Below are 288,358 nucleotides of genomic sequence, written 5' to 3' on the forward strand. Positions count from 1 at the left end.
GTGGCGGGATACACCCCCAAGTTTGCACCCACAGAAGCTAGGCTCTCACATTTTTCAACAGACATTTATTGAGCACTTGCTACTACTGATGCTGGGTACTATTCTCGGTGCCGCCAATACAGCAGAGAGCAAAACAAAAACTCTCCCCTATGGAGCTTGCATTCTGGTGAGGGGGAGCTAGACCATAAACAAGTAAATGAAAAATCATATCTGTGTTAAATTAAGTGTTCTGGGGAGTCCGGCCGGCATGGCTCCGTGGTTGAGCATCGAACTATGAACCAGGAGATCACGGTTCGATTCCCAGTCAGGGTACATGCCCGGATGTTGCAGACTCGATCCCCGGTATGGAGTGTGCAGGAGGCAGTCAATCAATCATTCTCTCTCACCATTCATGTTTATATCTCTCTCTCCCTCTCTGTTCCTCTGTGAAATAGATGATAGATAGATAGATAGATAGATAGATAGATAGATAGATAGATATAGATGATAGATATAGATAGACATATAGATAGACATATTTTTTAAGTGTTCTGGGGAAAACAAGGCACAGAAGGTAGCCAGGGGTGACTGTGTCTGGGAAGGAGGGTGAGATGGATTTTAAACCAGATGGTCAAGGAAGACAAGGTTCCTTGAGCAAACCCCTTCGGGAGCCCTTGTTTTACTAGGGAGGGAAACAGCTTTCAGAAAGGTGTATGGCTTCCAATGTATCTAGAGTTTTATCTACAGGATGTTTATCACAGTTTTATTTTATGGCAGCAAGAAAATAGAAATAACATGAATTCCCAGCTGAAGAGTTTGTTAATTAAAATATGGATTGAGAAAAGTTACCAAACATTTTTAAATTGTGTGTTGCAGAAGAAAATTTAAAAACATGAATATGTGCTGCCTAGTTTTAAAAACATATATGCCATATGTTCTTGATTTCTTCAGTATATTTTCCTCAAATTAGCACAAAAAAAAATGCAATGGTAGTCCATAGTTGATAGTATTACTATCAGAGAGATGTGATTTATTTTTTTAAATCTCTTCTTATCTCCCTACATTTTGTACTAAAAACAAGTATTGCTTTTATAAAAATTAAAATAATTAAATTGAAAAGACCCAGAAAGTAGAATTCTTCCAAATGCCTTCCTAAGACAGAGAAGGGGTGTTTATCCAAGTTAAGGAAGACATAGTTTGAAGAGTTAACATGGTATACGGGGAATCAAAATTCTCTTCACAGACCAGCACAAGGACCAAGGACATCACCGTGAACTTTATTAAAAATAAGTGTGAAGGCTCCACTTGGGCTTTTAATGAATCAATTAAAGTGTGACAGAGCTGGGGCCGTGTGACAGGAGCTCGTGCAAAGAGGGACCCGGGGGGTGGGAGACAGAAGCTCAACATGAGCTCCTGGTGTGACTCGGCTGCTTAGACGCTGGTGAATTTTACATAATTAATATGCTTCCTTCTGGTGCCGGCGCAGGGGAAATACTGTCCCTCTGCGTCTCCTTGGTCAGATAACGTGGGGCCCCAGGCCATGTGGAGCCATCTCCCTGCGTCTTGCTTTTCTCCTTCACAGCCCTCGTCACACTTGCAACTCGTGAACGTATGCGCTGGCCTGCTTAGTCGCTGCTGTCTCTGCGGTTCCCTAAGCTCCCGGGAGGCAGTGGCTGTGAGGTGGTGTTTACTGTTTATCTCCAGAGTCCAATGTAGGTGCGTGCGTGCACACGTGCAACACATACACACACACACTCACACTCACACACACTCACACACACACACACACTCACACTCACACACTCACACACACTCACACACACACTCACACACATACACACACACCCATACACTCACACACACACTCACACACTCACACACACACACTCACACACACACACACTTACACACATACACACACACTCACACACACATACACACACACTCACACACTCACACACTCACACACACTCACACACACACTCACACACACACTCACACACATACACACACACTCACACACACTCACACACACATACACACACACACACACACACATATACTCACACACACACTCACACACTCACACTCACACACACAAATTGCAGCTTGCTGTTTTGAATATTATCATCTCCAGTAACCTCATTTATTTATTCTTTTTAACAACACATAGCATGGCTCTAGCAAGCAGGAGTCTAAATCCTGTAGAGAGAGAAATTGACTCATTAATCTTCATTACAACCATGTGAGGCAGGAGGAGGAGAAGGCTGAGATGCAGGGAGGTTAAATGGTCCGAGATGGTCGGTGGCAGGTGGCCTAGCTGAACTCTGAGCCCGGCATTCTGCATTCTGCTGACATTCAAAGCGAAACTCGGAGGAACTCAGCCCTGTCTGCACGAGGCTGACTGGGGAAGGGGCCAAGCAGCACCAGACTGAGTGCGAGTGAGGCTAAAGTCAAACACACAAACACGGTTGATCAGATGACTTCCCTCCCGATTTAGAAAAACGGGAAGCAGTGACTGAAATGCATGAAGCCCCTGTGTGTGGAAGGACCCTGCACCTGACTGAGGAGGGCAGCGCCCGTTATGGCTGTTGTAGCGACACAGTCGCCCCCTGCAGCCTCGGGAAAGTAAACGCAGCTCCGCCGAACCTTGATGTCAGCCTGACAGCAACAGCTCTTCACAGCGCCCTCCTTCGCAGAATGTCCCATCGGAACCATCAGTTATACGGTCCCCAAGTTCATGACTTAGAAGATTTCACATTACCAGCACATTTATTTTATAAAAGTCCTTTGTAGCTGTTAGTGATATCATTATACTGTCCCCCTTTCTTTAGCCTAAAAAAACAGACTTGTTCTAAAATCCACGAGTGGCAGAGCTGCGACTTGAACCCCAATCATCTGATTCCAACTCTATCTGCTCTCCTCAGCCTACCCCGCTGGGTAATGCCACTTGCTCTGTATTGTTACAGAGCACGGAGCTAGGACAAAGGTGTAGGACTCCCTAAAAATACCATCATCCCCACATGCAGGGCCACATGTGATGTGCTTAGACATTTAAAACAACCGGGATAAATGAGCTGAGCTGGCCTGGTTGATCAGAACTCTGACCACTAGGAACTGCCCAGGCCCAGGACTGAAGGGCATGGGTTATAGCAGGGGACCTCCTGCACCAGCAGGGACCGGAGCGCATACCTGTGCACCTCTTGGAACGTGGGACAGAGATTTCTGGTGGGAAATAGACCATACAGTGATTTCTGGCATGGCATGGACAGTGCATTCAAAATCACTGACACGCCTATCAGACCTTTGGGTTCCTTTTCAATTATAGTTTTAATCCTTCTATTACTGCCTAGGGAAGAGCCTCCATGTAGTGCTAATATCCCTTTAACACTGTTCAAACACGCTAACCCTCCTTTCAACCAAGAGGGCAGTGGGTTTTGAGTCTTCAGAGGCAATAATACCCATTGAACTGGACCTGAACTGATCCCGACTGTGGATGTCCTGTTATAGTAATGGACGTTTTTCTTTCAAAGTAAATCTAAGTAAATGAGTGAGTCAACTTAAATAAAAACACCTATTTATAGTAAAAGGTATAGTAGGAAGAAAAACGGCCCCCCAACGATGTCTACACACATCCTCCTCAGAACGTTTACACGGCCTGACCTGGTGACAGAGGTCTTGCAGGTGAGAGTAGGTTAAAGAGCTTGAGAGGAGGAACTCACCCTGGATTATCTGAGTGGGTCCAACCCAGTCACATGAGTCCTTAAAACAGGAACTTCTCTCAGCGTGGTCAGAGAGTGACATGAGGACAGGAGCAGCATCAAGGAGATGCAGGATTGCTGTGTTGAAGGTGGAGGAAGGCAGGCCACGCGCCTAGGAGTGCGGGTGGCCCCTGAAAGATGGGAAATGCAAGGAAATGGCTTGGCCCCTGGAGCCTCCAGAAAGGAAATGCAGTACTGCCCGACCTTGATGTTAGCCTATCGGACCCACGTCCAACTCTCAACCTACGGAACTAAAGGTCAACACATCTGTATTGTTTAAGCCACCACGTTTATGATGACTGTTTACCGCAAGAATAGAGAACTAATGAAGAAGGTTATGACAGGGAAAATTGTGAGAATGGTAGTTCAATGAATCAAGTTTAGAACACAGTTATTCTAAATGACTTACACTGTCCCTTCCAATTCTGAGATGCTCTGATGACGTTCCTTCCCCTGTCAGATTTCTGCTCCTCCCGATACCTAACGGGGTGTTTTAAAAAACATTCCAGAAAGTAATTTAAGAACAGTGAGAATGCTTCATGCTGAACATGACCTTGATTGGGAAAACTAGTTTGTTTTTCAGGGACTCGGTGTTGGGGATGTATGTAGGACAGCCTTACTTACAATCATTTTTACGTGATTCCCTTGATGTCTAGAGTTATCCATTTGTCCCAGATTCGTGAGTTTGATTATCCACATATCACAATATTTTTCTTAAAAAACATAGGTTACTGACAATTTATTGATTAATCTAAGGAATTTTCTACTACACTTGAGGTGACAAGCAATCAAAGCATCCCAAAAACAGAAGTTGAATTCCACGGCAGATGGCCAGTCACTGTTCTGTTGTCGGAGAAAATGATCAGCTTTAACCAGTTTATTTGTTCCAGTTGTTTTGTTCTGCCATTTTGAGAAGTCCCAGCCTGCAAACTCATGTGTGACGACATTAACACCTGACACATCTGGCTTGGGCAACTATTGATCACTCAGTACTCATCATATTCTCCTTGGCCTTGATTACACATGTTGAGGTATATGAAAATGTCTTCAGGAGAGAAATAAGGGTTAGTCAAAGACAGAGGGAAATGTGTGCACTCCATACGGTGTGATTGATTATACGTTCCACGTAATCTGCAGACCAATAACGCAGGCCATGCATGTAGCCAGGAAGGCATAATCAGAACCATTAAAAGAGAGCTCCTCATCTCATAATGTTAGTCAAACGCTATTTGACCAATTTGTTTCCAGCAACTAATGGGGCAAATGGATGTCAACTAATCTTAACTCTAAAGAGGGGCATGTTCTACAATTGGGGGGGGGGGGGGAGTGTTAAATGTGTCACCTTACTTAGGTTGAATTCATTTATCTGGAAGGAATTTATTTTAATGCTAATGCCACTAAAATAATATACAGGAGCAGGTTGGAATGGCAAGCCGTAGTTCATTGTGTCTGTGGAGGAGCGAATGGCCATGGGATCTCCAAACATGCCTGGCATCAAACAGTCAGAAACGTGATGACAGGACACCTCTCTGATTCACGGTCTTCGGTGTACTGACGTGCCTTAACTCACTCTCATGCCACAAATTGGAATAAGCATGGAAATTTGACCTTTGCCCCTGAAAAACAAACCTTAATGTAATCAATTTCCACCTCAGTGGTAAGATGTCATACTCCTTTAGTCAAGAGTAATTTGACTATGGATTAGCCCTGATCCATATTATTAGGAAGAATATATTCAGGCTCTTTAACAACTGAACTGTTCACGTGATATAAAGCTAAAATTTTGAGTGACTGTACTTTCACCACTGAGAATATTATTTTTCTAATTTTTTAAATTGTCTTATTTCTGACGTAAGAATTCCTTTAAAGACATTTGGTTTTGTTTTAGAGCCAAGCTAATATTACCAGAATCCTGGGAACTAGTGAATCATTGATTAGTTGGTGAATAATATGGATTAATTCTTTCTGAACTCTTTTAAATGAATTGAACTTCGTAAAATATGTTTTATATCCATTGTCTCCTCCTAACATATCCCTAATTCTAGATAGAAATGAAAGAAACCTGGTAAAAATTGAATAATATTGTCCTATTTTCACCCAGGTTAAGTGGTATAATAACATGAGGCATTTCATTCTCTGGCATCGGAAGCTTACTGTCTAGAGTTACAGCCTACACCTCACTTCTTTCCCATGTCACCAAAACTACTACTTCCGTGAGGGAGCCTGTACTAACTGCCATGGGAAAAGCTTATCCAATCATATGTTTTCTTAAAAATACAATTGGGAACTATCTTAACCGTTGAGGTACTGACTAGACTCAAGGAACCCTTTACACTAATTTCTAATTACTTACACAGATCATATAGCTGCCTCAATAACCAAATAATTTTTAATAGACAATACGTAAATACCCAAACACACATTATTATTTGACATTCTATTTACATCACTTTGAAGTTTAATACTCAAAGCATTTTCCCGGAAAAAAAATTTGAGTTCTCAGTAATATTTTTGATGTTATTACATAACTCCTATCAGCCTTAGAAATATGTATTTATACTCTTTTTTTAGTAGAAATCAATAATTCTGTTTTCAGTGGGGATAAAATAATGGATACATGCTACATTTGTAGCTATTAGCAATGTTCTAAAAAAGAAGTAAATAAACTCACAGCTACTTCCAAGACAGTATATTATTAGTTCTTGATATTTAACTTAGTTTGCTCACCAGAATTGATGTGTCATTGCTGTGGTTATGACTGCTTCCAGGTGGCTGTCCGCCTTAAAGAAACGTACAATCAAATTAGCTCAGAGAGGCTCTATTCCTAAGTTCCCTTTGCCGCTTTTGTTTTGATTTTGAAGTGCCTGGAGTACCTGGTTTCCGGTGGCCGCCGCCGACAATAGCACGGCTTCTCCTTGGCCTGGTCTCACCTCTCAGACTGGCAGCTGGCAGGGACAGCCGCACGACCACACGACTGACCCTTTCAGCAGAGGCGTCTCCCCCCAGTTGTTCTCCCGCGATGACCACACTGAAGCCTGGCCGGTTTTCTTTTCTTTTCTTTTTTTCCCCTCCGGCCGTGTTTTTATTAAAACAATGCATTGCTTGCCCTCCACATCCGGTCCTCCCAGGTTTAGTATTGAGAATCTTCCTTTTGACCAGAAATATTGTCCTATGAAGCAAAAGGCGCAGGTTTTATCATTGGAATAATTTAACCTCATGCACCAGGCCAGCGTGGCTCGGTGGTTGAGCGTGGACCTATGAACCAGGAGGTCAGGGTTCAATTCCCAGTCAGGGCACATACCCGGGTTTCAGGCTCCATCCCCAGTAGGGGGCATGCAGGAGGCAGCCAATGATTCTCACTCATCATTGATGTTTCTCTCTCTCTCCCTCTCCTTTCCTCTCTGAAATCAATAAAAATATTTTTAATTAAAAAAATAAATTTAACATTATGCTTCTTACACTGATTTTTGACAAATGTTCATTCAGACTTAAGGTGAACCATCCAAAACTCAGTACTTCCTCAAATATTTCACATTTCTAGGGCTTGTTCTAGACTCGTTTACACTGGATTCTTTTCAATCCCAGAAGCTCTAAAAGCAGCTCACACTCCTGGGCGCTCTGCACCTGGAACCACTCTCAGCTCCTGTGTGCAAAGCTGGTGTCCTTTGTAACAGAGATTTCTGCGTGTCCATGTGCCCCGCGGCTGACCCTCCCAGAAGACACACAGGAGCGAGGAAACATCACAGCGATGCGACTGAGTGACTGCCGCGTCCTAAATTCTATGCGTCAGCTTGTTTCCTGGACTTTGTCCAGAAACCACATTTAGGTCTTTTCCCCTCACAGCATCTTTACCAAACTGGCCCGGGTCCCGGTGGGAAGGGTCTCTGACCTGAAAGGTATGAAGGACTTCAGGGACCCCAAGATGACCTCCCTCCCATCACCAAACGATCCTTGCTAGCTCCTCGCTGCCCAATCTCCTCACAACTCCCTGGAATACCTTTTAGCAAAGGAAGACATTTTAATTTTTCAGTGTGAAGTCTAAGTTAGGAATTCAAACACTTGCCAAGCATTGCAAATCCTAGGAACATTGGATGCCCTCTCGTGTGTACGTTCTGATGGGAGAGCACAGACCTTATACTACTTCAGGTACGAGAAACGGGCGTTAGGTGTAGACAACAGGAAGGTGAGGATGAGCCCTCCCAGCCTGCTTCCCATCGCTGCTGTGGTCAAGCCTGGCGATTTTAGTTCTCCTGAGAAGACAATACTTGCCAAGGAGCTCTCCGTACCACTTGTAGACAATCCTTTCTTTCCCTCGTTGGCAGCTAGTTTTTGAGGGTGTGTAGCAGGATGTTGACTTTGGAGTTTCTGTGTTATGTGTCATGGTCTTATTAGTATCACCTCCAGTAGTGGGACCAGACATCCTCAAACGATTTAGACGGTAAAGGGACACTCTTGCTTTACATGGGTTCTGATAGAATTACACCCCCAGAAACTATAATTTGTAAATCTTAATATATAAATTTCTGGTAATATTATTAGCAAGTTATATAATATATACTTATTACTATGTATTGATCAGCAATAAAAATAAATGTATTCATCTAATTTTCTGAACATTTGCCTTATTTATTTTGTCTTGCATTCAGAAAAGAAATTGGCAGCATGTGAACCTTTTTATAATACTATTTCATTTTCTATTTAACATAATCAATTAGAAAATACTAAGTGTAGTTATTTTTAAAAATATGTTTTTATTGATTTCAGAGAGGAAGAGAGAGGGAGAGAAACACTGATGAGAGAGAAATATCATTAGGTTGCCTCCTGCGTGCCCCCTACTGGGGACCGAGCCTGCAATCTGGGCATGTGCCCTGACCTGGAACCAACCAGTGACCTCCTGGTGCATGGGACAATGCTCGACCAACTGAGCCACACCGGCCCGGGCAGTGTAGTTATTTTTTATTCATGGATTTAATCATTTTTGTATAATAGTACTATATTTTTGAAAGCTAATTTAGAGCTCACTTCTAAAGATGATTGGAGGACGGGCGAAGGCAGACTGTGGCCTCCGGGGCATCTTCAGCTGCTGCATGCTTTGTGCACGGTGTGCCACCAGAACACAGCCACAGCCAGGCCGCTGTGTGCTGTCTGTGGTTGTGCGGCCACCGGAGAGCTGAGTAACTGTGACACAGGCCATATGGACCTGAAGCTAAAAATATTTATTATCTGGTCTTTTGCAGAAAAAGTTTGCCAACTCCTGCTAGAGACTATCAAAGCTTCAGGACTTTGAAAAATCTTTGGTAACTCAGTAAATTATTTCCCTGGTTGTCAAGGGAAATATAAGAGTTATACCTCCAGAGAAGGTAACTCATATTCAAATGTTTGCTTAATCCAACATGAGGCCATGAAAATAAAATGTGGTAAACATCTAGGAATTTGGAAAATGCCACAATTACTTGTTAAACTTGGATTTTCTGAAAACCACTTTTTAATATCTCAGGCAGATTACTTGATAACTATAATTCTTTCTTCTTTTTCACAACGTGATTATGAAACTATCAGATGGAGAGTATAGTAATTCACACTTGGGCAATCCCGCCTGATCTAACACGTAGCAATGACACATAAAATACAAAGGGAAGGCTGACTTACACATTCAGGGTCAAAAGGGAGATGACATTGTCAAGGGCTCGAACAAACACAGAAACAAAAATGCAAGACTCGTTCATAATAAAACTGCTTATCACACTGACATCAAGGAAAAGCTATTTAGTAAAATGAAGGTTAAACTTCAGAAGTATTCCAATAAGAATCAAGAAGAAAACTATGTGTCTTACACTCATTTCCATTAAACATTGGAATAGGTTTCTGAAACAATGAAATAAACGATGAAAAAGAAATAAATAGAAATATTGAAAAAAAGGTACAGTTTGATTTTCAAAAGACAATTATTTGCAAAGAAAACCCATAGAAATTAGAAAATAAATACTAATAAAATATATAAGTTAATTCACCAAAATTGTTAGAAACAAAATCAGCATATAATAAAGTTCCTGTTCCATTCGAATATTTGACCAGTCAATCAATTATAGCAACAAAAACTTTAAAAACTTAGAAATAAATCTAACAATAAGGATATAAGAACTTTTTTGAGAAAATTACGGAACAGTAAAACAAAAGGAAATCTGGAAATATATTACATACTAAGAGATATGAATTTCAGATATGCATTTTCACCCAAATTAATTTCTACTTTTAAGGCAATGTCAACCAAAATTTTCTTGTAGTCTTTTGCAAACTGGACAAGCTATAATAAACTTAATAGGGAAGAGTACAACAATTTTAAAAATGTAAGGGTCTAAAAAGAAGACAGAGCAGGAGTGCGTGGTGTAAGAAGTGGGAGGAAGGTTTTCCCTTTAAATGGGAAAGGTATATTATACAGCTCAAATAAACTGGATTGTGGGGTATTGACAGAGGAACAGATAAAGCAATGGGATGGTAGAGAATCCACGCATGCAAGGAGACTTAAAACATGATAGAACTGGCATTACAGATCACTGCGGGGAGGGATGAGCTAGTCAATAAACATTGGTGGCACAATTGTTTATCCACATGAAAAATACAATTAGATTTCTACCTCACATTATGTGAAATATATGTATATTCAAGTTTATTAAAGCCCTACTTATGAAAAGTAAACTTTTAAACTTCGAAATTTACAAAAATATTAACAAAAGAGAATATTTTATGACCTCAGGATAAGAAAGAGTTTCTTAAGTAATTAGACAAAAATCATAACCATAAAGAAAAATTATTGATAAATTTAACTAAATTAGAGGCGGGGGAGAGACTATTCAAAAAGTTACCATAAATGAAGTGAAAACAAAACAAAATCAAACAAGCAAGTCACAGATCTGAAAAGCATATTTGTAAGACACATACCAACAAAATACCAACAATTGCATCCAACATATATTAATCAAACAAAAAAAAACTTTTACACACCACTCAAAAAAAAGACCAACAATCTAGTAAAAAAAAAAAAATCAACATAGGATATAAACAGAAAATTCTCAGAAATGGAAATCTAAGTACCTAGTATACTTAGAAAAAGCTTTAATCTAATTAGAAACTAGAAATAGGCAAATTAAAACAAGGGATTATATCATACCAACCAAATTGGGGAAAACTTTAAAGTCTGATAATACCAAGTGTTGGTGAGGGTTAACACAATAAACATTCTTACCCACGGCTAGTAGGGCCATAAGCAGGGACAATCACTTTGGAGAGCAATTTTGCAATGTCCAATCAACTTCTAAATACATAATCCAGAAAAATTCAGGTAGAAGTAAACAAGATTTATACAATAATGATCACTGAATCAAGATTGAAAATGGCGGCAGAGTGAGTGGATGCTGCACACACAGGCTCCCAGGACCAAACTGGAACTACAACTGAAATACAGAAAAACTTCCTGAACAATCAATGGCAATCTCGCCGAGAGGACCCTGATACCCGAGGACAGAAAGTGGAGACAGGTAGGAGGGGTAGACGTGAAAAAGGGCTGGCTGGGTGCCCACAGACAGCAACTGAAGTTCCAGAGAGATACCTCAGCCATGGGAGGTTGCCACTGAGAACTCTGGGGTCTAATCCCCAAGCTGGCCCCCCCGGCAGAGAGCACCAAAACTGAGAAGGCTACCCACATAATATCTGGCTGTGAAAAGGGGTTGCTGTCTGCCAGGGAGAGATGGCTGGAAATGCAGGCACCCTCCTAAAGGGCCAACGCACAAAATTCCCTGTTGAGCCACCTACCTTTGGGCTCCAGCAGAGGGAGGGCAGAGGGGACTGGAGCTGTATGAGCAGAAGCCAGTGTTGGGGGCTCTGGCTAAGAGCTCAGAAGGCAAACATCCCAGTTTCCAGTGTCGAGTCCTTCCCTCACGCTGTGGAGGTCAGCTTTCTCAGGCAGCATTAGCTATACAGGCAGCTTTGCCTGGGGGGAAGACAGCTGACCCACCTAATGGAAAACACCTTGCCCCACGGTGGGGGTGTCTGAGGCCCAATAAGAGACTGAGAGTAACAATGAGCCTCCAGGCAGAAGCAATTACCCCACCTTGTTGAAAAAAAAACTCGCCACAGTTGTGGATACTTGCTCTCAGACAATCCAAGAGGAATCCTGTCAGTCTGTAGACAGAAGCAGTATCTGGAGGCTTTGAGTCTTTGCCTGATCTAATTACTCAGAAACAGTGTTTGACACTGTTCTGCACTAGAGCTTGAGAGGTGTAAAGGATCTGCCTAATGCATAGTCACAACCCAAACAGAAAGCCAAAATGAGGAGACAAAGAAATAACCCACAAATGAAAGAACAAGAGAATTCTTCAGAAGAAGAGATAAATGAAGTGGAGATAAGAAATTTATCTGAATCATTATTTATAAGAGCAAAAGAATTGGAAATGATCCAAATACTCCAGCAATGAGAAAATAAGTAGTGGTTACTCCCGCAATGAAGTATTTATTATTATATAAATTAATTAATTAATAAAAACATGTCTAAATATTAATAATGAGGAAAAATGAGTTACATAACAATATGTGCAGAGTAACATTAACATAAAGTTTGAAAAGCATAAAAAACATAAATATTGTGGGCATTATTGTAAGTGTAGTATGACATGAAAGCGTGCCTGAAAATGAAAAATACAAATGGAGAACAGCAGCTACTCTGAGGAGACAGGGAGTCCAGAAAGGGTTCTCAGGTAGCATCAGTGACATTTCAAATGTTTATCACTTTTAATCTTCAAGAAGTTATTATAATAAACATGAATTCAGTGTTTATTACATGCCATGCACTTCCCTAAGTTCTTTACATGTATTAATATGTTTAAACCTTGTAAATCTATATGAGATATTATTATACTAATTTTACATTTGGAAAATGGAAGCAAAGAGAGGTTAAGAAACTTACCCAAAACTATACAGCAAGGAGCTTACTAGGTAACAGAACAGGGGTTAATCTAAGGACTATCACATTGAAGTCTGTAGCCTTACCCACCATTCTTACAGGCCTGCTCACCTGTGAATATGGGAAGATGCTGATATTTCATAGAGCTGGAGGACATGATGCTTTTAAAAAATGATATTACACTGTATAATTTTATTACATAACTAGAGGCCCGGTGCCCTGGCCTGCGGGGATTGGGCCAAAACCAGGTCTCTGACATCCCCTAAGGGGTCCTGGATTGCGAGAGGGTGCAGTCCAGGCCAAGGGACCCCAACAGTGCATGATCGGGGCTGGGGAGGGACCTTGGGAGGGCTCCAGGGTGTGTTCGGCCCATCTCGCCCATCCAATCAGCCAGACCCCAGCAGCAAGCTAACCTACCAGTCAGAGTGTCTGCCCCCTGGTGGTCAGTGCACATCATAGTGACTGGCCAAATAGTGGAAAGCATATTAGGCTTTTATTATATAGGATACAGATTTTAGTTTGAAAAAAGTATATAAATACTTTAAAAGAATTGTATTTATAAGAATAAGTCTTTCCAATCAATTGATTCAATAACTTTTAACTAATAATATTATAATAATGACAATAAATGATTTTCAACCTTCCCCTGCTTCACAAGCATTCTTTTACTTTTGTCTTCTGAGTATTCTTAAGCAGGATTCCGTAACAATGAGACTCAACAGCCCCACTATGAGAAACCAAATGTGGCCGTTATTCCTTCCATCATGCGATTTAGTGTTTATAGCAACTCAGTCACGGCCATGGCACCCGGAGCTCCCTGCAGGAATGTACCGAGCGGCTGTGAGGGGCGTCTGCGCTGAGGGAATTACAAACACACTCAGTAAAGGAAAGAGCAAGAGAAGGAAATTGCCCAGGTAACTGGAGTCCGTCAGAAGCGTCTCCTTCCCTCCATCAGGGGCTGTTTCACAATACTCGCCGGCTCTGAGAACAGCTCGGATGGGAATTCTGTCCTGTCCTGCGATCTCTGTGGAGACAGACAGACAGGGCCCGCTTTGTCAGGAGTCTGGGCCTGGCAGCGGGGGAAGGAGCTGGCCCGGAAAGGCATTGGCGAGGAGCGCAGGTCCCTGAGGCTGGGGAAACCAGGCACCTGCTGGAACTGACCCCCCAAAACAGGAACGAGTCAAGTTTGCCTCCATGTCTGCCATGTCTGCTCCTCATAAGCCAAAGGTATCTTCTAGAACAAAGAACCTTTTTCTGGATTAACCATCCATGTTATTTGTATCCAAGGAACACGGGTTTATTCTTGATCCCTAAAACCAATTCTATTGTCCACAATTCTAGCCTCAAACCCCAAAGAATAAAGCAGCCAAGAGAAGTGGTAGTGCCAAGATGAGGGTGGGGGGGGACCCCAAGCTGTTCCGTAGTCTGTTGGTTTTCTGCTGCCTGCAATTGTATGCACCAGGGTGATTTTTTAAAATACATTTTTTATTTTTAAATATATTTTTATTGATTTCAGAGAGGAAGAGAAAGAGAAATAGAAACATTAATGATGAGAGAGACACATTGATTGCCTGCCTCCTGCATGCCCCACACTGGGGATTGAGCCGCACCCCAGGCATGTGCCCTGACCCGGAATCAAACCGTGATCTCCTGGTTCATAGGTTGACGCTGAACCACTGAGCCACACCGGCCAGGCCCACCAGAGTGACTTTGACCATGAATTCTGTCCTCAGTGATTAGGGGACCTGACGGGAAACAACTGCAAAGCTAAGGGGAGGCAGGCCCTGAGGGGAACGGACCGCGGTGTCTGCTCCTGCGGGAGGAGAGGCCGCTCCTTGCCCTCCCCCTGCTGGGCCGTGTTTGCTTGGCGAGCAGAATAAACGTGCCACGCGTTCGAGCGATCCACTGAACTAATGCCACACGGAACATCACGATCATGACGACTTGCTTGGGCGGGCTGCTGCGCAGTCACTGTTGTCCTGGTACTAAAGAAAGAACGCTCGCTTCTCGGAATGTCTATGGAAAGCGCAAGTCAGAGCAGCGTTAGAAGACCTGACTGTTTTTATTGGTCTGTCGAATGCAACCTCCATAACAAGATGAAGCTTCACTGCATATGCTAGCGGCCCGGCCTCGGTCCCCTCTTCCCGCCGGCCTGCCCTCCCTGTGGGCTGCGCAGCACATGTGAAACCACCACTGCAGGCGTGTTTCCGTATCCCGTCCTCCGCACAACACAGGTGTTTTAAACCATCTTCGTTAAACACATGTATTTCTCATGTGAACCAAAGCGTGTACTCACTAACCTAAAGTCACACACCTCAGTCTGCGTCATGCTTTCATTGTTTGGACTGTCAGACATGCGCGCTCACACAGCATTGGAACGCCTCTGTCCTGTTTGTAAGATCCTCTCTGGGCGCCCACGTGTGTCTCAGGGCTGCTGTTTGAAGGCAGGAACATCTAAGCAACACGGGGACGCATCGCAGGCTGGAGACGGGGTGCTGAACTTCACGCAGCCCAGGGCCCTGCAGGGCGCCCACAGGGCTGATTAGTGGTCTCACAGAGACTCTGGGAGAGGAGTTTTATTTAAATTGTTGCCATGTGGTGATTAAAAAAATTTTTAAAAAATAAAAAAGCAAGCCAGCTTTTGGTCAGTCTTATGATTAGTTTTAAACTGATTCACCTCCAGCCAATTCACCTCACTGTCGCCAGCAGGTGGGTGTGCGGCTCCCCTGCCCAGCCTCTGGGAGCCTCCGCCCCTCCTGCAGAGAAAGCTTAGAGCCTGTGTTCTGAGGCCCTGGGCTGGGGCGGCCTGAGGCCCTGGGCTGGGGCGGCCTGGGGCCCTGGGCTGGGGCGGCCTGAGGCCCTGGGCTGGGACATCCTGAGGCCCTGGGCTGGGACATCCTGGGGCCCTGGGCTGGGGCGGCCTGAGGCCCTGGGCTGGGGCGGCCTGGGGCCCTGGGCTGGGACATCCTGAGGCCCTGGGCTGGGGCGGCCTGGGGCCCTGGCCTGGGGCGGCCTGGGGCCCTGGGCTGGGGCGGCCTGAGGCCCTGGGCTGGGGCGGCCTGAGGCCCTGGGCTGGGACATCCTGAGGCCCTGGGCTGGGACATCCTGGGGCCCTGGCCTGGGGCGGCCTGGGGCCCTGGGCTGGGGCGGCCTGGGGCCCTGGGCTGGGGTGGCCTGGGGCCCTGGGCTGGGACATCCTGAGGCCCTGGGCTGGGACATCCTGGGGCCCTGGCCTGGGGCGGCCTGGGGCCCTGGGCTGGGGCATCCTGGGGCCCTGGGCTGGGGCATCCTGGGGCCCTGGCCTGGGGCAGCCTGGGGTCCTGGGCTGGGGCGGCCTGAGGCCCTGGGCTTGGAGAGGGATGCTATCCTTGGAACTGTCCTGACTGGCCGAGTCTCCATCACCTCAGACCTCCTCCCTCTCCTCACTCCCACCTTTCTACCCGAATCGCTTGCCTTGTGGGGAAGTCACCCCCCAAACTGACCCTTTTTGGGTGAAGAGGTAGAAATGGCGTCCATCACACCAAGCCAGGTGAGGAGAGAAACCCGTAATGAGGGTGGAAGGGTTATGGGTAAGATCATTGCTCTAGAAAATAAATGGCTAGGATTGAGGTCTCATTAAAGAATATGCTTTTTGCCCGGCAGGCATGGCTCAGTGGTTGAGCGTGGACCTATGAACTAGGGGGTCATGGTTTAATTCCCGGTCAGGGCACAGGCCTGGGTTGCGGGCTCAATCCCCAGTGGGGGGCATGCAGGAGGCAGCCGATCCATGATTCTCTCTCATCATTGATGTTTCTGTCTCTCTGCCTCTCCTTTCCTCTCTGAAATCATAAAATGTATATTTTCAAAATAATATGCTTTTCTTCCCTCCCGGAATGACTAACGTCATTGGGGAGTTTGGCAATTTAAAGGAGATGGAAATAGTGCTCCATGGGAACGGGACACACCTGTGCTGAGCCCTCACTGTTATCTGCAGGGCTCATCTCCTCTCACCCTTCAGACAGCATTTCTGTTCTGTAGGACAACCGGTTGTACATGGTGGATGGTGACGGGCAGGCCAAATAGCCAGGAGATGGTGATTAAAGGAAATTGAATGTATTTAAGGGGAGGGCCTGGGAGAGGATATCCCAGAAGAAGGGCTGCATCGCACCGCCACGGGGACGCGGGGTCGCAGCTGGCAGCCCGGCAGCTGGGGAGTCATGCTCGCATGCAGTCACTGCGGGCAACGCGTCCTCCGTGGCCTGGGCTGCGTGGGCTTGGGGTGCGGATGGAGCAGGTGTGCGCTCACGTGTCTCCAGGACAGTTCCCGGGCTTGTGCGGCCTGCCCCCTGGTGGCCAGCAAGCTTTCCCTGGTCCTTGCCCTCCTGTGGCGGGAAGCTCACACGTGGCCAAGAAGGATGGCATTGCCCTACGGACCTGACAGTTGGGAAGATCAGAAAAGGGCATTCCCATGCGAGCTGGGGTGAGCAGTATGGCGAGATCAGCCTTTGTTAAGGATTCATTGTGTGTTGGGCACTGAGCGACTTGCATATCTAAGAGGCTAATATGCAAAGTGTCTGCTCTGGCGTTTGACCAGGAGACCGGGAGTTTGATGGCTTGCTATGACATGCGCTGGCCACCAGGGGGCAGCACGGAACATGGCGGGCAACAAGTGGCTGCACCCAGGTGCTGAGGGAACGAGGGAAGGAGGAGGCAGGGAGGCTGGGGCCGTGGGGGGTTTGGGGGCACTCGCTGTGGTGGCACGCTGGGGCAGGCTGTGAGGTGGCCAGGGAAGGAGGAGGTGGGGGAGGGGAGGCAGGGAATCTGATGGGCCCTGATTGCTGGCCAGGCCTAGGGACCCTACCCGGGCACCGGGCCTCTAGTCAATTAGAACTGTCGGATTACAGAGGATGCAGCTCAGCTCGGAGTTGAAAATACTCCAACTTCGCTCACCCACAAGCACATAAAGTACGCTAGTCAGGTTCAAACCCGAGACTATCTCCCTCCAGAAAATCTGCCTAATTTACTACCATATGTTTTCCCCCGTGGAAGTAAATACTGGCTGAAGGCGCTAAAATAAATCAGGCCAGACCTGAGGAAAGTCAGACTGAGTCTGAAATACAGTCAGTAAACCCTGTGTCCTGATTCTGAGGATCGGTGCCCACGGGGAAATGGGGTGCATGCTGGCTGCAGGCCAATGCCCTTGCTGCCCCAGCTCGGTACACAGAGGGGACAGGCAGGCCCATTCAGAGGAGAAAGAAGGACGCTGACAAATGGACAAGAATCCACACAGTCACCGCACTGTGCTTCCGTTCGGCCCCGCCCCCAGGAGCAAGGCCAGGCTGGTGGGCCCAGGGCTAACAGTTTATCTGGGAGGTGACCTGGGACACACTGGAGGGGAGGGGGTGGGTGCAGAGGGAGGGGAGGGGGCAGGTGCAGAGGGAGGGGAGGGGGCGGGTGCAGAGGGAGGGGAGGGGGCGGGGGCGGAGGGAGGGGAGGGGGTGGGTGCGGAGGGAGGGGAGGCCCTGCTTGAACAGGTGGCCCAGAGTTTTTCTCGGCTGCAGCTCATGGTGGGGGTGATACATAGAAAAGCTTGAACTCGGTGCCTATGCCCCTTGCACCTCCTTCCCCACAAAGTGGCCCCATGGACTCAAGGCGACCTGATGGGTGATCCTAGGATCACACACCAGCGTCTGAGCTCTGGGAGAGCAGTGCTGGGTGAGGCTGGAGAGGGGAGGAGGGCCCTCCACCAGAGTATGAGCAGCCGGATTAGCAGGCACTGGTTCCCTGAAGATCCACAGGAGCCCGGTCAGCAGCGGGGCCCAGGACGGGGTGTTCTCGCCCCCTGTGCAAGGCCCCTGCTGGTCAGCAGGGCGGTGGCTCGGGCTTCCCAGCCTTTCTCATCCTGACAGCTCCTCCTCGCAGAGCAGAGAAGGAGCACGAGGGCTCCCCCAGCTGCGAAGGCCACTAACTCCGATCACACACACGCAGGGGCCAGGGAGGCACCCAGGCAGGCCTGTGGGCACTCCAGCCCCCCGCGGGGCAGGCGTGGGCCAGGGATCCCTGAGGCAGCTGACTTCGGTCCTCCTCCTCTCTTATCCGCTGCTGTGCTTCCTCCTCAGGAGCAGGAGGTGCCAGGTGTAACCCTGGTGCTCGGACCCCAGACAATGGACTCTAAAAACTTCCTCTCCGTTTGTCTCTAATCTCTGGGAGGCTTATCTCCCACCCCAGGTGTGAGTGTCTCCTAGCAGGGTGTCCATCAAGCATGTCCCTGCCTCCTGCCAGGTTGGTAACAGGCTGTCGCCAGCATGGTGGACCAGCGCAGTGTCCAGTGTGGGGGGAATGTCCAGAGGTGAAGGCCTCGGGGACTGTGCTGTGGAAAGGAGAGAGTTAATAAAGTGCTGGACGAGATCGTAAGGCGTTCTGGAGTCTGTTCCAAGTGAGGGCGAACTTGGGTTCCCCTTCCTGGTGGTGACTTCAAGAACCCCATCGCCAGGTCGGCGGCAGCAGGACTTGTTCTGTGAATGTGTTTCTATCTCTTCAAAATCAACATGAACATGGAAGTGGGGACATCGAGCACTGTCTCCCCCATTTCTCTTCAGATACTCATTTCCCACCTCGCTCCTCAGGGAGCCACTGTGAGCGGTCACATGGATTCATATCTATTTTTTTATAGATCATAGTAAACATAAATAGAGACTCTGCCTCCCTCTTCTCTTTGTACACAGATGGCTGAGTATAGATGTTATTCTCTGTTATGTTTTTCTGTCCAACAATAGCTTTCCCTATTAGCACATCAGTATATCAGCTGCGTAGTAGTCCAGCATATGGTTGGAACATAATACATTCAAGGAGTTTACTAAAAATGAGCATTTGGATGCATTCCTATTGTTTGTCATAATAAAGATTCTTCTGTGATAACTTTAAAGACAGTCCTTTCCCACATGTGAAAGTATATCTTCATGGGTAAGTGTGTGTATGTATATATATATATATATATATATATATATATATATATATATATATGTATGTATATATATATATATATATATATGAAGTTTCTAGCAGCAGAATCGATGTGTCAAAGGCGATGCATTTTTCACTTTGATGGTTATTGCCAAATTGTGCTTCTCAGAGTTTGAATGAACAGCAGCACTCTGAAAAGTCATTCCTCCTTCCTGTAGGGAAACTGGTGAGACAGGTGAGTTAACACTTCTAGAAAATAACCTCAATCTGCAAAGTAGTCAGTGACATTTGGAAATTGTCAGTGGCATTTTTATGCTAAAGAAATGTCCAAAGAAAAGATTAAAATAATATAGTTGCTACTGTACATAAATAATTGATAAGATCCTTGGAGAGAAAAAAAAGTCTATTTTTAGAGGATAAATATAGAAATACTTGACAGCTTTTTCTTAGAAACAAAGGAAGCCCATTTGGGGCAGGTCTGTTCTGACAGCTCATGTAATAGGTTTGTGGTAAATCACCTATGAGAATCCTCGCATTTTGAACACCACCAGTAAAAAATACTTCAGTTAGTAACACTGAGCAATAATCTATAATAATAAAAGTGTAACATGCTAATTAGACTGAACAGCCGAGCAACGCTCCGGACATCCTTCTGGACGTCCTTCCGGATGACCTTCCAGATGAAGCCAGAGCTCCGAGGGCCAAGCCCCTTGCACGAATTTCATGCATCGGGCCTCTAGTCTCATAATAACTGTGTATCGTGTCAAATGCCTAGATCATTGGGGTGATTTCTTCATAAGTTAAATGTCTAATCACTATGCTATACACCTGAAACTAATACAATACTGTATGTCAACTGTCATTGAAAATTTTTAAGAATATTTTTTAAAAACCTATTTCTTAATCAGTATTTGACTTTGAGTTGAACAATAACAAAATATCAGTTGCTATTTTGTTATTGCCAAAGAATTATTTTTCATAAACTTTTCAATTCCAGAAGTCTTTCTTTATGACACTGATGACACCATTGTCAAAATCTATCAAAAATCATGTGGCAGATGGAAATCATAACAGCATTTTCCTTGATTTAGACAAGTCACCCTCACTACTCACTTTTGTTGGGAAAGGAAATTAATTTCTTATACTCTCCTCAGGCTAAAAACGCTTGTCTATAGCACACACATCAAAATCTTTCTCTTTCCACCTGCAAAATTGATTAATCTTTGGGATAAAAAAAAATGTAAATCTTGGGGAATCTTGTCATTTTTATGCTCTGTAGAAGATGAATTCAAGCAGGATTTCAATATCGCTTGGGCCTCTGGCCCCAAAATAATATAACCATGTCGCCCAGGGAAAGCCCATGGGAACACGCTGTGCTGAATAGTTTACAGATTCATAAAAACTATTGATCACGCATTGTCTCCTCTAGTTCTAAATAGAGTATTAACGGATTGTATTTTCTAGACTATCGCGCCCAATAATGCTAAGCATGGCAATGAACACACACTTGAAAATCAAATACAAACAAGAAACACGAAAGCATCTGGCTTTGCCTTGAACTCGGCCATCATCAACTTAATGGTGCAGTCATGTATAGCTTCTCCTTTTAATTAAATAATTAGCCCCTTTCTGATGGACACCTTTATGCTTGGCCACGCTGGCTGTTTGGAGAAGCCGAGCTGGTAGGCATGCCGCCAGGAAATAATTTGTCCAGCTTCAACAAGAATCCAAAAAACACCCACCCACTTCCTGTCTGGTTATAATCTGTCCATTTCCCTAACACTTGATGGTGCATTGGGTATTAAAATATTAACAGTATCAGTATCAACATGACAATGATAACCCGGACTATGTTTCTTTTCCTGTAAAATGGGAAAGGTAAGCTAGAGCTTTTTCAAGATTCCTCCGTCTCTAGAGTCCCATCGTCAGAACATTCGCCGGTGTTCTTACGTGGCAGACACCTGGCATTTGAACATCCCCTGGGAGGGCGTACAGTGTTACTTTTACTTCCCTTCCTGCCTTCTTGGGCAAAGTGAGTCAGGTGTCAGTCAGACTGCCGGGTTACTCCCATAGTCCCGGGCTGTCCCTGGCTTCCTGTACAATGTGATCCCTAGCAGTGGACACACACACACATTCCCATCGGCGGGGTCCAGCGCTCCTAGAACATGTGCAACGTGAACAGAAATGCCATCTCCTGCCTCCGTGAAGGGCTCTGAAGTGGCAGCGGGAACGGGGCTGAAGGACTAGTGGGTCCAACAACATCCTTCAATCTGCTGACCACTTTGACGCTTTGGTTTATTCTGCCTGCTTGTTTAAAATTTCTCTGGTTTAATAGCGAGGAGCGTTTACTTGTGTGTTTAGTAATTAATGTTATTAGTCAAGTTTCTGAGAAGTACAGACTCTTAAGTTTGGTTTAGAAGCCACAGGCTTTTCAACAGATTCGGATTTCTCTGGGACTGACTCACAGATGGACAGTGACTTCTGTTTCATCCGTCACACAGCTTCATGACTAGCACATGCTAAGCCACTCCTGGGGAAGGCACCTCACGCTGGTGTGATTGCCCGCATTAGCTAAAGGGAAGGTGAAAAGGGGCACATGTTGTTACGGTATTCAGATGTCTTTTGGTGATTACAGTGATTTAATAGTAATTTTAATGCCAAGATTAACTTACATGTTTTTCTGGTATGTTTTCTTTTTATAATTGAGTAAATCCACGCTGCTACAAATAACCTCTACCTGACCAGTAGCTCCTCCTTTTACATATCCAAATAAGTCACTATTTTATTGCTTAAACTGGAAAACAGAGAACATTGGTATTTGGTAAATACAGCAAATAAATAAGAAAATAAATTAATACATATGTATTAAAATGAAACCTTAAATATATAAATAAAATAATGAAAATTAGAATATAAAACCAAAATATTAATTTTAAACTGGACTTTGCAATTGATTATTCTACTTAATAATCACAAAAGTAATTATGTAAGCTATATAAATGCATTTAAAATGTTGAATATCCACATTGAGAATAGTGTTTATTTCACCATATAAAAATATCTTATTCTCTCCCGAAAGTGGAAGAGAATTCTAATTTAAAAACAGTTGCATTGGGTAAATTGGAAGGTAAACAGTTAAAAATATTTCAGCTTATGTCTTCAGAGGAGAAAGATCTGTGGAACGCTGAGGAATGGTCAATACCATCCAATGGATTATCAGAATCCTGAGGCATTGTCCTGATGCTTTGTAGACACGCCAGCCTTTGTCCGTCAGCAAACTTTGGTCAATAAATAGATTGCGATGAACAGCAGAGGCAGAGTGAGCGAGAGCCAGAGCGGGGCTCACTGTCTTTATTCCATTCTCCGGCTTTCCTGAGGTTTTACTCCCATTGTTCCACAGGGCATGGTCTTCTCTGTCCTTCGCCGGCTCAGCTGTTTTGTTCGTGTATGGCACATGGCCGCCTGTGACTGTCTTACAATCCTGCAGGAGTTCTTTCAAGTTATAGAGAGAGGGAGAGGGAAAGGGAGGGGGAGAGGGAGAGAGAGAGAGAGAGAGAGAGAGAGAGAGAGAGAGAGAGAGAGATTTCTCAAGACTCTATATGGGGATTATATAAACTAGTTCTATATATTTGGTATAGGGATAAATCTTTGGAAGCAATAATACGTAAAATATCGAGTTAGGTATTTTGTGTTTTGTTTGATTTATATATCCTTTTACCTCTACGTGTTTTCCTTTCTCTCTCCAAAACAAAAAGTTTCATTGCGTTGAGAAAACCTATAAGAGAAATTGGAGAAATGAGTTTTTCCTTGGGAATAGCCTTGTGACTCCTATTTAATGTTAATAGCAGAAAAGAATTTAGCTTCTTAAGGAAACAAACCATGCGCTCCTATACTCTTAGGATCGGTGTGTGACTTCTCACTCACCGTGTAGAGAAACACATTCCATTTTAAGAGGTGAAGGTGTTTTATGGGGTAGGCCCGGCTCTCAGGACACCTGAAGAATTTGGTAGAAATCAAGACACAGGGTAACCGATGCACTAGTTTAGATATTTCTTGAGTGCTTACTGCACCGTGTCCATTTCTCTAACAGCTCTCTGAGATAGTCAGCCGAGTTCTTTTCAGAGTACAAAACTAAAGCTTTATCTAATTGCACTCTTTCTGTTAAACCAGTGGTCGGCAAACAGCGGCTCGCGAGCCACATGCGGCTCTTTGGCCCCTTGAGTGTGGCTCTTCCACAAAATACCACGGCCTGGGCGAGTCTATGTTGAAGAAGTGACGTTAGAAGAAGTTTAAGTTTAAAAAATTTGGCTCTCAAAAGAAATTTCAATCGCTGTACTGTTGATATTTGGCTCTGTGGACTAATGAGTTTGCCGGCCACTGTGTTAAGCCATGCTACTTTCCTAAAGGAGAACTTCAGCATATGCAAGGGGTGGGCAAAATACAGCAGACCCACCAGGGACAGCGCCTCCTTCCGGCGCCATTCCGCCAGGAGGGCACTGGGATACCTGTCCTCTCTCTGCACCTCTGTCTGCGGTGCAAACGATGGCTGGGCTCCCTGAGGCCAGACAGCACTGCCTTACAAGCGACACTTGCTGGAAACGTTATAAACACATGGAAAGAACTTGCTGCTAGAAACTCAGCTCACACGAAAGACCATTTAACTCACTCTCCCCTAAACTAAGCAGGAAGCAGAGCCAGGGTTTGGAAGGCGGCAGTGAGATGCCTCCAGAACAGGGGCACAGGTTCTCAGTGGAGGGTGAGGACTGTGGGAACCAGTTTACCTCGTACCCATGGGGTACCCTTCCTTCATGAGTAGGATGAATTGATAGCTTAATCAGCGGTGTTCATCTAGAAAAAGGATGAGTCTGTAAAAGGAAGTGGTCTACCTAGAATTCAGGGGGAAATCATAGTGGTGATGGGTGAGGAGGGAGGAAGTCTACAAATGGGCATCCAAACCTTTCATAAGGGACCAAGAAAAGGGGCTTCCTGCTACGCCCAGGCGCAGGATTAAGGGGATTTGTCAGGGGGGTGTGTTTGTCACAGATGGAGACATAGATTCTCCCAGCCACAGGGAGAGTTAGGATTCAAATCAGCCACTTGGCTTCTTCCTGTAGTTACTGTCAACCCTCTGAAGACAGTACGCATTACCTTGTATGACTCCTAGCTGTCTTACTCTCAGCAGCTATATTTCTTATTGAAAATAAATACCGTTGCATTTGAGTTTTCACAAGTATACCATCTTATCCTTCTGGATGTACTAAAGAAAATAGAATTTCAGTGTGCAAACTCAAGATTAGTACAACTCTGATGGTCATTACAAATGATGCCTTTCTGAAAGGTGCAGTGTGATTTTATATAGTGAGTTTATGCATTGTGTGTGTATATGTATACGTATATACATATATCACATAAATTATGTATATTAAATTACAATATTATAATATAATCAGAGGCCCGATGCACGAAATTCATGCAAGGGCCCTGGCCCTCGCAGCCACTGCGGCTTGCCTTGGCCCACGCAGCCCCGGCTTTATCTGGAAGGTCATCCGGAAGGACGTCCAGAAGGTCATTCAGCTGTCCGGTCTAATTATCCTATTAAGCTTTTATTATTATAGATGCATATTTTGTTATAATATGTATGTGATATATAGTATATACATATATATAAGGAGAGAAAGAGAGAGGGAGAGAAACCCTGTATAGCTTCCTTTCTTTGGTGCTGAGCCATCAGTCTATACCTCACTCTATGCCTCTCATCCCTGCCTCCTCCTGATCTGCCAGACACTGGGGGTTTTGCTCAAAGCCTTTCTTTCAACCACCCCTTCCGCCAGCCTGCCAAAGTGCACTTTAGATAAAAAGGAAGCAAAACTGATCATTCCGGCTCAGTTTAAGGTTCAGAGAAACTTTGCCAGAAAATCTAAGCAAGCAGTACGACAACTGGAGGTCAGAGACACAGCTGAGGTGACCGGCGCCTGCACAGAGGGAGGGCCCTGCCGGGACGGAGGGCCGCGGCCTTGGCATTGCTGGCGTGGAGGCTGCAGAGCTGAGGGAAGAACAAGCCTGCTCTGGCATCGCATCAGTGAGGACTGCGGACTGCAGGACTCTAGTTCCCAGGGTGGCACAGAGTGACCGCAGGATGGCTTTTGCCACTGCTCAAGATCACAATGCCATTGCTCAGCATGCTCAGTCACCTGAAGTGCCAACGTGTGGACTGGAAAGGCCCCATCTTAAACATCCGTGTTCCCATAGGCCCCACCTTTTTCCGTTAGCATTCTCTGCTGCAAAACCTGGAACTCGGGAGCTCAGCTCGCGTCCAAAGCATAGTCTACAAAGGCCTGCAGCATCTTAGGACCTCATAGGCCGCCCTGAGCACCGGCCTGAGCGCCCGCATCCCCGCAGAGAACCGCTGAAGATTTTGTGTTCTCGTCTCCACTTTTGCCTACTGCTCTGCCATCGGTATTCTTTGGTCAGTGTTTTGATCATTTACAACTCTCAGAAATGCAATCAGTCTGGAACAATTTGGGATGAAAAGGGCAATCGACTACCTTCGCCATTCAAACCTTTGCTACCTGTGGACTTGCTGTTTGTGGGAAGCAGAATCCTCGGAGCTCTCAGGGTTCCCAGCCCCTGGTACACACACCGTGTCTGTCATCCGGTGACTCACTAGTGAGGTGCGGCCGGGAGAGGACTGTGCACGTGCAGTTGGCTCCAACACCAGGCGCTGGAGACAGAGGGGTCACAAGCAGGGAATGTGTGTGGCCTCTAGCAACCGAGTGGCGTCCCCAGTTGTCTCCCTGAAAGGAAATGGGGACTTCGGTCCTAGAACCACAGGGAACGGGATTCTGCTTAGAGAAGAGGACTCTGAGCTCCAGCTGGGAATGTGGCCTGGACCACGCCTTCCCATCAGCCTATGGGATGCTGAGCAGAGAACCCGGGGAGGCCAGGCCAGGACTTCTCACCTCCAGAATGTCAGCTGATGAGGGGGTGGAACTCGGCTGCTCCATGTGTGGTAGTTGTTCCATGTCAATACAATACTCTCTGGCTACTTCTTCCCTATTGATTCATGTTGCAGGTTCTACGGAGTTCGCCTTCCAGCTCCCTTCCTAAAGCTATTGCCAGGAATGTAAGTTCAGAATTGAATTCTACATACAAAAGAGGGTTCTGGGGTTAAAATATAAGAAGCATGTGTATCTGAGTCCAACGTATTTCCATAGGAAGCCTTATAGTACATATAGTGATTTCTAAAGATAATTTTTAAAGGGCTTATCTAAATCATAACCTTGTCTAGTCAGCAGATGTAAAATATAAACCATTTTTTAATTTGTTAAACATATGAAAGGCTTCTCTCACTTTTTCATTCCTTTTCCAGTTTCCTAAGATCATGTTCTAAATCAATTATTTTCACCATTTATGGTTCATTGGGTCTATATACTTGGTGTATATTTGAGAGTTTTTAAGCTGTATATTTTCTTTCCTAAAATATATAATAGAATGTCTATAATTCTGTATTAAATGTATATTTGAGGTTGTAATTATCAACATAGAAAGAAGTCAGAGATATGTTAATTCGGTAATAATATTATTTATTGTTGAAACTACTAAGTCATTGGGGAATCTTTTAGATAATAATGTAGGCGAGGGCACACATACCTAAGGGAAAATTGATATTACGAAGAATTAATACAATTGTGAGCTAGTACTCCCAAGATATAACTATTTAAGACATAAATATTAATGGATGAAAAAGGAAAAAATAAAGTCAAGAAAAATAAATGTTTTTTTCTACAAGTGCACAAAATAATAAATGTTCTCCCCAGTGTATTATGATAGTAAAAAAATAGAAAGAATAATGTCATCAGGGACCCAAAACGATATCCACTGATTAAACCTCTTTGGGGACTCAGGTGCACGCAAAGATGCCTGGGAATAAGCTTGAGAAAGAGAAAATGTGGACAAAAGGATGACACCCACCTGCAAACATTGGACATTAAACCCGAAATGAAGCCATGCATCATTCCGTGCCCGCTGTAGCGGAAGTGATAACAGGGATTTACAGAGGGTCATCATAACTTCACCTTCCAGAAAGCCCTCTGGAGACCGTCTGCTCTCTTTGGGACTTAGGGATGATCAATAACTTAATGAGGTAAATTTGTGTAGTCAAAATAAATGTATGACCCCGGTCCAATGTAACTGGTTTTTAAAGGTCTTTACTGCTGTCCTATCCTAAATATCTTTAAATATTTTATTTCCTTAAATACCTCTTTCTATCAAAAATATTTGTGATGCTATTTCGTGTTGCTAGTAACTCTTTTTTGAATATTTTGGGAACTAGGGCAGTGTTTTGAAGTCATCTAGATTCACACTCTCAGTGATTTAGTGAATGCCACCACTAGGTCCTAAAAAGAACACTCTTCGCGCTAAGCATAGCATGTCACTGACCAAAATAATGTGATATCTTACTCATAGTTCACTGCACACTGAGGGGCCTAAAACACAGAAAAAGGAAACAGTTAGGTGCTAAGGATCATAAAAATAGCACTTGCAAGAATTTTTAATTTGTAAAAAAGAACAGTTCATGGGAACCTTTTAAATCCATTACTGGAATACCATACCCGCCACATGGAACTGTTATAAATTACTTTTCTGAATATTAAGTTATATGATTTTATTTCTGCTGAAGATTAGCATTTACCCTGCATGATAAGGTGAAGTTGAGAAGCACATAATAGAACTATATTATCATTAAAAGCATATATATATATATATATATACTATATATATATATATATACACACACACACACACACACACACACACACACACACACACACTAGAGGCCTGGTGCACGAAATTCGTGCATGGGGGGGCGTGGTGTTTCTCAGCCCAGCCTGCACCCTCTCCAATCTGGGATCCCTTGAGGGATGTCCGACTGCCCATTTAGGCCAGTCGGAGCATCTGCCTCCTGATGGTCAGTGCACATCATAATGAGCGGTTGAGTGGCCTTAGCATATCATTAGCATATTACACTTTGATTGGTTTAATGGCCAACCAGATGACCAGACACTTAGCATATTAGGTTTTTATTATATAGGATTTAATCCTCACTTGAGGATATTTTTCCATTGATTTTTAGAGAGAGTAGGAGGGGGAAGAGACAGAGAGAGAGAAACATTGGTGTGAGAGAGACACAGCGATTGTTTGCCTCCTGCATGCATCCTGACCAGGGCCTGGCCTGGGGAGGAACCTGCAACTTCAGTATGTGTCCTTGACTGGAATCGAACCCGGGATCCTTCAGTCGCAGGCCTAGCTCTACCCACTGAGCAAAACTGGCTAGGACCAGGTATATTATTTTTAAGAGGCAGCTGATTAATTCTTCCAGCAAATATTTATTTTAGGCAAACATTGACAGACCTAGCCCAAATCATTACAAAGACTACAGCATTGGTCTTTCATGAAATCCCTAACAGTGACTATTTCAGCAATAATAAAAATGCTTGACTGAAATTTTTGAAGGGTTATAACAAGTTCAAAGTTCAGCTGTGTGTTGATAAGCAGAGCTCTCTACGTTCTGTGGTTTCGTTTGATATATAACAGTACCTGAGTTGCCACTGGCAAGTTTTCCGTAGATTACATCTCTCTATTCCGTACGCTTCTTGCCAGTCCTACGCTGAGGCATTTATTCAGGCCACTCTCATCTTCTGCCTAGATTAATGCAACGGCCCCCTCTCTCCCTTCTCTGCCTCCAGCCCTGGGAACTTTCCACACTGCAGCCAGCGTGAACTGAATTGTTATTACTTGCTTACTCCCCCGTTCTCCTCATTGCTTTTGGAATAAAGATTAGATCCCTTAAAGCAACATACAAGACCCCTAACATTGCACCTTCACATTACTCACACCACTGTGTTTTATGCTCTTGCCACATCAAGCTACTTCCTGTTCTACAATCATGCCACGCTCTCTCCTACCCTGGGATCTCCTCATAGATGGGTTTTTTTATGACAAAAACTCCCCTTTTCTCCTTTCCAATCTTCAAATTTGAATTTAACTGTCACTTCTAAAAGTTTTGTTTATTCTGCCCAACCACGGTCCCAAAGTTAAGTCACTTGTCCATCTCTTTCCCTAACATTTCTTACGGTCAGGCCCTGTTTTCTTTTTATTTATTTACTAGAGGCCCGGTGCATGACATTCGTGCACTGGGGGCGGGGGTCCCTCAGCCCAGCCTGCGCCCTCGCACAGTCCGGGACCCCTCAGGGGATGTCCATCTGCCGGCCTTCTAATGGAGAGCGGGCCCAAGCTGCAGTCAGACATCCTTAACACTGCCAATGAGGCGGGCCACCGTGCTCACCAGCTGTTAGCCCGGCTTCTGGCTGAGTGGTGCTCCCCCCAGGGGAGCGCACTGACTACCAGGGGAGAGCTCCTGCATTGAGCGCCTGCCCCCTGGTGGTCGGTGTGCGTCATAGCGACCAGTCATTCCACCATTCCGTCGATTTGCATATTAGGGTTTTATTACATAGGATTTTTAATCCTCACCCGAGGACATGCTTAGAGAAAGGAAGGGATTGAGAGAAAAACATTGATGTGAGAGAGAAACACTGATCAGTTGCTTCCCAAAGGTTCCCAGACTGGCGATCAAACCCACAACCCGGGCATGTGCCCTGACCAAGAATCGAACCAGCAACCTTTCAGTGCAGAGACTGACGCTCAACCAACTGAGCCGCTCCGGCCGCGCTGCTTTCTCTCCTGTTAACTAATGTGACTTGTTCTTTGGTAGAGAAAGCCCGGCTTTAGGAACGTGGTCTAGGTCCGTGGTCGGCAAACTGTGGCTCGCGAGCCACATGCAGCTCTTTGGCCCCTTGAGTGTGGCTCTTCCACAAAATACCACAGCCTGGGCGAGTCTATGTTGAAGAACTGGCGTTAGAAGAAGTTTAAGTTTAAAAAATTTGGCTCTCCAAAGAAATTTCAATCGTTGTACTATTGATATTTGGCTCTGGTGACTAATGAGTTTGCCGACCACTGGTCTAGGTAAAGAGGAGACATGCGGGGTGGCGTACTGAAAGCTGGTATGCTGGGGAGAACTTAATAAGCAGACGATTTACAAATATGTGGGCAGCTTTTAAGGGAATTATGACGGAGCAGTGTGGATCCCAGGGCCAGGGAAGGAGGCTGAGGATGGGTAGGTAGCGCCTCTGCGGGCTAGAAGGGGGGATGGTCCTAGGGCCCAGAGCAGCTGGCAAGCTGTTGAGAGGGGCAGCTCTAGAGGAGCCTGGACCTTGGGAAGAGTAGTTCAGTGCCCCCCAGACAACCCCGGAGAGAGGGCGCCAAAGGACCAAGGCTCCTCCCTCTTCCCTCTGCTCCCTGACCTTCGAAGCCAGCAGCGCCTGGTGGAACCCAGCTGGGAAGCAGAGGACAAGGAAATCTGCAGACGCTGCCTACACTGTCACACTCCACCAGGGCAGCGTGGGGAAGGCAACATGTGGATGGATGTGGACAGACAGATAGGAAGTACCCACCAAGTGATCTAATATCTTGAGAGCAGGCAAACAACCATGTTTAAACAATGCCACCAAGACAGGGAACTGGTGTGTGTGTGTGTGTGTGTGTGTGTGTGTGTGTGTGTGTGTGTGATGGAGGGGTGCGGGGGGTGATTCTGAGTAAATGCAGAGAAACATTCCCTAAAACTAGATGGGAACAGATCTCATAATCAATGACTTTCAACAAAATTAAAATAATTTGACCTTCGATGAAAGGTTAAAATTACTTTGCCACGTATACTCCTTTTCTGCCACGTTTGTAATCTGATCTAAACACCACTTGGTAATGTATGTGTTACTCCATCTCTCTTAAAGTCAGGTTCCTTGAAACAATTGCTATGCCCTTACTTTGGGGGGAAAAGGGTCTCTAGGTATAGCAAACTTTATTTAAACTAGCGTAAGAAACTAGGGATGTTGAGTAGGGTAGTTCAAAGGGAGTAGACTATGGGATTCTGAGTCCGGGCTGCAAGAAAACTGTGAGACTCAAGGTTGTGTGAGGCTCAGTGAGTTTCAATCTGCACAGATAAAAATTTGAATAGCTTTCTTTTAATTTCCAGGTTTTTTTACTTACACCCTGTTTTGGGCTGTACAGTGTTCCCTCCCAAATTCATATGTCACAGCCCTAACCATTAGGGCCGCAGAACGTGACTGCGTAAGGTCTATAAGGGTGTAATTAAGTTAAAATGAGGTCATCAGGATGGTCCATCATCCAATATGACTGGTGTCCTTTAAGAAGAGATCAGGACACAGACAGACACACGAGGAAACAATGTGAAGACGTAGTGAGAAGACGGCCAACTACACGTCAAGGAGAGAGAGGCCTTATAAGAAACCAACCCTGCCAACACCTTGATCTTGGACTTCTAGCCTCTGGAATTGTGGGAAAATAAGCATCTGTTGCTTCCGCCATCCGTTGGTGGTACTTTGTTACGGGAGCTCTAACTAAATCACCCTCTATCATAATTCTTGCAATTTTTAGCGGACACATTTCCTGCATCCCTCTAGGATGCATTTTCTCCCATGAATGATGTCACCTCTAAGGGTTTTGGACAGCCCGCAAGTTTGTAACATGATTAAAACAACAGCAAAATAGTGAAAACGGATCTCAAATCCCAGGAATGCTGCCAGCATTCTTCAGGCCGTGAGCGAGGGCCTGCTGTTTCCTGCCATCGGAGAGCCCGTGGGATCCAGTTCGTGGGTGTGCAGTTCCAACGGGGTACATCGCTTTAAGAAACACTAAAACCCAGCAAGTCTCTGAGTTGCTGTTGTTTTCAGGTGGAAACGTCCAAAGAGATGGAAGATTTTAGTGGGAATGCCAATGGTAAAAATGTAAGATCTCAAGGAATCTCCCCTCTTCAGATCACTTCAGCCTAACGAAAGGTTCATTCATAACCACATTCACAATCTCTCCAGCAATTAAGTATACGACCGACCCTAAATCTAATCAGACATCTACCGGGTGAGTTATGGTTTTCATTAAAAATGTAGGCTAGAAACAAAAATAATTGACTTGCTACCTTGTGTGTGTGTGTGTGTGTGTGTGTGTGTGTGTGTGAGCGCGTGCGTGTGTGTGTGTGTGTGTGTGAGAGAGAGAGAGAGAGAGAGAGAGAAAGAGAGAGAGATGCAGACATAAGGGGTCCTTATATTATGATTAACAAACTAATCATTGCCACACATCTGGAACAAGGCCCACATGCAGAATACTCCTAAAGGAGAAATCATCTCTCAAGTTTTAACTCCCACTCCTGTGAATGCTCACAAACACAACAGCAAGAAGGTGAATATCTAGTAAATATGGATTTCTTTCCTTTCCTCTAAGGCAGTGGTTCTCAGCCTTCCTAATGCCGCGACCCTTTAATACAGTTCCTCATGTTGTGGTGACCCCCAACCATAAAATTATTTTCGTTGCTACTTCCTAACTGTAATTTTGCTACTGTTATGAATCACAATGCAAATATCTGTGTTTTCCGATGGTCTTAGGCTCTACAGCAGCGGTTCTCAACCCTAAGACCATCGGAAAACACAGATATTTACATTACGATTCATTAACAGTAGCAAAATTACATTTATGAAGTAGCAACGAAAATAATTTTATGGTTGGGAGTCACCACATCATGAGGAACTGTATCAAAGGGTTGTGGCATTAGAAAGGTTGAGTACTGCTCTAAGTACTATGAGAGAATTTTTAACTCATTTTTTAATGCAAGCAGGGAAAAAAGACTTCAAAATAGAGCAAATCTCCAAATAGCATTTAGAATTAACTGTGTGTTGATATAGATTCAGAAAAAGTAATTAACTAAAAAATATGAATCTAATGGTAGTAAGCAGAAGGGGTTCTGTTTTCAGCTCTTTTGAGTATCAACTTTAGAAAATAATGTTTGTAATAATTGCTGCTATAATAAATGTATGAGGCTAACAAATATAATATTTTTTGAAGGTTACATTAATTTTTCATCTCCTACATTAGTTTTCAAAAAGCATTCCTGAGCTCGCTTCGGCAGCACACATACTAAAATTGGAACGGTACAGAGAAGTTAGTATGGCCCCTAGCCAAGGATCACACGCAAGTTCGTGAAGCGTTCCATATTTTTAAAAAATAATAATTATTTACCTTCATTTTTAAAAAAATCCTGCTGTTAACAGTACATTTAACTTTGACTAAACAGTCAGCAAGAAGTCCTCAAACAGGCCAGGGCAGCCATGGAGGCCTGTCCCCCTCGGGGCTGCGATGATGGTAGGTTTGGCGAGGGGAACCCCATTTCACAGACACTCCCACTGCCGGACAGGGAAATGTCTCACTGTAGGGAGGGTGGATTAGAATTCCTCTCTGCCCAGAAGTGCCATATTTTACCTTAGGACACGTCATTGACATTCTCTCTTTATTTCATCACACCTCTTACAGCTTGCTTGCTCTTTTTCTCTTTCAATCTCTCTCTCTCTCTCTCTCTCTCTCTCTCTCTCTCTCTCTCTCTCTCACACACACACACACACACACACACACACTGAATAAAAAGCTGTTTTTTCTTTTACTCCCAGCAAATTGTTCCCTTTTCCTGGAGGCTTATAATTCTAAATTAATGATATGTGATTCGAATTCATTCATTAGTTAGCACCTTATTAATTTTTGTATCCAAGGCACCAACGCAGGCTGCCCAAACTGACTAGACAGCCGTGCTTGGTGAATTAATTCGTAACATATTTGCAAGGCAGGCTCCATATTTCATCCCCAGACTATGGGAACTTACAGTAGGAAAGGCCTTTCATCAATTCAGGCCACTGCAAACTGTGTTTTGATTTGGACTTAGGGTCCTGAAGTCATCCATCAATATCTTGATCACCCATGTAAAAAACAAACAAACAAACAAAAAAAAAAAAACAGCTGAACCCACATCAGGAAATGAAAATGTATGTGTCCCAATATTAGTTTAGAGAAAAGGATTGCATTTTTTGTTAAAGGTAAACTCTTCCCATAGAATTTCCCCCATTACGTATGTAAAACATAATTTCTTTATACAGAAAACATTTCTATTTCCACATTTTACATGTTTCCAATTTAGGTATTTGTACATATAAACACTGTTTTACAACATTTCATTGCCTAGGACTTAAAAGGAACTATTTGGAAAGGTTTTGTATTTTATTATTTTGAAAGGAAATTCATACTTGCTTTGTTTAAGAAATTACATACACGACTTCCCTAGTGACTTTGATTTTCCTAAAATAACTGCAAGTATTTTTATTCAATCAGCCAATCAATGCATATTTACTGACCTGCTCTGTTTACCAAGGTGATTCGATACTGACTGTTCTAATTTATTTGATCTTGAATCATTGCTTTATTTGGGCAGCAGACTCATAATAATGGCAACACATTTCATTTTGTTTTTATAATTATCTTTTAGTTTTTCTGATGACCAATATTATCTTTTCATACAATTTAGAGTTTTTAATTCTTCAGAAATTATGATCTTCATTTACTATTAATCCTATGCTCTCTTCAGTAATGTAATTTTTCCTTTCATTCCCTTTCTTTCAATATTATTTTGAATACTTAATTTGTGCTTTAGTTATATATATCTGGTCTTTATTGGTTTTCTTAATTTTTAAGAAATAATCTCTCCCCTAAAAAAAAAAGTGTTAAAGACTAGAGCTCACAGAGGCAAATATTTTCCTTTATTTCCCCATAACAGCATAATTTTGGTCTACCTCAAATTGCATAATTTGCTGCACTGTTTGGTGTAGCAGGAGTAAATAATTATGGTTCGAGACCCCTCCTAGCCTGTAAGGTTTTAATGTCTACCCTTTGCCCTGTTTAAATAATCCCTGATATTAAAGTAAGAAATTTTCCTCTTAAATTTCAGAGAGGAAGCTCTACTTGGTACCACCGCACCTCTGCGTCCAGTAGCTCAGCCTCAGGTGCCCAGCCCTGCCTTGCTCCAGTCTGCTCTCAGTTTGGCTTTGAATTTCTGCTGCTGAGGAATACGCCACAGCAGCCTTTTCCTTATTGTTTTAATATTTTATTGATTTTTTTACAGAGAGGAAGGGAGAGGGTTAGAGAGTTAGAAACATCGATGAGAGAGAAACATCGATCAGCTGCCTCTTGCACACCCCCTACTGGGGATGTGCCCGAAACCCAGGTACATGCCCTTGACCGGAATCGAACCTGGGACCCTTCAGTCCGCAGGCCGACGCTCTATCCACTGAGCCACACCGGTTAGGGCAGCCTTTTCCTTTTTATCAGAATTCATTCGGGACGTCACCAGGCAGATGCAGGGATATGGATAGCTGAGTAACCCTCCAAATGCTGCAGGGAGACAGGTCACCTGGACCAGAGGTCAGGGAGGTTTGAAGGGTCCTCGGGCCCATCTGGGTCCATGACCTCCTGAGCCACAAATGACAGCCCTGTGGCCAGGGAGGGAAGGCCGGCTCGCCTTCGAGACGTAAATCCGGTTCCCGGGACTCTTTCCATTCCATCTCGCTAGCTTAAGCTTTTCAAACCCCACTTTAAACCTCTCTTTCCCTAAGAGTTGTTTATTTAATTTATTTTTTTTAATATATTTTTCTTGATTTCAAAGAGGAAGCGAGAGGGAGAGAGAGAGAGAAACATCAATGATGAGAATCATTGATCGGCTGCCTCCTGCACGCCCCCCACTGGGGGTTGAACCCACAACCCAGGCCTGTGCCCTGACGGGAATCGAACCGTGACCTCCTGGTTCATAGGTGGACACTCAGCCACTGAGCCACGCCGGCCGGGCTAAAAGATGTTTATTTTTATTGTTGCCGCAGAAAAGCTGCAGGAAGTGGCTTCTGTCATCTATCACCAGGGATGCCATCTCCCCTTCTACTTCCGTGGAGAGCGCGTGCTCTCTTGCTCACAAATCAACATAAGTCGTGTCCTTTCCTTATTTCCATTGTTTTACTCCTGCCCCCCAGAATAAGAGAAAGTGAGGTGAAGGGGAAGCCGCTCTAGCTATTGGACTATATCCTCTACTGGCTCCTGTAAAATCCTTTCTCTCCAGGTAGACATGTCTTTACTTCTCAGCAGAAGCGCTGGAGCCATAACCTGACGGTGTCGGGAAATCTGCAGCCCCGTGGCCTTGTCCATCGCGCTTAACACCTTCCTGCTGCGTTATTCTGTGGGCCCTTCCCCCAGCCCCGTCAGCACGGAGGCCTCCTGGCGAAAGAAGGGCGCAAACCCAAGCACAGCGAGCGCTCTCTCCTCCGAGGGCCGTGCTCACACCTTAGAAGAGCTTTTCTTGCCCGGCTGGTGTGGCTCAGTGGTTAAGTATCGACCCGTGAACCAGGAGGTCATGGTTGGATTCCCAGTCAGGGCACAGGCCCGGGTTGTGGGCTCGATCCCCAGTGGGGGGCGTGCAGGAGGCAACCGATCCATGATCCTTTCTCATCATTGATGTTTCTTTCTATCTCTCTCTCCCTTCCCTTCCCTTCCTCTCTGGAACCAATAAAAATATTTATTTTTAAAAGGAGATTTTCTTGTACATACAGATGCCAGGAAGGTCTCCTTCCTTCCTCTTTCCCTCCTCCTCTACCCCTCTCTTCCTTATACACGCTTTTCATCGAATGTGAGCAGCCCACGGGCTCATTCTCTACACCGTTATTTACATTTTCCAAGTCAAGTTTGACTGCATTTCTTAAGCGTCCCCCAGTGCTCGCTGCACAGCCGTGGTGGTCTCTTCCTTTCATCCACAAAGGAACTCTTCCTATCAAATGTACCTTGAGATCTGATGCCGGAACTTCTTTTACGGCCATAATTGTTAGGAAACTACCCATTAGGGGATCAATGATCCATACGCTTCACACTTGCCAAAGAAACAGTCAATAGGTAAGCATTTGAAGGAATTCAAAGAACTAAACAAAATTAATCGACTGGGGCGTTTGGAAACATGCTGTGAACCAATGTTTAGAAACAACTCACTGTGTCAAAACTAAATCAGTTTAACTACCACATTTTAAAGAGCGGTATTTTCACTTAACCACCTAACCCCCAGCTAAATGCAATCAGAAGACGCATCTTACACCGAAGCTTGCTACGCACATTTAGGTGATTCTTTGGTCTTTTGTTCATCAACTTTGGATAGCAACAACGTTCCATTTTCTTAGTCATTGAAAATAGTTTAATGGCTTTGGACAGAGGCTCAGAAGTGGAAGGCAGTTCACAGTTCGGTTTGATTTGCTCTGACAGGTGAATGGAACACACTCCAACGACTGGAAGCCCCGCCAGGGCCTGGCAGGGTGCCGCGCACACCCATCAGGCAAAGCCAGCCAGAAGCTGACCTGCTCCTGACCAGTTCCCCCATTAGCCACAAACACTTAAGAATCGAGAAATCCTAGAGTTTTCATGATAGTCTCGCTCAACTCCTTTTTCTTTTCACAAACGAGAATGCACAGACCACAAAAGCTGTGCGCCATGCAGCAGCCAAAGGATTAGCACAGTGGTCGGCAAAACGCGGCTCACCAGCCACATGCCTCAATCAGATTGAGGGCGTTTTTAGCAAAGGCCAGCTTAGGAGTACCCTAGTTAAGTTAATAACAATGTTTAAGTTTAAGTTTAAAAAATTTGGCTCTCAAAAGACATTTCAATCGTTGTACTGTTGATATTTGGCTCTGTGGACTAATGAGTTTGCCGACCACTGCGTTAGAGCACAGATCCCGGAGCCTGCACTGGGCTGGTGGGATGACCCCTCACAGCTCTGAGATCAGAGAGCATGGGGTGGCCCCCAGGGACCCCACCAATAGAGACCCGGTTGTCCAGGTGAATGCAGTCCACACGCCAGCGCCCCTCACCTGCCTGCCTGTGAAGTACAGCTGGGAGACACGGCCTTGCCTCTCCAGAAGTCCAGCTGCGGAGAGGAGGTTGGTTCTGACGATGGACCAAGACCTCACAGCAGCCAGGAGGCTCCGCGTTCAATGTGAACCACAGGCCGGCAGACATCCGTGTTACAAATAAAACTCTTATAACGAAGAATCAGCCGGGCTCTGGTTAAAGAATCCAGATTCGGGCAGGCAAGTCCTCGGATGGTGGTTCTTCCCTGAACCACGTTTCTCTGCTACCAGCTGTGTGATTCCTGAGCCATTCATAAGAAAAAGACCTACTGACAAGGTGGAAATTGGTAACATCTGTTTGAAAAAGAAAAAAAAAAACATTCTAATGTAGAAAGGAGGTAGGTTTCCCACGTAAATCTTTTTTTTAAAGTTTTCCTTTGCCAATTCATAGACACTGCCTGCGTGCTAAGTGAGCAGTCCAGGATTATGTTCCTTCCCTTACCCTCCTTTGGTCAAATGTTTGCTAGCATGTTTGGAATTAATTTTTAAATCTCGATGAAATGTTTCCTTTAATGATAAAAAAAAAAAGTCTAATGTTTTCCATCCTAATCTGGGTCTTTGCAAAGCCCTCTCCAAACTGCCCGGCAGCTTGTTGGCCGGGGAGCCCTGGGGGTCCGGACACTGCCAGGCCCCTGGGTCTGAGCTCGCCCAGGGCGCGGGGTTCCGGGCACCTGCCCGGCTTTTCCAGCACCGGTCGGTCTGTAAGGGGAACGCGTCCGAGGCTGGGGGTTCGGGGTTCCAGCAACCTCCTACCCCGCCCACGTGCCCTCAGGTGCTTCCTGGGCACCTGGGCGCGGGTCCCAGCCTCGGCGGGGAGAGGGTGGGGGGGGTGAGGAAGGACAGGAGCGGGGAGAGGACCCCGGCTTAGCCGAGGGCGCGGGTCCGAGGGAGCGCGAGCTGCCCCAGGTGCGACGGGGACGGAGGAGGAGCCGCACCGGCGGGGAGGGCGGCGCGGGAGAGACCGCGGGAGGCGGAGCTGGGGCGGGGCGGCGGGCGGGGGGCGAGCGCCCGCGGAGCAGAGGCGGAGCCGCAGCCCAGCCCGGCCCGGCCCGGCTCCCCGCGCCCCGGCCCCGCGCCCCGGCCCCGCGCTGCGCTCCGGCCCGGAGTCCGCGGAGTTTGCGCGCCGCGCGGGCAAGTTTCCTGCGGCGGCGCCGAGCGGGGAAGCGCCGCGCCGGGAGGAGCAGCCTCGGGCGCCGCCAGGTAACCGCACTTGGGTTGGGGCGTGTTCGGGGGAGCGGGGGCTCGGGACCGGAGGGGCCGCGTTTGCGGGGCGTCGCGAGGCCCCCGCGAGCGACGGGAGCGGGACGGGGGGCGGGGAGCGGGGCGGGGGGCGGGGAGCGCACCCCACCTGGCAGGTGCCCGGCCGCCGCGGGCACTTTCTCCCGCTCCCCCCGCGCCCCCGCGCCCCGCGCCCCGCGCCGCCCGAGTCGGACCCTCTCCGCGTCCCCGCGTCCCCCTGGACGTGCGGGCGGGGGTCCGGGGTGAGGTGCGGAGCCTGCGGAGGGGACGGCGGAGGCGCCTGAACCTGCAGCCCCCGCGCGGGCGCCTGGACCCGGGTTGCGGTGCCGCCCCTCGGGGCGCGGGGCGCGGAGAGAGGGCGCCCCAGGGCGCAGTGTTGAGTCTCAGGCGCCGGTGGACCGGGTCTGGGGCGCGTTTGGCAGGAAGACGGGCATCTCCGCCGGGCGCCCTGGTGCGGGGCCCCTCCCTCCCCCAGACCTCGCCGGGCCCCTGCGCTGCGGGAGGGACGCGGGGACCTGGAGCCCAGGTTCAGCGGGCAGCGGGGAGGGCGCGGGTTCGGGGGCTGCGCCCTTCCTTGCCCGCAGCCGCCTGCTCCTCGCCGCCCGCCCGCGGGGCGCCCCGCCCTCAGGTGCTGCTGTTCGGGCTGAGGCTGAGGGCTGGTGCTGCGGTTATCCCGGGGTTCACAGGTGAGGCCCAGCTGCCTCCTCCTCTCCGCCCACCCCGTCCCTCCCACCGGCCCCCTGCTCCCCAAGGGTCCCCAGGGCTGTGGAGGGAGGGCGAGTGAAGCATGGAGATTAGAGTGTGTTTGTGGGACCCCCCCCACACACACCCCATTAATGTTATCAGAACCACACCACGACACTGTGGCTGTCTAATCGGTCACCCCAGCTCCTTTGCACCGTTTTTATAGTAATTCTGAGTGGGGGGCGCAGTTGTTCCCATACACCCCAAAGTTGTGGGTTCCGTTCCTCTGCTCAGGGCACACACTAGGTGTCAGGTTCCGTCCCGGGTTGGGAAGCCCACAGGAGGCCTCTGGTGGGTGTTTCTCACATCCATGTCCCTCTCTCTCTCTCTCTCTCTTCTTTCCTCTCTCTCTCCTTTCCTTTCCTCTCTCGCGCAAATCAATTTCAAAAAACATATTTCCGGGTGAGGATTTGAACAAAATTATAAAATGGAACGTTATTTACCGATGTTTCTTTTTCTTCACTTTACCCTCCAGCATGTCGTTAACCCCCTCCATAACCGTATCTGTACTGCTACTGTTCCCCTGTGTGTAAGGGACGTGGACCTCGGTTAGGCTCACAGGGACATGCTAAAGCACAGTGTGACCGTATATAATATTTATGTGTTCCTGACTCACTAGCCGGCACCCGCCAGTTCCAGCTCATGACCATACCCCATAGGCCTGTCTGTCCTTTAAGGATAAGGAGACTGTTATTGTGTTCCATGGGCAAGGGGACCCTGGACGACCAGATTGTATGGTTTCTGTTCAAAGGGTTTTTAAGGGCCTCGGTCTGTGTGAATCAAATATGCAAGCACAGCCCGACCAGGGTGGCTCAGTGGGCAGAGCGCCCTCCATGCACCAAGAGGTCACGTGTTCCCTTTCCAATCAGGGCACGTGCCCAAGTTGTGGGCTTGATCCCCAATAGGGGATGTGCAGTAGGCAGCTGATCGAGGTTTCTCTCTCACATTGATGCTTCTCTCTCTCTCTCCTTCCCTTTCTCTCTCTCTAAAACAACAATAAAAACATTAAAAAAAACATAGACAGAACAAAATTACAATTCTACCCGGTCCATTAGAAAAGAGTACCATGCCTAGACACTTAGCGTTGGCTAGTTATGGGGCAAAACTAAAGGCCTCGCGTCACACAGATAACGTTTCGATGGGACATCGTCCATGAGAAGCAGCTGGCACTGGGTGCCCCGAGGAAACGAGAATTCCCCTCTTGCCTCACTGGTTCTTTATCTCCTTCACCACATTAGCATCTTCCAGAAAATGAGCACCTTGCAGATGGAGGCTGCTCTGTCCTGACTGCACACCATATTATTTTTAATACAGAGGCTTGGTGACCGTCCAGAAACATCCGTGTTTTAAATCATTGCCAACCATCTGCTCCCTCCCACTCACTCCAAGCGCAGTGTTTTATTTCCACAGGCACCGCAGCGTCCGTCCTCGTTTGCCACGTTTCCCTGCGCGTCCCACGGGCGCTGATGCCGTCTGACGTTGACCCCGGTTCGGCCACTGTCGTGTTTGGCTTGTTACCCCAGGAGCCCCTGTCTTTTCTTTCCGGTGAGAGGAGAAGTCAGGGCAGGCGTGTGGTCCAGGGAGCCTGGGTGCCTTCCCCCCCACCTGTTCGTTCCGGAGGCGCTGAGAGCTGGCACAGCTGCACGTCCTCCTGGGACATCCTCCCCCTTCTTTCTGGTCACAGGGGACCATTTGGGGCTCTGGAGCAGTGCATCACGGAGCCCTGTAACCCCGGAAAATGAGTGTGGTTTCCAGAAAAAGGGAATATCCTCCCAGCGATGATTTACAAAGTAGGAGACCTCAGACATACACATCGCTCGCATAGAAAGATTGGGCATAAAAATACAGGCTAATATAGGGTCTGAGTCCGGTGTCCGTAGAGCAGTCTTCATTTCCGTGGTTGGGAATCCGGGTGAGTTTATATACCAGTGATGGTGAACCTATGACACGCGTGTCAGCGCTGACACGCGTAGCCATTTCTGATGACACGCGGCCGCATGCCGAGGATGAAACATTTGCTGCTCCTGAGGATGAAACATTTGCGACTAGAGTCTTGGAGTTAGTTTTTCCCTCAAAGTGACACACTACCCGAGTTATGCTCAGTTTTTTGGTGAAGTTTGACACACCGAGCTCAAAAGGTTGCCCATCACTGTTATATGCAATCAGCAGGTAGGTCCACACCCTTCATTTGGTTCAAGTCGTCATTGAGGCAGGATTCGCGGAATCAGCCCCACCTACCCCCATCGTGGCCCGCTTCCCCAATTAGGAAGGTTCTGGAAAGCTGCAATGTTAGGCTCTTTCTGTGACTCAGAATTAAGTTGCAGCCAGAAGGTTGGGAAATGCCTTTTTCTCAAGTCTGGATGGAACGCCCCAAAGCGCGTTCCGGGATCTGAGGAGGGAGGCTCGGGCAGTCCTGCTCGCGCTTTGCGCAGGGCCGATGTGTATTTGAAGACCGTCGAGGACAAAACTCTGGGCGCCCCCTTCCTCTGCTGCACCGCGCTGTCCTGCCCTCGTCCGGAAAGTATAAGATCCCCCCTACTTGCTACCAAGATCGTGGGGAAGAATGAACCCAGCCTGGAGAAGATGCTGAAAGTAAAGCTGCCTTTGAAAATAGGGCCCCACTTAAGCCTCAGGAAATGCGGGAGGCCGTGCCCCTGCTATTTGTCTGCACTGACAATGAACTATGAGGGGAAGGAGGCCCGCCATGTAGCGTGCGCACTGGATCATCCATGCTGATGAGAGGAGAAGGGGCGACCAGAACCCCAAGTCACGGGCACTTAACGGGCCACGCGTGTTTGTCTTTGGAATGTAGTACCTGTTCGGCTGAAAATAGATTTCCATTGTTGTGGTGGGCAAGTTGCCTTTCTAATTGTTTTGTTTTGTTTAGGTTAATTGTTAAATGCGCTCACATACCTCAAACACCAAAGCCGATGCACAGGGTGGTGGAGAGGGTAGGCGGCCTGCCCGGAAACGGGTGGGGTGGCGGAAATCAGCACGCCTGTGTGACAGCTGTGGAGTAGGCTGTTTATACGCCCAGGAAGATAACCAGGGCTTAATTGTGTGTCTATATCATGACTATGTGTTAAGAATTAGACAGGCTTCCAGAAAAAATAGTCCTTCGATCCACACAGGAGAAATCCAATCCCAGTTTACATGTACCAGGTGACTCATGTTTTAAAACCATGATCCTGCAGATCACACAGGACGATTCTAATTTATAAATCTTACTGAATGTTTTAAAGTGTATTTTTATTGACTTCAGAGAGGAAGGGAGAGGGAAAGATAGAAACAGCAATGAAAAGAGAGAACCATCCATTGGCTGCCTCGTGCACGCCCGCCGCTGGGGACCGAGCCCACAACCCCGGCACATGCCCTGAGCTACCGGGAATGGAACCTGGGCCTCCTGGCTCCTAGGTCAGTGCTCAACCACTGAGCCACGCCGGCCACGTTCAACTGAACTTTTCAGTGAGGTTTTCCTAACGCAGACACAGGGGTAGGTGTGCAGGTGACATTCGTAAGCCTTTTACCTGTACTTTCCAACGAGGAAGCAGCAAGACACCAGCAGGTGAGGGAGTGGGTGCCTTTGACCCCCGCATGATGCGCCAGGGCAAAGCGCATCCCCATCCACCAAAGAGGGGCTCTGAGGACCTGTTGTGCCGTGGACCTGGTTGGATGAAGGTGAAGTTCAGCAGGACCGCAATTTAACAGACTCCCACTGCGTTTCTCCAAAGCTCCGGGGCGAGCTGGGGGGGGGGGGGGGGGGGGTGAAGGAGCTGCTGGAGCAAGAAGGGGGCGAGTCGCCTTGTGGCAGACACCATGCTTGCAGGCAGCCCTCCGCTGTGTGCATATTCTGTTGAACGGTTCGTCTTGTGAACCATTAGGAAGGATTTGTTCACAAGGGTAGAGCTGCCAAACATATACGATTGGGAAAGCAGATCCTCTTTATACAAGAATTCAAAGCCAAAGAGTAAGCCTGCGCCTTCCCTTCGCCGCAGTGAGCAGCGCGGGAGTGGGAGTGGGCGCCGCCTTCAGAATGGTGCTGCCCCGAATGAATGTGCCCCTCTCTCCGGCCTCTGGGTGACGCTTTCTTCGGGACTTCTTTTTTTTAGGGCATGGCGTTTTTTAGAGACTTGACAAAGCCATGTATTCTAAAAAGGCATACTGTGTTTGGAATAACTGAGACCCACAGGATATATTTCACATACATCTATTAGAAGGTTCGGTTTCATCTGATGGGCGCCTGAGTCTTAGAGTCAGAATTACGCATGTTATGAGGGAGCTGGAGAAGACCTCAGGAGCCACTGATGCCAGCGCCCTCGTCTCACAGTTAAGGGAATGGGGGGGGGGGGGGGGGGGCGGAGCTGTAAGGGCCCCAGCGGGGGAGGCGCAGAGCAGGAACTAGAAGCCCCTCTCCTGGCTCTTCACCGTGCTCCCTTGGAGCCAGCTGGGGAGTTAGGTGGGGAGTTAACTCTTTCTGCCTCTGTCATTGCCGGAACACTCGCCATGGACCAAACTGTGGTCCTTAGCCGCGTCCTCTTTAAAAAAAAAAAAAAAATTATTGTTGACACTATTGCAGGTGTCCCCCATTCCATCCCCCCTTTGTCCACCTCCACCCCGCCCCTGCCCCCTCCCTTGGCCCTCACCACACTCTTGTCTGTGCCCGTGGCCTATGCATGTATGTTCTTTAGCAAATCCCTTCACCTTTCTCTATCCTGTGCCCCCTCCCCCCGCCCCTCTGACAGTTGTCAGTCTGTTCCATGTATCTGTGCCCCTGGTTTTATCCTGTTCAGCAGTTCACTTTGTTCGTTAGATTCCACACAGCAGTGCGATCGTAAGGTGCTTGTCTTTCTCCGACTGGCTTACTTCACTCAGTGTAATAATTTCCAGACCCCTCCATGCTGTCGCAAAGGGTGAGAGTTCCTTCTTCTTTATAGCTGCATAGGGTCCCATCGTGTAAACGTACCACAGCCTTTATATCCACTCTCCTACTGAGGGGCCCTCGGGCTGTTTCCAGATCTTGGCGGTCATAAATAACACTGCTCTGAACATAGGGGTGCAGATATTCTTACTGGTTGGTGTTTTTGGATCCTTGGGATCGAAAGGGGCATTGCTGGGTCACAAGGCAGTTCCATTTTTAATTTTTTGAGGAAACTCCATAGTGCTTTCTGCCGTTACTGCACCAGCCTGCGTTCCCACCAGCAGTGTGCGAGGGTTCCTTTTTTCCGCATCCTCGCCAGCACTTGTTGTTTGTTAGTTATTCTTAGTAGCCATCTGACAGTTGTGAGGTAATACCTCATTGCAGTTTTAATTTCCATTTCTCTGTTAGTGACTTTGAGCATTTTTTCATAGGTCTAATAGCCATCTGTATGTCTTCTTGGAAGTGTTTATTCAGGTCTTTTGCCCATTTTTTAATTGGATTGTTTGTCTTCCTGGTGTTGAGTTATATAAGTTCATTATGTATTTGGTTATTAAACCTTTATCAAATGAATCATTGGCAAATATGTTCTCCCCTACAGTGGGGTTCCTTGTTGTTTTGTTAATGGTTTCTTTTGCTGGGCAGCAGCTTTTAATTTTGATGTAGCCCCATTTGTTGAATTTTCCCTGTGTTTCCCTTGCCCTCGGAGACATACAGGTGAAAATATTGTTCCAAGAGATGTTGTTCCTGAGATTTTACTGCCTATGTTTTCTCCTAGGGTTTTGGTGGTTTCATGACTTACATTTAAGTCATTTGTCCATTTTGAGTTTATTCTGTGTATGGTGTACATTGGTTGTTTAGTTGCTTTTTTTTTTTTTGCATGTACTTGACCAGTTTTCATTTTTTTAATAACAGATATTTTGTTAACTCTCTTAGTACCCTGAAATGTAATCCATTTGTAATGTAGTTCCTGAGTTATGTCAGTAATGAAAAGGAACAATAAAAGTAATTTGTAATAAAATGTGATTTCCCTACACTAATGGGTGGGGATGACTTCACTGGAACACATAGTAAGGAAGTCAGCAATTTGCCTGCATATATAATAAATAAATTTGGATTTATTTAACATAAAACAATCAGAAGACATCCCATACAACAAGTACAGACAAATGAAAGAACAAAGGTAGACTAAAAGCAGTGTTCGGATAATTACAAACCAGACTTAATCGTATGCAACAGAAAGAAGGAAATAGTGGTAATCGCTGTAGGGAAATATGTCAAGTCAAATTGTAAGCTGTTGGGGTGGAGACAGTGTGGCAGAATGATCTTTTGCAAATGAGAGAGTGCATACTGTTAATCCACTTCCCCCGAGATTCCAAAACTACTTCCTGGGACATTATCCCGTTATTACTAATGTGAAGTCCACTTCAAGGGACGCTGCAGGCGACTCCCTAGAGCATCAGTAATAAGAGGTAAAGCATTGCCCAAATGAGAATCATTGATTGAGTGCTGATATTGCCTTTAAATTTTCCCAGCAATATTGTAGTATCGATTCTAGAGTTAGGAGACAGACTACACAAAATGATGGAATTTTTCACCACAGCAACCTTATTGTAAATTGCTGGGCTCTTGGTAGAGAGTCTTATAAAATGCTTAATTCTGATTCTGTACCCGATTCTACAGGTTGATATTCATTACAGGTTTAGTTCAGTGTATGTTGATGGGATGTTTGGAGAAACGTTTCAATAAGCAGAAAACGCCCCCCCCCCCCTTCACCCAAAGCCAACCACACTCCCTCCTCCAGAAACCAGAACACACCTGAGACCTTCTCAGAATATTCTCCAGGGGGTGGTCCGGCCCTGGTGAGAGCTGTCGGGCTACATAAACAACATTTGTAGGATGGCCTGGATTCTTTTCCACGCCCCTACCCACCTGTTTACTTCTTTCCAGTGAGGCCATCCCCTCGCTCACTGGTCTCCGGCCTCCAGTGCCCACCAAGCTCACGCTCATGTCTGACCTTTTCTCTCACTGTCACCTTTGTAAACATTTGCCTCTTCTGGTCCTTCTTTCCCAGAATCTATGTTTTGTCACTATGAGTGGTGACAAATGAATATACAAGCTGGCTAATGTCTTAGTTCTCCTGGACCTTAACCTTGTTTAAATGCTCATCTCTGGAAAACTTTGAAGGCTTTCATATAGAGAGATCTATGCATTCACACACAGGTATGTGTGCACAGGTATATGCACATATATGTGCATGTTATGTCTGTGTATGTACAGGTATACACACACATCATTTCGGGTTCTGAAAAAACAGGAAAGGAGATAGTATTATTTGAGATTTTACTTTTCATGCCCTTGAAACATGCTTATGCAAATAAAGAATGGCACGGGTCCAATCCTGGAAGTTGCCCAATCCTATGATGCTATAAAGTATGCTCTTCGAAGAGGCCAAAATCTGTAACCAACCTAAACAAACTGTTGTACCAGAATTCTTTTGTTTTACTTCAGGTAGATGTGTCCTGTGCTTGCCTACAGGAGTTGTGAGGGACCGGGCAGAGTTATAGACACCTGTGCCGTCTTCGATGCATTTAGCCTGCGCACTATCGACTCACTAAAAGGACACCGGCATCTCTGCAAAATGCATGGCATTGGCAGAGGGATTGGAGGGCTTTGAAGATCATCCATATACACAACCTACAGACAAGTGTAGGCCCCCGCATGCAAGGAGGAATTGAGAGCAAAACTCTAATTTTATTTTATTTCTAATGTACCTTCTAGACCATGACATGAGACCTGCTCTTAGAATTGAGAGTTTACATGAAATGTCATTTCAGTATTGGCTACATCATGCATCTTGTATTTTCCAAATTATGAGTAAGATATTTTTTTCTTAGATTACTTCCCACTCCCTGTCCATTTTAGATGCCTTTTGTAACATGCTATGTCTTACTCTTTTTAAAGAAAGAAGCTTTTTAATGTAAACCCTTAACCGCTAAAATTGAGAGTACTGTAGAGAAAAAAAATTGAAGCTATTGTGTGTGTGTGTGTGTGTGTGTGTGTGTGTGTGAATTACCAGTTGCTTTCACACAATGACAAGAAGGGCATGTTTTAGGCAATCAAGAGAGACAGCTTTTCCTACAAAAGGGGATGCAGCAATTGTACACAACACAATTTGAACTATGATTATTTTGCAGCATATTGTTCTTCCTTACTGGAAGCTTCTTGGTCCATTGAATGGTCTGGCACTCAACCCCAGGCTGACCTTGAACCTTACTTGGTAGACTTTTGTTGTGATTTCTAATCAGTGTCTAGTGGTGCGGTGGGAACTGAGAGAAGATGAAATTGAGGTGGCTGGATGGCGGAGGTGATAAGGAAAATCAGGAGCTTCTTTCATTTGAGCCACACAAAGATCTATCGAGGCAGCGAAATTTCATTGGAATACCTTCCTTTGCTTGTTATGCTTTCTGTTCTTGTGTGGAGTAAAGGCAAAGGGTGCGAAAGGAAAGCACTCCTTCCTCTTGGAACCGCTAACTCTTGGGGACAAGAGAAAGCCTTCGTCGTCAGAAAGAACAGGTGCGGGGCATGCCAGGCACTGGGCTCATGGTGCGGCCTTTCACATCCTACTTCAACACCACCCTGAGCTGGAAGCTAACACACTCCAGAACGGAGCTAAGAAAAGGAAAAATACACCCAGCGGATGTCCTGAAGGACATTTTAGAAGCCTGTAGTAGATCTGTGTGAAAATGGGAAAACAAAACACGGCAACATTGTCCACTCAAACGCGGAATGTAATGCTTTCCATTCATTTCCAGAGCAAGAAGCTCCCTCTAGCTTTGTAGTCATTTCCATTGTTTTCTTTTTATCACGGAGGGGATTGGAGCTGTGACCCGTTACAGGGTACTTGAAGCAAATACAGTCTGTGAGGATTTAGGTAAAACGATGGTGTTCATTGTATGCTTTTTTAAAAAAATTCAAAATTGAAATAGAAACAATTTTTTAGAAGCATATCTCTAAATAAATTTGATTTTCCTGCAGCATTCTTTGAATATTAGATTAGAATGCAGGTAATTTATTCCCCCCCCCCCAAAAAAAAAATCTATTTTCTCAGTGTATTCAAATATGCTTAGGTGTTAGTAATATTACTGGACTAAAACGGTAAATATCAACATCCCTTTACGTGTAATAGTTGTACTGTATTTTCAATTAGGAATTTTTATTGTCAGGGAATGAGATTTTACTCCTGTGACAGGCTGGCATTCAGCTATATGCCCTGGTACATCTTACTGGTTATTAATGGCTACAGCCCAAGTTGTGCTGATTCTTAAGTATTTTACTTATTTTTATTTGGGTTTTTTTTCTTGAGTAGTCTAAGTATTAATCCTATAATTATGTTACCACTTGTGTGATCTCTCCATCTATCTATCTCACTTGCTGAAAAGTCTAGCAAAGTCATGTTTTCAGATTTTGCAGGTTGGGGAATGATAACAGCATTTAGAGCAGAAATGGATCTGCAAATTGTTGAACCCCCAAGCAGCAGAGGTGGTTCAACTGGAACCTCAGAACTTCAGTTCATCCCAAGTTTTCCCAACACAGGTGCACAAAGCACTGTCCAGTAAGAATTCCTTCACAGCATTGGCAAGGTTCTACTTAGAGCACTTGCGAAAACATACTGTGGTCAACACCTCCCTCCCATTCCCTTTTTGTAGATACAGCTGTGAACTTGGCATGTCTTCTTGTCCCTCTTAAAGAAACACCGGATGAAGCATGTCCGATTCAAACAGGTGGCCTCTGCCGGCCTCCCGCCTCCCCTCCAGGGGTCCAGCTTCCCACCTGGGGTTTACCCTTGGCATTGCCTCTCATCCACCTCCGTGTCACAGCCTCCACGCTGCCTTGATAGTTGCCTCCCAAAGTAGACTTCTGAGCTGCCTGCGGCCACCACCCAGCCCTGAGCTGGCCCGTCGTCTGTGTGGATAACCAGGGCTCTGTCGCTGGTCCCCTGGCGTCCGGCGTTGCTCCCCTCCAGAGCCACCCTCCCTGGTGCCAGAGGAGCCTTTTCCAAATGCCAACGGGAGACCCATCGCTCCACGGACTGCACCGTCACTGACGTGGATCGCCATCGCTTTGTTGAAGATGAAGACCCAACTGCGCACCTGATTCTTCCAACCCAGCAGCGTCCGACTCTTCAGTCACAGCTCTCTCGGTTCTCCTCCGCCTTCCCTCTGCTTTCTCCCAGTGGCCTTGACTCACCTGGCTCTTCCCGTCCCACACCTGTGACATACATCCCCAAACACTGCCTCGTTAACATTTAGTTAGCACTTACAATATCTACCCAAATGTCTCTTTCTCCAATGAGCCGTCGCTCCCCTTAGACTGAGCCAAATACCCCTCTAATTTGCGTGTCCCCACATATATACATGTGTGCATAAACATATCCATGTATGTGTTCACATCACTCATTGCATATAGTTGCAAAGAGTTGTAAATTCACATTTATTTGTGTAATCGTTTTAATTAACCACCAAACTAGGGCCCCCTCTGGTTTCCATGATCCGTATATTCCTAGAAAATACTGCAGTGACTACTCAGCGTGGGGGTGTAACAGTATTTGTTGAAATGCACACTGACGAAACACCCCCATCTTCAGCCCCATGTGTGCACATGCATACATATACACTACACACAAACACACACACATGCCCTCACATTCTACTTTAAATGAATAAAAGAAACTCACAAGCTGTGAGACCCTGACTACTGCTCCCTCGTGACCTCCCCAAACATCACTCTCCTCTTTCTTCCAATTCCTTTCCTACCAGTGATGCAGCAGAGGGGATTTGAGTAGTACTTCTTTTATTAGAAACTGAGACAGGTCTATTAAATTTCTTTCCTGGTTTAACTTACCTTTATTGTTGTATTACATATGTCCCTCTTTTCCCCCATCTACCCCTCCACCCTGCTCCCGCCCCTCCTCAGCCCTTCGCCAGGCATTCTTCACAGTATTTACTCTAATATGTGAAATCCCTTCCTGATATTAAGAATGTTTGAAGGCTTTGCTTTCTAAAGGGTTTATGCTGTGCTGTTTGTACGCATTTTGGCATTAGACAGTAATCTAAAAAAAAGAAAATCATCTGAAGGTTACCTATCCATCTGGTCTCCATATGGAGATCAGAGAAATGAAAGAGAACAAGGTTTAAAATAAGAATAAATATATGAAATTGGAAGAGTAACATAAAAGTCCATGCTATAAATTAACAGTTCACATTTTTAAGAATTGTACAAAGGCGTCAAACTCTGTGTAAAATCATTAAGGCCCAGCTGGTGTGGCTCAGTGGTTGAGCATCGACCTATGAACCAGGAGATCATGGTTTGATTCCCAGTCAAGGCACATGCCTGAGTTGCAGGCTCCATCCTCAGTAGGGGGCATGCAGAGGCAGTCAATCAATGATTTTCTCTCATCATTGATGTTTCTCTCTCCCTCTCCCTCTCCTTTGTCCTCTTCCTCTCCCTCTCCTTTGCCCTCTCCCTCTCCCTCTCGCCCTTCCTCTCTAAAATCAATAAAAATATATTTAAAATAATAATAATAAATAAAATTGTTCACAGATCTCCCATACCGACAGGCACTTACTGTGTTCTAGGTACTATTCTAGTATGTGTGCCTACATGCAATTGCTTCATTAAACGTGAGTTGAGTTAGTCTTCTGGTCATTGAAAGCCCTCCTGCTTCAGTTAGTTTACGGGAAAGCCTGGTAACCCTGGAATTCCTTGTGCCAGAAAACAGGGAGGAACTCAAAAACCGACGGGGGTGCATCAGAAGCACATAAAAGCCAGATTTCAGGCACACCAATGGCCAAATTTGGGATCACTTGAACATAAAAAGAAATAATGTATCTAATGGGTTAGAGCTCATTGACAAAAAAGGTCTCTGTGACCCCATAGAGTGTGTGTAATGTGCAGGTAAGAGTGGGCAGAAGGAAAAGCTCTGTTTCACTGGAGAATACAACCTATAAAATTACAGAAAATGATAGAATTATGAAGTAACTTTTTTGCAAGTACTATTATAGGAATAATCAAAAGATGACCCACCATTAGGTCAATAGTTTATGGAGATATGACATTCACACTGTCTGTCACCCCACAGATAGCTTGCTAATGGCAGAGAGGGGAAAGGACCTTTGCAGGAAGCGATATGGCAGACACCAGCTTAACCCAGCGATAACACATCACCAACGGTGGGACAAACTCATGTCGCGTCTTGGTATGACACACGCATGAAGTAGACACACAGTCACCACCGAAGTTATTTTGTCAAAAATATTTCACCTGAATGTAATCATGAAGAAATAATCAAGAACTAGTTTTCTTCTCCAAAATAAATCCTACGATAGGAACTCCTCACTAAAAAGAAAAAAATAAATTGTAACTAATCTTCAGCTTATATATCAAGACAAATATTGTTTTAATGTAGTAAAAATAGCCAATTATTATGGGGAGAGAGCTGGTTCTTTAAAAGTCTTGATGCTCTTCAAGCAAATGTAATAATGGCTTTAGGGCTTACATCACTGGCCCTCTCCACCCCCGCCCCAAGCTACCCGGATGAGTATCAATAGGAAACCATGGATACCCATATTCCCAAGAGATCTTTGAGACCTGAGTGGACTGAGTGGGATTGAGTTTTGTAATTTTATTAAACTTTTAATCTATATTTATTTCATATTTTTTTAAAGTCCTAAGAACATGAACAAGATAAGTTAAAAGCTGCTTGAATTTAACAGGAGGAAATGTGGACTTGCATCTAGAATTTGGCTTTGGAAGAGAACAGCTATAAGGAAAACTTGTGGAGGTGATTATTAGCCAGAGGCTATTGGTACTCTCAGTTTATTGATACATACATGATAATAAGACTTGACATGAATAGAACCTTTGGATAATAAATCCAGGTAAAAGAGTGCGCCTTGGGAAATAACTCTAGGTGTTTAAGAATATTGAATTCCCTGCACTCAGAATGCAAAACTCTAGACCCCATCATGTCATTATTTTCATTCATGGTGTTTAGGAAATTTTACCTCAAGTCTCAGAAAGGAGAAGTAAAACAAACCATGGAAATGGTGTTGTCTGTTTGTCCACACATTCAAAACCCTGCAACCAATGAAGACACAGCAAAGGAGGCCTGGGAGTCTGCCGCCGGAGCGAGCTGAACTGCATTCCTGGTCATAGTCACCAGGAATAAATCAACACCTCGTCCCTAGCGGAGAATCCTCCTGTATTGGAATCGCTGACTCACTGGTTTTTGCTTCTGTGGCATCTACTCGCTTCCTTAGGAAAAGCACTTTGGTAGTCAAACATAGAGGAGGTGCATTCTCTTTATGAACCCTATGCATTTATAACACTTCACGGACTGTGCATACCCCCAAGGTAATGTTACTGTATGCTAACAAAATAAAATGGGGGACCCTTCCAATTCCCTTTCCTCATTTTTAGATTTCTATCACATTATTATTTCATATTTCATATTTTCATCTCTAAATGGCATCAGTGCTCAAACTCGTTCTCTCATTACTGTGTTCGTTCCTGGGTTATTCTGGTTCCCTTTGTGGGCAGCTAGAGTTCATCATGAATCCTTCTATTCTAGGAAGGCCCGTGTGGGTCATTCTTCATGAAGTTTTGCTTGCCCGATCCTTATCCGCCTCCAGCCCATCACCACCAGGCTCTCCCCTGGCCTGGGACCTATGCCTCTGGTCCATAAGCCATTTTCTGATTTTCTCTCTGTTCTTGCAAGGGGCCGGCAATGTGGGTGGTGGGATCTGGCACAGTGGGCAGCCTGTAGCTCCAGGATAGGCGTGGCCTAATACCCTGTCACCAAGCGTGTTCACTTTGCCCTCAAGTGTACATTCAAGTCCCTAATTCTGTGTTGTGGCTTAGCAGTCAAGGCTTTTTCTCATTGTCTCCCATAGGAGGTCACGCCGTAGCTAAATAAGAATAGTAGGCGGGGTGTACTTTCTCTAGCCCTACATTCCCAAGTCCTTCTGACTTTCAACATTCCCTTTGCCTACTTATGCCCTAGATGGCATTGTCCCAACCTAACGTTTGCTGGACAGCCTTGTTGGGCATTTTAGATTATTTTTAGGAATATATATATCCACCTCCAGGTTTGAGAGAGTGTGTGTGTCAATTCTCATTCTCTCTTTGTTTCTCTCTAGATTTACAGAATTTAGCAGGTACACTTTACAGTTAGGGATTTGAAGTTGTGGTATTGTTCTTATTTAATTGAAGATAAAAGTAATTTTCCTTTCTATTTTTTAATAGAGCAACTTTAGGTTCACAGAAATATTGAGCAGAGATTTCCCATATACCTTCTGCCCCCCTCCCAGCCCCTCCACAGCCTCCCTCACTACCAACTCACCCCACCAACGCGGTCCATGTGGTACAACTGATGAATCTACACTGACACCTGAAGTCCATAGTTCGCATGATGGTTCACTCTTGGTGTTGTGTAGTCTATGCATTTGGGCAGCTTTATAATAACCTGTATCCACTCTTACAGTATCATGCAGTGATTTCTACAAATCCTGTGTACTCCTCCTGATCACTACAAATCCTGTGCACTCCACCTATTCATGTCTCCCTCCCCTCAACCCCTGGAAATCATTGATCTTTTTATTGTCTCCACACCTTTGCCTGTTCAACAATAATGTAGAGTTGAATTCCTACAGTAGGTAGCCTTTTCAGATTGACTTCTCTTGCTTAGTAACATGAGTTTAAGGGTTATTCTCATGGCTTGATAGTTCATGCCTCTTCTGCACTGAATAATGCTCCAGTGTCTGGGTGGCCCACAGTTCATTTATCCTTTCACCTTTCACCTACTGAAGGGTGTCGCGGTTACTTGCAAGTTTTGGCAATTGTGAATAAGCATGCTTTAAACCATCACGGGCAGGATTTTTGTAGACAAAAGCTTTCAACTCCTTTTGGGTAAATATCAAGGAGCGTGGCTTCTGGCTTTTATGGTAAGGGTATGCTTAGTTGTGTAAGAAACTGCCCAACTGCCTTCTGAAATGATGGTACCATTTTGTATTCCTACCAGTCCGTGATTCATTGTGAGTTAACTTTTGTGTAGGTTTTAGGTGTAGGGTGTTTGTCTTTTTTTAATTTTTCATGTGGATGTCCAGTTATTCCAGCCTTGTTTGCTGAAAGACGATCTTGGCGCCATTGTATTTCCTCTGCTCCTTTGTCAAAGGGCACCGCTTTTTGCTTCTTCCAGGCCAGTAGGTGAGCATCTCTAACTTCAGGGAGTCCTGGACCCTCTTGTAAAGAGATCACCCCATTAGGTCATGCACACCCAGCACACTCTATTGTATTTATCTTTTTCATTGCATACAACATGATGATTTGATATACGTTTACATTGTGAAATGATTAACACAATCAGGTTAATTAACACATTCATTACCTCACAAAGTTATCTTTAGTGTGTGTGTGTATAGTGAGAATGCTTAAGATCTATCTTAGCAAATCTCAAGTACACAATAAAGTGTTATTAACTATAGTCACCATGCTGTATATTGTAGCCTCCGAACTTACTCATCTTATAACTGAAGTTTTGTACCCTTTGACCAGCAACTCCCCATTTACCCAACCCTGTTGCCCCTGGTAACCACCATTCTACGCTCTGTTTCTATGAGTTCAACTTCTTTTTTTATTTTTTTTTAGATTCCACATATAAGTGAAATCATACAGTGTTTGGCTCTCTCTGTCTAGTTTATTTCACTTGGCATAATATCCTCCAGATTTATCTATGTTGTTGCAAATGCCAGGATTTCTTTCTTTCTCCTGGCTGAAATAATCTCTTTTAATTAACTCAAAGGCAACCAATTAAGGACATTAATTCAGTAAAATTTCTTTACCTTTTTCACAGTCTATTATTAGAAGTAAATTACAGGTTTCATCCACGCTCCAGGGAAGGGGACTACACAGGGCTGGGCCTTTTGGGACTCCTCTTAGAATTCTATCCGCCACGGAGAGCTTGAGTTACATCTTTAACTCTCTGATGCGTCTGCTTGGTTTCATCATAAATATCTGAAACTCACCACGATCGAAACTGAGGTCTTGGTTTTCTGCTTTGAAGATTTCCTCCCTCCATCCCATGTCATCTCAGAAGTTAATTCAAGTTCTTTCACTTATTTCCATCTCTACTGCCATTACCCTGACCCGCGCCATCATCATATCCACAGATGCAGCCTACAACAGCCTCCCTCCTTGTTGTCTTCTTCATTTCTGAATCATTCCTCATACAGCTGCAAGAGGGATCTTGAACCATAGATCTCATCCTTTCTCTTCACTGATTATAACCATTCCTTAGCTATTTGTTGCCCATGAAAAGTTGACGGAAGGACCTAGTAGGACCTTGCCTAACTTTCCAAGCTCATCTTAGACCACTCGGTCAGCTCTAGCCATGCTGATTTTTTCACCTCCTCGAACATGCTGAGCCCTCTGCTCTCTCAGCGTGTTTGACCTGGGAGGCACGCTGTGGCGCATCGCTCCCTTTACCACAGCTTTGCACTTGACTAGATCTCCCCTGTGGTCCAGGCCTCAGCTTCCGCATCATCTCTTCAGAGATGCCTTCTCTAACCAACATCTCTAAAGAAGGTCTGCTGGTTCTATAACCAATATTCTCTACCTTGCCCCTTGCTGTTAGCACTGGTCACACTTTGGAATCATGTTTAATTTCTTCTAAGTTGTTTTCTTGCTTTTTCCCTGCTCACTTTTGTGTCCCAGCACCTAAAATAAACAATGCCTGTCAAATAACATCATCAACATACATTTGATGAATGACTAACATGTTGCTAGTATCATTGATATGGGCTAGAGGAATTCAAAGTACACTTCATGGGAGAAGTTGGCTTTGAGACATCCATTGGTAGGAGAGAGAGTCAGAAAGGAAGGAAGTCCCATGACAGAGGGAGTAAAGAGCAAAAAACAACTGGTGGGTGTGGAGATTGGCCTGGGGTACTCAGGACTCAGCAGACCAGAGAGGTGGCTTCATGCTGGGGAGCAGCCAGAAATTAGGTTGCAAGGGTATAGTGACCACCTTATGAAGAGCCTAGGAGGCAGACAGAAGAGTTTCTACTTCAGTTTAAAAAAATTGGTGGCTTTCTAAAAATATATTTTTTTTATTTATTTCAGAGAGGAAGGGAGAGGGAGGAAGAGAGAGAGAAAGAAACATTGATTGGCTGCCTCCTGTATGCCCTCCTGTATGGGGATTGAGCCCGCAACCCGGGCATGTGGCCTCACCGAGAATCAAACCATGACCTCTTGGTTCATAGGTCACCACTTAACGACTGAGCTGCACAGGCTATTCAAAAAACTCGGTGGCTTTTTAAGCAGAGGGAAAACATTTAATGAACAATATTTAAGAAAGCTCAACCAGGCAGCATTATTTGTATTGAATTGAAGAGATTATCTGGAAATAAGTCATTTATTCAGGAGTCTTTTTCATTTATTCAAAAGATATTTAAATGCCATCATTCTGTCTAAGGTACTGTGTTTGGCATGAGGGTACCGTGTATATCACTTCAAAGATGAGTCCTAAAGAACAAACCAGGGCCAGCTTGAGGTTGGGGGAGGATCTGAAAAAGAAAGAAGGGGATTTCTGTTCATGTGCCCAGAGTCTAAAGGGACTACAGTTCATTTCTACAAATTCATTAGTTCAGCTGCCTGGAGGGTAAAGGTTGAGGTAGAGGTATAAGTGATAAGAGGTGAACAAGAGCCATATCAGGAAGGGGCTTATCATCATAAGAAATGTGGTCCAGTTGAGAAGAGTGAGGAATGCTGGAGCATTACAAGTGGGAATGTCCATTAGGCCTTTAGAAATATGAGACCAGCACTGGTGAGTTATTGGAACTAGAACCTGGGTTAAATTTTTAAATTTTCAAAAGTTAGGTCATTTCATGGGTGACTGAGCGGAGAAGAGAAAGTCAGACTCCGAGGGGAAAAAGAGAAATGGGAGAAGCTGTTGAGGTTGAACAGGCAGAGAGCGCGAAAGGAGCCAGGGACGGGAGCCCTTTCGGATGGTCAACAGGCCACTGGCAGGAAGGGGTCAGGAACTCAGAAGGTAAACTTCGCAACGGCAGGAAGGAAATAACCACAGGAAAGGAAGCTCTCTGTGGTTGCTGGAGGACCGCGTGACAGCTCATCAGACATTGCAGTGTCCACTTCGTGATACCTTAGTTAGAGGTAAACGATGTCATGATGTCAGTGTTGGAAAATAGAATGTTTTCTTAAGACAAATAGCACTTTATAGCCTTCCTAAGGTATCAGTTTACTTAGCTCTGACTTTTGGTAACTCGTAAAAAGAGTAAATTAGCTCATTTTGAGCAAATTTTAATGGATTTCACAATGTGGGGGTCCCTCGAGGTAGGTTTCATGTGAGCAGTACACTCAAGGTCAGTGGAAAGAATGGAGTTTGGAAACAGGCAAAACTGAGTTTGGGTTCTGGCTCTTCCTGTTAGGAGTCATGCGATCTTCCATATTTTGGTATTTACTGACCCTGTCTCTAAATAATAGCCACATTTTGGAACTTGATATTTTAGTTTCTATGCATTTATTGATTTTCCACCACGAAAGAAGAGAATTTAGTCCTTTTCCTTCCTTATCTTACCACACATATATGTCCTTGTCTTTCCTAACCCTCCAACCCTCCCAAAATAGTGAGAGCATCGTGTTTAGGTGCACAGTCAGCGTTTTCGTAATCATGGCAGTGCAAATGCTATCCGCAGCTTGGCCATGCCATTTCAGTTACTTTTTCCTCTCCTGAATTTTCCATTTTCCCTGAAGTTAATAGTATCACGCTCTTCCATTTGCTTGATGTTCTAGGTTGTTTTCACGGACTCAGGCAAACTCTTCATCATTGTCTGAATACCCTCTCTGGAGGCTTAGACGAATCAGCCAGCCAACAGTTTTATCTTTCTGAAAAGTTTCTCCCAAACCTCTGCCCTCCAGCCTGAACTGCTTGCCCTCAAAACCTGTTCGACAGGTTCATCCTTCACTACCATCCAGAAATTCCTCTTATCTCCTCCTCTGCTGGACCTGTTGTTTTCTATATCTTATTTCTTCCCCTTTTTCTTACTCCCTCGCTTTGCCAGCACCTTCTGTAGCTTTCTGGGAGGTAATTTTTTTTTTTGAGAACTTATCTGAAAATGCTTATTCTACGCACACCCTTGGTTGAGACTTGGGTAGAATATAATAGAGTTTTAAGTGATGTTAGTAATTCAAGTGATTACAATGATTTCACTTGAGAATATTGAAGTCATTCTTGTTCCATGACCTTATTTTAGATTCCAGGGTTGCTATTGACAAGTCTGATGTCATTCTGATACTTGATCCTCTAGATTGGTTCTGGTTGTTTCTCTCTGACAACAGCGGGAATCTTTTCTCCGTGTCTAGTGTTCTGAAATGGCAATATGATGTCCCTTTATTTCCTAGCCAATGTGCTAAGTACTCAGTGTCCCCTTTAAATATTGAAATCATGTCCCTCAGCTCCCTGAAATTTTTCTGAAATCACATCACTGATGGTTTTCTCCCTTTTGCTTTCTTAGTTCTGTCTGCCAGAAATTTCTATTATTCAGATTTTGAATCTTCTCAAAGAATCCTATATCTTGTTTTGTTTTTTTCCTTGTCCAATTTTCATCTGTCTTTGTTCTCTACCTTCTGAGAAGTCACCTTAATCTTCTAGCTCTTTTTTTTTTTCCTCTCTGACTTCTTTTTATTAAACACTAGATGCCCGGTTGCACAGATTTGTGCACCAGTGGAGTCCCTCGGCCTGGCCTGCCGGGATCGGGCTGAAACCAGCTCTCTGACATCCCCCAAGGGATCCCAGATTACGAGAGGGTGACACACGCTGGAATCCGGCTCCCTCCTCTCTGGTTCCGGGTGCATCACCTGAGAACCACAGCTGCCAAGTCACTGCAGCTCAGCAGCTCCTGCATTGAGCATCTTCCCCCTGGTGGTCAGTGCACATCATAGCTACTGGCCGGTCAGCCGGTGGCTTAGGCTTTGATATATATATATATATAGATAGGGTTCCAGCCTGCTTTGATAGAACCTGTTTTCTCTCTTATCTCTCTAAGGATGTAAGGTATGGTTCTCTAGAACTTATTCTTTGTTTCATTATTTTCCTTTTTTGTTTTCTGCCCTGCTTCTCTCCGCTGCCTATTGGGTCCTCGCTTGCATCACCTCTTCTGGAGGAGCGACGGGACCCTTCCTGGGCTCTGCAGCACACAGTGTCTTGCGTCTTGTTGGCATCTATGGAAACACTTTCTTTTCAGCATTTTATGACTTTTAGCTTTAGATTGGCCATCACTCCTTTGCCTGCATGTCATCTTCTAAAACTTTATTATTCCCTCACTCTCTTGTAATCATCTCTCCTCTTCCCTTCTCTATATTTTTGTAAATATGTGTATATATTTTTGTTTCTTTATTTTAGAGGAATTTGAAGATGGGAATATATGAGTTCCATCTGACTTCATTTAACTAGAAATCATCTTCATGGATTAGTTAATTAAATTAATTGAAATTAACCAGTACCATAATAGCATTAAAAGCATCACTAACTATTTATAATTGTGTAGACTCCTTGAGGTTTCACAATATTTTTTACATGTTTTGTTGTTCGTCCTGCTTTTATACAGAATGTTGATATTCAGGGTTATGTATTGTTCCTGCTTTCTTTTGTTGCCAGCATTTCAAGCTTCCAAATATATCTCTACTTATTTCAATAAATACCGTAGGCAGTTACTTTGATATTGTAATATGAGCACTGTCTTTGTGGTGTGTTCTTTGAAAATGCCTTAAGAGCTTACTGTATGGTTCTTTTGTCAGTAGATATCTTTGCAGATTTATTTTATTTTTATTTTTAAACCAAGATTTGTAGGTTAGCACCTTTGCCATTTCAGTTCGTGTTATTTTTCTATTAAATGTGCACAGACTATGTGCAAAAGGGCTGGAATGTGAAACAAGAGGAGAGACAGGGAGCACCAGGAAGGATTTAGTACATATTTGCATGTGATTGCTCAAAGCCAGCCATGAGTTCTTGGCTCACAAGCACCACTGTCTGTAAGACACACATCACATAGAATATATATGCATTTCTAGTGTCTTGTAGCGTTTCCTGTCAGCCATGGAGTGTTACTATTCCATGGAAAGTAGCATTACCCTTTCTATAAGAGACATTATATAAGAGCAGCACATCAGATGTCTAGACAACAGACAACAGATAACAATCTTCCTTATAGGTATCGACTGCCTAGTTAATCATTAACAAAAATTACTACCCAACATGTCTGGTATAAGGAGGCCGATACTCTATAAACATAATACCTCTACAAGGATTTCATCATTACTGTGATAAGCAGAAGAGGGAATTTAGCAATAAAGTAATATATAGGTGAAAACATATAAAAGACATTTTATCGATGTAACAACCAGTAACAATAGTACTAATAAAACAACCTATGTTTTATTGTCACACCATAAAAATACTGATTTGAAAATCTGTTTTGACAATTTGTTGAACATAGATCAACGACAGCCCGCCCTGAGCTAATATTCTATCTGGGGCTCTTAATTGCATTTTCTTTGTGACATGATTCCTGCTGCACAATCCATTGCTTCAAATTTCGTAAGAAGGATACTCTCTCTCTTGCTGTTGTTGGGACAGACGGAAGCCTCAGGGGCTCCAACCTGTAACCTGCTTCCCTCGCCCACTCTTTCCGGGGACGCACTCAGGTGCAGCCATTATTTTAATGGGGCTGATTCTCACAACACTGTCCCCCATTCAGTCATGCCTTGGTCCTTGTGTCTGCTCCTGAGCTCTGCACTTAAAGAAAAGCACGAACAAATGGGAATGTGTCTGGAGAGAGGCAATTAGATTGAAGTTTTCTAAGCCAGGTCCCGTGAGAAATGGCTGAAGGAATTTTGTATATTTATTGTTTCCTGGAGTAAAAAAAAAAAAAAGGGATTAAGGATAATTGTCTTCAATAATTGGAAAATAATTGCAAATGAGAGAACGGATTTGTTATGAATTGTTCTAGAAAGCTCTACTAGAACAACCTGTGCAGGTTATGAAGAGATATATTCAGACATTCTCTGATGAAGGGCAGAATTGAAACCTTGCTCATTTGCCTACAGTGTCTGGCACAGGGCCTGGGTCACATTCTGGCTTAATGGATGTTTATTGATTGGATTGACTTGGCTTGAATTGAAAGAATAAACCTCTACCAGTAAAAATAGACTGCGGTTTGAAGTAAAACTGGCCGATCTGTCAACCAATACTTAGTGATGAACTGCCGTCCTACAGCTGGTCATCTGAAATATAAAGATATTGACATTTCAATATTGTAGAGCACTTCTGTGGGCCAAGTGTTCTTCTAAATATTGTTCGTGTATTAACGTATCTCCCAGCACCCTCACATGGTAGGTATTTTTTTATCCCCAGTTCAGATGTGAGGAAACTGAGGCACGCAGAGGTTACATAAGAAGCCGTGTCACCAAACTAGTTCATTGTCAAGCTGTGATTTGAAGCCAGGCCCTCGGGCTCCTGCGTCTTTATACTTAAGCACAGTATAGAACGTATTAGCATAGTCGGCATGCAGGTGGTAGATAATGTGTGAAAAGAAACTATATCCTTAGCGTACACTACCTTAAGCTGCCTCCAGGAATGAAGGACAAGAGGGTGCGCATACACAAAGGACAGACAGATTGTTGGACGGGCGTATGATCCGGTCCCATCTCTGCTCTGAGGACTCGCCGCCCAATGGCTTTCCTTTCTCTCCCTGACTGCCTCTGGTCTTCCTTTCAGTCCAGTCTTCAAGCCTCGTGACCCTCCCAAAATGCAAACCTGACCACTCCACTCCCTTCCCACCTGCCTGTGGTTTCCCAGCGCCCACAAGACTCATAGAGTCGGATTAGGCTGCTGCCAGGGTGCTCTGTGGCCCGCCTCCCCTGCACCTCTCACCTCGGCGTTCACTGAGCTCTGCTTCAGACTCTGTGGTTCTGTGAGCGGCCCTGTGGATTGTTCACTGGGGAAGACGGCAGTGTTACTGTGGGAATTAAATTGAACAATCAATATGAAATGCTTACATAGCTCCCAGAATGTAATAACTGCTCAATAAATGTTATGATTACTTCATTTATTTCTGATTATCCGGCCAAAATTGCTGCAGCCCACATAGCTCTCTTACGATCCTCACAATTGCTTTGAAATAGATGGAAAAATAAAGGAAACTTATTGGCTTTTCTAAAGGACAAATTCAGAGGCAGGGGCCGCAGTCAGGACCCAGTGGGAGCCTCTCCCCTTTCCTCTCGGATGCCTCCGCTGTGCCCGCTCTGTGCCGCCCGGGACTTGAGGCGGGCCTTCCTCAGGGCAGCCAGCAGCTCCTAGCCGCAGAGGGAACTGTGTGCTTTCTCATTCACATTCCCTGGGGGAGTAAACATCCTTCCCAGGACCAAAGCTCCGGGTTTTGTTCTGATTCGATCACCTTTGAAGCAATCCCTGTCGCCAGAGGAGCCTGGGCCACCTGATGTGATGGGTGGAATGGTGATCCCCAGTAAGATCTGTCCAGGTCTTACTCCCGGGACCGGGGAGCCTCTCTGGAGAAAGGGTCTCTGCTGATGTAATCAAGTTAAGGATCCTGGATTATCGGAGTGGGCCCTGTGACAAGTGACAAGTGTCCTTCAGAGCAGAGGGCCCTGTGAGGCTGGGGACAGATCGGGGGCCTTCACAGGGACTGGAGGTGAGGACAGGCTGTTGAAAACCGTGTGGCTTCCTCCGAGAGGAGCAGCACAGGTATCCGGGAGGCAGACGGCGCAGCACCCACCTGCATAGCCTTTCATTCCGCTTCCTGCTTGTAACCTAAAGATCCCAGTTCATCCCAGTCACGGGCTGGAAGCCATCCGTTATTCAGCCCTTCTAGATTACAGTATTCATTACTACAACAACTAAAACTCGGTTATTTCATTATACTTGTTAGCCCCCTTGCTTCCTACGACATAATCTCTGCTGATAACTCCTTCGAGTCATCTTAGACGTGAGGATGCAACTTACCACTTTCTTGTATCGCCATGGCTTATCCCGGGACTCCAAAAAGGACTCCCTCTGTCTTCCTAAGTCCCTTGAATAAAACAGAATTCATGTTGTGTACCGACGTGTTACTCAGTGTGATCCCGGTGATTCCTGACTGGTGGATAATGCATGGTACAGATTCTTATAATTGCTTAAACAAGAGTAAACTCAACGGTATTGTTGTATCATCCAAATGTAACATATCGGAATCTTTTAACACTTTAAAATTGTAGAATGCGAAGCAAGTAAAAATGAGGGTTGAGAGGAGCAATCCATTGAACAATAATCTCTGGGTGTTTCTTTTCCTTTCCCCAATACAAACCAATGTTTGCAGAGGGCCTTTGCTTTTAGGCTTACACAGTCTTCAAAGATCTATTTTTGTTTTTCTTTAATGACTACCTTGAACACTACAATGTAAAATGAGAGTTTAAAACTTTTTCTAAAACAAAGATTATAAGGACAAAGACTTGTCTTGTTAAAATTTTTTTAATTATAACTAACTTTTCATTATTACAGCTAAAAGGAGAAGGTACCTGTGAAATAAATTATACAGGAAATCAAAGCAACAGTATGTGTAAGGAAGCACCTATAAATTAGTGTCTGGCAAAGGAAAGTGGCTTTCTCTCCTGTATGGTGAAATACAGCTACTGGTTGAGCTATTACAGGAATAGAACACGGAACACTGTACGTGAGAAACCACGTGGAAATATTTGAAAAGACCAGCATTATTCTTAGCTGTTCATAGCAATATGACAAACTCTCTTTTCTTAAACGTCCCTTTGTAATAGTATTGTACAATATTAGTTTTCTTTGCTGCCACAACAAATCATAGCAAATGCAGTGGCTTTAACAGCTCAAATGTTTTCTCTTACACTTCTCTGAGTCAGAAGTCTGACACAGGCTAAAATCAAGGTATCAGCAGATCCTCATTCTTTCTTTTTTTAAAATATATTTTCATTGATTTCAGAGAGGAAGAGAGAGGGAGATAGAAACATCAATGATGAAAGAGAATCATGGATCAGCTGCCTCCCATACCCCGCTACTGGGAATCGATCCAGCAACCTGGGCTGGGCCCTGACTGGGAATCAAACCGTGACCTCCTGGTTAGTAGGTCGAAGCTCAACCACTGAGCCACACTGGCTGGGCAGCAGGTCCTCATTCTTTCTCGTGGGCTCCAGGTAGGCTCTGTCCTTGTCTTTTCTAGCTTCTGGAGGCACCTGCAGTCCTTGGCTCATGGTTCCCTTTCTCTATCTCCATCAGCTCCAGAGCCAACAAGAGCGAGTCCTTCTCAGGTCACATCCCTCTGACCCCTGTGGCTTGCCTCTGCCACTTTTAAGGACCCTCGTAGTTAAATTGGGGTCGCCCAGGTAATCCAGAATAATCTCCCATGTCAGCTGATTAGCAAAACCTTCATTCCATCTGCAGCTCTAATTCCCGTTGCCATGGAAGGGAATGTAGTCACAGGCCCCAATGGTTAAGAGATGAACCTCTTTGGGAGGTGGGGGGGGGGGGGGCGGGCAGGAGGCATTATTCTGCTTTCCACATACACTGTGTCAAGTTTCTGGTCTTAATAAATTGTCCTTGGTTATATAAAAAGTTATCATTGGAGGAAGCTGGGTTAAGGGTACACAGGGTCTCTGTACTATTTTTGCAACTCCTCTGTGAGTCTAAAATAATTTCAAAATAAAAGTTTATACATTTAAAAAACATGTTTAAAAAACATTTGCATTTTTTGAGGATTAGGTGGAAATATATAGAAATTGCTTATCCAATTTTAGGAATTAGTCTATAACAAAATAGATCAAAATAGGGTTATTTAACTTCTAAAATAATAAAAACAATAATGTAATAAATAGTAAATAAAGGTCACATTCCTTGGTCAATTAAAAGTAATTCAGTCAAGCTTTATTGTTTTATGGTTATTAACACATTTTATAATAACTAAATAAGATGGGTACTATCTAGGTGTTGTTTTTTTAATAAACACTGTCCATAATTGACTAAATATCAGTAGACTACATATCCCAATCTAATTTCATTATGGTTGATAGAAACTACACGTTTTTAAAATATTTATGTGCCCACAACACCTACCAAATAAAATGCCAACTACTTAATAGAGTTGGACAATAGCTATCCAGATGGAATAGATAGCTTATAATGTACACACAAATAAATTCCAGGTAGATTTCAGTGCTAAATATGGAAAGCATCACTTTAAAACTTTGGAAGGAAGAATAATTTTATTATTTGAAGGGGAGAATATTATCTTAGAAAATTCATAGAGAACACAAGCTGAGCGCGACACCAGCCATCCCTGCCCTCCCTGTGGGACGGAGGTCACGGCATGTGCTGCCTACAGGGCCCCTGGTCATCGGGCTTTTTGTTGATTTGGCTGAATGGGAGTCATGACGGGAAATGTAAGGACAGAAGGAAATGGAGGATGGGATGGTGATTCTCTGTTGCTTTGACTCCCGGCTGCAGCATGGTGTCTGTGTCCCTGGGCAATACGCTCCAGCTCCTATCAGCCATCCTTCTCCTTCCAGCCCCTTCTCATGCTTCATGCTTAGCTTCCTACTTCCTGTCTTCACTTCTAGGAGTGGTTGCTGTTACTTACGCTTGGGGTCTGCTCTGTCCCTTGTTGGTTTCCCCAAACCCTGGTCACGTCTTTTTAAATTGTCCCAAACAATGTCATGAGTTTGAGTCTATCACATGTTTTTGTCCAAGACTAGCTGGTAAGTCAAGGTCCATGCATGTTCTCCCAAATGGCAGGATTTCCTTCTTTTTTGTGGCTGAATCATATTCTCTTCTCTCTAAACAGATGATAGATAGGCACATCGATAGATAGAGAGACAGACTACAACTTCTTTATCCATTTATCTGTCAATTTACCTGACCCTCAGGTTGCTTCCATGCCTTGGCTACTATAAATAACGCTCTATGAGCACGGCGTCCAGATCTCTTCAACATCGTGTTTTTGTTTCTTTCAGGCAAATTCCCAGAAGTGGGATTGCTGGATGATGTGGCAGTTGTATTTTTAATTTTTTGAGGATCCTTCTTCCTGTTTTCCATAGCAGCTGCACCAACTTACCTTCCCATAAACAGCATACAAGGGCTCTCTTTTCTCCACATCCTCTCCAGCATGGGCTATTTCCTGTCTTTCTGGTAACAGCCATTTTGACAGGCAGGAGGTAATATCTCACTGTGGTTTTATTTGCATTTCCGTGAGGATCAGTTATGTTGCTCATCTCAAAAATAATAATTGTTAAAGTGTTGGGAAAGAGATAACAGAGTGGAGCAGTTGTTTTTCTATTTCTTTCTGTAATTGTTGGGGGTAAATCAATAGGATATGCAAGTAACAACAAATACGTATTTTTTAATAGTCATGCAGACCCTTTTTTTCAGTAATGTAATCGTCCATATTTCTCAATGTGGAGGTTAGGACTAAGGATTTTCAAGTACACCTGGAAAATCAATTGCCTTATTTGTTTATCAGAGCTCTAAATTCAGTTCAGCACAACACACTGGATACCTCGTGGATTCAAGGGACTGCACCTATGAGCAGGGAGAGGAAGGAGTTGTACAAAATACAGGAAGCCTAAGTGTACAGCTAGTGCTTGACCATGAAATAGCATTATTCCGAGTCATTCCATCTCCGATAGTCCGCACCTTCCCGCAGGCTGGGAGGTGGCTGTACACTCTCCCAATAGGTGTGATCACAGGCGACCTTCAGGTTTGCCTAAAGCAATGCTGCTGCTCTTGCTGCCTCACCTTTGTTTAAGGAGAGCCACTGCCTTCCTAATGCCAAGGTCGGGTTAATGGACTGAGAGGGAGAAAATCTAAGGGAAATCTCCGTTTTACCCCGGATTGCCTTTCTGCCTTGTGGGTTTAATCACTCAGTCCCACTGGCATCTGCCAGGATAACCATTAGGGGCTTTCTACTGCCTTCTTGCCCAGGAGGCTGTCGGGGGGTGGCTACATCTCCTGCAGGAAGGAGGGGCAAGTTCTTACTTCTATTCCAGCATCCTAGGTAACACTGTCCTTCTGCAACCCCCCTCCCCCGCTCCACCCCCGCCCAGGACTGCTTTCAGCTTTCATACCCACCCTCCCCCCAGGTCTGTGGCTCTGTTCTGATTTACATGTGTTCTTTTACTCTCTCTCTTCTGGGCTAAGTGTTAATTATGTAGACAGATTGTAAAAGTCTCTTTCTTCTTGTAAACAGCTATTTTTTCCTTAGTGGTGGGTTTTGTTTAACTGGCTTCCTCCTGCCTGAATCTTCCGTGTGCCCAGGGATTAGCTGGCCATTGTTTAACTTGAGCATCCAGAGGAGAGAGGGCCGACTTCATCCTCAGCTCTCCCTGAGGGAGTCAGGCTTGGAATCTCCAACTGCACATCTCCCTCAGGAATTGATTCTCGTCCCATGAGCTTGGAAAGCCCGTAATATTTTAGTTTAGAATCATTATAAGAGCAAAATATCTCCTATCAAACCAGCTGTATTTTTCCTTCTACTTATGTATGGACTTCCTCTACTGCCCACATCAAGAAATGCCTGACATTGTCGGAAGCACTTGTGGAAATGGGAGCCATGGCCCCGTGCTCAGGGAACTGAGTGGATTCCAGAAAGCTCCTGGGTGATGTAGACCACCACTGCTCCTACCGGGCCCTTCCGTGTAAAACATGGAGGAAATGGACTGTGATGTGCCTCCTTTTGCTGGTGAACTCGTCTTCTTCTAATCAGGAGATTGCTCTCGGACGTTCACGGCCACTTCTGACCTCAGACGTTACCTGTGAGGGCCAGCGTTTGAGTGAAATGGGTTTTGCCAAGAAGAGCTAACTATCATCCTTCCACCCGCCAGGCCGTTTCCCACAGTCGTCGTTACCTTTGTCTGACCCTCCCCGACGCCTCTTGAGAAGGCTGTCAGCATCCTCCCCAGAAGCTTTGGAGGCATGATTGAAGGGGTGGAGGGAGAAAGAGAAGAATGTTAACCCGGCAGCGTGAGCTGTGCTGAGTCTTCCCATTGAGGAAACACCGGGCTAGGCTTCTCATCCAGAGAGGGGGTGTGGTCCGTGCCAGGCAGCAGCGCCCAGGGCTTTGGCCGGCCTTAGAGACAAAGCCACGACCTTGGCCTCGTTAGCCAGGCGAGCTGGTGAGCTCATGTTTGCTTGGCAGTTCATAGGGCTTCTGAACTCAGGTTTCCGTGAGGGCGCATCAGCAAGCTGATACCTGATACAGGGTGGTGTGCGTGTGTGTATGGTTCCTAAGGAGATGTTTACATCTTCATTAGATTCTCAAAAGTGGGTACAACTATTGTTTTTTTAAAGTTAAGATTACACTCAATGAAATTGTTCTAAAACAAAGTCATTTCAGTATTTCTTTAAATAAAGTAAGCTTTTATTCCTGAGGTAGATGTCTGTAACCTGAGGTAGATTCTGTACGCTCATGTTATTATGAAAGACATCCCTGAACTCTGACCTTTTATTTTTTTAAATATGTTTTTATTGATTTTAGAGAGAGGAAGGGAGAGGGAGAGAGAGATAGAAACATCGATGATGAGAGAGAATCATTGATCAGCTGCCTCCTGCACGCCCCACACTGGGGATCGAGCCCACAACCCGGACATGTGATGTGCCCTGACTGGGAATGGAACCATGGCCTGCTGGTTCATTGGTCAATGCTCAACCGCTGAACCACACTGGCCAGGCTGACCTTTTCATATTTATCCCTTTGTGCCCTTAAGTGATATTAAATGTACCCTGTAAGCTGTATAGTCTATTACTTTTGCATGAGAGGGAAACTATAATTGACTGCATTTCTGAGCTTCATATATCTGTGAGGCGTGAAGGGTTTCCCCTTCATTCCACGGCACGTCTTTGGAAACGCAATTCATTCCCAGTGGATGTAGATGTCAGGTGACCCGCACCCTGCGTTCCTCTCGGTAGAAGAGGCCTACGTCTGGCCATGCTGCCCTACTAAGTGCCGGGTGTTCCTCAGGAGGTGCGGGCAGTCGGCCTGGCTAAGGGCGCGCAGACCCCAGAGCAGGCCCCGCTGGAGCCCTGTGGCTCCTCCTGTCCCGGCGCGCAGCCCTCTCGCCTAGGCCTCCGGCGTGGACTCCGCACAGTCACAGCGTGTTTGCGAAGAAGTGTCGCCACGAAGTAAAATGTGGATGTTGCATCATTGCAGGTGATTTCCCGGGACGAGCGCTCCAGAGAAGAGGCCGGGCTGCCGCTCAGTGACAGACACCATGGGCCCTGCAAGTGGGAGGAGCGCCGCCATCTGAGGGCCATGCGTCCCCAGGGCGTCTTCCTCTCGGTGCTGATGTTCGGGGTGGCCGGGCTGCTGCTCTTCATGTACCTGCAGGTGCGGACCCAGGAGCAGCACGCAGGTAAGGCGCCCTGGCCCGGTAACCACTGCACTGCCACCAAGTGAGGCCATGGGGACAGACCAGACGTGGGGTGCCATCACCTGGCTGAGAGCAGAGACAGGAGAGGCAGGCTGAGGCCCCCACTCTAGAGAAGAGTGGGTGCACCGTTCCACGGCATTTGCTAGGTGGCTGGGGACACCGGACTTTTTGTGACCCAGGTGGGAGCCACCGTGGCCCGGCGGCCCGGCCAGGACTGAGCTCACAGGGAACTTGTCTACCCAGATGGGTGGCTTTACCCACCTAGGTGCGTCCGCTAAGCTTGGGGCACAAGCCAAATGGAGCAGAATTGCAGCAAACTCTCTCTCTCAGTTCCTTCTTAATTTTTGTGTTGATACTCAGCATTGATGTAGAAATTCTTTAATACCCCTACTTTAAAGCAGGGTTTGGCAAACCTTTTCTGTAAATGAATGGTTAGAAAATATTCTAAGCTTAATAAGCCATACGGTCTGTATCATAACCACGTAACTCTGCCAGCGTATCAAGAAAGCAGCCCTAGTTTATATGTAAACAAATGGACCAGATTGTTGTAGTCTGAGAAAACTTATTTACAAAAGTAGGTGGTGGGCCGGATTTGGTCCAAAAGCAGTAGTCTGCTGATCCCTGCTCTACGTAGTCATCATTTTTGTCACTTAGTTTGTGATTACTGCATATTGGAGGCACCCAGTTGCTTTAGAGTGGATTACGTTGATGATGATAATAGGAAATGGAGTGTGCTTATAATGATGAAAGGAAATGTTTTAGAGCATCATATGTGTGTGTGTTGTGAAATTCCGTTGTTTTTCCATTAGTAGAAATAGATGATGGCTTATGATTGTTAAGGGAAATAAAGTAAAAACAGAAGAACAGTTTCTTATTTCCAGTTGTAAAAATTATTCTGGACTTAATGCCATTAAGAATGTACTCTGAAAGATAATTCAATATTGAATCACTCATATGACCATTTTAAAAGTGGTTTCTATTTTTAAATACCGTTCCTTGGTTAATCCTCAGAGGATTTATTTAATTTATATAGTAACCCTTAGGGAAAGAGGTTGTATATGATTTCCTAGAGAATATGTAACATGTTGCCAAAAGTCATTCTTAATTCCCATTACAATTTACATAAACTATAATATCATCTGTTTTCTATGTTACTACAATAATATATCTGAATAACTTATAGTATGTAATGAAACCATCTGTGATGAAATATATAGGCTAATTCCTTCTGCAATACAACTTCTGGCATAGATCTCACATACTCAGCCTTCAGTGGGTGATTGTTGAAGAGTAAATAAAATAATTAATGACTAGATTTAACATTTCTGGCAGCACGCAGACTAGAATGCTCAGAGGAGAAAAAAACTTAAGAGATCTCATTATTGGGAGGTTGGCTAATGTCATAGTCTCATGACATATTTCACCAGAAAAGTATCACAACAAGTCTCCCACATGCAAAAGAAAATATATTCATATCAGGGGTCCTCAAACTTTTTAAACAGGGGGCCAGTTCACTGTCCCTCAGACCGTTGGAGGGCCGGACTATAGTTTAAAAAAAACTATGAACAAATTCCTATGCACACGGCACATATCTTATTTTGAAGTAAAAAAACAAAACGGCAAAAACACCCGCATGTGGCCCGCGGGCCGTCGTTTGAGGACGCCTGACATAGACAGACTAGTGGAGAAGTGCTATGATGTAGTCACGTCAGTAAGAAACGACATGGTATTTGAAGAAACAGTCAAGCCAAATGAGTTTGTTCCCAAGCATTGGTAGCTACCATTTATTGAAAGCTTAATAAGTGCTGAATACTTACATAAATTTTCTCTAATCCTAACGATGTGTGAATAGGTTTGATATTCTATGTGTAGAGATGAGGAAACTGAGGCTCAGGCAGAACTTACCCAGGCCTCACGTGTGTAGGAAAATATGCACCTGGTTTGGTTTGGGCTGTCTCGAAGTCCATGACTCTGTCCCCCACCGGGCTTCTGGGAGGGGAGAGGGAGAATAATGTTACCGCCTAGACCAGCAGGCGCCAACAGGTGGTCGGCAGAACGCTGATGATCCGTGAGGTCCGAAGGGTTGGCGACCGCTGCCCTAGACTACACAGGCAAGCAGCTGAGACTCAGAAACATTAAGTGGTTTGCTCAAAGCTAGGAGTTTTCAAAGGGTGACCCACGCTCTGATTTCACTACTTCTCAGGAGCCCTGAATGAGCCTCACCAAGAAAGTGGACGAGATAAACGTATAACAAATGCCCACGTATTTTTTTAAATGTATTTTATTGATTTCAGAGGGGAAGGGAGAGAGAGAGGGAGAGAGAAACATCCATGATGAGAGAGAATCATTGATCAGCTGCCTCCTGCACGCCCCACACTGGGTATCGAGCCCACAACCCAAGCATGTGCCCTGACCAGGAATTGAACTGTGACCTCCTGGTCGACGCTCAACCACTGAGCCACGCCGGCCAGCCTAAGTGCCCCAGTATTTGTGCAGATGGTTTTAAATCACCGACTTGGTACCCTCAAGTCACTCACAAGATCATAGATTTGTAACCTCTTTGGAAAGTCAGATCCTTAATTGAGTTCCTCATTTTTCCGAGTTGGGAAATTATTTTTTCCCTAGTCAAGATGGGCTGGTAAAACATTTGCCATTTATTCTCTTCATTTTTATTTGTAATTGCTAGAAGTACTTTCTCTGATTCTCGATGTCTGTTAAATGAATTAGTATTTCACAATCTACTCATGACAGTGAGTATAAACTTTAGGGCAGGATTCCTTTAGATGATTGTTTTACTGAAGAAAAGTTTTATTTTTCTTCAGACTTCCAGGTAGAGTTCTGCTCTCAGCCAGGCTAGTACCCGGGTGGCGATTCTGGTGTTTTCCAGGTAGATGGGCGCATGTGTGTTTTTACATGTGCTTCAAATAACATCGGGAGCATCAAATGTCGTTAAGGGCAGTCTTTCTTAAATCAGAAGATATTCCATTGGGGGCTTTGATGAGAAGTTAAAAATTAGAAAGTCTATCTTTTGGTCACTTTATAAATGTCACTTAAAGAATAGAAGATGACTTGGTTTTTGGTCCTGAGACCTTATGTGAGTAGCACAGATTTAAAAATCTGAAATGGTTTTGATTTCTTATACATATCAGTTGAATATGAGAACTCGTAAGCTCTTTTCATATGTTTTATTTGAGGCCTTTAAAATCTAATAAGATGTGGATTATTTTCTATGGTTTCCTAGTTTTTATGGGTTCTTCTGTTAAAATAAAATGCTTCAGAATTACAAAAAAAACAACCCTTAAATATGCTCTGATATGCTAGTAAAAAATATTATGAATACACAAGACTTTTGGAGGAGAAGAGGAAAAATGTACAACAGAGAAATTAAATTCTATCCAATTATACAACAGAGAGTTCCATAATAACAGCCATTTTTCAGTACCGTCATCAGTTAATCTATGCATTTCTTTGTGCTAATTTTCAGTATGTGATGTATTATTATGAATTTCATTTTGTACCGTTTTTTCTAGTTGTTAAGAGTACAAGTGTTACATTCAGAGGAATCTTGAAAATCTCAACTCTGCTTGTCCGCTGTGTGACCCTAGGGCCTAGGCAAATTGGCGTCTCTAAGCCTCAGTTTCCTCCCCTGTAAAATGGGAACAATACGCTTCCACATAGGGCTGCAGTGAGGACTCAGGAGACAGTGCCCACAAAGCTCGCCGTGGGGTGTCCGGCACCAGCAGCCCAGGGCGTGGGAGCGGTGCGCTGTGCGGGGCAGGGCGGGAGCAGCAGCGGCTTCTCCTGTTTCTCAGCTCAAGTCTCAGGAAACCGCAGGCCCGGGGGGCCCAGTGGTTGAATGTTGCTCTATGAACCAGGAGGTCACGGTTCAATTCCCAGTCAGGGCACAGGCCCGGGTTGTGGGCTCCACCCCCAATGGGGGGTGTGCAGGAGGCAGCCGATCCATGATTCTCTCTCATCATTGATGTTTCTCTCTCTCTTCCCCTCTTCCTTCCTCTCTGAAATCAATAAAAATATATATTGTAAACATTTTCAGAAAACAGTCCCAAGCCTGGGCCTTAACTGATTAAGAAAAAAAATAAAAGGCTCCGGCCTGGCCCAGGCTGTTAGTTGGGGGGATCTAACGGGCACAGAGCCATTGTCCACAGTGGGGAGCTGGAAGGGGGTGCCAGGACGGGGTGCAGAGAGCAGAGCTGGACCTGAGGGATCTCCTGTCCTCACAAGCCGCCCAAGGTCAGGGTATTCACTCATTCCAGCGCATTTTTTAAAACTTAAAGACCAGAGGTGCCAAACGGGAGAACACGGAGGCGTCATAGAGGCCCAGATAGAGTCCCCGTTCCCAAGGACACTGTGGCCTCAGGGGCTGTAAGATGGTCTGAGTCCAGGCCAAGATGTTGGTACAAAAAGACAGTCCATTGTGCCAGAAAGGAGCCAGGCCCTCCATCATGAGGCAAGATAATGAGTTGGAACCAGGAGCAAGAGCCCAGTCAGGTTTTAATGACAAAAATGCTGACCAGATAGCAGCTTCAGGAGGAGAACTGTGGGGGGGCAGGCGCAGAGGACCAGCTCGGAGTGGAAGAGATGTAGCTATGGGGCAGAGGCAGGGATGAGGAGGGCCAGTTCAGGGTCAATCCCAAGGCTGGTCTTTCTCCGCCCACACCCCACCCCCAGCTGCTGTTAAATAGAACCAACAGCAGGAGGTGTGGCACGTGCCTGTTCTGTATGCGCAATAAGACAGGGCCAGGACTCCATCAGACTCTCAGCTGTAGAGAAGAATGTCAAGATTGTCTCCCATAACACCTGTTCTTTACAATATAGGTCCAGTTACATCACTCCCCTGTTTAACACTCCTGAATGCTCAGAGTGGAGTTGCTGAATCATATGGTAACCAGATGGTGGTTGTATTTTTAGCTTGTGGACCTCCATACTGTTTTCCGTAGTGGCTGCGCCAACTTACATTCCCACCAACAGTGCGAAAGGGTTTCCTTTTCTCGCCATCCTCACCAAAACTTATTTCTAGACTCCTTGATTGTAGCCATTGTAACAGGTGTAAAATGACATCACATTGTGGCTTTTTTTATTTGCATTCTCCTGGCAATTAATGATGTAGAGCATTTTAATGTACCTGTTTGCCATCTGTATGTCTTCTTTGAGAGAATGACTATTTAGACTTTTCTGTTTATTATTTAATTTGTTTCTTTACTATTGAGTTGTATGAATTCTTTATGTATTTTGGATATGAGCCCCTTATGAGGTGTATGGTTTACAGATATTTTCCCCATTCAATAGGTGGCCTTTTCCATTTGTTGATGGTTTCATTAGCTGTGCAGAATATTTTTAGTGAGATGCAATCTCACTTGGGTTTTCTTTTGTTGCTGTTGCTTTTGCTGTCAGATTCAAAAAATTTATCACTAAGACTGACCTCAAACAGCCTATGTTTGCTTCTGGAATTTTATGGTTTCCGGTCTTACACTCAAGTCGTTCGTTCATTTTGAGTAATTTTTGTGTAAGGTGTAAGATAATGGTCCCGTTTCATTCTCTTGCTTATGGCCGTACAATTTTCCCGACACCATTTATTGATGAGACTATCCTTTCTCCATTGCATATTCTTGGCTACTGTGTCATAAATTAACTGACCACATATGTGTGGGTGAATCTCTAAGCTCTGTTTGGTTCCGTTGGTCTGTGTGTCTGTTTTGATGCCAATAACCTTGTTTTAATCGCTGTAGCTTTGTAAGTCTGAAGCCAGTGAGTGTGATGCCTCCTGCATTGTTCTTTCTCAAGATGCTTTGCCACGACCAATAACGTTTAAACTTTAATGGATACGTGTTTATCTGAGACATCAACTCGTCTGACTTTTCTTTCATACCTCTAACTGGAACTTTTTTCTGATTCCTATGAGTTCTTTCTGACATGCACTCAATACATACTAATTTGTGAATTTAATTTAGGACTCAGCATTAGCATCTAACATCAATGGCTTAGTTATGAGTTATCACGGATAGCATATGAGAGGATCATATAGGTATAGCACCATCTTTTCAAAACTCATTGTCCCCAATCCGAGCTCTAGAGGACCCTGATCCTGAACATACTTGGCCTAGAAATATGTTCTTTTTGGTCAGTGATATACACTCCCTGGAGATCAGGGTTCTATTTCAGTCCAACATGCTATTAGCCAAAGCAGATGGCAACTTTTAATTTTTTCCTTTTGCGAAATCACAGTAAACATCGGTCGGCTCAGGTTCTATTTTAACCCTCCTGTGTGAAAGGAAGTAGCTACCCGGTTCAGATTTCAGACAAAGTGAAGCCACCGCATTGCTTTTTCTCGGACAGTTGATTTAGGACTTCACAAGCAACCGCCTCCGTGCTTTGCTATTTCTAAGGAGATTTTGTCTGGCTCCTTTCAGACTCTATGTATTTCGTGGCATATAGAGTAGTGCTTCTAGACTGGATTGGTATAATTCTTTCCTCTTGAGCCTCTGTGATAAGAAAGTGTATTCCTTCCCCCCAAATCAGGCTGTTCATTCTGGCTGTGATGTTGCTGCATTGAAATTCTGTTTCCTTCCGGGGAACCTTTGTCTGTCTGACTGGAGCTACGCCACCTGTGCGTGGAAAGACGTGATGCCACCGTCAGTCACGTACTCAGGGACGTAAAATTGCTCTTCTTTAAAAAGTCACTAATTTGGGTCACTTCCTCTCATTTTGATGAGGGCGGCAAGGATTCTTTTAGTCAAATGAACACGTGCTCCCGCTACCCACTTCTGGATGCCACCATATCCCACCTTCCTTTTTAAAAAACAACAACAACAACATATTTTTATTGATGTCAGAGAGGAAGGGAGAGGGAGAAAGAGATAGAAACATCAACGATGAGAGAGAATCATGGATCAGCTGCCTCCTGCATGCCCCACACTGGGGATGGAGCCCACAGAACAAGTGCCCTCACCTGGGATTGAATCATGACCTTCTTGGTTCATAGATCATAGGCCGGCCAGTCTCTCACCTTCTTTTTAATTGCGTTTCCCATCTCAGGGTCTTTGAGTTAGCTGTTTTCTCTTCCCAGCTGTTCCATGGCTGGCTGGCTTCTCCTTATCCTCAGGATACAGCTCAATCAACTCCCCTCAAGACCCCACGTAAAGTAGATAAGATAACCGCTGATGTTTTCCCTCCTGGCACCTGTTCCATTATTTCTTAAGTTACTTCTGGGCACTGATTTCTATTTGCGATCATTCTTTTTATTTACAATGACTCACCTCTATCAATAAAATGCGCTTTCTGAGGGCAGGGGACTTGCATGCTGGTCACTACGGTGGCTCCAGCTGCCCCCACCCTTCCAGGGTCTGATTTCAATCGTCACTTCACTGTGCGTCCCCAGTGCCCTCCAAAAGGAATAAGAGTGGGTATGCAAAATGGGGGGACATGGGCGTTACAGACAGTGCAGGCTGGGGTTGCAAAGGGCGGGTGCCTCCAGGACTCCATTGCTTCGGCAACAAGGTTGTTCATCTTTCCCTGATGATAGTCGGTTCTCGGATAAGGAGAATGGACCGCATTTCGAGGCTGACTCCCAGGTCCCGGGGCATGCAACTCCCAGCCAGGTCAGCATGCGCTTTCTTGAGTCAGAACAAAACAATCACGTTAACAGAGCATGGTCAATATTTCCTGTAACTCTAGCCAGGCCCCACTATTCCAGTTCTCCCTCCCGCCCCTCACGAAAGGTCTTCCTGGAGGCCAGGAAGGTGTCACCCGGAGAAGCTTCGTTTCCCTTTGCGATGCTGTGATGCTTCGTTTCTAACAGGGTCATTGGTTCGCAGCCACGTTAGGAAAAGCTGAAAACGGAGCATGGAATTCCATCAAATGACCTTTGAAGGTCCTTTACCATGTTACATCCCGGTGGCTGTGACTGTGTGTCTGCAGGAGATCTTAGCAAATGAACAAAGACACTCACAGAGGCGCTCTGATTTGCAGATAGCATTCTGTGGTGGAAAGCACTGAGCCCGTTTTGTGTCCTTGAACAAGTGGATTATTCTCCCCAGATTCTAGCTTCTTTCCTCTTCTGATTACCATACGTGCTTCCTTGTTCTCATCTAACCACCCTCCTAAACGTGACCTTTACCGCCACATTCCTGTGCACGGCTCTATAATGTTTAACACTTACCTAAACTGTAGTCCTTTTTTTAGATTCTTAGCCCCATATAAAAAGTTGTCTATCTGCATATACCCTTTTGCAACTTGCTTTTTCATTCAACATTAAGTTTTTGAGATTTATTTATATGTTGATATGTGTAGCTCTAATTATATATTGATTAGAGTTCTAATTGGAGCTGCATATATCAATACATATCAATCACCTAACTGCTATATAATAGTTTGTTATGTGAATATGCTGCAATTTATTTGTCCAATTGATGTATATTAAAGTTGCTTCTAATTTTCTGCTGTCACACACAATCCTGCTAAGAACATCTTTGTTCACATGTTTGAGAGGTTCCATCAGGGGTCAAGTTGCATGTTCTTTAAAATAAACATCCGCTTCAAGATTCTGTGATTCCGTATCATATCTTCTCCTCTGCTCTCACAAGTCAAAATTAGGACTTCTTAAACACTACATGGTGAAGGCCTGGGAGGGGTGGGTGTGGGGTAGAGGGGTCATTGGGGGGTTGGAAGGGACAAAGGGGATAGCTGTAATACTTTCAACAATAAAGATAAATTTTTAAAAAATACTACAAACGTTTAATGAAAATCCTGGGAAAATAGATACAGAAAAATGGATGTATGGATTTCCATTCGGATTTATGGATGGAAAGATACAAATATAGAAATGGAACCTTAGAACCTGCCCTCGAGTGCTTCTTGCTTCATTGGCATGCCAGCGGAGCAGCTAACAGTTCATGGAGAACCGATTGAAACAATTGCCAAGTCATTTGTGTGAACTTTGAGTGTGAGTGTAACGACCTCCCCCACTAAATAATGCACTAGACAGGTGCGGGAACTCCTGTTAGCGGGTATCGATCCAGCACGTCATACCACCTAGTCCCAACTCTCTAATTTTTCTAATAAAAATAAACTCTTCCAAATGCCAAGGCATCATCTAGTCCCAGCCAACTCCCTTTACAAAGAGCAACTGAGAGGCTTACATTTGCATGGCCAATACTTAACAGAACTGGCACTAAAACACGATTCCTGATAACTGCCCCTTCTCCCCGCAATACTCCCCCCCTTCCCCTTCAGATACAAGAGGATTCAGGGCGCTCTTGAATGACTGGCTTGTTTCCTGAGGCAGCTTGAAGGAACCCTTTCATAACCCCGTGGAGAAGTTTAGCGACCAGATGTATCGCCAGGGACAAAGACAGGGCTTCTGTTCTCCAGCCGAAAAGTCTGTTCCGACGTTCTTAGGCGTTCTTGGGGTTCTCGTGACCTCACAATTTCTTTTTTATTTTATTATTATTATTATTATTATTATTATTTTACATATGTGCCCTTATCCCCCCATTACTCCCCACCCCCCATCATGCCCCACCCCCCTGTTGTCTGTGTCCATTGATTAGGCTCATATGCATGCACACAAGTCCCTTGGTTGATCTCTCCCTCTTACTCCCACGGACAACAGGGAGGTGGGGAGGGGTGTGGGATGGGAATGGGGGGATGAGGACAAATATGTGATACCTTAATCAATAAAGAAATTTAAAAAAAAAAGAAGAGTCTGTGCCAAAAAGGGTTTACTGTTGAGGCAGCCCAGACTTCTAAAGGAAGTTGAGCAGGACAGAACCCAGGTCTTTGGGAACAACCTCCTCTGTGATTTTCCTTCCAAACAAATCTGTAAAGAGGAAAGCAAGCAACTGGGAGGTTAGATGGGAAATTTCATGGGATCCAGTTCATCACAGATTAAAGAGGAATAAAACTTGAAAAAAATGGATTTTTTTTTAAATAAAAGAAGAACCTTAGTTTTCATGAAATGTTTGCTCTATTATGTTGACCCAAGTCAAAGATTACCAAAAATTACATTTTTATACACAGGATTGAGAGTGGGTATTTTTGTACTAATCCAGTAACAGAATTAACCACTAGCCTCCCCTTCACTCTTCTCAACCCTTTAGTCTGTCGCTCACACGAGTCAGTCTGGGTTGTAAGCATTTGCTTTTGTGTCTGTCTTCCCAACGGGCAGCCCCCTGAGGGTCAGGACCACAGCACCTGGAACACAGGGGCCCCCAGTGAAGAGTTCAATGAAAAGAAAGGGGGGAGAGATACCGGAGAGGGGAGTCCCCGGCTGTTTATCCAGTACTCACCATGCATCAGTCTTTGGTGTGTCACAACCTTCTAGAGCTGTTTGTGAGCCTGGTAATCTAGATTTTCATTTTGCATCTTCTGAAGAATTAAACAACTTTTGGGTGACTGATCATCCTAAACAGTCACATAGGGTTTTATGTATAATCCAAAAATTATTTATTTAATGCTTATCATATTCATGTAGTTGTATCTTCCCAGTAATTAGAATAACTATATACACTGGCCAGTCTCCCCCCACTTTTCCTGGGCTCGGTGTGTTGGGGGAAAATGTACTTTTTTGAGGTCACTTAATCCATTTGGAATATTCTTGTGGGGATGGTTTCCGCAGGTCATGAAGAAACCTCACAGACTCTTTCACAAAGTATTACATTTCAAGTATCCTTCCTCCAGACCCATCTGGCTGGCTGTTTTTATATCTGGCAACTGTGGACTATGATAGAAAATCACACAACACAGATTGGTGCCAGGATAAATTGATGGGCTCATCCTGTTGCCTGGCAGTCTATGTTCCCTATTGATCTCTTTCTCCCCTGTTTTCCAGAGAGGCAATTTCCGGTGTCACTTCCTTCTCAGTGCCCCAAGCACATCTGCTCCCCAGTGTCTCTGCAGATAGCTCTCCTCAAAGGAAACTCTCAGAGCTTCCTTCTAACAACTACAGACCTACCTACTTCCACCCCGGATCTTGCTCTTCTCTCAGCTACTAGGTCCTCCTCTTCTCCCTTCTCTTCCTCCTCCTCCCACTCATATTATGTCTCCCCAGCGGTCTTCTTCAGCGACGCTTCCCATCTTCTGTGTCTTCTCTTCTCTTGTATCTTCACCTCTTTCTCTATCACTTCCTTGTGTCTGTCTTTATGTGGTTCAATCCCACCTAAGAATAACAAACTCAAATATCCAGTTCTGTCAGCCATAGTTTCCTTTCCCCCAATCTATCCATTTCCTCCCCTTTGTCTTCTCAAGAGAACTTTGTGTAGCCCTGGCTGGTTTGGTTCAGTGGTTAGAGTGCCGGCCCATGGACCAAAGGGGTCCCGGCTTCCATTCTGGTTAAGGGCAAGTACCTTGGTTGCAGGCTTGATACCCGGCCCTGGTCAGGGCAGGTATTGGAGACAACCAATTGATGTGTCTCTCTCACATAGATGTCTCTCTGTCTGTCTGTCTCTCTCCTCTTTCCACTCTCTCTGAAAATCAATGGAGAAATATCCTTGGGTGGGGATTAATAACAACAGCAACAAAAAACTTTGTGTAATCACTATCTCCACTTTATTACTGTCTACTCACCCTCCTGAACTTACTGCAGTCTGCCCCCCATCAACCACTGGTTTTGTTCCCCACAATAACTTTCTCACTGTAAAATCCAGCAAGTCCTTCTCAGTCCTCACCTTAGCTCTCTGCAGCATTAGATACTACAGGCCTCTTGAAAACAAACAAAAAACCTTCCTTGATGTCTGGGAGGACAGACTGTCCGGTGTTCCTGCTCTTCTCCACGTGCATCCTCAATTCTCTCTGCAGGCTACTGTGTTTCCTCTTCTCACCCCTTAGATGTTCTTGTCCCCTCGAACCTCCTTTCTTCTCCCTCTACGAGCTTTCCCAGTGTGATCCCACCCATAGACACTTGATCCCTCACAGTTCCCTACAGTGCCATCTACTTCCTAGGAATCTGTATGCCCACCGAATGCCCCTCAGACCCCTTAAACTCCGTAAACACAAAGCTAAACTCATCATTTTTCTCCAGAGTCTGACTTGTTTCATGGCAGAGGCAGTTGCCCCACCTAAAGACCTTATTGCCATTCGATCCCTCCATTTTCATCTTCTCTCCCCCTGTGTGAAGCTCTTCTTGCCCCACCCCACAATGGTTCTCAGGACAAACCTAAACTCCTCATTTGGCCGACATGGCCCTTTATGATAAGACCTCTGCTTAACTCTCCAGGATCATTTCTGGCCACATTGCTCATGTTGCACTAACCCTCTAGTTACACTAAATTCCTAGAATTCCTTAAACTGACCATCAGGTCTCTCAACCCTAGTCCTGTAGGTGTCTATAGAATGCATTTCTATGTCTGAAATGTTTAAGTTCCCCCTCCTATGTGCTTCCTGTACTTCCCTATTAAAGCACTGATGATGGTGAATTGGGAGTGTTTGTTAATATCATGTTCGCCACCCTCAACCCACCAGGTCACGTTATCTGTGAGGGTGGCACCTCTCAGTCCATTTCATCATTGCATCCTCTGCGCCTAGTCCATGCTTCCATTGGCCATGATAGGATTGTCCTAACTCAGTTTGAAAATACGAAGTTAGAAGTCTTTGAAAAGAAACACAGGTATGCACCTTCCCTCTTAGGTGCATATATGCCAGCTGCCCAACTTGCATAACCATGAGAATGATTTACATCAGTGAGAATCCACCATGAGATTTCATGGAAAGAAAAGTGCGTGGTGGTTCTCCATCGTGGTGACATTCTTTTACAAAACTTCTTTATCGTGCAGTATTTTAGTGATAATGCAGTTAAATGTTAGTGTAGTATAATTTTCTGGTTTACCTCTGGAATTAAATTTTTTAATTTATAGGTTAGTTAGTAAACTTCTTTCACTCCAAGTCCTCACTTCTCTTATTTTTCCATTTTACCCTTCTGAAATGTCTTTGTTTTCTAGAACATTTTAAACTCACTCGGGTAGTCCATCTGTGTGGCCCACCGAGCAAAATTATTGTGCACAATATCAGTGAACTTTAAAGGCCGATCAAGAAGAATGTGGGGGCAGAGCGGACATCACTGGCATCGCCAGCTCTCATCTCAGGAAGTTTCCCATTTGTTCGTGCCCATCTCAGAGAAAGGCAAAATACAGCCTGCACAGAGAGCATTTCCTTCCTCCCCAGTGACATTTAACTGTCATGTGGGTGGCTGCTGGCTACAGAATTAGCAAAGAACCTTAATGGAGAGAGAATTTGCCTCGTTACTTTTTCAAAAATTGAGAAGGCCCGAAATGAACATGGAAAATGGTTCAGAAGTAAGTGTTCAGGGAGAAAGTAAGACAGAGGTGAGCCATCCAGCCTCCCGCGCCGTGGCCATGCTCCTGGGAATGCCTACACGTCCTCGTCATCCCAACACCTCAATGACAAATGCAGAACTCCAGGGCGCTTCCCCTGCACCGTATGGGGAGAGTCACAGTGAGAGTGACTTGCAGATGAAAACCAATAGGCATAAATATTTATATATTTCATCGTCCCAGGAACAGCTTCCAAATGACGTTTACAACCAATTTGTTATGAATTATTAGTTCATATCAATTAGGCTCACACCACTTTGCATTTCTTATAGTATGAAATGTACTTAAAAATAGAAATGATTTTTATTGTAAGTTATTCTCCAGTGCTTTCTACATGACCCACTGCATTATAATTAGCTGAGAAAGGCATAGTGAGTAACACTGAGAAAAAATTCTCACTTTTAAAACTCTCTTGGATGCAGAAAGCCAAAGAATGTGGACCAGCAGGAGGAACAAGAGCGGCAGCCAGCTCTGACACGCTCAATAAACGGATGTGGGTTTACCGAGCCGTATTTTCAGTTTGCTCAGGAGAGAGACAGATCCATAAAGCAATCAGGCTGCTGATGATCGCACTGCCAGAATACACAGTAAACATGAAATTGCCTCCGAATTTTGGACTCAGAATTTTATGATTGACACGAAGGGTCGGTGCCTGCATTTTTAGATCCATCCCCAGAAGCAATTCAATAATCAACAGAAATCAGAAGTCCATTCACTGAACCACTGGCAGGAAGTTAGGTGGAGACTCCCAGTTTGCTTTGGATCAAAGGTATGTCTGAAAGCCTAACGCCAAAGAGAGACACGGACCGGCAACCTGAAACCCCATCTCCAAAAGGCGAGCTGCCGTGTTTCCAGCAGAGCCGGAAAGAGTTAGTTATGTGCGGTCTGGACTAGCTGGGGAAATGGTGACGGACTTCCATGACAAACTCTTGGTAATGGAAACATTTCATAGGTTTTCATTCTATCTCTCATTCTTCTGAAATGTTTTACATCAACTAGATTGAGCTTGTAATGGCAGGTGTGCATTCGAAAAATATGTTAACACCTTCTAATTCTGTGAAGGCAATACCCATGGAAACTGAAATCGCATGAGTCTGAATTCGCAGCAACAGGCAGCAGCTTTCCTCCCGGGTGCCTCTCCCGTGGATGCTCTCTGCTGACCATCAGCGAGTCGGGTCATCCTTGCTTTCTGCCAAGACGCCGAGTTAACTTGGCTGAGGTCGGACTCCAGAAGGCAAAGAGCCCTCTTCCCTGAAGCCGTTTCAGGTTAAGAAGAAAAGGAGATCCCAGGTGTATTCTCAGCATCCTGAGGGGAATCTTAAATATTCATTTACTCCGTTTCGACGTTGGGGGCCCTTCGGGGTGTTACATTTTTGTGTATTTACAGTGAATAGCACTGCCACATGAATCATTATATTAACTTCAAACAATCGTGTTGCTCTTCTTTCCAGAAAGATTCCTTATAAGGCTCCTACAACTTTGTAGGGCATACATCTATCCACATTTGTATTCTATGAATATTCATGAGTCACTGATGGCCAAGACTGCAGAGAGGAGAGAGCATTCCTGAAAACAGGGTTTGTAAGAGTGTGGCGGGATAGTATTACATCCGCCTGGCCAGTCTGAAACGCACAGAGCCAAGGGTTTCGGTGATGGTGATGGTGATGGTAATGGTGATGGTGATGGTGATGGTGATGGTGATGATGGTGGTGGTGGTGGTGGTGGTGGTGGTGGTGGTGGTTTGCAGAGAGTAGTCTTGTGGCCAGACTCTGGCTATCTTGTCAGATCCTAACAGATCACATTCAATGTCAGTGAATAAAAATGACCTCTTCTAGTGCCACAATATTTATGTCTGCTTTGGAGCAAGCTGCTCACCAGCAATTCTGAGAATTAATAGCATGTCCTGGGGAAAGGAGTAAATCTTCTCTTGTTTTTGACATCTCTCCACATTAACTTTTACCCTCTCCAGACTTGTCTCCTCTTTCCTTGTTCCTGTTTCTGAAGAATTAAACTAAACTCAGGACATGCTATTCTGTCTTCGTGGATTATAGACCATCTTATTCTACAAATGTAAATTTTTACTTAAAGCCCCCACGTAATTCCAAAAGACTCACCAGGGTGCTGCTAAATACCCTAGCCTGTTGCAGGGTGGCTGTGCATTGGGGAACAGGAAAGAACTGGAATTCCAGGAAATCCTGGGCACTGGCTCTGAACTGACACTAATTCCAGAAGACCCAAAATATGGCCGTCATTGGGTCATCGATGGAGCTGTTGACCCAGGTCCATCTCGCAACGAGGGTGTCATCTCCGAACCCTTCTCGTGGCTACTTCCCCAACTCCAGCGCACATAACTGGAGTACCCATCCTCAGCCACTGGCAGAGTCCCCACCCTGGGGGTCCCCGGAACCATGTCCAGTAGAAGAACCTTAACTGATCTGTATATCATTTCTAATCGCTGTACATTTCAGAGGAGGAAATAATCATTGAGTAGCACCAACAGAACTGCCACTGAGTCTCGGTGTGACCTTGGCCAAGGCTCTCGGCCCACCTAGATGCGTCTCCTGACCTAAAACACAGGGACGTGATAATAAGGGATGTTCACGTTTCATTTCTAAAATGCTGATATTTTCATTCACTTGCAACCCGTTACTTTCAGCATTTTTCCCCCTGAGTAGTCAAACTGGAGATGTATTGGATTCATATCTATTCCCTTTGTATTATAACCAGATAAAGAGCGTGGCTCTCCTGCATGTGTTAGTGATGGATTGTGCAATAAAAGCAGAAGTTTCCCTACACTCTTTTGCTTCCCCGAGCATCAGATTTGCCTTCACCCCCTTCCTCCTACAGCCGGCCTCACCTCTTCATTTGGAGTTCTCACCAGCTTGACATGAAAAATGTGCATTAGTAAGTCTAACGGGTAATTGCATCAAAGGGGATGGGGAAAGATCTAAATTTCAAATTCAGATTAATTACCTCAGTCTTAACTACAACTAGCATAACATGATTACTCTTTCCAACTTTTGTTGTTGTTGTGCTGCATATACCAGGCTGATCTTCATTAACTTTTCATGCTCTTTGCAATTGCGTTCCAGTGTGCATTCAAGGTAGCGTTTAATGAAGTTCTCACAATAGAACCCAATATTGGAGACCCTTGGTATAAGGCAGAGACTCTTGCTGAAGTTGTAGGAACAGCATTTGGATTGTGGTTGTTTCCTTCAACAGACAGGCCAGACCCACTCTTACCTGAGATCATCTCGCCACAGTAGCAGAATTCCCGCGTTCAGATAGTAAATCGATTTTTAAGCATTTTATGATAAATGTGTCTGATTCACTCGTTTTAAGCATGTTGAAACATTTGCTCTTCGGTGCTTATAATATAGAGAGCTGAAGCGGTGACCAGCTTGCCTTCGTCTCTCGTCTACAATTCTCCACTTGCTTCTCTGGCTCCTTTGAGGGTGATACCCTCAGCCTCTCCTCACATACAACTTCTCAGCACGCTGGGACAGTCCACACTGACCACACACACACACACACACACACACACACACACACACGTCAGGAAAACACCCAGGCATGCGCAGGACTCTGGGTGGTAAGTGACAGAAAGCTGTTTCCAAGAGGCTGAACCAACGGGTGAACTCGCAGAGACCTTCCACAGGGACCGTCCTAGCTTAGCCCAGTCCCCGGGAGATCGCGCTCGTTTGGGAAATGGCCAGATCCATCTTTCCAGCAACATCACCCGCAGGACTCACTCCACCTCCGTTTCCTCTCCTGGCTTCGCTTTCCTCTGCGCAGGGCGGTCCTACGCAGGCACCTGCATGGATGGCACAGATGCCGTGGGAAGTCCAGGCTTTCCCACACTACTGACAGCCATCACGGCCTCTCTCCCCGGGGCCTGCTGCTTCCTCGGCCGCCGGCTCCCCTGCTGACCTTTGTGCCAGTCGCTGTGCCCAGGTAAACAGCCTCCTGCCTGCCAGCCCGAGCAGACTGGCCCCTGTCTCCCAGGAAGTGCGGTCTGACCATCACCAGCCTCGTGCCAGTTGCGGGGGGAAGCGTGGAGGCAGTGCTGCAAAGGCAGGCAGGAAGCCCTGGCCGGGGGGAGTGTCCACACGCCACCTTCCACCCTGCATGCTGGGGCTGCCCAGCTCTTCAAGGAGCTCCCCAAGAGCCCTCCCAACTCAGAGCCAGAGAGGAACGGGGCGGGGGAGTCCTGTCTTCAGGGCAACCCTGAGTTTCCAGAGCCCCTCGGCCTTCAGTGGTGGTGACTCCTTCAGTGGTGGTGACTCCTTCAGTGGTGGTGACTCCTTCAGTGGTGGTGACTCCTTCAGTGGTGGTGACTCCTATCCCAATATGTTGCATGAAGCCAAGATTCTCTCCCTCACCCAGCGGGCGGGGCGTGGTGGTTGAGCATTGACCTATGAACCAGGAGGTCACGGTTCGATTCCCGGTCAGGGCACATGCCCGGGTTGCAGGCTCGATCCCCAGTGTAGGGCATGCAGGAGTGCAGGAGGCAGCCAATCAATTATTCTCTCTCATCATTGATGTTTCCCTCTCTCCTCCCCTCCTCTCTGAAATAAATAAAAATGTATTTAAAAAATATTCTCTCCCTCTTTTTATATTCACAAACACCCCATCAGATGGGTACTATTATGATTCCTATTTTACAGTCGAGGAAACTGAGTCACAGAGTGGGCAAGCACCTTGGCCAGGGGCACACAGGGTTCTCCAGTCCTTTTTTATATTCTACTCACCTGAGAAGCTTCTTTTTAAAAAAGTGGCTTACTGAGTCTCCGCCGGGACATCCCAGGTCAGTAGCAGTCTGGAGTTGGTTGGAGGGCCTGCAGTTTCATAGATGGCCAAAGTCACTCTGGTGAGTAAGCAGCCAGAAGTCCCCAAGTTCCATCAACCCTTCGATGAAACTCTTGCAATTATGACATGCTGGAACTGGCTTCTGGCTCAGGAGGCCTTCCCTGACCTACTCATCTCTATTAGGTTCCTTGGATCTGCTCTCTCTCAGCACTGCTGCCGCCATGTACCTTTCCTTCATAGCAGTTACCACATAACTTCACTTGTTAATTTACTTGTGTTACTGTTTAATGGTCTAGCATTGACCTCCCACACTAAATTATAAATGAGTGGCCATATTTCATTATTCCGTGTTACATTCTCAGGATACTGTACTGTGTCTGACACATCCTATATAATAAAACCATAGTATGCAAACTGTCCCCTCAACTGGGAGTTCGACCAGGGGGTGGGGCTGGCCAGGGGAAGGGAGGGAGGCCCTGGCCAGCAGCAGGTGACTGGGGGAAGGGAGGGAGTACCCGCCGCAAGCCGCTAGGGACCCTACCAGTGCATAATTTTGAAAGGGCCTCTAGTACTAAATATTCGGCAATTCTCTGTTGAATGAATGAAAAGGTAGACTCCTTTAGGAAACCACTGATGCATGCAATAAGATCTTAAGGAGACATTCCCCTAAATGGAATTTCCCCAAAGAGAAAAGTAAAGAGAGGCGAGGAGAAACTAGAAAAGGCTTAGAGGGCCAGCAGCAAACACGGATAAGGACACAATTATCACCTGCAACCTAAGTATGGACAGAGCCTTGAGCTGTGAAAATAGGGAGGGAGCCACTGGGAAGGATCAAGTCCTCAGGCTGGTAGGGAGGGACACAGAGCTAATTGCAGTGGAGAGATGCAAGGTTTTGGGGAGTATTTTGCTGTTTCCTTTTTCACAAAATGTTGCCACTGAAAAAGACTTTCTGTCATGCCATACAATAGCCCACAAACAGGTCCCCAGGGCCCAGAAGTTCAGACTCCTGGGAGCTCTTAACCTCTGCTCAGATTTCCTAAAGGCCATGAATGTTCCATCTCTCCTTCTCCTGAGACCGGGTGACTTAGAAAACAAGAGGTCCCTGCATCTGCTCCCATCATGTCAGCTCTGCGAGGTCGTGGCTGCACGTTTTTCATTACCACAAGGTGAATGTAGTAGTCGGTTTGGTGGATCCATCCTTTAGAAACACTGGGTCCAGGAGGGCTATGGATTTTATCCAGAGGCAACTTGCATGGGCCCAGAGTCGGCGGTTTCTTCTAGAACTTGGGAAATGGTTGGGAGCTGAAAGACATCGTTTTTTGGTTCCTGTGCGTATATCTATATCAGGGAACTGCTAAACCCAAAGTGAGTGCATGGCCACTTAAATACCTACCAAGCCTAATTCTTAATCAGCTCCATTGAGTGTTAGAAATCCTCTCACCTAATGATACAGCAGCCATTGTCATAGTGGAGCCCAAGGCATTGCTTGTAGGGATTCTGGTGTAAACAACCCTCCTACTGTTGTATAAAAGTGAAGCCCATGGAATTGTGTAAAAGACATTATCCTGGACAATGCCTATATGTGCTGTACATAGCACGTGGTATTGATGATGAACAACTGTGTTACTGGTTTATATATTTACTAGAGGGCCGGTTCACGAAATTTGTGCATGGGAAGGGGGTTGTCCCTCAGCCCAGCCTGCACCCTCTCCAATCTGGGACCCCTTGAGGGATGTCCAGCTGCCCGTTTAGGCCCGATCCAGCCGGACATCCCTCTCACAATCCAGGACTACTGGCTCCCAACTGCTTGCCTGCCTGTCTTCCTGATTGCCCCTAACCGCTTCTGCTTGCCAGCCTGATCACCCCCTAACCACTCCCCTGCCAGCCTGATTGATGACTAACTGCTCCCCTGCCAGCCTGTTTGCCCCCAACTGCTCTCCCCTGAAGGCCTGGGTCCCCCCTAACTGCCCTTCCCTGCAAGCCCGGTCGCCCCCAATTTCCCTCCTCTGCCAGCCTGGTCACCCCTAACTACCCTCCCCTGCAGGCTTGATCACCCCCAACTGCCCTTCCTTGCAGGCCTGGTCCCTCCAAATTGCCCTCCCCTGCTGGCCTGATCACCCACAACTGCCCTCCCTTGCAGGCCTGGTCCCTCCGAACTGCCCTCCCCTGCTGGCCATCTTGTTGTGACCATCTTGTGTCCACATGGGGGCAGGATCTTTGACCACATGGGGGCAGCCATCTTGTGTGTTGGAGTGATGGTCAATCTGCATATTACTCTTTTATTAGATAGGATAGAAGCCTGGTGCATGGGTGGGGGCCGGCTGGTTTGCCCTGAAGGGTGTCCTGGATCCGGGTGGGGGTTCCCTTGGGGCATGGGCCAGCCTGGGCGAGGGGCCTGTGGTGGTTTGCAGGCTGGCCACACCTCCTGGCGACCCAAGCGGAGGCCCTGGTATCTGGGATTTATTTATCTTCTACAATTGAAACTTTGTAGCCTGGAGCGAAGCCAAGCCTCCTGCTTGCTCCGAGGTGGCAGCCATTTCTGTTGGGATTTATTTATCTTCTATAATTGAAACTTTGTATCCTTAAGCGGAGGCCTGGGCCAGCCAGGGTGTGAGGAAAGCTTGCTTCCTCCATCACTGGGGGCAACCCTAGCCTCCTGCTCTCTCCAGCTCCGTGGCTGCCACCATTTCTGTTGGGATTTATTTATCTTCTATAATTGAAACTTTGTAGCCTTGAGTGGAGGCTTGGGCCCTCCAGGGTGTGTGGAAAGCTTGGCTTCCTGCATCACAGGGGAAACCCAAGCCTCCCTCCTGCTCGCTCAGTGGCCGCAGCCATCTTGGTTGGGGTTAATTTGCATTCTCACTCCTGATTGGCTGGTGGGCATGGCTGGTGGGTGTAGCAGAGTGGTGGTTAATTTGCATATTACTCTTTTATTAGATAGGACTAGACTATACTTTTTATTGTTATTTTCCATTTACTCTTTCTACTAAGAAAAAAAGTTTGCTGTAAAACAATATGCTGTGTTTTAAAAAAAGTATTAACATTTTCCTTACCCTTGAAAACGAGGTAACGGCAGAGCCAGGGGATCCTGCCCTGGGAAAGGTGGGTGGTGGTGGGGAGGGAGAGGTCAAGAGGAGTGTGGCCATTCTGACAAGACTGAGGGGCCACAGAAGACACTGGGGGTCCCTTCAGGGGCAGGTGGAGGGAGCCACCAAGAAGGCTGGTCACATGGGTGGTGTCCCGAGGCAGCCGGGGACTGAGTGCCCAGGTGGGAATGGCCTCAGGGCCGCATTCTCCGGAGCTAAGTATGCATCTGCAGGCTAGCGGTATTATTTTATTTTCTGCTTATTCCATCTGTTTCCAAAGTGTTTTGTTGAGTACTTACACTTGGAAAGACTTCTTAAGTCTGACTTCTTGAAGTCAGACAGCCCAAGTTCAGATCCCTACTTAGTCTGCTGATTTTGAACTCCCTGATGTTGAGGTCTCTGAGCCTCTGTTTTCTCATCCATAAATGGATTAGTAATATTTATTTCCAAGGTTATATAAAATAGGAAGCATTTCCAACAGAGCCTGATGTAGGGTAAATAAAAGTTTCCCTATCCTAAATTTTCAAGTAATTTAAAAATAGCATATATTTTTCATATGTTATTTGGGTATGTTTCTCATCCTTTGGTCATTTTAAATAAGAGTCTCCAAAATTTGATCTGGAATGTTTGGTGAGAAGTGAAGTCTGGTATCCACATTGGAATGGAAGAAAAGTCTCTCTATAGATGACAAGATCTTATATATAGAAAATCTTAAGAAATCCACAAACACTATTAGAATTAGTAAGTGGGTTCGGCAATGTTGCAGGATACACATAATACAAGGAAATAATTTGTATTTCTATAGATGCAATGAACAATCCAAAATGGAATTAGGAAAAGAATCCTATTTGCAATAGCATTAAAAAGAATAAAATATAGAATTGGGATATATTTAATAAAAGAAATGCAAAACATATACTCTAATCTTCAAACCACCATTGTTCAACGAACAATCACTTCACAACTCAATTCTCTCCTACAAGAGATGTTGTGAGGTCACATTCCTGTTTCTTAAATCCGTTCGACCTCAGATGATTAGTGAATATCAAACTTGAACTTGAGTCAGAATCACTGAAGGGTTTGTTAAAGCAGGGATTGCTGGGTCCCACGGCCAGGGTTTCCAATTCCATAGGATGTCCATGGGGCCTGAGAATCGGCATGCCTAACATCCCCAGGTGATGCTGCTGCCCTTAGCTACACTGGAGAACCGCTGCTCTAACCGTTGCCCATGTTGCTCATGGTGAAGGAATGAATGGGCATATGATCTAAATGCGGCCTCTGAAACAGGAGAAGTGCCTACTGGGAGACATGACGTGCCTGCTGGGAGTGAATGATGCTCCTCCCTTTCCCCATCCTTCCCCCCAGACGTCCTCTTTCTGGTGGCACAGCCTTGGAGCAGCGGGGGCCATGCTGTGACCAGGAAGGAGCACCCTTATCGTGACTCTGAGGTGGAGGGGGCCAGAGCAAGGACTTCCTGGAGGAAGCTGGGTCCATAATGACAGCGGGCCCCCTGGGGACCTGAGCTTTCAGTTATGTGAGAAAGTAAATATCTTTAATGTTTCAACCAGTTTGAGTTGGAAATTTCTGTTTATCATAGACCAAAGTGTTAACTATCAGGAGCCCAAAACCTATAACTAGAACAGAAAAATGGGGAGAAGAAAACACACACCCATCCCATGCCAACAAGAGGAGCTAGGGGACACACAGTGTCAAGCGACAGGAGTCAGTCAAACCCCAGATCTAACTCAGGAGGAGAAAGCAATGAGGCAAAGGCCAGAAGCAAAGGAGCAAAACAAGACTTTCTTTCCCGGTGGCAGGAACAAAACAGCCCAGCCCAAACCCAGGGCGTGAAGCTCTGGCGAGAAAGTCTACATTGAACATTTACGCTCTTGCAGGAGGGTTTATTTTAATGTGTTTAAACCCTGAGGCACAAGCTCTGTCTGTCTTTCTCCATCTGCCTTCCCAGCCCCGGTAATAAATTACTCAACTCGGCTTCTACCTAAAAAATGAAAATTCGACTTCCCCCATCTCCGCTCAGCGGGAGCTTCCCCTCCTGGCAATGGAGGAGCCGTGGAGGCCTAACTTCTCTCCGAGGTGCCGAGGGCTCCGAGGCCGACTGTCCTGAACCATCAGCGATGATGAAGAGAAGCTTCGTATTGTCAGACTCACCTAGGTAACCGGGCGCAGCCTTGAGCTTAAAAACAGAAGTTGTCAGAATCCATTTGAAAATTCAGTGGGAAATGCTGTCAGGCCAATGACGCGGCGACGAGGACTGATTCCCATGGGAAGTGACAGAAGTCGGCAACGGGCATCGGCACCCGTTAGCGCCTGGCCCCGGAGGAGCCAGGGTGCACCCAGGGCCATGTGACCCCGGGAGTAAACAAGCTGGATGGCTGCAGTGAGCCCGAGCCATTAGACATGACACAGATCGCAGTGTCCGTCAGAGGCGTGGCATCCTCTTCTGTGGCCACACGCCTGTGTCTGTCTGGGCTGGAGACAGCAGCTAGCCCACTCAGGATTTTGCTGTCAACATCGAGGCAAAAATGAGCAACTTCGCAGCACAGTTGAGAAGAACCCAGTTCCCCCAGAGCATGCACAGCTGCCACTTCCCAGGGTGAGCTGAGACAGCAAATTCCAGGAAGCGACCGGCTGTGGCCTGGGTGAGTAGGAGAGACACAGGGAAGGCGCCTTCATGAAAGGCAGCGAGGTCCAGCCCAGGTGGCCAGAGGCACCCCAGGAGTGGGGACGAAGTCCTGACATGGCAGTATTATCTGCTTTCCCGTGCTCTGTTTATTTGGTGCATGAATCTTGCCGTGTAGTGGAATTTGCTAGAAACACTGTTGGCATCTCATTTTGAATACAACTCAAGACTTCTCCTCCTTATCCCTTAGTGCCTTGAGAATGATCATGCGCTGGACATGTGCCTCACTGTGTGACATCATAGTCCTGTGTAGTGAAGATGAAGCATAGTAATCATGTACGATACAACCAAGACTGGAACTGGGCCAGTCGGCGCTGGGGGACTCCGAGCTGACCTGTCTTTTCTTCCATCTCAGTTTATACGGCTGTGAAGGTTGCCTTCCTAAAAAAGGCCCCAATGAGGCCACTGGGCTAAAACTCCAGCTGCTCCCCGTTGCCTATGAAATAGAACTCAACTCCATCGGCAAGTATTGAATACAAGTCCAAGTGTAGCCACTACTTGTCTTTCAAGATCACTCTACTAATCTCCATCGTCCTACATTTCGTTCCCCACCTTCCCCTCCTCCTCTAACCAACCGCACACTCCTCTGCCTTTCCTGCCTCGCGGCCTTTTCCCGTGGACATGCTCCTCCTTTCTGGCAGCTTAAGGCGTCCGTCACCAGTTGTCCAGCTTTCTCGTCAAATACACACCCGCCCACATGCACCTATAGAACCCAATGGGGTATTTAAGTGTCACCAAAGTCTTAGGATTTTTCCCCCTTTGGAATAATGAGGAAAGCCTAGGTATGTAAAAAGGTTATTTTATGCAAATAGGATATTGATTAGGTAGACAAACTTGTCAACTGCTGTAGATAATTGATAAATTGTTGCTGGTAGAATTTATCAAAATTAAAAGAGAAAAATTTTATATGATATTTTAGTTTTTTTTTACATAGAATTTGCATAGTAAAAGGATGTGTCATGTTATATAAATAAGCAATGCTTTAATGTAAGCTTTATTTCTACTTTATTTTTTTTACCATTAGCCAGAAACCAAACTACAAATATTAAATAAATTTCCATGCAGCACAGTTGGAAGTAAATTGTCACATATGCAAAATTTAGAAGGAGAAAAGTTTTATTTTGCTAGTTATAAATGTGTTTTCCTGAGGTTATATGTGAGGTCTCAGGAATAAGAAGCTGTTGCTAAGACAGCAATTACAACAAAATGGGAACAAATTGGTTGGGCTGGTAGGTGAATTTATCCAACTCCCGTAATAACATTAACAAAATTAGAGGGCTAGTTTTCACATGGAGCTAATGATTAAGGTGAGGACTAAGAAGAATGACCCTCAGTTAATGATTTTATTCACAGTTTAGGCTCACCTAATTCTATATGTTGTGTGGGGCCATCTCTGTGTCCTTGGAGGCAAACAAAACCAGTTGAAAAATACACCATTCAGTCAATCAATACTTTGGGTGATAATGCCAACCAATTACTAAAAATAATGTGTGACTGAGTGTGCTGGCTGTTTATGCATTGATTAATATTTCAGAAATCTATTTGAGTTTCTAGCTCTGTGAGTTGAATTTATCCTCTAGACATTCAATTTTCCCTTTTTTTAGTTTCATGAGCAAAACAACCTGCTTATACTGAAGCAAAATATAAAATTTACAAAGTGAGTGGAATGCTAAAATTCGGAGATGTATTTTGGATAACTCGTCTCAATTAAGGTTTTACCATTTTTCTACATTTGAAAAAATGTTTTATTCTTAGCACCTTAAATTCCCATTCCACATTTAAATCATCCACTCTGACGAGCACACAGAATCTGGACATACAGACCGTTTTGTGGGTGAGAGCGGAGGCCTAAAGAACCTTTCTGGTCCAAATACTCAGACAGTAAAAGTTTCCGTAACTGCATGTGTAATGCCACATGGACCAGGTTTGCACAACATAACATTCAAAAGAGTAGTCCAGAGAAATTAAAATCTAAATTCACTGTTGAGTTGGTCTCTTAAAGACTATGAAAGAGGTGCTAATTCATTGCTCATGGCTGATGGAAGTCAGATTACAATCATGTGTGCCAGTGGACAAAAGTAGACTGAATCCCCGCATAGGGGAAATCATGGTTATTGTTTCTTACGCCCTCTCTGTAAATACAGCCGTGTGTTGTAAGTTACCAATACTTGTCCTTACGTTGATTCGTTGATTCAAAAGATGCTTGCTTAGGGTCACCGTAAATATAGACATCCATAAATTAGTACAAAAGTGTTAATATGCCAATTAGATCGTTTAGTTGAATTTTAAAATGATTACATATCCAAATAAAAATTGGTCATCTGTATATCTCCTAACATTATCTTGAGTATCAAACTTTGGGGAACACTGGCCATGCCCCATGGCCCCATACACAAACACAGACACAAGCTATGATGCGGGAAAATGTCTTCAGTTAATGTGGATGATGCTTAAGCCCCCTTACAACTCAACATCTGTGCCTTCCAGCAAGGCTTCCTGAAATTGCCCTCCTGAAGCCTCCTGTGATTTCCAGTTGATCCTTGCGGGAAGCCGCCCATTGTCTTCGCTAGCAGAGAGGTGTGGACAAGGAACCCGGAACGCTGGTGACCCTTGAACGCCTGGCAAGGGCCAGAGCTATGCTCCAATTGTTTAGTCCACACAATGGGGGCTCAAGCTATTTCCTGACCAAATAGTCTCAGAGTAAATCTTCCTAATACTTACTGACCTTTAGGATAGTCTGTCTGTTACCGCCATTACCTGCCTGACGAAGAGCTAGATGTGCGTCCAAAACTGAATAAAAGGTTGGCGAGGCCTGGGCACCGGTGGAAGTCCTTCCCCTTGAGCTGGGCTTGCCCGCCTGGCCCCCCATATTTCCAAGTTATTTCTTATCTCGTCTCTTTCATTTGCGTGTGGCCCCTTCTCCAGATCCCGAACCCTGAACCACACAGGACGTGGGTCTTCACAGATCCTAAATTAATCAACAAATAATTATGAAGGACCAACTATGTCGTGTGATTTCTAAATAAGGTAACTCCTGATCAGGGAAGACTTGGAAATTTGGAGCTATTTTGATTTGACCTGAAGACCAAGAATACCACTTAAGTCTAAGAATACCCACACCCAGGATAGTTCTGCAATAATTCGTTGGCATGTGTAGTTTCTCAGGAAGGTAATTCACAGCTTTTGCTGTGGCAGGGAGCACCCCTGAGAGTCCTGGTAGCTGAGAGGTCATTTATAGCGGCTATCACCTGTGTGATGGAAACACGGATATTTAATAAGAGCGTGTTTAAAGCCAGAAAAAGAATTTAATTTTTACCTCTACGGAAATGTTAGCTTCTCTCTATGGTACTCAAAAATAATTATGCATGTAAAACAAAATTCTCAGTACAGATTTTCCATTTCTCTGAAAAACTTAATTATGTTTTAGCTCTTTCTCCCAAATACTATAACTAAAAATATTTTTTTGGAGTCACAAACTTTGTGAGTTGGGTTACTTGTGACACAGGGATGTACTTTAGATTTAACAATAATCTAGAGATGACTGTTTTCTAATTACTTGAAAGCCAAGAAAATCAATTATGTGTGGCTTTTGGGGGATTTAGATTCCTGCATTAATCAATCACCAGAGATTCGGGCATGTAGAACAAGAGTTTATCTGTGTCTGGGAACCAAGTGTCCCTACCTTCTCCTGACAGTGTGCAAACTGCTCTTAAGAGAGCAGAATTGGAGCGAGCGATGTGCTCACAGAGAGGAACCTGTGCCTGAGCTGGCTGATAAAGGTTCGCTGCGTCAATCTCTGAACCAACCAGTGGGAGACACAAAAATCAATGGGGAGGAATCCTGGACCGGCGCATGGGCTGTGTGGTCTGGTTGCTGTTAAAGCCCCATGACTTCTGTCTGAATGACATGCCATGGTTTCTTCCTGTTTATTTTACCTGGAATTATTTAAAATCTAAAATTGTGGGAAAGGTATTTGAGGCTGCCATATTGATTTCCTTATCATGTTATGGTTTCACATCTGTTGTCCATAGAATATACACATCAGGAATTCCCCTTGTGACTGACATTCATCCCACTTAATTTCAGTTAAAAGAGTGTTCTATTGGCATTCGGGTCAAACTTGAGAATCATGAGGAAATTTGCAAGGTGCATTGCTTTTCCTTCAGAATAACTCGTTTTCTAACTGCAAATATGTAACGTTCAAAAACTCATCCCACTCATTAGTCAATGCTAGGAAATGAAGATTTGCACATGTTATATGTACTTTAAAGTTGTGAGTTAGTAAACTTTATGTTAATGGGAATATATCCCCAAAATATTTTATAATGTAAATTAACCTCCATATGTCACTGTAGAGGATAGATTGCAGATCTTTGAAGCAGAAAGCCTGGATTTTAAATGTGCTGTACAAAGTGTTCTCATCACTTCACCTTACTAGAGTGCAATTATCTCCTCTCTAAAAAGAAGGCATCATGGTATATGGAGACAATCATGGATCTAAATGCGGAAACAGAGGTGTGAGTCCTGTCTTAGACACTTGCTGGCTGGGTGACCTTTGGTGAGCCACCTAACCTCTCTGAGCCTCATTTTCCTCAGCTAGAATTTGGAGTTGTAGCCTAGACTTCATTGGGTTGCCATGAAGGTTAACTGGAATGTCAAAGTTCCGAGCATTGTGTCTGGTCCATACTATTAACATAAGACGACAGATCCCTTCTGCCTATTCCTTTATTTGATTTCCAGAAACCCATCTCTGGCATATTTAAAATGAAATGTCATCTGTAATTTCCATTGCTAACATTACTATACTTACACGTCGATAACAGCAAAAAAATAACTATGCCCAGGAGGGGTTTTCTCAACCTATTAATCATTTCATCACAGAAACTGAGGACTCAGTCATGGGCATTCCGGGGTCACCTTAATGCCATCACGGGCAACTGGCTTCTACATCTTTCTAATGTCAGTGCTCATTATGAATCTTGGACTATCAGAAGGGCTGTGTGTGTGTGTGTGTGTGTGTGTGTGTGTGTGATAAATAAAGATGACAAAAAACAGATGAGAGCAAATGATTTCCTTTGAATAAGATTTTCTCTTTTATTTAACAAGTATTCAGTAACTGTGACCCCTGTTCCACCCCCCACAGTGAGTGTGACGTTTCAACTCTGTGAAGTGGTCTCAGAATTTGATTAGTAGAGTTTCCTCCCTCCAGTTTACTCTGTCTGTTAGAGCAAATAAGACTGTTTCACTATCTTTGTACATACAGATCAAAGGGGGAGAAATAGTTTCCATAGCATCCTTTCATTCTCCCTGCGTGAGAATAAACCCCATTTCATATGCTTGACCTAAAATCTGTATGCTCCCACATAAGCTTCCCTTTGGTTCTGACTCAGCATGAAGGTAAAGAGTTAGGGCACTGGCTTTTTAAAAAGTGTTTCAAGAGCGTTACCTAATCATGTCACAGCCTCTTTGGTCAAAAGTATGAAAACAAAGGAGAGAAAAAGAGGAAGGGGATCTTGTGAACAATGATATGGAATGTTTGCAAATATCACGAAGTTGGGAGCTGTGGAAATTACCCAGACTAGTCATTGATGTTTTATTGTCCAATGAAATGATGACACTTTATGGCAAACAGTGACTAAAGAGTCTCCTCTGTCCAGCTCAGTGTGCGGGGTTCTCCAGGGCCAGCGGGCAAGCTGCCTGCCCGTGTCCTGGGCGCTCTGCAGGCGGAACCTCACCCGCTGCAGGCCTGGAGGCCCTGCCGGGCAGCCCTCTCTGTTGCATGTTTCTAAACCTCTGCATCTCAAAAGGGCATTAAACGTACTAGCAGTTTGCATCGATAGCCCCTTCTAATCCTGAGGACGTCTCCCAGCTTATAGGCATTTTTTAAAAAGTGACAGTAGCTGGAAGTCCAGTACAGATGGTTGCAAACTCAGTATATTAGCAACATGGGGAACCGAATGGGTGAGAGAAGAAGGTGTGAATTATGGGTAGATGTCACTTGAATGTAAAGATGTTTCTCAGTAGTCTATGACCCTCTGATTTGCGCAGTAGACCTTCCTTCCCAACCTCTTCGTGACGAAGATGGCTCTCCTGGGACCATATGCAAATGCTGTCCTGCTCATTTATGTGGAGTCCCCAATGGTGCGCACAGTAACCTGCTAAGCCCTGGGGTGCATGTTCTGAGATGGTGGGGAAGGGTCACCATTATAAAGGGGAGCCTATAATGAAGCATTCTACTAAAAGGACATAAGTTGGTTACTAAACACTTCCCAAGTCTTTGCAAATGAGCTTGTGTCCTTTTGAAGAGTGGCCCAGTGGGAGGAATTGAAGAACTGAAGAGTCTCTAACATGATGGTCCTACAATACCTGGGACTGTGAGTAGATTGCTCATTAGTCCAAAGACCATGTGAGGCTCTCCCTGGGGCCAGCAGAGATATTGGAGGGGCTCCCAGGTGCCCCAGCAAAGCCTCCTTTTACAAGTGCCATGCCGAGGGGACTGGCATGCACGTTAGCTTCCCTGAGAAGATGGGCTGCTAGTAAAGTTATCTGGTTAGTGACTATTAGCTAAGAATATAAGGTTCTCAAGGTTTAATCCCAAAGGTCATTGTGGAATAATGTCCCTAGCAATTTAGTGGGGTCTTGGATGGGGGGGGGGGGGGTGACACAGGCAAATCATGTGAAAACTGATTTATGGTTTTGCACATTGAAAATTTGTATAAATTTGTATAAATTTGTATAAATTAATATAAATTTGCAAAGCAGAGCCTACTAAGAACATTGATGTGAAATATGCCGAGAATTTCCTCGTGAAGAGAGGCACTCTGTACAACCCAAGAGGGAATGACTGGGTGCCTTGCTGCGTGTTCTACTGGGAAAACCAACTGAGAGGGCAAAAATACGCAACCGGAGGGCACAGAGCTCAGTCAGAAAGGATTTTGCCAGCGTGTCCGCTAATGTTGGGTCCAGATGAGCACTGAGCATGACAGATACTGGCAACAGGGATAACAAGATGGAAACACGCTTTCTGGCACCTCTTTATAGTGTTTTTTCTCCTTTTCCTCCCAGCTCCATGCTGACATTGCTGGTGTCAGTAAACATACATCTTTAGAACAGCCCTGGGGAAGAGCATAGAGGCCATTCCCAGAAAGCCGATGTAGCTACCCCAGTCACTGCCCTGCAGTGTTAGGGTTGCGTTATCACAGCCACGCAGTAGAAAACGAGGGGCTCCCACCTTCTGTACAGATTTGCTTTCAAAACAGTGGAACACTCACTTCAGTGATCCTATATAATAAAAGCCTAATATGCAAGTTGACCAAAAGGTGGACAGTCGCTATGACATGCACTGACCACCAGGGGGCAGACACTCAGCGGAGGAGCTGCCCCCTGGTGGTCAGTACGCCCCACAGGGGGAGCACTGCTCAGCCAGAAGCTGGGCTCACGGCTGGCGAGCACGGTGGCAGTGGCTGGAGCCTCTCCTGCCTCTGCTATAGGCTGGTGGTAAGGATCAAGGGGTCCCAGACTGTGAGAGGGATGTCTGACTGCCAGCTTAGGCCCGATCCCCCAAGGACACTGAATAGCTCTCTGACCGTGAGCAAATCATTTAACTAGTTTAATTCTTCGTTTCCTAAGCCAGGAGGGGGACATCCCCCAAGGGATCCCAGACTGCAAGAGGGTGCAGGCTGGGCTGAGGGACACCCCCCAACCCAGTGCACAAACCTCGTGCACCAGGACTCTAGTCTGTACGTACAGTAAAAACGACCCTGCTGACCATGGATTGCTTTTGAAAAGCCCACTTTCTGTTGCATTTAAAGGTTAGAAAGTTTAGGAGAGCAGCTCACTTAAGAGACCCCACATCCTGGTTAAACAAGAGTATCCAGGGCTCATAGTCTGACTCTACAGAGACCCTCACAGAAACTCATTAGGGTCTTATTTTATTCATCTGAGTATTCAATAAGTAAGACTTCGAAGTGTACACCTTTTATTCCATTTTAGACTTCTTCGGGCCTTACCATCAGGAAACAAGAATTGTTGTATGGGGTGTGTTTGGTTTTTTTAAGTAATTTTTACCTTTATTAAAAACACCGTGTTTCAGAGTGTGGTTTAGTTTAATATAAAGCACAGCAGCTTCAGAGCCTGGTAGACTAGGTTCAAATCCCAGCTCTGACACTGAATAGCTCTCTGACCATGAGCAAATCATTTAACTCATTTAATTCTTCGTTTCCTTTTCTGTTAGAAAACCCTTTGACACTGTTAGAATTCACTAAGATGAGACTTACAAAGTGTCCAGGCATGAAGAAAGCACTTGATAAAAGGTAACTATTAGACTTTTCTTGGCTGATTTTAGGGAATTCTAATTCAATGGGCTGGAGAACCAGTTTCTCCAAGCTGTTTGACAGGGGCCAACACATCAAATTTTCAGTTAAAATGAAATGAAAAGTACTTTAACTGTTGTACAGGCGTGTGAACCCAGCTCCAGGACAGGCTGCAGCCAGAGGTAGGTGCTGAGGCAGGAGGAAGGTCAGAGGGCACAGGCGGGGTGGGGGAGGGAGGGGGGTACACGAGAAGACTGGAGACAGAAGGTCCAGAGGTCTGGGGCATCTGAATTCTGAAACATACCAAGTGGATATTAGCTAAACCCAAATGATAAGCCTGTGGGCAAAGAGGTAGAAAGATGTGGTGACATTAACACCTGGGGAAAATTGGCAAATAGGTCATTTGACAAACTGCTTTTTGGTGTCTTTACTTTGTGCACAGTAGTCATTTAGCAAGTGGACCTGCTTCTCTGTTTTTATAAATAGGGAAGAATCAATATTTTAAATTTATCTTATAAAAGTCAATGCTCAGAGGCCATCGAATCATGAGTTATGGACATCTACTTGGTTATACAAAAATAAATTCTTTGCCCGACCCAACGTTTTCATGTGCTTGACCCGCCCTGAGAATGTGCCTTGAACAATTCATGACAAAAAGAAAATTGTAACTGATGTTAAACACATTGCAGACCAGTAGTTTCATTGCTAGCTTTACCCAGTGGCCAGGTAAGATTCTATTGAACGAATACAAAAAATGTTTTACATAGATGTTAAGGGCATGCTTTAAAATTAAATACCCATTGCCTTTTGAAGTTATTTATTACATGTTCTTATAAACTAATATCCTTTTAAAGTATGACACTTGGTTTAAAAAAAAAACAACTGTGTAATATGAAGCGAGAATTCTCGTGGTCCGTCTGCGGTGTGTTAAATTTTAATTACACATGGTCAGCTGCCTTTATCAATTCCAGATGTGAGGATCGGTGGTACACAGAGAGAGCATATGGCATTACTGCTTGTCCAGTCTCTATGTAAACACGATGCTCTGGGAGTTGACGAACGTACAGATGAACATGATCTTCAGACTCAATGCAATGCCTTTCCTTGGAGCTCTCCTGACGTACTGGCTCTGTGGTTCTTCAGGGGCTTTCATCAGTGAGCAATGTTAGGTGAATGAAAAACCTCTCTAACATGAGATCCAACGCACTACCCAAGAAGCATGGCGTCTCGCTGCGAAAAACATCCCTTCCCTCAGAGGGGTGTGCAAATCTCTGCTTCCTGGAGGGATTGGATCCCCGCACATTGCACTCGGCACATAAAAATGAGCATTGGGAGGGCAGTTTCTGGAGCGCGAGGCCCTTTCAGACAGACGTTTCCGGCCCACGTGGGCCCCTCTTACACCGTCACCTCGGTTCCTCAGGCAGGAAGATGCGGGCTGGCCTTTCTCTGTGTATTGATAAAACAAGTAAATGGCGGTGGGAATCAGCTGTGCAAAGCTTTTGACATCTTTGCTCAAAGTTCTACTTAGAAATTGGCTTGCTTCCGGAAAGTCGATCCTGAATAGTGGGGTTCACCCATTCATTTTATTTTGCGATGTTATTGTTATTGAAAGTGTCCAGGCAGGATGAGTGCCGCACTGAGGATGGGAGAGTGAGTTTAAAAGGTTCATAGATCGCCCTACCTGGTGTGGCTCAGTGGATAGAGCGTCGGCCTGCAGACTGAAGGGTTCCGGGTTCTATTCCAGTCAAGGGCACATGCCCGGGTTGTGGGCTCGATCCTCAGTGGGAGGCATGCAGGAGGCAGCCGATCCATGACTCTCTCTCGTCATTGATGTTTCTCTCTCTCTCCCTCTCCCTTCCTCTCTGAAACCAATGAAAGTGTATTTAAAAAGAAAAGATCCGTAGACCCGTTGGATGGTCACAGCCACGGGAGGCGCTTGGAAAGGTGGGCGCAGGCCTCTGGCGGAGCGCGCGCTTCTTGGGTGCCGTGGAAACACGGTCTGCGCGTCCTGTGGTTTCCATACAACATTCTCCTTTATGGGACTTGGCGCTGAATCTGAGAATCATCCTACAGTCGGACAATTCATTGACGTTAACGAATTGTCATTTTTTATGCTTAAATAGAAAACCTGAACATTTTGATGAACTTTTCAAATATCTATTATTATGACCATACTTAAAAAAAAAACAATTTTCATCATCCAGCTCATCTCAAACCGATGGATGTCCTTTGTGTTGCCTCTGTCCAGTGGGGTGTGTTACCATACTTTTTGAGCTCCGCTCTTACAACAGACTTGGGAGGCCTTTTGTGAGGGCTGGGTTTCTGGTAACCTGATTGCCGGTTACCCCCAGGGGGGTGTTCAGTCGGTCTGACCGATAAACACGTTGCAGGTGACTGACTCGGGGATTAAATCTCAGCCGGGGACAGGCAGCTCCTGTTTATGGTTTTAATTAAGTGCAGGCTGCTGTCCTTTCCTTGAACCTGAGCCGTGTCACGCAGCAGGCATTTCCGCTGGGCCGCCCACCCGGTCTCCACGCAGCCTCGCTCTGCAAACAAGACGAGCATCACGAGGCGGGTGGCGAGCCTCGGGCCTGCGCGCAGTCTGGCAGCTCCTTTGTAACAGGTTCTGACTCTGGGACCTTAGGGAAACATCGGAGAACCTGGATGTAACAGTAAGAAAAGAAATAGCAGCCCTGACCGGTTTGGCTCAGTGAATAGAGCATCGGCCTGCGAACTCAATGGTCCCAGGTTCGATTCCGGTCAAGGGCATGTACCTTGGTTGCGGGCACATCCCCAGTGGGGAATGTGCAGGAGGCAGCTGATGGATGTTTCTCTCTCATCGATGTTTCTGACTCTCTATCCCTCTCCCTTCCTCTCTGTAAAAAATCAATAAAATATATTTAAAAAAAGAAAAGAAATAGCGCAGCATCTGAATCTCACGCACCTGTGAGATTGAAATTTTTGCTCAAAAGTTTTACTTAGAAATTGGCTTGCTTCCAGAAAGTCGATCCTGAATAGTGGGGTTCACCCATTCATTTTATTTTGCAATGTTATTGTTATTGAAAGTATCGAGGCAGGATGAGTGCTGCATTGAGGATGGGAGAGTGAGTTTAAAAGGTTCATAGATCGCCCTACCTGGTTTGGGTCAGCGGATAGAGCATCGGCTTGCGGACTGAAGGGTTCTGGGTTCAATTCCTGGTCAGGCACATGCCTGGGTTGTGGATTCATGCACTACATGTGGAGAGCAGAGGTCAGCACCTGGGAGACATGCAGGTGAAAGGACAAAGCCCTGCCCCCAAAGCCTGTGTCATCGGGGAGAGGGGAGACAGATGGGCCCCGCAAACAACCAGCATGCAAAGCGGGCGCCCGGCTCTGTGCCATCCACGCGTGCTTTGCTGGGGAAACAGTCACCCGACTAGAATATTGCTTCCTCCTTCATGGGCTGCTGATCGGGTTCTTTTAAAGGGGCCATTTCCCCAGGGTCTCTCTGTAGATCCACCAACATTCTGTCCCTGATTCCTTTCTCTTCTCTGTGTGGCTTCATGACAACCTGCCCCTCCCATTCACCCCGCTGGCTCATACGCTCACTCCTAAGGAGGCTGACTTCAGACGTGACCCTGATTTTCCCTCTAAACCCCTCCTCTTTGTTTCCTGGGCATCTCGGTTAGCTGTTGCCTTGAACTCTTTAGATTGATGGAGCCCACAATGATGTCAGGATCTTTCTCCACCAAACCTGACAACTCACGTGTTATTTCTGTTACAGCCATGACCGCCTTCCCACTCGCCCCGGCTTGAGCATGGAGCTGCATCCTTGATTTCTCTCTAGGCCTTTATCCCAACTTTCCCCCCCCCACCCCCACTTTCCCCACCGTCAGGCAGCTGCAAAGGCCCCCCAAACCCTAGCTCCAGCATGCGGCTCACCTTCACTCTGCGTGACATCCCCACTGTCCAACATTAGACAGCGGGAACGTGCCCTCTCCGCACAGTGCCTGCCCACGTTAATTCACTCATCAAATATCTGCTGAGTGCCTGTTATACGCAAATCACCGTGAGGTGCTGAGTATGCAAAAATGAAAAAATAACTAGAGAACTCTTTCTAATGAGAGATGCACATAATTAAACTATATTTTTTGGGGGGGGGGAAACAATGTGATAGGAGTACTACCTCCACTTTGGGCATCAGGGGACATGTCTCAAAAGAAGTGATTCTGAAATAATGAAGATGAGTGGGAGTGAACCAAGCACAGAGAAGGAAATGGTATTTTGAGCTGAGGGACAGATCGGGACAAAGCCATTGTCACCTGGTGGACCTGGGCAGATGGAGACTTTCCGTCAGTTAGTGACTCATCTCTTCCTTCTCTGACTCCCACAGGACTTGAAAGCTCCCCTGCCTTGTTTCGTGGTTATGGTGGCATTCGCCAGCTCCTGCCTCTCTTGTTGGTTTTAAAGGTAGAGTCCACGTTTCAGTTGTCTTAGAGTCGGTTCCCTGTGGCACTTTCACTCCGTATGCTTTTGTGGTTGGCTAAATGACGGAACCAACTATATCCATGTGGCAATCCCCAGGTCAGTGACTGTCACCGTACATGGCCAAGGAGACTTTGCCGATGATTAAGTTAAGGACCTTGTGATGAAGAGGTTATTCTGGATTTACCGAATGCCCAATGTCATCCCAGGGGTCTGCCTAAGCGGGGGCAGGAGGGGCAGAGTCAGAGGAGATGTGGGGGCAGATCAGAAGTCCGGGCCATGTGATTTCTGACTTTGAATATGAAGGAGGTTTCATGAGCCAGGGAGTGTGGGCAGCTGCCAGGAACTGCAAGGGCCAGGAATGGATTCTGCAGAATCCTGCAGAAGCAATGCGACTCTGCCCACACATTTTAGACCTCAGAACCATAAAACAATGCATTTCTATTGTTTTAAGCCACTGAGTTTGTGATAGTTTTAAAGAAGCAATAGAAAACTAGTTCTACATAATAAAAGCCTAATATGCTAAGTGTCCGGTTGTCCGGTCGTCCGTTCAACCAAAGTGTAATATGCTAATGATATGCTAAGGCTGTTCAACCACTCGCTATGACGTGCACTGACCACCAGGGGGGCAGACTCTCCAACTGGTAGGTTAGCTTGCTACTGGGGTCCAGCTCTTAGGACTGAGCAAGATGGGCCTGACACGCCCTGGAGCCCTCCCACAGTCCCTCCCCAGCCCTGATCATGTACCAGTGGGGTCCCTCGGCCTTGCCTGTGCCCTCTCGCAGTCCAGGACCCTTCAGAGGATGTTGGAGAGCCCATTTCGGCCTGATCCCTCAGGCCAGGCCGAGGGACCCCACTGGTGCACAAATACCAGGCCGCTAGTGCTTAATATTTGTAAATATGATATAGATGCTTGACACGATTTTTAAAATTTTCTTCTATGTTAGCATGACACCTGTAGAATCATTTTTAAAATGTTTGTATAGGTAATCCTAAATATGACAATTGTTACATTTAGCTCATTTGATAAAATGAAACAAATGAAAATTTTTCATTATATGTTTTAGTTATCAAAGAGCAATAAAAGCCCTAGCCAGTTTTGCTCAGTGGGTAGAGCGTCGGCCTGTGGACTGAAGGGTCCCGGGTTCAATTCCGGTCAAGGGTACATGCCAGGGTTGTGGGCTCCATCCCCAGTAGGGCATGTGCAGGCAGCAGCTAATCAATGATTCTCTCTCATCATTGATGATTCTCTCTCTCTCTCTCTCCCCCTTCCTCTCTGAAATAAAAAAATATATATATTTAAAAAAAGAACAATAAAAAAGTAATGAGAAATTCCAGATATTTGATAAAGCCACTTCCTTCAACTAATGAAATCCTTTACTTTGGAATACAATTCCAAGAAAATGTCTTTGGGTCTAGCTATTAGAAAATGAGAAATTTTACTAAAGTTCCCACAATACCGCCCCACATTTGTCTTTAATGAGCTTTATACTTTGAGCACCAAGACAGTATTCCATGTGCATTGCAAGCTCCTCAGTACTTTCGAAGAAGAAAATCCATAGCCCATTCGATCAGCGTTGGCAGACAGTGAGGGTAACGAGGTGCAGAGCGCACATGGGGCAGCTGTGGTCTCAAGGGCCCTCGGCACACACCCTCGGTGTGGCCACGCAGAAGCCTATCCACACATTGGTCTGGGACTGAGCCGCCCAGAATGTAGCCCTTACCTTCAGTGACCTATGCTGCCGCAAGAGTTACAGATACGGCTGACCGTCATTATTTGCGGATACGGATACTGTCTTTGCAGATTCGCCTACTTGTTAAAATGTATTTGTGACCTCAAAATCAATACTTTGACAATTCAAAGTGGACATGCACAGCGTGGGGGGATGTGTCCGTACGTTTCCAGCTGAGGTGAGCGAAGGCCACGCTCTGCCTCCTTATTCCAGCTCTCCTCGCGATGGCCAGAGGATGGGGCCAGTGCAGGGCAGAGAGCTCTATGCGGGGCAGCTGGGTTAAGTGTGAGTCCCCACTCGCCCCTGGGAGCGGGGCAGCTTTGGGCAAGTCACTTAACACGTCTGAGCCTCGGTTTCTTTTTTATAAAATGAAAAAAAGAAGAACCGATCACGTGAATTCTTTTTAGGGTTTAAGATTATAATCTATGTGAGATCTATGTCCAGGGGTGGGCAAAAGTAGGTTTACAGATGTAATACAAATAAATAATACAATAATTAATGAATAATAATAATATGAGAAATAAACGGTTTCCCATACTCTTAAACCTACATTTGCCCACCCCTGCACACACACACACACACACACACACACACACACACACACACACACACTTCCATTAGGGTCAATGGTTCAGTGTTTGTTAATTCAATATTTGTGGTGACTTTATGGAACATAACTGCCTCTAATCACGAGAATCAACGCTGCATTTTAATGTGGAATATTTTAGAGAGTGACTAGAGCTGGGGTGATGCTACCTGGAAGACACCCAGCAGGAACCTCAGTGAGACATCGATGGGTGAGCTCCCCATGGGTTAGTGAGACAGGCCTGCTGCAGGCCACCTGTCAGCACCCGGTTTCCCTCTTGCAGAAACCATCATGGACAAAACAATAACTCCTTCCATCGTGTTGTATTTTTTCTGTCTTTTTAGAAGCAAAACGTATTATGTGCTATTTATTTTAGCAAGTTAGAAATTTTCCTACAGTATTCCATTTTAGAGATGCAGATAAAACATATGTATATTTCATAGAGATGTAATCATTTTATCACTCCATACTTTTCCCCAAAAAGTTTATTTCTTTGTTACAATAAAAATATTGAAACCAGGACAACTCCCCCTCCCCCAACATTTATGTAATATCAAACGGATTTTATTGTTTTTAAGACTCATTCAACAAGGATTAATTAAGCCCTATGCCAAGTACTGTGGTAGGAGGTTCAGATATAGAAGGTAACTTTCCTTCTCACCAAAGCTCTTATACCATTTTGGGGGAAATTAAGTGATCAAGTATATGGCAGTATTTTCGAGTCTATAGATTTAGTTGCTCACTTAAAGCATTCCAAGAAAATTTGAAGAATCTGCCAATCAGACTTTTAACAATTTGGGATTTTTGTTTATTTTCATTTATTTTTCTCATTAAAATTATAATGCTCTCGCTTCTATCAATGTGATTGATTCTAAACATTGGTAAAGAAAGAGGCAAATAAATGCCACTGGTGCCACCAACAACTGTAACAAAAATTGTTCCCAAGTCTCCACAGAGTCAGTAAACGCCAGCTTGGTCTGCTACAGGAACCATATGAAGCTATAGATTCAGAATGTCATGCACCTTACGAAAACATGGCATGGGAAACAGAGGAACTGCGTCGTCAAGTAGAGACAGAAGTCCCTGATCAGTGCTGGCAGTGATGCTGTGTATGACAGCCCTGGAGTCCACCTGGCAGACCCCTCCCTGAACGGCTGGCTGTGCGGTTCAGTGATTCGTTATCCTCCCTTTCGCCCCCTCTCCCCTCCCGGGGCAGGTAGCCCTCCTCTCCTTTTTCCGTGTGTGGAGAACATAGTACCACGTCTGAGCTAAGTTTTCTTTCTAGCACCTTATGGGCCCGGTTGTGGATGAAGGAGTGATGCATAGGATTCAACACGTACACGAAGGATTCGTCACCTCAATAGGAGCGCATCTGCAAGACCCACAGATCGTGCGAGGAAAGCAAGGTGGCCCGTGTGCGACCTGCAGGCAGGTCTGTTCTGGGCTTGTTCTCCCAACCCACACAGGAAGCTCCTGGCTTTAAGCGGGTCGGTACGGGATGGCGTGTTGGGGACTGCGTCTGCTCACTCTGAACTCCTTGACATTTGGCTCCCAGCTGCCACACCGACCCACACATCTCCCAGGTTCACTTCCTGATCAGGGACCAGTGCCCCAAGCATCCTGGAGAGCTGATCTTTTGAAAATAAGTTTTAAATGGAACCTTGGAGGCCTAGAAAAAGCTAAGCCTGCAAAGTGAACCAATCTCTCTCTCTCTCTCTCTCTCTCTCTCTCTCTCTCTCTCACACACACACACACACACACACACACACACACACTTTATTAAAACAAGTTGGCCCTGCCCTAGCCGGTTTGGCTCAGTGGATAGAGTGTTGGCCTTTGGACTGAAGGGTCCCAGGTTCGATTCCGGCCTGGGTTGCTGGCTCAGTCCCCAGTAGGGGGCGTGCAGAAGGCAGCTGATCAATGATTCCCTCCCATCATTGATGTTTCTATCTCTCTCTCCCTCTCCCTTCCTCTCTCTGATAGCAATTAAAACTATTAAAAATTTAAACAGTTGGTCCTTTAAATTAAATTAAATTAAAGAGACAATTACTGCTACTGCTTCTAGAATAGCCATATCAGAAAGAGCCTAAATTTTCTAATTATGTGCTTTAACTAAACTCTCGGGAATGTAATCCTTTTCAAATAGAGTCTATTGTCTTGACATTTCACAGTTACTGGTAGATGAGGGCGCTGAGGACATGGCACAGGGGTAGTGACACGGCGAATTGTGTTACATGGCGCGACAGCCCCTCGTGGCTCAGGTTTCAGCCGTGTGGGTTTCACGTCTTTACGGGACCCGAGTCAAGGGCATGGAGTTGACACCTGTGTTAGCATTGTTTGATCTCAAGAAGTTTGACAATGTGCTCCTAGGATTCAGGCATTCCTGACGATACTTTAGGAACCATAAGAAATCCCTAAGGATGGCAGACCTGTAAATGTGTAGGTGTTTTGCGATTAACTTGAGTCATTCTCACACTGTACATTGGAGAAGAGTGAGCGGTTTTCATCTTTAATAAGAGACGCAGAAGTTCCGCACGTGTGGGAATGGGTATGTGGAAGAGATGCTTCATTGTAAGTAACTGATGCCCAGTACGTGAGAATTTTAAGTTTTGTTACACTCGAAAAAGCACTCCGGGTATGGTCTAATTTTACATGTTATCGTGGGCCAGCCGTCTATGTTTCTGTGAATTTTCCCTACAAAAGGGTAAGTGAGGTAGATTTGTAGGAATGTCAGACTGTTTGGAGTCAGGCAGAATGTACTTTCTTAACATTGAAACAGAGGCTGAGCGAGAACGGATGATACTTTTAGATAAAACCCCTTGGCAGCCTAGCGACTGTTTTTATCCTTCCTTCTTCGGTTCCTTCTGAGAATAAGAACGCGTGTGTGTGTGTGTGTGTGGCACTGTGTAAAGCCCTGGAAATGTAGTATGTTGGCTCTCCAGTTGGACAAGTTTGTGAACTGAGTGCGGCAAACATGAGTCGCCAGTGGAGCTCCTGCAACCAATGAGATGTATCAGAAAAAAACAAAAATAAAGACAGACAAAAACACCTCAGGAGAGCTGCAAACTTTGCTAAAAGAGGCAGTTTCTGCAGCAATTGGGAGGCACTTGATTTTTATTATCCATGATCTACAGCCGATACTTTCCGGCTTTTAAACGTTAAAACAAAAGTAGAAAACCATGGTGGGGGAGCATTTTCTTTAAAGCCTTCATCTTATGACTCCTATTTGATGACTATGTTGTAGTTGTTAAATCTTTTATATTGCTGTGCTATATATAAATACATAAGATGTGTATCTATAGATATTACTTAGTATTAAGATATTACATAGTATTACATATAATGTATTATCTATATATATATAAAAGTGTAATATGCAAATCAACCAGACAGCAGAACAACTGGTCGGCTATGATGTGCACTGACCACCAGGGGGCAGACGCTCAACACAGGAGCTGCCCCAGCCCTCAGGCCTCGATCACCCCGCTGGTCACCCCCTACACAGAGGGTGACGGGTGGCTGCAGCGGCAGGGGGTGGGGCCAGCTGCTGGAACCCAGGGAAGATCGGCCCTGATCGCAGGCCAGGCTTGGGGCCCGACCTGTGCACGAATTTCATGCGCCAGGCCTCTAGTAGTTATATAAGTATATAAGATGTATATCTAGCCCTAACCGGTTTGGCTCAGTGGATAGAGCATCAGCCTGTGGACTCAAGGGTCCGAGGTTCGATTCCAGTCAAGGGCATATACCTTGGTTGCGGGCACATACCCAGTAGGGGGTGTGCAGGAGGCAGCTGATCGATGTTTCTCTCTCATCGATGTTTCTAACTCTCTATCCCTCTCCCTTCCTCTCTGTAAAAAACCAACAAAATATATTTTAAAAAAAGATGTATATCTAAAAAGATGTTATATAGTGTTACATGTAATATAGTTGTATAATTATAGACAAATTATATATTAGCATTTTTATTTCTCTCGTATTATGAATGACTCACTACATATTAAATCTTATATTTTGATGTGCTCTCCTCCAACCTCAGCAATATATTAAAAACAGAGTTTAATAACTGTTCCCATGCAAGCCAGGAGCAAATCCCCATCTCTGGTTCATCGGAGTAGAATACCACCATCAGGACACAAACCACCTTGGCCAAGACAGGCTGATGGCACGGACAATGCCCAGGCTCGGGATGCCAGTCAGGCGGGTGGGACTCTTTCGTGGCCCTCGCCTTCCAGAGAAAGTCACACTTTGTCCAACAGATAAAGGATGTCATGAGTAGAGTCCATTTCATTCCACTCTAAAGGCACACACATAACCTTCTACTCCCCGGCTGTCTTCTGTATGCTGATCGGTGATCAGTCACTCTCATGAACTTGAAATCATTTTTATAGTTTTGTCTTTGTTTAAAAATGCATACCCGTCATTAAAGACTCCTGATCAGTTCCTGAATAGAGAGGGTACATGTGGACTCAGATATCTGGGGTAAATAATAAAGAAGAAAATATAATAAATTTGAGAAGAGAACTTTCATGTGGGGCCAGACCCACTAACTCACAGTTTTCAAAATAACTCGTCTCTTGGGAGGAAGTGGCTTCTGAGCTTCACAAGTTAAGGATGTTTGTCTCGTGAGCTTTCACACGTCTGCCGTGGATGGTAAACAGCAATGCGCCGCGTCCCGGAGTGCGAGGAGAACGTGTGAATCTCTGTGTTCTATTCTTAGCTTTGTCACCAGATGTGCTACCTTCACGGGGACAAGTCGTTCTGTGTCCCAGTTACAGCCCAATGCAGGCTATCAGGATGAGTTCTACTCGGACCTCCTCCTAGAGTTGAGGGTGCAGCTGCATTTAGAAAAAAAAAAGAAAAGAAAAGAAAAGATGATTTCATCAGCGTGAACTCAGAGAGAAAGTGTGATGGACCACTCTGTGTTCGGGAAAATGTATATTTAGTTACAAAAAGTAAGTCGAGTGCTGTGTAAAGATGTGCTAAATGGCCCTAGCTGGTATGGCTCAGTGGATAGAGCATCAGCCTGCGGACCGAAGGGCCCCGGGTTCGATTCTGGTCAAGGACACATACCTCAGTTGCAGGCTCCTCCCCGGCCCGGGCCCTGGTCGGGGTACATGCAGGAGGCAGCCCATCGATGTGTCTCTCTCACATCCATGTTTCTCTCTGTCTCTCCCTCTCCCACTCTCTAAAACTCAATGGGAAAATATCCTGGGGTGAGGATTCACACAATAAAAAGAAGCACCAGATGTCAGAGGTCACCGATCGATCGCTTTCTGGGAAGGAGCACAGAGGGACAGCGGGAGTGAGCTGCATGGTGACTGGCACCTGTCTGTCCACCTGGTGCCTCGCCTCTGTTCCCAGCAGGGCACTCGGCGTCAGCCCCGGATCCCTCCTCCGGGCACCCGGGCCCTTCCTGCCTGGGCACCCCATCTCGCTAGTCCCCCTGCTAGCTGACTCCCCCCAGCCCTGCTCCAGCAACAGGACACCCAGCCCTTCCTGCCTGGGCACCCCATCTCGCTAGTCCCCCTGCTAGCTGACTCTCCCCCCCCCCACCCCGGCCCCTCTCCAGCGAAGCCCTCGTGCGCCCAGTGTGCTCCCAGACGGGCCTGCTCCAGGGGCGCCTTCCCATTCCCACGCGCACCTGCCCGCCCTCAGCAGTGCTGCCCACGGGCTCACCTCGCTGGTTACGGCCGCAGTGACACCATCCTCAGCTCGTGTGTCTCCAGAGGGAAGTCTCTCCACCAGGGCTGCCCTCCAGCTGGACGGACATGTCCCTCCGACCCTGCGTGGGCCCTGCTGGGTGGGATGCTCAGAGCACGAGGCCGGATTCAGCTGCCTCATCCCCTCCATCCCCTCCCATCCCCTCGAGAGCCACCTGCGAGCACAGAGGCCCGTGCATGGCCTCCTTCTCCCTCAGCTGGTCCCCGGTGACCTAGGCCGGTGCATGGCCTCCTTCTCCCTCAGCTGGTCCCCGGTGACCTAGGCCGGTGCATGGCCTCCTTCTCCCTCAGCTGGTCCCCGTGACCTAGGCCGGTGCATGGCCTCCTTCTCCCTCAGCTGGTCCCCGTGACCTAGGCCGGTGCATGGCCTCCTTCTCCCTCAGCTGGTCCCCGGTGACCTAGGCCGGTGCATGGCCTCCTTCTCCCTCAGCTGGTCCCCGGTGACCTAGGCCCGTGCATGGCCTCCTTCTCCCTCAGCTGGTCCCCAGTGACCTAGGCCCCGCTCCTCCGGGTCAGGGTGCGCCCCGAGGACTGCATCCCGCTAGAACCCGGCTGATTCGGGAGCTCCTGGAGGGCCCTGAGCGCCTGGCCGGCTGATGCGTTCCTGGGGAATGACATGCACATGGCCCCCCCTTTGAGTGTCCAGAACCAGGACAGAGTGGGGCTGAGCCTCTCCGAGAGCCCCTGCCCTGCCAGCGCCGCACAGGCCTGCGGGGTCTGGGGGACGCTGTCCCTCTCGCTGGGATGGGCTGGCCTGGCCCCGAATCTCTTCACTCAGGGTTGGGGTTCAAGTGAGGCTGACCATCGGGCCAAGCAGCCAGCGTGTCTGGGAGGAGGGGGTCAGGCTGCGTCCTCTCTCAGGCCACACGGGGACCCCAGGCCCAGCTCCCTCTGCATCCCGTGCGCTCGTCCTCTAACTGGCGGCCCTTCAGCAGCTGCGGGGAGGAACGCCGCGGAGTGGGCGTGTGGAGGCTCGGCCTTCAGTGCTCACCGTGTATCTCCACCGGAGCAGGCAAATCCTGAAAGCGCGGCGGCAGTCCTGGTCGGCCCGCATCCCGGGTGAGGCGCTGCCAGCAGTGATGCCGGAGGGAGGTGGAAGGAGAGCTTCGCACAGGAGGGCGCACACACGGGAGATGAGGCGGCACATCGCAGTCCACGATGGGAGGGTTTTTCCTGAAGCAAGACTCACAAGCTCGCTCTGGGCAGGAGCTGAGTGTGAGCAGCCAGCCCCCAAACGCCGCTGCAGCCCCATCGGGACGATCCTCAGCGTCGGCTGCTGAGCTGACGTTTATTCTCACAGCTACACTCCCACTCAGTGGTGAGCAGGACGAGCATTGTCTTCATATAGAAGAAACTGTAAATATGCAGAAATCATCTATACTAATAAAAGGGTAATATGCTAATTAGACCGGACGTCTTCCGGACGTCCTTCCTGAGTGGTCTTCAGAAGTCCTGGATTCAAATTGAGGGTTTCACCCTTACTGGGTAACCTGGGGCGAGTCCCTGAGCCTCTGTTCTTTCCTCGTTTGTAAACTGTGGGTAAAATGCCCCCCTCCCCGCGTCCCAGGGGGCTGTTTGAGAACTCAGCGCGGTGCTGGGTGGGTGCCATCACCCCGTGCGTTCTCCCAGGGGCTGCCCTGTGCATGCCATGCCCGCCCCGCCCTGTCACCGCTGGGCCTGGGCAGGAGGGCCGGTGTCGGCCTCCTCTTTCTGTCTCCGTCACAATCTCTCCGTCACAGCCCCTCCAGCCTGTGCGGGGCCTCGGGGACATGTGCCGGGACCAGTCTGTGCACACCCCGATGCCCCGGCACCCTGCAAACACCTGCAGTGTGCACGAGTGCAGTCTGCTCCCGCCCCACCCCGAGGTCTGATTTGGGGAGGAGGCCTCACAGGTCTGGCAGGGCCTCGGGGACGTCTGGCCGAGGATGCAGTGCCTGGTGCAGCCCAGCACGGACTCTGTGGGCAAACGCCTTGGTCCCTCTCACCATGTGGAGGCGATGTGCCTGGAGGAGGGCGAGAGCGGACGCTCTGAAGTGCAGCTGGCTGGGGCGTAGCCTCAGCGCCACCCCCCCTTCCTGGGACGATCTTTAGAGCACTACTCTTTCCTTCTTACTTATTTGGCATAGAATATTTAGTTAAATAATAATTTAGCATCACAAGTTTATTTAGTAATATAGACTACTATTTTGGGTGGCCCTGTGTAGACTATAGATGCTTTCAGCTGCAAGTAACTAAAACCTCTAACTCAAGAACAAAAGATTGTCTAACCCAGTGGTCGGCAAACTGCGGCTCGGGAGCCACATGCGGCTCTTTGGCCCCTTGAGTGTGGCTCTTCCACAAAATACCACAGCCTGGGCGAGTCTATTTTGAAGAAGTGGCGTTAGAAGAAGTTTAAGTTTAAAAAATGTGGCTCTCAAAAGAAATTTCAATCGTTGTACTGTTGATATTTGGCTCTGCTGACTAAGGAGTTTGCCGACCACTGGGCTAACCCATCCCAAGGAGTCCTGAGAGGGGTGGTTCCATGGCTCGTTAGTTCAGAGCCTGATGACATCAGCCTGGGTGCGCCCCCTTTGGTTCCCCGGCAATGCCTGTTAGTTCTGTCCTTGTGTCCCAGGCCGTTGCCCAGGTGTGATGTCCACTCAAAGAGAAGCAGATGTGTTCCCCCATCGTCTCTTTTTATTGGCGTGGAAAACCTTTTAAGGAAACTCTCCACAGAATTCAGCTCTGATGTCATTGGCCAGAGATTGTCACACAACCACCTACAGCAAGAGGAACGAGCCCATGCTCAGTGTCCATCCGTCACGGCCCTGCCCTGTCCTGTGAGAAGAGGGCTGGGGGACAGAACAGAGGAGAAGGGCCCTCAGGGTGGGCACCCGGCTTTGTCTGCTTAGTCAATACAGCTAGAGAGTGGCTCCCCTCCCCTGGGGATGGCAGAGTCTGAGTCTCGTGCAAATCTAAGCTGCCAGGAGCCAGAGTCCGTGGGGAGACTCTTCTCAAGGCGCCCCTCCCTTCTAGTCTTTCTGGGTGAGCTGGGTCAGAATGACTGCCCTCTGCATTGCGTCAGCGCCTGGCTTGCTTTTCCTGAAATCCGTGTCTCACACTGAACACCAATCAAAGGTTTTCCCAGAAAACAGCCTCTTGCTTTGGGTGCTGATGATATTTCCTCCCCTACCCTCCTGGGGTGTCTCCTGGGGTGTCTCTTACTCTGTCTCTATTATTCGGTAACCCCACAGGAAGCCACAGCCATGAAGAGTCTGCAGACTCTTCTTACAGCTCTTCCCTTGATGGTGAGTTTCTCATGTACTCTTTACAGTAGAATTTCAGACATAAAACGCCTAGCTTTCTGCCCGTCATGTCGCAGGGTGAGTCTCTCCCGCACATAAAATGTGCTAGATAATTAACAACTTTTCTGGTAAACTTAGGTAGCCAGCCAGGCTTGTGGAGGATGGCTTTATAAGATTACAACGTACGCTACCGTACCGGAAAACAGTAAATCAGTATCCACGGATCTAAGCACACTTTCCTCATGTTTTCCTCTTGGTCCCTGAAGTATGAGCTTCCCTGAATGTCTAAGGCCCAACCCTTGGATGCGGGTCCATGTGAAGGAGAAGATGAGTAGGGTGAGGATTTTTTAAAGATAAAAAAGGGAAAACATGTGGCCTGCATGAAGGAAACCTGGGCTGACACCTCAAAGGATAAAATCAATCTCACCTCTGGCCTCCACCAGCCTCCTCCACACGCTAATGAGCTGATGATTGAGAGTGTGGAGAGAGAGCCAGGAATTGGGGTCCTTTTCTCCAGATGAAAAGCAGGACAGGGTGGTGTGCCTGTTTCTCGGGTGATTTGCTCTCTAAAGTGAACAAACTCTGACTTCACAAGCATGGATTCTGATGGGACACATCTCAGTACCTTTCTTATTGGAGCGTTGCCCCCTGTTGCCCTCATATAGAAAATTAACCCTCAGTAACAGTAAAGCTGTTGATTCAATATAGATTCTACTAATTTATTCTTTCAAAGTAAATCTATTTAGGGGAAAGAAGATAATTGTAAGTTATTTAGCAGAAATTGCTGTTGAATCCTTTCACTGTTTCCGTTCAGGGGGTTTCCATATAATTCTAGCCATAGATGATAGCATTTTGGAAGCCTGGGTGAACATGTAAATGTTTTAAATGGGTGCCCAATTTAAAGTTGCTAAAGTCTAAGTTGCTAAATAACTGGCAAGCCTCCACTTCACTCTTGATTGGTAACCTGGACATAGGGGAATATTGTAATACTTCCATAAAACCAAAATACATATTAATCTATGTCGGTTATACATCCATTACCACACTCCTTATCATAACAGGGTTTACTCCTTATGAAAAGGCATAAGTTTAGGTGCTAAGATGCTGGGTAATAGTACATGTGTATAGCTATAGTTGAACAAACTATCTTAGGGAGGAAGGATCTAGATGAGCCCTGATTTAGGGGGGAAAATGTTAACATACCCTGAGTGGCCAGATTATGATGATCTCTGAACACATAATAATCTGGCCACTCATTGTGTGTGTGTGTGTGTGTGTGTGTGTGTGTGTGTATTAGAGGCCCGGTGCATGAATTCGTGCATGGGTGGGGTCCGGCCAGCCTCGCCACCAGGGGGAGGGGACATGGGCGGTTGGCCGGCCTGCCTGCTGGTCAAACTCCTGGTCGAGGGGACAATTTGCATATTAGCCTTTTATTATATAGGATATACACTGAGTGGCCAGATTATTATGCATTCAGAGATCATCATAATCTGGCCACTCAGTGTATATTAGTATAGGCTGAAAGATATTCATATCAATAAATATTCTCACTATGGCAATGGAGAGGAGTTGTTTCTGCTATGTAACGAAGTGGGCAGACTTCACGGTATAAAACAATCGTTTCTCTCTCTTGCTGTTTGTGGGTTAGGGGCTGGAAAGGGTTCCGCGGGCAGTTTGTCTCTCATACATGCTGTCCGCGGCAGGGACAGAGCTGGAGGCTCCACTCCAGGAGAGTGTCTGTGCTCACAGGCATCGGGAGCCTGGGTTGGGACGGCTGGAACAGCTAGTTGCTGGTCACGGGAGGCGAAGGCAGCTCTCTCTGTGTGGCCTCCGTGTGTGGCTCGCTTGAGCTTCCTCACAGCATGGCGGTCTCAGCGTAGTCTGACTTCTCACATTGTGGCTGGCTTCTCTCAGAGCAAGTCTTAAAAGACTCAGGAAGTGAAAACGGCGTGATTCTAAAGGCTCCTAAAAACTGGCTTTTCTAACATATTCTGGTAGTTAAGCAACTTCCTGGGGCCTGGACAGATTCCACGGGAAGGGACTGGGACTCCACTTCTTAATAGATATTTGCCGGGGGTCTTGTCCAGCATCTAGAAGGGTTCAGGAATCTGGAGAAGGGCTGTGGTCAATTATTAAAGAGTCCAGAGACGAAACATAATTTTGGAAGGCATTTTGGGGAGCCAGAGGAGACTTAGCTAAAGAAACCAAGTCCTCCTGAATCTCTGGACCCAGAGGTTTTTATTTACACAAATTGCCCTGGAGCAGATATACATATCAAAGGGTAAGGTTTGCTATACAGTAAGATTATCAGGTTTGGGAGAAACTGCCTTCAGCTGTTCAGGTGTTTGGCCAGCAGGAGGCAGTAACATGTAGATTGCAGTGCCCTCAGCTGTCTGGCAGCAAGCAATCATTTATGCATCCTTTTCAGGTTTGGGGAAATGCCCTTGGCCATTTCCAACAGGTAATAACATGTGATTTTCCAGCCCTTGCTGAAGGCTCGAGGTCCACCAACCTTTTGATGAACTTCTTGCATTTATGACCCGCTGGAATTAGCTTCCGGCATATATTCGTTTTTATTCTAGCACAGGGGTGAGTGAAGATATTATGAAAATATCCTGTATTTTATCAAATAACGTATTCTTGTTTTAAATATACATAATGAATATTCCAAAGAAGTTTAGAATATTATATCCCTTAGAAATAATGACTCACATCTAACTTACTAGACACGATCTTACTCGAAAAAAAAGTAGAAGTACACACACCCTGGCTTTGGTCGGCAGCTGAAGCGTAGCGTTCCCATTTGCAGAAACCTCTAAGGCCTGGCCGGCACGTGTTGTTGCTGCTACTACTGCTGTTGCTGCTGTTTGTGGGGTTGTTGTTGCTGTTTGGGCCAATCTGGCTTCAGCCTCTGCAGGTCTCCAAGAAACAGCTCTGCCAACCAGCGGCGACCTCGGGAGGGTCTGACCATCAAAGGGCTCCCGCTGAGGCTTCACCCCACAGGCCAGGGCGGGCATCGGAGAGGAGCAGGTGCTTGTCACGTCAATCATAAGCTTGCCAGGTGGCTCCACGTGGGGAGAAATCCTCTACGTGAGAATTTCCAGGACGTGAGACTATTGTTTCTCTTGCTGATTTTACCATCTCTTTGCAGAGGGTCAGCCCAGGGAACATCTCTGGGCATTCGGTTCTTCTCGGGCTCTCTGCGCTCTGGTGGATGGCAGAGCCCCGGGCTGGGCAGCAGATGGAGGGTCGGCCCTGCCAAGGCAGATGGCCGACCTGGGAGGCCCAGATCTCTCCACATCGATACGTTTCTGAAGGGCCGGTCTCCGGACCTCAGTCCACACAGTGTGGGGCTCACAGCACACAGCGTGCTTGGATGGCTCTCTTTGCCTAAACAGCCCAGCAACATATCCGCTGACCAAACAGAAATGATAGAAGGGCAGGTGGAGTTTCTCTACACTTGCAGGAGGGCAGCATGTGTAAACTAGTACATACACAGGTGCACACGCACACACATACACAGGCGTGCACATGAGGGAGAGGCCGAGAAAACAGCAGAGAACAAAAAGGAACATGTAGTGAGAAGATAGACACTCTATGCTTTGTCCCCAGTGCTGCATAGCTCTAAGGTACCTTAGTTAAGATGGGAAGTCAGCCCAGCTCCTTTCCCTAGATCAAGTTCATGTTCCTTTCATGAGGTCAATCTGTCTCCTGTGGGAAGAGATTGACTGAGCTAACCTTGCATTGAGATGGATATTATATATTCACTACAGGCCCAGTGCACAAATTCGTGCACCAGTGGGGTCCCTTAGCCTGGCCTGCGGGATTGGGCTGAAACCAGCTCTCTGACATCCCCCGAGAGGTCCCGGCTTGTGAGAGGGTGCAAGCCAGGCTGAGGGACCCCACTGGTGCACAATCAGGGCTGGGGAGGGACACAGGAGGTTGGCCGGCTGGGGAGGGACTGCAGGAGGGCTCCAGGTCATGTCCCGCCCATCTTGCTCAGACCCAATCCGCTGGACCCCAGCAGCAAGCTATCCTACTGGTTGGAGTGTCTGCCCCCTGGTGGTCAGTGCACATCATAGAGAACAGTTGAGCGGCCTTAGCATATCATTAGCATATTACACTTTGATTGGTTGAATGGCCAACCGATGGACCAGACACTTAGCATATTAGGCTTTTATTATATATTCATATTCCCTCATTAAAGTTGATAAGCAGGGATCTTTGGTATACTAATACCCAACAAAGCAATGATTTTTTAAGATATGGATAAAGGCATTTTTTTCCTCAAATTCACATCCCGGAAACTGCTTTTCTCATAAGTCTTGCATTAGAATAGCCACGCACGGCAAGAAGGGGGGCCTGGGTGTGAGGTTGGCTCTGTAGGTCAACCAGCATTGCACCCCGTGACCCTGTCAGTAAGAGGCATCTGAAGGGATCCCTCTTCGCGTTCCTTCCTCTGCACGGAAACGGGATTAGCACCTCCCTCCTCCTGCTTCTCCTAGCTGGCTCAGAGCATACACTCTGTCTGCAAGCTGTTTTTGAGTTGGACACGCATCTTCATCCAATAACGCTTGTCATTGTTGGTCTTCAAACTTTTTTTGGTTGACCTGGACGTTCTTTGTCTTTCACATGGAAATCACCACTTTTAAAGCATTTAAACCAGTGTTCACAAGTATCTTGAGATGGAGCATGTTCACCATAAGCTTTCCGAACTATACGGTAACTTTCAGCAGCACTTTTCTTCAAAATAATGAATTAAAACTTCCCGCAAATGCTCTTTTTTTGGCATGAAATTGGACATTTTTAAGCGTAAAAATATCTATGATGTTAACACCTTCAGCAAATTTGACATGTGAAGTTTTGAAGCTTGCTGTCAACACAACAAAATAGCATACATATCAGATCGCATATGTATCAGCATATGTGTAACTCCATCTATTGAAAAATATCTGCATTAGTAACTGGTACACCTAGTAGAAGTACTACAGATCCTCATTGTCCAAATATATTGCCAGCGCTTTTCCATTCAGATCTAGTTGAAACAAAAACATTAAAAAATTCATGGGAGTTAGCATTCTATTATCTGGTAGTCATGTCTCTCTCTCTCACACACACACACATACACATACACACATACATACATCATGGCCCGTTTTTTAAATAAGTAGCATGTGCACAGTAATTTTCCTTGTCATGATTCTAAGTCTTTTTTATAATGCATTTTTCCAAAGAAACATCAGACATAAATGAACATTCTCGGGTATCCTAGCAACAGAGGCGATTAATACTACCGCTCAGAGCAGGGCGAATACAATGCCTGCAAGTGAACGCAGACACGGAATTGGCTGCGGAGAAGCTGGGAGTGCTGGGGGGCGGGGGGCGCTTGCTAGGGGTCTGTGACGTCCTGGATAATGCCAAGATGGAGGAGGTAGAGGGAGAGTATATTTTAGACACAAGACTGTATCTGAGTATAAAATGCAGTATATATATACATATATCACATATGCATTTATGTAATGCAGGTATATGTGTGTGCATATATATATGCATATCCACACAGACACACATGTGTATACACACTATATATATATATATATATATATATATATATATATATATATAAAACACACATATATATATGTATACACAAAATTTCCTTTTTATTAGAAGTGACATAGATACTGAGTTGTGCTGCTCATTATTGGTAAGCTATATCGGATCACCATCTGTGTGCCTGTGGTTTTAAAAGGTCAGAAGTAAAAGATCAGAAGTAATCACTGTGATGAAGGAACTATGGCCATACTGAACCACTGAAACGCGCTAGAAATTGATATTACTTAATGTTTCTCCAGGGAACAATATCAACAACCTCAAGTCTAAAATAGCTTTTAAAGTAGCAAGGCTCCATTTGTATAAATAAATGGCCATGAGCTGTGGGATGTTAATGTTCACTTAAGACATTCTCTCCAAAGGGAAGTTTCCTCTGCAAATCCCATTTTCATGAGATTCTGGTCCATTTTCAGTCCTCGCAGGCTGAGTGCTGCGTCCAGGCTTAAACAGAGTGAATTGCAAACTGTTCTTCAATGTCTCGTGTTTAAAGTGGGGTCTCTGCTGAAATGAAACGCCAGCAGGGCAAATGCACATGCATTACTGAAAGCCTCGGGGATGCTGTCGCCCACCTCTCCGATATGAAGCCTCCTAGGTGGTCGTTTGCAGTGTGAGCACCTGGAGAAAGCTCTGTCTTGGTTGCGCCTGCTCAGTGGCAGCAGGACTGAGATTTGTGTCCTGTTCTCGGACACTGTGAGGAGGGCTGGGACATGACAGAACGCTCGGTGTCCTCCATCCCAAGCAGCTGTGTCCCAGGCCCCAGGAGGCATCTGGAGACGGAGGGGCTAGATACAGCCCTTGCCCCTAAGGAGGCAGCAGTCAAGTTGGGAGGACAGGCCTGCATCTCGTTATGAATCGAACGCTGGAGTTAGTGCCAAGACAAAGGCCTAGGAAAGGGCTGTGGGAGCACAGAGGGGGTTGTGTTTGCAAGGCGTGGGGGGTTAAGGGAGGTGGCAGAGCAGAGCGTCCGAGCTCAGCTCTGAAGGAGGAGTTGGCTTTCATAGGCGGGACCCACGTGACAGGACAGCCCAGGAAGCCTGATGCCCGGGACTGCTGTGTGGTGCCTGAGCGATGGCAACAGAAAGAAGGAAAGTCTTGTCCGCATTTCCCCAGGCACACGTTTTATATTAGAGAACGTGGGGTTTCTCTGGAGTAGAGGCCAGGGCAAGGGTGGAAACCCCATCCCTAAAGCCAGTGAAACCAGTTAGAGCCTGTGGAAGAGCCCCAGGGAGAAATGGCAAGTTCCTGACCTGGGACCATGGAGGTGAGACAGAGACCACAGGTCCGAGAGTCCGGCCGAGAGAGAAGGGACTGGTGTGAGGTCAGATTAGATGTGGAGGGTGAGGAGGGGGAGCTGATGGCTCCTGGGGTTCATGATTGGGAGCCTGAGCAGGCAGGAGGGTCGCTCTAAAGATGAGCAGTTTGTGGGGGGAGATAATGGTGTAGATTAAGGACGTGTGTTGTAGGCAGAAGATACAGATGGGGATTTCTCTTAGACCTAAAACCTAGACCCATGGTCGGCAAACTGCGGCTCACAAGCCACATGCAGCTCTTTGGCCCCTTGAGTGTGGCTCTTCCACAAAATACCACGGCCTGGGCCCTGACTGGTTTGGCTCAGTGGATGGAGCGTCAGCCTGTGGACTGGGGGGTCCCAGGTTCGATTCCGGTCAAGGGCATGTACCTTGGTTGCGGGCACATCCCCAGTGTGGGGTGTGCGGGAGGCGGCTGATCGATGTTTCTCTCTCATCAATGTTTCTGGCTCTCTATCCCTCTCCCTTCCTCTCTGTAAAAAATCAATAAAATATATTTTTTTAAAAAAATACCACGGCCTGGGCGAGTCTATTTTGAAGAAGTGGCGTTAGAAGAAGTTTAAGTTTAAAAAATTGGGCTCTCAAAAGAAATTTCAATCGTTGTACTATTGATATTTGGCTCTGTTGACTAATGAGTTTGCCGACCACTGTCCTAGACAGAGTTCAGAGCTAGAGACCAAAGTCTTCCAGGCCTCTCTCTCCATGAAGGTGAACACCGAGAGAATGAGAGATGAGGGAGATGCGATCACCACACAGAGCAAGGTGAGGCGATGGGAGAAACCTACAGGGTCCTCTCCAGTTCAGCATTGAGATCTCTCTGTCCCTTGATCAATTTAATATTTTCTTTATTTAACCTAGTTTTCATTTTTCTAATTCGAAGTTCAGTGTGCATGTAACAAAGGACAGAAATCTCAGTTGATCCCTATAATTATGTATAAACAGCATAACACAACTCATAATTCACATCTCTATCTTCCTCTCTGGTTTACAGGGTCCTTCCGTGTAACACAGAGAATTGTTTGAGGTCTCAGTGGGGAAAAAAAACAAACATAAAAATCATTATCAGTGATGACTTGCAGCCCCTTTCTGAACCAATGGACCCCAATATCTGGTATGAGTTTCCTCCATTTCTTGCGGCTCTTAGAACTCTTGATAGAATTATTTTCACATGGAATTATTTAAGCCTCATGACATTCCAGATAAGCAGGTCTGACCCCCACATTACAGAGGAGAGAGTCAGGGAGACCAACCAACTTGACACAATGAGCATCATTGTAGCTGTATCACATTTAAGGGGTCAATTAACCCAAATCTCATCATAAAGTTACCCAATCAGGATCATCTGTTGCTATAACAATTTTCCCCAACTCAGCAGCTGGAGACCACAGTAAACATTTGCCATCGGACGCGGTTTCTGCGGGGAACTCGGAGGTGGCCGGCCGCAGGGCTCTGGGTCAGGGTCTCCCAGGTGCTCGCAGTCCCAGGGAAGCCGACGCTGCAGCCCAGGAAGGCTTGGGTGAGGCCGGGCCATGGGCTGCTCCTGTGCCTGTCCCATTGATGCCCCTGGCAGGAGGCCTGAGGTCCTCCTCGGCCACAGGAGCCTCTCCCTAGGGCTGTGGAGTATCCTCACCAAAGGGGGGTGGCGGGGGCCGCCAGGAGAGCAAAATGGAAGCCACGGTGATATTTAAGGCCCAGCCTCCAAAGTCACCCTCCATCATCTGCAAAATCCTAGCGGTTACACAAGTCAGTGTGGGAGGGGACTGCACAGGGTCAGGAAGAATACCAGGAGGAGGGAAGAGGAGGACCAGTGGGGTCTCCTAGAAGTCTGACAACCCCCCCCCCCCATATTATTTATCTCCAATACATTCACTGTGTCCTTTCAGGATTTATGACTCATTCTTATACAAGCTGACTCTCCAAAGAGGTGTTTTGCTTTAAACATGTTATAATTCAGGACTTAAATAACATTTTTTAAAATTCATGAAGCCCGGGCAGTGGTTGAATGTTGATCCAGGAACCAGGAGATCACAGTTCCATTCCCGGTCAGGGCACATGCCCGGATTGCAGGCTCGATCCCCAGTAGGGGATGTGCAGGAGGCAGCTGATCAATGACTCTCTCTCCTCATTAATGTCTCTATCTCTCTTTCCCTCTCCATTGCTCTCTCTGAAATCAATAAAAACCATTTAAAATTCATGAAAATGGTTGCGGCCTCTAGTGCACAAAAATGTGGAATCAAATAGGAAGCAGCGGCTTTCCCAATCTCAAAAGCTTAAACGAGGAGGTGCCCCATCCCGCTGGGGAATGAAGGAAACCTTTAAATGGATGATTCCTACCATTTATCTGTTTGAATCATTGAAATAAATTGCATCCAACAAATCCTCTGGAAATCACCCAAGGGAGTAGAATGTACCGTTTATCAAGATGCCAGTGAAGTGAATTCCACACTTTTGGCAGCTGAACAAGACTGTTCATTTTCCACCGTATATTTTAGGATTTTAAAACACATGAAGAACTGGGAGAAAAACTTCCAGGGCGCATGCAGCTTCCATGTGTTGCCTAAACTCTCAGGAACCAGCTGCATCTGGGAAACGTTGACAGTGGGGGCCGGAAGGGGGGCCCCGGCTCACCCAGGACAGAACCACGGCTCTCGGCTCAGCAGTGGTGTTTACACGCCCTCTGCGCTGGTGCGATGTCTCTTATCTAAGCCTATAAACAAGCTGGAGTGTCCCGTAGCCTCGCTGAAGCCTTGATTTTGCTCCTATTTAGCCATTGCCCCATCTCACTATTTGCTGCTGTCAAATTTGATGAACGAGAAGCCCTTTCCTGCGCCTCACCTTCCTCATCACTCACTCCCCTTCAGGCGCTCACATCCTCTCCTGTGTTCTCGGCTCCGTCTCTTCTAAAACTGCTCTCTCAGGCTAGCAACGACCACGTGAACTTGGCGGGCTCAGATGCTATTGGTGCCCCGCCCCTCCCCTCCCCATACTTCCTAAATCTTTCTTTGTGGTGCACCACCATGCACTCCGTGGATCTCCATGGATCTCTGCTGCTGTCTTCTCATGGCTGTAGATCACAGTCAGAAGTAGCATTTTTGTTTCCTTGGCCACTGTCCTCAGCGTAGCCTTCTGTGCTGTCTGCCTTAATGTTCCTGTCCCTCGCCCCAGCTCAGCCACCTTCTCAAGATGGACACGCCCTGATCCCGCACCCAAGCTCCATGTCCTCATAGCACTTTAAACTCAGTAAGTCCAGACCAGATCTTGTCATTCCCATGCTCCCATCACATTTTATCTTTTCCCTGAATTGCGTCACTACACCCAAAATCACCTAGATGACCACTCATCTCACCCTTTCCTTCTCCCTAGCCTTCTCATTTTGTAAATCCCCATAAAGTCTGCCTTCCCTCTTGCACCCATCACTTCCCTCTTCTCCGTTCCACTGCCACACTCAGTCTGTGCCTCTTGCCCAGCCTCCGGGAGAGCCCTCTTTCTGTGCGAAGCTGCTAGTGTCCAAGTCCCTGGAGCTGGTTCAAAACGTGGCTCCTCCTCCAACAGCCTTGTCCTGCGTAGCCCATACTGTTTCCTTTGACAAGATTCCATCCTTCCCCTGTTTCACGTTCCCCAATTCACACCTGTCTCTCCAGGTCCAAGTCACATCCCACTTTCTCCTTCACTGATGGGCACTCCATTTCTTAGAAGGATTGCTCTATCCTCTCCTATCGCTGAGTGTTCTGTACCTTCAGGGGCACATTTCATGTTCATGTTTATTGTCTGTCCTTTATCTTTCCACGTAGGTTGTAAGAGGCCATGGTCTTATCTTATTCACATGTTTTCCCTCACAGTTACTTCTATGGTTTGCAAGTTGTAGATTTACTATTGGGTAAATGGCCCTTACTAACAAGATTTTGTAAAAACCCAGCAGCATATTAAATGCATGCTCATATTTTTTTTACTTCCATAAATTGATTGGAGAGCCCTTTCCATCCCAGTTGTCTGCGCCTAGTCATGTCTGGAAGTGAGCTGGACACGGCAGAAGTAGGGATTGAATTTGGAAATTACTGTAAACGGCTTTTATCTGCATAGCATTTTACTCTCATGCCCCACACTGCAACTGATCTGCCGCTTCTCATTTCAGGGAGAGTGGAGAGGAAAAGAGAACAAAAGGCCACATCAGGTAAGATTTTGACTAATTGGCTTCAGCTCTAGTTTCTGCTTTGATTTCCAATCACAAAAAGATCTCATTGCAGTTTAGGTTTCAAAGTAATAGTTTATTGTCCTTGAGTTGATTGATACTAAATGAATGAAAATTAATTAATACATTTTGGCTTTTGCCCTTGCACATCAATCATTTCCTTTTCATTCCATCATTCTATTAAAAAAATGAAATATAATGTTATTTATTTTTAATGATTATCTATTAAAAGGTAAGTCTTGCAACCACCAATTTTAAAATATGAAGGTTGTAATAGTTGACAACCATTTTATTTCCACAAATACCTATGAATTTCAGCTCTCTTAAAGCCATGGATGTAGTTGATGTGTTTCAGGACAGTGTTAACTACTTAACTAAGAAGAATCTTCCTATTTTAGAGGAATTTTAAGAATTATTTTATTTCTAAATCCTAATATGTATACAGAAGTGAGTGGTGCCATTGCGCATAGTAGGGTGTCAAAATTTGCTAATACAAAAATAAGTTTTAAATTTCCATATTTTTATTGCATGGCTTTGGGCTTAAAATCATGAGATAAGACAGAGTTTCATTGACCCAGTAAATCTTTGCATAGGAGCAGTCTTCTGGGTCCCAATGCCCAGAAATTGCCAATAATCATAGAAAATTCTAGTTTGCCAAATATGCCTCTGCCCACCTTCCTTCCCAAGTCTTCACCAACCTTATTCTACGATCTGTGAGAGTGGCCAAGGTAAAGACACATTGCTCCACGCCACCATCTTCTGTCAACTTCATTTTCTGTCTGGTAACAGATAAATATATGTGTTTCTAAACAGTCATTGTGGTCCCCCATAGAAGATACTCATCTACAAGTGTATAAACAGCCCAAGTCCCTGCCTCTTTTCTCCTTCTCAATCTTTGCATTCATATCAGACAACTGGTCAACTTATTACCTGCATAACTTTCCTCTTAAATGTTACTGTTTACATTCCCTTTGTGTATCTTTTAAAGCCTGATCATGAATATAAAAAACAAAAAGTGAAGGCAAGAAAGGGCCTGGTCTCCTCACCAAGGTGGTTACTTCATTATTACATCTTAAGGGGAAATCATTTTTACTGTTTCTAAAATGCTATTGCTATGATCCTGTAGGTACATGCTTCTCTAATCAAAGAAGCTTTGTAGTTCAGAAAAGCACTAATTTGGCCAGTGTTAAGCCAGATGCCTCTTTAAGGTTCCTCCATATCCTGGCTTCTTCTATTCTGTATTGCCCAGGTGATGCAAAGGACTGGTAGAGACAGAGGCAGGCTATGATATCAGGCTATGCATAGCCTCTTGATTTGGAAGAAATGGTGATATTTATGACTAAGTTGTTTATATGCTTTGAGAGAGACCCCTCTGTGGGTCAAGGAATTCTTAATATTAAAAAACAACACTGCATAAAAATACAAAGAATAATTCTTAAAGAAAAAGGTGCTTCATAAATTATTGTTTAGAAAAACATATATTAGGAAGGCTTACTAAGGTGGACTATTGAGACACCATCTGTTAAATACAAATTGTTCCAATTTTTTCCAAGAATAACACTTTCAAATCCACTTAACATTCAGTAAAGAGCAGTCCTAACCCTAGCTGGTTTGGCTCAGTGGATAGAGCGTCGGCCTGCGGACTGAAAGGTCTCGGATTCGATTCTGGTCAAGGGCATATGCCTGGATTGCAGGCTTGATCCCCAGTTGGGGGCGTGCAGGAGGCAGCCAATCAATGATTCTCTCTCATCATTGATGTTTCCATCTCTCTCTCCCTCTCCCTTCCTCTCTGAAATCAATAAAAAATATATTTTTAAAAAAGAAGAGTCCTAGTGGACCAGAAAATAGAGTTATCAGTAGAGATGACAATGAGTATTTTAAAATGAAGTTGCATACTTTTCATTTCTGACATTATAGCATCCCTAAAGTTGGAGGTATTTTGTTCATTTACATAATTTGTAAGAAGTTACTGGTAACGAAAAACAATGTTATTTTTTGCCTTTACTCAAAAGGTGAAATTTATTATTGGAAATTCAGCAAATGGTGGAACATCTGCTTTGCAAGCTCAGGCCCTTGCTGCTTGCTTTTTGACTGGGCCTTTCGCTTCTTTGAAATGTTCTAAATCAGCAATAGCACCTCCATTTTCAGACATTTAACGCACATTGAAGATGCAGTCATTTGGGTTAAAAAAAGTTAAATAGACAATGAATAAGTTCTCCCATCTGTATGGGAATAGCATGTCCTCTTTCTTGGATGTTACTCATTTACTGAGTGCCAATTTCCAAGTAGATGCAGATTTGCCATCATCTTTCTCTATGCTATTACTAGAGGCTCGGTGCACAAAATTCGTGCAAGGGGTGGGGGGGGCGGTGCGGAGTTCCTCAGCCCGGCCTGCGCCCTCTCGCAATCTGGAAGCCCTCAGGGGATGTCCGACTGCCAGTGGGATGGACCTAAACCAGCAGTCAGACATTCTTCTCACAATATGGGACTGCTGGCTCCTAACCACTCATCTGCCTGCCAGCCTGATCGCCCCTAACCGCCTCTGCCTACTGGCCTGATCACCCCTAACCACCTCTGCCTGCCAGACTGATTGCCCCCTAACTATCCTCCCCTGCAGGCCTGATTGCCCCTAACCACCTCTGCTTCACCTCTGCCACTGTGGCTTTGTCCAGAAGGATGTCCGGTCTAATTAGCATATTAGCCTTTTATTAGTATAGACTATTTTTGTAGTGCTTTTCACCGTGGTTCGTAAACCCTATCAAAAACCCTGAAAAACAAGTAAGAGAAGACCTCATTTACCATTCTGTTAATTATCAATGACCAACATTAAACATATGAAGTTAGCAGACAGCTTATGTTGCAACAAATATATTTCAATAAACTACCATTCTTGAAAAGTTCATCATTTTGAATGGTAATGTTTTGTCATATTCTACAGGTTTTGTTCTCACTTTGAGAACCATGATCCCAGTGAGAATCAAGTTTGAAAATGCACGTCATCCTAGCTTGCTCATAGCGTACAGAAGCTCTTGTCCCCAATAATACCGTGTTGCCTGTTTGAAAATTGCTGCGAGTCTATTTGAAAAGTTATCACAAGAAAAAAACTGGGAGGTGATGGACGTTAACTAGATACATGCAAATGTTGAATCCTTCTGTTATAAAGTAGTGAAATTTGTTTAAAGTCAACATTTTAAAAGTTAGAAAATGGAGACGTTAAGTAGCTTGCCTTGGGCCTTATGCTGGCGGGGGGAGCCATCAATGGGCCCTGGGCCATGGCTGGCTGGAGCAGCCTGGAGTGTCTGGGGAGCTATCTGAAGGGAGCGGCTCATGCGCATCTCTTCCCCCCTCTGCATTCCGTGAGGTCATGTGGGCCGCTTCCAGTTGGCCCAGGTGTGAGTATTTACCCCACGGGAATCAGCAGGCATTACCGACCAGGGCTGGTTGCTTGGTCGGTTGCTTGGTTGGTTAGTGGGTTCCCAGGGAGCCAGTTGTTAAATATTGACACTGGATCTCAGTCTGTTTGACAGCAAAGCCAAGCCTTTCCCATTGCCCCACATCTGTGCCTTGGCCAAGGTCATGGTTAGCTCACAGATAGCAGAGTTGAGACTGGAACCCAGACCTCTTGTCTACATCCAGCCCAATCCAGGCCCCAGGGCTTGGGTGAGAAAATAAGTAAAATGTCCTTTTCTCACACTCTGTGCCCAAATGGCCCAGGTTGGTATCAGCGAAGTCTCGTATCCATTTTCTAGTTCTAAGCTATCGACTTTCTGCTCCAACCTCCTAGGCAATCCTTCTCTGGCGTGTTGCTTTTTTTAGGCAGCTTTCCTGAGACCTGGCTCTCTCCGCTACGCTAATGAATTCTCTTTAAAAATATACCAAACTTTCTCTGGGTTTCCGGCTTCAGAACAATATTTTTTATTAAGTGAAGTATCTTCAATGCATGTTTCCATCCACAGAATGGAAGACATACACACAGCCTGTTCATTAAAAGAAGTCCCGGAGAGTTCATTTTTAAACAAATTTCATTTATCAGACAAACTTATTTTAGAGAATGAATAACAACACATCCGTGCCACATTATTTCAAAAATACTTTAAATGTCATTGTATAACTGCATTTAAAACAGTGTGTTTGTGCCAACTAAACCATTCTGAAAGGCTAAGTAGCTAAGGTAGGAGAAATCGCCGTGTACGCCACGCATCTCCCTGCAGCCCCTCCACGTGGAATCCGGCTGCTCTGACAGCACACAGAGCGGGATGCATTTGCACTCCGTTGAGGCCCAGAGAGGTGTCTGGAGGTGGATGGGAGAAACACTACCCTCGCTGCCTCACAGTAGTTTCTCCATAAAGCAGTGTGCCCGTGTGTAACTGAAAAAGAGACCCCTCTTCCTGGGTTGGTTCTTACACAACATAAATGTGTTTCTTTCACCCAGGATAGAAAATGAAGACGAGTTTTATCATAGGATTAGCCAAAAATTACTTCAGGCTTCACCTTAAATTAAATATTCTGTACCCCAAAAAAAGTCACAGGAATTCCCAATTAAAATGGCAAGAAACTCATGTTAAAATGGACTTTCAGGCGCTACAGGATAGATCTTTATTAGGGCAGCACAGACAAGGCGGTTCTTAACAAAATCGGCCTCCTGCTCAGTTGAATATGTTGTGGAAGTTGAAATAAGGGGCATCCCGTGTGTGTATTTCAGTCAGGGTAACAGTCACTACGCTTTTGTCGGACATGACTTGGGAAGGGAGCATTCCAGGTAAATGCATATTTTGATTAAAAATGCCACTTAGCTTAACAAAGGATTAAAAATGCCCACAGAAATAGAATATAGGTGATCCTCGGATTTTCTCATGAAAGGAGTCTTCAGTCAGACCTGATTTTCCCACGGAGAGCACAATGAACATGCACTTCTAACCAAGGAACAGACATCCAACTTCATTTTCCTTCATAGAAATGACCACATGTTAATCAACGGTAACTGATATACTTGTACCTGCGTAACTGGAAACTTTCTAAAGTGAATGCGGGTCATCTGAGCTGGGCAATGCAGTAATCAATCATGTCAGTTGTCCTGTTATTCCGCTGAAAATTCCCAGATAAGACTTGTAGGACAGGCGAGGAGCCATGAGACTATAAGGAAACAAGAAACACCTGAAGGCTGCTCACCCCAGAAGGGAGGTGATGGCTTGAGTGGAAGCTGGAAGAACTCTGAAAAGGGCGGGACCTTAGGTGGAGAGGTAGAGAGAGCCACCATATGGGGAAGACCAGATGTAGGGGACTCTTTCAGAAGCAGCTGGGAAGCTGATCAACTAATTCTTATGGAGCAGCTCATGAGTAACCATGAAGTACCACATTAGTGACTCCTGACAGCAAATTTAAATTTTGTTCCACGTGATCGTCAAAGTCTCTGCTTCCATTTGAACTATTTGTAGGAGGAGAGGATCCTGACCAGGGCCCAAACCTTTGTTTGAACATCTTTGCCTTGGCTGAGTCTTCGCAGAATGCCTCTTGCATGGCATGGTGTCTATCCTTGCTCACCTGCATTTCCTTATAAATCTTCATGATGCCCTGTCTGTTAGCATGACTGTAAATCTCTCATACCTTTCTCCCTGCATAGAGACAGCCTGCATTTCTCAGTCCAGTGTGGTCCTTTTCTCCTTGAAAATGTCCCTGAAATGCCGTTCTGGCCAAGCCTTCTCTGAGAACACACAGCTCTCTGTTTCACTGATGTTCAGAGACAACCAAAACACTGCACTCAGACCTGACTTTAACTTTACTTAGCACATCCTTCCTTGCTTTCCTTGGCCATTTCTCCATGTAATCTGCAGACTTCCCTTGCCATTTTAAAAGGTCCACCCTGGAACATACAGATATGCAAACCTGAACTACATTCAATTTAATATTTTTAATTGACCCTCATACCTAGAAATGCACTACATCTTACTGGAATAACATAGTTATCTTTCCTATGTGATTTTTACTTTTTGCACTTCAGTGGCATTGAGTACATTCACATTGTTGAACTACCATCATCACCATCCATTCACGGCCACACCTGCTGGGATAGAGATTTGCTATACACTATTGTACACATATAAATTTCTTAAGAGGGTAGGTCTCGTATTAAGTGTTCTTACCACAATAAAATAAAATTTAAAATAAAGAAAATAGTCAACCTTTACCTGGCAGGAGGCATTGACTCGCTACTGGTATAATGAGACTAATAAGGGGACCAAAATGCCAGAACTGTCGAGCAGGGTGCAGTCCTTGCTCAGGGAGTGGAGATTTAGAATATCAGGGTCCCACCAGGAGTTGGGGGATTTTGAGACCACGTGGCAACATCTGAAGTAGGGAGAAATGTGGTCTTAAGAAATGAAGCTTTTCCATCTTTCTGTATATTTGAAAATGTTCATAATGTTGTAAAACTAAGGAGAGAGAGAGAGAGAAAGAAACCGTGGCTGCTGTGCCTGTGATTTTCCTTCTGTAGAAACCGTGTGATGTAACTCTGGGACACACTGTATTTCCAGAAATTGTTGCTGGGTTGAGTAATCAGAGTGTGTCTTTCAGACAGTTTAGGCAGGCAGAGGAGAGAGAAGGGTTTGTGTTTATGCTTTCCATTCTTCTTCCTTTCCTGAAATTGGAGAGAAAGGAGACGGAGGTCTCACCGTCCTCAGCTTTGGGAACTTACCTGCAAAGGAGGATCCCTGCTGCTTCTGTGTCTCCTCCGACTGCAGCTTACTCCCCTCCGCACCAGCCTGAATCCACTGGACCCAACCTGCATTCAAAGTCGCATCGTATGCACTGTTACACCGCCATGACGTATAGTATGCACTTTGAAAGCTGCACATGAATGTGGAAATGGTGCAGCCACTATGAAAAAACAGAATGGAAGTTCCTAAAAAAAATAAAAATAGAACTGCCATACAGTTCAGCAATCCCAGTTCTGGGTACTTACCCAAAAGACTTGAAATCAGGGTCTCCAAGAGATATTTGCACTCACGTTCACTGTAGTGTCACTCCCAATTGCCAAGATGTGGAGAGAACCTAAATGCCCATTGACGGATGAATGGATAAAGAACATGTGGGGCGTGCATATAAGGGCACACTATGCAACCTCCAAAAAGAAAAGGAAAATTCTGCAACACATGACAACATGGATGAACCTTGAGGCTATTGTGCTAAGTGAAATAAGCCAGACACGGGAAGACAAACCCTGCATGATTCCACTTACATGAGGCATCTAAAATAGCCAGGCATAGAAGCAAAGAGTGGGATGGTCATTAGCAGGGGCTGGTCACAGGGGAAAAGGGGAGCTACTAATCAGTAGGCATAACATGTCAGTTAAGCAAGATAAATACGCTCTGGAGATCTATAGTCAACAACAATGTATTGTGCACTTAAAATTTTGGTGAGAGTATAGATCATTGCATTTCCAGATGATATCTGGGTTGGGTGATCGTCTTCCAGGCAGTTGAGGTCAACAGAAGACTGTTAAAAAGAAATCTAACCCAACCGGCGTGACTCAGTGGTTGAGCATCAACCTGTGAACAAGGAGGTCTCAGTTTGATTCCCGGTCAGGGCACATGCCTGGGTTGTGGGCTTGATCCCCAGTGAGGGGCGTGCAGGAGGCAGCCAATCAGTGGTTCTCTCTCATCATTGATGTTCTATCTCTCTCTCCCTCTCCCTTCCTCCCTGAAATCAATACAAATATAGTAAAAATACAGCCTACCTAATAAAAGAGTAATATGCAAATTGACCGTACCTTCGCTACACCCACCAGCCACGCCCACCAGCCAATCAGAGCGAGTATGCAAATAAACCCAACCAAGATGGCTATAGCCACAGAAAGCAGGAGGGAGTCTTGGGTTTCCCTAGTGATGGAGGAAGCCAAGCTTTCTGCCTGCCCTTGCCGGCCTAAGCCTCCACTCAAGCAACAAAGTTTCAATTATAGAAGGTAAACAAATCCAAACAGAAATTACAGCAGCCACGGAGCTAGAGAGAGCAGGCCATGGTTGCCCCCGGCAACGGAGGAAGCCAAGCTTTCCACCTGCCCTGGCCAGCCTAGGCCTCCGCTCCAGGCTACAAAGTTCCAATTATAGAAGGTGAATTAACCCCAACAGAAATGGTTGCCGGCCACAGAGAGAGCAGGAGACTTGGCTCCGCTCCAGGCTACAAAGTTTCAATTGTAGAAGGTAAATAAATTCCAGATACCAGGGCCTCCGCTTGGGTCGCCAGGGGGCGTGGCCGGCCTGCAAACCACCACAGGCCCCTTGCTCAGGCCGCCCCATGCCCCAAGGGAAACCCCATCCTGATCCGGGACACCCTTCAGGGCAAACCAGCCGGCCCCCACCCCTGCACCAGGCCTCTATCCTATCTAATAAAAGAGTAATATGCAGATTGACCATCACTCCAACACACAATATGGCTGCCCCCATGTGGTCAAAGATCCTGCCCCCATGTGGACACAAGATGGCCACTACAAGATGGAGGGCAGTTGGGAGGCACCAGGTCTGCAAGGGAGGCAGTTGAGAGGGACCAGGCCTGCAAGGGAAGGCAGTTGGAGGTGATCAACCCTGCAGGGGAGGGCAGTTAGGGGTGACCAGGCCAGCAGAGGAGGGAAGTTGGGGGCAAACAGGCTGGCAGGGAGCAGTTAGGCATCAATCAGGCTGGCAGCGGAGTGGTTAGGGGGTGATTAGGCTGGCAGGCAGAAGCGGTTAGGGGCAATCAGGAAGGCAGGCAGGTGAGCAGTTGGGAGCCAGCAGTCCTGGATTGTGAGAGGGATGTCCGACTGCCCGTTTAGGCCCTATCCCACTGGGATCGAGCCGAAACGGGCAGTCGGACATCCCTCGAGGGGTCCCAGATTGGAGAGGGTGCAGGCTGGGCTGAGGGACACCTCCCCTCCGTGCACGAATTTCGTGCACCGGGCCTCTAGTAAATAAATAAACAAATAAATAAATCTCGTTCTTCCAACTGCAAACTTGGCGAAGGTTCACTGCCCCTCAGCTGCCTCGTTAGCGTCCCAGAAAGTCTGTGTCTGGGAGGAACTCTGCAGGTACTTGATGCTAATTTTCATCTTACAAATGGGTTGAGTACAGCCCTGAGAAGGTAACTTGCTAAAGGTCACACACCTGCTTTGGGGTAAAGTCTGTGATGGTATTGGACTCTTTCCTGTTGCACTCAGATGCTATTTCTGGGACTCTTCTCAGAGGGAATGAAACCAAGTTTGCATGTGCCCTCTGTGTGCCTGTAGCTGACACCCCCAGAGGCAGTCCAGTGATGCGGTTAGAGTGTAGGCTGTGGTCTCAACCTGCCAGGCTGGGCGCCCTGACTCTTAGGAGCAATATGACTCAGTCTCTTCCATGTCACTCCCCTCATGTGTAAATAGAGATCATGGGAATGGAATCTCATAGAGTTATTATGAGGATTGAGTGAGTGAATACCTGTCAAGCCATGGGCCTGCTGCCTCGCTCACAGTAGGTTTTGGCAATCATTTTATTGCTTTTGATATTACTTTCTATTATTTGCCTCTGTCTTTTAGCATCCAGGTTGGAATGTTAATAACACACCCAGAGGTTTGTTTTCCTGGCAGGCCGTGTGCAAAAAACAAATATATGTTGAGAGAAGGACAAAGGAAAAGAGTGGAAAAGGGAGACTATACCATTGAAAGATCTTTCTTCATTGTCTGCACCACATTCTGAAATGTGGGACTGTATGAGTTGTTTTTATCAATAATATTACCTCTTTTTTCTGATCTGTGAAGTATGCAGCCAGCACTCTGAACAGAACATAGGAAAGATCCAGGCGGAAGGCGTGTGTCTTTCGTGTGTTAAGCATGGCACACGGTAACAGCCCTTTGCCATTGTTTCCATGGCCAACCTTGCTTCCGGCACATCGTAGGTTGTTCTTGCTGAGTGTCTGAGCACTAGCCAGAGGACAGGGAGCACAGAGGCAGCGTGCTCCTGCCGTGGGCTTGCACGCGGTAGAGACAGTGGACACAAAGGTGTATATACAACAGCAGCTGCAATGGACGGCAGCATAGACTCCATGGTCAGACCACCTGGGTCTCAATCCAGCACTTGGCAACTTTGTGACCTAAACGAGCGAGGACCCCCTCTGAGCCACGCTCGCACCTGTAGACTAGGAGTGGTGGTGGCACTGACCTGACCAGACCCAGGAACTAGTGACTCAACGTATGCAAGGGGCTCAGCTGCCATGCTGTTTCCTCCTGGCTTCCCCTGCCTCCCGGGTGTGCAGCAGCCTCTGTGGTTCAGAAGACAATCAGAGAGATACAGCATCAAGGCTGGGTCTTGAAGAAGGAATGGACTTCTTCAAACAAAAAGAAGAGGGTTGGCTACTTCAGGCTCGGGACTAGAAATGAATGTGGCCTGTTCAGGGGACTTTTCCCATTTGTATAGGAAAGGTCCGAGTTATCCAGGGACCAGGGATCATTTTTGAGTGAGCGCTGAATGCAGAGTTCTACAGGACCTGTAATAGCCAGAAGCAATAGAGGGTTTGAGGGGAAGATTAGCATGGGCAAAGCAATCGTTAAAATAATTAACTTGGTTAATTAACATCATGATTAGGGAGACCATTTTGGAATACTGTAGGCTTTGATGTGCTAAGAACCTTGGCTGGGGAGTTGAAGCAGAAAGAAGAGGAGGAAGAGGAAGAGGAGGAAAAAGAGAAAGAGGAGGAGGAGGAGGAGGAGGAGGAGGAGGAGGAGGAGGAGGAAGAGGAGAAGGAGGAGGAGGAGGAAGGGAGGGAGGGAGGGAGGGAGGGAGGGAGGGAGGGAGGCAGGGAAGGAGGGAGGGAGGGAGGGAGGGAGGCAGGGAGGGGAATGAGTATGAGATGGAAAGAAAGGACAAAGGTGACTGTCTGGAAACAGGTGCAGGGGGGAGATGGGGTGTCGAAGCCAAGCCTGACGGCAGGAGTCTGTATGGTAGACACACAGGAGCAGGTTCAGAGGGACAGGGGCTTGGGAAAAGGATTGCGAGTGTCATTCCAGGCTAGCTGCACTTGACTCAGCCATGGAAGCTGGGATTTGGAGAAGCAGAACTGAAGTCCAGGAACGCCCAACGCTAAGGATGTGCATGTGTTGGGACTGAGTCAAGTATCAGTCAGAGGGAAAGCAATGAGAAAGGGTGGGATTTCTGAGGAGATGGTTTGACAAGAGTAAGCAGGTCAGCATTCCAGAAAGGAGGAGGGAAGGAGGTGACCCTATGACAGCCTTGAGGGGGCGGGGTGATTAAATGCAGCATAAATAGGGAAAGCGTGGGGACTGCATGACCTGCTTTACTTACGTATTTGTGTTGCCCCATTTCTTAGCATCGCAAAGCCAGATAGACATCCAGACATTTTGTTTGCATGTTAATTAAACAATTAATCCATTACTTATAATATTGTTTCCAAATGAGATATTGATTCACATGAGGAGGCTGTAAATCTCAACCACGTTTTAGAGCCGAATGATTGTGATAATTATTTTTAAGCCAGATCAGTTAAAAGAAAAATAGCTATTTTTTAATGTAAAAAGTGAGGCCCCCTGTACCAACATTTTGCACAGTTTCACATAATTTCCTTGAAGGGATAGCCATTTGAGATCTTCCATTTTTTATGAATTCCTTGTGAAGTCATGGGACTCTTAACACCTTTCCAATTTTCTTCTTGGAGTAATTTGGAAAATGCAAAGGACAGAAACATGAAGAACATTTAGCATGAACTAAAATCATTAATACTTCATGGGGGTAAAGAAACACACAGATCCATTCTGAGGCATTTAAAAGCAGCCACCATAAAGTCTTTTCTTCTGGGAGGGCAAGAGTTCTTCAAAACTGGGGCTTAAATAGTCTTACCAAGGGGCTTGGCAGAAATAGAACCTGGGAAACCCAAGGATTAGAAGGAAGTGGATGGTGAGATTTGCATGACTTTGTTTTGATTGCTCTTTGTAGCCTTAGATTCCCACTAAGCTTCCCCCCACCTGGCTCCCCCTGCCCCCAGCTGGCTCTCCCTGCCCCCACCTGGCTTCCCCTGCCCTGACCTGGCTCTCCCTGCCCCCACCTGGCTTCCCCTGCCCCCACCTGGCTTCCCCTGCCCTGACCTGGCACCCCCTGCCCCCACCTGGCTCCCCCTGCCCCCACCTGGCTCCCCCTGCCCCCACCTGGCTCCCCCTGCCCCCACCTGGCTCCCCCTGCCCCCACCTGGCTCCCTCTGCCCCCACCTGGCTCCCCCTGCCCTGACCTGGCTCCCCCTGTCCCCACCTGGCTCCCCCTGTCCCCACCTGGCTCCCCCTGCCCCCACCTGGCTCCCCAGGGACCTGGTCAGAGGGTCTTCCTTTATGCTATTACTTGCTGGGGGGCAGTGGTGCCCTTTCAAGGTATGTTTCATGTCAGAGTTGCAAAACCTAGCTTTGAACATAGGTGGCAGGATCAGTTGGCCCCATTTGTTTTAAACCAGTGAGGCCCAAGGTCAAGAAATACTTGGGATAACGTAAGAAAACCACCACAGGTACAGGGTTCTCCTGTTTGCAAATGTCTCAGACTATTTTTTTAAATTCTTTATTGTTGAAAGTTTTACATATAGTATGACATATGTCTCCTTTTCCCCCCATTGACCTCTCCCGGCCACCCCCACTCCCCGGCCCCCCCCCCCCCCCCCCCGCCCCGGCACATGCCCTCACCCCCCTAGTGTCTGTGTCCACTGGTTCTGCTTACTATTTTATCATGTCTGGCTTTCCTCTCTGCTACTGCGCCCCCTTGCTGAGCACTCCTGAGCTGTCTCCAGGCGCCTTCCTGGGTGGTAGGAGCCCACCTGGCCCTCCATGGTCATCGCTACTGTCGAGAGGCTCATGGGCTGGAGGGAAGGACTACTGGAGAGCTAGATTTGGAAGCCGAATTCTGGAGCCAAATCTTAGTTTCTGCTCTGGTTTTGCAATATTGGGCAAGAGACCTAAATTCAGCATCTTCCTCTTTTTCTCTCCACTTAAAAAAATATTTTTTTAATTTTAATTACCTAAACTCAGTTCCTTTCTCCTTTTCCCTCCATTTTATTTTATTTTATCAAAGTAATACGTGCATAAATTATCAAATACAACAGAACTTCTTTTAGCTGGCTTCCTCTTAAATGATTTCCTGGATTATGCAACTTTCTCCCTTCCTTCGATGTAACCTACTGACTGATGCTCACAGCGGACTCACCACAGGGCCTCACCTGCTGTCCCTCTAGCCCACCTGTGAACTTCTGACGCCCCCTATGAACTTCTGACCCCACCTGTGAACTTCTGACCCCACCTGTGAACTTCTGACCCCCACCTGTGAACTTCTGACCCCACCTGTGAACTTCTGACCCCCCTATGAACTTCTGACCCCCCTTGTGAACTTCTGACCCCACCTGTGAACTTTTGACCCCCCTGTGAACTTCTGACCCCACCTGTGAACTTCTGACCCCCACCTGTGAACTTCTGACCCCCCTATGAACTTCTAACCCCACCTGTGAACTTCTGACCCCCACCTGTGAACTTCTGACCCCCCCTATGAACTTCTGACCCCACCTGTGAACTTCTGACCCCCCTATGAACTTCTAACCCCACCTGTGAACTTCTGACCCCCACCTGTGAACTTCTGACCCCCCCTATGAACTCCTGACCCCACCTGTGAACTTCTGATCCCCCCTATGAACTTCTGACCCCATCTGTGAACTTCTGACCCCCCTATGAACTTCTGACTCCCACCTGTGAACTTCTGACCCCCCTATGAACTTCTGACCCCCCTATGAACTTCTGACCCCCCCATGAACTTCTGACCCCACCTGTGAACTTCGGACCCCCCCCCCATGAACTTCTGACCCCACCTGTGAACTTCTGGCCCCACTTGTAAATTTCTTACCCACCTGTGCAGGTGTATATGGGCCAAGAGTCTGTTTCCAAGCCTGCTGTGCCAATTGTACTTGTTCATATAGTTATTAGATTCCATTATCAAATATGTAAACCAATGACACATGGATGCATAAAAGCATTGCTATTGCTATGATGTTACTTTGGAAAGACCCGATAAAGATGAGTTACTGAAAACAAAATGCTACAGAAGTAGGTGTTAAAAAATAATGGTAAAATATTAGGAAAAGAAACTCAAAAAAAAATCTAAAAAGATTCTGCTTTGTGTCTTTAAGTCCTCAATCCACTTTAATGAAAGTGAAAGTAGAAAATAGATGAGGATGAGGTTGGGTGGGGTCATGTAAAAGGTGCAGAACTGGAAACCCATTCTTACAGTCCACATGCAGAAACGGGTCGGGCCCATGGGCTTCTCTGGTGTGAAATTCAGTCAGGCTCAGGGAAGTGCCCAGCAAGAGGCTGATACATCACAAGGATTCAGCGCGTGTCGGTGTTATTGTTACTTGTTTAATATTGTGCATCAGGTAATTTTAGAACAAAAGAGAAAAGAAGATATTGGGGAAAACCTTTAAATCCAACAACCAGACATTAGACAACAAAGGACCAAAACTTCACTGTGGTCATTTATTTTGCACCAGAATACTTGTATGTAAAAGTAAGGGGGTATTGATCATCCGATTTCTGAGCAGTTTGGCTTGGAGGGGAAAAGCAACACATGAAATATAACCCTGCTTCAATTTTAACACCAAATTGCCATGTGGCTTTAGGAAGCTGTCCCGCCTTTCTCTAATGCTGTATCCTCTGTGAGGTAAGAGTGATGATAAACAATTTATTATGTGGCCAGAAGAATTACTCTGAGAGAAGTGCATTGTGGTCATATCTGTGTTCTCTCACCGGAGTGTGAGCTCTGCCTGCTTCAGTGTCTGTTCGTGCTGCCTGGCGCTCTCATTCCCTCGGAAAGGACTGGCAAAGTGGTGTTTTTTAAAGAACTGATTTCCTAGTCTCGCTCTCTCCCATCTAGACCCATTCACTTAGTATGGCGCTTACGCCACGTTTCAGCGGGTGAAATCCTCTTTCCGGCCCAAAACAGAAAGGACTCAGAATGCGATGAAGAAGAAAGATCGGTTTCATTGCAATATCTATGCCACGAACTTAAGCCTTTAATGTGTATGCATAATTAAGCATGTGTACGCTGGAGATGAGATTTAAACTCTTACTTATTTCAGGGGGTCTGGCCAAACCCAGCGAATCTGTGTTATGTGAAACAAGCCCACATGCTGACATTTCAAACCATTTCCATAGCTGACCATGGAAGTAAATTCTTAGTAATTTAATATTTATCATGTGGCAAGGAAGTCAGTATGTACTGATTCTGCTGACCGAGCCCACATCCTAGGTTGTCATTACATTAAAAAATACATGGAAGAGCAGTGATTGAGAAGGTATAGTGAAAGCCTTTAATGGGCTATCCATGCAATTACTATTATTGGGAGGGGGAGAGAGGATGCTTTTTTAGGAGACAGTTCATAAATACAAAAAGTAATGTTATTTACTTTCCTGTCTTTTTATAAGATCCTTAAAATTAATATTAATTCTTGAAGAGAAATGTAAAATTTTAATTCAGCACATATTTATACATGACACTAATCTAGGTTTGGGAAATCGTAAAGAAGAAAGATTGGGTCATTCTGTGTTCAGCAAGTTTGCTATATAGAGTAGAAGACATGCATTCATCTAGCTAATATACTTGGGTCTGTGATGTGTGGAGAGTCAAACTAGACCAGGGAAGAGTATCGAGTCCCCGAGTGCACACTTTGATCCCCTCAAGTCAGGCTCCTGAGACCCTTGAGAAACTGGAAGATGGCACTTTCCGAAGGCTGGGTGGGGGGAGAGGAGGAATTGCTATTCAACGGATGTCGAGTTTCAGTCTTGCAGGATGGAAAAGTGCTAGAGACCCGCAGTTAACAGGACTGCATCCTGCATGTCAACACTGGTTAAGAGGGTAGATCTCATGGTTGCATTTTTACCACAATAAATTAAAACAATTGGTAGGTGACCTCACACTCTTTTTATTTGAACCATCGCAGACATGGGGGTAGCCTGTCCTGTCCATACTTTTAAGGAAATTACGTGATCATCGTAAGCCAGGGAGCTTAAAAGCAATCCCGGATGAGAACAGTTTCTCGTGTCATCAGAAGCAACTTCCCAGACTCCCCTAAGAGAAAAGGGAGCAGCTGCATTTGACCTTTTGAATAATTATCTTTTCCATCTGAATTTAATTTCCTTCCTTGGTTACGTATCAGATTACATAAGCAATGACAATATGCTAGATAAAATCAGTTTTGCATGGAGGAAGATTCTGGATGCTAGCCTAAACAATATTCTTGCCACAAAGCCATGAAAGTGTAACCTTAATCACGCTACTGTTACACGGGTAGACAAGTGACTCTAGAGTCACATCAGAGTGGGTTGAAGTGATGGATTCCCTATCAGGTTCCAACCATGGGGCTCAGTTTACTGTAGGACTCATAGCTTATTGATGAGCTATACAAATGGCCTATGAAGGCCTTCATTTAAAATGCAGAAATTACTAAACCGAGTGGAGCTGCTAAGACGTTATACTGGGAAACTAACGACAATACAATTCAAAATATCCTTGGATATATTTTTTTAAATCATTCTAAAGATAGAATAAAATTTAACCTATATAAGTATAAACTGGCATATTTTAACACAAGTGAAATTTAGTGAAGGAATGATTTAAAAAGCAAGTGCCAAGCCTGGCCATCGTGGCTCAGTGGTTGATTGTTGACCTATGAGCCAGGAGGTCATGGTTTGATTTTCAGTCAAGGCACATGCCCAGGTTGTGGGTTCCATCCCCACTAGGGAGAGTTCGGGAGGCAGCCAATCAATGATGCTTTCTCATCGTTGATATTTCTCTCTCTCTCTCTTTCTCTCTCTCTCTCTCTCCCTTCCTCTCTGAAATAAAAAAATATATATTATCTAAAAAGCATAATAAATAGTAGTACAGATGTCATATTATGTACAAAGTTATTTCAATGCCTTTGGATGTGATGCTAATATAGGAATTCCTTTTCCTTCTTTTCTAGGATGGGGGCCAGTAGATGACCTGCAGCCTGTGCCCAGAGTCAGTGAGTAAACTCTCCGTAACCTTTGAATCTTGGATAGTTATTGATAAGGAAAACAACAAATGCAATACCTGAGTGCTCCACACTGTCACTTTTAAATGCCTGCTCTTATGATGGTAACAGTCACCAGAAGGCACAGCCTCGGCGGCATTGTTGGGGTGTGATGTCTCGGAGGGTAGGGGAGAGTTGCGACCATGATCCTTGCCCTCATAAAATTTACAGAGGAAATCAAAGACTTCTAAGATAGATCCCAGTCAAACCTAGCTTAATGAATAAGTGATGTTCCTACTATTTAAAAGAGTCTACATTTTTCCTTTAAAAATATTTAACACTTCCCGGAAACATTGGGCTTTAGTTTTTAGAAATGTCTTCCTCTGAGAATACAGAAAACTTTACCAAATCAGGTATTGCTAATACACAATTTTTGACAATTTGACCGAGACCACCATGAAATTGACCTTTGACTTGTGTGCAAGGAATGAACTTGATAAGATAAATAGAGGCAGCATCCATAACTTATTTACAAAGAGTAATTGTTTTCATGGCTTTAGCATATGGTCTTTAGGCAAAAAGATTAAACTTAAAATAAGAATCCATGTCATTAAGTAGATGTCTCCTTAGACAGACTTTATTGGCAGATCATGGTATTGAAAGTAATAAAACAGTGTTACTTTCAATAAATTCTGACTTCCATAATTCAGGCTAGCTTCTTTTTTTTCCCCTACCTCCCCAAACTCATTATTCCTATCTAATGAAGTTTACTGCTGTGTTAATATGTGAACATAAGCATTTATTAATAGAAGATCAATTCCTCTTATCCTATATTTTAAATTTACAAATATAAATTTTAATATTTTGGATGCTTATCTGTGACATTGATCACATAGATGACATAGAGTATTTATTTTCACAAGAAAAATTATATATCATTTCCCTTCCTTTTCCATGATTTTCATATAGTAGATAATTTTTTCTTAATTTAAAACTCAATATTTTCACAAAGCGGGCAAGATAAATTCCCAGAATAATAATGAAGATTCGTGATGAGAAAAAAATAACCCCAAATCAGATCATGCCCTCCTTGGGCATGTTGAAAAATCGGAGCAGTAACTGAATTACTATCCACTCATTCATTCATTCATTCATTCAACAAACACTGGAGGGACATGCTTATTGCTTCAAGGTGTGCAGAGATAAATAAAATTCTCATCTCACCTTTATTGTGCTGACAGCCCACAAGTTGAAACAGAGATGAAGACAAATCTTTTCTTCATGTGATAAGTGATGTGTTAGTCTTAGAAACAACCTGCTTTGGGAGCATGGAGACTATATTATTAAATCTGAGCATGGAGAATATATCATTAAATCTGACTGGAAGAATGGGGGAAATATTCATTACAGGTATAACATTTGAGCTCATTCTTAAAGAATAAATACAATTTCTACAAGTAGAGAAAATAAGGACAACATTTCAAGTCAGTATGAGCAAAAGTATGGAGATAAGGCATTTCATAAATTGCTGAAGAAAAGCAGGCATAATTAGTTGTAGAGAGCTGAGAGTGTCAGAGCTGTATATGGTATATATAAAAGTACATTGCTGTGAAAATGCGCCCTTACTTAGCAATTAGAAACAATTGGAGCTCAGAGGATGATTTATTTGAAAGTCATCTGTAGACCGTTGAAATGAGAAGAAATGGCAATAGATAATTCTCCCGTGGACAATTGAAAGAACTTTTAGGAACACAGAATAGAATCAACTCCCTGAGACAGGAGGAGAGGAGGGGTCAAAAAAGATAAATTTGAGGGCAGATATAAAGACACTTCAGAGAGTTTGTGTCTGAGAGCTCCCATTTCCTTTATACTATACTGTCTATAAGCATGGGATGTAGACTAGGAGGACGCAAGTTTAAATCCCAGCTCAGCTGCCCATGAATGATGTCCCCTCACCTGACTACATCTCAGTGTTATCTCCTGTAAAATGGAGGTGACAGTCGCATTTAATTCTCAGGTTGGAGAACTGTGTAATGCATGTGAAAGCATGTTCTAAACTATAAAGCGTTCTATGTTGAGAAGCAGCCTGGCATGGCGGCCAGAACTCAGCGTGAGCTCTTGTCCATAGAGAGGGGATAACAGCACGTTCCTTGTATGCGCGACGCGGGTTATTAAAGATAAGGCGTGTCCAGTGTATTCACATACAGGGGCTATACAGATGGGAGCTGCTAGACTATTCTCATCTGAACAGGAGCTTGTCTTGAGGAAGGAGAAAAACATCTCAGTGGGGAATGAAAACAGGACGGGACATGGAAAGATGTGTTTATGCAGAATTTAGAGTTTATTCTGAAACTATGGCTTTGCATGTCCAGTCATACCTGTGAGCTCCAGAGCAGCAACAACGGATGATGCGATGGGCCTGGAGCTGGGGAGGTCAAAGAAGGTGCTGTGTCCCAGCAAAGGGGTGCACACATTCAAGGGCAATGCCTTCCTCCATATCGACAGCTGCAGGCGTCTGTGGTTTTCCCCCTTTTTAAATTAAATGTATTGGGGTGACACTGACAAATATGATCGTATAGATTCCGGGTGTGGGTTTCTGTGTTACAAGGTCTGTACATTGCACCATGTGCCCACCACCCAAAGCCACATCTTCTCCAGTCCCGTCTATCAGGACCCTCTTCCCCTCCCACCCCTTCCCTCTGGCAGCCACCACTCTGCTGTTGGTGTTCATAAGTTCCCGTTTTATATCCCACATCGGAGTGAAATCAAATGGCTCTTGGCTTTTTCTGACGGACTTATCTCACTCAGCATCACGTTCTCAGGTCCTCCATGTGGCTGCCAATGGCGCTGTTTTATCCCTTCTCGTGGCTGAGTGGTATTCCGTGTGTACATGGACCACGTCTTCTCTATCCGGTCCTCCACCGCGGGACACCGTGGCTGTCTCCACGCCTTCGCCACCTTTTCTCCACAGCCTCTCCACACTTACTGTTGTCTTGTTGAAAATGGCCACTCTCATACGTGTGGGATCATATCTCATTGTAGTTTTGATTGCATTTCCCTAACTGCCAGTGAGGTGGAACATCTTTTCATATATCTATTGGCTGTTCCTATGTCTTCTTGGGAGAGGTGTATGTTCAGGTCCTCTGCCCACCTTTTGATTGGGTAGTTTGTTTGGTGTTGAGTTTTATGAGTTATTTCTATATTTTGGAAATTAAACCTTTGTCGGAGCTACTGTTTGCAAATGTCGTCTCCCCTCTGGTTGGCTACCTCTGTGTTTTGTTGTCCGTTTCTTTTGCTGCGCAGAAGGTTTTCAGTGTGATCCAGCCCCGTTCATTTATTCCTGCCTTCCTTCCCTTGACTTTGGAGTCAAGTTCAAACCATGTTCTCTACCACCTAGGCCCGTGGTCGGCAAACTGCGGCTCGCGAGCCACATGCGGCTCTTTGGCCCCTTGAGTGTGGCTCTTCCACAAAATACCATGGCCTGGGCGAGTCTTTTTTGAAGAAGTGGCGTTAGAAGAAGTTTAAGTTTAAAAAATGTGGCTCTCAAAAGAAATTTCAATCGTTGTACTGTTGATATTTGGCTCTGTTGACTAATGAGTTTGCCGACCACTGGCCTAGGTCCATAGTTTGGTACTTACCTTTTCTTCTATGTGACTTATCGTTTGGGGCTTATATGTAGGTCTTTGGTCCATTTTGAGTTCATGTTTGTACCTGGGGGCAAACTGTGACCCAGTGTCATTCGCTTGCAGGCGGCTCCCCAGTTTCCCAGCACACTGGTTGGAGAGACTCTCTTTACTCCATGTGTGTGTCCAGCTCCTTTGTCAGAAATCACCTGCCCACATACATCGTGTGGGATTTTGAAGGAAGAGCCGCTCCTGGCCACACTCCCCGTGTCCTGTCCAGTCGGTCACACACCTGTGCTCACACCTGGAGCTTTGTATGTTGTAGGTGTGCTCTCAGCAGTTCCTGGAAGAAACTGCTGGGTAGGTGGACCCCGGTCCTGTGCACATTGGGCTCCAGAGAGGGAGGCGCATCTTGAGTCCATGAGCTCTGCAGGGGTCAGAGGTGTGGCTTCCATTTCGTTCTCGTGGGCCACCGGCCCCCTGCCCACGCCGGGCGTGCTCAGGGCCTTTCCCGGGGCTCACAGTCCGGCTCCTCTGCGCCGGCTTCTGGGGAGGGAGGAGGCTTGAGAAGAAGGTCAGGGTGTGAGCCTCGAGGTCAGGGTTCGGGTTAGGGTAAGAGTGGAAAGGGGAAGTCAGGCCTAAGGGTGTCGCTGTCAGGGTCCCAGCCGCAGCCTGCCCTTGCCCACGCCCAGGGGCATGCGGCGATCTAAGGCAGCACGTGCTTGTCTGTAGAGCGGGGCTGCCCAGCCGGGAGGAGAGAGCAGGAGACTTTTCAGCAGCCCTCCTGAGCTCAGGGGAGAATTAAGCCTTGCAAATTGTACAAGAATTGATGAACATGGTGATAGGAAAGATGCAGCACAAACCTTTCAATTCGTGGCCTGACAGTCTCAACTGAAAAGGCCTCGTGCTGTAAGATTAAAAAATAAAAAGGTGCTCTTTGCCAGCCTCGCCTACTCCCAGACAGACGCCAGTATCCACACAGCTTGCAAATTCTGCCCAAACTGATGCGCTCACTCCCATCCATGACAATATTGCGGGAGTTGTTGGGATCTTTTCCTTTTCGGGGAGGGGGCGCGGAGTGCACATCATTCTCATTGGGCAACCATCCACAAAGCAACGGGCAGCTCGCCGTGCATGTCGCTGTCCTTGGCCGGGTCTCCCTGGTCCCTGAGCTACAGGAACATGTTGTTTTTATAGGCTGCTCTGTGAGGGTGCTCCCTTCTCAGTGAGGCGCAGGGCGATGGAGAAGGTCAAGGTTTCCAACCTTTTTCTCTTGCATTAAAAGGATCTGTCATTTCCGTTGTGGCTACATCCAAAAGTCAATTTTTTGGTCTCATTCAAGTGCTCTCTGGAGTAACTCAGTGGTGATGAGACAGAATTCTTCTTAAAGGGCAACTGCCCCCCTTGCTGGTGTGTTGTGGTAATGACATTCATCTGCGAAAAATCCCAACTCAGGGTTGTTTGGGGAATTTTTTTTTAATTCTTTATGTTTTTGAATTTCACAATAAATTGAGGTTTATGCTAATGAAACTGGATAAATTAATGCTGTCATCATACATTGTAAACCAGGTATGTTAAATTCAATAGAACTAGGATGTGTTTAATGTTTCTTATGCCTAGAAAATAGGGAAATATTCTGAATAAGCTTCTTTAAAATAATAGAATCTCGACTTTTAGAATTGAGGTACAATTTATATACAATTTAAAAGGCATAAATCTTGTGTTCAAGCCAGTAAGTTTTGACAATTGTGTATACATCCAATATATGACAATTGTATAATGGCACCCGAAATAAGGTATTGAATCTCGGGCCCTAAATATTCCCCTTATTTCCTTTCCAGTTAATTCCAATCCGTGACCCCACCTCCTCCCTCCCAACTCTGCATCTCCTTCCTGCCACTCAGACAACCACTTTCTTCATTCTGTCCCCTTTGGTTCGTTTGGGCTGTTATTGGGCTTCATCTGGAAAGGAATCATATAGCACACTAGAGGCCCGGTGCACGACATTCATGCACTGGGGGGACCCTCAGCCTGGTCTACACCCTCTTGTAGTCCAGGACCCCTCGGCCGACATCCCCCAAGGGGTCCTTAGTGCTGCCGCGGAGGCAGGAGAAGCTCCCACCACCACCACTGCGCTCGCCAGCCGTGAGCTCAGCTTCTAGCTGAGCGGTGCTCCCCCTGTGGGAGCGCACTGACCACCAGGGGGCAGCTCCTGCATTGAGCATCTGCCCCCTGGTGGTCAGTGTGCATCACAGCAACCGGTCGTTCCACCGTTGGGTCGATTTGCATATTAGAGTTCTATTATTTAGGATACTGTGTAAGTGCTCCGCCCACTTACCATAATATATTTGAGATTGTTGCATGTGTCTGTCATGTGTTCCTTTTTTATTGTTGAGTAATACTCCATTGTATAACTAAACTGCAAATCATCTATTATCCTACTGTTGACCTTCGTGTTGTTTCTAGCTTGGGACTATTATGAACAGGATTGCGCTGACCTTTTTTGAGCAAGTCTCTCTGTGAACGTGTGTTTTCATTCCTGTTGGATAAAGACCAGGGGGTGGGACTCTAGACCAGAAGGTACACGTTTAACTTGATAGGAAACTGCGCGGCAGGTCCCCAGCGCTCCTCATCTGTCCCCCGGCGGGTAGGAGACGGGCTCTCCTGGGGCTTCATCCGCAGGTCTCTGACGGCTGCCCGTGTTGGTCACCTGTCCGTGCTCTTGCCACATGTGCAGCCTCGTTGGTGCGATGCCAGCCCAGGGTCTTTCCTCATTTTCCCTGGATCGCGTGTCTGTGGTTAATGGTCTGAGTTTATCGTGTAGTCTGCATTACAAGTGCTTTGTCAGATGCATGTGTTGGAAATATTTTCCCAGTTTGTGCTTTGATGATTAGATTTATCTAAAGTTCTTTTTGATGGGCATAGTTTTTTAACTTTGATAAAGAACGATACAGGACTTTTCTCTTTCATGATTAGTGCTTCGGAGCATCCTAAGACATCTCTGTTTGCCCGGAGGTTGGGAAGATACTCCGCTGTCACTCAGAAAGCGGGGCTCGCACCTTTACCCCTGGGAGCCGCCGTGGGCACAGCCTGCAGGAGAGGAGGGGCGTCTGCAAGGACGGCACCGAGCTGCGCCTGCAGTTGTACGCGTGCGTGATTGCTTGTTAATTTCCAAGCGCCTCTTCGATCTATCCTCCCGTATCTGAGCAGGAGAAAGCAAGGTTGGATGTTTTCAGGACGGTCAGATCGGAGGCGGGAAGCGGCGCACTGCGAGGCCCGGCCCTGCGCACGCTGAGGACTGAGATGATGATCTCACAGGGCAGGGATCGGCCGGCATTCGGCGCTGTCCCTGAGCAACGCCTTCCGTTCCAGGGAGCCAGACCCGCTCTTCCTGCTCTTACCCTCATCTTTACAGCGGGGGGATGAGAGCAAGCCCACAGGCTCCCTAATGGCATCATTTGCTGCACATACTGATCTCACCACACAAAAACGTTAGCCTCTTCTCTAGGTGTGGTGTCTGTGCGTGTGAGTAACAGTCTTCTCGCCGTGCCAAGTGAGGCCTGCACCGCGCCAGGGGTTAGGGGCCCGGGCTGTGTGGCCGGTGCTGGGCGTGCAGTGGGGAACCCGCAGGCCAGGTACCCCCGCCAGGGCTTGCCCCCTGCCGGAGGGGACCCCGTCAGGGAAACAAACGCATCGTTTTAGCTTTGTTACATGCTCTTCCGGACATTACAGGGCGCTGCGCGAGACAGGCCAGGGGAGACGGCTTTTCGGGGGGCCTGCCTGCGCGGGTGGCATCTATGGGGGGCGGAGGGGAGAGGGGCCTGGCTGTGCAGCAGGTGGGGGGGGGGGAGCAGTCTGCCCAGGAGACCAGCACAGGAGACAGGCTGAGGCCGGTGAGAGCCGCTGGGGGCCAGGCCGGGGTGGGAGGCCCAGTGGCCGAGGGGAGCGTGCAGGCGTCGGGTGAGGTCGGAGGGAGGTCGTGGCAAAGTGCCTGGGCCTTCTCGGCCGTGGCCAGGGGTGAAGGTGTTGAACTCTGTCCTCTTCCGCCAGCCTGAAGCCCACACTCCCCCAGGAAGCAGGAGGCGTCAGGGCGGGAGGAGGGGGTGCTGGCGCTCCGGTTCCCAGCCCTGCAGATCAGCTCCTCTCTCCGTGCCGACCGGTAGCACTGGCCTGGGTGACCGCTCCCTCACGGTGCCCGTCGAGCAGAGTTCTCAGGCCGGAGCCCCGTGAGGCAGAGGGGAGCACTGGCCAGCGGGGTCCGGACTCAGAACCCCCCTCGGTGGCATGAGGTGCCTGTTGGTGGACATACGGAGGCAGCAGAGAGAAGACCAGGAGTCAGGTGATGAGGTCGAGGCAGTCTTGAAATTATGCCCAGGACGTGGGCTGAGACCACGTGAGGGGCCGCAAACCTCACGTCCGCCAGTCAGACCGTTCTCAGGCAGGTGACGTGGGCAGGGCAGAGAGGAACAAGTAGCAGGTAATCTGCCCTGACCGGTTTGGCTCAGTGGATAGAACGTCAGCCTGCGGACTGAAGGGTCCCGGATTCGGTTCCGGTCAAGGGCATGTACCTTGGTTGCGGGCACATCCCCAGTAGGGGGTGTGCAGGAGGCAGCTGATTGATGTTTCTCTGTCATTGATGTTTCTAACTCTCTCCCTTCCTCTCTGTAAAAAATCAATAAGATATATATTTTTTTAAATGAGTAGCAGGTAATCCACTGAAGAGTGTGAGTCTGTGTGAATTGCACAGAATGGCAAAGGAAAAGAAGGCATGAAACCAAGAATTTTGTGCAGGGCCTGCTACCAGCTGGTCAGGTTTGATGGTTAATTTTCCAGACCAGCCTAGTCCCCCGGGGCACAGGAGCCCCTCCATGACCCTCTCTCCCTGTGACTTGAAGCTACTTCCGGTCATTAGGAAGTGCGAACCAAATATGTTAGCGTGCCTCCCTCCCCAGAGTCGTCAGGAGAGGCAGGTAGGGGAGCTGAGTGCAGGTCAGAGTCAGCAGCCTCTCCCTGCCCTGTGCCCCTCCCCCGATCCGGTCAGCACTGGTCCTTCCTCCTCAGATAAGCATCCCCCCCACCCCACCTCTCAGTGAGCCAGGCACGGTGCCTATTCCAACAGGCACACAACTTCTTCTCTGGTGACTATTTAAACTTGGGGGAATAAACAGTATGTGTCCCCCGCATGGAGGGGACTAGAACCCTTTGAAAGAAAGATGTCAGGATGACGAAATGTGGGCATCAACTGCCAGGATGGCGAGCTTGCAGAAGAGCCAGATGCAAATGCTTGCAAAAATGTCAAGAAATTTTAGTATCTTCTTTAACCTTTATGGTCAAGTTGGATATCTGCAACAATACATAATACCTAGCTCGGGGAAGAGGCTGAAATGGAAACTAATGTTAATGAATGATCAACTTCATAAAAAGGAATCAAGAGACTAAATATAGAGACCAACAAGAGATGGAGGACAGAGTTCTTGGTGACACACAATTGAGATTCAATAAATAAATTTTTAGAATGGAAAAAAGAGACACTAAAAGAATGGTGACCATTAGAACAGCAGAAGTAAAGATCAAGAGAATGTCTAGAATGTGTTGTTGATAGTGTTTACTGAAATTGAGAAACCTAAGGTTTAAACAGGAAAGTGTCCCCCGGGTCTTTATAATGTGAATGCAGAAAATACTTTTCAGTCCATCACTGTTCAATGTAATAATTCTTTCCAGGAAATGAACTGTATTCCTATAGTTCTTGATTCACTGCTTTTGAAATCCAGAAGTAAATCTGTAGATAAGCTTCGTTGTTTCATAATAGAGTCGTGTGAGGGGCTCTTTTACAACAGTAACTATGTTTCTGTTGAGTTGGTGTTAAAACATTGGTTTTAACACATCTGTGACTCTGGAAAAGGTTTGCCGTTTATTGCATGAGATATTTTTTATACCTCCCAAGGCGAGATTGGGCTAGTGGGTATCACTGTGGGATTGGAACATAGAACTAATTTCCTCATTTGACTTTTAAATCAGTTTTTGTGTGTTAACTTAAATGGAAACGTTTCGATTATGAACACAATGCCAAGATGAACCGGCACACTCCATTGACTTTAATGAAGGGCACATGTTTTTGCACGCTTGTGAATGATGGCATGGTAAGCACAGCCCTTGAATCTTATTATTTCATATTTTCTGCACTCGCATTTTATTGATGACACTGTTTACCACAACCATGGCTTTTTAATTTTATAAAAACAATTCAACTTAAAAAATATTTTATTTTACCAACTTTTCAAAGAGACTGACATTACCAATGGAGTGCCTGACCCATTTTTATTTTTTAAATACATTTTTATTGGTTTCAGAGAGGAAGGGAGAGGGAGAGAATCATGGATCAGCTGCCTCCTGCATGCCCCACATGTGGGGATCGAGCCCACAACCTGGGCTTCTGCCCTGACTGGGAATCAAACCATGACCTCATGGTTCATAGGTAGACCCTCAACCACTGAGCCACACCGGCCAGCCATGACCCATTTTTACATAAAAGCAAGAGTCGACAGCCAATGTATTAAATTTGAATTATCTAACATTTACTACATGTCTATTATTGGAAAGGCACCCTTCCAGGAGATTAATTTCCAAAGAATAAAAAAAAAATGATCAGGGTAACTATCACTTTAAGGTGAAATTAGTCTTCAGTGATCATAATAAAATGTATATGCATTCAATACCAAAAAACATGTGCTACTAATAGATACAAAGGAGAAGAGCAACTAGGACCATTCTGAATAATGGCATTATTTGCCGAATTCCTTGAGTTAGGCTCTTTGCTAATATTTTTAAACCACGGAGTTCTTTTTTGAGTTAAGTCTTTGGTGGTGCTAGGAGAGTGAAATACGCTTGGATTCTGATAGATGTATTTAAATTCCATGTCATATACCCAGGGCTTCAAGCCCAAGCTATGGTTTTCTTTTTTGATTATTTTTGTTAAATTTTTCATGCCAAATATGGAATCAAGATATAAAAGCATATTTAAATTTATAACTGTTGACTCAATATTACTAGGGTAAACAACTTAATAATTCATGAATGCACTCATGTTGTATGTTAAGGAGCTTTGAGATGAACAGTGGATTCACCTGTGAAACATGCCCTGAACATTAGCTACTGAACAGACTTGACAGTGTTATGCACCGCACATATTCACGGAGTGAGAGATTATCAACACCACTTCACTTGTTGCCATTGGATACATTGCATGTGTCATTAAAGACCTTATTAGTTGAATCATATAGTCTTTCCTTTCATAAATGACAGAGCTTACATGGACGTTACCATAAACTTCTGTTGTGCCATCCCCCTGCCCTTCCCACATCAGGTGCTTAATAACCACCTGCTTCTGGATTAATTGCTTGACCACAGATAAGTACACATGGGTAAAGACGGACAACATGTAACTCTGTTCCATTCTTTTCCCCATATTCACCTTTCTCCGGTGGCTTTGTGCTTGATCCTGGCTTCCTTTCTTTCCTGGATCATTACCAGCCTTTAGGCTCTGGAATTGGATAGAATTGGGCTCAAGTCCTGGCCCATGGTAGGTCCTTGGGCAAGTTGTTTAACCTCTGCAAGCCTCAGTCCCCCTATAACATGATGATGTATCAGGAGTTGTGGGGTTTGGTTTGGCTTTGCTGTGTTGTATGGATGTGTTGACCGTTCTATAATGCAGGTAGAGCAATGTTTAAAGAGTCATGTGTTAAAGATGTTTCTAAGAGTGTTACTTGCATGCCACATTGAGGACGGCTCTTTCAGTGAATGGAGGTGTGGTAGATGAGCAACCCGAGGTTCAGAGGAATTACATTTCTTGTCCTCAGCCTCACAGGTAGTAGGTGTGGCGTGGACATACACACCTGAGGTTGCGGGACCCAGCTCACCCTGTGACCATTCCACATGCTGGCTCTGTACTGGCGGGACTTCGGATCTCTCCAGGTGATTGTGAGAGAATGTCTGTCTCGAGTGGCCCTTACAATTCCTTCACGTCATGTAACATTCATACAAGGCCAAGAACGTATGTTAATCAAGTGCACGAGGAGAGAGGGACTTCTTCCTCCCTATTGGCTAAAATAAGGATAGTCTGAAAGAGGACAGTTGAAGTGAGAAGAACACTATGGACTATGAAAGGTGACCTCACTTAAGCCCCAGGGCTAAAAGCCAGGGATGCCAGGTTCTGCTTTCTGCTACCAAGTGTTATTTGTGACTATAGATAAATGTGCTTCATACGAAAAGGAAAAAATGATGTCTCTCCAGGTTTGTTACAGTGAGATTGATTACTGGGCATGATGGGTTACATTTCAGTAAAAATCCGTGCAACATCTAAGACATACCAGAAATATCCACAACATCTAAGACATGCAAGCCTTCATAGAAATTTGAGATTAAAGAGTGATATAAGCAGAAGCAATAAAAGTATTGCATTGTTCCTTTTGCTGGTTTCATGTAGAGTCTGTGCTTTCTGGTTTCACCTCCAAGGCTTATGGTACTAAGTGTGTATTTCTGATGCCACCCACAGTAAGTCACCATGGGTCTGAGTCTCTCGGAGGCATAAAGAAGGGAGGGGAGGCTGAAGGAGATGAGAGAATGCTTGTTCACAACCCAAAACTGTGAAAGAGCCAGAGAGGTGGTATTTCAGAAGGTATGTTGTTGTTGTTGTTGTTTTCTAACGTACTTGATGGTCCCCTTTCCACAGAGCTACCAAATAAGAAAAGCTTATTTAATTTGATTTTCCAACTCATTGCTCCTCGAAGCACAGACCCAGGGGAGGATATCTCACAGATTGCATGCCACATGTCAGAAACTTATGACCACACTCACAGCATTATTTCACCCATTGTTTTCTGTAATATTTTAATTCTAAACGGAAGGAAGGGAAACTGTACTAGAACTAGATCTTAGTTTTTGATGACTTGGCAACCTCCATTCATCCACAGATCTGTGCTGCTTTTGACATTCAGGGATTCTGAATGACAATTTCAACGTACCCAGGGTTCCTTAAGTAATGCCTGCAGAATGCCAAGCAAAGGAAAAAATGAGTGCGCAAACCTCCCCCACCCCCACCCCCCACCGGTAGAGCTCATTCCATACCCTATTGACAGAGGCCCAGGCCACCAATTCACAGGATGGAGTCCTCGGGACACGTGCTAAGCCCACGACACCATTGTACCTTTCTCGTCCAGGGGCGGAGTGCAGCCCAGGCTGGGGGGAGATGAAGTGTCTCTAAGATCCTTTTCAACACTCAGGTCTTGAGATTCTATGATAGAATCGGAGCCACATCTATACACAAAGCGCAGCAAACGTTTAGGTAGAATCCAACAGAGCCTGCTTTCTCTCTTGGTATTTAGAGCAAAAGCCTCCCCCAAATCCGCAGGTGTGTCCCCGTGTGTGCGAGAGAGGGCGCAGGAAGCGAGCCTAGGGCATTTGCAAGCGATTCCCTTGCTCTCCGATTTGGAGTTTTAGTCTTTTTCAAAAAGGAAAGGAAGAAGCAAAACAAACAGAAAACAGAAACAAGAAAGCCCACGGCCTGCCACAGCCCTGAGTCTCAAGATGGAAGGGCCGTTCAGGGTCAACGCCAATGGGGGCGCCCAAGCTGCAGTGAGAAACCCCGCGTCCCAGGGACTCAGCCCTGCCAGCCCTGCAGGGATGGAGAGCGAAGGGGGGAGTGGAGAAGGGCTGGGAGGCTGCAGGGATGGAGAGGGAAGGGGGAGTGGAGAAGGGCGGGGAGGCTGCAGGGATGGAGAGGGAAGGGGGGAGTGGAGAAGGGCGGGGAGGCTGCAGGGATGGAGAGGGAAGGGGGGAGTGGAGAAGGGCGGGGAGGCTGCAGGGATGGAGAGCGAAGGGGGAGTGGAGAAGGGCGGGGAGGCTGCAGGGATGGAGAGTGAGGTGGGGAGTGGAGAAGGGCGGGGAGGCTGCAGGGATGGAGAGCGAAGGGGGAGTGGAGAAGGGCGGGGAGGCTGCAGGGATGGAGAGCGAAGGGGGGAGTGGAGAAGGGCGGGGAGGCTGCAGGGATGGAGAGCGAAGGGGGAGTGGAGAAGGGCGGGAGGCTGCAGGGATGGAGAGCGAAGGGGGAGTGGAGAAGGGCGGGGAGGCTGCAGGGATGGAGAGGGAAGGGGGAGTGGAGAAGGGCGGGGAGGCTGCGGGGATGGAGAGTGAGGTGGGGAGTGGAGAAGGGCGGGGAGGCTGCAGGGATGGAGAGCGAAGGGGGGAGTGGAGAAGGGCGGGGAGGCTGCGGGGATGGAGAGGGAAGGGGGGAGTGGAGAAGGGCGGGGAGGCTGCGGGGATGGAGAGGGAAGGGGGGAGTGGAGAAGGGCGGGGAGGCTGCGGGGATGGAGAGTGAGGTGGGGAGTGGAGAAGGGCGGGGAGGCTGCAGGGATGGAGAGGGAAGGGAGAGTGGAGAAGGGCGGGGAGGCTGCAGGGATGGAGAGCGAGGTGGGGAGTGGAGAAGGGCGGGGAGGCTGCAGGGATGGAGAGTGAGGTGGGGAGTGGAGAAGGGCAGGGAGGCTGCGGGGATGGAGAGGGGAGGGGGGAGTGGAGAAGGGCGGGGAGGCTGCGGGGATGGAGAGGGAAGGGGGGAGTGGAGAAGGGCGGGGAGGCTGCGGGGATGGAGAGTGAGGTGGGGAGTGGAGAAGGGTGGGGAGGCTGCAGGGATGGAGAGGGAAGGGAGAGTGGAGAAGGGCGGGGAGGCTGCAGGGATGGAGAGCGAGGTGGGGAGTGGAGAAGGGCGGGGAGGCTGCAGGGATGGAGAGCGAGGTGGGGTGTGGAGAAGGGCGGGGAGGCTGCAGGGATGGAGAGGGAAGGGGGGAGTGGAGAAGGGCGGGGAGGCTGCAGGGATGGAGAGCGAAGGGGGAGTGGAGAAGGGCGGGGAGGCTGCAGGGATGGAGAGTGAGGTGGGGAGTGGAGAAGGGCGGGGAGGCTGCAGGGATGGAGAGCGAAGGGGGAGTGGAGAAGGGCGGGGAGGCTGCAGGGATGGAGAGCGAAGGGGGGAGTGGAGAAGGGCGGGGAGGCTGCAGGGATGGAGAGCGAAGGGGGAGTGGAGAAGGGCGGGAGGCTGCAGGGATGGAGAGCGAAGGGGGAGTGGAGAAGGGCGGGGAATCTGCAGGGATGGAGAGGGAAGGGGGAGTGGAGAAGGGCGGGGAGGCTGCGGGGATGGAGAGTGAGGTGGGGAGTGGAGAAGGGCGGGGAGGCTGCAGGGATGGAGAGCGAAGGGGGGAGTGGAGAAGGGCGGGGAGGCTGCGGGGATGGAGAGGGAAGGGGGGAGTGGAGAAGGGCGGGGAGGCTGCGGGGATGGAGAGGGAAGGGGGGAGTGGAGAAGGGCGGGGAGGCTGCGGGGATGGAAAGTGAGGTGGGGAGTGGAGAAGGGCGGGGAGGCTGCAGGGATGGAGAGGGAAGGGAGAGTGGAGAAGGGCGGGGAGGCTGCAGGGATGGAGAGCGAGGTGGGGAGTGGAGAAGGGCGGGGAGGCTGCAGGGATGGAGAGTGAGGTGGGGAGTGGAGAAGGGCGGGGAGGCTGCGGGGATGGAGAGTGAGGTGGGGAGTGGAGAAGGGCGGGGAGGCTGCAGGGATGGAGAGGGAAGGGGGGAGTGGAGATGGGCGGGGAGGCTGCAGGGATGGAGAGGGAAGGGGGAGTGGAGAATGCGGGGAGGCTGCGGGGATGGAGAGGGGAGGGGGGAGTGGAGAAGGGCGGGGAGGCTGCGGGGATGGAGAGGGAAGGGGGGAGTGGAGAAGGGCGGGGAGGCTGCGGGGATGGAGAGTGAGGTGGGGAGTGGAGAATGCGGGGAGGCTGCGGGGATGGAGAGGGAAGGGGGGAGTGGAGAAGGGCGGGGAGGCTGCAGGGATGGAGAGCGAGGTGGGGAGTGGAGAAGGGCGGGGAGGCTGCGGGGATGGAGAGCGAGGTGGGGTGTGGAGAAGGGCGGGGAGGCTGCAGGGATGGAGAGGGAAGGGGGGAGTGGAGAAGGGCGGGGAGGCTGCAGGGATGGAGAGCGAAGGGGGTGTGGAGAAGGGCGGGGAGGCTGCAGGGATGGAGAGGGAAGGGGGGAGTGGAGAAGGGCGGGGAGGCTGCAGGGATGGAGAGCGAAGGGGGAGTGGAGAAGGGCGGGGAGGCTGCAGGGATGGAGAGGGAAGGGGGGAGTGGAGAAGGGCGGGGAGGCTGCAGGGATGGAGAGCGAAGGGGGAGTGGAGAAGGGCGGGGAGGCTGCAGGGATGGAGAGGGAAGGGGGAGTGGAGAAGGGCGGGGAGGCTGCAGGGATGGAGAGCGAAGGGGGAGTGGAGAAGGGTGGGGAGGCTGCAGGGATGGAGAGGGAAGGGGGGAGTGGAGAAGGGCGGGGAGGCTGCAGGGATGGAGAGGGAAGGGGGTATGGAGAAGGGCGGGGAGGCTGCAGGGATGGAGAGGGAAGGGGGGAGTGGAGAAGGGCGGGGAGGCTGCAGGGATGGAGAGGGAAGGGGGAGTGGAGAAGGGCGGGGAGGCTGCGGGGATGGAGAGGGAAGGGGGTGTGGAGAAGGGCGGGGAGGCTGCAGGGATGGAGAGGGAAGGGGGTGTGGAGAAGGGCGGGGAGGCTGCGGGGATGGAGAGGGAAGGGGGTGTGGAGAAGGGCGGGGAGGCTGCAGGGATGGAGAGGGAAGGGGGTGTGGAGAAGGGCGGGGAGGCTGCAGGGATGGAGAGGGAAGGGGGGAGTGGAGAAGGGCGGGGAGGCTGCAGGGATGGAGAGCGAAGGGGGAGTGGAGAAGGGCGGGGAGGCTGCAGGGATGGAGAGCGAGGTGGGGAGTGGAGAAGGGCGGGGAGGCTGCAGGGATGGAGAGCGAGGTGGGGAGTGGAGAAGGGCGGGGAGGCTGCAGGGATGGAGAGGGAAGGGGGGAGTGGAGAAGGGCGGGGAGGCTGCAGGGATGGAGAGTGAGGTGGGGAGTGGAGAAGGGCGGGGAGGAACTGGCTAGCAGGTGCCTCTTGGCCAAGGAAGAAACTTATTTCACTTTTTTTTTTTGCAATTAATTTTTACTTTTTGCAATTACATGTTTTCCACTTGAAACTTCTGCTCAAAACACAGTTTCAAAGCTGAAAGATCTAAGTTGTGGAGAATTACAGATTATGCAAAGCACTACATTTCAAGCGATTGGCTTTAACATGCCATGTTTAAGAGGGACACGGATAAGCGGGAGGTAATGCTTTTAGGGTCCATACCTGATATGCTCCCACATCTGACTAATGGTCGTTGCAAATACTTAAGAAGGCCCATATGCCTTCAGACATCATCCCTCTAGTAAGGTCCTTCTCGGTACCCATCATGGCATTCCCCCTCTGGTTTGAATCGCATCCCCCACACCCCACCTTCCCCGCCTCCCTCCTCAGTGGAGGACCTTGCTTGACGTTTCAGAGGAGTGAACACACCACCGGAGAGAACTGGCTCCTAGCCTACACCAGATCTGTCAGCCGAGTCCCCCTTCCCATCCTCTGCTCCGCCAGCCCCTCTGCTGCAATGGAGGGGGTGGGCCACACCGTCAATGGTGGCTTCCCCCTGAGCCTGGATCCCGGCTCTCCTGTCCTCCCGGGGACTTCCTCGAGTGGGCTCCTCGCTTTTTCTCCTGAGTCTCCCACCTCGTCCCCTCTAAATAGGAACAGAACTCGCTCCTGTGGTGTCCCAGGCCCACTCAAGAAGCTCCCGCCTCTGCCTCCTGAGGACAGATTGGCGCTAAGCGGATGCTCTGTCCCTGTGATGGCCACATGTGTATGGAAAGGAAGCACTTAGAGCCAAATCCCTGGGAGAGAGTTCCCCTCGGCCCTTGTCACTAGGGGGCAGTAGGGAGGTGCGATCAGCATTGCAGAAAGCACTCTGCCAGCAGCAGTTCCTGCCTTGCCGAAGGGAGAAAGGCTGTCAGATTGTAGACGGAGAGTCAGGACCTCGTCCCAGGGACCATTTTTAGGCGCCGAGTCTGTCCGCGAAGGAGCATGTGCAGTGGACACGGGTTTGAAGTTAGTAGTGTGTCCTCTCTCTGCCTTCACCACGGAGGCAGGCGTGTGATGCTGAGGACAGAAACCAAAATAAAGAGAAGGAACAGTGGGAAGGACGCCCTGCTCTCCAGCCCCTCCCCGTGCTTTCTGGGCCTCCTGCTCCCTGTCCTGCTTCCCCTCCCCTTTCCCTCCGGCCCGGGCCCAGCGCCTGTGCTCACAGGTGTTCGGTCTGTCCTTCCCCGCCTCACTTATTTCATTTTCCCCCCCAGGCTGCCCACTGGTGTTCATCTGCTTTACTGTGGTTCCCTGTTTTCACTCTCTATGAGACTGAGTTCTAATTTGGTTTTTATGACTGTTTGGTAGGGTTTTCTTTCTCCCTTTCAGACACTCACATCCCCATTTCCTTAGGACAGTGGTTCTCAACCTCCCTAATGCCGCGACCCTTCAATACAGCTCCTCATGTGGTGGTGACCCCCAACCATAAAGTTATTTTCGTTGCTACTTCATAACTGTAATTTTGCTGCTCTTATGAATCATAATGTAAATATCTGTGTTTTCCGATGGTCTTAGGTGACCCCTGTGAAAGGGGTCACGACCCCCAGGTTGAGAGCCGCTGCTATAGAGCCTCGGGAAGTTAAAGAAACATGTTCCCAGGTTCCGTTGGACCTGAACCTGCAGGTGATAGACGAAGTGCTGCCTGAAGCCGGAGGGAACGGGTTCTCACAGGGATCGAGTGACGGGAAGAAACATAAGAGCGAAAACCACCTTCTCACCTCCTACTCGCTCACAGGACACAAACAGGGGAAACTGCATTTCCTGGTGCGTGTGCCGGACTGAAACCTCGGGGTGTAAAGTGAACGGCGTGGCCCCAAAGCTGGCTTCTGTCCACAGGACCGAACACCTGGGGCGATTGCTTTTCTCTCCCAAAGTCACCCTTGCTCCTGGGTGTCGTGGGAAGACGTTGTAGAGGACATCAAAGGCGACGTGCCCTCTTAGGGGACATCAGGTACCTCGTGGCCAACACGGGAGCCCCTCTGTTGCCCTCCCCCTGAGTGCGAAGGGGAACCCTTCCCAGAGCACGCACCCCGCTGCGGAATTCCCCTGCAGCGATAATTAGGAAAATAATTGCAAGCACCACTTCCCGGGGCCGCGCCTCTCCCAGCCTGTGCGTGTGCGTGGAAGCGCTCCATCCTCTGACCTAGTTTGTGCGCTTTGGGCTCCCCTCCCAGGACGGGGGGCTGGTCTGCGTAAGGATTGGAATGAGGGGCTGGGACTAGAGACCGGGATGTGCATCCTGTTCCCTGGGCTCACCATGTGGTCGTGGGAAAGCCTGCACGTCCTCAATTTCCTCAATTTTCCGCTCGGAAGATGATTAGTGTAATTGTTATGTTGATTACTCTAGCGATTTGATTTCAATAAGCCACTCTCAGCACCCAACTCTGCCCTCGACCTTCAAATAAACGTTTTACTCCCACGAGCAACAAATGCTGCTCCAGACGCCAGTTCTCACATCATTATTATGCCTAAGTTATTGGTAGCTAAGTAATTTAAAGCTACTTGTTTAAAGCTAATTCAAATCATCAGACATCCATCTAGTTATAACAAATAGATAAATCAATGTTAATGTCATTTTTTTTATTTTATTATTATTTGTTTTTTTGCTTAGTAAAAGATTTTGATTTTTCTACATTTTTGCAATTTGACTGCCCTCCCACTTGGCTCGACTCCATGGAGCTAACTTCGCATTTTACTTATTAATGGACGCAGTCATTAATGTTGTGCAACTCCTCAACACTTCCAGGGAGACAGGACACTTGCTTTTGGGGCGCAGGGCAAACTATCACATCCCTATATCGCACCCACTTTCCGGCTTCTGGGAACCCCAAGGTGGCCCAGGATCGCAAAGAGCTAGGTTCGCAGCAGGAGCCCATGAACAGACTCCCCTAATGAGGACTGTGACATGCTGTGTGTAATCCGAGAGCCACAGGGAGCCAGCACTTTACCCAACAGAGCAGGCACCTCCCCAGGGCCGATGCCCTCCTGGGAGAGGTTTTGGAGGTTTGTGAGGACAGTTTGTTGTTGCCACGGAGACTGGAGGTCGCTGCCATTTAGCAGGAGGGACCCAGCACTGCTAGTCATCCTGCAGTGCCCAGGCCAGTGCTGCCCACACAGAGCTGCCGCCAGTGCCAGCGGCTTCCCGCAACCCTAGCGGGCCTTCTTGCCGTCCTGGTTACAATTAGGCGCCCTGATCCTCACTCTACTTGAGGTATAAACACAAAGAAATCCTTGCTGCCGTAAGAGGCACTGACTTTTCCAGAAAGCAATTACCATGTAAAGCAAAGAAAAATGCCTTTTTATTTTGTTCAGACTTTGACCAAGAATGATGCTCCATTCCTTGCCTTCTTACATCATCTGTTTACATGGTGTGTCCTTTGGGGAGTGATCTCCTAAGTGGGCTGCTCAGACCTCATGGGGCATGCAAGGTAATATGTTAAGGAAGAATATTAGAATTTCCATTTATGAGTATTTTTATCTTTTCAATGATCTCTTTTGGGGTGAAGTAAATTTTATGAGATCAAAATATTCTACCACAGTGGCTTATGATTGACAGATGATAGATAGATAGGTAGATAGATAGATAGATAGATAGATAGATAGATAGATAGATGATAGATAGATAGAACAAGTAAATGACCAGGAGAGCTTAGTGTCACACCATGGAAAAGACTTTAAGAACACTTAAGCCATCAGTCGGACATCTCCCGAGGGCTCCTGGACTGCGAAAGGGCGCAGGCCGGGCTGAAGGATTCCCCCCCCAACCCATGCACAAATGTCGTGCACTGGGCCTCTAGTATTTAAATAACTATACTAATACTAACTCTGTGATATTTTGTAAATTATAATACTTATGAAATCCCTGAAAGGTAGGTAATTTTTATCCTCTTGGTTACAATGTAGGAAGTTAGAGAGAGAAAAACAATTTTCTTAACATATAGAAAATTATATCCTATACTAGAAGCCCGGTGCACGAAATTCGTGCACGGCAGGGGGTTGTCCCTCAGCCCAGCCTGTACCCTCTCCAATCTGGGACTCCTGGAGGGATGTCCGACTGCCCGTTTAGGCCCGATCCCACCAGGATCGGGCCTAAACGGGCAGTCGGACATCCCTCTCACAATCCAGGACTGCTGGCTCCCAACTTCTTGCCTGCCTGCCTTCCTGATTGCCCCTAACCACTTCTGCCTGCCAGCCTGATCACCCCCTAACCACTCTGCTGCCAGCCTGGTTGATTCTTAACTGCTCCCCTTCCAGCCTGTTTGCCCCCAACTTCCCTCCTCTGCCAGCCTGGTCACACCTAACTGCCCTCTCCTGCAGGGTTGATCACCTCCAACTGCCCTCCCTTGCAGGCCTGGTCCCTCACAACTGCCCTCCCTTGCAGGCCGGGTGCCTCCCAACTGCCCTCTCCTTCTGGCCATCTTGTAGTGGCCATCTTGTGTCCACATGGGGGCAGGATCTTTGACCACATGGGGCAGCTATATTGTGTGTTGGAGTGATGGTCAATCTGCATATTACTCTTTTATTAGATAATATAGAGGCCTGGTTCACGGGTGGGGGCCAGCTGGTTTGCCCTGAAGGGTGTCACAGATAAGGGTGGGGGTTCCCTTGGGGTGTGGGGTGGCCTGAGCGAGGGGCCTGTGGTGGTTTGCTAGCCGGCCACACCCCCTGGCAATCCAAGGGGAGGCCCTGGTATCTGGAATTTATTTTCCTTCTACAATTGAAACTTTGTAGCCTGGGGTGGCAGCCATTTCTGTGGCAGTTAATTCACCTTCTACAATTGAAACTTTGTAGCCTTAAGCGGGTGAGCCTGGCCAGGGTGTGCAGAAAGCTTTGCTTCCCCTGTTGCCGCCAGCAACCCTGGCCTGCTCTCTCAAGCTCCATTCTGCCGCCATTTGTTTGAATTTGTTTACCTTCTATAATTGAAACTTTGTAGCTTGAGTGGAGGCTTAGGCCTGCAACGGCTATGGAAAGCTTGGCTTGCTTTGTTACCTGGGAAACCTTGCTCTCTGTGGCTGTAGCCATCTTGGATTGGGGTTAATTTGCATACTCGCCCTGATTGGCTGGTGGGCGTGGCTTTGGCTGGTGGGCGTGGCTTATGTAGCGGATTGATGGTTAATTTGCATATTACCATTTTATTAGAGAGGATAATCCTATATAATCCTATATAATAAAAGACTAATATGCAAATCAACTGAACAGTGGAACAACCAGTCGCTATGATGCGCACTGACCACAAGGGGGCAGACACTCAATGCAGGAGTTGCTCCCTGGTGGTCAGTGCACTCCCACAGGGGGAGCGCTGCTCAGCCAGAAGCTGGGCTCATGGCTGACGAGCACAGCGGCAAGGATGTCCAACTAATGGCTTAGGCCCGCACGGGGAGTGGGCCAAAGCCGTCAGTCGGACATCCCCCGAGGGTTCCCAGACTGCGAGAGGGTGCAGGCTGGGCTGAAGGACCACCCCTACCCCCCGAGTGCACAAATTCCATGCGCCGGGCCTCTAGTACTATAATAAAATCCTTTTACTTCTTTTTCATGTTTTCTTTATATAAATTTAAATTTTTTTGCTGTGTTTAAATTTAAAATTAAATATTGAGTTTGATCTTATGAAACATTTAATTATTTTTGGAAATGCATTTTTTGAGACCCAAGTAAAGTCAGTTTCAATGATACAAACTAAAAATATAATCTCATGCTTAGAACACAATTTTTGAGCTCACACTGCATCCGTGGTGATATTTACGTTCAACAATGAATTATTGTATAAGGGGCTAAACCCTGCCAGAATTGATTTGGAAAATCCAAAGTGGAATATTTTGAATACTATATAGTTTACTATGAATTGTACAGGCAAATAGTATTTTTATTTTTTAAAAGTAATAACATGTTATAGTAAATTGTTATACTATTTATCACCTGCTCTGTGGCTCTGAGCCATGAATTGGCAGCTCTGCCTGAAGTGTAAGCAAACACTGTTCCATATAAATGTGGTATCAGCATCTTCAACGTGTGTTGCACAATCTCATCAGCACGATCAGTTACGGCTTTTCTTCCCGAGAGAAGGGTTGTCCGTCCTAATTCTGTGGGGAAGAACTGATTCTCGTTGTGTTCTTCCAGGAGCTCCAATTCTTTCAAATGGGCCGATAGCCAGAATGGCTTAGGGTGGGGGCTGGGGCCAGGGAATGGCCAGAGCCTGCAGCTACCAAATTGGGAGAAAAACCCATCGGCACTGTGGGCAGTGCGCCCACTGTCCCCTTGGGGGAAGAGCCTCACCCCAAGGTCCTTGCCATGCACCCGCCGTGACAATTAGGGGCTGTCAGCGTTTACAGGAAATTCCTTCCCTTTGATATGAATGAAAAGTGGGACATAATAGTCTCTCTGGGTTTTTATACTCTCCTTTCCCTTTTTCATCTTTTATCTTCTTTGTTCTCCACTCATTAGTTATCCCATATTTTTTTAATATCTGTATTGTGTCTGACCCAGTGCCAGATCCTGAGACTGCAGAAACGGGGACTTATTCTCTCAGAAGGGAAGACAGGTGTGCAAACCAGTAGGTGAGACTCAAGGCCACGTGTGCCTCAATAAAAACGTGTGCCACGTGTGCCACAATAAAGGGTGCCACGTGGCACGATGGGGACAGAGGGGAGGTAAAGTTGGCGCATCGGGCAGCCCTCACGCAGGCCGCCCCGCGCAGCGCCAGGAACGGTGAGAAGCTGAGCTGTGCTCTGACCCGGGCTGTGCCCTTCAGCAGCGACTGGCCGTGCCTCCGCGGCTGCTGGTGTGAGGACAGGTACCATGTCCCAGCAAGACGGCGACGTAGGTAGATGCCGTACTCACAGCCTCCCACAACCACATCAGAAGCACAGTTAAACTCAAAACCACCATCCTTCGGAACGACCTGGAATCTGTCTGAACAGAAGTCCTACAACTAAGGACAGGAAGATGGAGCCTCGTCAAGACCGGCAGGAGGCGTGGATCTGCCGGGGCATGAAATGGAAGCTTTGTTTCCGCCAGAACACGGGCGATCGAGGTGGGAGAGTGACCACAGAACCGTGTCGCCGAAGGCCACGCGCAGAGGGAAGCACGCGGTCTACAGACGGACACCTGTCTCCTGCTGCCACCGCCATGCGGCACATGTCCCCACACGGCCCTCCTGTCCTGCCCACGTGCTCATCACAGGGGAACTTAGTGACCCGGGACGATGGGTGCTGCCCCCCTCCCACCACTGAGTGGATGCTTGCTGCCGGAGTACATCGGGGGCCCGCATGCCCATTGGCGCCAGACACGCGTGGCTGCTTTTGGTGAGTGGAATGAAGATGGAACCTCACTGCGAAGAATATGCATCGTATCTGCCTCGGTCCTGAGCGAGATCTTGTTCATCAGTTGGCATTTAGGTGTGGCGGATTGTGCCTGCTTATGTCTATTTATGATTTGGTCTTATACAAGGGAGCTTCTAGCTTTATTTTATGGGTGTGTGGGGTTTTTTTTTTCCCAAAACCAAAAGTCCTACTTAACAAGTAAAATCAATTCTGATCTCCCAATTAGCAACATTCCAATTTAGCTCTGAGCCTGAGTGAGAGAGACAGCAGGAGCCATCAGCCCCAGGATCCTCCTGGCATGTCGGGGTCACTCGCATGTGGGTGACGTCGCCCAGCGTCGTGAAGACAGGCTGGGAAGTGAGGAGCAGCCCCTGTATCCGTGAGGATCACTTGACGTTTGCAAATCCTGTCTGCCCTGGGATTCGGGCCACGGAGAACGCAGGCTTCTGTTTGGCCAGTGGGCTGCTGGGAAGTAATTCCACAGCTTCTTTTCCTTCCCTTTGCTCATTTCCTGCCCTCGGTAAAATATTCATTATTCACCGCTATAAATTATGAAATCGTTTTCCCCCAGAAAAGCGTGGACTTTCTGTTCTAGCAGACTCATCCCTGATAGGGCTGCCGGCCGCAGGCAGCGCTGCCGGTAACGGGATCTGCGTGTGGGAGCATGAACGCTGGGAGATCTCAGAGGCAGGAAACTGGGTGGGTAACGCAGAGCACAGGCAGGTCGATGGAGACGGGAAAATCCATCCTCGTGGAACTTCCTGACGCCAGCATGTGAGTGGCTGAATAACCGAACATTACAGTATGTACTGACCATTCATTCCGACAAGATTTCCAGAGTCAAGAATTCCTCTAATTCTGTAGTCTGCTCTATCTCTCTGGCCTCCACCTTATGTTGGGTGCATAATAATTTTTGCCATGATTATCCTTACTCATGGATCACTTTTTTAATATGTTTTTTATTAATTTCAGAGAGAGGAAGGGAGCAGGCAAGAGAGATAGAAACATTGATTGCCCTAACCAGTTTGGCTCAGTGGAAAAAGCATCGGCCTGCAGACTGAAAGGTCCCAGGTTCGATTCCAGTCAAGGGCATGTACCTTTGTTGCAGGCATATCCCCAGTGGAGGGTGTGCAGGAGGCAGCTGATTGATGTTTCTCTCTCATCGATGTTTCTAACTCTATCCCTCTCTCTTCCTCTCTGTAAAAAATCAATAAAATATATTAGAAAAAAAAGAAACATTGATTGGCTGCCTCCTGCACTCACTGGCCAGGCATGGATCAATTTTATTATACAGTTGAATTAAACACTATCTACTGCCTGGACGGTGTGGCTCAGTGGTTGAGCATCGACCCATGAACCAGGAAGTCACAGTTCAATTCCCAGTCAGGACACATGCCCAAGTTTCAGGCTGGATCCCCAGTGTAGGGTGTGCAGGAGGCAACAATCAATGCTTCTCTCTCATCATTGATGTTTCTCTCTCTTTCCTTTTCCCTTCCACTCTGTGAAATCAACAAAACATTGAAATAAAAAAAAAAACCTCTAGCTACTTGCAGTGAACACAAATGTATTAAGAATCTGTTATACTTCTAGGATGGGTGATTATAAATATTAGTAAGAATTGCCCCTTGTCTTAAAAGAGCTCACAGTCTTGTCTGGAAGGAAGATGAAGAAAGCATCCTAAGTCTATGACAGAAGGTATATAGGAACACAGCGGAGGTGTACGTACACCTGACAGGTCAGAGTGGGGGGACAGGGAGAAGGCTTCCTGGGAGAAGAAACCTCTGCTACCTTCATGGAGTTTTGGCGAATGCTGGAACATAGCCTGGAAATGGTGAGCTAGGTGCAACATCTTTCGGAGTAGTTGGGGAATCCATGTTAAAAGTAAAAAAAAAAAGTTTACACCTAGAATTTTTCCTTTGAAGCTTTACTTTCAAGTTATATTTAAGAAAGTTAAAAAAAATAAAATAAATTTTTAAATGGAATGTTAATTGCATAGTTATTTGTAGTAACAATATTGAAACCAGAAATAGAGGTATTTTTAAGGAAATTGTAGTCTGTTCACTCAAAGGACTATAGAGCAGCTGCTCCTGATTTTTGAGAAGAGTTTATCGCAGCGTTTGGTGGTTTATTCTACAAATAGGTGTTAAGCGGTCTATGCCGGGCATTGGCCTAGGCTTGAGCTCCTACTTGAAGGGGCTCCTGGGAAAATGGGACCACAGTGATTCAGGTCACTTACAGGAAGGAGGGCGGTGGACTCCACGGTGGCATAACCGTGGTATTGGAATGCACAGGGGGCCCAGGTCAATCAAAGTAGCAGGACCCGTTGAACCAGCAAAGGGTGATGGTACAGGACTTGAGTTTTTGAATGACAAGAAGGAGAAAGGAAATGGAAAGATAGAAAGTTTCTCATTTTATAACGTTACTAGTGGCCCAGTGCACGAATTCAGGGGTCCTTTGGCCTGGCCGGCAATAGGGGCTGATCGGGGCTGGTGCAGGGAGGGACCGAGGGAAGTTGGCCAGCCACAGGAGGTTGGCTGTGGGAGTACACTGACCACCAGGGGGCAGCTCCTGCATTGAGCATCTGCCCCTGGTGGTCAGTGTATGTCATAATGACCGGTCGAATGGTCAAATGGTCGCTTAGGCTTTTATATATATACTAGAGGCCCAGTGCACGAAATTCATGCACAGGGAGGGGGGGTCCCTCAGCCCAGCCTGCACCCTCTCCAATCTGGGACCCCTCGAGGGATGTCCGACTGCCCGTTTATTAGGCCCGATCCCGGTAGGGCATCCCTCTCACAATTCAGGACTGCTGGCTCCCAACTGCTCACCTGCCTGCCTTCCTAATTGCCCCTAACCGCTTCTGCCTGCCAGCCTGATCACCCCCTAACCACTCCCCTGACAGCCTGATTGATGCCTAACTGCTCCCCTGCCAGCCTGATTGCCCCTAACTGCCCTCCCCTGCAGGCTTGATCGCCCCCAACTGCCCTCCCTGCTGGCCTGATCACCCACAACTGCCCTCCCCTGCTGGCCTGATCCCTCTCAACTGCCCTCCCCTGCTGGCCATCTTGTGGCGGCCATCTTGTGTCCACATGGGGGCAGCCATCTTTGACCATATGGGGGCAGCCATCTTGTGTTAGAGTGATGGTCAATTTGCATATTACTCTTTTATTAGATAGGATTAGAGGCCCGGTGCACAAAATTTGTGCACGGTGTGTGGGGGGAGGGGTTCCCTCAGCCTGGCCTGCACTCTCTCGCAACCCAGGACCCCTCGGGGGAAGTCCGACTACTGGTTTAGGCCGATCCTGCAGGGATCCGACATCCCTCTCTCAATCTGGGACCGCTGGCTCCTAACCACTCACCTGCCTGCCTGCCTGATCACCCCTAACCACTCTGCCTGCCTGCCTGATCACCCCTAATCGCTTGCCTGTCTGCCTCATCGCCCCTAATTGCCTTGGCCTCGGCTCCCACCACCGTGGCTTCGTCAGAAGGATGTCCAGAAGGTTGTTTGCCTATCTGGTCTAATTAGCATATTATGCTTTTATTATTATAGATATTTACATAATTAAATATTGATAAAGTCTCATCATTACATATGTAATTACTTTTTTAAGTTATTTTCAATTGTATTGGGGTGACATTAGTCAACATGAACATGTAGGTTTCATGTGTGGATTACTAATTGACAAAATCTGTATATAGGACCATGTGCCCACCACCCAAAGTCAAATCTTCTCCCGTCCCCTCATATTAGGACCCCTTTCTTCCCCCACCCCCCTCCCTCTGGCACCCACCACACTGCTGTGTGTGTACATAACTTTCAGTTTTATATTCCACTCATGAGTTAAATCATATAGTTTTTAGCTTTCTCTGTTTTACTTATTTCACTTCACATAATGTTCTCAAGGTCCATCCATGTTGTTGTAAATGACGCTATTTCATCCTTCCTTATGGCCGTGTAGTGCTCCATTGTGTACATGGACCACATCTTCTTTATCCAGTCCTCTATCGCAGGGCACTTTGGCTGTTTCCAACTCTTGGCCACCGTGAATAATGCTGCAATGAACACAGGGGTGCATATGTCTTTGTGTATAAGTGATTTTGAGTTTTTCGGGTATATACCCAGGAGAGGGATTGCTGGGTCGTATGGTAGCTCTATTTTTAATTTTTTGAGGAATTGTCAGACTGCTTTCCATAGTAGTTGTACCAGTCCACATTCCCACCAGCAGTGAATGAGGGTTCCCTTTCTTCCACAACCTCTCCAACACTTGTTGTTGCTTGTCTTGTTGATAATGGCCACTCTAACAGATGTAAGGTGGTATCTCATTGTAGTTTTGATTTGCATGTCCCTGATTGTCAGTGAGGTCGAGTATCTTTTCTTATATCCATTGGCTGTGTGTATGTCTTCTTGGGAGGGGTGTATTTTCAATTTCTTCTGCTCGGAAGTGGCTTCTTTTTAATCTGCATGGGTTCCAGTGTTTGGGAGAGTTCTAGTACATGATAGATGTCCCTTGCATTTTTGTTGGGGGCAAAGAACAAAAGGATTCTTAATACTCTGATTTAATACTTAATATCCTTAAGCAATCTACTCTGAGGTAGAAAAAACAACAAAAGAACTTATATGCACAGACAATAGTGCCAGGCCTATAGGGGAGGGAGGGTGAGGTTTGGGGTGGGGTGGAGGGGGTCAATGGGGAAAAGGGGGACATCTGTAATACTCTCAGCAATAAAGATGAATTTTTAAAAATAATAAAGTGCTCATCCCAGGGGGGGAAAAAAGCAACCACAAAAAAGTACGAACACAAAAATCAAAAAAGGGGGAAGAAAGAGGGGTTAGGAAGTGTGTGAAGGAAGTCTTTGAGACAAAGAGATTCCTAATTAAACAAAGCAGAATAATTTCCTATGAATTTCTGTCTCACTCTGAGAAAAGTAAATCGATGTTCCAGACTGAACATCATTTTGCTTTGGAAAAATGAAAAAGGATGGGCGGAGAGAACGTGAGAATCATGAGAGCACGTCTTCCTCGCACATGCTCACACCCGCCCTCCTGCCCGCATCTGAGAGGCTCAGTTAGCATCCGCTGATGGACACGAGGCTGCCCCGCACCCTGCTGAGCAGAGAAACGTTTTAACCTGTCAGCGTGGCTCCTGTAATCATGCCTCGTGACTTCAGGTGTATAGACGGCCTGGGGAAGTCCTCTAGTGACAGCTGGGACCCCGGCACATCACCGTCACCGCGTGGCACCGAGTCGGGTTCCGCTCATTGCCGTGTTCTCTGCTTGGCGGAGCGTCAAGTTGTCCCCGATCCAACGAGCCCTCCTGTCGCAGGTCCTTCTGCGATGGGCCCGGTGTCGGTGAGCAGCTGAGCGGTACCCACAGGAGCCGCCCCTCCGAAGGATGAGGAAGGAGAATTAAACTGATGCCTGCACGGCCCTAGCCCAGTGGTCGGCAAACTCATGAGTCAACAGAACCAAATACCAACAGTACAACGACTGCAATTTCTTTTGAGAGACACATTTTTTAAACTTAACCTTCTTCTAACACCACTTCTTCAAAATAGACTCGTCCAGGCCTTGGTATTTTGCGGAAGAGCCACACTCAAGGGGCCAAAGAGCCGCATGTGGCTCGCGAGCCGCAGTTTGCTGACCACGGCCCTAGACCCTCTAGACTGCGTCCTGCAGCAGTGGCCCCCCGCATTACCTGACCCGCTGTGCAGGCGGGCGTTCACCCCTATGGGGAGCAGCTTTGAATCCCTATTACTTTCTTGTTTTTCTGAGTGACCTTTGGAAATGGCTCCCAATAACTGCGGCCGGCGTTGCGCTCAAGGCTTGGCCACGAAAGGTGGCTCCCCATTTAGACTCGAAGCGGACAGATTTGTTCCGCCTGCAGCGGCCCCGGCTTCGGGACCCGCGGCTGCACTTGCCCCGGTCTTCTCTCTGACCCAGGCATTTAGGCAGCTTCCGTCTGGGTTTGGTTAACTTTTTTTTTTTTTTGTACAAATTAAATGGCTTTATATCTTCTCAAGTAACACGTTTTCTGTACAGCTGACACTTTCCTTAGAAATGTAAGAAATGGAATGGGAGATGCATGTTGGACTTCTCGTAAGATGACTGTGACTTTAGGCAGATGTGGCTGGCCCGTGCCAGCCCTGCACACATGGTGGGCATGGAGGGCACGCTCCAGGCACACAGCGTTCCCAGGCCCTCGCCCCCCTCACCTTTCCCTTCAACAAAGACCCTCGCCCCCCTCACCTTTCCCTTCAACAAAGACCCTCACCCCCCTCACCTTTCCCTTCAACAAAGACCCTCACCCCCCTCACCTTTCCCTTCAACAAAGACCTCACGCCCCTCACCTTTCCCTTCAACAAAGGCCCTCACCCCCCTCACCTTTCCCTTCAACAAAGGCCCTCACCCCCCTCACCTTTCCCTTCAACAAAGACCCTCACCCCCCTCACCTTTCCCTTCAACAAAGACCCTCACCCCCCTCACCTTTCCCTTCAACAAAGACCTCACCCCCCCTCACCTTTCCCTTCAACAAAGGCCCTCACCCCCCTCACCTTTCCCTTCAACAAAGACCTCACCCCCCCTCACCTTTCCCTTCAACAAAGACCTCACCCCCCCTCACCTTTCCCTTCAACAAAGGCCCTCACCCCCCTCACCTTTCCCTTCAACAAAGACCTCACCCCCCCTCACCTTTCCCTTCAACAAAGACCTCACCCCCCCTCACCTTTCCCTTCAACAAAGACCCTCACCCCCTCACCTTTCCCTTCAACAAAGACCCTCACCCCCTCACCTTTCCCTTCAACAAAGACCCTCACCCCCTCACCTTTCCCTTCAACAAAGACCTCACCCCCCCTCACCTTTCCCTTCAACAAAGGCCCTCACCCCCTCACCTTTCCCTTCAACAAAGACCTCACCCCCCCTCACCTTTCCCTTCAACAAAGACTCTCACCCCCTCACCTTTCCCTTCAACAAAGACCATTCCTTCTACGGGGATGGGCCGGGGGAGGCGCCTAGTGGTTGGGCTCAGTGGATAGAGCGTCAGCCCGTAGACAGAAGGTCCAAGGTGAAGGGTCCCGGGTTCCATTCTGCTCAAGGGCACGTACCTCAGTCGCAGGCTCGATCACTGGCCCTGGTCAGGGCACGTGCAGGAGGCAACCAGTCAGTGTGTCTCTCGCATCAATGTTTCTCTCTCTCTCTCTCTCTCTCTCTGTCTTGCCCTCTCCCTTCCACTCTCTAAAAAATCAATGGAAAAGTGTCCTCGGGTGAGGATTAACAACAAGTAAAAGTGTGTGTGGGGGGGAGGGGGTTATCAGGCAGCCATGCCATGCGCGCCCTCCCCGGGCTGCGTGCCGGGCGATGCACCAGCCCCTGGGGGTTTCCCGTGAGCTCTGCGTGGACTCTGCACCCGTGGCTGCCGCTCCGCAGCCTCCACAGGTGAGTCCCGGGGGCGCCTCCTCTGGTCTTACCAGCCCGTCCATGGGAGGGGACCAGGAGCCGCAGGAGAGCCATCTCCTCTCCATGCCGAGCAGGCTGGGCGCTGACTGTGGACTCGGGGAGGGACCGCACCCCTAAGCCTGCCTCCTCCGTCCCCGCCCAGCACTGCCGCCTGGGGAGCCGCTGCTCCTGCTGCTTGGCACGTCGGACCCGGGAGGGACAGGCCCGGCGTCAGGGGACCTGGGTTCCCATCAGGGTCCCCATTGACCAGTTTCACGATCGATCGCGGGGTAATCGATTGTCCTGATGCGGGATCTCTTGTCTGCACACAATGTGTAATAGGGTTAATCCCGCGGCTCAGGGGGCCGTGTCCGCCTGGACCACGCCCCGTTCTGCTGAATGAGGTCTTTGTGCCGCGTCCTTGGGGACGGAGCCAGTGCACCGCGGCGTCTGGTCCTGATTTCAGAGCAGGTGCCGCGTGGGCTGGGCCCGCGCCCTCAGAGCCCGGGAATGGAGCCATCTCTTACACCCCAGCTGCTTCCATTTGGCCCCCTTACGGCAGTTCACCGGCCCTCCCAATTAGCATAGAGTTGGGGTCCCTGTTGGAAGCCCTTCAAGCCTTCTCGGCTGCTGGCAGGCACCCTTTGAGGATTGCTCCCAGACTCTGGGTGCTTCCTGAGGCGGCGGGGACCCCCTGCTGCCCAGTCAGCATGGACGGAGTGGTGATACGGCAGGCCCCCACTTTGCCTGGAGACAGACTAGAACCTGGATGGAACTAAAACCTGCACGGCACCCTCAACCAGGCTGAGCCTGCGCCCCGGGACCGCCCAGCCGCCCCCTGCCCCGCTCCGAGGCCGGGCTGGCTTCTCCGGAAGCACCTGCTGAGACCTGCGCCCCGGGGAGCCCGACCTGACGCAGCAGGGGGCGTCGGCGGCCACGTTTGGGTGACAGGACATAGGCGGTGTGTTGTCCACAGACCCATGTCCGTGCTGTGCCACGTAGTGAGGCGATGGCCCCGAGCGAGCGGCCCAAAGCTCAGGCCTCGCCTCCTGTTTGCAGAGTGAGCGTGAAGCAAGGCCGCTCTGCCTTCGAGTTGTCGGGAGACCAGATCCTGGGTCGTGGAGGGTCTGAAAGCTGCCAGGCACCACACAGCATCATCTAGTTACTTCAACACGGGCTCATTTCTTAATCTGAACCATGTTAACCTCATACAGACATTACTGGTAGGTATCCTGCAGAAACCAGCTCAGCAGCAGTGGTGAGATTTAGAAAACACCCTTCCCAGCTGGGTCTCCCCACCTCCTCCTTCCCCACATTCCTCGTGCTTCTTTCATCTGAATGTTCCCTCTTCCTGTCAGCAGCTCCTCCGTGAACAGAAAGTCGGCCGGGGAAGGAGGAGGCGGCGCCACTAGCCGGGGTCTCAGGTGCTGACCGCCTCCTGCCCGGCGGGAGAGCTCTGCGTGCCTCCCAGCGGGCACCGCCTGGTCCTAACCCCGGTTGTAATGGGATCAGCCCCTTCTCCCTTTCCTTTCAAAATGTCTTAAAAGGTCAAAAAGGAAGGAGAACATTTCTCAGGACCGCTCTCCATTGTCATAGGTCACAGTTCAAATCCCACGCTTTGGATTTCGTAATGTGCCCGTGAATTGATGGACCACCGCAAAACAGAGCTAACGAGACGTGTGGCCCCGGTGGTGGCTTGATTAGAAACATCCAACATGTCTGAAAGATCATAGCACGCGTGCAAAGCTTTCTTCCACGAGGGCCCACAAGGTTCCTGGTAAGATTTAATGGTTAAGGAGGATGTAATTAGAGAGCTCGGCATGAGAGCGTTAGAGGACAGGAACAGTCAGGTGCAAGAAGTACGTGGCAAGCAGTTAGCACCAGGAATGCAAGGGGGCCTCGTGCCTAGCCTGGTGGAGGAAGCCGACACACACAGAGATCAGCCAATCAGAACTGAATAATCGTCCTCGGGACGATGCTGTCCAGTCTGGGGTCCAAAACCCACTCCGTGGTCCACAGTGACGCCTCCTCGAGTTTTTATGAGATCTTGAAATTCCCTTTACGCCCCCCTGGAGCCTCTTACCCATTGGCCTACGCCTCATTAACTCTGATGTCCTCTGGGACTCCCCTTTCATTTGATGGCTCACGCATCCATGCCTGTGCCAGGTCCCTAATTCTGCCAGGTGCTATTCTGCCAGAACAATCCACGTAGAACAAGACAGAGCCCGTCCCAGCTGACCAGCCATGGAGCTTACATTCCAGTGGGCCGAGACGGGCCAGGAGCGAGCATTAAATCGCTCGCCGGAAGGGCAGGTTGTAAATAAGAGCCAAGGAGGAAACAGCCAGTGGGGTGGGACCACGAGGAGCCAGGTGAGCCCTCCGAAGCTGCCTGGGCCGGGAGGCCTGGCCGCCTGCGGCTTAGAACTGGGACAGGAAGAGGGAGTGCCCTGGAGGAAGGGAGGCTCAGCGAGGCTGGGAAGAACTTGACCCCAAGTGGCCCAGAAGAGGCCAGGGTGGCTGGGGTTTGTGAACCAAGGAGCAGGGTGTCCAAGGATGAAGTTGAGGAATCCAGAGGTCATCGTGGGGCCGTGGGAAGAAACTGGCTTTCATTCTCAGTGACTCACAGCATCTGAAACTCAAACCGCGCTTTAGGACACACACACCTGAAAATGTATCTGAAATCAGAGCCCAGGCCAGGACAAGTCCCATCGGCCTGTGTGAGTACCACTGGCTCCCACCCGGGTCACTGCGGCAGCCCGCTCACCCTTTCTTCTCTGGCCAGCATGGCTCAGCGGTTGAGCATCGACCTATGAACCAGGAGGTCATGGTTCAATTCCCAGTCAAAGCACATGCCCAGGTTGCAGGCCACCATGGCCGGGCATGTAGGAGTCTATTTTCATGACTAGTTGGACATCGATAAGGCTGTGTCCCTTATTTTGGCTATAAATGCATAGGTTGTACAATCAGTTCCCTGCCCCGTTTTATGTTGTGATAAGGAAAAGAAATAAAATGAGTCATAAGAGGGGCTACATTTACACTTGAAGGTGCATCAGAGTCTGATCACTACGTGGTACCCCTGAAACTAATGTTATATGTCAACTGTGATTGAAAAAAAAAATTTAATTAAATAAAAATGTCCTAGGGCTACGTGAAAACAGGTGGCCCCATTTAGTGGGCACTTCCTCCGGGCCAGGCACTGTGCTAGTCATGATGCATGCATGTCACTCGGCCTCCTGCCCGCCTCACGGGGGAGGGATTGTTCTGCTAACCCGCGTTTCCAAGGAAGAAGGCAAGGTTTGGAGGCGCTGAGTAAATGGGCGAGGTCACACTGCCGTCACTAGGAGAGCGGGTACTGGAACCCCTGTCCATCTGACACCGGGCCCTGCTCCGATCACACAGCCTCGAGCTACATGACGGTCTGAGGTTTGCAGCTGAAGAGACACATGGGGGTTGTTCCACTTTTTGTTTTCATGCTCTTTGGAAACACAAGCTGGACTCTGTGCGGCGCCCTCGTGCTCCGTGAAGGTTTTCCACGTGAACAGCGGGGGGAGCTGGTAGGCAGCTCATTGCTTCACTCTGTTTCTTACAAACAGGCCCGAGGCTCAGCAGTAAGCACCAGCCTCAGCTCTCTGACTCCTCCCGCCCGCCGCCGAGTTCTAGAAGCTCCGAGAGATGCCGGCTGAGCGGAGGGTGTGGGTCCGGAGGGCGAGAGGCTGCTGTCATTCGGCACCTGTGGGGTCCCTGGAAGAGGCGGAGGAGGGGCATTTAAGTAACGTGCTGGCAAATGGGATTTTCTCTTTCACGTGCGGGAGGTGCTGGGGCAGCGGAAGGCGCACTGTGTGTAGGTCAGACAGGCTGGGGTTCGAGTGTGCCCTGCGAGGGAGGGGTTTGGGCTTGTTTGTTCACTGTGTCCTCCATGCAGTGCCTGGTGCTTGGAATGCCCTGTTTGCTGGGTGGGTGGATGGATGGGCAAGTTAGATAGCTGTGAGAGCCCGGCCAGCGCGGCTCAGTGGTTGAGGGCGACCTGTGAACCAGGAGGTCACGGTTCAATTCCTGGCACAGGCCTGGGTTGCAGGCTTGATCCCCAGTGTGGGGCATGAGGAGGCAGCTGATCCGTGATTCTCTCATGTGTGGGGCGTGCAGGAGGCAGCCGATCCGTGATTCTCTCATGTGTGGGGCATGAGGAGGCAGCTGATCCGTGATTCTCTCATGTGTGGGGCATGCAGGAGGCAGCCGATCGTGATTCTCTCATGTGTGGGGCATGCAGGAGGCAGCCGATCCGTGATTCTCTCACATGTGGGGCGTGCAGGAGGCAGCCGATCCGTGATTCTCTCACATGTGGGGCGTGCAGGAGGCAGCCGATCCGTGATTCTCTCATGTGTGGGGCGATTCTCTCATGTGTGGGGCGTGCAGGAGGCAGCCGATCCATGATTCTCTCATGTGTGGGGCGATTCTCTCATGTGTGGGGCGTGCAGGAGGCAGCCGATCCGTGATTCTCTCATGTGTGGGGCGTGCAGGAGGCAGCCGATCCGTGATTCTCTCATGTGTGGGGCGTGCAGGAGGCAGCCGATCCGTGATTCTCTCATGTGGGGCGTGCAGGAGGCAGCCGATCCGTGATTCTCTCATGTGTGGGGTGTGCAGGAGGCAGCCGATCCGTGATTCTCTCATGTGGGGCGTGCAGGAGGCAGCCGATCCGTGATTCTCTCATGTGTGGGGTGTGCAGGAGGCAGCCGATCCGTGATTCTCTTTTGTTTCTGTCTCTCTCTCCTTCTCTCTCCCTCTCTTTGAATTCAGCAGAAACATTTGTTAAGCAGCTGTGGAAGCTCCCTTGGTAATGAGTGTGTCTTCCTCACTGAGTTTAAAACCAGCAGAAAAGCTTGGCTTCTCCGGCTCCATTCCATGTCCGTACGAACTTCTGGAAGTCTTCAGACTGTGTCCTCCCTGACTCTAAACACAGTGCCACCTACCACCGCCCCTGCCACCTGCCAGTTTGCTCACAGGTGTGCCAGGCCCCTGTGCAGGCATTTGCTGAACCGGCCTTGGCCCCAGCACCCAGGCGTTGGGCCACCGCCCCCAGGGCCGCTGCTGTCCCCAGGCCAAAGCCCACGTGTGTGCGCGCATGTCTCCAGGGAAGCGGAGGCCACGCTCAGGCTGAAATAAGTGAGAGGACTCTTTAGAAAGGGGCTGCTTCCGAAATGTGGGGGCAGAGGAGGGATCGGGCCCCAGGAGGTTCTGTGGTTACCCCAGGCTAGTCCCTGGAGACGGGACCACCGGGCTGCAGAGACGGGGCAGCTGAGAAAGGGAACATTCTGGAAGGGCAAGTCTTCATTCAAATGCTTCCTCCTCTGCGAGTCTTCCCTGACCGCAGGCCGGCCCGGCCCTCCCTCCTCGCTGTGCTGACTGCTCGCTGCCTCCTCCTGACCACACCGAGGCCGGGCTTGTTCTGTGTGTCTGTCCGCTGCACTGAGGAGGGACGGGCACATCCTTCCGTCTCCGCATCCCTGTCCAGCCCGAGGCCAGCACCAGGCCGGCTCTCACACTGTGTCTTCAACGGCTGGGCCCTGGCTGAGCGCATGGACGCCTGTCCTGAGGTGCCAAGCAGAAAGCCATCTCAGCGCCTCCACGGAGCCCTCGCATCCAAAACAGAAACACCTTTCTCTTCAGATCGATGCAGTGCATGTGCCAATAAAAAGGCTCTTAAAACACAGATGCGTCTAAGTTAAAAGTGAATATTGCTCCTCTCCCATGGGGCCTGCGTACAACAAGGGTTCAAGGGCATCACCTCCAACCTCTTCATCGCCCTCTACATGCACGTACCTTGTACAGCAGGTTCGTTGTGCTCACTGTCCTGAGAATACAACGCAGGTGCTGTTAGATGGTGACATGCGCATTGGCCTTGTTATTGTTAATGGCTACAGAGGCGAACCTGTCCTAGCCTGACAGTGAGAAAGCAGGGACCGGGAAGGGGTGGTGGCAGCTCAGAAGTTAGGACACGGGCTCGCCACCTCCCAGCTCTGTAACTGCCCTATGGTCACAGCCACCTTCCCTCTGCAGGCCCGGCCTCCTTCCCTCTGAAGGCCCAGCCTCTACCTTCCCTCTGCAGGCCTGACCTCCTTCCCTCTGCAGGCCCAGCCTCCACCTTCCCTCTGCAGGCCCGGCCTCCTTCCCTCTGCAGGCCCAGCCTCCACCTTCACTCTGCAGGCCCAGCCTCACCTTCCCTCTGCAGGCCTGACCTCCTTCCCTCTGCAGGCCCAGCCTCCACCTTCACTCTGCAGGCCCAGCCTCACCTTCCCTCTGCAGGCCCAGCCTCACCTTCCCTCCGCAGGCCCAGCCTCCACCTTCCCTCCGCAGGCCCAGCCTCCACCTTCCCTCTGCAGGCCCAGCCTCACCTTCCCTCTGCAGGCCCAGCCTCCACCTTCCCTCTGTAGGCCCAGCCTCACCTTCCCTCTGCAGGCCCAGCCTCACTTCCCTCTGCACGCCCCAGCCTCCACCTTCCCTCTGCAGGGCCCAGGCTTCGTCAGCTGCACAACTGGGACACCAGGAGCCCCATCTCAGCAAGAGTGTTGGGGACCAGAGGAACAGTGCCCTGGGCCCAGCATGCACCGCTGTGCTGTCCGTGCTCACTAACACTGGCGTCCCAATCCTGAGATCCTCCCTTCATTGCCTAAAATTATAACTAAACGCAAATGACAAATTAGGAAAAATAGTCACAAATTAAAGACCGGCAAAAATTAATATTAATAAGAGAAAGAGAAATGCCCTGTTAGAAAGTAAGCCAGGGAGATGAATGGAAGAAGGAATATCAGTGCCCAACAAGCACATTGAATGTCCATCCTCTCTAATAAAAACATGAAAGACAAAGCAATGGGATTGCATAAACTGCATGGTTCCTAAAATATTGCCACCAATTTTTAATTTCGAGTGGACAAAGTGCTGGGAATCTGCTCATAGGAATACTCGTAGCATGGGTACTGGCCACCTGGTCAAATTCCGTAATCCATCGCTCCCGTGTCCAGGACCCTGTGCTGAGGAATGGGCCTGGGTGTGCTCAGAGGTGTACTCAGAGGGATACACCTCACAGTGCTGCACAGGAGAAGGTCTCGTAATGGCAGCAAAGATTATCCTATATAATAAAAGCCTAATATGCAAATCGACTGAACTGTGGAACAATCGATGGAACAACCAGTTGCTATTATGTGCACTGACCACCAGGGGGCAGACGCTCAATGCAGGAGCTGCCCCCAGCCCGCAGGCCCCAGGCCAGCCAAGGAGGGTGCCAGTGGGGGCCCCCTGGTTGCCCTGCCGGTTGCCCCGCAGATTGGCCCTGATCGCCAGCCAGGCCTAAGGACCCTACCTGTGCACAAATTTCGTGCACCGGGCCTCTAGTTAATAACATATTATTTAAGTGAACAAAAAGCCTGTAAAACTGTCTTTGAAAAAGTAAAAACGAAATACCTGGAAGGGTGTGTCACCAAGATTAACAGGTCTTATCTACAGGTAATTATAGTCGACTTCTTTCATCTGTATTTTATAACTTTATAGTTTTTCATATTTTAGATATGACCAAAACTTGGCTTAAGAGAGAATGATGGAGTGGGCAAGACCGTGAGAGGAGAGATTAGCAGCTTCAGTTCTTATTTGCACAGAACACGTGGGTGGGTTTGGGGTAAGGAGACTACAGATGTGCATGCTCCCCGAGGCCCTCCGGCAGGATTGGCATCATCTGCCTGTGCCTGAAACCCTGCCGGGCGGAGCTCTCTGTCTGCCAAGGGAGAGGAGAATGGCAGGTTTTAAGATAGAAAACCATGTAACGATTCATGTACAAAATAGTTTGGGGCTTCGAAATAGTTTGTTACTTGTTTAAATTAGTCCTTTCCTAGAAGCCACCAGATTTGATCAGAGGTATACATTTTCCAAGTGGAGGGGGAAAAACAAAAATCAAAGGAAAATTATTGTCACCGTATGAAAAACAAGAATCAACACATTTTCCTGCTAAGTAAAAAAAAAAAAAATACGCTGAGCTTCAAACTCTAAAAACCTTGTTTTCACAAAAGCAAGCAGCTAGAAACCAACTGTGATTCGATGACTGTGGGATGGTTTTCCTCTCATCTTAACGATGTGAGGTAGATAGCTGATTTAAAAAGAATTCGCTATGGTGCTTCCATAGGTCTTGTTCAACTTTGTTATTTCTACCCTGTCCTAGGTGTTAAAAAAACAATTCCCACCACAAATTGATTTTGTGACACTCCTTATGGGGTCCTACCCCCTTCCCCACCCCCAGCCCTGATAGGGAGCGGCAATTAAAATATACTTAGGACCTCTGACGTGTAAAACAAGCAAGCAAGGGACAGACGTCCTCCAAATGCCAACATAGAAAAGGGGGATGGAATAAAAGCATCAAAATCCTGAGTCTTCCCGGTTGGTTTTGTTCAGGAAAACATCTGGGATGTTGATCCTGGGAATGGCACTCTATGGGGCCAGATGCTGCCGGCTCACATCTGGCCTCCGATGCCCGGGCCACAGGGAGACCCACCGATCATACCCAGAACCACCCAGAAAGGCGCGGCTTCACGCTTTCTCTCCACACGTGTAATCTACACTCTCCAAACAAACGCTCCGGAGGTCTGTTTACATCATGTACAGAGAGCTGGGAGGCCGGCTAACAATTACAGCCCCTTAACATCCTTGCAGCTACTTCTGGCCTTGAGTGGGTGAGCGTTGATGTAGGGGAAAGAGGTCACGGAAAAAACATCCATAGCCCTGTCTGTATAGCCCTAGTTCCCAGAAAGCTTCCTGAGACTAACCAGCTGTCCCGACTCAGTGTGGCTTAAAAATAATAATAATCGTAATCTTGCTTGAAATTGAAAGAAAACACAGCAGCCCATTTCAAAAGTCTACATTTGATTTAGAAAAGAAAGCTCACATTTCTCATCACTTCCAAAGTTGCGGGGGGTGGGGGGGGGGAGATAATGGGGGGAGGGGAAGTTTACTTTGAATAACAATGAGGCTCCTACTCAAGGCCACTTCGTGAGGTTCAGGGTCTACCCTGGATGGATGGTGTCCCTATTTCCAGTTTCCCTGACGTTGTACGAAGGCGCTGAGCATCACTAAGGATAACTAGAAGCTACAGTGCCTGGGATCTGCAAATTTAACGAGGAATTAATAAAATCGGTTGTTTTGGGACGGATCCTGGGTATAAAACAAAGGAAATAGGTGTAATGCTAAAATGTTAGGTCTGTTGAAGAAAGGTAATTGTTCTGACACTGGCAGTGGCGAGGAAGGCTTTATTGAGGACTGTAGCCATGGGGGTGCGTAACAAGGAGCGAGCTTGCTCACCTCTGAGTATCAGGGGCAATGGGACTCACAGCTCAGGAGCAATGTGTGGGGGTCAGTGGAAGGGCAGTTACTGAGCGGGGACATCCAAGGCAGGGGGGTTCTTCCTGAACTGACCGAACAGGATCCTGGGTAAAGGCAGGCCAAGGACTTAGACATCAAAGGTGGGGGTGAGAAACCCGATCGGAGGTCAGGGCTGATCACCATCCCAGTGTGGGGAGACTCTTGTTAACGTTCTCAGCAGGATTCTTGCTAAGCCGGGGGCAGGAAGGCAGAAGGCAGGGCGGGTCCACCTCACGGCCCCGTGGAGAAGGTGGAGGAGTCTGACTAGAGCTGGATCAATGAGAGCCTTCCTCAGGGGCCCGGTCATAATTCACCCTAAGAAGTGTCCCCCTCAAAGTAAGCAGGCCATTGTGCCCCCTCTCTTCCCAAAGTGTGTTTTGCATGAGGACCAACCAGAACTGGTTCGCCAGAGAGAGGCTGGCCCTCGGTGCTCCTGGCAAGTCCTGCTCCCCGGGCGGGCACAGCAGGCCCCTTCTTAAATCAGAGTGTTTGGGGTTTTGCTCTGGAGTTGAGTGAGTGCTTCATTTTTTTTGGATATTAACCCCTTATCAGATTGAAGCATCGGCACTCCATCTTGTTCCCGTAACCTCTACGTTGTAAAAACTGCTGTCTGAAATTTTCCACTAAACATAGAGGGTCCTTTGTTCTGTGAATTAACTCCGCTATTCTTGGCTTCTGTAAACATGCTTGCTCGAATAATAGGGAAAATAAGCTCAATTATCTGGCCTTGCAAGCCGCTCTGCTGACATAAGGGTCTGGTCTGTCCCTGGTTCCTCCCATGCCAGGTGTCTTTTAGTTATCTGAATGTGTTGTGCTCAAGGCTACTAAATTGTGTTGTGCTCAAGGCTACAAGCTTCCTGCAAAATATCTCCCAGTACATAGGGCTCTTTGTAAAGCCTGCGAAAGGCCCGGAAGCCCCATGTTTGGGAGACAAAGAAACCGGGAGGGTATGAAGGGAAAGCTCCCTCCATGTTGCTTTGCTCAGACTCTGGAGATAACTCCTCTGAGACCGCCGGCATAATGCAGACTCCACATTTGGCTTACTAAGGCGTCCTCTGGTCCTCTGTTTAGCTCGCTAATTTCCAATATAACAAGATATATGATTTGCAAATCCTGTCTCCCATTTCATAGGTTACCTTTTCATTTCGTCGGTGGTTTCCTTTGCTGAGGAGAAACTATCCTAGTTTGATGTTGTCCCAGTTGTTTATTTTTGCTTTTGTTGCCTTTGCTTTAGTGTCAGATCCAAAAAAAAAAAAATCATCACCAAGACCTTTGCCAAGGACTTCACTGCTTATGTTTTCATTCCCACTGTGTCAGGATGTAAGTGCCTTTTGGCCTAACTGACTATACAATTTGCCCATAAATTCCTGACAGCCCCCTGGTTCCATGTTGTTCCATGTTTGTGTGCTCATCACATTTCCTCACTGTACTTCTGTCCCTCCAGAGCACCTCGCATATCGTACAGAACAGACATGTGTTGAAATAGCGCTCTCGATCAAAAGGGTGAGTTTTGCTAAAGTCAAAGCATATCCAGGTTGGGGACAATCTGAAAATCCTTCGGCCTGAAGACAGCTGTTGAGACCTCGTCCATTCATTTCTACTTAACCAATATTCTTGAGTGGTTCAAATTACATATTTAAACTCATGAAATCTGAAAATTTAGTTGAATACCCCAAATCAAAGTCTGAATTAAATGCTGTTTGACTCCAGATTGCTAACTCAAACTCAAATTATTTACTAGTAACTGTGATTGAGCCATGACTAGCCACCTCAGATGCTTTCTAGCATGAGCTAAGAAATAATTATCAATTTAACTTTTCAGCTTATAATCTTAAAATTTATATAGGTACTGTTCTGCCTGTCTTTTGCACAGGTATGAATATTTCTCTCTTTTCTGTGTCCAGCGTGGCTAGAGAGCGGTCCAGTTCCTGAGTAGGGGCTGCTGGTGATTGAGAAAATGGAAGAAAGAGACAGACACAGAGATAGAAGGAAAGAGCTGGGGCCAGGTGGGACAGCTGTCCTCTCATGGAGAGACAGGGACCCAGAGCTGATACAGCGCATTTATTTTACACAGCAAAATACCAGGAAGTTTTACTAAAGCCCAAGACAAAGGAGATTATGTGCATTCTTGTGGCTTCTTTGTAATCGTCACTTCTGGGTGGGCCCGGATAATCGTGTTTGTTCCTGGTGCTTGGCTGGATTTAGATAATGAAACTCACCCCCTGGTGCCTGAGCTGAAGGTCAGGCTGACAACACACCTGCCTCTGGCAGGGTATGTTTCCAGGATTCAGATGACAATCAGCTCAGGGGCCTTTCCCAGGCACTCTCTACACACAGGTGCATGTGTATCCAAACATATATGCATGCTCACAACACACAACCCGCACACATACACACTCAATGCACTTGAGCTACAGTTATCTTTTTGAAAAATGAGTAACTAGCTCCAGAGGAAATTGGTGAAGAATGAAGTCATTCATTGTGATGGCAATGATCACTGCTATTATACTATTGTCATTATTTAAAGTGCAGATTTGGCACCTGACCTTTCTCTGGAGTAGAGTTGTAAACAATGACTACCAATTTTTTAATATATTTTTTTATTGATTTCAGAGAGGAAGAGAGAGAGAGAAACATCAATGATGAGAGAGAATCATTGATTGGCTGCCTCCAGCATGCCCCACACTGGGGAGCGAGCCTGCAACCTAGGCATGTGCCCTGACCTGGAATTGAACCATGACCTCCTGGTTCATAGGTTGACGCTCAACCACTGAGCCACACTGGCTGGGCTACTATCACTACCAATTTTTCAAATATTAAGATATCATGGGAGTAGCTTATATATGACACCTAAAGGCCTCTGTTCCGGATAGCTCTCCGTGGAGTTAAAAAGCAGTTGATAGCACTCTTTGGGTTAAACTGGCAGGTAGCATGTCTGTACTATACATACTAGTACATGTCCTTATTCGCCATCTGTCCTAGAAAGAGACTGACTCCATCCAACAGTTTACATCAAACTCGTTTTCTGGACAAAGAAACTGAGGCCTGACAGAGGGTGGAGTCGGCACAGACAGGGACCCTGCGCTCTCGTGGTCCCCGAGCCCCGGGCTCCTGCGCTCTCTCCTCCTCCTCCTCAGTGTGGCGGGCACGTTCCTTCCGTGGCACTAAGTCGGTGGGAGGGAGGCATCGCGGGTCTGATGGGTACAGCGATGGCATCTCCAGGCCTCTCTTCCTAAACGCAGTGCAGTGAGGGGCTACTCCCTCCCAAGCCCGTTCCCCTCCGGCTGACTCGAGCAGCTCATTGATGTCACTTCCTTCCTCAGTCAGCAAGTGAGTTTTCTTTAATTCTCAAGACCAGCTGTCCGTGCTGTCAACAGAAAGTTATTAAAATTCCTTTAAAGTGAATAAAAATAGCCTAACAGCAAATGCACTTGGAAACAGGAAAGAATCAGTATGCAGAGTCCACAAACCTCTGAGCGAAATAGCGTGGATCCAACCAGAGATTTCAAACCTCGTCTAGGCGAGATGCTGGAGAAAATAATTAGGAGATGCTAAGCCGCATGCTCCTTAATCTTTTATTAGCAGTGGCGCATGCCGCTCCGCTTTATCCCCTAGCTGCCATTCCTCTTTTCACAGGCGATTTGGGTAAATGTGGGGATGACTTAGTTTTAAGTGAGATTCCCTCCTTTTTCCCTGCAGCGGCCAGGGAATACGTACCTCTGCACCGGGCTAGGACCTCCCTGAGCAAGCGGGGAAAAGGGTCATTAGCAGCAACCGTAACGACTAGGGCCACCAAACAATTCTATGATGATGTGCTCTGAGTTATGAATTTTCAGAGCTCACGGGAGGAGATCATGTTTCTCATGTTCAAATCGCTGTAACTCACAGCAACCGTCTGTCTGGCTCCGGGTCCCCGTGATCCTCAACCAGCGCCCTGGCCTCAGTACCGGGAGGGCGGCCCTGTCCCTCCTCCATCAGCCCTGCCCGCCCTCAGACCCCCAGCACGGCTCCTACCCCGCCCCTGAGTTGTATATCACCTGGTACCTAAGTCCCTCCAACATACAGTTATAGTCCCTGCCACTTCCATCCCCGACAGCCACCGCCTCTGCTTTATGTGGTCCGACGCCACGAATGCCGGACGCCCTCTGACCTTTCACCAGAACACCTGCGTCCAGCTTGTCTTGGGGTCCCGAGTCCAGCCCGCGTTGGTTCCCTGGGCCGCTGCTTGGAGCTGGCGCGCTCAGCTGACGCTTGCCCTGTGCTGCCAGCCGGCCACCACCCCGACCCCAACTGCACATACTGTGAAATGCAATGAAAAAACCCTATGGGGCCCTGGCCGTGTGGGTCAGTGGTTAGAGCCTCGGCCCTCGCATCAAAGGGTCTTGGGTTCGATTCCCGGTCAAGGGCACGTACCTGGGCTGTGGGTTCCCTCCCTGGCCCCAGTCAGGGCACATGTGGGAGGCAACCAATTGATGTGTCTCACATCGATGTCTCTCTCTCTCTCTCTCTCTCTCTCTCTCTCTCTCTCTCTTCCCCTTCCTTCCTTCCCTCCACTCTGTCTAAAAATAAAAATAAAAAATCAATGGAAAAGTATCCTCAGATGAGGACTAACCAAAAAAGAAAAAGGAGCCTATATGTGTGCTGTAGCTATGCTAAGAAACTTTGTTTTAGCGAATAGTTGTTGAAAGAAAGAAAACAGTGGAAATTTGGATCAATTCATACTAAAAGGACAATTAGAATATTGCCGATCTTCGGGAAACGTGTAAAACGTGATGTTACAAGTTCTCTGGAATTAACTCTCGGTCCTGCGCTTCGGTTCCCGCAGTTTGGGGCACTATTTGTGCTCAGCCACAGGCCCGGTTCCTACAGATGCCGGCTGTAGTAGAGGGAAGAAAGCCCTTGGACACGGTCCCTGTGGCCAGGATGCTGTAAGATCAGCTGGGGACTGGCCCAAGGGGGCTGCTAGCACCGAGCAGAGTGTTTGGTGAGAGCCAGAACCCCTCCGTGGCCAGGCAGGCCCCATGAGGTCCATGGCAGGACTTTCAGCCCAGGAACCTCTCCTTTCGCTGGGAGCCGGGCCAGAGCCGCTGGCTTAGCATGTGTGGTGGGCGGGAGGCGGGTGCGGCTATAAAGGGCAACGTGGAGGGTCCTGTGATGGACAAGCTCCCAGCCTTGCCCGGCCAGGGTCATATCCGGGCAGCGACCTCATCATTCAGACCTCACCCCTGGGGTGGGGGGCAGGTCAGGGGCACACCGACAGGACCTGTCTGTATGATTTCTTACAACTGCGTGTGACTGCACCATCATCTTCACTAAAGTTTTAAAAGGACAAGTGTAAAAAGTGTATCTCAGCCCGGCCGGTGTGGCTCAGTGGTGGAGCGTCGACCCATGAACCAAGAGGTCACTGGTTCGATTCCTGGGCCGGGCACATGCCGGGTTTGTGGGCTCGGCCCCCAGTAGGGGCCATGCAGGAGGCAGCCGACAGAGGTTCCTCTCTCATTATTGATGTTTCTATCTCTCTCTCCCTCTCCCTTCCTCTCTCTCTCTAAAAATCAATAAAATAATAAAGTTGTTTTTTAAAAGTGTATCTCACACCAAGATGTTCACAAGCAAGAAATACTGCAATGCCCCCAATGACTTCCTCCCTCTCCTGCATGGCTGGCCGTCACCCGGTGTCTCTGAGGGCTCTTTTCCACCATTTAAGACGGACCTGGCACCGCTTACCCTCAGGCCATTTCACAGGGACGGGCCTGTTCTCTGAGAGTCTGCATCATGAGGCCCCTTGGGGACACTGACATGCGCCTGTGTCCTGGCCAGGCCTCCGTGGACAGAGCTGCTGGCGTGTACTTGATGGGTCGCCAGCGATCCTGCAGCCACAGCGCGTCACAGCCTCTGTGCCGCCGTCAAGGCCAGAGGGCAGCTTCGGAAAGCAGCGCGGCCACCGCCTGCCCCTGGTCTCCTGTCTGGCCCTCGGCTGCAGGCGCTGAGCCCGTCATACCTGACAGGCCGTCACTGTTCGGGGACGGGGACCGGGTCCTGTCCGCATTTTCCCTTGGTGCTTCTCATCCCCTCGCCGTTTCTCTGCCAGCGTGATGCATCCCTGTGGCGTCGCCTTCCCGCTGCCATTCCGTCCTCTGCTCTTAGGCCCGTGGTCGGCAAACCGCGGCTCGCGAGCCACAGGCGGCTCTTTGGCCCCTTGAGTGTGGCTCTTCCACAAAATATCACGGCCTGGGAGAGTCTATTTTGAAGAAGTGGCGTTAGAAGAAGTTTAAGTTTAAAAAATGTGGCTCTCAAAAGAAATGTCAATCGTTGTGCTGTTGATCTTTGGCTCTGTTGACTAATGAGTTTGCCGACCACTGGCTTAGTCTAACGTGGTGGATTCACGTTTCGCCTCCCCCCGCCCCATTCCAACTATGGAGCGATGGCAGATGTTCACATGTAGTACCAGGCCTTGCTCAGAGCCCAGGATGCTGGGGAGCTTTGGGTGGGAATAGAAAAGAACCACAACGGGACGGCCTTTAGGCGTGTGTCCGCTGGAATGGTGAACTTCTGTGTCTTTCTCTTTCAGGGACTGGAGGGGACGCCCGGGAGCACACCACCGACCAGGTATTTCCTCCTGAACTGGGATGTCCAGTGTTGCTTTAAGTTAATAATGAGGCACTTGTAAGTGCTTTTTAAAATACAAAAGGCCTTGCTGGTTGTTGGGAATGAGCCATGTGTGTGTTACTGGCCCTGAGAACATGTGCATTGGGTGTCCTCGGTCCTATGGGCTGACATGTACTTTCCTCGCCTCCCCACCGCTTCCCTCCCCTCCCCGCCATCTCCCCAGGAGGGACCGGTGGACAGGGCACTCGGCCTGCTGGTGTGTGCCACCGGGCACGTCCTGACCTGGGCATGGATACCTTCCGGCTGCAAACAGATACTTTTATCTCTTCTCTCCTCACTGAGGTGGCGCTCCGGATTTTCCCACGTTTCCATTCCCAGCCCGTGGAGCGCTGACCCTGGTGGGAATGTACCGGCCGACTCGGCGCCGGGCTGTGGTTGCTGCCCAAGGTGGCCAGGTCCTCCTGTCCGCGCCGCTGTTCTCTCAGCCAGGCTTTTTACTCATTTATTTGTTGCATTTACTGGAAGAAGGAGTCACTGTGTATGACCTGACCATGGAAGGGGCTTGAGACACGCAGCCACACATGTAAGCCAGACGCTGCCCTGCCCACCCCGGCCTCTTCCCGGCCAGCCCAGCGCAGTCCCTCCCAACGCTCTGGGCCCTAGCCTCGGGGGCAGGCCTGGGCCTGTGGCAGACGCGCTGGGGTGTCACTCACAGCCTCGAATCCCCGGGCCTGTGGGTGCTGTTGGCCTCTGGCCTGACGTATCACCCACTCTTGTCGAGGCGAAGAGGGTACGTCTACACTTTTACCAGGCAAGGGACGTTTTGCACAGTCTTCTCCTCGGGAGCTTCAAAATGAGTCCCATTCGTGTCCCCACTGTCACTGCACCCCAGTTTAGTTCCAGCTTTCGCTGAGCTGTGCCAGGCGCCCTGAAACGCATGGAGCTTTGGGGAAGCTCGTTTGGCTAAGGTGCTGCAGACTCAGGAGGCGCAACCGAGCGCTTAGGGTATCACGTTGCCTTTGAATATAAACGTAGATGTTGACTCGAAGCAGCAGCCAACTTAATACCTGGAAACGCCGTGGTTGTGCAATGACAGAATCAGTTAGCGATTTCAGAAAGTTCGCTTGCCTTTGAGCTTAGTCTCTTTATCATTGTGTTTTCAAATATTTGTATGTACTCAAGAGGTTGGTAAGGCTGAACAGCAGTGAAGTTTATTGCTACCATTTTTGTTTATTTAATTCCTTATAAAGAGACTTCTTTTATTCTTTTATTAACTGAATTTCTTGGGGTGACATTGGTCAAGAGAATTATACAGGTTTCAGGTGTACGATTCTATAATGCATCATCTGTGTGCGGTACTGTGTGTTCACCACCCCGAGTCAACTCTCCGCCCATCACCATTTATCCCCCTTTCACCCTCTTGTACCTCCCTCCACCCCCTTTTCTCCCTGGTAATCGCCATACTGGTGTCTGTGCCTAGGAGTTCTCTTTTGTTTACTTAAACCCTTCACCTTTTCCACCCGGTCCCCAAGCCCCCTCCCCTTGGATAGCTGTCAGCCGGTTCTCTGTATCTAAGAATCTGTTTCTACTGTGTTTTTCCATTTATTTTATTCATTAGATTCCACATACAAGTGAAATCATAGGGTCCTTGTCTTTCTCCAACTGGCTTACTTCACTTAACATAATGCTCTCCAGGCCCATCCATGCTGTCATGAAGGGTAATATTTCCTTCTTTTTCACAGCTGCGTAGTATTCCACTGTGTAAATGTACCACAGATTTTTAATCTACTCATCTGATGGACACTCGGGCTGCTTCCCAATCTTGGCGATTGTAAATGATGATGCAGTGAACATAGGGGTGGAGATATTCTTTGAAATTAGTGTTTTGGGTTTCTTCAGATACATTCCCAGGAGAGGGATCACTGGGTCAAATGGGAGTTCCATTTTTAACTTTTTGAGGAAACTCCACACTGTTTCCACAGTGGCTGCACCAGTCTGTATGCCCACCAGCAGTGCACGAGGGTTCCCTTTTCTCCACAATCTCACCAGCACTTGTAGTTTGTTGATTTATTGATGATCGCCATCCTGACAGGTGTGAGGTGATTTTAGTTTGCATCTCTCTGATGATTGGTGACGTTGAGCACCTTTTCATATGTCCATTGGCCATCTTCATATCCTCCGTGAAGAAGTGTCTATTCAAGTCCTTTGCCCAGTTATTAATTGGATTATTTGGATTTTTGGTGTTGAGTTTTATAGGCTCTTTCACATTTGCAGTATTAATCTCTTATCAGATGTATCATTGACAAATATGTTCTCCCATTCAGTGGGTTATCTTTTCATTTTATTGATGGTTTACTTTGCTGTGTAAACGCATTTTATTTTGACGTAGTCCCATTTGTTTATTTTTTGTTGTTATTTTCTTTGCCGAGGAGATACATCACACAAAAACAGTGCTGCAAGAAACACCTTTGCTTTCTTCTGGGATTTTTATGGTTTCAAGTCTAACATTTAAGTCTTTAATGCATTTTGAGTTTATTCTTGTGTATGGGTAATAAGGTAGTCTAGTTTCCTTTTTTTTTTTTTTTGCATGTATCTTTCCATTTTTCCTAACACCATGTATTGAATAGACTGACTGTCTACCTCTTGTGTGTTTTTGCTTCCTTTGTCAAATATTAATTGACTATAAATGTGTGGGTTTATTTCTGTACAATATTCTGTTCCATTGATTTATGTCTGTTTAAATGCCAGTACCATGATGTTTTGATTACTATAGGCTTGTATTATAGTTTGATATTAGGTAGCATGATTCCTCTAACTTTAGTTCTTCTTTCTTAAGACTGCTGTGGCTATTTGGGGTCTTTTGTGGTTCCATGTAAATTTTTGGAATACTTGTTCTAGTTTTGTGAAATACACCATTGATATCTTGATAAGAATTGCGTTGAATCTATAGATTGCTTTGGTTAATATGGACATTTTAAAGATGTTAATTCTTATCCATGAACATGGTATATGCTTCCACTTATTTGTATCTTTTTCAATTTCTTTCATTAGTGTCTTATAATTATTCGAGTACAGGTCTTTTACATCCTTAGTTAAATTTATTTCTAGGTATGGTTTTATTTTTTAAGCACTTCTAAATGGGGTGTGTTTTTTAGTTCCCAATCTGGTAGTTCATTATTGGTGTATAAAAATGTAACTGATATCTAGATATTTATTTTACTGAATTCATTTATCAGTTCTATTTGTTTTTTAGTGGAATCTTTAGGGTTTTCTATGTACAATATCATGTCATCTGCAAATATTGACAGTTTTACTTCTTCCTTTCCAGTTTTACTTCTGCCTTTTATTTCTTCTTGTCCGATTGCTGTGGCTAGGACTTCCAGCACTATGTCTTGATCCCAATCTTAAGGAAAATGCTTTTAGTGTTTGCCCATTGAGTATGATGTTGGCTGTGGGTTTGTCATATATGGCCTTTATTAATTGAGGTATGTTCCCTCTATTCCCACATTGCTGAGAGTGTTTGTCATAAATGGTGCTAGGTTTTATCAAATGTCTCAGGGTATAGCAAGTCTAGCTGCCACCCACTGGGTGCTCACACGCCATGTGGTGTGGTGAGGTCTCAGGGAGTCATCAGGGTGAGGCTAGCAGAGTTTAGCAGGCCCAAACAGGCCAAGATTTGGCCATGTGAAGGGAGGGCTCTGCACTGGTCTGGCATGCAAGGGGAAAATGCCCCCCATTCTAAAGCCACACAACTCAGTCTGTCCAACATTCTTCCCAGAGTTTGATCTTAGCAAGGCAAGGTCCCTGGGAGTTGGGAGGATGGGGCTAGTAGATCCCCTGTGAGGGGGAGGTGCCTGTCAGATTTGAAGGAAGGTTTGGGGAGTGGCTCCCACCCCAGAGCCACGCGATTCAGTCTGTTTGGGATTCTGCCCAGACCTCAGCAAGGAGGAGCCACCAGGAGTGGAGAGGTGAGGGCCACTAGGAGCTTGGAGAGTGGGGATAGTTTATCTCCCATGAGGGAGAGGTGTCGGGGAATGGCCCCTTCCCCAAAACCATACAACTCAGGCACTGACACCCCCTGAGTCTGCCCAGACCTCTACTCCCTGGCCCCGGCAGCTGACTTTTCCGCAGGCCCAAGCTCTGCAGGGCGGGGCCCAGGGGGTCCAGAGGGCAGGGCTATTGCGTTCCCCAGGCCCATGCCATGTGGAGGGGAAGACTCCACCCAAGGAAGATGGCGTCTACAGGGCCTGTTTTCTTGTGTTTTAAATATATTTTTTATTGTTGAGAGTGTTACAGATGTCTCCCATTCCCCCCTTTCTCCCCTCCTCCCAGCCCCTTCCCACCCCCAGGTCTTCACTACCCTATTGCCCGTGCCCATGGGCTATGCCTCTAAGTATCTAAGTTCTTTGGTTTATCTCTTCTGGTCCCCACCAACCCCACAAAAATCGAGGTATGTTAGTCTGCTCCATGCCTCCCTGCTTTGAGTCTTATTTTTTTGGTGGATCCATTTTGGTCATTAGATCCCACAGATGAGTGAGATCAAGTGATATTTGTCTTTCTCAGTCGGGCTTATTTCCCTTAGCACAATATTTTCCACGGACCTCTTTTCTTAACAAGTTAAAGCCGTTGGTCAAGAAATACACTGAGGCCACTTCTTAGGGACTTACTTTCATTTCCTGTATTTGCCTTCTTTTTACATTTGGCTGAACCAGTCGACTGTGTGGACACCAAAGTAGAACACCAAATATTTACTCATAATCTTAAACATTGATTTGATGCCAGATAAAATCAGAATGGCTTCCAGTCCTGATGGAGAGTGAACTCCTTTAGACTTTAACCTAAGAGGGAAGGGTTTTGAGTGTGTTAGTTACACAGTCATTTTCAGAACCAATAGCTGGGGTAGTCAATCAGTGTCTACCCGCTGGGTTTCTGATTCTGCAGAGGAGTTTCTGGTCTTTGTTCTTTCAAGGAGGGGGCCCTGCTCCCTCGCAAGGATGCTCTGGCAACACAACTCCAAGAGCCGTCTTATACCTCCAACTTACCTACATTTTGGCTAAGAGCCAAGAAACGAAGTCACACACACCCCCCCCCCCCTCCTTTAAATCATCTGCCACCAAAAGAATTTGGCTCCTAAAAAACATTTTTGAGAACTCACTTTGGATGATCAATACAGTGCTCTTTATCAAATGGAATGCAAAATAGAGCACTGTGGAGCGTTAATCTTGTCCCTAAATCCTCCCCACTAGGCACTATAGACTGTGTAATTAAATTGAAATTGAACATTGAGTTCCCCCCTCCCCCATCTGCATTAGCCGAGCTAGGAGGTGCCTACCCGTGGGAGAAGCCAGGCTGGGGTGGAGAGAGCCCTCCCGCCCCCGGCGGCCGATCAGCGGCGTGGTTAGCCCCCAGCTACTTCCCAGCACCTGAGCTCTGAGAACAAACAACTGTTTCAAGGCCTCTGGAGGGAACCCTGGACCTCCTGTGGCAGCCGCTGGGGAAATCGGGTGCTTTTTAAAGTAACTTGTTAAGGCAGCTTGTTTATGAGAAGAGGACGAAAATGGGCAGCGAGCACTCTTGGACTGTGTAACTAACACGTCCGCAGGGGAGGAATGCGTGACCCACTTCTTCCAGCTGTCCCGCTGGCAGTGCCACCCTGCAGCCACGGCCCGCCTGAGCAATGGCCCTGGCGGAGGGGAGTCTCCTGACGGGTTTCTGAGTGATCTCCCTCTGATGGGTTAAAGAGAATCGCGTAAAATACCACCAACGATACCTCTAGGGCCTCTAGCGGTCGGCAAACTCCTTAGTCAACAGAGCCAAAGATCAACAGCACAACGATTGACATTTCTTTGGAGAGCCACATTTCTTAAACTTAAACTTCTTCTAACGCCACTTCTTCCAAATAGACTCGCCCCGGCCGTGGTATTTTGTGGAAGAGCCACACTCAAGGGGCCAAAGAGCCACCTGTGGCTCGCGAGCCGCAGTTTGCAGACCACGGCTCTAGGCTAACTGAGCGTGAAAACCTTCAGCGTCACGTTTGCGAGCTGTTGCATTATGCAGTGACAATTGGAATCTGTGGGAAAGGAATGCTTCTCTTGGTGCCTTTTTTGAAGAGTAGATCACTGAGCCCGAAGTGAGTGGGCACAGCCCGGGGACCCAGAGGGACGCTGGCTGCGGGGCTCCGTGGCTGGTGGCGGAGGGCGCGTTCCAGGGACACCGACCTGCGGGGCTGCTGTGGCGGGAGCCTCGCTCCGCCGAGGGCCGCGGGGGGGCAGCGCCGGCCAGCACCCCGCGCTGTGCTGTGGCCGCCTGTGAGTGAGTTTCCCAGGGCTGCTGTCACAAACTCACAGACTGGACGTTCTCAAACAACACACACGTCTCATCTCCCGGCCCTGAAGGCCGGAAGTTCAAAACCAAGGTGTCGGCAGGGCCAGGCGGGCTCCCAGACCCACAGGGAGGGTCCTGGCCTCCTCCTCCCCTCTGCTGGCAGCGCAGATGCTGGTGCCCCTCGGCTGGCGCTGGTCTCCTCCGTCTCTGCCTCCGTCGTCACGTGCTGTCCTCCTGTGTGTCGCTTCCTATAAGGACACTGGCCCCCTCCCCCCAAAGACATCATCTCCATCCCATTACATCTGCAAAGACCTGCTTCCACACGGGAGGACGTGGGCACCTCGGTTTGGGGACACAGTGTAGCCCGTGACAGCCGGCATCGTCCTCTCCACTCGTCTCTCCCTCCGACCGCTGGCCACTTACGGAGTGAAGCGCATTGGGTGACATCGGTCAGGGACATTATAGCGAGCGCACCCCTGTGAGGGCAGCGTCTGCACGTTGCATTGTGCGCTCGCCACCCGCAGTCTGGCCTCCCTCCGTCGCCTGCGGGTCCGGAGGGCAGGGTTTGGCGCTGGCCCAGGCATTTCCAATGTGATGGCTAGGAGCCCCCCCAGCCCGGCTCCTCCTCCTAGGCCAGCCCTCACCCCCACCCCCACCCCCCACGCCCTCATGTTGCCCGTTGGGCGGCTGTCACAGCTCTCCTGCCGCAGTCTCACCGCCTTCCCGTGCGTCCCTCCTTCTGCTCCGCTTCATTCTGAAAACCATCCACCCTCCTCAGCTGAAACGATAATTAGCAGAAACACCTCCCGTTCAGCAGTCACTTCACCTCCCTGAGCGCTGTGGCCGCCAGGGAGCTTTACCCTGCGCCGAGACCTCACCGCCACCCACCCCCGGGAGCTCGGGGCCAGGGGCTGGGTTCAGACAGCACAACGCGCAGACCAGGCCCCGAAGGGCCACCTGCTTCAGAAGACGCCAACCAGCACAAAGGCAAACGCTCTTTTCTCTCTTCAGCTTCATGTTTAAAATCCAATAGCCAGTTGAGGACACACAACACACTGAGCAGGACAGAGAGCTGTCTTGTCGAGTGGGGTGGGGCCAGGCCAGGGATTAAAAAACATCAGCCTCTGCCCTTGAAACCAGAGAAAGGGGGCCTGCTTTCGTTTCCAGATGAAAAATCTCGGTCTGTGCTCACAATGGAACACCACCCGGCTGTGAGAAAAGAAATCTCGCCCCTCGTGACAGCACGGATGGCCTAGAACAGCCGTCGCCAACCGGTGGCCCGTGTATCTCTGACTTTAAAACTCTTAAATAGTTAGACAGACGGCACGTGGGCCTCCATGCCTTCTCCAGGCCGCACAGTGAGGGATGATCCTGTGTGGGCATCTGCAGCTTTAAAAACTCAGTGTGTGATTCTGATAAAACGCCGAGATTGAACCCACTTGTCTGTCATCTATAGAATAAAACTCCAGATTAAATATGAACTCTGAACCCCGGGATCTCAGAATGCTTCGGAGAGCAGGCTCCCTCCCTCCCCAGATTAACTTCCCACTTTGCTCCTTTCTGAAAAACTACTGGGTCCCACATAACAGTGCCCCACCGGCGTATTCACCCTTCTCTCATCACGTGCAAAATACACTCATGTTCCCAGACATAACCCACACACCACCTTTCCCGTGACACTTTCTCCTCCTATAACCAAGAATAACCTTGCCTTCTTCTGTGCTCATAGCTTTCCTACCTCTTTGATTTGCATTTTCTACTCTATAGTCTCATTCAGTTATATCCCTACTAGAGCCCGGTGCACGAATTCATGCACAGGTGGGGTCCCTCAGCCTGGCCTGCGATCAGGGCCATCGGGGCCATCTCGCACAGTCCCCGATTAGGGCCTATCGGGGCCGATCGGGGCCGGCCAGTGGGGTGGCGGGGAAAGAGACCACAGGAGGTCAGCCAGCCCGGGCCGTGGGAGGTTAGCTGTGGGAGCACACTGACCACCAGGGGGCAGCTCCTGCGTTGAGTGTCTGCCCCCTGGTGGTCAGTGAGCATCATAGCGACTGGTCAACTCTTCATTCGGGTACTGGTCATAATGGTCGCTTAGGCTTTTATATACAGAGATGATGCTGTAACTAGATAGGGTCGTCCTGAAGGGAAGATATCACGCTTGGTTCATTTCTGTGTCCACTGGGAACCCTCGCACATCATAAGCACCCAAGCAATTGCTGGTCGAGTGTAAGTTCTTCCGCTCCCTGATTATGCCCTGGTAGCCAGAGGCCTGGGAAGGTGGGCAGGCCGCTCCCTGTCACCTGAACTGCGCCAGCCTGGTGTGCAGAAGGCAGGACCGGGTGTTGTCCTCTGCCCTCCGGGTCAGGAATGTAAACCAAAACCAGAAGGAACAAGCTAAGACACACATCGTCTCTGTGAACAAGGCACAGAGTCAGGGAAGGAAGGCATGGGAGGGCAGGGGGCCACGCCTTGACCCCACCTTTGTTTCCACGTTCCTACCGCCTGTGCAAAGTCAGACCGTTCGCTGCGTTCAAGACGTGGCCACCTGACTTTCGTCTCGAACGTAAGTGTGGCAACGCCGCTCACTGCTGCCTTTTCAGAGTAGCGTGAACTTTAGAACTTCTAAATTTAAAGTGGGATTGCATCACCTGGCACTATTCTGATCAAAATGGCCATGCTTGCAGGAGGCGACGGTGACTTCCAGAGAGTTCCTCTCTGCAAGTTTAGCGTTCGAGCTAGTGACAACCCCACCTCTCTAATTCTCTTTTAAGGATTAGAAGCCGTGCTTTAAAAAAAAAAAACCTATCCAGTGTATGAGTCTTCTTTTCAAGGCTTGAAAGCAAGACTGAAAGGATCAGAAAGTGGTGACGCGGACGGTGATTAACAACGCGGTCTTGGCGAAAGGTCAGATGGCTTCGCGTCTAGAAAGCACGTAGCTGTAAATGTCAAAGGCTCCCTCCTTAACCGGAAGCCACGACAGTGCAAGTCCTGTGTGAGGCTGTCTGTGGCAGTCAACAGTAGGCCACAGTCTGTGGGAATAGATCGTCATGACAACGGGGGAGGAGAAGATGGCCCTCGGGTGTTCTAAACGCATGAACTCAAGAAGAAAATAATGGTTGGGATAAAGGAATTGTTTATTAGCAAAATGCAGGCTCTATTAGCAAACACATTTGCAGCTAATTCTCACTCAGAATGCTCCTGGATAATTATGGCCAATAATTGTGCTGAACCCTCGGTGTCCCGTCTCATTGATTTGTCACCACAGCCCCATGAGGGTGCACAGTTTCACCTTTTGATACAGGTGGAAACTCACCCTTGAACGGTTTAGTAAGTGTAGACCCTGCGGTGCTTACCACTCAATTAATCATAATAATGCCCAGCATTTTTATTAAGTGCCTAATGAGCTTTCTGTGTGCGGGCACTAGGCTAAAATTTGCATACTACTATCTCATTTAAACCTCACAGCAGCAACCTGGTGTGTTAGATGCAAATCAAGGACTCAGCGTTGGTGAGTTTAAGGAGCTCGCCTGAGATCACACACCAGCATGGCAGGGCCACCCAGCTCCACAGCGGAAGCACCAGCCACTCTCTTGTGCGGTTTCCGATGTCTTTCTTCACGGGCTCACAGCTGGTGTGGCGGAGCCCAGGTGTGCCTCACTCTGAGACCCCTCCTTTCACGACGGTGCTCTGCCTTGTTCTGGAAGTTCTACTAATGCACGGACCCGCCTTGCGGCCGCCCGAATCAGCACTCCCATGGTCCCGCCAGCACAGAGGCAATTGGTGATGAGACTCTAGGACACAGAGATTTAGGAGGTGGTAGGTTTGGGTGGGGTTTTTTGGGGGGGTTTTTTCAAAGCGTTTGTGTAATCAAGATGAGCATCTACTCACTCTGGGTCCCTGTGGAGCATTAAATTACTTTTCTAATTAAGAAAGTGGAAAAGCAAGTGAATCTGGTCTAAGAAAAAAAACACACTATTTGTCACCTGAAAAGAGATTAAAAGCTGTGGGTTTCGGGGGTAACACATTGGAATAATCCGCTGCCCACTGGCAAGTTTCCCCGGCGGAGCCAGGCAGAGCTCACAGGGACACAAGACGAGAATTGAAGTAGAAACTGTAAATGTTCTCTCACTCTTTTATCTTCCAGAAAAAGTACCTCGCTCCTAAAACTCTTTTACAAGAGTTTTAGGAGCGAGGTACTTAGCAATAACAGTGTCTTTGTCTATGTACTCCTGTGAGGAAACACGGGATGCGGAGTCTCTGTGCTGAAAATGTAGCTTCTACTAAAAGAATAAAAATAGTTAAGGAACCAGCGGGCAAGTGGCTCTCCCCACCTAAGACGCACCCCCAGCAGGCCGGCGAAATCTGCTCCCGAGTGATTGCCGGTCAGCCTGTGTCCCGCCTTCTCCCTCCTCTGAGTTTTCCTAATTACACTCCTCCCACGTGGTGGCCTCTGGACCTCAAGGTGAGTGACCGGGTTAAATGAGCAGAACGGTTAGCACCAGCACCGGGGGTTTTCCCAGCGCAGAGCCGCAGACCTCCGCGGCTAAGGGACCAGCTGCTGGAGCACAGGGAGTGGAGACCCTTCAGCATCTTCAGCACAAATACCTCCTCCGTGTCGCGAGTCTTTTTTTTTTTAGATCTTATATTAAAGTTATGACCAAAATGGGCCAAAGAGCCGATATGTGATCACGTTTGAATAACATCTTAAAATGCAGCACTTTATTTATCACTCTTTTACCCGTGTTATTCTTCCATCTCATGATAGCAGAATGAATGAAAAACTCCAGGGAAAATTCGTATCTCTCAGAACCGTGTGGAAGAGGCATTCGAGTTGTCCTCATTTCGAATAAAAGTTGTTGTTGACAGTTTAAAAATTGTGTTTTAAGAAGTAGTGACCAAGGGACTGGAAATATTTTTACTGTGTGTACCTATCATTACTTAGGTTAAGATAATTTCGGGATAATGGTGCTAAAATGACTATTTCCTTTGTATTTATAAATCAAAACACTTTTTTGCCAGGGTTCCCTCCAGAGACGAAAGATAATTTTGAAAGGCATTGGGGGTCAGAGGGTCTTCAGCTAAAGGAAGCTAAAGACTCCTACCTTGACCCAGGACCCATGCTTTTATTCTAACACAATTTGTCCTTAAGGCAAGGTGGAGATATACACTTCAAAGGGTAGAGTATCAAAGGATATTGTCAGTTTGGGGAATAGCCTACAGCTGTTCAGGTGTTTGGCCAACAGGAGGCAATAAGATGCCCTGAGCTGTCTGGCAGCAAACTATTATCCTATTCAGGTTTGGGGGAAGTGCCTTTTAGCCGTTTCCAACAAGTAAATTACATGTGTGGCTCACCCTTGTTGAGCCCCCCAAGCTTCATCAACCTTTTGGTGAAACTCTTGTAATTATTACATGCTGAAATTGGTTCTCTGCACTTTTTATTTAAAATCTCATCAACTTAAATTTTACTATTTCCAGCATATTTCTAAAAGCCCAAAAATAAAAAAATAACAAGTGGTGGTTATCAAAATTAAGGCCATGGTGTAGGACCCAGGCTACATATATGGCTCAAACCTCCTGGGGGCGGGGGGGGGTGGTCCCCAACTTGCCTGATGCTGCGTATAAACTGTATGTGTCTGATTTTGCTGAGGAAATGCTACGTGGTCCTCGTCGGGATCTCAAGGGTGTGCTAGACAGTTTCCCTCCTCTCACTACAGAAAGTGATCACACATCTCTTTTCTTATGAATAAATTACAACATTTTTATAATAGAGGCCCAATGCATGAAATTCGTGCAAGGGGCTCGGCCCTCGCAGCTACAGTGGCTTGCCTTGGCCCTCGCAGCCCCGGCTTCATCCAGAAGGATGCCTGGAAGGTCGTTCAGCTGTTCGGTCTAATTAGCATATTACGCTTTTATTAGCTTAGCTAATAAAAGAGTAATATGCAAATTGACTGTCACTCCAACTCACAAGATGGCTGCCCCCATGGTCAAAGATGGCTGCCCCCATGTGGACACAAGATGGCCACCACAAGATGGCCAGCAGGGGAGGGCAGTTAGGGGTGACCAGGCCTGCAGGAAAGGGCAGTTAGGGGTGACCAGGCCTGCAGGAGAGGGCAGTTAGGGGTGACCAGGCCTGCAGGAGAGGGCAGTTAGGGGTGACCAGGCCTTCAGAGGAGGGAAGTTAGGGGTGACCAGGCCTGCAGAAGAGGGCAGTTAGGGGCAATCAGGCTGGCAGGGAAGCAGTTAGGCATCAATCAGGCTGGCAGGGGGGTGGTTAGGGGGTTATCAGGCTGGCAGGCAGAAGCAGTTAGGGGCAATCAGGAAGGCAGGCAGGTGAGCAGTTGGGAGCCAGCAGTCCTGGATTGTGAGAGGGATGTCTGACTGCCCGTTTAGGCCCGATCCTACTGGGATCGGGCCTAAACGGGCAGTAGGATCGGGCCTAAACGGGCAGTCGGACATCCCTCGAGGGGTCCCAGATTGGAGAGGGTGCAGGCTGGGCTGAGTTATAGATAAACTTTATTTTGTAAAGTAGCAGTTAACAGAGAACAAAGTTCTGCAAAGGGAAAGGTACATGAACAAGTAGTGAAAACTCAGAGTATGGATCCCAGGAAAAGCTACGTTGTCTTTATTATCCTTAATGTGGAAAAAGTTACTATCCCCAGAGATACTGCATTACATTCTGTGGGCGATCATCAAACAAGGGCGGAATAAACAAGAGGCTGCCGTGTTGCCTCACTGGTCTGTGACTTGCTCAAACTGTATTAAAAGGGAATATTTCCATCATACCATTACTGGATAATTCAATTAGGCCAATGTTCTGTGGGTATAAAAGCAATGTAATTTACTATGTTGAATGATTAGCCAATCAGATTTCTCTCATTTTCTAAGGCAATGGATTGACTAAAATGTGACCATAAACAAAATAGATTTTATTAGGCATAATCGACTTTGTAAACAAATGAAATTAATTCTCTGCCTGACCCACAGCTTTGAAAATGAAAGACCCAAATTGAACACATGCTTCCCATTTTGGTTCTGTTACTAAGATGACACTTAATATAAAAGTTACAATTTAACTTCCCCCTCAAGTATTCCATTCCTGAGACTAAATGACTCTTAAAAATATGTTCGTCAACAGATGGGAGCCACTTATGGCCTCATCAACTCCAAAGCAAGTGAAATGATCTCGGCAAAACGGAAAGATTACAAGAGAGCCTCGTCTGGTTGTTTCGGAGATGATGAACGGGCTGCGCGCCGGTTCACTGGTGCCACGAATACTGACAGATCAGCACCCTCCTTCATCCGCGAGAAACACCAGAGAGATGGACGCCAGTGCTGTGCGTGTTTCATCCATCAATGAGCCATTTCCACACGTGCCCTGTGTTTAGAGCTGTGCTGGTGGGAGGGAGGGTGGGGAAGGAAAAGCCAGCCCAGAGCCCATTCTGGGGGGGTTTCTGTCCAGGAAGAGGAGGCCAGCGTACCCTAACCTATGCAGACTAACAGAGTGTTACGAGGTGTTTAGTAGCTACACAGTTTGGAGAAGTCACCGGTCAATGAAGAGTGGCCCCGGAAGGGTAGGTCACAGAGGACTGCAGACACCAGTTACTCGGATGTAATTCTGCAAGACACAGGCTGTGCTGCACCGAAAACCTGGAGTTGAGAAATGACCTGAGGAACGTTAGCGTGGACTTTTCTTACAGCCACATCCTGTATGTCCCTTTTCGTACTATTTCCACAGGTACCCGCCGCCGATCTTTCCGTAGGCTCCTCCAGCTCCTACTTTGACTCTGACCAGCCCCCAGTCCATTCTCTGCTGGGCCATCCGGGTGAGCTTTACAAAACGCCAATCACCACATGCTGCCCCCTGTAGACAACCTCCAGTGGCTGACATTGCGTCTCCGATAAAACCCAAAGTCCTTCCCAGGATCCCCACGATCTGGCGTTCCTACGAGATCTGGTCCTTCCCCGCTCTCTGAATTCCTCTTTATCGCTGGGCCCTTCTCACTCACGGGACAGTCACCCTGGCCTTCCCTCTGTCCCTCCCTCGGACCCGGCTTGTTCCCGGGCCAGGGCCGTGGCACTCACCGCCCTGCCTGAAATGCTTGGCTTCCTTCTTGTCATTCAGATCTCAGCCCCAGCAGCTCCTCTACAGATGGGCCTTCCCTGGGCGCCTCTTTAAGGAAGTCTTTCCCACTCTCCCTGCCACTCCCGCTCTATCGCACCACTCTGCGGCAGTGTTGGCATCATACTTGTCACCATCAAAAGCTTTCTTGTTCATTCATGTGTTCACTTGGTCATTATCTCCCTTTGTCCACAAGGACGTAAGGACCATTAGAACAGGATTCTTTATCAGAGTGGTGGCCCCTCTCGCCCCAGCGCCATTCAACAGGGCTCTATGAAATGCTCAGTAACTACTTCTCCAAGGGACGCCTTGCTTCGTTAATTCTGCCGGCAGGCTGTGACAATGGGCTGGAAAAGGAGTGTCTAGGGATTATTTATTCATGGTAGCAATGAACAGTTTGTGTGGATAGATGAAAGGTGGAAGAGTCTGGTGTCTGTATATGGAAAATGAATGAACAATCCAAGACAAGGATTCACGCAAGATGCCCGGGCTGACTACAGAGAGGTGATACCCTTGGCAGGAATGTGCAAGTTGTGATTAAAAGCCTCATTTCGTGAGGATACGCTACATGTTGGGCATTGTGTATTTATTGCATCTATTTTTCACGACTCCATTAGGTAGGCATCATTATCTCTATGTCACAGATGTGAAGTTGAGTCAACTCTCTCCAAGTGATTTAGGGAGGTATTCTATTCCACTGAGTGACGTTGATTATGTAGCAAAACACTGATGTGAGGTCAGCTGGCAGCTCAGTTGGATGGTGGTAAAAGTCTACCAAGTCTGGTCTTTAGAGCTACCTCCCTCCCATTTCACAAGTTGTTGGGCTGAGTGTGGAATGTGTGTCTCATTCTTGCAAAAGAGCTCTGGGCACACAAGGGCTCTTTTGCAAGTTGGTCTGAGCCCCTGTGGTCTGCCAGTGTTGTCCTTCTCTTTCGGAAACCACACAGGTCTGGCCATGGGCTGGAAATACCTTGAAGAAGACAGTGAACAGAAGAGTGATGGGTGAAGCGGGGAGATGGGGTTAGTGGGGCAGAATGATACCAGTTACCTTGGAGACGACCACCTGAAGGGTAATAGAGCCCCTAGAAACTAACCAAAATGCAGTACACAATTTTTTTATTTTTTATTTTTTTTGCTTCTATCTTTCTGGCCACCCATCTGATAAGTCGCTACCCGGAACGTGGGAACCAGACTTTGCTAAGATTGAGCTCTGTACTAGGTCCCAGAAGGAAGGCGATCCTGCTGATGAGTCTTGGAAGTTAGAAGATGCTGCGGCGACTCAGCACCCAGGTGTCCTCTTACCCATGACAGGAAATAGAAGTTCTTCCTCAATGTATGAATCCCCATGACGATGGCATCTAGAGCTGGAGTCTCAGGGGTGGAAAGCCATGGGGCCAGGTTTTCCAGCCACCGGGGGTTTACTGAGGTTGAGAGATACCTTCACTTTCCTCCGTTCATCCCAGGCGCACAGCTCACAAGTGCCCGCCTATTATTATGTTCCAGATTTTCAGACACTGAAATGCCAACATATAGAATACGTTTTCTTGAAAAGGCCAACGTGGATAAAGTCAAGACTTCACCACTCCACGGCCACCATGGACGTCCACCTGTGTTTCTAAGGGGAGTGAGAGGCAGAGGAGAAGTAAGGATGCCATGGCGATAGGAGCTTGGTCCTAGGCTGGCATAGCAGCTGAGCAGGTGACCGCCATCTCCGTGTGGTTTGTGCACATAACGAGAGAACCAGAGCCCGGTGGTGTTCGCTCACATCATGGTTTTCTGAGAGCGAGAGCCCAGCACCTCCTTGGCCGGGCTGAAGTGTTGGGATTGTTCAGTAGAGCGCCAGGTCTTGGTACCCACCATGCAAAACTCAAACTGGGGAAGAGAAGCAACCGAAGGCTGAGTGTGCCCACTGCCCACCCTAACTAGAGCTGACTCGGGCACAGTTGGGCCCCTTAAGGTGGCTCAGTAGTCGCGTGGAGCTGATCAAAAGGAAACGCTTCTAATTACAGATGTGACGGCACTGAGGGCCCTGAGAGGCGGACATGTGTTGCATGTGGGAAACACGGGTTTTGGAGCCCGAAGAGCCTGGGTTTTAATCCCAGCTGTGGCTGTTGCCGGTTGTAAGACACACGGCAAGTTTCTTGGGAACACGATCATCACCACCTGACCCAGCTGGGGTGCGGATTAACTTGTTTGCGCAGCACCTTCGATATTCATCCAAACCCCCGCTCCCCGCTCAGCCTCTGCCTGTGGCCTGCGTCCAGGAGCTGCCCTTTAAACAGGGGTCAAGACAGGCCAACGCCTCCCTTGCCAACTGGTAGAAACGCATCCCGCCTGGCTCCGGAGCGTGCCCTGGGCCTGGGAGCCTCAATAGATGGGGCGTGAGTCCCAGGGGAGGCAAGAGGGTTGTCCCGTTGTTCTGAGACCCGGTCTAGAAGTGCAGGTGTCCTCTTTGGTTGCCACAGGTGAGTGGTGCTCAGGTCCATTCAGTTCCATCTTGTCGCAGCGTCGGCTAGAGGCTAACTGCTGGTGGCCCCAGCTCAGGGAGTCCCTGGGAAAATCCCCGGCGTGGAACCTGGGCTTCCTTTCTCCGCTGTGGACAGTCTCCCTGGTGTGGGGAGTAGATGGAATTACTGGAACTATAGGTGATATTATTTCTGAGCAAGGTACACGGAGATGTGTTCGCTTCCTCCAAGGAGCAGATTGCGTAACTGCAATGCGGAAAGGGAGGAGGGGTGGTTACGCCCTATCTGAAGATTGCGCTTGCCTGCTTGATGGCATCTGGCTCTATAAATAGATTAGGTAGGATCCTGTCCATAAGCGTCTTGCTATGAGAGAGACAGGCACAGTTAGATGTCAACACCAGCCCGGCCGGTGTCTCTGCCGCTCTCCCAGGTGGCATTGCTGTTGCCAGGCCTCCGTAGCTTGGACTGTGGGTGGGGAAGAAGCAGTTCCCCAGGCGGCGGCTGCTTCCTGGGACCTGGGCTCTATAGAAAGGAAGGAGCAGGCAGGGCTGCACCGCCTCAGCTCCCCCTCCCTTCCGCCAGTTGCTCAGTTGCACTTACCAGGGCTGGGCTGCAGGTGGCAGGCGGCCTCTGTGGTCCTCCAGGCCCTGCAGGAGCTCATTCTATATCAGTGCTGGGGAGTGAGGTCCCACAGACACTATCAGAAGGGTCAAGACCAGCTCCGCTCAGACCTGACCTTGCAAAGGGGACCAGCAGGAGAGACCATGGTCATGGCCGTAGATGCTTCTTAGTATCCATTTCAGTGGCATCTTAGGAGCCTGAAAATGTCAGTGACATCTTGAGTCAAGTGTAATCATCATCAGGAGAAACAGCCCACTGTGGAAACCCCAAAAGGCTTCATAATTTAGATTGATAAAATGACATTCTTTAAAAAAAATTGACAGATTTTATCGTAATGCATGAAGAGAGACCTGAGACGGTGCAAATATCCATTTGATCATCAATCTGTTCGCTCTGGCCCCTCAGGTTGTAATCCACTCTACTCCCCGCTGGTGGCTCTGGCCTGTGCTTTGCTGCGAGTTTCTGTCTCGTGTTCTCCCTTTGCATTCTCCCTCAGACTGAAATCCCCAAAGGAAACACCCCTCTGCGTGGCCTCGGGATCCCCCTTTCCTAGCGCAGTACCCAGCTAACCCGGGGTGGCACCAGGGTGAGTCGCCTGCCCTAGACTGAGCGGGCTGGGCCAGGCAGCCTGGGAAAGCTGAGCTGTCAGATATGCAGGCGACGAACGCCAGAGGGGTGTGTGTGTCACTCGAAGGCGCTGACACAGGCAAATCCGATCTGGGGCTGGCAGATGCTTAACCACATACGACCAATGGAATGTGTCCCCACCAGTGTCACCGCTGCTCTCACGGTTGGCATTGCGGAGTCCAGGGCTCGAGTCACTCTGGCCCCGGAGGCAGTGGGCGGGGAAGGACCAGGCCTGCAGGTGTGTGCTGCTGCCTGGCGCCGGGCTCTCCCGGGGCTAACACCCTCAGCCCCACCACTGTCTCCACTCAGCCAAGCTCGGGGCTCTGCTTCTTATCAGGGCTGCTCTTATTTTTTCCCTCTGTACCCATAACTGGCCAAACCTCGCCACATTTTCCAGTCTAGAGCCCGGAGTGGGTAGACTAATGGGTTTAGCTAGTCATCATCCACACACCTGGGCGAGGCCAGTCCTCGATCGGGTTCCCACTGCCCTTGGATGAGCTGCTCCAAGGCGGGTGCCCACTCCTAACGGAATGTGTGACCACCCTTCCCTGCTCACAGGAGCAGGGCCTGTTGCCCCGTCCCCTTCCTGGCAAAATCTAGTCTCTTCATATCTAGTCACAAGCCTCCCAGAGTGACTCCCGACCTCGCCTGTGTCTCCCTCTCATCGTTCTCTCGACGGCAGCGTGCACGGTCCTCTCACCCCTGACTGGGCCACCTGTCCACTCCCAGCCATCCTCCCAGACCCACCCCCAGCATCGCTTCTTCTGTGAAACTTCCCCACACAAAGATCTCTTCAGAAAAGTTAGATCATCTTTTCTCAGTTCCCCAAATGCCCTATGTACCCTGTCCTATGACAATTACCATGTTTTTTCATGAACTGCTTATTTTTATCAACCCAGTGAAAAGTGGCTTCCTCCAGGGGCCATCCATCTTATCTACTTCACTTGTATGTACAACGCAAAAAAAAAAAAAAAAGTATATCGCCGTGGCTCAACACATGTGGATGGAGGGAACGAATGATCGAGGTCTTTGGGTCACAGAGTTCCCATCAGCCCCACAATAGCAGATGAAGCCTTACAGAAACGCCTCCCCCCCCCCCCTTGGCAACAGCATAAAGCCAAGAGGAGTAGTTGCCTGAATGAGGGACAGCGCAGGGACGATATTGCTCTTCAATTAAGTTCAAAGCACATATTTACGTAGATATGGTTCTAGATGCGGGCGGAGATTACATAGATTTGTGAGACTGCACGCTGACCTTTACTACACTTCAAATACATTGGAGAGACAGCGTCCCCTAGACCACTGACTGTAACAACGAACTAGAGTGAAACAAAAAGTGCTAACCAGAAGACCCACCTCTCAGACTGGCTCAGACTTGTCCTTATACCCTGCATTCCGTCTCTGCCCGCCCAGCCTTCCACCCACGCTGCTAGCGCCTTTGCCACTCGGCTAATCCTATATAATAAAAAGCTAATATGCAAATCAACCAAACCATGGAACGACCGGTCGCTATGATGCACACGGACCACTGAGGGCAGACGCTCAATGCAGGAGCTGCCCCCTGGTGGTCAGGGCGCTCCCACAGGGGTAGCGCTGCTCAGCCAGAAGCTGGGCTCACGGCTGGCGAGCACAGTGGTAATGGCAGGAGCCTCTCCCACCTCCACGGCAGTGCTAAGGATGTTTGACTGCTGGCTCAAGGAGTGGGCCTAAGCCTTCAGTCGGACATCCCCCAAGGGCTCCCAGACTGTGAGAGGGTACAGGCTGGGCTGAGAGACCCCCTGAGTGCACAAATTTCATGCACCAGCCCTCTAGTACATTATATAATGCATGGTTATTTGCTGAACATACTTTCCCTCCAGGAATATCAGCTCTGTGGGGGCAAACTCCACATCTGTCTCATCCACCACGCCTCCCTGGGCATCTAGCACAGCTCCTGCTTGTCACAGGTGCTTCGTGGCTTTGAGGGCGAGAGAGGAGAGCAATCAAGTTCACGGTTGAAGATCAGGGAGGTTTTACAGGGGAGCTACCCTGATACAGAGGCCCTGAAAACTAAGAATAGCCAGGCTCTCAGATTTATGGCCAAGTTAATGAATACGCCACAATTTTTTCATTAGACTTCTTTGACTACGGATTTTTTTTATCTGCAGTTACATATCTCTCAACTAACGTTGGTTGCCACAATATATTCCCATAAATATAAAAGTATTTATGGGAAGCAATCGCTCCTGCCATAGTGTTCAGTTTTGCTGTGGCTAAAAGGGTGTCTCCCGTGAGAAAATCAAATAGCAAAGTGAGCTGGGAAGCAATCACTTTCCTTGCCGTGGTGCAGAGTAAGTGCTACAGTTGTTTCGAAGCGAGCGGACTCCTCGCTGGAGATGTGGGTGGTTTTCACGAGAAAGCTGGCTTTTAGATCAGCCTGGGAGACTTGGGGCATCCCAAGACAGGAGAAAAACATGGGTGGGGGTGCTGAGAGCCGGATGGAAGCAAGTAGAGGACATGTCAGGACAGGAGCAGAGCACCCGAGGGGACAGGCTGCAGGTGCCAGCGATGGAATCAGGACTTGAGTTTCTATATAGTCGAGTCAGTTCCAAATTCTAAGGGATAAGAAATAAAATGTTTTAGGAAGACTAATTTGGTGCTCATTTTCAGGGAGGCTAATTAGAGGATACTAAAGAACATCCAATTAAGAAATAAATAAAAACGATTTTTTTAAAAAAGCATGATGAGATGCAAATGAACCAATTTACTTTCTTATTGTTAAAGCATCTCGCAGATTCCGTGAGGGGGTGACTGGAATGTAACAAACAGAACCTTTTCAGAAATAGAACAGAACACAGAGGGAGCCCCTTTGGGGAGAAACAGGGTACATTTGCTTTATATATAGATAAGCTTTAGGGACGATCAGAATGAAGTGCCCTGGAGAAAAACGGCGATGTAAGAGTTTACTCTTTTTATGATTGCTGTTCTTACTGATATTTCTATGAGGTGATGACGGAGACTCATTGGTATAAGCCTCAAATGTATTTATTTTATTTTTTAATTTATCTTTATTGTGGAAAGTATTACAGATGTCCCCTTTCCTCCATCCATTGACTTCCTCCACCCCACACCCGCCCCCACCCCAGGCCTTTACCACACTATTGTCTGTGTCATGGTTTATGCATAGATGCATACAAATTCTTTGTTAATCCTTCCTCCCCTCCCCTCCCCCTTCCTTCTGAGATGAGTCAGTCTGTTCCATGCCTCCCTATCTCTGGATCCACTCCGTTCATCCATTTACTTTGTTCATTAGATCCCACATATGAGTGAGATCATGTGATACTTGTCTTTCTCTGTCTGGCTTATTTCACTTAACATAATACTCTCCAGGTCCCTCCATGCTGTCTCAAAGGATAAGAGATCCTTCTTTTTTACTGCAGCATAGTATTCCATTGTGTCGATATACCACAGCTTTTTTTATCCACTCGTCTACTGACGGGCACTTAGGCTGTGTCCAAGTCTTAGCTATTGTAAATTGCACTGCTATGAACATAGGGGTGCATATATCCTTTCTGATTAGTATTTGGGGTTTCTTAGGATATATTCCTAGAAGTAGGATCAGTGGGCCAAATGGAAGTCTCATTTTTAATTTTTTGAGGAAAAAATTTTATGATTACTGTGCTTACTCATATTACTCTGATGGTGAGGGTGGAAACTCAGTGGTATAAGCCTCAAATTTAAAATCCCATCAACCTTGATTCTATTCGTCCAGACTCCTCAATCTCGGAAAGCCTCTGTGGATTGGAAGGCGGGTGGGGTGGGGAGAAGCGTCACCACGTCCTCAGAATGGCTGTCACACGGTGAGCGCTGAGGAGCGAAGCGGTTGCTATGAGAAGGTCTAATGGGCATCCAATAAGCAGCCTCATGGGTGTTGTTACTTTGCCCACAACTTAGTTTGCTCCGAGCTGAGGAAGCGGACTCCTACTGACTAAGCCAGCAGGAGACTGAAGTCTGATTTAGGAGCAATGACCCTCTCTTCTGCAGTTATCTCTCTAGCCCAGCGGTTCTCAACCTTCCTCATGCCGCGACCCACAGGTTGAGAACCGCTGCTGTAGAGCCTAAGACCATCGGAAAACACAGATATTTACATTACGGTTCATAACAGTAGCAAAATTACAGTTATGAGGTAGCAACGAAAATAATTTTATGGTTGGGGGTCACCACCACATGAGGAGCTGTATTAAAGGGTCGCGGCATTAGGAAGGTTGAGAACCACTGCTCTAGCCCAAGCAGGCGTTAGAGTGGCCTGCGGGACGGGGCGAAGGGAATGGATAGATGGGGAGGGTATTTACTGATGGGACACCCCTGCCTAGGCTCACAGAGCCTGAGTCTGCTTACTGAACAGCCACGCCCACCATCCCTGATGCCTTTCTCACCTCCATGTCAGGAGATGAGCTTTTGTTTGTTTTTTTCTTTTCCTTTGCTATGCTCTAGCTCAGGGGCCCCCAGGTACCGTGACTGCCTGGGGAGCAGCTGGGGAGCTTGTCTAAACCAGAGTCGGGTGCCCCAGCCCCGAGATCCCGTTCGGGTGCCCACAGCGAGGCCTGGGAGCCTGCACTGAGGCCGAGCCTCAAGGGGTTCCAAGGCAGCACTGAGTGACTTTGAACCCATCTGGTTTGGCCGCAGGTGAGGTTCCAGCCCACCACGCCCACTTTTCCACCTCTCCCCGTGCCTGTTTATCTGCTTCCCCTTCTGCCAAAGACTTGTTTGCATATAGATTTTCGGCACCTTAACAAGAATTGGTAAATTATTTCTCTGAGTTAATCTTGACCTTTTGATTAACACTGTTGGTCTTTGACAAGGTCATACAACAATTGTGTGGAAGCCCATCGTTACGTTATAATCACATTTACTCCTTCCCGCTTGTTTGTTGATCATCTGCTATGTGCCAGGCCCTGTGCTAGGGACCAGGGAGCCAACAGAGTGAGAATGATAAGACCTCTGTCGTCGTAGTCTAGTGCCAGAGAGGTGGGAGCGAGTGGGGAAAGGCAGCCTGGAAGTAGATGAAATTATTTCACGTTTCCTAAGTGCTGTGAGGGCAGAAGCAGATTTCTGTGGGAGCGAATCTCCGCGGGGAACATGCTGTAGGCAAGCTGAGCTGGAAACACCTCCTCATACAGGTGACTTGCTGAGAGCCAAAGGGAAAGAGCCAGGCCTGCTGGTGGCTGAGAGCTTGGATACCATCGTGAAACGTGGGCTCAGAACTGCAGAACTGGGAGTCACAATGCGCGGACCGTTAGCTGGTGGTCAGGAGATCGTGGGGGTGGCGCAGGCTCTGGCCGTGGCACGGTCCCTGTGGAGTAGAGCGCTGCTGTGAAAGGTGAGGTGGTCAAGGAACCGAGAGTTTATTGGGGCTCAGAGTCACTGCACACGCTGATGGAAGTGGGGTGAAGGCGCAAAATCTGAGTGAGGAGCCACCGTCTTCAGAGCATGAGGTGGAAACGGCAAGGACAAAGGCAGATGCCAGTGTAAGGAGGGTCAAGGAAGGCCCGGCAGGACGTGTGTGCCTCACAGAAGCAGGAGGTTAGGCCGGAGGAGCCGTCCTGGAGGCAGCGGCTGAGTAGCAGGAAAGAGCCTCCTGCCTTCTGGCCTGAGGGACAAGGGGCTTGAGGAAGCGAGGTTCCGTCCACTGAGAAAGTGCAAGGGCAGCCGAGTCCTGGGGGCCAGCAGCTTTCACCCAGAGAACACACCCCGTGGGAAGCAGACAGGCCAGAGGTCCTGCGGGTTGGAGGGGAGTGTGATGACCACAAGCAGAAGGCCCAGCGCACACAATGGAAGGTTAAATTTTTTGTCTTTGTTAGAGTCCTTAAGGGCACGTAAATTACGGTGGATAATTATAATTACCATTAAAACAATAATAATAGCAGTTATTCTTTATAGTTACAGTAGTTGGAGCAATAGCAGAAATGTAGTGGCATTTTCATTGCGGGCCTGGGCTGAGTACCGCCAAGCCGTCTCCCAATAACCCCCTGATCGTTCAAACCTCAGGTCACAGTTTCTATTATCTGTGAACATTATGGGCCACGAGTCATTGGTCAGAGGAAAGAGGGATTCGGAGTCTTGACGTCATCCCAGCAGTCCCTGGGCAGACAGCAGACGAATGGCTTTCGTTGAATATTCTAGCAGCTGTTTTATGGGGTTACCCAGGCTGGTGTGTGGGGATCAGGGGTTCCTCACATGAAGTTCAGCTAATGGAAGGACCATGGTGCCTGGAGGTGGCTCCCACCCCCCGAGATTCATTCCTCAAGCTCTTTGGCTCAATCTGCTAGAAAAAGCCTAACCATCTTTGAACACCTAAGTCCATGCATTCTTCCATTTGTTCATTGAACAGATAATCTAGAGCAATTGCTATGCATTATAGACCGTTCTGGACACTTGGGGATACAATGGGAAATATTATATCTCTGTCTCCCTATGTATACACATCTCCCCTGGGAAATTTTCCTCTACACTCCCCCCACCGTTAGGCTGGTGAGCCCATGCATTATTGCCACAGCTCAATGTTAACTCATTAATTTTTTTCCCAATAACATGCTGACAGCCCCATGTGTCTATCTCCCCTCCAGTCTTCTCGTCTTCTCCTCAAGCATTCTTTTCAAATCTAAGTGAGATCATGTTATGTCTCTGCTCTCCAAACTCAACCTCATCTACCAGAGTAGAAGCCAAAGTCCTTATCGTTTCAGTCCCTATTGAGGATACTGCCTTGTAAATCCCTCCTCCCATGTCTGTCTTTACCCAGTCACTGTGAAAGTTGTAAGATGCAGTCAAATGAAGAGTAGATGGCAGATGGGCTGACTCATCCTACCGATGAGAAAACTAATTTCTAATCTTAGTTTTGATACAATTTTACATAGGAGGACATCAAGTAGCCTTTTCTGTATTCCCTAGTCATTCTTCACTTGGGGAAGAGAGAAGGTCTCATGCATGAATGAAATTGTATTCTAGTATGACTATAGTTCTTAAATTATTGTGATACATGAATTCATAAAAATAAAGCCTTTTCCGAGGGGGGTGGGAAATACTCTGTGTAAGTACTTGGAAAACTAAAGTGGTTATCAGAACTTTATAATTAGCCTTGCTACAATTTTAAGTTTTACTTTATGACTTTAAAGTATTATTACAAAATGCTCCAAAACAACAACAATTTTCAACCAAATACAACTACATTTGGTATCGACATTCAGGGGGACTAACTAAATCAATGCTGGAAAATAACACATTTCACACTATCTCAAGAACAATTGACCTACAGAATGATTGAACTACATTGTATTGTGTTACAGGCAAAGCCAAGATAAATAGTCAGGGCCCTTTTATGTCCATCTTGTGGATACCTTTTTGGGGGCATTTTGTAAGGTTATATAATTAATAGCCAGAGATGCAAAGATAGTACAAAAACAATAATGAACTTACTATGAACATAGATTCAAGTCAATAACTATGTTTTTATCCCAATAATTTGCAGATAATTGAGCATGAGAAACTCTATTAGTGTAAGTGCTAAATGAATAATAACATATAAGTAGCCTACATAATAATATGAAGTTTTGATTCAAAATGAAGCATGGATACCATGTTTTATTGTTATGTTTTCTGTGAAGAAGCTTACTACAATATGTACGTTTAGCATGCTTTGCTAAATTGTTCTACCAACGTATATGAGGCTCTCTCCCTGAAAGTATTTTAAAATAAATATGTTAACTTTCTTATCACTATGCCCACATTTGTGAATGTGCTTTCAATGTTTCTTCTCTATTTTAACAGAACCCCAAGTTCCACATGCCTGAGGGATCCAAGGAAAAAAAGGAAAATCCTCTACTTAACCCTGAGAGGTTTAGTAGGGTCTTGAGGGAGACAAGTCCCTCACAAGGAGAAAGTCAACCTTTGGGCAAGACCACAGAGTCACAAACCATTAAGCTGATTGCAAAACATCAAGGAACTAAGACCCTTTCCAAGAAGTTCAGAGGAATGAGTTGGCCACCGGACACTCGCCCTCTAAACAAAAGCTTAGTCAAGGACAACAAATGGAGGAGGACGGATGCAACCCAAGAGAAACGCAGGTCTTTCCTGCAGGAGTTTTGCAAGAAATATGGTGGGGTGAGTCATCCTCAAACGCATCTCTTTCACATGGTGTCCAGGATCTATGTGGAAGATAAGCACAAGGTCTTATACTGTGAAGTACCGAAGGCTGGCTGCTCCAACTGGAAAAGAATCCTGATGGTACTAAACGGATTGGCTCCCTCGGCATACAACATCTCCCATGATGCCGTTCACTACGGGAAGCATTTGAAAAAGCTGGACAGCTTTGACCTGAAAGGGATATACACTCGTTTGAATACCTACACCAAAGCGGTGTTTGTTCGTGACCCCATGGAAAGATTAGTGTCAGCCTTTCGGGACAAATTTGAACACCCCAATAGTTACTACCATCCAGTATTTGGGAAAGCAATTATAAAGAAATATCGGCCAAATGCCTGTGAAAAGGCCTTAAATAATGGATCTGGAGTCAAATTCAAGGAGTTCGTTCACTATTTACTGGATTCTCACCGCCCGGTAGGGATGGACATTCACTGGGAGAAGGTCAGCAAGCTCTGCTACCCGTGTCTGATCAACTACGATTTTGTGGGGAAATTTGAAACTTTGGAAGAAGACGCCAATTACTTTCTACAGCTGATTGGTGCCCCCAAAGAGCTGAAATTCCCCAACTTCAAGGACAGGCACTCTTCCGATGAAAGAACCAGCGCTCAGGTCGTGAAACAGTATTTAAAGGATCTGACCAGAACCGAGAGACAACTAATCTATGACTTCTATCACTTGGACTACTTGATGTTTAATTATACCACTCCGTTTTTGTAGTTTGCATTCATGTTCTAAAACACTGTATTTACTTCATGGTGACGGCCTTGAATCAGCTAACTGTAATTTTCCTATAGTTCTCTGTAGGGGAGAGATTTAACTAAATGCAGTTGCCTTGATTTAATGAAGACTTTTACCAAATAGTATGACACCAGTTGGCACAAAGTTATAGGAAAAATTACCTAACGGAGACATGTAAACAACTCCCGTTACTCCAAAATGCTTGGGGAAGAGCTGCTTTTGCATTATGGGCCATATTATAGAAGCAGTAACCCAGCCAGCGGCTCCATCCGCTGCAGCAGCCCCCACCACGACAGGCAGAGGGATCTAAAATCGCGAGTGGCTGTCTCCACCCTGGATTGGTTGCATGGATGTATTTCCAGCAGTCTGTGGCATGTGAATCAAGCCCTGGCTAGTTCTCTTATACCCTGGAAATCTTTCTATCAGCTGCAATGATAAATTGATTGTGAAATGGCATTTGGGGCCTGGGCGTTTTACTTCAGGTTGGGAGGCACTGTGTGATGTACAATGTGAGAGAACACAGCAGACACACCAGATGAGGCTCTGGCTTTCTAGATGCAGCGGCCAATAAAAAATGCACACCATGCTCAGATCAAAGCAACAAAAAAAAGCCTCGCTCTTCCAGGGAAACATGAGGGAATGGGTTCCGTTTTCTCTGGAGTCTCTATGCAGAGACGCAATGAGCACAACCATCGGAGGCCTTTGCTCTGAAGCAGGCGGTTGAGGTTAAGCCTCAGCAGCTAGAAATGTGCTCCTAATTCTGGTTTAATTGGGCGGGGGGGTGGGGGGGTTGGGGAGGGTTGTTTCAGGATGGAAGAATCATCAAAAAACAAAAGCTGCCACTCCGACTGCAGACGTCAAGCAATAAGGGAGTCTTATAAGAACACGATTGGAAGCGAAGCATTGCGTGCGGAGCGTTCTGTGTGGAATGAACTCTGTGAATAGCTTTTGTTTTCGGTCTAATTTTTCAGCTTGGGAACGACTCCCCAAAAACGAACGCACCACTTCAAAGACGGGTTATATTCTAAAGAATCCACAGAACAGGCGCCCCTAGGAACATTTTAATAGGCTTTTGCATAAACAAATGAAGGTGTTGTTGTTTTTTTAAGTTTAAATGTTCTGTACTAACGAAGTCAAATACTATTGCATTCACATATTAAATCCGAGTCTTGGGGAAAATAGGACCATGTGTCCTCCCTGTGAGCAGTCGTAATGCATTTTAGACATTCTTTCCAAGAGACCCTGAAGTAGGAGACACATTTGAGTGGGAAATTCATGTTCATTGGTCAGCTGTTACCCTGAGTTAAACCAACCGCATGTCATTCAAATCTCGTTTAAATCATGTTGCTTTTCCCATACCATCCTTTTTGTCAGTAAATACTCAGAAATGTCTTTCAAACAAAAGCAAGTAGTCATATTTGAATGTAATAGACCGAGACCGTTACAGTCGCCCCTATTTCCTTTTGGTTCTCCGTGCCGTGGCCGAGCACGCATGAACTGCTCCATTCTCTGCACACACCTTCCCTCTGTGCCTCCCACCGAGTGGGCGGCAGCAGCGGGCTGCATCGTCAGCGTTAACCTTCCACGCCAGCCCTCCACCCCCTTTCCACTCCATCGACTCGTGCCGCTAGGCCACGCTCCTAAGCTGGGCTCTCTCTCTAGGGAGGCCTCCTCTAGAGTAATCTCATTTGTGTGTTTAAGTTTCGCTGTGCCACACGGAGGGAATTCAGTTTTGAGATCTTTCACTTCATGAGCTCTCTGACCAACGGAAAAAGGCAAAATGTCTTATACCCAGGGAACCGCCAAACATGTCCTTGTTCAGGAACTCTCTTTGGAGCAACAACAGAGATGCTGGGGAAACCCGGGGTCTTTCCTTGGCATCCTTCCGTCTCAGCCGCCAGGTCCCCTTCGGCAGAGAAGTGGCGGGGACAGCAGTGGGTCCTGTGCCCGCCTTCCACCCCGCTCCCGTCACAGGTGCCCCTGCCCTTCCTCAGCTCAGAGCACCGCCTGGACCCCGCTTTCTCCGCGGACCTCCTCTCTAGCTCATCGCGCTCCCTGCACCCCTGCCTGCTGTTGTCCTGGGCGACCTGCGCCTTCCCAGGGGCACCCCACTGCCTGTGCTCAGGGCCCTGTCCCCTCCCATGAACCCCCCGGGGGCTGGGGAGCCGGAAACACGGCCCTGGAGCCGTAACAGTGACTCTGTCCCCCAAGAGCAGGAAACATGGGCAAACTTTGAGGACTTTATTTCATCCGTTCATTTCCTCACCATCTTCCCCAAGTTTAAGAGGAATGTTCTCCAGAAATACGATGAACTGCGATGTGCTCAGAACACGAGAGGACATGCCAACTTAAAACGATGAGGATGATTGTGATTTTTTTTTCCTGATTCAGCTTATCAATTCCTCAAAAAGTAGTGCCTGGACCACCGGAATGACAGGGACCCAGATGTTTGTTGAAAACCAGTGTCCATGCCGCACCCGAGACGTGCTGAGTGAGAAGCTCTGTGCGGCCCAGTGGGAATTTGCTTTCCTAACCATCTCCTGGGATGAGGCTTGCACAGGCCACGTCTGAGCACCATTGACACGTGTGGGGTTTGTTGTGTGTTGTTGTTTTTTTGTCCTGGTCAATTACAAGTGAGGACAGGCCGCCACCTTCATTCTGCTGCTCTGCTGAAAAGTTAAGGACTCTCAGCTCAGAGACGGGCCTGGGTGTGGGCCACAGCGTCCGCGGGGACTGTGCCCAGCGCTGGGGAGAAGCTGGGCCTCGGAGGCCCGCCAAGCCAGGAACTGGAGCTGGAATGGTGACGGGAGCCATGGGGACCGCGCTGGGCGCTGCCCAAGCCTCCTGAAGGCCTTCGGATGGAAGGGGGGGTGGGAACATTCCCCTTTTGAAGCACAAAAGGCTGAAGGCCATGCTGTGCCAAAGGCAATTCTGGCAACTCAGCGTCACCGTCACCGAGGACAGAGCGAAGGCCCATGAAAAACAAAAGCCATTTTTCAAGTTGACTTGAGATGATGGAAAAGGGGAGAAGATCTCCTGTTTGGGTAATTAGTTTGAAAGCAAGTGCCCCGAGAGATACTTTGCAGTTTCGTCTCAGTGGTAAGAATGTGCATTTCCTTGGACTTGAGGGAGGGGTTCGTCTGTTCTTGCCAGTCTGTGAGTTGAGGCGCCTGACATTGCCAGCCCTGCCATCCCTGATGCACACACAGCCCTTTCATCGGCCTGGGGAGCAGTCCCCCGTGGCCCCCAGTTCCAGCCACAGAGCAGGGCCCCGGGCTGCCAGGATGGCCTCCGTCTCTCACTCTCTCATTGTTTTTTCTCTTTAAGTGTTTAATTGTGGGGAAACACACAACATAAAATTTACCATCTCAGCCATTTTAAGGGCTTGAAGCGCATTCTCACTGTTGTGCGGCCACCCGCCTTCAGGCCTCTTCAATCTGCAAAACCGAAACTTCACCCCATTCAATAGGGACTCCATCCCCTGCCCGGCCCTGGGAACCACCCCCCTGCTTCCTCTCTCCCGGAGTCTGACTCCTCGGGTGCCTCCTGTGAGTAGGATCGTGAGGATCACGGAGTGTTTGTTCCTTGGGGACTTAGCGCAGTGTCCTCGGGGCTCACCCCCGCTGTAAGGGCGTCAGAACCCCCTTCCTCCAGGGCTGAGGGACGGTCCCTGTTCGTCTACTTTGGTCCACGCTCCGCACAGAAAATGAACATCCCACAGCATCCTTGTGCCCCCGGCTTCTTCTGGCCTGGCTCAATAACACGACCCTGACCCAATATCACCCATCACACTCCTTATGATCCAGCCAAACTGAACTCCTACATTCTTTGAAAACATTCTTGCTTTTCCCCCTATTTTGTTCCTATTATTTGTACTGCCCGGCTGTCCATTTCTCCTCTCTCTTAATTACCTCATCACGTGCCTCCTCCACCATAGCACCATCCACCTACCCCATGCCTCTTCCCTCCCTCCCCTCCCTCCCACCCCTGCCATGACCATCCCTCTCTCGGCCCCCTTCACCCACTCTGCCCGGGGAACCCCTTCTAGTCTCCTTGCTTTAGCTACACCCATAGGCTGGTGGTTCCCAGATCTCTTTCTCCAGCCCACACAAGGTTGTGGACTTGGCCTCAGATCTTCAATGTCCCGCTGCACCGCTCCCTCCCCGCCCCCCCGCCCCAGTGTCGCATTAACACTCTCAACTCAACGTGACTAACATTGAACTCATCATCTAACCCCAAACCTGCCTCCTCTTTGTCTGATGGCATCACCGTCATCTCCTCTGTCCCCCACGTTGGGAACCAAAGTGTCAAGCCAGACTTCTCCTGCGCCGACCCCCAGGGCCAGAGGAAAGCCTAACTCCACCGCCTCCATTTTCCTCGAGCTCCTCCTCTCCCACCCACTCTGCTGCAACCCTAGCTCAAGCCCTCACCCTCTATCCCTGAAACACTACAACAATCTCTAAGGGTTCTCCCACTCTTGCTCCCTCAACACCCTTCTCCACACCTGGCCTTTCTCTGCCTAGAGCTCTGTGACTCCCACCATCCCGGTCTGTTTCGAACACGCACGCGATGTCCTCCATGATCCCAGTCCTTCTCCAGTCACGTTTCCTGCCAATCCCTGCCTCCCTGCTCACTCTAGAACAACCTGGAATGGTCAGGATTCCCTGACATTGTTCAGTTTCCTGCCCCCTGCTGCTGGTGCGCCCACCTAACCCCCGATCTGTGTCCCCAACATCTCCTAATCCCTAAACTCACTCAGTGAGGCATTCCTGGCGTTGGTGTGGCTCGGATGGGACGCCCCGCTGGGAACACCACGTGTTCCTGAGAAGCAGTATATACTATGGTGGTTAAAGAGCTTGGTGCTTGTCGTAAGAACCGGGTTTGAATTCCATATTTTCAACTTTGGAACCTCCCCAATTTACTTAACTTCTCTGAGTACTGGTTTTCTCATCTCAAAAATTAGGATAGCAATACCTACCTTGTACGTTTATTGGGAGGAACAAATGGGAAAATGTTTGTAAAGTGGTTAGTAAATGCTGAATAAATTATAACTATTGTTATTATGTATAGTTCTACCTTTACATTTATACGTTCTAATTATTTGTGTATGTGTCTGGCTCGCCCAGAAGACTGAATTCCTTGTCTTACTCATCTTTGTAGCCATAGAGAAGGCACTGGTTAAATGTCTGTGGCAGAAGTAAATCCCACACACCTACCCCAATGCTCATGTAGCGCCGTGACCTTCCCCGAAGACACATGCCCACGTGTATTATGTATGATAACAACACGAAACTGTCTTAGCTTTTCTGTTAGATTCTAAGTTACCTGAGGGTAGAAACAATAAATGCACATCTAATTGAATTTCAGACTTCCAAGTATTGATCTTTTTAATAAGCTAATGGTTTAAAATAGTGGGCTTCTTACCCACAACATAGAAACAAATAACAAAACCCATTTCTTCATTGACCTTCAGACTCTTTCTTCCCGTTAGCTATGTACCCTGACCAGGCTAAGCTTTTTTTTTTTTAATCCTTCCCAAGGATATGATTTTATTTATTTTAGAGACAGCGGAAGGGAAAGAGGGAGAGAGAGAGATAAACATTGATTGGTTGCCTCCCACATACACCCCAACTGGGGATCAAACCTGCAACCAAGGTATGTGCCCTGACCAGGGATCGAACCCACAACCATTTTGGCGTGTGAGACGATGCTCCAACCAACTGAGCCACCCGGCCAGGGCCAGGCTGAGCTCTTATGTCCTCAAATAAGCTGCACTTTTTCCTGCCTTGGAGCCTTTCCTTGGGCCAATCTGATACCTCGTCAGTCTTCAGAAAACCCTCTCCCAACCCCAGACCAGGTTCAGTCATTCTCCAAAGCTGCGTGTTCCCACTGGGAAGTGAGAATGTCCGCAAACGTATGTTAAGCAACGGTGACGAACTGAATATCACCTCAATGAATGCTCTATATCACGGTCAAGGCCCTGAATGAAAGGGAGAGGGACACTGAGGTCTGGATGCGGGTCCTTTTGTTGGAAGATTCTGAGAACTTGAACATCCACGCTCCTTGCCAGAGGCGAACAACCTCGCCTGCCATGAAGACCACACAACCACATCCCGAGGCAGGGGTACAGTGATGCTTGTTTTCCTCACGATCGCCCACCACTACCCCTCATTCCTTCCAAGCTGGTCATCAGGGCCGGCACAGCCCAGCAGAAGAAATTCCAGAATAAAATAGTTTGTGTGTCAAAAGCATCGTAGGACCTCACCCATACATTTCAGCCGGAATCAGGGGAACACCTGAGAGTGAAACTTGAGGGCGTTGGATAGGTGGGGACAAGGTGAAGTCTGAGGTTGGGTAGGGCACAATTTATTGACATGGTGGTACTTGCCCATGCTGTTCTGGCAAAGGGCTCTCCTAATGGTTGGGATGGCACCTTGAATCTTGGATACGATGGTGGCCTACAGAAAATGAAATGGAGCTGCCAGAATGTTTTGGCACGGTGCTGAAGAAGCTTTCAAAGTCTCAGGATGGCCCTGGCTGGATGGCTTGGTTGGTTGGAATGTCGTCCCATACACCAAAAGGTTGTGGGTTCTATTCCTGGTCAGGGCACATGCCTAAGTTGTGGGTTCAATGCCCCAGTCAGGGCACATACGGGAGGGAACTAATCATGGTTTCTCTCCTCTCTCTCTCTCTCTCTCTCTCTCTCTCTCTCTTCCTTCCTTTCTCTCTAAAATCAATAAACTTATCCTCAGGTGAGGATTTAGAGAAGTCTCAGGATGTACAGATGTTAAAAGGGACTCTCTATGTTACACTTTGAAACCCACCACAGGCCTGTGCTAACCAGGTCGGATCACAGAGCATCCCTTCTCCAAGGCAACATGGAATGCACTAGTGAGTGGAAGCCAGCAGCTTTGAGGAGCTCATCAAACTTCTCTGGGCAGAGTGGATAGTTGAAGATGCTGTGAAAGAACTAGGCTCTCTGAGATCACCAGGATGGAGGGGGTTTGGGAATGGTAGAAGCCAGGCGTGCACTTAGCTTTCCATCTGCTCTTTTGAGCTCAATTTTTTTTTATTACACAGATCGCATAACGTCCTGATCAGCTGGCTCGCTGTCTCACCCCAAATACAAATGATCTATTAATCACTGCCATAGATCCCTGCAGATCAAGCCCCTGATTGCCACTCCAGCCTTGTTGCCCATTATGGTAGTCATAGAGGTCAAGTAGATATGACTACCATAATGGGCAACAAGGCTGGAGTGGCAATCAGGGGCTTGAACTGCAGGGATCTATGGCAGTGATTAATAGGTCATTTGTATTTGGGGTGAGACAGCGAGCCAGCTGATCAGGACGTTATGCGATCTGTGTAATAAAAAAAATTTGAGCACAAAAGAGCAGATGGAAAACCCTCTGCCTTGGTGGAAAAGCGTGGGTGTTCACAGTCTTAGACCCGTGTAGGTTTACACAGAGCGTGGGTATTCACACAGTCTTAGACCTGTGTAGGTTTACACAGAGCCCCTGGGTCTACATCATGTCCCCTTGAGGAGGGACCTTGAAAAACTACTACAAGAGTACACGGTAAATATCCCCCATATTTTCATAGAACTTGCTACCACTTGGTAGGGTAGCTGTGCATTGGGGAAATCCCCAGACCTTTCCAGGTCTGTAAGATATGGGGTCTGAATTGACACTGATACCTGGGGACCCAGGACAACATCATGACCCTCCAGTTAGAGCTGAGGCTTACGGAGACCTGGTAGTAAATAAATCCCACCTGTGTCTGGGTGTCCGTCAGTCCCCTGGGTTCACGGGCCCGCGCTGTGTTTGTCTCCTCTGTCTCTGCATCTGTAATTGGGAAACACATACTCAGAGAGAGCGTAATCCTCACATTGTCCACTCGCTGTGGAGTCAGGGCCATTGTGACAGGAAAAGACAAATGAAATCCCCTGAACCCGGAAATCAGAAGCAATACTGCATCCCAGGAGTGGTGTTAGGTTAGTCCTCAAAGACTTCCAGGATGCAAGGGTGATGCTCTCCATTATATCCCTACTCAAGGGCTACGGTAATCTGAGCCGAGTGACAGCTGGCCAGACCTGGTGTCTTGGCTGCAGCAAATCGACGCAGCCTCTGACATCTGGCGTGCGGGGCTTGATCTCATGAAAGCATTCTCCTCCTTCAACAGACAAGACCAGGCACGGTCCCCTTCCCACAGAAGCAGAGCCTCCTCGCGCCTTGCTCCGGGCGATGGTGATTCCGTTGCCTTCTGTTGTACCATGGTCCACCGGGACCCACTCTCCTGACATTCTGCAGGTCGGCACATGGGCTCGCGGACTTGATAAGATCAGGTCCACTTCCCCTGAAGAAGAGGAAACAGCATGTTCCCCTGATGTCCTGAGAGGATCCATGTGGGCAAGAGAGTGGGAGACAGACCTCAGGGACATTAGGATCGGCCACACCAGTGAAGATGTTAAGGGCATGGCACTTCACAGAGCTGGATCTACACGGGGCCCAGGCATCCGAGAAACTGACAGAGACCATCCTAAACACCTCGTTTGTCCTGTTACCTGTACGTCAGACTAAATAAAATCCGCCTATAAAAGGTAATAGTCTACTTGTATATTTCATAGACATGTCTGAAAGCCTTTTCATAGTTGTTAAAGTTGAAATGGAACTTAAGATGCTCTTTCCAAAAGTAAATCATCCTTTTTTCTTTCTGAATAATTAGTGGTACAAACTCGGAAGAAAAAAAAAAAATACAGCTACTGAGCTCTCTTAAGTGTAATTCATATTATTCTAACTTTGTTCATACTGATTTATTTTTTGTATTTCCCCATCACATTTAATTTAATTTTAAAAGATTTCCCTAAAAAAATAAAAATAAAATAAATAAATAAATAAATAAATAAATAAATAAATAAATAAATAAAAAAAAGATTTCCCTAGCTCCTCCCTCTTTGTATCTGTGAATTCTGTAGGAGGTGGGCGTATGAATAAGATCCTGTACCAAAGGTCACATAATTTAGAAGAGAGAAACACAAATCTTCAAAAACTCAGAGTGTGAGCAATGTTAGTCAGTAACGTTAAAGAACGTTTCATGGTCACTTGAAGGAATGAGCGATGACATCCCTGCGTAGAGAGACTCGGGGATAATGTGTTAAGGACATGGCCTTCTAGCTACCTCCTGGAGCTTGAATTGGGTTCATACTGAAGTCGCTCGCAGAAGAAGAAGAGAAGGTCCTTGGAGGCAGAGAGCAGACAGGACAGGCAGCGGTGTGGGTGTGTTTAGGAGGAAGCACAGAGGCCCGGAGAGTGAGGAGCCGTTCAGATTGGCTGGAGGGCAATTGGCCTTGAGGGAGAAGAAAGGTTGGCTGAGGAGGTGGGTTAGGGAACGGTTACTGCTGGGCTTAGAAACTGGTGCTTTATTTATTTATTTATTTTGAAAGTGAAATAGTCTTTCTTTTTTTATACTTTTTGTTTGTTTTTTACATTAAATCTTTATGGTTGAAAATATTACATGAGTTCCCTTTTTCCCCCATTGACCCCTTCTAGCCCGCCCCCGCCCCCTACAAAGTACCCCAGGCCTTCACCACTCTATTGTCTGTGTCCATGGGTTATGCATATATGCATACAAGTTCTTTGGTTGATCTCTTCCCACCCGCTCACCCTCCCCGCCTTCCCTCCGATATCCCGCACTCTGGTCCATGCTTCCATGTCTCTGGATCCACTCTGTTCATCAGTTTATTTTGTTCATTAGATTCCACATATGAGTGTGATCATGTGATATTGTCTTTCTCTGACTGGCTTATTTCACTTAGCATGATGCTCTCCAGGTCCCTCCATGCCGTCTCACAGGGTAAGAGATCCTTCTTTTTTACTGCTGCATCGTATTCCATGGTGTAGATGTCCCACCGCTTTTGTATCCACTCATCGGCACGTGGGCTGCCTCCAGGTCTTGGCTATTGTCAATGGCACCGCTATGAGCACAGGGTGCAGGATTCTTTCTGATTGAGGCTTCGGGCCTCTGAGGAACTGGTGCTGTGTTTGGTGACCCACAGAGGGGCTGGGACAATGGTGTGGGAAGCAGTGCCCCGGGAAGATCTCTCTGGCAGTTGTATGGAGAGAGGGAGAACCACAGTGAACTAGAAGATGCTCCAGCGGGAATCGGGGCCCGGGCCCAACTCCAACCTGCGCCTCCTTTTGGACAAGCCGCTTCCTCCACGGGACTGCAGTTGTCTTCTATGAAGAAGCAAGAGCTGACTCCCTCTTAGCTCTAAAAAGGGAAGACCAGTCCTAAGAGGCTTCGCAAAACCAACACGTTAAATGACTCTTACATGTGGTTTGCTTTATTACAGAGAAATTAAAGATGTGATTAAAAGAAAGCATTCCTTCCTGATATTCTGTAATCACATGGGATGTCTTTCATCAGAGGGAAGTCCCGACGGCTTAACCTCATGTGAGCTCCATAAGAAGTTGGCAAGCAGTTTTAATAGCAACAGTGCCTCCTTTTATCATATACATTCTTAAACAATTAGGAAGTGCTGTTGGGAGTTACAGAAGAACCAGAATGGTAGGCGAGCGGGCAGACCTGCGAGAGAACCTGAGACCGTCCCAGGCTCCGGGGACAGCATGGAAGCTGTGAGTCCCTGTCCCCTCTGTCCCCAGGGCCAAGTGGAAAGGCCATGGCCAGGCGACAGACCCCCAGGGGCCCACAGGGGTGAGAGGGCTCCCAGCACGGGGACCAGTCGCCGGAGACACTATAAGGTGATGACACCGTCTCAGGAGATTCAAGATGACAGGCATCAGCCCAGGAAGCATGGAGGAGCTGTAGGGGGGCCGAGGGGGGAAGGCCAGCGGAGGGAGCCCTGGAGCAGGCACCACCTTCCAAAGGCCCGAACGCTATTCCTGCGCCTAGAAGTTAGTCACCTCGGAAAGGAGGGTGGGAAAGGGCGAACCCTGAAATTGACAGAGATGACCTATGAGATGCGTAGAAAACCCTGAATGACTGAGTTTACTCAGAACTGGTGAATAAATAAGTTATGTTTTAGAAAACCAACGAAAAATGTCTCTACGTGAAAAGGGCAGCATCCGTTGCTTTCAAAAGCTCAGTCGACTTGCTAATGTTGGACAGAATAAAATTTTGGCATAATAAAAACAAATGTGCGGCCGCTTCTTAGAGCTGCGCTGTGGAACGCGGCACACTCAGCTGCCTGCTGGCTGTCGAGTACCTGGAACGGGGAGAGGGAAATGACAACATTGAGTTTTCCATTGTACTTCATTTTAATTAGTTTTAGATTTAAAACTGCTACTCAATTCTGTTATTGAAAATTGCTAAAGTATGTTTGTGAATCTACTCTTTCGGCCATAAGTTTTATGACATCTAAACACCAACTAATTATCCTATATAATAAAAGGCTAATATGCAAATTGACCAAACGGCGGAACAACCGGTCACTATGATGCGCACTGACCACCAGGGGAAGACGCTAACATAAGAGCTGCCCCCTGATGGTCAGTGCACTCCCACAGGGGGAGTGCCACTCAGTTAGAAGCCAGGCTCATGGCTGGCAAACACAGCGGCAGTGGTGAAGCCTCTCTCGCCTCCATGGCAGCGCTAAGGATATCTGGGCCTAAGCCATCAGTCGGACATTCCCTGAGGGCTCCCGGACTGTGAGAAGGTGCAAGCTGGGCTGAGGGAGCCCCCCCAAGTGCACAAATTTTGTGCACCGGGCCTCTAGTTTCTAATAAAAATGTGATATCCAGTGGAAAGAGATTATAAGTATAGAATGCTTACAAAATTCAAACACTTAGTAAAAAAAAATTAACCTTTTGCACTCAGATGTCGAGTGTGACTCGACACGGTTAGCATTAGAATAAAGGAATCGAGAAAAAAGCAAGCGAGTGCAAAGGGTTAAGTGTTTCGTTACTAATTTTTATAACTTTCCTAGTACAGTGATAATATTTTTTTATATATTGGATTAAATAAAATATAGTATTATAATTACATTTTCCTGGGTTGTTGTTTTTTTTTTTACTAATTTACTATAGCTATTAGGACATTTTAATGATATATGTGGCTTGCATTATATTTCTACTAGATAGTGCCACCTTCAAGCTTGTGGAAGAATGAGACCTAAAATACTTTCATGTGCCATACCAAGTTTTCTCTGCTTTGTTATGTCTTATTGTTCAATTACAATCTATATTCAATACTGTTTTGTATTAGTTTCCGGCATGCAGGATGGTGGGTAGACAACCCTATACTTTACACAGTGGTCCCCCATTATTTCAAGTGCCCACCTGGCACCATATATAGTTTTAGAGAGCGCCTGGGAAGGCACATGGGCATTTCTTTAATTATTGTCAGCTGAATCCAGTGGCGTTGGCAGAGCCATGTCCTGGAAACACACCTTGCCAGAGGCAGGTGTGTTGTCAGCTTGACCTTCAGCTCAGGCACCAGGGGGTGGGTTTCATTACCTAAATCCAGCCAAGCACCAGGAACAATCACAATTATCCGGGCTCACCCAGAAGTGACGATTACAAAGAAGCCACAAGAATGCACATAATCTTCTTTGTCTTGGGCTTTAGTAAAACTTCCTGGTTTTTGCTGTATAAAATAAACGCGCTGTATCGGCTCTGGGTCCCTGTCTGTCCATCAGAGGACAGTGGTCCCACCCAGTCTCAGCTTTCCCTACTGTATTTGTGTCTGTCTCTTTCATTTTCTCAATCCCCCGCCACCCCCACTCAGGAACCGGACCGCTCTCTAGCCGCGCTGGACGCGGAGAAGAGAGAAGTGTTTATACATAGTTATCACAGAGCTTTTTCCTACTTTTGATTGTGATATAGGTCTTCTTACAACCCTTTGAAATCTCAACTCATAGCAGCATTCTTCTTTTTCTGGAAGATTGTCTTTCCTAAGTCCTGTAAGCGCCATGCTACCCAAGCAGGTCTTTGTAGTGTGAGAGAGGGTTAACCCCTGTGATGACTAAGTGCTTGCAAGGGGTATTGCTGTGTTATTGCAAAGTTATTGCTACTACATCTCTTTAAACCTAGAAAGTTCCGTCTCTCTTTCAGAACCACCAGGGAAGATGGCTCCAGACACTGGGTGCTTTTGTATAAAAGCGAACAGTACTTGTATTTTCTATTTGCCACGATGACTCGACCCCCTTTGTCTCGGCTTTGTGGCCAAGGACTGAACAATTAAAATTTCCCAGAGTCCCTTCTCTTCACTTGGAACAAAGCCCTCGCAAGCGTCTGTCCCTTACTCCCAGCAATTGCTTCTGCCTGTCGATGAGAAAGTAAAACTGGGGACAGCGTCCAGAGCTTTCAGAACTTTTTCCATTGAAATGCAAACACTCCTCTGGCGCCTCCGAGACTTCTGAGAAGCTGTTGGGTTTTGGCGAAGTCTCCAGAAAATCTGGCGTTCCTCTCCTGTGCGTGGCTGCTTTAAGCGCTTCTCTTTCCAAGTGTATTCAGGAAAAGTCAGCAGTGGACTGTCTCTTGCAGGGCAAACTCCCAACTTGAACGCCGAACAAAAGAGTAACTTTTTCCTTCCAAATCTGGGATTGTGACCAGGAGATCTCAGAACCCTACCTTGTCACCTCTCCTCTCCGGGTGCAGCACGGCCTGCCTGCCAACAGCCATCCTCTCCTTACCCCCATCCACGAGCCACCACAGCCCTGTGGCAGCGTGTGCGGCGACTAGGCACACCCAACACAGATCACCTGTAGGTTGTAAAGATGATGACAGACACTGTCTTGGGATTCTCTAATGCACCCATCCTAACTGCTGTAGAAAGGGTCCATCCACCGTTTTCATCATGCATAGCGACCCATGCTCTCTATTCCAAAGTACCAGCATATTACGAAGCCACCCAACTTTTCTATCTCTTCATTTCCTCAACAGGATAAGAAGTCTGAATGGGTAAACCAACAAAGCAATTGCCAAGTGTTCGATTTACACATCGCCAGATTCTGATCTTAAATAATAGAATCAACTCCAATGTGTCCTCCTTTTTATTATCTGTAAGACCCAAGCGGACTCCTAGTATGCCATCCAGTAACAATGTGAAAGATGAAGCATTGTTCACTTTTCACGTGTATTTCTCTCATCTCATGAGTAGGAATCATGCCTTGTTTTTCTTTTGTGGCTCATAGATTAGGCTCAGTGGCTACTTAGTACTTCATGAATGTGGCTTGAGAAAAAACTTACCTACCAGCTTCCAACAGGTTGGAGGAGCAAACAGGAAGAAGGTGGAAGACAGAAAGATCTCATCTGAGGTGGAGCTAGCAGTGGCTAATGAATATGGATATTCAGGCTGCATCTAAAATATTTCAATATTTTATTCTAAAAATTTTAGAACAAAATCCTACATAATAAAATGGTAATATGTAAATTACCATCACTCCGCTACGCCCACGATTGGGCCAGCAGGAGGCGCAGGGGGCGGGACTCAGGGTGGCCGGGGTAGCTGATTGGGCCAGCAGGACGCTGAGCTCGCGGCGCCAGTGGCGCCGCGAGCTCAGCGTCTGTGTCATGGCTGCCCCGGAGGCTTTCGGAAGGCCTGGGGCACCGGCGGACAGACAGACAGCCGGCTCCCCCGCGATCAAAAGCCAAAGCGGGGGAGCTGGCTGTCTGTCTGCGCCGGCGCAAGGCCTTTCGAAAGCCTCCGCGGATCTGGAGGCTTTCGGAAGGCCTGGGGCACCGGCGGACAGACAGACAGCCGGCTCCCCCGCGATCAAAAGCCAAAGCGGGGGAGCTGTCTGTCTGTCTGCGCCGGCGCAAGGCCTTTCGAAAGCCTCCGCCGCGCTGGAGGCTTTCGGAAGGCCTGGGGCACCAGCGGACAGACAGCCAGCTGGTGCACCAGGTGCATGATTCAATCATGCACTGGGCCTCTAGTAAAATAAATAAAAAACCAAAAGCCCAGCCAGCATGGCTCAGTGGTTGAGTGTCAACCTATGACCCAGGAGGTCATGGCTCGATTGCCGGTCAGGGCACATGCCCAGGTTTCGGGCTGGATCCCCAGTGTGCGGCATGCAGGAGGCAGCCCATCCATGATTCTCTCTCATCATTGATGTTTCTCTCTCTCTCCCGCTCCCTTCCTCTCTGGAGTCAATGCATATAAAAGCCATTTGCTCAATCTTACAATCTGCCAAAAAACCAAACTGACAAAGGAATCGGAACAATCAAGTCAGCACCAGCATCGGGGCAAGAACCTCCCCGGCTACATCACAGGTTCATTCCACTTCTGTCACTGCGCACACATGGCGGTCCACTGGACGCTCAAGCAGAGCAGAGGATCATGGGATCCTGGGTCTCAGGGGCAGGAGATCCGGGCAGAGCAGCAAACAGCTGGAGGCCAGCTCTTCTGTACAAGCAACCAGAGCCATGTGTCCGTTCTCCAGACATAAAGGGGAAAATTGCTTTCCGAGGCCTCCGAGTGGCCTCTGCTTTGAGGCCGTGGGAAGAAGGGATTGCAGTAACTGAAAGGGAAATTTGCTCTGTGTGTGCATCGGCCCTCGCACTCCTGCGCATCGGAATTACCATCGGCCTCCACCCACAAAGCGGGCTAACGTCTGCACCCTCTTTCCAGAAGCCTCTGAACGTGAGAGTGAGTTAGTTATTCCAACTGCGCACTGAGAGCTTCCGGAAAGGAGACCAGATTCCTTCCCCGGTGTGGCCAGGGTCCCAAATCTTATCCAAATGGAAGGCTAGCCCAATCCGGGTTGAGTTTGTTTTTCCACCTGATGAAGGAAACATTGCCACAGACAGCCACAGTTCTGGACCACAGCACAAGTAACCAAACTGTTTTGTTTGAAAATTTGTTTTCTCGATTCTAAATACAGTAATGAGACTAAACATGACCTTAAACCCTCACTTTTCTATCAGTAGAAGTCTAAAGCAAAACAAACCAAAAAATGCATGCGCCAAGCTTAATTTCGCATCCCTAAACGTAGAGAGGGGTTTTAGGTGGTCCTCTTGTTTATAAACCTGCTTCTAAACAGGCTGCATCTAAAATATTTCAAAACAGCCCCAAACCCGTCCAATGTCTCAATGACCTTCATCAGTGTGGCCAGCTGGGGAGAAGAATACGGAAGAAGAGGTCAGCCCTTGCTGAAAGCAGAGAGTCCGAGAGTCCGGGAGATGGGGTGCGTGGCCTAAAGGGGCTCAGTGGGTCCAAGGAGCCGGAGCTCCCAGAGGAGGGACAGAGCCTCCTAAAGCGGGGCCCAGGGCAGGGGCCACCGCCTGGGCCCAAGGACGGGACTGCCTCCGATCTGCATCCTAGTCACCAGTGGACCTCAGAGCGTGCGCCTTCCACTTGGAAAATGCAAATCCTTGGCTCCAAAGTAATTAATTCTGTAACGATTTCTGTGCTGCTCCATCAAACACTCCTTGATCTGAGTAGCCTCGAGGGCTGACCATTTCTCACCACCTTCAAATGAGAGACACACAAATCTTCATTTTCCTCCCTTTCTCATTCCCTCTTGACATAAGGCATTGCCTTCCGGATCCTTCTCTTCCTTACCTCCGCCTCCAAGGAGTGTCTCTCCTCTTCATGGAGGCAACAGATACCCAGATGGCACGCCAGGGGACTTCTGAAAGTGATATACTCATGTAACACGCGTCATAAAAATCTAAGGCAAAAAGACAATAAAGAAAGTGTTAGCAAAATAATGAAAATGGTAAATAAAGTAATAAAAAATAAAATATTTTTTCATTGCACTTGATGGAAGTCTGTGTGAAGCAAAGCCCACGACATATGTGCCTTAGATAATAAAAAGTCCTCCAAAAAAAATCTATCATGATAAAAAAGTGTAATATACAAATCAACCAAATGGCCAAACAGCCGAACAACCGTCCGGACAACCTTCCGGATGAAGCTGGGGCTGCGAGGGCCTACTCTTGCAAGAACTTCTTGCATCGGGCCTCTAGTAATAAAATAAAATAAAATCACAGCACACCTCCATCCTTCTTCTTCCTTTTATAGTTTCTTAGAATAGTCTCTCCCATAACACAACTGATAAATTATATAATAAAAATTAAAATCTAATTAGTATATCATCCTGGTGATATTGTTGCATAGATCGATGCTATGAAAAAGCATGAATTGGTTTTAAGTGTGTACATATTATAGAATCATGGGGAGCAGTTCACTTAGGTATGATGAAAGTGGTGGCGGTGGAAAAGAAGTGGTAGAAATCTGGCGAATGCTGGGTGCAGGAGAGCTCAGTAGAGAAAGGTACACATTCCTTGTCCTGCTCTTCCACCGCTCAGCGTACAAAACTGGCCCCTATAGAACCGATGCCCTGGTCTGCCCATCAACAGAGGCTTTGGGGAGCGCAAGCGGAGACGTGCATGGAGAACCGACAGCGTGGTCCGCCCCTCGCTGGCTTTCCTCTGCAGTCCCAGCCTCACGTTCCCCAGATGCTGGCTCCTTCTGGCCTGAGCTAGAAAGGGCATCATTTCCTTCTGTCGATGGGGAGGTAAGATTAAGACCACATGGCTTTTGTGAGGTTTGTCACCGATAGGTTCCTTAACTTATAATGGCATGTCCTGTGTATCATAAGCATCAGCATCATCATTGTTTGCATTTATTAATTCTGTTTTCAAAGAAAGCACTTCTGTTAATATGACCCTGTTTGAGCCTCATTCACTTGTTTGTTGATTCCACGGCGGTGTTCTTTTCTTTAAAATGTGTCTTGGATCTATGCTAGGTTCGGGGAATGCAGCAGTTAATTACTAAGACTAAGTCCTTACTATTACTAAGACTAATTAATCACTAAGATGCCCACTCTTATTGCGATTACAGACTAGCGATAGCGTTAGACAAGTAGGCAGTGGTGCCAGTATGCTGGGAACAATTCCGTGGGGAGGTCTGGGGAACTAGAGTATTAGAGAACCACGTAAGATGGGCTCCAAATCCAGAATGGAGTGACGAGGGCATCTGGACTTGCCATGACTTTGAAAAAGAGAGTAGAGAGGTAGCACTCCCTTCCATTTCACAGATGAGGAAACTGGGCTCAAGGAGGCCACGTGGACCGCAGCCACTCACAGTTCAGTGATAAAGTGAAGACTGCAATCTCTTGTCGTTTCTCCTTCCACGCCACAATGGTCTTGTGTCACTTTTATCATCATTATCAACAGCAGCAGCAGCATTGCTGTAAGAAATGTAAGGCATATGTAGCCCACAGTTTCAGTGTATATCTAACAAGAGGGACCAATTTAGCATCAGAACAGTAGTGAATGGTCCAGATGCATTACCTGGTGATAACTGTAGAGAATCACATAGGATCACAGGTTGCTGTGGGATTTTTAAGCGACTCAAGCCTAGCAAGTTTGCAATGGGCAGGTTCCAAGCTGGAAATCAATGATGGTGACTGTTTAAAAATGAATCAGAGATCGTGTGCAAAGGGAAAAGCATGAACGATGAAAGGACCCCCTACTTCAGTGGTCAGCAAACTCATTAGTCCACAGAGCCAAATATCAACAGTACAACGATAGAAATTTCTTTTGAGAGCCAAATTTTTTAAACTTAAACTATATAGGTAGGTACATTGTTATTAACTTAATTAGGGTACATGGGATTTTGGGGAAGAGCCACACTCAAGGGGCCAAAGAGCCGCATGTGGCTTGAGAGCCATGGTTTGCCAACCACGGCCCTAGTTGACTTCTTAAAGGTGGGAGCTGAGAAGGCATGGCCACGACAATGACTGGTCCCTGCCACAGGCATGCGGGCCCAGGCCCAGCTGGAGATGAGGACATACAGGCAGGTGAAACCATCCCTGAGACTTGTCACCTCTCAGAGGCCCTGTGAGTTTTTCAGATGTTGATTTCTTCTGCATGTGTGAAGCCGGAAGTACAGATGCCAGAAGCCAATTCCAGCATGTCAGCAGGGCTGAATCATCTGGAGATGGCTGAGGGCATTTCCCCAAATCTGAAAAGGATACGTAAATTGATTGCTTGCTGCCAGACAGCTAAAGGCATCTTAATCTACATGTCATTGCCTCCTCCTGGCCAAACACCTGAATAGCGTAATTCTTCCAATCTGACAATGGATTCTGTGAAACAAACCTTACCCTTTGATGTGTATATCTGCCTTGCCTTAGGACAATTTGTGTTAATAAATAGCAAGGGGGCCTGAGACAAGAGAGAACTTGGTTTCTTCAGCCAAGCCCCTCTGGCCTCCCAAATGCCTTGCAAAATTACATTTTGTCTCTGGACTCTTATTTAATTTACACACAGTGCCTTCTCCAGATTCCTGAACCCTTCTAGATGCTGGATCAAGGTAACCAGCATTATACAGAATTTAGAGAAGGTCAAGTAGGAAAGAAGCAAGAGAAGGTTTGTCTGACTTGACCGTTGAGAGTCACAGATTATGACCATTTCTGCTCTTCTCTTGGAAAGGGCCTTCATTCGTACTAAGTATATGAGCTGGTGCCAATGAGGGTGGCTCTGCCCTTGATGGGAAAGGTTCAAATTTGAAGTGTTCACATTTAAGTTAAATTTTGGAATGGTTGCTACTACGGATTATACTTCGATTATTGACCATTTCAGACATTTTGGCCAAACCCCTTAGATCCCAAAGTTCTTTGCTGCCCAGAGAACTGGTTTATTTTAATTATCTTTATTGTTGAAAGTATTACAGATGTTCCTTTTTTTTTTTTTTACTATGGATGTCTAAGCAACCTTTAAAACACCCAGCCCAGGTCTGGACTGTCATGGTAGCTGGGTAAGAGATAAGGGTAAGAAACGTATCCAGTCATCTCACCACATTTCTGCTTTTTTTGTACAAGCTCCAGATGAAATACAGTCACTCAATAAAGTCCTTCTGTTTCTCTCCCCTCCCTCCCTCGCTGCCTTCCCATTTGCCTAGAGAGGGGAACCCTAAACCCTTTGGGGCCCTGCCAGCAGCACCAAAAGAATCTCTTGACGATTTTCCCAGGGAATTCCTGCCTTAAATGTCAGCGGAGTACAGCTCCCCGCCGAAGCAGAGGCCGCCTGGATCCGAATCAAGGAAAATGTGCTGCTGTACCAACCGGGGAAGATCTGGATCCAGGGGGCTGGGGGCGGGACAGGGGTTCAGTGGAAGGATTTAGGGGGCCTTTGAGAAGGTCTCATCAGATGCACCTCCCTGAAGAATGGGAAGCCAGGTCCACCACTGGGTTCCTGGCTGTTTTTAGATGGTTATTTTTACGTTACTCCCTGGGTGGGGCACTACTTCCAATGCTTCTGGACACCACTCTGAATTACAATAAGCCAACGCCTGTTTCATGAAAGAACAGAGCCACCGTTACAGCCCTTGGTGGGTGGCCGTGAGCTGCTGCTGGTGGTGGTGGTGGTGGTGGTGATGGTGGCGGTGGCCCCTGCAGTGGCTGTTGTGTTTCTGTGTTTGTTTTTAATGAACGTGCTGATATGTAAGGGCTCTAGGGGGGTTCATGACGCTGCGGTTCGTGAAAAGCAAAATAAGGTTTATGAGTTGTCACTGACTCTGCCCCCCCCAGCCTGGGGCACTCCCCGTCCGGGAGGAGGTCCTGCTGGCACTGCCAGGGCTGTTTCAGCTTTCACTCTCTGAACACAGGAGGGAGAGGTCAAGGTTCTGAGGGCAAAGGGCGGGGAGAGTCCACAAACCCCGAAGACGCACGTCAGCGCCAAAGGAGAGCGGCGTGGTGTGAGTAGTTTAAAAATTCGGAACTATGTCGGTCAGCTACTTTCAGCTGAGTATTGTCGTAACTTTCATTTCCCTTCTTTCATTTTTCCTCACATGTTCCTGAGCCTCGGCTTCACAAGGCTACTCACCCCAACTCTCACAGCTGGCCTGACCCAAAGGGCTGATTGGAAGTCAGCACGCCCGGCTACCATCCTCCGCAGGACTATTCGGTGAGAGGTCAAGATTGCATCAATAACTTGTTATTCTATTTCTAAGTGGATTCGGTTCTTCCAAATTCACCAAGGGGAGAGAAAATATTTTAGATTTCAAATAGCATTTGGCTCTTGGCCCAGGACACTTCAAAGCAGACCCCCTCAGACACTACCATGAATATTCGCCAGGCTCCCCACCCCTCTCACCCCACCATCGCCAGGAACTCATGGCTGCCTTCCTCCATCATCACATCCTGAGCGCCTCGCCGCCACCGCCACCGACAGTCCTACTGGGAAGCTGTGTCCCTCGCCCAAAGAAGCGCCGGGCACCTGGCAGGCGATGGCACGGGCTGTTGTACCAACCAGGGAAGGCCTGGATCCACGGGGTGGGGGGCGGGACAGGGGTTCAGTGAAAGGATTTAGGGGGCCTTTGAGAAGGTCTCATCAGATGCACCTCACTGAAGAATGGGAAGAAGGGTCCGTTCTGGCACCTGGAACCTCAGAAGGACAGCGGGTCCTGCCCAGTGAGAAACACTACCTCCCGTCGGTGAAGGGTTAATCCCAGGTCACCATCAGCCCATGCTGAGCGTACTAATCCCTGTAAGAGCTGCTGCCAATGAGGGTGGCCCTGCCCTTGGGGAACCGCCATCCTTAGGCACTGGACTGTGGACACCTCCCGCCAGGGCGGCGACCCGCCAGCCCGAAGAAAGGGAGAGGGTCTGAGAACCCGCGGGAGCCAAGCGCTGCTGGCACTTAGTGAGCCGGTGCCGGGAACTGCCGTGGCGTGGGCAGCCTGCTAATGAGCCAGGGCCTGCGGGGAGGGCACCTAAGCAAAGACCCCACAGCCAGCAGCCAGCAGCCCTAGGGAGCAGGGCCCCGCGGGGATGCCCGTGACCATGGGCTTCACTCACCAGTAAGAACCCACGGCTCTTCCTTCCCACGCTTCACTCTGAAACAGACTCTGATCTGAAATCAGACCAGGCGGGCCGGGACGGGGAAGGTCCCGTGGAGAGATGGAAGTTGTCATCCAGTTGTTGGGTTGAGCAGTGTGTTCCCACATGTTCGGTGTATTAGTGAAGAGGGAGGAATTGACTGATAAAATAGAGGGCCCTGTAGGGCCAGCGATGACTGACTCACCAGGAGAGGGGCACGAGGGTTCCGATTGGCGGCCCCGGAGGCCCACGTCCCATCCTTGGCCCTGACAGCTCACCGGCACCTTTGGCAGAGATGCCTCAGGGCCGCCAGCCTGGGAGAGGGCACGGGCTCCACAAATGATGCAATCAGTCCCGTCCTCAGGTTCTAGAAATTACATTCACCTGCAGCTCCCAGTGACTGTGTCCCCATCCAACTTCTCTGTTTTCCTTTGCTACTTCTCACCCAACCGTTGTTAGTGACAGGACCACCGGGTCAGCACCCGGAGAGACGTCCTAGCTCCCATTGTTTCTTATTCCCTGTTATCCGCGCAGGGGCTGCCCGGCTGCAAACAGACCTGCGGTTACCTTTTGTGCCCAACATGCCTTCTCAGACCAGACACTTCCAATCAGTGCCAGCGGCTGTTTTGCGCTGCGGCCTCTCAGTTCATCTCAACGGCCGGATGGTGCCCATCCCCGTTCTCAGAGTTGCCCAATTTCAACTGCAAACAAACAACTGACCACTTCTTTGGGGGAAGGGGGGAGAGCGCAGACCAAGATTTGGGGGAGCCCTTGTCATCAAGTGGCCAGCTAAAGAAACAGCGTCAGCGTGCTGTGTTCCTGAGTGCCCTGTCCCCAGGGATGGGGAGGGAAAAGTTATGCCCTGCCCGGTGAAATGGCACGGAGCGATGGCCACATGGGCAGGAGCGTCCCCGCGCTGCCAGCCCAATCAGACCAGCGGCCGTAATCTGACTCCGGCCTGGCAGCCGGGCGGGCCTGAGCGCACTCGGCGGGGGAAGGCATGAGTGACAGACCCGGACCCGCAGCCAGGCGGTGGGGGTGAGTCCGGCTGCGCCTAAGGGGACAGTGCGGGGCCAGCAGGTGGGAGTGGGCTGCTTTGTGGGTGCCTTCCCCGCAGAACCCAGGAGGAAGCTGGGGAGCGGGCTCAGGTCTGAGCTGAGCGTGTCCGCGGGGCCGGGAGAGGCTGCAGGAAAGGGGTGCGAGTTGGAGACCTGGGGCCGCAGGGAGTGTGACAGGAGGTAGGGCTGCCGGCAGCGTTTTCATCAGAAAAATGCTCACTCGGAGGCTCGGCCGCCAGGAGCAGGTCGAGAGAGAAACGCACCCCTTTCCCTGCTGTCGGGCGGGCGCACCAGCGAGCCCCTTTGTTCTGGGGCAGAAGGAGCGAAACAAATGGTGTTACAAATGGTGTTGCTCCGTTTCGGTGTGTGTGGGGGGGGGGGGCGGTGCGGGGGGGGGTGGAGGGGGGAGGACAGGGGGACTCTGACGGCCGCAGGAGGCTCCGGGCCGCTGGGGGAGCTGCTGAGGCCACAGGTATGCCTGCGCTGCCAGGAAACGGGGCAGCCGGTCGCTCGGCCCTGGGAGGGGATCAGACTCGCGGGTTCTCTAAAGAAAGCTAAAGGCACCCTTAAGGAGTTTATTTATCTGTTTGGTTTTTGTGGATATTTTTTTTTCTGATGAAAATTTAAAGCTGAAAGAGCAACTGAGTTTCTGAAATTAGGTCCCTGGAGAGGTCGATGGATGCCTGAGGGCTGAGCAGGGAGAGAGGACCTGAGGGATGAGCAGGGAGAGGGGCTGAGGGATGAGCAGGGAGAGGAGCTGAGGGATGAGCAGGGAGAGGGGCTGAGGGATGAGCAGGGAGAGGGGCTGAGGGATGAGCAGGGAGAGGGGCTGAGGGATGAGCAGGGAGAGGGGCTGAGGGATGAGCAGGGAGAGGAGCTGAGGGCTGAGCAGGGAGAGGAGCTGAGGGATGAGCAGGGAGAGGGGCTGAGGGATGAGCAGGGAGAGGGGCTGAGGGATGAGCAGGGAGAGGGCCTGAGGGCTGAGCAGGGAGAGAGAGCGGGGAGCTGGGGAAGGTGAGGGAAGAGCGGTGCAGGGGGGGCGGCCTCTCCCAGGGCCCGCCTCTCTGGTGACCCGTGGCCACTGAAGGGGGACCTGACCACTGGTTCCTCGGCTTCTGCTCTGTGGCTTCCTCTTTCCCACTGACTCCGGCCACGGAGGAGCCGCAGGTGCCAGCACCGTGCCCCTGGCCATCGGGCACGGCCCTGGCTGCCATGAGCACAGAGGCCACCTCCTCCCGCTCTTCCCATTTGTGAGCTGTCTGCCTTCTCCCCCTGGGAACGTGGTAATGTCTCTCCCAGGGCCGTTCCCAGGGCTGCTTTGTCCCTATTTTCTCCGCCTCTGGGGAGTGTAGGTCCTGGCCTCCCCGCGGGGTTTTGTAATTAGGATTCATTCAGAGGATTCACTGGGCAGCGGGCTGTCTCCTCCCCCTGGAGCCTCCTGGGCGTGGGCAGGAAATGGGGTCTCTTTCCAACTCTGCAGGGAGGCCCCAGGTCAGACCAGAGGCTGAGTTGAGCTCCTGAAGGTCAAGGTTGAGTTCCCATGGCCCTTTGGCTCCTGGGGACCCCAGTGATGGTGTGGAGGTGGGAGGGGGGGGTCTCCCTCAGTACCATCTCAGAAAGTGGCGGCAGTACCCGCAGCTGTGCAGACCCTCGGCCTCCTGGCCTCACTCCTCAGGCCCCCGAGATTGGAGTCTCCGCTACCTGCTCGCCATACCTGCGCTCTTGCTGCTAAAACAGCAAAAATAAGGGCAAAAGCCTTGAAAAATGGAGCCATGGGGTGATTTCCCCCCAAGGGGGGTCCTAGTCATGTCTCTCAGGATGAGGCTGGCTTCCTGTCCCCAAGCCCCGTCTCCCCAGCTCAGAGGTCTGCAGGCAGAGGGGGGGGAGGGCCCGTCCCAGGAAGGGGGTGTCTTCACTCCCAAAGCTGTCTTTCTGCTCCCACCACCCCTCACCCCTCACCCCACCAGCACAGGAGCGCCCCCGGGTGGAGGCCCCCATGCTGTCCTCCAGGCCCAGCAGAAGAAGGGGCCAGCAGGAAGACTCTGAGAAACCTCTTCCCTCCGAGGCTGTGCTCGCAGGGCCTGGGCTCCCTCACCCTCCCTGGCCCCCAAGCTCCGCCTCCCTGGCTGTCCGCCCGGGGCTGCCCCTGGAGGTGGGCAGGGTGCCTGGGCGCCGCTGGCATGGACCAGCCTCCGATCCCTTTGGGAGTTTATCTGAAGGGGACATCGGGGCTGAGAGGGTCTGTCCCCTAACCCTGCAAGAGCAGGCCAGGGCGTAGCTTTCCCGGGGGCGGGGCTGCTGGGCCACCTAGGACGCGGGCGGTGGGGGCTCTGAGCAGATGGCAGCTCTGTGTGTTCGCCTGGGCACCGCCCCTGAGCCTGGGCACCGCCCCTGATCCCGGTCACCACCCCTGAGCCGGGCACCGCCCCTGAGCCTGGGCACCACCCCTGAGCCGGGCACCACCCCTGAGCCTGGCCACTGCCCTGAGCCTGGGCACCGCCCCTGAGCCGGGCACCAGCCCTGAGCCTGGCACCACCCCTGAGCCTGGCACCGCCCCTGAGCCTGGCACCGCCCGTGGTGGCCGCTCTCCCTGTCCTGGCCTTGGAGAGGCTCCCGGGAGCCTGAGGTTGACAATTGCTCGAGTCTGGACAGGAGTTGTGCTCAGCGCCCCTGGGGCCACTCCCTCAGGCTGGGGAGCAGGAGGGGGGTCTCTGCTCTTCTGAACCCTGGGGATCTGACGCCCCTGCCTGTCACCAGGGATCCCCTTCTGCAAAGACAGACCTCAGCATTCCAGCTGCCCAGCAGGCCCCCCTAATCCGAGGTTCCAGTCCATTTGCAAAATGCCACTTTGAGCAATAAACTACACACCTGGAGACGGCCTCCCTCCCGGCCTCCCGGCTTTATTGCTTTTTGCTCAAAATATAAACGACCGAGAAAGGCCCACTGACACTTCAAACTTGCTCGGGGGCACGAACTGCAAAGGAAATGCATCTTCCTCTCCCTTGGGTCAGGGCCTTGATTTAGACGTTTGCCTTTCTAGTGACAGGGCTGATCCTTCCCCAGTGAAACCGGAGTATCTTTAGTACCAACTCGAAGGAGACCCGGACAACAATCTGTGGAGCACCGGTTTAGGGGACAATTACTCAGAGGCAGGGATGTCCTGGAAGCAGGCTTTGTGGCATGCATGTGACCTCGGGGGCTCCCCACCGTGGAACCAGCCCGCGGCCCGGGGCCCCCTGAGCTCCTGAACCAGGTTGCGTAGCTGCTGACGCTGGTTTCGTTTGCTTCCCAGCAAGTGCGGGCCTTGGTGCAGGAGACAGAGCGTCATGACGGCCTTCCGCGGGGTCTGGACCCAGGCTTTCTGGAAGGCGGTCACGGCTGAGTTCCTGGCGATGCTCATCTTTGTGCTGCTCAGCCTGGGCTCCACCATCAACTGGGGCGGCGCCGAGAAGCCCCTGCCCGTGGACATGGTCCTCATCTCCCTTTGCTTCGGCCTCAGCATCGCCACGATGGTGCAGTGCTTCGGCCACATCAGCGGCGGCCACATCAACCCCGCCGTGACCGTGGCCATGGTGTGCACCAGGAAGATGAGCCTCGCCAAGTCCGTCTTCTACATCGCGGCCCAGTGCCTGGGCGCCATCCTCGGGGCCGGCATCCTCTACCTCGTCACCCCGCCCGGCGTGGTGGGCGGCCTGGGGGTCACCACGGTAGCCTCTTTAGCTCCTAGTTTTGTTTTGTTTGTTTTTTAATTTTTATTGTGGAAAGTATTACATATGTCCCCCTTTTTCCCCCCAGTGGCCCCCTCCAGCCTGTCCCACCCCCCACCCCAGGCCTTCAGCACCCTAATTTCTGTGTCCATGGGTTATGCATATGTGCGTACAAGGTCTTTGGTTGATTACCTCCCATCCACCCTCCCTCCCCCACCTTCCCTCTGAGATTCCACACACTGTTCCATGCTTTCATGTCTCTGGATCCACTCTGTTCGTCTGTTTATTTTGTTCATGAGATTCCACATATGAGTGAGATCATGTGATACTTGTCTTTCTCTGACTGACTTATTTTACTCAGCATGATACTCTCCAGGTCCCTCCATGCTGTCTCAGGGGTAAGAGATCCTTCTTTTTCACTGCTGTGTAGTATTCCGTGGTGAAAATGTACACCATCCGCTCTTATTTTTAAACTAGGACTTCAAGCTTCTTGCAGACTCTACTCAGTGACACCCTGGGGACCTCAGAGACCTTCCTAAAATGGCTCATTTATTCTCAGGGCATTTCTGATGATTCTTGAGGAACTTGAAAACTGTCTTGGTGGCACAAAAATTGTGTTGGTCTTTCCCTCTCTCTCTCCCACCCCAGTGACTACACCAACTATACATTCAGCATACGACACTTTTATTACCATTACTAGAGGCCTGGTGCACGAATTTGTGCACAGGTGAGGTTTGGCTGGCCAGCCCCAGTCAAGGCTGATTGGGGCCAGGCTGGCTGGAAGGTTTCGGGGAGGGGGAATGCAGGGAGTTGGTCAGCCAGCCCTGCCCCAGATCGAGGTGGGGGGTCGGGTCAGGGGCCAGGCCAGATGAGGGGAGGGGCCATGGGAGGTTTGTCAGCTGGCCCCACTCCTGATCGGGTTGGTTGGCCGGCCACAGTATGCATCATAGCAACCGGTCGTTTCGGTTGTTCCAGTCACTTAGGCTTTTATATATATACTAGAGGCCCGATGCACGAAGATTCGTGCAAGAATGGGCCTTCCTTCCCCTGGCTGCCAGCACTGCCTTCGCTCCGGCCAGAGCTGCCTTTTCGCTCCGGCCCGGAGCCGCCTTTCCGCCTTCCCACGCTGCCCAGAGGCCCAGAGCAGCTGGGGTGGTGTGGAACGCCTGCATTGTCACCTTGGGGATGATGCAAGCGGTCCACCCTGCCCCCTGCCGCTCAGAGCCTGCGTATGCAAATTAACCTGTCATCTTTGTTGGGTTAATTTGCATACTCACTCCTGATTGACTGGTGGGCATCGCAGAGGTATGGTCAATTTGGATCTTACTCTTTTATTAGTGTAGATAGGTTTGTTGGTTCACTAGCAGAAGAAACAATTTGCTTCTTGCCATATTTGTGAAATTTTAAATGATCTAGTTAAGGATCACACTTGAAAAAAATTACATTGGCATTTGAACCTAACTTGGCTCTTAGCTGATTAGTATTATCATTTGTTAGCTCAGCACCAGAGTTGATTTAAAACACACACACACACACACACACACACACACACACACACGGTTTAACATTTAATTGAAATATATATGAATTAATTTAAATCTAATTAATGGATGTAATCATTTCCTTATAAAATTACAAGACTCTCAAGAAACTCTTTTATAAGTTAAGTAGAGCAGTGGCACATTTTGCTTCCCTTGTAGAAGAAACATTCAGCACAAACCCCTGCTTGGTCATTGTAAGAGAATTAATTATCTGTGATTGCCCAAAATGAGTGGAAATTCGTGCCTTCTTTTTGGGGGGATGGGAGCAGTGTCTCAATTGGGAGTGGAATAGAAGACTCAGCCATCAGTTGTTTTTTTTTATTACAGTTTCCATTCAATATTCTTTTGTATTAGTTTCAGGTGTACAGCGTAGTAGTTAGACAGTCATGTACTTTACGGAGTGGTGCCCCTTGTATTTCAAGTACCCACCTGGCACCTTACATAGTTATTACAACACTAGAGGCCCAATGCATGAAATTTGTGCAAGGGGCTCGGCCCTCGCAGCCCCGGCTTCATCCGGAAAGTCATCCAGAAGGACATCTGGAAGGTCATTCGGCTGTCCAGTCTAATTAGCATATTATGCTTTTATTATTATAGACTAAAGGCCCGGTGCACGAAATTCGTGCATGGAAGGGGGGGTCTTCCCTCAGCCCAGCCTGCACCCTCTCCAATCCAGGACCAGAGTTGGGATCGGAGCTAAACCAGCAGTCAGACATCCCTCTTGCAATCTGGGACTGCTGGCTCCTAACCGCTCACCTGGCTGCCTGCCTGATCGCCCCTAACACTCTGCCTGCCTGCATGGTGCCCCTAACTGCTCCCCTGCCGGCCTGATCACCCCTAACCATCTCTGCCTCAGCCCCCACCACCGTGGCTTTGTCCGGAAGGACATCCAGAAGACGTCCAGAAGATGTCCGGTCTTTTATTAGTATAGATTATTGACTCTATTCCTTGTGCTGTCATTTAGATCTCTGTGACTATTCAGAAACTAATGATTTATGCTTCTTAATCCATTTACCTTTTCACCCAATCCCCACCCCCTCCAGTGTCAACCGTCAGTCTGTTCTCTTCTCTGTGTCTATGAGTCTGTTTCTATTTTGTTCTGTAGAGTCCACATATAAGTGAAATCCTATGCCCACCATTGCTTTTACATGGATGAAATATGCCTTGCACAATGCTGTGTCGCCATAGAAAATGTATTCTTGCTTCAGCTCAGACGGAGTATTCTTCTCTTTCTAGGTTCATGGGAATCTCACTGCGGGCCACGGTCTCCTGGTGGAGCTGATAATTACATTTCAGTTGGTGTTTACTATTTTTGCCAGCTGTGATTCCAAACGGACTGATGTCACTGGTTCAATCGCTTTAGCAATTGGATTTTCTGTTGCAATTGGACATTTATTTGCAGTAAGTTTCCAAGTCCATTTGAATAATTGATCCATTTCATTTAGCCTCGCCCTAGAGCTGGCCTGAAAACGTTGTGTTTTGCAGCTGTAGTCCTTTACACTCCAGCCATGTCTGTCCCTTCCCGGTGATTATTTTACCAGCTTTCCCATGAGAATGTTGATATGGCAGCGAGCATCTTGACGGTTCTCAGTTAGCATTGCAAATGGTAGCAAATCTCACTGAAGGAGACCTGTCAGTAGACCTGTTTCAGCCAAGTCTGAAGTTGGTTTCTTTTTCCCCGCAGATCAATTACACTGGTGCCAGCATGAACCCCGCCCGATCCTTCGGACCCGCGGTTATCATGGGAAATTGGGAAAACCACTGGGTAACTATCACATTGAGGACAGTTACCCATGGAGCTCTGTATTTTTTCCATCATTTTTCTCACTGCTTTCTCATACTTCCTCCCAACCTTGACCTCCTACTGATTACATTTTTCATAAGAGAGACTAGCACAGATCCGTTGCAAAACATCTCATATTATATCTGCCCTGAGCCTCGGTAATAGTCTTTTTTTTTTTTTTTTTTTAAGCACTGCTCTGGGCACTGTATCTGACAGACTACAGCAGAATGCATTGCACATGGAGGTTGCCTATGTGGAACCAGTTAAAATCAGGACAGTGGAGAGAAGATGGTTTTTAAATAATTGAAAGTAAAGCCTTCCTGGCAATAACAGAAAATACACTTGCAGAAAGAAGATGAAGGAGAAGAAAAGAATGAAATGCTTAAAAGCACTGCCCATAGCAAAAAATAGTTATCTTTTTTGTTTACAAAAGCATGAACCCAATTAATAGCATGCACGTTGGAGGCATCTGAACTGCAGATGGCGAGGAATGAATGGCGCGAATGTTTGCGCTGTTATCGCCGGAGCCACAGCCGGAAAAACGACTGACTTTCAGAAAAGGCCTGCCTGCAGCCCCGGGCCTGACGCACCTACTGATGCGCTGGCAGCGCTTCCGGAGAGCGGGGCGCCCGTTTTTAAATATCACCCCCAATTCTATTTCAATTGTTTCTTACAAAAAGGAATTTTAATTCCTTAACTGAGTAATGTAGCAGCTCTGATGGCCACTCACACGCTCACTTACAATAAGCAATATAAACATGAGACAGAAGCCAGCCTCCCACGGGGCTAGCGTTTATCGTCACTTACCTGTTGTGAGTGCTAGTTCACAGCGTTCCGTTTGTGAGCATAAAAGAATGTCCCTTGTGTTTTAGTCTCGGGCACGGAGTGGTTACTGGCCCAGCCACACCCTTCAGCCCCAGCAAACACTGCAAATGAGAAGCAATGGCAGCCCGGGATGAGCATTCAGTTCTAAAGAAGTTCTTACAAGAAATCCACACCATTAACTAACTTGGAGTCGGTGTTCAAAAGCAAGAGTCAGGACTGAGACAGGCAAAGACTCTTCAACAGTACTACCCCTCAGATTGGTTATTTTGCCACTGATGTTTCTAAATTTGTGCCTCAACAAAATTGCCACACCGACAGGAATGGAAATTTTTTTGTGGACAGTATATAGATCTTATGAAAACCACATAACTTTTAGTTCAACCTAACCTATTAAATTCAAACTATTTTTTTATAATTAAAATTTAGAAAAATTACAACTTTTAGTTTAATTTATGAGGACTTTAAAATGCAGATGAAAATATGTTTTTATTAATTACTTGTTAGGTGTGGTAAACTAGTGATAATTTAAAGAGTAGGAAAATTCTTAGCTTGTTGATTGAATCAAAGTTTCTCCCTGTTATTTTATAACAAACCTACTCCTACTGAAAGTGAATGTCCAATGGTGTGTGAAATTTAGAACTAAGTTAAAGTATATCTGCAGATAGATAGATAGATAGATAGATGATAGACAGACTAGAAGTAATACCAAAATAATAATGACATTATTTTAGTTTTCTTTTTTACACTTTTCTGTATTTTTAAGAATAAAATTATTTTCCTTTATAGCTTTTACAACGTACTTTAAGACATTGTTTTGAAATAGCCATTTGAAATTCAGATCTGTTCATTTCTAGCACATGCAGCTAGATGCCTTGTTCAGAGGTGTTCTGGGAGAAGTGTGGTGATTATGTAGCCGTCTCTAGTCTCCCTGTGGGACTTGCAGCTTGTGGAGTAAATATACCCAAGGAGATCTGACCAAAGGAACAAAGAGGAAAGACAGTCAGCGGAGGGCTCCTTTGAAAGAGCCTGGAGAGGGAAGCTCTCACATGGTTTCTTTCATGTTGGAGATGAGAAACGTGGTTCTTGTAACCACTCTACCCTGTTCCCCTGTTAAGTGTATGTGTTCAGCTTTAGCTTAAAGTTTGAATTCTCTTTAGATTTTGCAGTGAGGATGCTGATATTAATTTTCAGAGAGTGTTTTAGCCAGAATCATTCGTCACTTTTTTTTTTTCAAATGAGAAGACTGTACAGTGGAAAGCAATGTAATAGCTCAAAGAGTGGTTTGCATGCAGACAGGCCTGACATCCCAGCTCAGTGGGTTGCTAGGCATGAACTCTGAAGCAAGCCTCTTACCCGCTCAGAGAGGCGGTTTTCTTACTGATCAAATGGAAGTTATAATTACATCCAGCCCAGAGAGTGTTGTTGGGGTTAAATGAGTGGATGTGAGAAAAGTACTAAGTACAGCTGGCTCAGAGGCAGTGCCCAGTAAACGGGGTTTCTGTTGCCCACGTGAATCTCTCTTTTAAAAAACAAACAAACATTTTTTAATATTTCTTTATTGGTTTCAGAGAAGAAGAGAGGGAGAGAGAGATAGAAACATCAATGATGAGAAAGAATCATTGATCCCCTGCCTCCTCCACGCCCCCTACTGGGGATCAAGCCTGCAACCTGGGCCTGTGCCCTTGGCCGGAATCAAACCTGGGACCCTTCAGTCCGAAGGCCGGCGCTCTAGCCACTGAACCACACCGGCCAGGGCAGCCCCCGTGAATCTCTGGAATGAATGGCTAATTTTCCACAGCCTACATATGCGCTAAAGCCGGTGTTGACGTTTATCCCAAACTCAAAACTTAACTTATTCCAGACACAGAAGTGATACGATACAAGCTTTCGTTTGTTGAATTAACATCCCTGTGGCCTTGCTTGCTCATGCCCAGCTAGCCAGCAGCCGTGGACGCAGTGCAGGTGCTCCAAGTCACCGTGGAAGGAAGGGCGAGCGAGCGCTCTGCAGGAAGAGTAACGGAGGAGCCAGGAGGCTCTTGGTTAAATCACCTCACCACATGTTAGAGAGGGAAAGCACGTGGCATACATGGAGATGACTTGCTGGTATAGCCAGCCTAGACATGTGCATCTTTAAACCATCTAGGAAACATGGAATGCCACAGGTTACCGTGCCACCGGAACCGTTCGGTATCTACAAGCAGGTAATTAAATTTCAGTCAGTTTCCATTTAATCCTGCACCCCGTGAGGTGTGTGTTAGCATAAGCCCCGCTCTGTCGGTGAGGAAATTGAGGGTTAGGAAGTGAAGTCGCTGATGCGAACACGCACAGAGCTGAGCGGGGGAGCTGAGAGCCATTCTTCACGCTGTGCTGGACAACTGGAGCTCCCGTGAGATCTGTGCTATGACTGTGAGTCGCAGGAAGCATGTGAAATGGCATTAAGAACACGAGAAAAGCACTCGCCAGAACCTTTTTCTATGTTAGTTGAAGAATTTTTATGTCCACTTCACATGCAGTCCCACCAAAGAGGAACTACCTGTCCAATGATCATCAGAAAACGGAAAGAATGTCATTGATGAAAGGAAAAAACAGTCTTTTCTTGTTTTCTGTTCAAATGTCATTTAACGGTGGCTCTCTGACATGGATTTGATGTTTTTTCCTTTATTCTGTCCAGCTCTTCTCTTTTTCATACAATGCCCCATTACCCATGACCCTCTCTTAACTTAAGCGAGCTAAATTCTACCTGCGGGAGTTGTTCAAGGAATGGTTTTTCTCTGCGTGAGTTCTCTAACTCCTCCCTCTTCTCCCCAGATATATTGGGTTGGACCAATAATAGGAGCTGTCCTCGCTGGTGGCCTGTACGAGTATGTCTTCTGCCCAGATGTTGAACTCAAACGTCGACTCAAAGAAGCCTTCAGCAAAGCTGCTCAGCAAACCAAGGGGAGCTACATGGAGGTGGAGGACAACCGGAGTCAGGTAGAGGCCGAGGACTTGATCCTCAAGCCCGGCGTGGTGCACGTGATCGACATGGACCGGGGCGAGGAGAAGAAGGGCAAAGACCCGTCGGGGGAAGTGCTGTCCTCCGTATGACTAGAAGCTGGCACTGAAAGCAGACACTTGTCCTTAGAGCTGCCCCCGGAGGTCCTTCCACCCATCAAGGAGACAGACTTGTTATAGATTAGGCATGTTTCCTGTCATCTTACTCAGTCTAGCTAACAAGTATTTCATTATTGACTCAGGAGGAATGGAAGGAACCTATTGGGAATTCCAAATCTAAAAAAAAAAGAAATCTTTTCAAAGTATCCCCAAAGCAAATATGCATCTAGTGCATCTAGTTGCCACTCATTAGTAATCAATTCGAAGTGCATATCAGGATCTGGTTAAGTCTTGCCTGACAGAAAATGTAGGCAAACCTATCCGCTTATTCCTCCTCGGCCAGGAAATTGCTATCATCACTTCTCATTTGAGTTTTTATTCCATTAAATCAAGTTGGTCAATGGCAGAGTCCAGCGTGTCACAGAGCCACGCGCACTCAGAGAGGAAGTATAGCAGGCTCTTGTTATGAGCGGTCCCTTGCTTACAAACTACCTCGGCAAAAGGGTACATCAACAAGGGCCATTGCCAATGGATTATTTCCATTTATATTCCTAATACCAAACTTTAAACCCAAACTCCAATTCATAATACTCCTTCCTCCTCCTCATGCCTACGATAATGTGAACTAAAACCCAGAAATGGGAAGAATGTTCAGAAACCCTATATATGTGTTAGCTCTACCCAACCAAACATCCAAATAGTAAGAGATATCTATTGAAATTCAGGACAAACCCATTCATGAGGTCTCACGAGGGTGGGAGGAAAGAACCATCATAGGGAAACCACGGGAAAGAGGGAATCTGAATGCTGGTATCAGAGAGTCATTCTGTTTTCAGTGCACAGCCTCAAATCCATCACGTGGGGATGACAGGCTAAGCTTTTTAACCTCTTAACAACTTTGCTTATATTTTTTAATTTATTGGCAAAACTAGGGGTTTTGTTCATTTGTAACTTTGGTTATCGATAGATAAACATTAGCTGAGATGTATTTTTGATAACAAGAACGTAATAGGTGAGTTTGGGCTCTTTGTTGACTAGTAAGCTCTGTCCGCTCGAGAAGGTGTGAACTGGCCCTGCCTAGTCCCGCCCTCTGATGCTGACTCACTTCTCATGGGATGAGTTGACTATGGCCACTGTGAGTGCAATGGTATTTTAATGAAGGAAAACGCATGCGAGACAAGGAACAGTGTGGCTGTGAAATAAAAGGGTGAGAACATCAGAGCATCCTGTGTTCAAAGCTGAGCAGATGGCCAATCTTTCATTAGTAGGAATACTGTACATAACCCAACACATTTTTTAAGTATTTTCATTACTGACTTGTTTATTTGTCAAAATGGTTTGTTTGTTCCTGTACTGCTTTGCCTTACCGTCAGTAGAATGGTCTCTGCCAGCCCCAGTTTCTATCACCTTAGCTGGGCGGCCTAGCCTTTCCCTTAGACAGAGAGCTGCAAATGGCGCTTCCACTGAACAAAAGCCAGTCGTGAAGCAAAATCCGATCACTGCAAAGAATGGCTTGTAAACAGCTGATCGTCAAGGGCTTTCTTCTCTCACGCACAGATCCAGCTGTGAGCCACATCTCAGCGCTAAGGGCAGCCGTGTGTCTGTAGCCGGGAGATAATGGACCACTATGAACCCCGATTCTCTTCAGTGCTAGGAACGTGACACGTGACAGGCGAGGTTCCCAGGCAGTCATCACCCCAGAGCTGTGCCCGGGAGGCCGCTGGCATTTTTTAAATATATATTTTATTGATGTCAGAGAGGCAGGGAGAGGGAGAGGGAGAAACATCCATGATGAGAGAGAATCATTGATTGGCTGCTTCCTGCACGCCCCCTTCTGGGGATCGAGCCCACAACATGGCATGTGCCCTCACCGGAAACGAACCCTGACCTCCTGGTTTCATAGATCGACGCTCAACCACTGAGCCATGCCGGCCCGGCCACTGGCACATTTTTACAGCAGGTGCCAAATCCCAGGCCCCTTTCTCAGGGGTGATGCAGGTTGCTTCCTGTTTGGGAGCATCTATAGGAACTAGATGCAATGCTGAGGATGCTTTACACCAGCCTTCTTACATGTGTGTATGAGATACCACTGAAGACTTAAAATCGGTGGTGGTTCCACTCAAAAGATCATTTGCAAACATCTCAGTTCAAAAATAGGCTCAGGAGGACAAGGGAAGCAGATCTCCCAGCCTCTTCCAGCTCCCTGGCTCAGATCACGTTACTCAGCCCTGATTTACCTCCTTTCCACTCACTTCCGTTAGAGCATTCAATAAGTTAGTGCTGAGAAAAAGCATACATGATGTCTTTGTACTTCGTTTTCCAGCAGCTAACAGAGTGGCTGGCACATAGTAGGTATTCAAAACACGTGTTAGTTAATAAAAATATATACATTTCATTTGGGATTTGAGAATATGAATAATTTTCTCTTAATCTTTATTTTGTTCAATATTTAATAAAAGCATGATTTCAAGGACTAGTAGTGGAAGGTCATATAAGTGTAAACACCATACGCTATATCTTTGCAGTCTACCTTTTTGGAGGCATGAAAGCTTTCGCCCTTTTTCCCTGCACATGCGACAGCATGGCTTGTGTTTCACTCAAGGCTCTGCCCGTAAAGGGAATGCGATTGTACCTTCCTAATGATACCGCTGCAGCAGGGGTCTGTGCCTTGTGGGTGGCTCCAAAGTATCCCAGCGTACGAGGGGGAGACGAGGGCTTTTTCCTTTAATCCCTTCTTGTTAATGAAGCGCCTCGTGCTGCTCCCAGGAGAGCCCACTGACAGATACACAGAAAGGAGATCAGAGCGAAAACACTGGAAGGACATAAATGAATTATACCCAGCCAGGAAACGATGCCAGCCGCCTCTTCCCTACGGAGAAGTGCAGCAAGCGCCCCCAAAGTGCAAGGTGGCCCCCACCCTGAACATGTACACGGTTTATCAGAGAGTTCCAAGCGGGGGCGGGGGGAGGGGGGTGTCGTTTGTTTAAGTTTTCAGACATTTTTTTTTAATAAGCTGAGGCCCAGATTTTGGAATGAATGTTTTCATTGTTGAACAACAACGTTTTCTTCAAGGAGTCCTAAATGTTCACCCTGGAAGGAAGTATTCTCTGGTACCGAAGGAGCTGCCGAACTTTAAGATTCCTCCACTTTTTGCTTCTGCCATTTGAGGTTTTTCCTTCATTCTTACCCTTTCCAAGATCTGACCATTTTCCTAATGCAGTTGATGGATGCTAGCTAGAGCAGCCGCTCAGACTTGAAGATTTTACAAGAAGGACAGAAACATCTGAATAAAATAGATGATGGCGTTAAGCTGTCTGATTAATTACTAGAGGTCTGACTCTAAAAAAAAAAATATTCTTCTTGGACCCTGAAACCAGGAGACTCACTTACTGGTTTAAACTCCAAAATGAACAGGAGAATTCCAAAGTAGAGGAGCAAATCCAAAGGCGAAAACTGATTCTGGTGAAGCCCCTTATTGCAACCTGTCCCATCATCCCCACTTGCTGTCAACATTGGACAAAGAAGTCACCTTTGTGACCACTGAAGAGGGCACTGGGGGCTCGAGAGAGCCCCTATCAAATAGCATTGAAGCCGATATAAATTCTCATCGTGAGCTCTAGAGAACATGCAAAGTCGGAATATTTTAGACCTGACAGTAATAGTAATTCTGTCTCTCATGGTATGTTTAGAGCATCAGAAGTATTAGGAAGGTGTGGTAACTCTGGAAAGTACAACAAGACACGTCCTTTGCCACACATTTTCTCTCTTTGCGTGGGATGGTGGTAGATCACCTCAAAACAGCAGTAACTTTTGAAGCCCATAATTTTTCTGAAATACCCGGAAGATATTTAATTCAGGGCCCAAAGCATGTGGCTGCACACATTCACAAAGTAACTATAGCTTATAAAACACATTATCAAATAAATGCTATACAACATGTGGAATAATTACTTAAGTAAATTTAAGAGCCATTATAGTGTTACCCGGGCGTGTTGAAATTCAAGAGCTAAAAAGTGTACTTAATTTATAGAGCCCATTGGGAGATATTTCTAGATTCTCTTCGGGATTAATTAAATACACAGGCAATTTATGAAAATATATAAACAATAGTTTATCATGTTTATGACCCAAATCACAATGAAATTGTAATTCATGATAAACTGGTGAGAATAAACTGAACATATGGTTATAGGCACAATCATTTATTAACTGAAATGTTATTCCACGGTTCGAGCTAATGTTAAGGAGATTTAAACTGTAATGTCTAATATTCGGGATAATCTATTAAAGTATTAGCATTGTGGTTGATTTCCATGAATTATGTTGTATCTCATAATACTAAGCTTGTGAAAATAAACGTTTTAATGTTTTAAAAGGTAAGCATGGCGCTGGGTGATGTTTGAAAATTCATTCATTCATAGAATATCAGCTATCATAACAATGAGTCTAAAAGTGAAGACACATAACTGTGACTCAAATGAAGGTGGTATTGCCAAGTAGATGATCCATCCTTAGGTCCTGCCTATGCAGATGGATGATATAGGTGCCATGAGTACTGGCTTACCCCCTTGAGTCCTTGGTTTGAGGGGCTCCTCAATTTTCGAGGCTATAGACCCTCAGGAAAGGATTGAGGACAATCATTCTTGTGTACAACCCATCAACGAGTAGTAAATGATGCCTCAGGGGCCAGGTGGACATGAACCTCTCTTACCGCATTTGTCACATTGGAGGACAATCATCTGTGTAGGTCTGTCTTCCCTTCCAAGTTCTAAACACCTTGAGGGCCAAGACCTTGTATTATTTATTGATTTCCATGAATTATGTTGCATCTCATAATACTCAGTATGGATCGCTAAGCTTGACATTTCACTTAACAAATGCTCATTTCATGAATGAATAAAGAACTTCAGGGAACATCTTACAGTGAATAGGAAATGCCACACAGTGCTAAACTTCAATCTAGTTGGTTTTGCTGTTATACAGGCACTGGCTATATATCTGAATTCTTATCATTCCAGTTAGGAGCCTGAAATGAGCTCAGACACTAAAGAAAAGTAAAAGGAACATGCACAAAAAGAATGAAACGCTAATTGGATTTCTAAAATGTATACCTAGTGTGTAGGCAACAAGACATGTTTTCATGGCTATATTTATACAGTGGCCAGATGTTAGATGAAATTTAGCTCAATGAGAATTTCAGTAAGAAAAGCATTTTAACAAGCATGGGAGGCTAGAGATATAAATGTCAGCCTGATTTTAGATAATTATCCTGCTTGGAAAATGTCCAAAACAATATGCCACCTAAATTAATTCTTACTATTTTTTAGTTTTTCTCTCTCTTCCCCCCTCAGGCTTAAGAAGACATTGAGGACCCTAAAAGGCTGAGTTGAATTATGCTGCCTCCACAGGTACAGGAGTCGCTGGGAAATCATGACACTGATGTTTGTAATCTTTGTGCTTAGCACAGTGATGACATAGCTAGTGCTCAATAAGTGCGAGGTGGATGGATGGGTGGATGGATGGATGGATGGACAGACGGATGGAAGAAGCAGTCCAATCTGGAGGTATTGAGTTAATCTGTGAACAGATGAAAATCATACCTTATATTCCTTCTTCCCTTATAAGAGCATTGGCCACGAATCAGAAAGGTAGCAGAGGAATGCATTGATTAGAATAATTATCAATTACAAGTATACATATGGGTCTTTAGGATGTATAAATATGATTCTCAATCATTTGATCTTGAAGGCTCATTGTGAGATAAACATTACTATCATTCTCATTCCCAAACAAGAGGAAACCAAGTGAATTACCCAAAACCATACCTAGTGGTAAAGCAAAAGCTGGAACCCACATTGCAATGAATCCCAATCACCGACGTTATTCCCCTAAACCACACAAAGTTCTCCCTCATCTATCAACCTAATTTCCCATTAGACATGTTTCCTTAAGTAGCAAGAAATATATCTAGCTGTACTAGAGGGACCCCTGTTAAAGCACCAACAAGGAGCGACCAATTAAGTACTACAGGCCTGGGGCACGTGTGACGGACCTCAGGGGAGGTCACCAAGAGAACAGGGCTGCCATGGCTTTACTTCAGGGAAGTTTGGATAATTTAGGAAAATTTTTATTGATTTGTTTAGGAAAATATTATACAAAATCCATTAAGATATGATTCATTTACTAGTAGTCCAGAGAAAGAGTGTTGCCAAGTTTCTGATAAGATCTTCTGCATTTCAATAATAACAACTTTCAATTATTGAACACTTACTCTGCACCAGACGTGTACTTGACACAGTGCACTCATTTGTCATAGAAACTGCATGCGGTAGCTACTGCTCTTATCCGCATTTTATAGGTGAAGAAACTGAGGTCTAAGAAGGTAAGTAACTTGTTGACAGTAAAAGAGCTGTGAGTGGGAAGGCGGGATTTGACCCCAGACAGACTGTCCATGGCCAGTCCACTCCTAGCCACCGCCTTGTGTGGTTCCTCGCCTGTGGTGCCCCGGGCTCCGCTTGCTCCAGCTTCCATATCTGTTCCTTCCGCGCCTTGATTTTTCACACCCAGTGGAGATTGCAGTGTTTGAACCTCTCTGCTTTCCGACTCAACCTCTGATTAGCACTTAGACCACCTTGGGAGGAAGATTTACATATTCAAGTGCAAATGCCATAAAGATAAACCAGCTAAACTCACAAAGTGTTTTTGAAAGCGGCTTTGAACAGCCCAGAAAACTCTTTCTTTAGTGAGCTGGGGTATTTCAAAAAACCTCTTCTACAACAGAACTCCTTTTTACCTCAGATTTCCTGGCTGGTCTTTCATTTATCAAATTTGACAAGTTCTCTTTGTCAAATTTGTAATATGTATTTTAATTCTCCTTTACCCATTAATCACCTAATCAATATATATGCTTGAATACCTATTTTGTTCAAGGCTATATAAACATTTTTAATAAATTACATTTACTTATTAAATATTTATTTTATTAAATAAAATATGTTAATAAGGGAATCAATAAAATGGTGTTTGGCAACAACCAAGCTAGTCTGTAATGACTTACCCTAGATGAGGCAATAAAGTATTTTTGAGTGGGCCAAGTTATAATATTGTTAAAATGGCAACCGCTTTGGGAAATAATAGGATAGAATGACCATGGCCAGTACTTTCCCTCTCCTTCAGCGATGAGAAGAGAGACATTTTCATTTACAAAGTAGAACCGAACACATCTAGTACCTCCCTGTTTCCAAACTACAGAACTGTAGGTTAAGTGCCCAACTATTTTGACTCAGACTCTCAGGAGATAAAAATCTTTAGAAATATAGAGATGTACAACCTGTGAAATTTAAGCAAATGACTGTGAAAATCATTTGCTTAAATTTTGGCCTCCCAGAGGAGAAATAAAGGAAAAGAGGGAAAGAGAGAGGGAGGGAGGGAAGAAGGGAGGGAGGGAAGGCAGGTGGGTCAGAAGGAGGGAGGGAGGGCAGGTGGGCCAGAAGGAGGGAGGGAAGAAGGGAGGGAGGGAGGGAGGGAGGGAGGGAGGGAGGGAGGGAAGGAAGGAGGGAGGGAGAGAGGGAGGGCAGGTGGGTTAGAGGAAGGGTGGGCAGGTGGGCGGGATCCCTCAGTAACAGCAAAGTGAGTGGAGAGGGGCTCCCAGGCTCCTGCTCCCCCCAGGGCGGGAGCTGGTAAGATGGCAGTTGCCCGGATGCAGAGACAGTCCCTGGGCTAAGTCCCTGTGTCCTTGTCATCCTACACTGAAATCAGAGCCCCAACAGAACTGTCCTATGCACTGTCTTCAACAAACGTTTGTCCTCGTCGCAATTTTAATTGTCAAAATGTGGAGCTAAAGGGAAATTAGGCTCCCTCCATGGAATAAAAGGACACTGAATATTTATTTTCATCAACAAATACAATATGAAAACAGGGTCTCCCACTTCTCTCAAGAAGACTAGCCTCTAAAATTTATTTCCTCACAAAAGAGAAATCGTGAGCCTAAATTCTCAGCTCCTGGCTCCTGGAAATGATTTGCCATATTAAGCTACTGCAGAATTTCAATGTCAAAACCTATCAAAACCCTGTTGTTTCAAAAGCCCATCTTAGGGAAACAGTCTCAGAACCGGAAAACAAGGGAGGCTGAGATTTCTCTCGTGGCCTGCACTGAGGCAGGGTTGAGAAGAACTCTGCCATTCTCGGCTGAAAAAGTGCAGCCCTGTGGTGTTGGTACATTGTGGTTAAGTCATTCAGATTCTTTTAACTCTAATACAAAATTCCCATCCAACAATGATGACATTTTCATTTCATCAAAGTTTAATCACTAGAGTATTGTAATTCTGATTTTCTTCACCTCGGTTCAAATTGCAAGTAATTGTCAGACGTCATTTTAATCTAACCATTACATCCCTTCTTACAAGTCCCCTCTCACATTATTACACCCATTTTGTTCTCTAAAAGGCTTGTCTCTCTCTTTTTTTTTCTATTATTCAATCAGTTTTCACAGAACTTCGTCGCCGACTTCCAAAGGGCACACTTAAGGCTGCTTTTCAAAAGCGTTGGAGATCGCTAATTAGCATGAATGGGAGAAGTTTTCTGGAAACACTGAGAGACACCAGAGAGGATAAATCCTGGCTGTGGGATTGTTTGATGTTGGAAAAACACTGACTTGTCCAAATGCTTGGTTGTTTCCAAAAAAAAATGTCCTTTGCGGCTCCCGGACTGCTGGGCCTGAAATGCACAAAAGCAGGGAGGGGGGTGCAGCTTGTGGGGGTCCTTCGCTGACGTTTTGGGGAGTGGCTCTGCCTCCCCTGAAGCGCCCTGGGAGCCGGGCTGAGAGGTGGAAGCAAGGGCACCCAGCGGAGGCGGGAGAGGTGGTCCTCGGGGTTGGGAGTGGGTCCTGGCCCCTACTCCCCAGGATGGGTGGGAAGCCAGCAGCCACGTCCAAGAGGCCCGCGGGGTGGGAGAGAGCACGCGTGCGGAACCCCCTGTGTTTTCCGTGTCAGGCACGTGTTACTGTCAGAATCAGAGCGGGGAGGGATGACATATTTATGGAGACCTAGGAAGTCTGACCACCGCAGGGGTCCGAGGGGGACATGCTTCTCATGTTGTCTGTTTTCCTCTTTGTGTATCCCGACACTTGCTAATAGTCTAAAAGGAGACACTTTGGTTGCCAGGCAGTTGGTAAGCGCTGTCCACCAGGAGCGCAGGTCCTGCGACTGGCACAGCCAGGTGAGTCGTTCCCTGCACCCTTCCCTCTCCCTCTGTCCGTCTCCCTCGGGGCTCCTGCTGCTCAGGGATCGCCCCCTAGACCGTAGCGGACGCTCCACTCGAGGACTTGTCGCCCTGGCCGCCTCCTCCCATGTCAGCGTGGGAAACAAATTCCCCAAACACAAGTGTGGGCCTTCTCACCACCGTGGGCTTCGCTGCGGGCGACCCGCCTGGCGGTCCCGGTGAGGAGCCTGGTACCCCTCTCCAGGCCTTTCTGCTTAGACGGCCAATCCCCCCGAGCTCTTCGCCCGGCGTGGAAGCTGAGGCCCGGCCGCTGGTGTCTGGAGGCTGGATGTGAGAAGGCCGGGGGTTGCACTCAACAGCCAGGATTGCATACATGCCCCGCATCCCCTGTTTTCATATCGAAAATGAGCCCAGGTTCCCTCTCTAGAAAAAATAAAGCCTCCTTCTGTCTGCGTTGTTGGTTTTTGAGTGGGCAATCTGGGTTTCTGGCCTCTTCAAAAGCCAACTTTCAACCAATTCTCCTCATTTTATTTTTAAAATATTTTTATTTATTTTAGAGAGAGGTAGAGAGAGAGAGATGGAAACATCAATAATGAGAGAGAATCATGGATCAGCTGCCTCCTGCATGCCCCACACTGGGGATTAAGCCTGCAACCTGGGCATGTGCCCTGACTGGGAATCAAACCATGACCTCCTGGTTCATAGGTCGATGCTCAACTACTGAGCCACGCCAGCCGGGCCAAGTCTCCTCCTTTCAGTCTAACTTCTAGGAGCTCCAGGTGGTACCCATTTCTGAGCTGCGGATTCTGAGTAAATGGAGTTGGATTTCATCTTTCTCTACTTCAGCTTCACCTTCCATTCTCCACCACACATCCACCTGCTTCCCAGGTTGCAAAATGTGTGGTTATTGCCTCCTTTTCTGTTCTTCCTATCCTTTGGGACGTAAGACTTTCTTTTAAATCATGTTAGAATTGCTTTACAGGGATCTTGGGAAGAAGTGACAGGGTTTAACCTGCTATCTTTGTGCAGAAATTATCCAGTTTCTCCTGCTCCCTGTTCGCGGTTACTTCCTCTGAAGCCCCTGCGCCCACATGAGGTGTCGCTCCTATGTCTCCCCTCTTCACAGCCTTGCTCCTCCCATCAGACATGTGGACGTGGATGTCAATGGCACCAAAACACAAATGTATTTTTGCCTCTTTCTGTCCCTTTAAGCGTTTACTCAGTGGCAATCATTTTCCCCGGTCCCTGGAAGCAAAGCTGGCTCCCTCACATAAAATCCTGTCCTAGGATCACGTGCGTTCGCAAAGCCAGATTCAAGTGGCTCAGGGGTGTCCTTGATAAAGAGTCAAATGAAATGCCCAATTGGAGAGACCATAATTCTTTGAAAATACAATAGTGTGGTCTCATTTCTATGAAGAACTTGAAATTAGATTAACAGAAAAATTCAGTTGGGCGGCCTCTTTTTATTGTCCAAGGCCAAGTAAAACATGAAAAGTAAACAAATTCCATCCTATGCTGACGTTCTAGGTTTCTATGATATGAAGTAGAGGCCCGGTGCACGAAATTCGTGCACGCAGGGGGGGGGGGTTGTCTCTCAGCCCAATCTGCACCCTCTCCAATCTGGGACCCCTTGGGGGATGTCTGACTGCCTGTTTAAAGAGGCAGTCAGACATCCCTTTCACAATCTAGGACTCCTGGTTCCCAACTACTCGCCTGCCTGCCTTCCTGATTGCTCCTAACTGCTCTGCCTGCCAGCCTGATCATCCCCCTAACCACTCCCCTGCCAGCCCAATTGATGCCTAACTGCCCTCCCCTGACACCCTGGTCACCCCCCAAATGCCCTCCCTTGCATATTCCCTCTTTATTAGATAAGGTTTTTTCTTTAGCATATTGGACAGTCCTAACTGGTTTGGCTCAGTGGATGGAGCACTGGCCCGCAGATCAAGGGTCCTAGGTTCGATTCTGGTCAAGGGCATGTACCTTGGTTGGGGGCACATACCCAGTCGGGAGTTTGCAGGAGGCAGTTGATCGATGTTTCTTTCTCATAGATGTTTCTAGCTCTCTATCCCTTCCCCTTCCTCTCTGTAAAAAATTAATAAAATATATATTATTAAAAAAGAAACATTTAAGATTCCTCCATATCTGCCTGGCTGGTGTGACTCAATGGTTGAGACCTCAGGCTGCCACCCCTGGAGGGGTTCGGGCCCTGGCCAGGCTGAGACCCCAGCCCAGGCTGCCATCTCAGCCTAGCTGCGGATAGCCCGGTGGGTGCCTTCCCTGGCCTGAAGATCGTGCATTGGGGGTGCACTGCGCTGCCGACCTGACACCCCGGTCCCAAGCCCCGCAGCCCGCTTTGCCCCAGATCGCACATGGCTCGGAGGCGACCAGCCGGACACCCCACTGGGCAGGGATTGCTGTGTGTGGGGCGGGCATCTCCCAGCTAGACACCCTGGACTGCCACTGCTGGGCAGACTTGGGGACTCCACTGGGGCTCGGGGCTAAGAGGACTGGGCGCCGCCATCTTGTGGCCATGGGCACCGCCATTTTGTAGTGGAGTGATGGTTAATTTGCATATTACCCTTTTATTAGATAGGATAGTGGGAAATAATTTGTGCTTCTCAACTACTTCCAGCAATCATTTTGCAATTTATAGTTCTAAGCATTTGGAACATTATTATATTAGAATTTTTTAACTGAATCACTCCCACGTTAATACTGAATTTTTTTTCAGTTATTCATAAAATGGAGTGGGGAGGTTTATACACGGTACTGCAAATATATCTAAGGACAAAATAAACCTCAGTGAGACAAGGAGAAGAAATTCTTAAATGTGCCAGGAGGATAGAGGACAGGCAGAGAAGGGGGTGGAGCTAGGGGGTAGTGGAAGGTTGTTCCCCTGGGATAGTGACTCCTAGTGACCCATTAAATCCTCAAAATACCCCCAAGAAAGCCTACCCTCCCCTCAGCCTCGAGGAGGGTCATGGGGTTGGCTGCAGATATGCTAAAACTAGAGGCCCGGTGCACGAAATTCATGCATGGGGGGGGGTGTCCCTCAGCCCAGCCTGCACCCTCTCCAATCTGGGACCCTTCGAGGGATGTCCAACTGCCCGTTTAGGCCCCATCCTGGTAGGATCGGGCCTAAATGGGCAGCCAGACATCCCTCTCACAATCCAGGACTGCTGGCTCCCAACTGCTCGCCTGCCTGCCTTCCTGATTGCCCCTAATCGATTCTGCCTGCCAGCCTGATCACCCCCTAACCACTCCCCTGCCAGCCTGATTGATGCCTAACTGCTCCCCTGCAGGCCTGCCCCCCGCCCCAACTGCTCTCCAATGCAGGCCTGGGTCCCCCCCAACTGCCCTTCCCTGCAGGCCCAGTCACCCTCAACTTCCCTCCTCTGCTGGCCTGGTCCCTCCCAATTGCCCTCCCCTGCTGGCCTGATTGCCCACAACTGCCCTCCCTTGCAGACCTGGTCCCTCCCATCTGCCCTCCCCTGCTGGCCATCTTGTGGCAGCCATCTTGTGTCCACATGGGGAAGCCATCTTTGACCACATGGGGCAGCCATCTTGTGTGTTGGAGTGATGGTCAATTTGCATATTACTCTTTTATTAGATAGGATGAGGAGGTAATTTCTGATTAAAACTTGCTCTCCAGGCTAACAGCTGTCGGGAGGGGTGGGGTTGTGGGTTAGGGAGTAGAGGGATCACGCAAAAAAGGAAAAAAAAGAAGAAAGAACTCATGGGCAGGGACAGCAGTGTGGTGATTGCCACAGGGGCTGAGGGAGGTGAAGGAGGGTTTGAGGGGCTAAATGATGATGGACAGAGACCTGACTTGGGGTGGTGAACACACAATACAGCATACAGATGATGTACCCTAAAACTGTGCGCCTGAAACCTGTGTGATTTTGTTAACCCGTGTCACCCCAATAAAGGTAATAAAAAGGACAAAAACTTGCTCTCTAAACAACTAGCTTCCAACATTTAATGAAAATTTCCTTTAATAAAATTAAAAAGCTTTAGATGTTCCTCCCTCCTGCACCTGCACACACACACACACACACACACACACACACACACACACACCACATTCCTTCTCCAAAAACAAAACAAGAGCAGTAGCAACAACTGCATGGATCTTCGTATTGTGACGAGCGCATTCACACTCCTCCGGAAGGGTCACACTGACTCGGTGGGAAACAGCAGCGGAAGGAGAGAGTGAACCCGATGCGAGAGAAGTGCACTGTGATCTCTTGGGATTTGCACTCTCCATGTTTTCACTTCTCAACTCTTTTGAGACCACATCGCCAGAGGCCAGGTGGTAGGGATCAGATGTGACTGCCAACAGTCAAACGACGCAGATGACAATACGCCCGAAGCGCGATCAGGAGAAATAGCGGTGATGAGAGCAATAATCCTGGAGGTGCCATCAGAGCCAAGTGTTGCCATGGAAACGACGGAACTGGATGGGGGGGAGGGGTGTAGAAAATCTCTTACCATGGAATGCCCTGTTCCGGCAACTTCTGAGGATGCATTTACGTCTTGTGCCCTAAAGAAGAGCAGATGAACAGCCATCTCGTGTGATGATCCACAACAGAGCTCCGGACGGAATGGCTCACCATGACTGGGAGGCTGTGCCGGCGCCGGTGGTGATGTTCCCCCTCGGGTCCTGCCCCCGGGACACAGCTGCCCAGCTGCCCGGCGTCTCCTCAGAGAGAATGCAGACCCGCCACACAGTGGGGACGGCAGAGACACAGCAAAGCGAAAGCGTTCCAACCACCGTTTCTCTCCATCTTCACCGCTGTCCACACAGCTCAAGTTCAAGAGTGGTGCACGTTGCTCTTCCAGGAACAAGAGCGAGACTTTCTGAGTTCCAGGATTGAAACGTGAATGGATGAAAGTCTCCCCAGCTACTGCCAAGGACAGAAGGAAATATTGGTGCAGAAAGAGGTCAGAAAGCCCATCGGGATCGCTTTTGAGCTCAGCAATTCTATCTTCGGGGTATTTTTTGTTTAAAAACATTCATCACGGCTCAGCTGGTGTGGCCCAGTGGCTGAGTGTCAACCCATGAACCAAGTGGTCATGGGTTTGATTCCTGGCCAGGGCACATGCCCAGGTTGCAAGCTAGACCCCCAGTAGGGGGCGTGCAGCAGGCAGCCGATCCACGAGTCTCTCTCATCATTGATGTTTCTATCTCCCTCTCCCTTTCCCTCTCCCTTCCTCTCTGAAATCAATAAAAATATATTTTTTTAGAATAAAACTCATCTTTGTCCTTCACGGAAGAAGAGAGGTGGACTCACTGGAGACATTGGGACGATGGGCGGAAACATCAGCGCCCTGCCTTGTCCTGGTGAGTGCTCAGTGTTCTCGCTGGGTGGCAGGCGGGCATCGGGAGGCACTGCTCCTCTGAGCCCCTGGGAGACACTCTCCGGCGCTGGAAGAGTGGAAGTCAGCATCGCTTCCGGTTGGCGCTGCAGATCCTCTCCCAACCTAGAGGAGGCCACCCATGACAGCGGGCCAGCTCAGGCCTGCAGAGGGAGACAGCCGCGCAGCCCAGCCCCGGGGCAGCCCAGCGTGGAGGGGCGGGGTCTTCTACCCTCCGACAGTGACCCCCTCCAATCTCCCAGCGTCGCCAGCACCGCCAAGACGCCCCAAAAGGAAGGAAGAAGAAAACCTCGAAGGACAAGAAGCCACTCTCACGGCTCCCGCCCTGAGGCATCTGACAGCACAGAACACCCGCCACCCCAACTTGAAAATATTCTTAAATCCCAGGCCCAGCTCAGTGGCCTCTGCAAGCTCACGGAAGCACCCTCTCCGCGTGCCTCCCGGCGCTGGGTGAGAATCCTGCAGACAGGCCCACAGCAAGCAGGCCGGCCCTCCTCGGTCCTAGGGATCCCTGCTCACATCCATCCACCGGCTGCTAGAGGAGCCCCTGACGTCACGTCAAACACACACTCGGCTACCAACGTGTTTACTCCCCCGTCGCTTTGATTTGGTTAAAAGCAATCACTCAAAGGGCATCTCGTAAGCTGGTATCCCAGCCGCACAGCCCGGCGCGGAGCAGGAGCGGTCTGGATTCTGTGAGGGTTTCCCTTGAAAGGAGCTTTGTAGTCAAGGTCGTGATGCTGCACCAAGATCGAGGGGAGCTGCGTTGCAGATGGAGTTCAGAGTGACTCAAAACTCCAGTCTCAGCATCCGATGCCAGGAGTGCAGCCAGATGCCCGCAGGCAGCACCTGCCCCCCTCCTCTCATTAAGATCTCTGTTTCTTGTTCTCTGAAGGCTGATGTCAAGGGGTGAGCAGGCGCCGGGGGCCCCGGGAAGGTTCAGAGGGCTCCCAGGCTAGGTCAGCCCTGTCATTAGGCAGAGCAGCAGGCAGGAGCCTGGAGCTGGGAAATGCAGGAGGACGAGGATGCCTGGTGACCGGGTAGTGCCGGCACCAAGGTCTCCGGTCCACCTGGGGCAATAAAAGTCCCCTCTCTGCCACTCTACTGAGACAGAACACAGTACTGGTTTCCAACGTTAAATGACACAGAGGGCTTTTTTACTGTTATTGCTGAATACAGAAATGTCCCATTGTTTATACGGCGTATGTCTTTTGGGAAAGAAGAAAGAAAACCCTAGAATTATCTTGATCTACACTGTTGGAGAAACCTGGCGCTCAGAAGTATTTTAACCCACAGGTTGTATTAAATTATAAGTTTCTATTGCCAGAATAAAGACTCATGACTCCCCAAGACCAGGCCAGATTTTTAAGGGCTCCAGGTTGCAATTGTTTAAGACAAGACGGGAGGCGTTATCTAAGGACCACCGTCCTGTGAATACAGTAAACATGGAAGAGCTGCTCATGGACCTCCAAGGACCTACAGACTTGATGACAATGATTCAAAAACCCTTTCTTAACCAGCCTCTCTCCAACCAGGCAGCACTAACTGGGGCTCTCACTGGCTTTTGCAAATGTACTAGTTGGTGCCCAGGAAATGCCCATTCCTACAGCTGGGAGACCACCCATTAGCACCCATGCAATTCTGTCCTGGCCCCTGAGGTGGGTACTTAGCTAGAGGCGGGGTTCCTGTTCCCAATCCAGAGATGCTTAGTTGTACTTGTAACTTTAATTATGTAATTTAATTAAGGATTATTAAAAGGAATTAATATGAATACAAAGAGCAAACTATCTGTTTCTACAAAAACCACATGAAGTGTGTTGAAAAGAGACAATAAAAACATGCTTTCATATTATGTGTGAGCAAGATGACTGTAAAGGATTGCGGGGGAGTCCGGCCGGCGTGGCTCAGTGGTTGAGCATCGATCGACCTATGAACTAGGAGGTCACGGTTGGATTCCTGGTCAGGGCACATGCCTGGGTTGCTGGCTTAATTCCCAGTGTGGGGCGTGCAGGAGGCAGCCAATCCATGATTCTCTCTCGTCATTGATGTTTCTACCTCTCTTTCCCTCTCCCTTCCTCTCTGAAATCAATAAGAAATAAAAAAATAAAAATAAATTTTTAAGGATTAAGGAGAATAGCATAAGAATCTAGGAGATGAAGGGGAGACCCAAGATGGTGGCATAGGTAAACACCTGTACTTGCTGCTTCTCACAACCACATCAAAACTACAACTAAAACAAAACAACTACCACTCAGAACCATGGGAAAGCTGGCTGAGTGGAAGTTCTACAACTAGAGAGGTAAAGAAGAAAGCGCATTGAGACTGGTAGGAGGTGCAGAGGCCCGGAGGCGCACGCAGAATGCTGGCAACTGGTGCACTGTTTTTTGGTGTGTGTTTTTTTTGTTTTGTTTTGTTTTTTCAATCAGGAGGGAGATACAAGCTCCTGATTGCTCTGAACTCCAGCTCCAGGCGAGACTCTGGGGACCCAGACTCATACGAGGAGAAACTGGACTGTCTGGCATCAGGCCGAATGCAAGGGCAGCTTTCTCTCAGAGGTGCTTGCAGCGATCATTGTTCCTGCGTGAGGGCGCAGGACATAGAGACCCAGTGACCTCTCCGGTGCAGGGCTGACTGGCAGCCATTGCTGTTTGCTCCACCCTGGAGATTCCCTGAGACCCCACCCCATCCAATTTACAACCCCACCCAAGCTGTGTGCAGCGGCTTTTGCATATGAATGGCCTATCCTTTCTCAGCCTAAAATCTGTCAAACTTCAGCTGGGTCAGAAAGCCCCAACACTTCCAAAAGAAGGCCCAAAGCCCACCAGCAGCAGCCTGCCTTGCTTCACAGCTGGGCCTCATCTGGGCACTTCCAAACCACATACAAAGAGGAGGAATCTGCAGATGTCTCTGTAGCTCCTGCTGGGTGGCCCAGACAGTGACTGACCTTGCACCTCCTTGGAGATCCAAAAGCCAGTGCACCCAGTGGTCAGAGTGGGACCATCCAGATTACAACTCTTCACATCCATAAGCAACACACTCAAGGGGCAGACTCAGTGAGCACCAAAGCCCCACTGAAGCAAGTCCTGACCCATAAGGGTGTCTCCTGCACAGCAGTTCTTCCATTGTAGACACAGCTGGTCCTGATAGCCAATTGGCCTGGAGGTCAATTCCTACCAGTGATATCAACAGCAATCAAGGCTCAACTACAACAAGACTGCACACAGCCCACAAAGGGGTGCACCAAGAGTGTCCACCTCAGGTGATTGGGGAGGCTGAGCCATTGGGCCCTATAGGACACCTAGCACACAAGGCCACTCTATCAACACAGGAAAGCAGCCAAAATGTGGAGACAAAGAAACATGTCACAAATGAAAGAAATGGAGGAAAGCAAACTACTAGATATAGAGTTCAAAACCACAGTTATAAGATTACTCAAGAATCTTCTAGAAAACTCTGAGGAACTTAGTGAGACTTTCAAGGATCTTAGTGAGAATGCCAAAAAAATGGAAAAGGACCAGTCATAAATTAAGCATACACTGACTGAAATAAAGAATAATATACAGAATAATATACAGAGATTCAACAGTAGACTAGAGGATCCCAAGAATCAAGGCAAAGATTTGAAATATGAAGAAGCAAAAAACACCCAACCAGAGAGCAAAATGAAAAAAGAATCCAAAAATATGAAGATAGTGTAAGAGCCTCTGGGACAACTTCAAGTGTACCAACATCTGAATTATGGGGGTGCCAGAAGAAGAGAGAGAGAGCAAGATATTGAAAACCTATTTGAAGAAATAATGACCAAAAACTTCCCCCACCTGGTGAAAGAAATAGACTTACAAGTCCAGGAAGTGCAGAGAACCCCAAATAAGAGGAATCCAAAGAGGACCACACCAAGACACATCATAATTAAAATGCCAAGGGCAAAATACAAAGAGAGAATCTTAAAAGCAGCAAGAGAAAAACAGTTAGTTACCTACAAGGGTTACATACAACTGTCAGCTGATTTCTCAAAGGAAACTATGCAGGCCAGACAGGAGTGGCAAGAAATATTCAAAGTGATGAATAGCAAGAACCTACAACCAAGATTACTCTACCCAGCAAAGCTACCAATTAGAATTGAAGGTCAGATAAAGAGCTTCACAGAAAATAAAAAGCTGAAGGAGTTCATCACCGCCAAACCAGTATTATATGAAATGCTGAAAGGTATTCTTTAAGAAGAGGAAGAAGAAGAAAAAGGTAAAGATAAAAATTATGAACAACAAAGTGACAACAAATGCATATCTATCAATAAGTGAATCTAAAAATCAAATGAATAAAAAATCTGATGAACAGAATAAACTGGTGAATATAATAGAATAGGAGCATAGTAAGGGAGCAGACTGACAATTCTCAGGGCGAATGAGGTGTGGGGGGTGTGGGAAAAGACTGGACAAGAATCTTACACCTATGGACGAGGACAATGTGGGGGGGGGTGAGGTCATGGGGTGGGAACCGGGTGGAGGGGAGCTATGGAGGGAAAAAAGAGGAACATCTGTAATAATCTGAACAATAAACCTTTTTTTAAAAAAGGAATCTAGAAGACGGCTGATCAAAGGTTGCCTTGTAAGTTTCTATAATTCTCCCTTCACTTGAGGAACTGAAGCTGCACATTGTAAACTATGCTATGTGGGGGTCACTGTGCGTAACAGCCAATGAGCAACGTTAATCAGCAGGTCCCACCTCCAGGACGAGGTGGCGACCTTCCTCACAAGGCTGGGGAATTAGAGCATAAGTATGAGTTTCGGGTTTAAATAAGGCCTTTCGATATGTGTAAGCTGTTGTTGTTTTTTGTTGTTGTTGTTTTTTATGATTCCCTTCTTTAACTGAGTTTTTTGATTGAGTGATCAACTAAGGGTTGAATTTTGGTCAAAGAAGAGGAATGTTATTATATCACACATGAAGACGGTGCTTTGGGGTTATGTGAAGGTCATTGTCCTTTCCTTTAACGTCAGGGGCGGCCTCCCTTTGAAAGATGCAGAGATGCTGTGTATATTGTTGCCAGTGATCTTGCCAATAGCTGACATTAGCAGCTGCTTCCAGCTCAGAGAGTATGTCATTCCCTGCTCCGCTGAGTTGCCATTTTTGTGCCTTTCCCAAAAAATGCAATAAAAGATGGAATCTTATCATTAATCTTGGAGCCATAAGAGAAATGTGTGTGAGGGTGTGGGGCTTGACCCACTCCCAGATGCAGCATCGCCCATTGAGAAGGAATAGAGCATATGGGTTTTCGTGTGTGAGGTTTCCTCTCGCACAGCAAAGGGAAATTTCAGACAGAATCGGGACACGGGTTCTTGCTTTGGTTTCATCTCTTGGGTCTTGGATTCTGGGGGACAACACATGGCCACGTGCCCCACTCCTGTCTCCGTCCAGAGAAGCGAGGATATGTCTCTGTAGACAGACAGACAGTTAGATATGGTTCCGAAAATGTCTGTCACAATAAAAAATGTCCCTGCTGCCAATTGATTTCCAAATAGCCAGTCCCAATGCCATCTTTAGTGATTGAACAACTGAACCAAATCTTGTTATGTTAGTGCTAAGGTGACTGGAACATGTTAATTATATATGATCTGATCCATTTACTCACCAATAAATAAATAGGATGAAATAAATAAATAGAATAAAATTCTATTAAGATGCGGTTTAGTATATTCAGATTAGGAAATATCCAGGTTAAGCCATGCCCCTGCAAGCACCTGCTACCCTGTGGGTTCCATACACAGCCTTGCCTCCTCTCAGGACTCATCCCCTCTGTTATCCCTACCATTCCCCTGGTTCTGTTTAATCAGCAATAATTACCACAACTATTTCCCCACACCGTACAGTCGTGGTCAAACAACTCTCCCTGTACATTCTAAGGAAGATCCATTGAGATCCGTTAAAGGTGCAGCCACTTTGGAAAACTATTTCAAAGTTTTTAAAAAATGTTAAACAGCCCAGCCAGCGTGGCTCAGTGGTTGAGCATTGACCTATGAACCAGGAGGTCACGGTTCGATTCCTCGTCAGGGCATATGCCCGGGCTGCAGGCTCCATCCCCAGTGCGGGGAGTACAGGAGGCAGCTGATCCATGATTCTCTCATCATTAATGTTCCTATCTCTCTCTCCCTCCCCCTTCCTCTCTGAAATCAATTAAAAAAAAATTTTTAATAAGTCATCTGGAAAGTAGGTGAGTTTGAGAGCATATTCTTAATATAAGCTTGTTGTGCCTGTTGTTGTTCCCATTTTCTGTTAGTGAGGCAACTCTCTCATCACCAGGGCAATCCAGTAGGATTCCGTGTCCTATTGATCAATAGTCATACATGTTGACTCACAGAAACACCTATTTCTTTTCATAAATTCGGTCTCAGGAGACTTCCACATCACCAACCCTCTACTGCGTTAGTTCATCTCCTGCAGACAGCACTACATTGATTCACGCAACAGTTTTGGTGAGGACCTGCCTACCTGGCCCCCAGAACTGTGGCACATGGAAATCCTCTGTGAGGGCAAACGCTATGCCACGCTCAGAGGCTGTTTCAGCCCAGGCAGCCCTTCCCGGCCTGCCGCCTCCTTGAGGCAGAGGGGTTGGGGGGAGGGCGGGGTATCTGATAAGTTTCACAGATGATAGAGAAATCTCAGGCACTTCCCTTTTTAAGATTCTCACCTAATAGTGCTCCCACAGCAAAGGCGACAGGACAGGCCGCGGCGGACTGTGGGGAGGCAGCACCACCTAATGGCCGCTGGACGGCACCGGCACCTCCACCTCCACCTGGGAGCGGCCGCTCTTCCGAGGGGTTTGGATACAGGCAGCACAGGCAGCGACCCTGTTCCTTGGCCAAGGTCAAAAGAGGTCCAGTACCTGAACCACGTCCAGGAATGCTGATAGAAACGTGGCGGCCCTGTCCAGCTTATTTAGAGCCGATGGGAACCTCTCAGCCTGCCCTGAGCCACACCCGCTAGTCTTACCTCACACACACACACACACACACACACACACACACACACTCAGCCTGCCCTGAGCCACACCCGCTAGTCTTACCACACACACACACACACACACACACACACACACACACACACAGGCTTGCCCCGCCTCCGGGTGATGCTCTGCTCTGGAGCAGGCACTGATTTCTCCAGCCTCCATGCGTATGTCCAGGCTGTCCTCTCCTCCTGAACTGCCCTTGTCCTAGCCGGGGTCTGCTCTGTATCTCCTCCAAAGCCTGACCCACAGCTCTTTTTCCTCCAGATGCCTCCCACGTTGGAATCACCATCTCTCTCCTTTGCTTCTCTTAATGAAATCCATGAAACAGCACGTCGGATCGTCTTTCTCATATTAGAATCACTCTTATCTGTCTCCCTTGTGGGACTGTGAGATTGTAGACTCTTATCGAACTCATCTTTACTACCCCCATGGGACTCAGACCAATGATGGCTGAATGGCTTGGGAGTAAATTATTTTGTCTATAAATAAAATGAACATGGCACGAAGTCAAGTCATATTTTAAAAAGAAAGAAGAAAAATACAGTTTTGCATGAAGATAGTCCCCTGATGATGGACTGTGTCTCCATCTCATCAGTTCTTCAGCAAATGCATAGTCTTCCAGGAAACGCCTGCAATTTCTCCACAAATGCAAGGCCATGCTCACAGGGAAGACTGGTGAGAGGCATTTACCACCTGAGCTTAATTCATCATCACTGCTATAAACACAGCTCCACGCACATGCCCTGCAGACATAGGTCAATAACATCAACACTCCCATGAAGGATGACCCTAGCAAAGGACAGACGAAGCTGGAAAAACTACAGATACAAACTTTTAACTTGTCCATTGCCAGTTTCTGAGCCATCTGAGAAGAGAGCCTCTTGATGACTAGACGGCACTGGGACAGGGAGAGGAAAGGGGAAATTGCAACTTCAAGAGGCTTGGGACAAAGCTGGGGGGGAACCCCCTACCACCAGCGGGTCCCCAGGCAGTGACTTCTCATGTTCTGCTACCTGATGTTTGCAACACAGATGCTGATGAGATGCCTTGATCCCTTTCTGACTTGACCTGTAATTTCTTCATCCATCCCTGGCCCCTGATGGTCGGTCGGCTCCTTTCTTGATTAGCTCATGTGCTGGTTTGCCAGGGCTGCCACAACGAAGTGCCCCAGACGGCGTGACCTGCACAGCAGACATTTATTTGCTCAGCCTGGGGACTAGACGTCCGAGATCAAGGTGTCAGCAGGCTTGTCTCTTGCGGGCTCTCTCCTTGGCTTGTGGATGGCTGCCTTCGTTCTCTGTCTTCATGTCCTCTTCCCCCTGCACTTATCTGTGCCTTCACCTCCTCTTCTTGGAAAGACGCCAGTCATAATGGGTTAGGGTCTACCCTCATGACCTCATTTTCACATAATTCACTCTTTAAAGACCCTGTCTACAAATACAGTCGCATTCTGAGGTCTTGGAGGTTAGAGCTTTAACGTATGAATTTGGAGGGGGGGCACGATTCAGTCCATAACAGTTCATGAGATGGGGTGTCCCCCTCTGATCTCTGACTCCGGCTATTACTCATATCGCTGACGGGAACAGAGGAATTAATGGCCCTGATCCCAAATTCCTGACTCCTCTAGTAGTATCAGTCTAGTAGTGAAAAGAAACTAGAAAAGATGAAGCTAGTATTTCCTGATATGTTCCCTCTATGTCACCGTCTCTACATGCCCAGCTGGGGTTGGCTGTAGCCACAGGATATGGGAAAATCTGGAAATACTGCGCCATCACTCTTCAAAAGAAACAGAACAAGAATGATCCACAACTCCTGCTTGCTGGATGCCCTGGCATTGACATCCAGCTCATTCCTTGAACTCACAAACACCAGTCAGCACGGATCATTTCTGAGGCTTCACACAATCACGCTTAGTCCCCAGTATAACCTCATTGTGAAAACTCCTGGTGCCAATGTCAGGTGCCTTTGATCCCATATTCTCCCCAATGGCCATCTCCAACCTTGCCCCAAATTAATCAGTTTATTGCACAATTACCAATGCCAGTGTAAACGTGGTTTATAAAAAAAATTAACAAAATTTTCCTTAACAATAATCCAGTTGATAAAAATTTTGATTACATTTTTGCACAAATTAGTTTTAAAAGAAAAATTCAAAGGACAATGAAAACTAGTAGATATTGGTGTTGTTATGTTTTTTTTAAATAAACTTCTGGAGAATGTCCCAAGATCAATCCATATTTAGCCCAATTTCCTTCAACTCCTCCATGTAAAATATTGTACAGCGAGAATTTATACTCTGACAACCCTGAGGCCCTGTAAAATCCTTAATAATCAAAAATGCAATTATGCTCACTATACTGTAATTACTAAGGAAGGAAAGTGCACTCGTACATTTTATAAAGATTTTCTAAAGAGAGGAAATGGTGGGTTCTGTGTGTTGGAGGGAGAGTTTCTAATTAACATTCAATTAATAAAAAATTCAAGTAACCAGAAAACCCCATTTCTTAATCATTCCATGAGCACTTGCTGTATGCCAGGCATTGAATTACTTCCCTTAGAAAAGTGCAAAAAAGGCCAGTTCCTAACTGATGGATGGAACGCCTTCCTGGAAATACAGTTTAACAAATGACTTCACTCTGGATTTGCATATCAAGAGGCGGAAGGTCCTAGGCGAACACACAAAGCTTTGAAAACGTTTAGATATTTTAGGCATCTAAATAGGGATGAGATAGAAACCATCGTTTTCAGATTTGATCTTGGGGAACCATGAAGTGTTTTTCCCTGCCATCGGAATGTTTTTACTAAAATGCAGAGTTTCAGTGGGAACAGACATTTTAGGGTGCACGTGACCAAAAGCTCAACTCGGATTGGTTTCATAAAGGACCTGTGTTGAGTTGTAGCTGAAAAGGCCAGATGACGCTCTGGCGAAATTGGATCTAGCGGCTGGGAAGAGACCGCCAAGGCCAAGTTCTCGCCGTCTCTCCCCGGTACTGGCTTCCTCCTGCAGGTGCCGACTCCAGACCTCGCGGCCTCAGATCTTCCTGTCCAGAGGAAGTCAGCTCCCCTCCCGCAGCACTTGAGAAGCGCTGCCTTTTTCTTTCCCAGAAGCCCCAGCAAACATCTCCTCCGTCTCTTTGGTCTTGACTGGTTTAAAGGTCCTTCACTGAGCCCATTGCAGTAGCCAGAGGAGATGGGTGATCTAATAGCAACAGGCCAGTCAGGGGCTACCTGGGAACCAGGGCTTAGTTAACCCCACCCCTGAGGATGGGGAGTGTTGTTTCCAAAGGAAAGTCAGGGGACCTAGGGGGAAGGAAGAGTGGTGGCTGAAACCTAAATACACGAACGTCTGACTAGACCCACAAACGCCAAGCAAACGGAGGGCGTTGCTTTTATTCCCAGTCCTGGCTCCAGGTCAACAGCAATTGTCCTATCAGTCGTTTTGATACGTTTATGTAAAGGAACTTTCGTGAGTGAAGTGGGAGGGTGGAGACAGCAACTTCAAGCTGCCACGTCCCTCTAAAATCCTGGCACACTGCAGCAAAGCATTCCCGTCCTGAGCGTGGTTCTCAGTGGGCCCTTTGGGAAGAATCCAGTGGTCAGTCCCTGGAACATAAAGATTAACCTGTCGCCCGGCCGGCATGGCTCAGGGGCTGAGTGTCAACCTATGAACCGGAAGGTCATGGTTCAATTCCTGGTCAGGGCACAGGCCCCGATGGTGGGCTCCATCCCCAGTGGGGGGCGTGCAGGAGACAGCCGATCAATGATTCTCACTCATCACTGATGTTTCTCTCTCTTCCTCCCTCTCCCTTCCTCTCTGAAATCAATAAAAATAAATTTTAAAAAGTTCACAATTTCAAAAAAGTAATAACAGCAGTTGACATTGGGTGTGTGCTTGCCACACTCCAGGGACTATCGAAGCCCAGCACATCACTGGGCCATCCACCCTTCACCTCAAGTCCAGGAAGTGGGTCCTGTGACTAACCCCATGTTACACATGAGGAAACTGAGGCCGAGGGAGGCCAAGCAACTTCCCAAGGCCACACTCTGGGGAGGTGGAAAGGCCAGCAGGTGAACTCAGAGGAAGACGAGGTCATGCCTTGACCCCAAGGCCGGCTTTCCTCGGGAGTGGGTTTGCCTGCGGGGGGCAGACACGCCTTGGGGCTAGATCCTTGGTGCTGCCACTCCAATCTGCTCCAATCCGGCTCCGGAGAACGTTTTCCAGGTGCCCCGACTGAGAGCTGTAGAACCCGGGAGCCCAGGCGGGCCTCAGGGGCCCAGGGACAGCAGGCACAGGTCCACAGCAACGCCGGGCGTGGCCGGGTCCGCCGGGCACTGAGCAGTGCCTTCCTGCGGTGGAAGCTGGAGGGAGGGGGCAGGTAGAGAGGCCGACAAGGAGGGGAGCTGTGCGACTGGCACTGCCCTGGGCCCTGAGCTGCTGCGGGCTCAAACCCTGGGCCCCTCCTGGGCCCCTCATTACTGTTCAGGGCACTTTGGAATTCTCCCTCCCGCCCCCCCGCCAGGTGCCCTGGGAAAGAGAAGGCGCGCCTTCTGGGACAGAGTTAAAGGGACGCGTTATGTTGGCAGAGATGGAGCGTTCTCTCACGAAAAAGATTTCATGCTCCTACTTCGCCCGATGCGGGACGGCAGGGTGGGGTCTGGAACCGCAGTTGTCACAAAGCACAGCACCCACTGGATCACTTCCTTCGGCTCCTGCAAGTTCAGCAAATGCAGAACCTAGAGACTGCGGTCCCCGGAGAGGGCAGGTCTGACACCCACCGCGTAGCTGCCATGAGAAATCCTGCCGCTGAAAGGACAAGCTAAAGCCGCAGGGGCCAGCCGCACCCCACAGGGGCAGCCAGACCCCACAGGGCCAGCCAGACCCCACAGGAGCAGCCGTACCCCACAGGGGCAGTCGGACCCCACAGGGCCAGTTGGACCCCACAGGGCCAGTCGGACCCCACAGGGGCAGCCATACCCCACAGGGCCAACCGCACCCCACAGGGGCATCTGGACGGCAGCCGGACCCCACAGGGGCATCCGGACCCCACAGGGGCAGCCGGACCCCACAGGGACAGCCGCACCCCACAGGGTCAGCCAGACATCACAGGGGCAGCCGCACCCCACAGGGCCAGTCGGACCCCACAGGGCCAGTCGGACCCCACAGGGGCAGCCATACCCCACAGGGCCAGTCGGACCCCACAGGGCCAGTCGGACCCCACAGGGGCAGCCATACCCCACAGGGCCAACCGCACCCCACAGGGGCATCTGGACGGCAGCCGGACCCCACAGGGGCATCCGGACCCCACAGGGGCAGCCACACCCCACAGGGGCAGCCGCACCCCTCAGGGGCAGCCGCACCCCACAGGGGCAGCCGCACCCCACAGGGGCAGCCGCACCCCACAGGGGCAGCCACACCCCACAGGGGCCGCCGCACCCCTCAGGGCCAGCCGGACCTCACAGGGGCAGCCGGACCTCACAGGGCCAGGTGTACCCCACAGGGGCAGCCGCACCCCACAGGGGCGAGGAGAATGTGAAGGAGCAGTCCACGCAGCCAAAGGCCAAATGCTAACACCAAGAGCGGCAGCATCCTGAAAGCCTCCTGTGTCCAGGCAGCTGTCTTCTGCGACCTAACATGGCTGGAGAGAGGTCAGGGAGCCAGGGAGCCAGGGAACCAGGGGATTAGGGGATCAGGGGACCAGGGAGCCAGGGAGCCAAGGGGCCAGCCTGGTCACCCCCAACTACCCCTCCTGCTGGCCTGGTTGCCCCTCACTGCCCCCCCTGTCAGCCTGGTTGCTCCCAACTGCCCCCCCTGCTGACCTGGTCACCCCACTCAGTCTGCTGTTCAGTCATTTGGCCGTCCCTCACTAACCTCCCTGCTGGCCTGGTCACCCCACGCAGCCTGCTGTTCAGTCATTACTGTGATGGTGTCCTGGACAATTTGCATATTCCTCTATTATTAGTATAGACAAGTGCTGGTGAAGATGCAGAGAAAAAGGAACCCTCGTGCACTTCTGGTGGGAGTGCAGACTGGTGCAGCCACTGTGGAAAGCAGTAAGGAGTTTCCTCAAAAAACTAAAAGTGGAACTCCCATTTGACCCAGTGATCCCTCTTCTGGGAATGTATTCAAAGAAATCTGAAGCACTGATTTGAAAGGATATCTGCACCCCTATGTTCATAGCAGTGTTATTTACAATAGCCAAGAGTGGGAAGCACCCCAAGTGCCCATCAGTAGATGGGTGGGTAAAAACACTGTGGTACATCTACACAATGGAATACTATGCAGCAGTGAAAAAGAAGGCTCTCTCACCCTTTGCAACAGCATGGATGGACTTGGAAAACATTACGCTAAGTGAAATAAGCCAGTCAGAGAAAGACAAGTACCATACGATTTCACTCATGTGTGGAATCTAATGAACAAAATGAACCAACAAAATAGAGACAGACTCATTGATGGCGAGCAGGCAGACAGTTCTCAGGGAGGGTGGGCTAGATCCAGGAGGGAAAAGCTGGTGGAGGGATTGAGCAAAAAAGAAAAAAAAAAGGAGAAAGAACGCATGGACATGGGCAACAGTGTGGTGATTGTGGAGGGAGGCGGGCTGGAAGTGGAAGAGGGAAGAGGGGGGATAAATGGTGATGGGGAAAAATAAAATAAGCTTTAGGTAAAAAATAAAAACAGATGATGTCTTTATAAAAGTACCATTTCTTGTGTATATTTGAGCTCTTAGAGCCACCTCTACGTTGGCGTGCACTCTCTCCAACCGCGGTCCTCTGGTTGCTATGACGATGTGTTTCTTATCTCTGCTACCCTGTGATTTCCACGTTAGCATCTGGCAGCATCGTACTTGCGCTGTGTGTGCAGTGATGCAGACACGCTTTGAACTTTCTTGCTTTTATATAATATTCCTTAGTAGAGAACCAGGCCTTTGCCACGCGCCATTTGAAGAAAGTTCAGAGGGAAGATACATAATTCATAGGAATCAACAAGAGAACCGCCTCGGCAGATCCGAGCATCAGCACATCGTCCACAGCTGGGTGGCAAGTAGGATTCGAGGAACATGATTGGTGTGTGTTCCAGTGAAGAAGCAAGCCTAGGTTTATCTTTCAAAATATGCGGGACAATATTGCTACCACCCCTCCATTTGTGTATTCACTCATTCATTCATTCATTCATTCACTCATGAAATATTTACAGGCCCTCTGCTGCACGGAGCCCGTGCTCTTTGAATAATGGGGGGTACAGAGCAGAACAACAGGCCCTGCCCTGAAGAAGGTAACATTTGGGGGCCAGGTAGGGGGTTCAGAGGATTGTCACTGGGACGTGGCTGCCCAGCCAAAGACGGCATTTCTCAGACACGCCTGGGATCCGGAAGTGACATGTGATGCTCTCCACTGAAATGAGAGTGGCTGTGCTGGTGTCCCTCTCAGAGAGGTGTTTGTAAGAAGTCAGTGTGCCTCCCACATGCGTTCGTCTCCCACGTGCTGGAAGCTAAGGGGCCTAGGCCCGGGCTGGCGGTCTCACCAGCATCCTGTTCTAACACACTGAGCTGCGTGGTGTTTGAGAGGCCACACCTGCACCCTGGGCCGGTCCAACCAAAGGAAACCAAGTGTGGCTTAGCCAGTGCTGCTCATCGCCCGGCCCCGAAGCATCCGCTGTTCTTCTGAGGCGACCAGTGGACCCAGAGAGTAGGAACTTGATAGACAGAACACATCACACTGTCCCGGGAACGTCCAGCTGTGTCTGACCCCACTCACAGAGGTCATCTGTTCTCCTCAAGCCAGCTGTTGAGTCCTGGAAAAAATGGGTGAGCAGCAGGCAAGACAGGAACGTTCATATCCGAGCTCAAGGACCCCTCACCCATCCTCAAACAAGCCTCTCTCTTCCACATTCTCTCGTCTGCCTCTGGCTTCCTTTCCAGATCTTTCTCTCTACTGGCACTACGCTGTCCTCGCTCACTCTTCCTGGCCATTTCCTGGGCAGAAACTCTTGCTGCACCTTCATGTCACCCAGCGAAGCTTCCTTCCCCGTTTCTGTCGTAGAGAACTGCTCGCCACGCCTCTCCCCTCCCTCTCTCTGGGGCAGAAGCCACCCAGGCCCCACTCCGGCTCTTCTGCAGGCGAGGCGAGGAGGGGGCTGGCACCCTCCAGCCTGCTTTGTTGAAAACAATCTAGGCCCCACACAGTGTGTGTCATTAATATGGGTCCGTGGGATCTGCACGCAGAGCGGCCTGTGAGGGGCATTCCCAGCGGGACCACCTTCCCCGCGTGAGGCGGGACAGCAGTGAGCCATGTGCGGGGGGGGGGGGGGGGGGGGAAGACCCTGTGGGCCAGTACAGGACGTGCCCTGTGCTTCTTGCTGCCCTCTCCCCCCGCCCCTCCCACCCACTTCATTAATGGTTTCTGCAATGACTGGTAACATGGCCTCCCAGGGAAGAAAAATGAGGGCCTGTCTGACAGGCTGGGGGGGGGGGGGGGGGAGCGGGCAGGAGCGGGGTTGGGGGGGAGGTGAGGATAACTGAGGGGATCGCACTGCAAACTGGAGTTGGTGGAGAGGGGGACTCTGGGAGATGGGGGCACACATCACGCTGCGTGCAGGTCTCTGACACGTTACAGGGGGGTCACCGGGGAGCACAGCCGACATCATCGAAGACGATGCTTCTCCCCAGACACCACGGGAGAGTCTGGGAAACGCACAGCCCATCCCGACGCTCCCACTCCAGGTCAGGGGGCGTGTTGCAGAGTGAGTGCCGTGCAGCAGCTGAAATACCCAAGGGATCGATTTTATTCTTTTGTTTTCCGTGTATTTCTTGGTGAACAAAAGACCGATTTCACATTACAGCCAGAAATGGAAAGAGTCGCCTCTGAAAAAAATGTCACATTAAGTAAACAAATAGAAATATAGTCCAAAGAGGAGTATCAGGAAATGCGGGCACCACTTGGCTCGGGTGAGAGGGTTTGACAATGGAAATGCCCCCTAAATCCACTCTTTCCTTCTACTCACCGGTCATATACTGAGCTGTCCTGCCATTAAACGGCGGGAAGAGCTGTGCCTCAACAGAAGGGCCAAGGGGCCTGGGAGAGGCGCTTTGCCATTGGCCGTTTCCAAGGATCGGCCTTCCAGGAAAATGACCAGCCCTCCAGCTTACAGAGGACGCACTGGAGGGTCCACTAAAGGCCAGCCCAACACTTGAAAACCACGCCACACGTTATTTGCACATAAGACTTCTGCCATGAAGGAACGGAGATGCTACTCCAAGAGGCCGAGAAGAGCAACCGTTAAGCAGATTGACAGACCGGCTGCCAAGAATGGGCAGAGGGACTCACAAATGCATCTGCTGTCCAGGAACCAACTGCCGCTCATGAATCCACACCCGCCCAGTGACACCAGCACGGACCGCCTGTCAGGGTGAAAGCAATGGAGCCGGGTATGATAAGGCATCTGCTAGAGTGAAGACAGCATTGTCGCCTGGCTGTCGTGGCTCAGTGGTTGAGTGTTGACCTATGAACCAGGAGGTCATGGTTCAATTCCCAGTCAGGGCACATGCTTGGGTTTGGGGCTGGATTCCTAGTAGGGGGCATGCAGGAGGCAGCAGATCTATGATTCTCATCATTGATGTTTCTATCTCTCTCTCCCTCTCCCTGAAATAACTTAAATTTGGCCTCATCTCAAGTCTCACTATTTTTAACCTTTTGCACTCAGATGTCGAGTATGACTTGAAACGGTTAGCATCGGTAGCAGCTCTTTTTATACTCTTTGAATGTATCAATAATTTGAAATATAAAAAAATCCAAATAAATAAGTTTGTATGAAAAGAAACTCGTTTTTTATTCTACTGCCGCGCTTTGTAAAATCTGGGGTATTTAAAAAATTAAATACCGAGTAGAATAAAGGAATCGAGAAAAATGCAAGCGAGTGCAAAGGGTTAAACATATATAGAAAGTGTTGTGGAGCGAACGCAAGTGAATGACCATTGGAGTCCAGACCAAATTAAAATTTAGGGAGCCTTTATTAGCTGGCCGGGCAACTGCCCTGCCATTCTCCATGCAGGGAGTCCAGAGAGCAGCAGCGACCCTTTGTGAGGGACCACTTTTAAGCACATTAACCACATCCTGTTTTTGCAGAGCAAGCAACCCAAGACAAAACAGTTTTCCCAAGCAACATCGGAGTCATGCCATTGACGACCATGTTATTCACAGGGTCATCCTGTTCTTCAGAAAGCTGACAGTGTCCTTTCTATCTTGCAAGGCCTACGTGCTGGGAAGGGGCCATGAGACCATATCTCAAGGCCTGGCCTGATGTCAGCACTGACAACTCTATCTGGGGCATAGTCCACGGCCTCAGTAGTGCTCAAAAAATTCCCACTCTCTAACAAGAGGAATCAGGAAGAAAAGTCTGAAAAATCTATGTACTGGAGAAAATCATTTGCAACTCATTTGCATTTTTCTTAGTTATTGTGGACAAAAATAACAATGTTAACTGTCTCATAAGTGAATGTGACTGTAAACAGTCACCCAGATTCCTGAAAACTCTGAAAAACTCAGAATAAAAAAAAAGTAAGAAAGGTAAGTATTTTGGGTATTTGAGATATTGATCTGTGGGAGCAGAATCCTTGACCTAGTCTTGCAAAGAAGTGCTCTAGAATCCAAAGACAAGTGGAAGTTACCCAAAGATGCCTCTCTTGTTTTGTGGGAAAGACCCCAGCCACCAGCACCCCCACCGGAAAATGTCAGCTCAGGAAAACCTGCAGAAGCCGGTTCCATTCACATCAACCCCGCAGGAATTTACACGCACGTGGCTGCCATCGCACTTTGCTACCTTGAAAAATACTGAGCCAGGCCCGTCTCTCACGTGACCATGAAAACAGGGAACTGCGACTTGCATGCAAATGACCCTGGGCAAGTGGTGACGCGTTTCCTGAGAGCTGGGACCGCAGCCTGTCCTGTCCACCCCTGGCGAGGGATGCCTTTGCCTTCACACCGGGGAGGGCTCCTCCCAGAGGCCAGCGCCCAGGAACGGAAGTCGCTGCACACAAACACATTTGTCAAGGACGCCTAATAGATCATTCGATTTAGGGAAAGTGCTCACAGTGGCCTACACTCTGCGAAGATTAATGAGCAAACAATGCTATCCGTGTGGTGTTGACTTCCAGGACTTCCTTAAAGGGATAGAGGGCCCCACAGGGACCTGAACATCATACCAAAGAATTTTCATGTGAGTACATAGTTGTGATTTTCTTCAGCTTTTTTAATTTATTTCATAAAGCAAATGAAAATGATGACTCTGGTAGAAGAATACAAGGTCAATAGTTAATAAAGACTTTGAGGTGAATGATGATAAGTCCTCGGACCAGGGCAAGCCAGGGGCAAGAGAAAGGAAGGATTCAACACATGGAAA

General features: G+C 47.8%; 3 protein-coding genes across 4 annotated transcripts; 2 read left to right on the forward strand and 1 right to left on the reverse strand.

The window, feature by feature from the left end:
* Positions 1 to 3,540: 3,540 nt before the first annotated feature.
* Positions 3,541 to 11,666, reverse strand: LOC307107612 (uncharacterized protein). Its single transcript, XM_079784956.1, has 4 exons — positions 11,550 to 11,666; positions 6,614 to 6,909; positions 6,468 to 6,520; positions 3,541 to 4,785 (listed from the first exon to the last, which is right to left on the reverse strand). Exons 2-4 carry the CDS (start codon positions 6,837 to 6,839, stop codon positions 4,723 to 4,725), a joined length of 342 nt encoding a protein of 113 aa, XP_079641082.1. The 5' UTR covers positions 6,840 to 6,909; positions 11,550 to 11,666; the 3' UTR covers positions 3,541 to 4,722.
* A 27,967-nt stretch (positions 11,667 to 39,633) lies between these two features.
* CHST9 (carbohydrate sulfotransferase 9) lies at positions 39,634 to 222,185 on the forward strand. The gene is made up of 6 exons (XM_079783320.1): positions 39,634 to 39,713; positions 70,707 to 70,908; positions 130,017 to 130,055; positions 147,072 to 147,113; positions 194,465 to 194,502; positions 220,462 to 222,185. The coding sequence occupies exons 2-6, from the start codon at positions 70,809 to 70,811 to the stop codon at positions 221,551 to 221,553; spliced, it is 1,311 nt and encodes a 436-aa protein (XP_079639446.1). The 5' UTR covers positions 39,634 to 39,713; positions 70,707 to 70,808; the 3' UTR covers positions 221,554 to 222,185.
* A 22,176-nt stretch (positions 222,186 to 244,361) lies between these two features.
* Positions 244,362 to 255,362, forward strand: AQP4 (aquaporin 4; the record flags this gene model as incomplete). 2 transcript variants are annotated; one of them, XM_079785133.1, is made up of 5 exons in its annotated part: positions 244,362 to 244,399; positions 247,712 to 248,126; positions 250,904 to 251,068; positions 251,352 to 251,432; positions 255,084 to 255,362. In XM_079785133.1, the coding sequence occupies 5 exons, from the start codon at positions 244,362 to 244,364 to the stop codon at positions 255,360 to 255,362; spliced, it is 978 nt and encodes a 325-aa protein (XP_079641259.1). The 2 variants fall into 2 exon arrangements, with proteins under 2 accessions (XP_079641259.1, XP_079641260.1); XM_079785134.1 differs by lacking the exon at positions 251,352 to 251,432.
* Positions 255,363 to 288,358: the final 32,996 nt, after the last annotated feature.

The sequence above is a fragment of the Cnephaeus nilssonii genome (genome assembly GCF_951640355.1).
Source record: "Cnephaeus nilssonii genome assembly, chromosome: 11".
NCBI classification, from domain to species: domain Eukaryota; kingdom Metazoa; phylum Chordata; class Mammalia; order Chiroptera; family Vespertilionidae; genus Cnephaeus; species Cnephaeus nilssonii.

What these genes read in the sequence shown, in the direction of transcription:
- LOC307107612 (XM_079784956.1), bottom strand. Translation starts at nt 6,839, where the DNA reads ATGCATTGTTTTAATAAAAACACGGCCGGAGGGGAAAAAAAGAAAAGA. An exon ending in CGGCGGCCACCGGAAACCAG is followed by an intron (nt 6,521 to 6,613) that starts GTACTCCAGGCA and finishes CGTTTCTTTAAG; the next exon opens with GCGGACAGCCACCTGGAAGC. An exon ending in GCAATGACACATCAATTCTG is followed by an intron (nt 4,786 to 6,467) that starts GTGAGCAAACTA and finishes TCTCTCCTGAAG; the next exon opens with ACATTTTCATATACCTCAAC.
- CHST9 (XM_079783320.1), top strand. Translation starts at nt 70,809, where the DNA reads ATGCGTCCCCAGGGCGTCTTCCTCTCGGTGCTGATGTTCGGGGTGGCC. An exon ending in GACCCAGGAGCAGCACGCAG is followed by an intron (nt 70,909 to 130,016) that starts GTAAGGCGCCCT and finishes TTCTCATTTCAG; the next exon opens with GGAGAGTGGAGAGGAAAAGA. An exon ending in GGGAGCACACCACCGACCAG is followed by an intron (nt 194,503 to 220,461) that starts GTATTTCCTCCT and finishes CTATTTTAACAG; the next exon opens with AACCCCAAGTTCCACATGCC.